Source organism: Haliotis cracherodii, unplaced genomic scaffold (genome assembly GCF_022045235.1).
Source record: "Haliotis cracherodii isolate W230 unplaced genomic scaffold, xgHalCrac1.p SCAF_7, whole genome shotgun sequence".
In the NCBI taxonomy this organism is placed as follows: Eukaryota; Metazoa; Mollusca; class Gastropoda; order Lepetellida; family Haliotidae; genus Haliotis; species Haliotis cracherodii.
Genome location: NW_027266330.1, coordinates 54,293,842 through 54,577,157, shown reverse-complemented (window position 1 = coordinate 54,577,157; position 283,316 = coordinate 54,293,842). Strand labels below are relative to the sequence as shown.

General features: G+C 41.3%; 7 protein-coding genes across 11 annotated transcripts; 3 read left to right on the top strand and 4 right to left on the bottom strand.

Annotated features, from left to right (window-relative positions):
* The first annotated feature begins 67,611 nt into the window (after window positions 1–67,611).
* LOC139448187 (haloacid dehalogenase-like hydrolase domain-containing protein 2) lies at window positions 67,612–80,620 on the top strand. Its single transcript, XM_071229708.1, has 7 exons — window positions 67,612–67,709; window positions 69,959–70,167; window positions 71,082–71,166; window positions 74,598–74,680; window positions 77,674–77,807; window positions 78,589–78,652; window positions 80,505–80,620. The coding sequence occupies exons 1-7, from the start codon at window positions 67,612–67,614 to the stop codon at window positions 80,618–80,620; spliced, it is 789 nt and encodes a 262-aa protein (XP_071085809.1).
* Window positions 80,621–108,347: 27,727 nt separating this feature from the next.
* Window positions 108,348–142,731, bottom strand: LOC139447761 (uncharacterized). 2 transcript variants are annotated; one of them, XM_071229248.1, is made up of 9 exons: window positions 142,478–142,731; window positions 132,930–133,017; window positions 130,372–130,659; window positions 128,938–129,151; window positions 124,822–124,955; window positions 123,207–123,365; window positions 118,094–118,225; window positions 115,453–115,803; window positions 108,348–108,467 (listed from the first exon to the last, which is right to left on the bottom strand). In XM_071229248.1, the coding sequence occupies exons 1-9, from the start codon at window positions 142,478–142,480 to the stop codon at window positions 108,418–108,420; spliced, it is 1,419 nt and encodes a 472-aa protein (XP_071085349.1). In that variant the 5' UTR covers window positions 142,481–142,731; the 3' UTR covers window positions 108,348–108,417. The 2 variants fall into 2 exon arrangements, with proteins under 2 accessions (XP_071085349.1, XP_071085350.1); XM_071229249.1 differs by lacking the exon at window positions 108,348–108,467 and having other exon boundaries at window positions 115,403–115,803; window positions 142,478–142,730.
* Window positions 142,732–142,916: 185 nt separating this feature from the next.
* On the top strand, window positions 142,917–168,399 carry LOC139447600 (uncharacterized). Its single transcript, XM_071229006.1, has 8 exons — window positions 142,917–143,399; window positions 149,066–149,161; window positions 151,163–151,492; window positions 155,656–155,878; window positions 156,909–157,042; window positions 157,625–157,783; window positions 161,481–161,627; window positions 164,612–168,399. Exons 2-8 carry the CDS (start codon window positions 149,068–149,070, stop codon window positions 165,346–165,348), a joined length of 1,824 nt encoding a protein of 607 aa, XP_071085107.1. The 5' UTR covers window positions 142,917–143,399; window positions 149,066–149,067; the 3' UTR covers window positions 165,349–168,399.
* A 5,367-nt stretch (window positions 168,400–173,766) lies between these two features.
* LOC139447664 (uncharacterized protein C5orf34 homolog) lies at window positions 173,767–204,391 on the bottom strand. Its single transcript, XM_071229092.1, has 13 exons — window positions 204,310–204,391; window positions 201,695–201,851; window positions 199,392–199,531; window positions 197,999–198,986; window positions 193,908–194,118; window positions 192,203–192,320; window positions 190,412–190,503; window positions 188,601–188,664; window positions 184,583–184,783; window positions 178,016–178,152; window positions 175,866–175,967; window positions 175,399–175,439; window positions 173,767–174,664 (listed from the first exon to the last, which is right to left on the bottom strand). Exons 2-13 carry the CDS (start codon window positions 201,840–201,842, stop codon window positions 174,132–174,134), a joined length of 2,775 nt encoding a protein of 924 aa, XP_071085193.1. The 5' UTR covers window positions 201,843–201,851; window positions 204,310–204,391; the 3' UTR covers window positions 173,767–174,131.
* Window positions 204,392–207,257: 2,866 nt separating this feature from the next.
* On the top strand, window positions 207,258–232,088 carry LOC139447425 (RNA binding motif protein, X-linked-like-1). 4 transcript variants are annotated; one of them, XM_071228764.1, is made up of 11 exons: window positions 207,258–207,332; window positions 209,225–209,358; window positions 211,186–211,292; window positions 212,970–213,277; window positions 217,735–217,889; window positions 218,624–218,735; window positions 220,199–220,327; window positions 226,087–226,260; window positions 226,696–226,793; window positions 227,641–227,682; window positions 231,564–232,088. In XM_071228764.1, the coding sequence occupies exons 2-11, from the start codon at window positions 209,250–209,252 to the stop codon at window positions 231,779–231,781; spliced, it is 1,452 nt and encodes a 483-aa protein (XP_071084865.1). In that variant the 5' UTR covers window positions 207,258–207,332; window positions 209,225–209,249; the 3' UTR covers window positions 231,782–232,088. The 4 variants fall into 4 exon arrangements, with proteins under 4 accessions (XP_071084865.1, XP_071084864.1, XP_071084868.1 ...); XM_071228763.1 differs by having other exon boundaries at window positions 226,039–226,260; XM_071228767.1 differs by lacking the exon at window positions 220,199–220,327.
* A 27,434-nt stretch (window positions 232,089–259,522) lies between these two features.
* LOC139448619 (uncharacterized) lies at window positions 259,523–261,958 on the bottom strand. Its single transcript, XM_071230183.1, has 2 exons — window positions 261,827–261,958; window positions 259,523–259,816 (listed from the first exon to the last, which is right to left on the bottom strand). Exons 1-2 carry the CDS (start codon window positions 261,956–261,958, stop codon window positions 259,523–259,525), a joined length of 426 nt encoding a protein of 141 aa, XP_071086284.1.
* Window positions 261,959–270,000: 8,042 nt separating this feature from the next.
* On the bottom strand, window positions 270,001–271,760 carry LOC139448447 (uncharacterized). Its single transcript, XM_071229997.1, has 2 exons — window positions 271,629–271,760; window positions 270,001–270,318 (listed from the first exon to the last, which is right to left on the bottom strand). The coding sequence occupies exons 1-2, from the start codon at window positions 271,758–271,760 to the stop codon at window positions 270,025–270,027; spliced, it is 426 nt and encodes a 141-aa protein (XP_071086098.1). The 3' UTR covers window positions 270,001–270,024.
* Between the last annotated feature and the right edge of the window lie 11,556 nt (window positions 271,761–283,316).

Sequence of the window (283,316 nt, the reverse complement as noted above, 5' to 3'; positions counted from 1 at the left end):
TGTTCATTGTTCGCGTCTCGCGTCTCAGTACTTTTATCTATTTTGTTGTGGTGTAAAAACTCAATTAACAACATGGCGGCCTATTGTAGACACCAGATGACTGAACAGCCTGGGGGATGTTATTCCAAATATCAACTAAGGATTGGTCTAACTGAGGTAGCGTTACTGGCTGGTTCTGGTCCAGTCGTAGGTATCATCATTCTTTTTCATCCTAGACAGACTGACAGAATTTTTACTTCTCATCCCACTGATATATAAAACATACAACATTTGTAAATCAGACGGGCCAGAGGTCTGTAGAATCAGCCGGCCGAGGCAGTAGAGCAATCTCATATGCTGCCTTAAAAAGTCTGCTATTAAAGGTGAGGTGAAATGGGGTTTAACGTTGCGTTCAAGATTATTGCACTTATATAGCGACGTGCATGTACGTGTGTGTGTTTGTGTGGCTGCTTGTACTAGTCCGGAATGATGCCGATTTATGGTGCTAGCTCACTAAGATACGATACCGCAGTTTAACATGAATACCCCACTCAGACACAGAATACTGACTCCGAGCCGACCAGTCCTTGTTTTAGCCCCTTAATGCCAAGCGCCAGACAGGGTAACAACAAGTACCATCTTTTAACGTCAGCAATATATGACGGCGGTCTGTGAATAATCGAGTTTGGATCAGACAATCCATTGATTGATATCACGAGCATCAATCTACGCAACTGGGACACGATGACATGCATCAACCAAGTCAGTGAGCCTGACCACCCAATCCTGTTAGTCTCCTTTTTCGGCAAGCATGCGTTGCTGAAGACCTGTTCTAGCCCGGATCTTCATGGGTCAATTTGGGAAGAATGTTATGGAAATAACCTTACCCATATTGTAAACCGACCATTTATATCTTAAGTACTTTTTACACAACCATCAAGAATTAATTTGTATCGTTGTATCTTATCATTCCCAGTGGAATATTAATTTTCAAACCGCACGCCATCCAATGGTAGGTGCTCACTACATTATGTAAACGCTATATTTCATATTCACGAAGGTGTCAAAAACATTGTTTAAGTTATTAAAACAGGAAATGAATTGAAAACAATATTCATAATTGTTTTAAACATGATGGTGTTGAGTAAATGTGGAGAAATTATTTTATTGTAAATAGAAATACGAACAAATTGTTTGCCGTCGTGTTGATGCATTGCATCAAAAGTTTCTGAAACACTAGCAGCGGGTTAGCAGGCTATCGCAATGACACTGATCTTTGCTTGGCAAGGACCCTTTACAAGACTGTGGAAACTGTTATCAGAAATTTTAGAATTTTTAGAGCTTTCAAACGAGCCATCATGTAAGTCCAAATCGGTTCCTATTTGGCAAAATGTGGTTCATGAAAAACAAATGTGGCATAAAAGAGTCCCATCGACAAGATGGACGTTGTTAAGTTTCGTGTATTTAAAAAAAGTGACTTTTTTCTATTTCTTGATAAAATATAGAGGTCTTTTAAAAAGTTTGCAGTGATCAGCCACCTTCAACTTTGTCTAACCCTTCAGGCAAATAATATGTTGAAATGAACTCCCCGGTTTTAAGCACCCGCTTACGGTAACCTCCCCAAAATGGCATGTAAAAACAGTTTGGACACCTAACCACCCCTTATAAGTATGTCTGAGTCGGTATTGAGTCCACACTTGCCTTGCCACCTGGGTCGTCTAGGCATAACATACAATTATAGAAGGACATATTTAGTTAATCAAACTCACCGCGACTATCGAAACTACATCGAGTTTAGGTAGTACCGAGTTTAAACAATAATATTGAAAAAGATTCTGTCTGGAATCTACATCGTCGAAGTGGTGCGTCCTAATGAGATGGCACGTCTCGACTGGAGCTGAAACATTAAAAGACGAACTCATTTTAATAGGAAGCGGTGCGTCTGAGCGGGAGCTAAACATTAAAAGACCAACTCATTTTAATAGGAAGCGGTGCGTCTGAGCTGGAGCTAAACATTAAAAGACCAACTCATTTTAATAGGAAGCGGTGCGTCTGAGCTGGAGCTAAACATTAAAAGACCAACTCATTTTAGCAGGAAGTGGTGCGTCTGAGCTGGAGCTAAAACATTATAAGACCAACTCATTTTAATAGGAAGCGGTGCGTCTGAGCTGGAGCTAAACATTAAAAGACCAACTCATTTTAATGGGAAGTGGCGCGTCTCGACTGGAGCTAAAAGATTAAAAGACCAACTCATTTTAATAGGAAGCGGTGCGTCTGAGCTGGAGCTAAACATTAAAAGACCAACTCATTTTAATAGGAAGTGGTGCGTCTCGACTGGAGCTAAAAGATTAAAAGACCAACTCATTTTAATAGGAAGTGGCGCGTCTCAGTAGGAGCTGAAACATTAAACGATCAACTCATTTTAATAGGAAGTGGTGCGTCTGAGCCGGAGCTAAACCATTAAAAGACCAACTCATTTTAATGGGAAGTGGCGTGTCTGAGCTGGAGCTAAAACATTAATATACAAACTCTTATTAACAGGAAGTGGCGCGTCTCAGTAGAAGCTGAAACATTAAAAGACCAACTCATTTTAATAGGAAGCGTTGCGTCTGAGCTGGAGCTAAACATTAAAAGACCAACTCATTTTAATAGGAAGTGGTGCGTCTTGACTGGAGCTAAAAGATTAAAAGACCAACTCATTTTAATAGGAAGTGGCGCGTCTCAGTAGGAGCTGAAACATTAAACGACCAACTCATTTTAATAGGAAGTGGTGCGACTGAGCTGGAGCTAAACCATTAAAAGACCAACTCATTTTAATGGGAAGTGGCGTGTCTGAGCTGAAGCTAAAACATTAATATACAAACTCTTATTAACAGGAAGTGGCGCGTCTCAGTAGAAGCTGAAACATTAAAAGACCAAATCATTTTAATAGGAAGTGGCGTATCTCAGCAGGAGCTAAAAACATCAAAAGACCAACTCATTTTAATAGGAAGTGGCGCGTCTCAGAAGGAACTAAAACATTAAAAGACCAACTCATTTTAATAGGAATTTGCGCGTCTCAGTAGGAGCTGAAACATTAAAAGACCAACTCATTTTAATAGGAAGTGGCGTATCTCAGAAGGAGCTAAAAACATTAAAAGACCAACTCATTTAAATGGGAAGTGGCGTATCTCAGTAGGAGCTGAAACATTAAAAGACCAACTCATTTTAATAGGAAGTGGCGTATCTCAGCAGGAGCTAAAAACATTAAAAGACCAACTCATTTTAATAGGAAGTGGTGCGTCTGAGCCGGAGCTAAAAGATTAAAAGACCAACTCATTTAAATGGGAAGTGGCGCGTCTCGACTGGAGCTAAAACATAAATAGACCAACTCATTTTAACAGGAAGTGGCGCGTCTCAGTAGGAGCTGAAACATCAAAAGACCAACTCATTTTAATAGAAAGTTGAGCATCTGAGCTGGAGCTAAAACATTAAAAGACCAACTCATTTTAATAGGAAGTGGTGCGTCTGAGCGGGAGCTAAACCATTAAAAGGCCAACTCATTTTAATAGGAAGTGGCGCGTCTCAGAAGGAGCTAAAACATTAAAAGGCCAACTCATTATTTTAGGAAGTGGCGCATCTCAGAAGGAGACAAAACATTAAAAGAGTAACTCATTATACTAGGAAATCTACTGCGCTAAATTGTTGGTCAAACCGAGACAGTTTATCTCTCCTTATATACCTATAGCTTGAAGCTGTTCGATATCTAACAATATATGAACAAAGGACATCCGACTTCCAGACGACCTCAGCTGACACTACAACTGTCTTTCTACGGTAACTGGGGTATCATTGGGTGTGGACAGCACCCGCAACTCATTCTTACACTTCACCATGAATGCGGAAGGTTATACTTTCCCGCTACTCGGAACATTCTGACCAGCAAAATACACCCCTATATCTACTGACCACATTCTTCACAGGGAAAGTCCAGCAAAGCATGACTTTCTCAGAATGGAGCCCACATGACCACGGACAGTTGTAGTGTGTAACCCATGTCCAGGCACCTTGGTCGTCTGGGTATAACCTACTATGGTAGATATAGGTGAGGTGAAATGGGGGTTTAACGTCGCGTCCTAGATTATTGCACTTCTATAGCGACGTGCATGCACGTGTGTGTGTGTGTGAGTGTGTGTGTGTGTGTGTGTGTGTGTGTGTGTGTGTGTGTGTGTGTGTGTGTGTGTGTGTGTGTCTGTTTGTTTGTCTGTTTGTTTGTTTGTTGTTTAACGCCGCACTCAGCAATATTACAGCTATATGACGGCGGTCTGTAAAGTAATTGAGTCTGGACCAGACAATCCAGTGATTGACATCATGAGCATCGATCTACTCAGTTAGGATCGATGACATGTATCAACCAAGTCAGCGAGCCTGACCACCCGATCCCGTTAGTCGCCTTTTACGACAAGCATAGTCGCCTTTTACGGCAAAGTATGGGTTGCTGAAGACCTATTCTACCCCGGAATCTTCACGGGTCGTGCGTGCGTGCGTGCGTGCGTGCGTGCGTGCGCTTGTACTATTTGTTTGTTTGTTGTAAAACGCCGCTTTCAGCAATACTCTAGCTATATTACGGCGATCTGTAAATAATCAAGTCTGGACCAAACAGTCCAGTGATTGACATCATGAGCATCGATCCACACAGTTGGAATACGATGACATGCATCAACCAAGTCAGCGAGCTTGACCACCCGATCCTGTAAGTCGCCTCTTACGACAAGCATACTCGTCTTTTACTGCAATCATGGGTTGCTAAAAACCTTTTCTATCCCGGATCTTTACGGGTCCTGCTTGTTCTAGTCTGGACTAATGCCGATTTATACCATGCGGCAGTTTAACATGAATACCCAGATCAGACTCAGTATACAGGTCCTGAGCCGACCAGGCATTGTTCTAGCCCCTTTATACCGAGCACCATGCAGGGTAACAACAAGCACCCAATTTTAAAGACGTTTGGTATGATCAAACCACCGACCTTCATCTCTTGGCGGACGCTCTTCAACAAGACCACGGAGGCAGTCTGGTAGATATAGAAGGTCATGTTAATATTTAATCAAAGGCACCGAAACTATATTGAGTTAAGGTAGTGTGGAGTTTAAACCATAACATTAAAAAAGATTCTGTCTGGAAAAAGAATCTGTATTGCTTTAGAGTCGCCCCCACGCTTGAGCCAAAACATTAAAAGATCAAACCTTTATATTAGGAAGTGGCACGTCTCATCTTGAGCCAAATCTTTAAAAGAAGAATCTCATTCTACTGACAAGTGGAACTTCTCAACTAAAACTTTAAAAGGCTAACTTATTATAGTAGGAAGTGGCGATTCTTAACTGGAGCAAAAACATTAAAAGAGAAAAATAATATATTAGAAAGTGGCACGTCTCAGCTACAGCTAAAACAATAATAGGCTAACTCATCATACAAGGAAGAGACGATTCCCAGCTGGAGCTAAAAGATGAGAAGAAACTAACTAATTACACGAGGAATTGGCGCTTCTCATCTAGAGCTAAAACGTTAAATGAGTAAGTCATTATGTTAGGAAGTGGCGCATCTCAGCTCGGGCTAAAACTTTAAAAGGATAACTCATCATATAAGGAAGTGGCGATTCTCAACTGGCGCTGAAACTTTAAAATAGTAACTCATTATACTCATAGTAACTCATCATTGTGGCGCTTCTCAACTAAAACTTTAAAAGGCTAACTCATCATACAAGGAAGAGGCGATTCTCAACTGGAGCTGAAAGATTAGAAGACTAACCCAATATACTAGGAACTGGTGCATCTCAGCAGGAGCTAAAACATTAAAAGACGAACTCATTTTAACAGGAAGTGGCGCGTCTCGACTCGAGCTAAAACATTAATAGACCAACTCATTTTAACAGGAAGTGGCGCGTCTGAGTGGGAGCTAAAACATTAAAAGACCAACTCCTTTAAATTGGAAGTGGCGCGTCTCGAAAGGAGCTAAAACATGAATAGACCAACTCATTTTAACAGGAAGTGGCGCGTCTGAGTGGGAGCTGAAACATTAAAAGACCAACTCATTTTAATAGGAAGTGGTGCGTCTCAGCTGGAGCTAAAACACGAAAAGACCAACTCATTTTAATAGGAAGTGGCGCATCTGTGCAGGTGCTAAACCATTAAAAGACAAACTCATTTTAATAGAAAGTGGCGCGTCTCAGCTGGAGCTAAAACATTAAATGACCAACTCATTTTAATTGGAAGTGGTGCTTCTGGGCGGCAGCTAAAACATTAAATGACAAACTCATTTTAATAGGAAGTGGTCCTTCTGAGCTGGAGCTAAAACATTAAAAGACCAACTCATTTTATTAGAAAGTTGCCCGTCTGAGCGGGAGCTAAACCATTAAAAGGCCAACTCATTTTAATAGGAAGTGGCGCGTCTCAGAAGGAGCTAAAACATTAAAAGGCCAACTCATTATTTTAGGAAGTGGCGCATCTCAGAAGGAGACAAAACATTAAAAGAATAACTCATTATACTAGGAAATCTACTGCGCTAAATTGTTGGTCAAACCGAGACAGTTTATCTCTCCTTATATACCTATAGCTTGAAGCTGTTCGATATCTAACAATATATGAACAAAGGACATCCGACTTCCAGACGACCTCAGCTGACACTACAACTGTCTTTCTACGGTAACTGGGGTATCATTGGGTGTGGACAGCACCCGCAACTCATTCTTACACTTCACCATGAATGCGGAAGATTATACTTTCCCGCTACTCGGAACATTCTGACCAGCAAAATACACCCCTATATCTACTGACCACATTCTTCACAGGGAAAGTCCAGCAAAGCATGACTTTCTCAGAATGGAGCCCACATGACCACGGACAGTTGTAGTGTGTAACCCATGTCCAGGCACCTTGGTCGTCTGGGTATAACCTACTATGGTAGATATAGGTGAGGTGAAATGGGGGTTTAACGTCGCGTCCTAGATTATTGCACTTCTATAGCGACGTGCATGCACGTGTGTGCGTGTGTGTGTGTGTGTGTGTGTGTGTGTGTGTGTGTGTGTGTGTGTGTGTGTGTGTGTCTGTTTGTTTGTCTGTTTGTTTGTTTGTTGTTTAACGCCGCACTCAGCAATATTACAGCTATATGACGGCGGTCTGTAAAGTAATTGAGTCTGGACCAGACAATCCAGTGATTGACATCATGAGCATCGATCTACTCAGTTAGGATCGATGACATGTATCAACCATCGATCCCGTTAGTCGCCTTTTACGACAAGCATAGTCGCCTTTTACGGCAAAGTATGGGTTGCTGAAGACCTATTCTACCCCGGAATCTTCACGGGTCGTGCGTGCGTGCGTGCGTGCGTGCGTGCGTGCGTGCGTGCGCTTGTACTATTTGTTTGTTTGTTGTTAAACGCCGCTTTCAGCAATACTCTAGCTATATTACGGCGATCTGTAAATAATCAAGTCTGGACCAAACAGTCCAGTGATTGACATCATGAGCATCGATCCACACAGTTGGAATACGATGACATGCATCAACCAAGTCAGCGAGCTTGACCACCCGATCCTGTAAGTCGCCTCTTACGACAAGCATACTCGTCTTTTACTGCAATCATGGGTTGCTAAAAACCTTTTCTATCCCGGATCTTTACGGGTCCTGCTTGTTCTAGTCTGGACTAATGCCGATTTATACCATGCGGCAGTTTAACATGAATACCCAGATCAGACTCAGTATACAGGCCCTGAGCCGACCAGGCATTGTTCTAGCCCCTTAATACCGAGCACCATGCAGGGTAACAACAAGCACCCTATTTTAAAGACGTTTGGTATGATCAAACCACCGACCTTCATCTCTTGGCGGACGCTCTTCAACAAGACCACGGAGGCAGTCTGGTAGATATAGAAGGTCATGTTAATATTTAATCAAAGGCACCGAAACTATATTGAGTTAAGGTAGTGTGGAGTTTAAACCATAACATTAAAAAAGATTCTGTCTGGAAAAAGAATCTGTATTGCTTTAGAGTCGCCCCCACGCTTGAGCCAACACATTAAAAGATCAAACCTTTATATTAGGAAGTGGCACGTCTCATCTTGAGCCAAATCTTTAAAAGAAGAATCTCATTCTACTGACAAGTGGAACTTCTCAACTAAAACTTTAAAAGGCTAACTTATTATAGTAGGAAGTGGCGATTCTTAACTGGAGCTAAAACATTAAAAGAGAAAAATAATATATTAGAAAGTGGCACGTCTCAGCTACAGCTAAAACAATAATAGGCTAACTCATTATACAAGAAAGTGATGATTCTCAACTGGAGCTGAAACATTAAAATTTTAGCCCATTATGCTCATAGTAACTCATCATAGTGGCGCTTCTCAACTAAAACTTTAAAAGGCTAACTCATCATACAAGGAAGAGACGATTCCCAGCTGGAGCTAAAAGATGAGAAGAAACTAACTAATTACACGAGGAATTGGCGCTTCTCATCTAGAGCTAAAACGTTAAATGAGTAAGACATTATGTTAGGAAGTGGCGCATCTCAGCTCGGGCTAAAACTTTAAAAGGATAACTCATCATATAAGGAAGTGGCGATTCTCAACTGGCGCTGAAACTTTAAAATAGTAACTCATTATACTCATAGTAACTCATCATTGTGGCGCTTCTCAACTAAAACTTTAAAAGGCTAACTCATCATACAAGGAAGAGGCGATTCTCAACTGGAGCTGAAAGATTAGAAGACTAACCCAATATACTAGGAATCGGTGCATCTCAGCAGGAGCTAAAACATTAGAAGACTAACCCAATATACTAGGAACTGGTGCATCTCAGCAGGAGCTAAAACATTAAAAGACGAACTCATTTTAACAGGAAGTGGCGCGTCTCGACTCGAGCTAAAACATTAATAGACCAACTCATTTTAACAGGAAGTGGCGCGTCTGAGTGGGAGCTAAAACATTAAAAGACCAACTCCTTTAAATTGGAAGTGGCGCGTCTCGACTGGAGCTAAAACATGAATAGACCAACTCATTTTAACAGGAAGTGGCGCGTCTCAGTAGGAGCTGAAACATTAAAAGACCAACTCATTTTAATAGGAAGTGGTGCGTCTCAGCTGGAGCTAAAACATTAAAAGACCAACTCATTTTAATAGGAAGTGGCGCATCTGTGCAGGTGCTAAACCATTAAAAGACAAACTCATTTTAATAGAAAGTGGCGCGTCTCAGCTGGAGCTAAAACATTAAATGACCAACTCATTTTAATTGGAAGTGGTGCTTCTGGGCGGCAGCTAAAACATTAAATGACAAACTCATTTTAATAGGAAGTGGTCCTTCTGAGCTGGAGCTAAAACATTAAAAGACCAACTCATTTTATTAGAAAGTTGCCCGTCTGAGCGGGAGCTAAACCATTAAAAGGCCAACTCATTTTAATAGGAAGTGGCGCGTCTCAGAAGGAGCTAAAACATTAAAAGGCCAACTCATTATTTTAGGAAGTGGCGCATCTCAGAAGGAGACAAAACATTAAAAGAATAACTCATTATACTAGGAAATCTACTGCGCTAAATTGTTGGTCAAACCGAGACAGTTTATCTCTCCTTATATACCTATAGCTTGAAGCTGTTCGATATCTAACAATATATGAACAAAGGACATCCGACTTCCAGACGACCTCAGCTGACACTACAACTGTCTTTCTACGGTAACTGGGGTATCATTGGGTGTGGACAGCACCCGCAACTCATTCTTACACTTCACCATGAATGCGGAAGGTTATACTTTCCCGCTACTCGGAACATTCTGACCAGCAAAATACACCCCTATATCTACTGACCACATTCTTCACAGGGAAAGTCCAGCAAAGCATGACTTTCTCAGAATGGAGCCCACATGACCACGGACAGTTGTAGTGTGTAACCCATGTCCAGGCACCTTGGTCGTCTGGGTATAACCTACTATGGTAGATATAGGTGAGGTGAAATGGGGTTTAACGTCGCGTCCTAGATTATTGCACTTCTATAGCGACGTGCATGCACGTGTGTGCGTGTGTGTGTGTGTGTGTGTGTGTGTGTGTGTGTGTGTGTGTGTGTGTGTGTGTCTGTTTGTTTGTCTGTTTGTTTGTTTGTTGTTTAACGCCGCACTCAGCAATATTACAGCTATATGACGGCGGTCTGTAAAGTAATTGAGTCTGGACCAGACAATCCAGTGATTGACATCATGAGCATCGATCTACTCAGTTAGGATCGATGACATGTATCAACCAAGTCAGCGAGCCTGACCACCCGATCCCGTTAGTCGCCTTTTACGACAAGCATAGTCGCCTTTTACGGCAAAGTATGGGTTGCTGAAGACCTATTCTACCCCGGAATCTTCACGGGTCGTGCGTGCGTGCGTGCGTGCGTGCGTGCGTGCGTGCGCTTGTACTATTTGTTTGTTTGTTGTTAAACGCCGCTTTCAGCAATACTCTAGCTATATTACGGCGATCTGTAAATAATCAAGTCTGGACCAAACAGTCCAGTGATTGACATCATGAGCATCGATCCACACAGTTGGAATACGATGACATGCATCAACCAAGTCAGCGAGCTTGACCACCCGATCCTGTAAGTCGCCTCTTACGACAAGCATACTCGTCTTTTACTGCAATCATGGGTTGCTAAAAACCTTTTCTATCCCGGATCTTTACGGGTCCTGCTTGTTCTAGTCTGGACTAATGCCGATTTATACCATGCGGCAGTTTAACATGAATACCCAAATCAGACTAAGTATACAGGTCCTGAGCCGACCAGGCATTGTTCTAGCCCCTTTATACCGAGCACCATGCAGGGTAACAACAAGCACCCTATTTTAAAGACGTTTGGTATGATCAAACCACCGACCTTCATCTCTTGGCGGACGCTCTTCAACAAGACCACGGAGGCAGTCTGGTAGATATAGAAGGTCATGTTAATATTTAATCAAAGGCACCGAAACTATATTGAGTTAAGGTAGTGTGGAGTTTAAACCATAACATTAAAAAAGATTCTGTCTGGAAAAAGAATCTGTATTGCTTTAGAGTCGCCCCCACGCTTGAGCCAAAACATTAAAAGATCAAACCTTTATATTAGGAAGTGGCACGTCTCATCTTGAGCCAAATCTTTAAAAGAAGAATCTCATTCTACTGACAAGTGGAACTTCTCAACTAAAACTTTAAAAGGCTAACTTATTATAGTAGGAAGTGGCGATTCTTAACTGGAGCTAAAACATTAAAAGAGAAAAATAATATATTAGAAAGTGGCACGTCTCAGCTACAGCTAAAACAATAATAGGCTAACTCATTATACAAGAAAGTGATGATTCTCAACTGGAGCTGAAACATTAAAATTTTAGCCCATTATGCTCATAGTAACTCATCATAGTGGCGCTTCTCAACTAAAACTTTAAAAGGCTAACTCATCATACAAGGAAGAGACGATTCCCAGCTGGAGCTAAAAGATGAGAAGAAACTAACTAATTACACGAGGAATTGGCGCTTCTCATCTAGAGCTAAAACGTTAAATGAGTAAGACATTATGTTAGGAAGTGGCGCATCTCAGCTCGGGCTAAAACTTTAAAAGGATAACTCATCATATAAGGAAGTGGCGATTCTCAACTGGCGCTGAAACTTTAAAATAGTAACTCATTATACTCATAGTAACTCATCATTGTGGCGCTTCTCAACTAAAACTTTAAAAGGCTAACTCATCATACAAGGAAGAGGCGATTCTCAACTGGAGCTGAAAGATTAGAAGACTAACCCAATATACTAGGAATCGGTGCATCTCAGCAGGAGCTAAAACATTAGAAGACTAACCCAATATACTAGGAACTGGTGCATCTCAGCAGGAGCTAAAACATTAAAAGACGAACTCATTTTAACAGGAAGTGGCGCGTCTCGACTCGAGCTAAAACATTAATAGACCAACTCATTTTAACAGGAAGTGGCGCGTCTGAGTGGGAGCTAAAACATTAAAAGACCAACTCCTTTAAATTGGAAGTGGCGCGTCTCGACTGGAGCTAAAACATGAATAGACCAACTCATTTTAACAGGAAGTGGCGCGTCTCAGTAGGAGCTGAAACATTAAAAGACCAACTCATTTTAATAGGAAGTGGTGCGTCTCAGCTGGAGCTAAAACACGAAAAGACCAACTCATTTTAATAGGAAGTGGCGCATCTGTGCAGGTGCTAAACCATTAAAAGACAAACTCATTTTAATAGAAAGTGGCGCGTCTCAGCTGGAGCTAAAACATTAAATGACCAACTCATTTTAATTGGAAGTGGTGCTTCTGGGCGGCAGCTAAAACATTAAATGACAAACTCATTTTAATAGGAAGTGGTCCTTCTGAGCTGGAGCTAAAACATTAAAAGACCAACTCATTTTATTAGAAAGTTGCCCGTCTGAGCGGGAGCTAAACCATTAAAAGGCCAACTCATTTTAATAGGAAGTGGCGCGTCTCAGAAGGAGCTAAAACATTAAAAGGCCAACTCATTATTTTAGGAAGTGGCGCATCTCAGAAGGAGACAAAACATTAAAAGAATAACTCATTATACTAGGAAATCTACTGCGCTAAATTGTTGGTCAAACCGAGACAGTTTATCTCTCCTTATATACCTATAGCTTGAAGCTGTTCGATATCTAACAATATATGAACAAAGGACATCCGACTTCCAGACGACCTCAGCTGACACTACAACTGTCTTTCTACGGTAACTGGGGTATCATTGGGTGTGGACAGCACCCGCAACTCATTCTTACACTTCACCATGAATGCGGAAGGTTATACTTTCCCGCTACTCGGAACATTCTGACCAGCAAAATACACCCCTATATCTACTGACCACATTCTTCACAGGGAAAGTCCAGCAAAGCATGACTTTCTCAGAATGGAGCCCACATGACCACGGACAGTTGTAGTGTGTAACCCATGTCCAGGCACCTTGGTCGTCTGGGTATAACCTACTATGGTAGATATAGGTGAGGTGAAATGGGGTTTAACGTCGCGTCCTAGATTATTGCACTTCTATAGCGACGTGCATGCACGTGTGTGCGTGTGTGTGTGTGTGTGTGTGTGTGTGTGTGTGTGTGTGTGTGTGTGTGTGTCTGTTTGTTTGTCTGTTTGTTTGTTTGTTGTTTAACGCCGCACTCAGCAATATTACAGCTATATGACGGCGGTCTGTAAAGTAATTGAGTCTGGACCAGACAATCCAGTGATTGACATCATGAGCATCGATCTACTCAGTTAGGATCGATGACATGTATCAACCAAGTCAGCGAGCCTGACCACCCGATCCCGTTAGTCGCCTTTTACGACAAGCATAGTCGCCTTTTACGGCAAAGTATGGGTTGCTGAAGACCTATTCTACCCCGGAATCTTCACGGGTCGTGCGTGCGTGCGTGCGTGCGTGCGTGCGTGCGCTTGTACTATTTGTTTGTTTGTTGTTAAACGCCGCTTTCAGCAATACTCTAGCTATATTACGGCGATCTGTAAATAATCAAGTCTGGACCAAACAGTCCAGTGATTGACATCATGAGCATCGATCCACACAGTTGGAATACGATGACATGCATCAACCAAGTCAGCGAGCTTGACCACCCGATCCTGTAAGTCGCCTCTTACGACAAGCATACTCGTCTTTTACTGCAATCATGGGTTGCTAAAAACCTTTTCTATCCCGGATCTTTACGGGTCCTGCTTGTTCTAGTCTGGACTAATGCCGATTTATACCATGCGGCAGTTTAACATGAATACCCAAATCAGACTAAGTATACAGGTCCTGAGCCGACCAGGCATTGTTCTAGCCCCTTTATACCGAGCACCATGCAGGGTAACAACAAGCACCCTATTTTAAAGACGTTTGGTATGATCAAACCACCGACCTTCATCTCTTGGCGGACGCTCTTCAACAAGACCACGGAGGCAGTCTGGTAGATATAGAAGGTCATGTTAATATTTAATCAAAGGCACCGAAACTATATTGAGTTAAGGTAGTGTGGAGTTTAAACCATAACATTAAAAAAGATTCTGTCTGGAAAAAGAATCTGTATTGCTTTAGAGTCGCCCCCACGCTTGAGCCAAAACATTAAAAGATCAAACCTTTATATTAGGAAGTGGCACGTCTCATCTTGAGCCAAATCTTTAAAAGAAGAATCTCATTCTACTGACAAGTGGAACTTCTCAACTAAAACTTTAAAAGGCTAACTTATTATAGTAGGAAGTGGCGATTCTTAACTGGAGCTAAAACATTAAAAGAGAAAAATAATATATTAGAAAGTGGCACGTCTCAGCTACAGCTAAAACAATAATAGGCTAACTCATTATACAAGAAAGTGATGATTCTCAACTGGAGCTGAAACATTAAAATTTTAGCCCATTATGCTCATAGTAACTCATCATAGTGGCGCTTCTCAACTAAAACTTTAAAAGGCTAACTCATCATACAAGGAAGAGACGATTCCCAGCTGGAGCTAAAAGATGAGAAGAAACTAACTAATTACACGAGGAATTGGCGCTTCTCATCTAGAGCTAAAACGTTAAATGAGTAAGACATTATGTTAGGAAGTGGCGCATCTCAGCTCGGGCTAAAACTTTAAAAGGATAACTCATCATATAAGGAAGTGGCGATTCTCAACTGGCGCTGAAACTTTAAAATAGTAACTCATTATACTCATAGTAACTCATCATTGTGGCGCTTCTCAACTAAAACTTTAAAAGGCTAACTCATCATACAAGGAAGAGGCGATTCTCAACTGGAGCTGAAAGATTAGAAGACTAACCCAATATACTAGGAATCGGTGCATCTCAGCAGGAGCTAAAACATTAGAAGACTAACCCAATATACTAGGAACTGGTGCATCTCAGCAGGAGCTAAAACATTAAAAGACGAACTCATTTTAACAGGAAGTGGCGCGTCTCGACTCGAGCTAAAACATTAATAGACCAACTCATTTTAACAGGAAGTGGCGCGTCTGAGTGGGAGCTAAAACATTAAAAGACCAACTCCTTTAAATTGGAAGTGGCGCGTCTCGACTGGAGCTAAAACATGAATAGACCAACTCATTTTAACAGGAAGTGGCGCGTCTCAGTAGGAGCTGAAACATTAAAAGACCAACTCATTTTAATAGGAAGTGGTGCGTCTCAGCTGGAGCTAAAACACGAAAAGACCAACTCATTTTAATAGGAAGTGGCGCATCTGTGCAGGTGCTAAACCATTAAAAGACAAACTCATTTTAATAGAAAGTGGCGCGTCTCAGCTGGAGCTAAAACATTAAATGACCAACTCATTTTAATTGGAAGTGGTGCTTCTGGGCGGCAGCTAAAACATTAAATGACAAACTCATTTTAATAGGAAGTGGTCCTTCTGAGCTGGAGCTAAAACATTAAAAGACCAACTCATTTTATTAGAAAGTTGCCCGTCTGAGCGGGAGCTAAACCATTAAAAGGCCAACTCATTTTAATAGGAAGTGGCGCGTCTCAGAAGGAGCTAAAACATTAAAAGGCCAACTCATTATTTTAGGAAGTGGCGCATCTCAGAAGGAGACAAAACATTAAAAGAATAACTCATTATACTAGGAAATCTACTGCGCTAAATTGTTGGTCAAACCGAGACAGTTTATCTCTCCTTATATACCTATAGCTTGAAGCTGTTCGATATCTAACAATATATGAACAAAGGACATCCGACTTCCAGACGACCTCAGCTGACACTACAACTGTCTTTCTACGGTAACTGGGGTATCATTGGGTGTGGACAGCACCCGCAACTCATTCTTACACTTCACCATGAATGCGGAAGGTTATACTTTCCCGCTACTCGGAACATTCTGACCAGCAAAATACACCCCTATATCTACTGACCACATTCTTCACAGGGAAAGTCCAGCAAAGCATGACTTTCTCAGAATGGAGCCCACATGACCACGGACAGTTGTAGTGTGTAACCCATGTCCAGGCACCTTGGTCGTCTGGGTATAACCTACTATGGTAGATATAGGTGAGGTGAAATGGGGTTTAACGTCGCGTCCTAGATTATTGCACTTCTATAGCGACGTGCATGCACGTGTGTGCGTGTGTGTGTGTGTGTGTGTGTGTGTGTGTGTGTGTGTGTGTGTGTGTGTGTGTGTCTGTTTGTTTGTCTGTTTGTTTGTTTGTTGTTTAACGCCGCACTCAGCAATATTACAGCTATATGACGGCGGTCTGTAAAGTAATTGAGTCTGGACCAGACAATCCAGTGATTGACATCATGAGCATCGATCTACTCAGTTAGGATCGATGACATGTATCAACCAAGTCAGCGAGCCTGACCACCCGATCCCGTTAGTCGCCTTTTACGACAAGCATAGTCGCCTTTTACGGCAAAGTATGGGTTGCTGAAGACCTATTCTACCCCGGAATCTTCACGGGTCGTGCGTGCGTGCGTGCGTGCGTGCGTGCGCTTGTACTATTTGTTTGTTTGTTGTTAAACGCCGCTTTCAGCAATACTCTAGCTATATTACGGCGATCTGTAAATAATCAAGTCTGGACCAAACAGTCCAGTGATTGACATCATGAGCATCGATCCACACAGTTGGAATACGATGACATGCATCAACCAAGTCAGCGAGCTTGACCACCCGATCCTGTAAGTCGCCTCTTACGACAAGCATACTCGTCTTTTACTGCAATCATGGGTTCCTAAAAACCTTTTCTATCCCGGATCTTTACGGGTCCTGCTTGTTCTAGTCTGGACTAATGCCGATTTATACCATGCGGCAGTTTAACATGAATACCCAACTCAGACTCAGTATACAGGTCCTGAGCCGACCAGGCATTGTTCTAGCCCCTTTATACCGAGCACCATGCAGGGTAACAACAAGCACCCTATTTTAAAGACGTTTGGTATGATCAAACCACCGACCTTCATCTCTTGGCGGACGCTCTTCAACAAGACCACGGAGGCAGTCTGGTAGATATAGAAGGTCATGTTAATATTTAATCAAAGGCACCGAAACTATATTGAGTTAAGGTAGTGTGGAGTTTAAACCATAACATTAAAAAAGATTCTGTCTGGAAAAAGAATCTGTATTGCTTTAGAGTCGCCCCCACGCTTGAGCCAAAACATTAAAAGATCAAACCTTTATATTAGGAAGTGGCACGTCTCATCTTGAGCCAAATCTTTAAAAGAAGAATCTCATTCTACTGACAAGTGGAACTTCTCAACTAAAACTTTAAAAGGCTAACTTATTATAGTAGGAAGTGGCGATTCTTAACTGGAGCTAAAACATTAAAAGAGAAAAATAATATATTAGAAAGTGGCACGTCTCAGCTACAGCTAAAACAATAATAGGCTAACTCATTATACAAGAAAGTGATGATTCTCAACTGGAGCTGAAACATTAAAATTTTAGCCCATTATGCTCATAGTAACTCATCATAGTGGCGCTTCTCAACTAAAACTTTAAAAGGCTAACTCATCATACAGGGAAGAGACGATTCCCAGCTGGAGCTAAAAGATGAGAAGAAACTAACTAATTACACGAGGAATTGGCGCTTCTCATCTAGAGCTAAAACGTTAAATGAGTAAGTCATTATGTTAGGAAGTGGCGCATCTCAGCTCGGGCTAAAACTTTAAAAGGATAACTCATCATATAAGGAAGTGGCGATTCTCAACTGGCGCTGAAACTTTAAAATAGTAACTCATTATACTCATAGTAACTCATCATTGTGGCGCTTCTCAACTAAAACTTTAAAAGGCTAACTCATCATACAAGGAAGAGGCGATTCTCAACTGGAGCTGAAAGATTAGAAGACTAACCCAATATACTAGGAATCGGTGCATCTCAGCAGGAGCTAAAACATTAGAAGACTAACCCAATATACTAGGAATTGGTGCATCTCAGCTGGTGCTAAAACATTAGAAGACGAACCCAATATACTAGGAACTGGTGCATCTCAGCAGGAGCTAAAGCATTAAAAGACGAACTCATTTTAACAGGAAGTGGCGCGTCTCGACTCGAGCTAAAACATTAATAGACCAACTCATTTTAACAGGAAGTGGCGCGTCTGAGTGGGAGCTAAAACATTAAAAGACCAACTCCTTTAAATTGGAAGTGGCGCGTCTCGACTCGAGCTAAAACATTAATAGACCAACTCATTTTAACAGGAAGTGGCGCGTCTGAGTGGGAGCTAAAACATTAAAAGACCAACTCCTTTAAATTGGAAGTGGCGCGTCTCGACTGGAGCTAAAACATAAATAGACCAACTCATTTTAACAGGAAGTGGCGCGTCTCAGTAGGAGCTGAAACATTAAAAGACCAACTCATTTTAACAGGAAGTGGTGCGTCTCAGCTGGAGCTAAAACATTAAATGACCAACTCATTTTAATTGGAAGTGGTGCATCTGTGCAGGTGCTAAACCATTAAAAGACAAACTCATTTTAATAGAAAGTGGCGCGTCTCAGCTGGAGCTAAAACATTAAATGACCAACTCATTTTAATTGGAAGTGGTGCTTCTGGGCGGCAGCTAAAACATTAAATGACAAACTCATTTTAATAGGAAGTGGTCCTTCTGAGCTGGAGCTAAAACATTAAAAGACCAACTCATTTTATTAGAAAGTTGCCCGTCTGAGCGGGAGCTAAAACATAAATAGACCAAATCATTTTAACAGGAAGTGGTGCGTCTCAGTAGGAGCTGAAACATTAAAAGACGAACTCATTTTAATAGGAAGTGGCGTATCTCAGCAGGAGCTAAAAACATTCAAAGACCAACTCATTTAAATGGGAAGTGGCGTATCTCAGCAGGAGCTAAAAACATTAAAAGACCAACTCATTTTAATAGGAAGTGGCGCGTCTCGACTCGAGCTAAAACATTAATAGACCAACTCATTTTAACAGGAAGTGGCGCGTCTGAGTGGGAGCTAAAACATTAAAAGACCAACTCCTTTAAATTGGAAGTGGCGCGTCTCGACTCGAGCTAAAACATTAATAGACCAACTCATTTTAACAGGAAGTGGCGCGTCTGAGTGGGAGCTAAAACATTAAAAGACCAACTCCTTTAAATTGGAAGTGGCGCGTCTCGACTGGAGCTAAAACATAAATAGACCAACTCATTTTAACAGGAAGTGGCGCGTCTCAGTAGGAGCTGAAACATTAAAAGACCAACTCATTTTAACAGGAAGTGGTGCGTCTCAGCTGGAGCTAAAACATTAAATGACCAACTCATTTTAATTGGAAGTGGTGCATCTGTGCAGGTGCTAAACCATTAAAAGACAAACTCATTTTAATAGAAAGTGGCGCGTCTCAGCTGGAGCTAAAACATTAAATGACCAACTCATTTTAATTGGAAGTGGTGCTTCTGGGCGGCAGCTAAAACATTAAATGACAAACTCATTTTAATAGGAAGTGGTCCTTCTGAGCTGGAGCTAAAACATTAAAAGACCAACTCATTTTATTAGAAAGTTGCCCGTCTGAGCGGGAGCTAAAACATAAATAGACCAAATCATTTTAACAGGAAGTGGTGCGTCTCAGTAGGAGCTGAAACATTAAAAGACGAACTCATTTTAATAGGAAGTGGCGTATCTCAGCAGGAGCTAAAAACATTCAAAGACCAACTAATTTAAATGGGAAGTGGCGTATCTCAGCAGGAGCTAAAAACATTAAAAGACCAACTCATTTAATAGGGAGTGGCGCGTCTCAGAAGGAACAAAAACATTAAAAGACCAACTCATTTTAATAGGAATTTGCGCGTCTCAGTAGGAGCTGAAACATTAAAAGACCAACTCATTTTAATAGGAAGTGGCGTATCTCAGCTGGAGCTAAAACATTAAAAGACCAACTCATTTTAATAGGAAGTGGTGCGTCTGAGCGAGAGCTAAACCATTAAAAGGCCAACTCATTATTTTAGGAAGTGGCGGATCTCAGAAGGAGACAAAACATCAAAAGAGTAACTCATTATACTAGGAAATCTACTGCGCTAAATTGTTGGTCAAACCGAGACAGTTTATCTCTCCTTATATACCTATAGCTTGAAGCTGTTCGATATCTAACAATATATGAACACAGGACATCCGACTTCCAGACGACCTCAGCTGACACTACAACTGTCTTTCTACGGTAACTGGGGTATCATTGGGTATGGACAGCACCCGCAACTCATTCTTACACTTCACCATGAATGCGGAAGGTTATACTTTCCCGCTACTCGGAACATTCTGACCAGCAAAATACACCCCTATATCTACTGACCACATTCTTCACAGGGAAAGTCCAGCAAAGCATGACTTTCTCAGAATGGAGCCCACATGACCACGGACAGTTGTAGTGTGTAACCCATGTCCAGGCACCTTGGTCGTCTGGGTATAACCTACTATGGTAGATATAGGTGAGGTGAAATGGGGGTTTAACGTCGCGTCCTAGATTATTGCACTTCTATAGCGACGTGCATGCACGTGTGTGCGTGTGTGTGTGTGTGTGTGTGTGTGTGTGTGTGTGTGTGTGTGTGTGTGTGTGTGTGTGTCTGTTTGTTTGTCTGTTTGTTTGTTTGTTGTTTAACGCCGCACTCAGCAATATTACAGCTATATGACGGCGGTCTGTAAAGTAATTGAGTCTGGACCAGACAATCCAGTGATTGACATCATGAGCATCGATCTACTCAGTTAGGATCGATGACATGTATCAACCAAGTCAGCGAGCCTGACCACCCGATCCCGTTAGTCGCCTTTTACGACAAGCATAGTCGCCTTTTACGGCAAAGTATGGGTTGCTGAAGACCTATTCTACCCCGGAATCTTCACGGGTCGTGCGTGCGTGCGTGCGTGCGCTTGTACTATTTGTTTGTTTGTTGTTAAACGCCGCTTTCAGCAATACTCTAGCTATATTACGGCGATCTGTAAATAATCAAGTCTGGACCAAACAGTCCAGTGATTGACATCATGAGCATCGATCCACACAGTTGGAATACGATGACATGCATCAACCAAGTCAGCGAGCTTGACCACCCGATCCTGTAAGTCGCCTCTTACGACAAGCATACTCGTCTTTTACTGCAATCATGGGTTGCTAAAAACCTTTTCTATCCCGGATCTTTACGGGTCCTGCTTGTTCTAGTCTGGACTAATGCCGATTTATACCATGCGGCAGTTTAACATGAATACCCAACTCAGACTCAGTATACAGGCCCTGAGCCGACCAGGCATTGTTCTAGCCCCTTTATACCGAGCACCATGCAGGGTAACAACAAGCACCCTATTTTAAAGACGTTTGGTATGATCAAACCACCGACCTTCATCTCTTGGCGGACGCTCTTCAACAAGACCACGGAGGCAGTCTGGTAGATATAGAAGGTCATGTTAACATTTAATCAAAGACACCGAAACTATATTGAGTTAAGGTAGTGTGGAGTTTAAACCATAACATTAAAAAAGATTCTGTCTGGAAAAAGAATCTGTATTGCTTTAGAGTCGCCCCCACGCTTGAGCCAAAACATTAAAAGATCAAACCTTTATATTAGGAAGTGGCACGTCTCATCTTGAGCCAAATCTTTAAAAGAAGAATCTCATTCTACTGACAAGTGGAACTTCTCAACTAAAACTTTAAAAGGCTAACTTATTATAGTAGGAAGTGGCGATTCTTAACTGGAGCTAAAACATTAAAAGAGAAAAATAATATATTAGAAAGTGGCACGTCTCAGCTACAGCTAAAACAATAATAGGCTAACTCATTATACAAGAAAGTGATGATTCTCAACTGGAGCTGAAACATTAAAATTTTAGCCCATTATGCTCATAGTAACTCATCATAGTGGCGCTTCTCAACTAAAACTTTAAAAGGCTAACTCATCATACAGGGAAGAGACGATTCCCAGCTGGAGCTAAAAGATGAGAAGAAACTAACTAATTACACGAGGAATTGGCGCTTCTCATCTAGAGCTAAAACGTTAAATGAGTAAGTCATTATGTTAGGAAGTGGCGCATCTCAGCTCGGGCTAAAACTTTAAAAGGATAACTCATCATATAAGGAAGTGGCGATTCTCAACTGGCGCTGAAACTTTAAAATAGTAACTCATTATGCTCATAGTAACTCATCATTGTGGCGCTTCTCAACTAAAACTTTAAAAGGCTAACTCATCATACAAGGAAGAGGCGATTCTCAACTGGAGCTGAAAGATTAGAAGACTAACCCAATATACTAGGAATCGGTGCATCTCAGCAGGAGCTAAAACATTAGAAGACTAACCCAATATACTAGGAATTGGTGCATCTCAGCAGGAGCTAAAACATTAGAAGACTAACCCAATATACTAGGAATTGGTGCATCTCAGCTGGTGCTAAAACATTAGAAGACTAACCCAATATACTAGGAACTGGTGCATCTCAGAAGGAGCTAAAACATTAAAAGACGAACTCATTTTAACAGGAAGTGGCGCGTCTGAGTGGGAGCTAAAACATTAAAAGACCAACTCCTTTAAATTGGAAGTGGCGCGTCTCGACTCGAGCTAAAACATTAATAGACCAACTCATTTTAACAGGAAGTGGCGCGTCTGAGTGGGAGCTAAAACATTAAAAGACCAACTCCTTTAAATTGGAAGTGGCGCGTCTCGACTCGAGCTAAAACATTAATAGACCAACTCATTTTAACAGGAAGTGGCGCGTCTGAGTGGGAGCTAAAACATTAAAAGACCAACTCCTTTAAATTGGAAGTGGCGCGTCTCGACTGGAGCTAAAACATAAATAGACCAACTCATTTTAACAGGAAGTGGCGCGTCTCAGTAGGAGCTGAAACATTAAAAGACCAACTCATTTTAACAGGAAGTGGTGCGTCTCAGCTGGAGCTAAAACATTAAATGACCAACTCATTTTAATTGGAAGTGGTGCATCTGTGCAGGTGCTAAACCATTAAAAGACAAACTCATTTTAATAGAAAGTGGCGCGTCTCAGCTGGAGCTAAAACATTAAATGACCAACTCATTTTAATTGGAAGTGGTGCTTCTGGGCGGCAGCTAAAACATTAAATGACAAACTCATTTTAATAGGAAGTGGTCCTTCTGAGCTGGAGCTAAAACATTAAAAGACCAACTCATTTTATTAGAAAGTTGCCCGTCTGAGCGGGAGCTAAAACATAAATAGACCAAATCATTTTAACAGGAAGTGGTGCGTCTCAGTAGGAGCTGAAACATTAAAAGACGAACTCATTTTAATAGGAAGTGGCGTATCTCAGCAGGAGCTAAAAACATTCAAAGACCAACTCATTTAAATGGGAAGTGGCGTATCTCAGCAGGAGCTAAAAACATTAAAAGACCAACTCATTTTAATAGGAAGTGGCGCGTCTCGACTCGAGCTAAAACATTAATAGACCAACTCATTTTAACAGGAAGTGGCGCGTCTGAGTGGGAGCTAAAACATTAAAAGACCAACTCCTTTAAATTGGAAGTGGCGCGTCTCGACTCGAGCTAAAACATTAATAGACCAACTCATTTTAACAGGAAGTGGCGCGTCTGAGTGGGAGCTAAAACATTAAAAGACCAACTCCTTTAAATTGGAAGTGGCGCGTCTCGACTGGAGCTAAAACATAAATAGACCAACTCATTTTAACAGGAAGTGGCGCGTCTCAGTAGGAGCTGAAACATTAAAAGACCAACTCATTTTAACAGGAAGTGGTGCGTCTCAGCTGGAGCTAAAACATTAAATGACCAACTCATTTTAATTGGAAGTGGTGCATCTGTGCAGGTGCTAAACCATTAAAAGACAAACTCATTTTAATAGAAAGTGGCGCGTCTCAGCTGGAGCTAAAACATTAAATGACCAACTCATTTTAATTGGAAGTGGTGCTTCTGGGCGGCAGCTAAAACATTAAATGACAAACTCATTTTAATAGGAAGTGGTCCTTCTGAGCTGGAGCTAAAACATTAAAAGACCAACTCATTTTATTAGAAAGTTGCCCGTCTGAGCGGGAGCTAAAACATAAATAGACCAAATCATTTTAACAGGAAGTGGTGCGTCTCAGTAGGAGCTGAAACATTAAAAGACGAACTCATTTTAATAGGAAGTGGCGTATCTCAGCAGGAGCTAAAAACATTCAAAGACCAACTAATTTAAATGGGAAGTGGCGTATCTCAGCAGGAGCTAAAAACATTAAAAGACCAACTCATTTAATAGGGAGTGGCGCGTCTCAGAAGGAACAAAAACATTAAAAGACCAACTCATTTTAATAGGAATTTGCGCGTCTCAGTAGGAGCTGAAACATTAAAAGACCAACTCATTTTAATAGGAAGTGGCGTATCTCAGCTGGAGCTAAAACATTAAAAGACCAACTCATTTTAATAGGAAGTGGTGCATCTGAGCGAGAGCTAAACCATTAAAAGGCCAACTCATTATTTTAGGAAGTGGCGGATCTCAGAAGGAGACAAAACATCAAAAGAGTAACTCATTATACTAGGAAATCTACTGCGCTAAATTGTTGGTCAAACCGAGACAGTTTATCTCTCCTTATATACCTATAGCTTGAAGCTGTTCGATATCTAACAATATATGAACACAGGACATCCGACTTCCAGACGACCTCAGCTGACACTACAACTGTCTTTCTACGGTAACTGGGGTATCATTGGGTATGGACAGCACCCGCAACTCATTCTTACACTTCACCATGAATGCGGAAGGTTATACTTTCCCGCTACTCGGAACATTCTGACCAGCAAAATACACCCCTATATCTACTGACCACATTCTTCACAGGGAAAGTCCAGCAAAGCATGACTTTCTCAGAATGGAGCCCACATGACCACGGACAGTTGTAGTGTGTAACCCATGTCCAGGCACCTTGGTCGTCTGGGTATAACCTACTATGGTAGATATAGGTGAGGTGAAATGGGGGTTTAACGTCGCGTCCTAGATTATTGCACTTCTATAGCGACGTGCATGCACGTGTGTGCGTGTGTGTGTGTGTGTGTGTGTGTGTGTGTGTGTGTGTGTGTGTGTGTGTGTGTGTGTGTGTCTGTTTGTTTGTCTGTTTGTTTGTTTGTTGTTTAACGCCGCACTCAGCAATATTACAGCTATATGACGGCGGTCTGTAAAGTAATTGAGTCTGGACCAGACAATCCAGTGATTGACATCATGAGCATCGATCTACTCAGTTAGGATCGATGACATGTATCAACCAAGTCAGCGAGCCTGACCACCCGATCCCGTTAGTCGCCTTTTACGACAAGCATAGTCGCCTTTTACGGCAAAGTATGGGTTGCTGAAGACCTATTCTACCCCGGAATCTTCACGGGTCGTGCGTGCGTGCGTGCGTGCGCTTGTACTATTTGTTTGTTTGTTGTTAAACGCCGCTTTCAGCAATACTCTAGCTATATTACGGCGATCTGTAAATAATCAAGTCTGGACCAAACAGTCCAGTGATTGACATCATGAGCATCGATCCACACAGTTGGAATACGATGACATGCATCAACCAAGTCAGCGAGCTTGACCACCCGATCCTGTAAGTCGCCTCTTACGACAAGCATACTCGTCTTTTACTGCAATCATGGGTTGCTAAAAACCTTTTCTATCCCGGATCTTTACGGGTCCTGCTTGTTCTAGTCTGGACTAATGCCGATTTATACCATGCGGCAGTTTAACATGAATACCCAACTCAGACTCAGTATACAGGCCCTGAGCCGACCAGGCATTGTTCTAGCCCCTTTATACCGAGCACCATGCAGGGTAACAACAAGCACCCTATTTTAAAGACGTTTGGTATGATCAAACCACCGACCTTCATCTCTTGGCGGACGCTCTTCAACAAGACCACGGAGGCAGTCTGGTAGATATAGAAGGTCATGTTAACATTTAATCAAAGACACCGAAACTATATTGAGTTAAGGTAGTGTGGAGTTTAAACCATAACATTAAAAAAGATTCTGTCTGGAAAAAGAATCTGTATTGCTTTAGAGTCGCCCCCACGCTTGAGCCAAAACATTAAAAGATCAAACCTTTATATTAGGAAGTGGCACGTCTCATCTTGAGCCAAATCTTTAAAAGAAGAATCTCATTCTACTGACAAGTGGAACTTCTCAACTAAAACTTTAAAAGGCTAACTTATTATAGTAGGAAGTGGCGATTCTTAACTGGAGCTAAAACATTAAAAGAGAAAAATAATATATTAGAAAGTGGCACGTCTCAGCTACAGCTAAAACAATAATAGGCTAACTCATTATACAAGAAAGTGATGATTCTCAACTGGAGCTGAAACATTAAAATTTTAGCCCATTATGCTCATAGTAACTCATCATAGTGGCGCTTCTCAACTAAAACTTTAAAAGGCTAACTCATCATACAGGGAAGAGACGATTCCCAGCTGGAGCTAAAAGATGAGAAGAAACTAACTAATTACACGAGGAATTGGCGCTTCTCATCTAGAGCTAAAACGTTAAATGAGTAAGTCATTATGTTAGGAAGTGGCGCATCTCAGCTCGGGCTAAAACTTTAAAAGGATAACTCATCATATAAGGAAGTGGCGATTCTCAACTGGCGCTGAAACTTTAAAATAGTAACTCATTATGCTCATAGTAACTCATCATTGTGGCGCTTCTCAACTAAAACTTTAAAAGGCTAACTCATCATACAAGGAAGAGGCGATTCTCAACTGGAGCTGAAAGATTAGAAGACTAACCCAATATACTAGGAATCGGTGCATCTCAGCAGGAGCTAAAACATTAGAAGACTAACCCAATATACTAGGAATTGGTGCATCTCAGCAGGAGCTAAAACATTAGAAGACTAACCCAATATACTAGGAATTGGTGCATCTCAGCTGGTGCTAAAACATTAGAAGACTAACCCAATATACTAGGAACTGGTGCATCTCAGAAGGAGCTAAAACATTAAAAGACGAACTCATTTTAACAGGAAGTGGCGCGTCTGAGTGGGAGCTAAAACATTAAAAGACCAACTCCTTTAAATTGGAAGTGGCGCGTCTCGACTCGAGCTAAAACATTAATAGACCAACTCATTTTAACAGGAAGTGGCGCGTCTGAGTGGGAGCTAAAACATTAAAAGACCAACTCCTTTAAATTGGAAGTGGCGCGTCTCGACTCGAGCTAAAACATTAATAGACCAACTCATTTTAACAGGAAGTGGCGCGTCTGAGTGGGAGCTAAAACATTAAAAGACCAACTCCTTTAAATTGGAAGTGGCGCGTCTCGACTGGAGCTAAAACATAAATAGACCAACTCATTTTAACAGGAAGTGGCGCGTCTCAGTAGGAGCTGAAACATTAAAAGACCAACTCATTTTAACAGGAAGTGGTGCGTCTCAGCTGGAGCTAAAACATTAAATGACCAACTCATTTTAATTGGAAGTGGTGCATCTGTGCAGGTGCTAAACCATTAAAAGACAAACTCATTTTAATAGAAAGTGGCGCGTCTCAGCTGGAGCTAAAACATTAAATGACCAACTCATTTTAATTGGAAGTGGTGCTTCTGGGCGGCAGCTAAAACATTAAATGACAAACTCATTTTAATAGGAAGTGGTCCTTCTGAGCTGGAGCTAAAACATTAAAAGACCAACTCATTTTATTAGAAAGTTGCCCGTCTGAGCGGGAGCTAAAACATAAATAGACCAACTCATTTTAACAGGAAGTGGTGCGTCTCAGTAGGAGCTGAAACATTAAAAGACGAACTCATTTTAATAGGAAGTGGCGTATCTCAGCAGGAGCTAAAAACATTCAAAGACCAACTAATTTAAATGGGAAGTGGCGTATCTCAGCAGGAGCTAAAAACATTAAAAGACCAACTCATTTTAATAGGAAGTGGCGTATCTCAGCAGGAGCTAAAAACATTCAAAGACCAACTCATTTAAATGGGAAGTGGCGTATCTCAGCAGGAGCTAAAAACATTAAAAGACCAACTCATTTAATAGGGAGTGGCGCGTCTCAGAAGGAACTAAAACATTAAAAGACCAACTCATTTTAATAGGAATTTGCGCGTCTCAGTAGGAGCTGAAACATTAAAAGACCAACTCATTTTAATAGGAAGTGGCGTATCTCAGCTGGAGCTAAAACATTAAAAGACCAACTCATTTTAATAGGAAGTGGTGCGTCTGAGCGAGAGCTAAACCATTAAAAGGCCAACTCATTATTTTAGGAAGTGGCGCATCTCAGAAGGAGCTAAAACATCAAAAGAGTAACTCATTATACTAGGAAATCTACTGCGCTAAATTGTTGGTCAAACCGAGACAGTTTATCTCTCCTTATATACCTATAGCTTGAAGCTGTTCGATATCTAACAATATATGAACAAAGGACATCCGACTTCCAGACGACCTCAGCTGACACTACAACTGTCTTTCTACGGTAACTGGGGTATCATTGGGTGTGGACAGCACCCGCAACTCATTCTTACACTTCACCATGAATGCGGAAGGTTATACTTTCCCGCTACTCGGAACATTCTGACCAGCAAAATACACCCCTATATCTACTGACCACATTCTTCACAGGGAAAGTCCAGCAAAGCATGACTTTCTCAGAATGGAGCCCACATGACCACGGACAGTTGTAGTGTGTAACCCATGTCCAGGCACCTTGGTCGTCTGGGTATAACCTACTATGGTAGATATAGGTGAGGTGAAATGGGGGTTTAACGTCGCGTCCTAGATTATTGCACTTCTATAGCGACGTGCATGCACGTGTGTGCGTGTGTGTGTGTGTGTGTGTGTGTGTGTGTGTGTGTGTGTGTGTGTCTGTTTGTTTGTCTGTTTGTTTGTTTGTTGTTTAACGCCGCACTCAGCAATATTACAGCTATATGACGGCGGTCTGTAAAGTAATTGAGTCTGGACCAGACAATCCAGTGATTGACATCATGAGCATCGATCTACTCAGTTAGGATCGATGACATGTATCAACCAAGTCAGCGAGCCTGACCACCCGATCCCGTTAGTCGCCTTTTACGACAAGCATAGTCGCCTTTTACGGCAAAGTATGGGTTGCTGAAGACCTATTCTACCCCGGAATCTTCACGGGTCGTGCGTGCGTGCGTGCGTGCGCTTGTACTATTTGTTTGTTTGTTGTTAAACGCCGCTTTCAGCAATACTCTAGCTATATTACGGCGATCTGTAAATAATCAAGTCTGGACCAAACAGTCCAGTGATTGACATCATGAGCATCGATCCACACAGTTGGAATACGATGACATGCATCAACCAAGTCAGCGAGCTTGACCACCCGATCCTGTAAGTCGCCTCTTACGACAAGCATACTCGTCTTTTACTGCAATCATGGGTTGCTAAAAACCTTTTCTATCCCGGATCTTTACGGGTCCTGCTTGTTCTAGTCTGGACTAATGCCGATTTATACCATGCGGCAGTTTAACATGAATACCCAACTCAGACTCAGTATACAGGCCCTGAGCCGACCAGGCATTGTTCTAGCCCCTTTATACCGAGCACCATGCAGGGTAACAACAAGCACCCTATTTTAAAGACGTTTGGTATGATCAAACCACCGACCTTCATCTCTTGGCGGACGCTCTTCAACAAGACCACGGAGGCAGTCTGGTAGATATAGAAGGTCATGTTAACATTTAATCAAAGACACCGAAACTATATTGAGTTAAGGTAGTGTGGAGTTTAAACCATAACATTAAAAAAGATTCTGTCTGGAAAAAGAATCTGTATTGCTTTAGAGTCGCCCCCACGCTTGAGCCAAAACATTAAAAGATCAAACCTTTATATTAGGAAGTGGCACGTCTCATCTTGAGCCAAATCTTTAAAAGAAGAATCTCATTCTACTGACAAGTGGAACTTCTCAACTAAAACTTTAAAAGGCTAACTTATTATAGTAGGAAGTGGCGATTCTTAACTGGAGCTAAAACATTAAAAGAGAAAAATAATATATTAGAAAATGGCACGTCTCAGCTACAGCTAAAACAATAATAGGCTAACTCATTATACAAGAAAGTGATGATTCTCAACTGGAGCTGAAACATTAAAATTTTAGCCCATTATGCTCATAGTAACTCATCATAGTGGCGCTTCTCAACTAAAACTTTAAAAGGCTAACTCATCATACAGGGAAGAGACGATTCCCAGCTGGAGCTAAAAGATGAGAAGAAACTAACTAATTACACGAGGAATTGGCGCTTCTCATCTAGAGCTAAAACGTTAAATGAGTAAGTCATTATGTTAGGAAGTGGCGCATCTCAGCTCGGGCTAAAACTTTAAAAGGATAACTCATCATATAAGGAAGTGGCGATTCTCAACTGGCGCTGAAACTTTAAAAAAGTAACTCATTATGCTCATAGTAACTCATCATTGTGGCGCTTCTCAACTAAAACTTTAAAAGGCTAACTCATCATACAAGGAAGAGGCGATTCTCAACTGGAGCTGAAAGATTAGAAGACTAACCCAATATACTAGGAATCGGTGCATCTCAGCAGGAGCTAAAACATTAGAAGACTAACCCAATATACTAGGAATTGGTGCATCTCAGCAGGAGCTAAAACATTAGAAGACTAACCCAATATACTAGGAATTGGTGCATCTCAGCTGGTGCTAAAACATTAGAAGACTAACCCAATATACTAGGAACTGGTGCATCTCAGAAGGAGCTAAAACATTAAAAGACGTACTCATTTTAACAGGAAGTGGCGCGTCTGAGTGGGAGCTAAAACATTAAAAGACCAACTCCTTTAAATTGGAAGTGGCGCGTCTCGACTCGAGCTAAAACATTAATAGACCAACTCATTTTAACAGGAAGTGGCGCGTCTGAGTGGGAGCTAAAACATTAAAAGACCAACTCCTTTAAATTGGAAGTGGCGCGTCTCGACTGGAGCTAAAACATAAATAGACCAACTCATTTTAACAGGAAGTGGCGCGTCTCAGTAGGAGCTGAAACATTAAAAGACCAACTCATTTTAACAGGAAGTGGTGCGTCTCAGCTGGAGCTAAAACATTAAATGACCAACTCATTTTAATTGGAAGTGGTGCATCTGTGCAGGTGCTAAACCATTAAAAGACAAACTCATTTTAATAGAAAGTGGCGCGTCTCAGCTGGAGCTAAAACATTAAATGACCAACTCATTTTAATTGGAAGTGGTGCTTCTGGGCGGCAGCTAAAACATTAAATGACAAACTCATTTTAATAGGAAGTGGTCCTTCTGAGCTGGAGCTAAAACATTAAAAGACCAACTCATTTTATTAGAAAGTTGCCCGTCTGAGCGGGAGCTAAAACATAAATAGACCAACTCATTTTAACAGGAAGTGGTGCGTCTCAGTAGGAGCTGAAACATTAAAAGACGAACTCATTTTAATAGGAAGTGGCGTATCTCAGCAGGAGCTAAAAACATTCAAAGACCAACTAATTTAAATGGGAAGTGGCGTATCTCAGCAGGAGCTAAAAACATTAAAAGACCAACTCATTTTAATAGGAAGTGGCGTATCTCAGCAGGAGCTAAAAACATTCAAAGACCAACTCATTTAAATGGGAAGTGGCGTATCTCAGCAGGAGCTAAAAACATTAAAAGACCAACTCATTTAATAGGGAGTGGCGCGTCTCAGAAGGAACTAAAACATTAAAAGACCAACTCATTTTAATAGGAATTTGCGCGTCTCAGTAGAAGCTGAAACATTAAAAGACCAACTCATTTTAATAGGAAGTGGCGTATCTCAGCTGGAGCTAAAACATTAAAAGACCAACTCATTTTAATAGGAAGTGGTGCGTCTGAGCGGGAGCTAAACCATTAAAAGGCCAACTCATTATTTTAGGAAGTGGCGCATCTCAGAAGGAGACAAAACATCAAAAGAGTAACTCATTATACTAGGAAATCTACTGCGCTAAATTGTTGGTCAAACCGAGACAGTTTATCTCTCCTTATATACCTATAGCTTGAAGCTGTTCGATATCTAACAATATATGAACACAGGACATCCGACTTCCAGACGACCTCAGCTGACACTACAACTGTCTTTCTACGGTAACTGGGGTATCATTGGGTGTGGACAGCACCCGCAACTCATTCTTACACTTCACCATGAATGCGGAAGGTTATACTTTCCCGCTACTCGGAACATTCTGACCAGCAAAATACACCCCTATATCTACTGACCACATTCTTCACAGGGAAAGTCCAGCAAAGCATGACTTTCTCAGAATGGAGCCCACATGACCACGGACAGTTGTAGTGTGTAACCCATGTCCAGGCACCTTGGTCGTCTGGGTATAACCTACTATGGTAGATATAGGTGAGGTGAAATGGGGGTTTAACGTCGCGTCCTAGATTATTGCACTTCTATAGCGACGTGCATGCACGTGTGTGCGTGTGTGTGTGTGTGTGTGTGTGTGTGTGTGTGTGTGTGTGTCTGTTTGTTTGTCTGTTTGTTTGTTTGTTGTTTAACGCCGCACTCAGCAATATTACAGCTATATGACGGCGGTCTGTAAAGTAATTGAGTCTGGACCAGACAATCCAGTGATTGACATCATGAGCATCGATCTACTCAGTTAGGATCGATGACATGTATCAACCAAGTCAGCGAGCCTGACCACCCGATCCCGTTAGTCGCCTTTTACGACAAGCATAGTCGCCTTTTACGGCAAAGTATGGGTTGCTGAAGACCTATTCTACCCCGGAATCTTCACGGGTCGTGCGTGCGTGCGTGCGTGCGCTTGTACTATTTGTTTGTTTGTTGTTAAACGCCGCTTTCAGCAATACTCTAGCTATATTACGGCGATCTGTAAATAATCAAGTCTGGACCAAACAGTCCAGTGATTGACATCATGAGCATCGATCCACACAGTTGGAATACGATGACATGCATCAACCAAGTCAGCGAGCTTGACCACCCGATCCTGTAAGTCGCCTCTTACGACAAGCATACTCGTCTTTTACTGCAATCATGGGTTGCTAAAAACCTTTTCTATCCCGGATCTTTACGGGTCCTGCTTGTTCTAGTCTGGACTAATGCCGATTTATACCATGCGGCAGTTTAACATGAATACCCAACTCAGACTCAGTATACAGGCCCTGAGCCGACCAGGCATTGTTCTAGCCCCTTTATACCGAGCACCATGCAGGGTAACAACAAGCACCCTATTTTAAAGACGTTTGGTATGATCAAACCACCGACCTTCATCTCTTGGCGGACGCTCTTCAACAAGACCACGGAGGCAGTCTGGTAGATATAGAAGGTCATGTTAACATTTAATCAAAGACACCGAAACTATATTGAGTTAAGGTAGTGTGGAGTTTAAACCATAACATTAAAAAAGATTCTGTCTGGAAAAAGAATCTGTATTGCTTTAGAGTCGCCCCCACGCTTGAGCCAAAACATTAAAAGATCAAACCTTTATATTAGGAAGTGGCACGTCTCATCTTGAGCCAAATCTTTAAAAGAAGAATCTCATTCTACTGACAAGTGGAACTTCTCAACTAAAACTTTAAAAGGCTAACTTATTATAGTAGGAAGTGGCGATTCTTAACTGGAGCTAAAACATTAAAAGAGAAAAATAATATATTAGAAAATGGCACGTCTCAGCTACAGCTAAAACAATAATAGGCTAACTCATTATACAAGAAAGTGATGATTCTCAACTGGAGCTGAAACATTAAAATTTTAGCCCATTATGCTCATAGTAACTCATCATAGTGGCGCTTCTCAACTAAAACTTTAAAAGGCTAACTCATCATACAGGGAAGAGACGATTCCCAGCTGGAGCTAAAAGATGAGAAGAAACTAACTAATTACACGAGGAATTGGCGCTTCTCATCTAGAGCTAAAACGTTAAATGAGTAAGTCATTATGTTAGGAAGTGGCGCATCTCAGCTCGGGCTAAAACTTTAAAAGGATAACTCATCATATAAGGAAGTGGCGATTCTCAACTGGCGCTGAAACTTTAAAATAGTAACTCATTATGCTCATAGTAACTCATCATTGTGGCGCTTCTCAACTAAAACTTTAAAAGGCTAACTCATCATACAAGGAAGAGGCGATTCTCAACTGGAGCTGAAAGATTAGAAGACTAACCCAATATACTAGGAATCGGTGCATCTCAGCAGGAGCTAAAACATTAGAAGACTAACCCAATATACTAGGAATTGGTGCATCTCAGCAGGAGCTAAAACATTAGAAGACTAACCCAATATACTAGGAATTGGTGCATCTCAGCTGGTGCTAAAACATTAGAAGACTAACCCAATATACTAGGAACTGGTGCATCTCAGAAGGAGCTAAAACATTAAAAGACGAACTCATTTTAACAGGAAGTGGCGCGTCTGAGTGGGAGCTAAAACATTAAAAGACCAACTCCTTTAAATTGGAAGTGGCGCGTCTCGACTCGAGCTAAAACATTAATAGACCAACTCATTTTAACAGGAAGTGGCGCGTCTGAGTGGGAGCTAAAACATTAAAAGACCAACTCCTTTAAATTGGAAGTGGCGCGTCTCGACTCGAGCTAAAACATTAATAGACCAACTCATTTTAACAGGAAGTGGCGCGTCTGAGTGGGAGCTAAAACATTAAAAGACCAACTCCTTTAAATTGGAAGTGGCGCGTCTCGACTGGAGCTAAAACATAAATAGACCAACTCATTTTAACAGGAAGTGGCGCGTCTCAGTAGGAGCTGAAACATTAAAAGACCAACTCATTTTAACAGGAAGTGGTGCGTCTCAGCTGGAGCTAAAACATTAAATGACCAACTCATTTTAATTGGAAGTGGTGCATCTGTGCAGGTGCTAAACCATTAAAAGACAAACTCATTTTAATAGAAAGTGGCGCGTCTCAGCTGGAGCTAAAACATTAAATGACCAACTCATTTTAATTGGAAGTGGTGCTTCTGGGCGGCAGCTAAAACATTAAATGACAAACTCATTTTAATAGGAAGTGGTCCTTCTGAGCTGGAGCTAAAACATTAAAAGACCAACTCATTTTATTAGAAAGTTGCCCGTCTGAGCGGGAGCTAAAACATAAATAGACCAACTCATTTTAACAGGAAGTGGCGCGTCTCAGTAGGAGCTGAAACATTAAAAGACCAAATCATTTTAATAGGAAGTGGCGTATCTCAGCAGGAGCTAAAAACATTAAAAGACCAAATCATTTAAATGGGAAGTGGCGTATCTCAGCAGGAGCTAAAAACATTAAAAGACCAACTCATTTTAATAGGAAGTGGCGTATCTCAGCAGGAGCTAAAACATTAAAAGGCCAACTCATTGTTTTAGGGAGTGGTGCGTCTGAGCCGGAGCTAAAACATTAAAAGACCAACTCATTTAAATGGGAAGTGGCGCGTCTCGACTGGAGCTAAAACATAAATAGACCAACTCATTTTAATAGAAAGTTGAGCATCTGAGCTGGAGCTAAAACATTAAAAGACCAACTCATTTTAATAGGAAGTGGTGCGTCTGAGCGGGAACTAAACCATTAAAAGGCCAACTCATTTTAATAGGAAGTGGCGCGTCTCAGAAGGAGCTAAAACATTAAAAGGCCAACTCATTATTTTAGGAAGTGGCGCATCTCAGAAGGAGCCAAAACATTAAAAGAGTAACTCATTATACTAGGAAATCTACTGTGCTAAATTGTTGGTCAAACCGAGACAGTTGATCTCTCCTTATATACCTATAGCTTGAAGCTGTTCGATATCTAACAATATATGAACACAGGACATCCGACTTCCAGACGACCTCAGCTGACACTACAACTGTCTTTCTACGGTAACTGGGGTATCATTGGGTGTGGACAGCACCCGCAACTCATTCTTACACTTCACCATGAATGCGGAAGGTTATACTTTCCCGCTACTCGGAACATTCTGACCAGCAAAATACACCCCTATATCTACTGACCACATTCTTCACAGGGAAAGTCCAGCAAAGCATGACTTTCTCAGAATGGAGCCCACATGACCACGGACAGTTGTAGTGTGTAACCCATGTCCAGGCACCTTGGTCGTCTGGGTATAACCTACTATGGTAGATATAGGTGAGGTGAAATGGGGATTTAACGTCGCGTCCTAGATTATTGCACTTCTATAGCGACGTGCATGCACGTGTGGGTGTGCGTGTGTGCGTGTGTGTGTGTGTGTGTCTGTTTGTTTGTCTGTTTGTTTGTTTGTTTGTTGTTTAACGCCGCACTCAGCAATATTACAGCTATATGACGGCGGTCTGTAAAGTAATTGAGTCTGGACCAGACAATCCAGTGATTGACATCATGAACATCGATCTACTCAGTTAGGATCTATGACATGTATCAACCAAGTAAGCGAGCCTGACCACCCGATCCCGTTAGTCGCCTTTTACGACGAGCATAGTCGCCTTTTACGGCAAAGTATGGGTTGCTGAAGACCTATTCTACCCCGGAATCTTCACGGGTCGTGCGTGCGTGCGTGCGTGCGTGCGCTTGTACTATTTGTTTGTTTGTTGTTAAACACCGCTTTCAGCAATACTCTAGCTATATTACGGCGATCTGTAAATAATCAAGTCTGGACCAAACAATCCAGTGATTGACATCATGAGCATCGATCCACACAGTTGGAATACGATGACATGCATCAACCAAGTCAGCGAGCTTGACCACCCGATCCTGTAAGTCGCCTCTTACGACAAGCATACTCGTCTTTTACTGCAATCATGGGTTGCTAAAAACCTTTTCTATCCCGGATCTTTACGGGTCCTGCTTGTTCTAGTCTGGACTAATGCCGATTTATACCATGCGGCAGTTTAACATGAATACCCAACTCAGACTCAGTATACAGGCCCTGAGCCGACCAGGCATTGTTCTAGCCCCTTTATACCGAGCACCATGCAGGGTAACAACAAGCACCCTATTTTAAAGACGTTTGGTATGATCAAACCACCGACTTTCATCTCTTGGTGGACGCTCTTCAACAAGACCACGGAGGCAGTCTGGTAGATATAGAAGGTCATGTTAATATTTAATCAAAGACACCGAAACTATATTGAGTTAAGGTAGTGTGGAGTTTAAACCATAACATTAAAAAAGATTCTGTCTGGAAAAAGAATCTGTATTGCTTTAGAGTCGCCCTCACGCTTGAGCCAAAACTTTAAAAGATCAAACCTTTATATTAGGAAGTGGCACGTCTCATCTTGAGCCAAATCTTTAAAAGAAGAAACTCATTCTACTGACAAGTGGAACTTCTCAACTAAAACTTTAAAAGGCTAACTTATTATAGTAGGAAGTGGCGATTCTTAACTGGAGCTAAAACATTAAAAGAGAAAAATAATATATTAGAAAGTGGCACGTCTCAGCTACAGCTAAAACAATAATAGGCTAACTCATTATACAAGAAAGTGATGATTCTCAACTGGAGCTGAAACATCAAAATTTTAGCCCATTTTGCTCATAGTAACTCATCATAGTGGCGCTTCTCAACTAAAACTTTAAAAGGCTAACTCATCATACAAGGAAGAGACGATTCCCAGCTGGAGCTAAAAGATGAGAAGAAACTAACTAATTACACGAGGAATTGGCGCTTCTCATCTAGAGCTAAAACGTTAAATGAGTAAGACATTATGTTAGGAAGTGGCGCATCTCAGCTCGGGCTAAAACTTTAAAAGGATAACTCATCATATAAGGAAGTGGCGATTCTCAACTGGCGCTGAAACTTTAAAATAGTAACTCATTATACTCATAGTAACTCATCATTGTGGCGCTTCTCAACTAAAACTTTAAAAGGCTAACTCATCATACAAGGAAGAGGCGATTCTCAACTGGAGCTGAAAGATTAGAAGACTAACCCAATATACTAGGAATCGGTGCATCTCAGCAGGAGCTAAAACATTAGAAGACTAACCCAATATACTAGGAATTGGTGCATCTCAGCTGGTGCTAAAACATTAGAAGACTAACCCAATATACTAGGAACTGGTGCATCTCAGCAGGAGCTAAAACATTAAAAGACGAACTCATTTTAACAGGAAGTGGCGCGTCTCGACTGGAGCTAAAACATGAATAGACCAACTCATTTTAACAGGAAGTGGCGCGTTTGAGTGGGAGCTAAAACATTAAAAGACCAACTCCTTTAAATTGGAAGTGGTGCGTCTCAGTAGGAGCTGAAACATTAAAAGACCAACTCATTTTAATAGGAAGTGGCGCATCTGTGCAGGTGCTAAACCATTAAAAGACAAACTCATTTTAATAGAAAGTGGCGCGTCTCAGCTGGAGCTAAAACATTAAATGACCAACTCATTTTAATTGGAAGTGGTGCTTCTGGGCGGCAGCTAAAACATTAAATGACAAACTCATTTTAATAGGAAGTGGTCCTTCTGAGCTGGAGCTAAAACATTAAAAGACCAACTCATTTTATTAGAAAGTTGCCCGTCTGAGCGGGAGCTAAAACATAAATAGACCAACTCATTTAAACAGGAAGTGGCGCGTCTCAGTAGGAGCTGAAACATTAAAAGACGAACTCATTTTAATAGGAACTGGCGTATATGAGCAGGAGCTAAAAACATTAAAAGACCAACTCATTTTAATAGGGAGTGACGCGTCTCAGAAGGAACTAAAACATTAAAAGACCAACTCATTTTAATAGGAATTTGCGCGTCTCAGTAGGAGCTGAAACATTAAAAGACCAACTCATTTTAATAGGAAGTGGCGTATCTCAGCAGGAGCTAAAAACATTAAAAGACCAAATCATTTAAATGGGAAGTGGCGTATCTCAGCAGGAGCTAAAAACATTCAAAGACCAACTCATTTTAATAGGAAGTGGCGTATCTCAGCAGGAGCTAAAACATTAAAAGACCAACTCATTATTTTAGGAAGTGGTGCGTCTGAGCCGGAGCTAAAACATTAAAAGACCAACTCATTTAAATGGGAAGTGGCGCGTCTCGACTGGAGCTAAAACATACATAGACCAACTCATTTTAACAGGAAGTGGCGCGTCTCAGTAGGAGCTGAAACATTAAAAGACCAACTCATTTTAATAGAAAGTTGAGCATCTGAGCTGGAGCTAAACCATTAAAAGACCAACTCATTTTAATAGGAAGTGGTGCGTCTGAGCGAGAGCTAAACCATTAAAAGGCCAACTCATTTTAATAGGAAGTGGCGCGTCTCAGAAGGAGCTAAAACATTAAAAGGCCAACTCATTATTTTAGGAAGTGGCGCATCTCAGAAGGAGCTAAAACATTAAAAGAGTAACTCATTATACTAGGAAATCTACTGCGCTAAATTGTTGGTCAAACCGAGACAGTTGATCTCTCCTTATATACCTATAGCTTGAAGCTGTTCGATATCTAACAATATATGAACAAAGGACATCCGACTTCCAGACGACCTCAGCTGACACTACAACTGTCTTTCTACGGTAACTGGGGTATCATTGGGTGTGGACAGCACCCGCAACTCATTCTTACACTTCACCATGAATGCGGAAGGTTATACTTTCCCGCTACTCGGAACATTCTGACCAGCAAAATACACCCCTATATCTACTGACCACATTCTTCACAGGGAAAGTCCAGCAAAGCATGACTTTCTCAGAATGGAGCCCACATGACCACGGACAGTTGTAGTGTGTAACCCATGTCCAGGCACCTTGGTCGTCTGGGTATAACCTACTATGGTAGATATAGGTGAGGTGAAATGGGGGTTTAACGTCGCGTCCTAGATTATTGCACTTCTATAGCGACGTGCATGCACGTGTGTGCGTGTGTGTGTGTGTGTGTGTGTGTGTGTGTGTGTGTGTGTCTGTTTGTTTGTCTGTTTGTTTGTTTGTTGTTTAACGCCGCACTCAGCAATATTACAGCTATATGACGGCGGTCTGTAAAGTAATTGAGTCTGGACCAGACAATCCAGTGATTGACATCATGAGCATCGATCTACTCAGTTAGGATCGATGACATGTATCAACAAAGTCAGCGAGCCTGACCACCCGATCCCGTTAGTCGCCTTTTACGACAAGCATAGTCGCCTTTTACGGCAAAGTATGGGTTGCTGAAGACCTATTCTACCCCGGAATCTTCACGGGTCGTGCGTGCGTGCGTGCGTGCGCTTGTACTATTTGTTTGTTTGTTGTTAAACGCCGCTTTCAGCAATACTCTAGCTATATTACGGCGATCTGTAAATAATCAAGTCTGGACCAAACAGTCCAGTGATTGACATCATGAGCATCGATCCACACAGTTGGAATACGATGACATGCATCAACCAAGTCAGCGAGCTTGACCACCCGATCCTGTAAGTCGCCTCTTACGACAAGCATACTCGTCTTTTACTGCAATCATGGGTTGCTAAAAACCTTTTCTATCCCGGATCTTTACGGGTCCTGCTTGTTCTAGTCTGGACTAATGCCGATTTATACCATGCGGCAGTTTAACATGAATACCCGACTCAGACTCAGTATACAGGCCCTGAGCCGACCAGGCATTGTTCTAGCCCCTTTATACCGAGCACCATGCAGGGTAACAACAAGCACCCTATTTTAAAGACGTTTGGTATGATCAAACCACCGACTTTCATCTCTTGGTGGACGCTCTTCAACAAGACCACGGAGGCAGTCTGGTAGATATAGAAGGTCATGTTAATATTTAATCAAAGACACCGAAACTATATTGAGTTAAGGTAGTGTGGAGTTTAAACCATAACATTAAAAAAGATTCTGTCTGGAAAAAGAATCTGTATTGCTTTAGAGTCGCCCCCACGCTTGAGCCAAAACATTAAAAGATCAAACCTTTATATTAGGAAGTGGCACGTCTCATCTTGAGCCAAATCTTTAAAAGAAGAATCTCATTCTACTGACAAGTGGAACTTCTCAACTAAAACTTTAAAAGGCTAACTTATTATAGTAGGAAGTGGCGATTCTTAACTGGAGCTAAAACAATAAAAGAGAAAAATAATATATTAGAAAGTGGCACGTCTCAGCTACAGCTAAAACAATAATAGGCTAACTCATTATACAAGAAAGTGATGATTCTCAACTGGAGCTGAAAAGTTAAAATTTTAGCCCATTATGCTCATAGTAACTCATCATAGTGGCGCTTCTCAACTAAAACTTTAAAAGGCTAGCTCATCATACAAGGAAGAGGCGATTCTCAACTGGAGCTGAAAGATTAGAAGACTAACCCAATATACTAGGAATCGGTGCATCTCAGCAGGAGCTAAAACATTAGAAGACTAACCCAATATACTAGGAATTGGTGCATCTCAGCTGGTGCTAAAACATTAGAAGACTAACCCAATATACTAGGAACTGGTGCATCTCAGCAGGAGCTAAAACATTAAAAGACGAACTCATTTTAACAGGAAGTGGCGCGTCTCGACTGGAGCTAAAACATGAATAGACCAACTCATTTTAACAGGAAGTGGCGCGTCTGAGTGGGAGCTAAAACATTAAAAGACCAACTCCTTTAAATTGGAAGTGGTGCGTCTGAGTGGGAGCTGAAACATTAAAAGACCAACTCATTTTAATAGGAAGTGGCGCATCTGTGCAGGTGCTAAACCATTAAAAGACAAACTCATTTTAATAGAAAGTGGCGCGTCTCAGCTGGAGCTAAAACATTAAATGACCAACTCATTTTAATTGGAAGTGGTGCTTCTGGGCGGCAGCTAAAACATTAAATGACAAACTCATTTTAATAGGAAGTGGTCCTTCTGAGCTGGAGCTAAAACATTAAAAGACCAACTCATTTTATTAGAAAGTTGCCCGTCTGAGCGGGAGCTAAAACATAAATAGACCAACTCATTTAAACAGGAAGTGGCGCGTCTCAGTAGGAGCTGAAACATTAAAAGACGAACTCATTTTAATAGGAACTGGCGTATATGAGCAGGAGCTAAAAACATTCAAAGACCAACTCATTTAAATGGGAAGTGGCGTATCTCAGCAGGAGCTAAAAACATTAAAAGACCAACTCATTTTAATAGGAATTTGCGCGTCTCAGTAGGAGCTGAAACATTAAAAGACCAACTCATTTTAATAGGAAGTGGCGTATCTCAGCAGGAGCTAAAAACATTAAAAGACCAACTCATTTAAATGGGAAGTGGCGTATCTCAGCAGGAGCTAAAAACATTAAAAGACCAACTCATTTTAATAGGAAGTGGCGTATCTCAGCAGGAGCTAAAACATTAAAAGGCCAACTCATTATTTTAGGAAGTGGTGCGTCTGAGCCGGAGCTAAAACATTAAAAGACCAACTCATTTAAATGGGAAGTGGCGCGTCTCGACTGGAGCTAAAACATACATAGACCAACTCATTTTAACAGGAAGTGGCGCGTCTCAGTAGGAGCTGAAACATTAAAAGACCAACTCATTTTAATAGAAAGTTGAGCATCTGAGCTGGAGCTAAACCATTAAAAGACCAACTCATTTTAATAGGAAGTGGTGCGTCTGAGCGAGAGCTAAACCATTAAAAGGCCAACTCATTTTAATAGGAAGTGGCGCGTCTCAGAAGGAGCTAAAACATTAAAAGGCCAACTCATTATTTTAGGAAGTGGCGCATCTCAGAAGGAGCTAAAACATTAAAAGAGTAACTCATTATACTAGGAAATCTACTGCGCTAAATTGTTGGTCAAACCGAGACAGTTTATCTCTCCTTATATACCTATAGTTTGAAGCTGTTCGATATCTAACAATATATGAACAAAGGACATCCGACTTCCAGACGACCTCAGCTGACACTACAACTGTCTTTCTACGGTAACTGGGGTATCATTGGGTGTGGACAGCACCCGCAACTCATTCTTACACTTCACCATGAATGCGGAAGGTTATACTTTCCCGCTACTCGGAACATTCTGACCAGCAAAATACACCCCTATATCTACTGACCACATTCTTCACAGGGAAAGTCCAGCAAAGCATGACTTTCTCAGAATGGAGCCCACATGACCACGGACAGTTGTAGTGTGTAACCCATGTCCAGGCACCTTGGTCGTCTGGGTATAACCTACTATGGTAGATATAGGTGAGGTGAAATGGGGGTTTAACGTCGCGTCCTAGATTATTGCACTTCTATAGCGACGTGCATGCACGTGTGTGCGTGTGTGTGTGTGTGTGTGTGTGTGTGTGTGTGTGTGTCTGTTTGTTTGTCTGTTTGTTTGTTTGTTGTTTAACGCCGCACTCAGCAATATTACAGCTATATGACGGCGGTCTGTAAAGTAATTGAGCCTGGACCAGACAATCCAGTGATTGACATCATGAGCATCGATCTACTCAGTTAGGATCGATGACATGTATCAACCAAGTCAGCGAGGCTGACCACCCGATCCCGTTAGTCGCCTTTTACGACAAGCATAGTCGCCTTTTACGGCAAAGTATGGGTTGCTGAAGACCTATTCTACCCCGGAATCTTCACGGGTCGTGCGTGCGTGCGTGCGTGCGCTTGTACTATTTGTTTGTTTGTTGTTAAACGCCGCTTTCAGCAATACTCTAGCTATATTACGGCGATCTGTAAATAATCAAGTCTGGACCAAACAGTCCAGTGATTGACATCATGAGCATCGATCCACACAGTTGGAATACGATGACATGCATCAACCAAGTCAGCGAGCTTGACCACCCGATCCTGTAAGTCGCCTCTTACGACAAGCATACTCGTCTTTTACTGCAATCATGGGTTGCTAAAAACCTTTTCTATCCCGGATCTTTACGGGTCCTGCTTGTTCTAGTCTGGACTAATGCCGATTTATACCATGCGGCAGTTTAACATGAATACCCGACTCAGACTCAGTATACAGGCCCTGAGCCGACCAGGCATTGTTCTAGCCCCTTTATACCGAGCACCATGCAGGGTAACAACAAGCACCCTATTTTAAAGACGTTTGGTATGATCAAACCACCGACCTTCATCTCTTGGTGGACGCTCTTCAACAAGACCACGGAGGCAGTCTGGTAGATATAGAAGGTCATGTTAATATTTAATCAAAGGCACCGAAACTATATTGAGTTAAGGTAGTGTGGAGTTTAAACCATAACATTAAAAAAGATTCTGTCTGGAAAAAGAATCTGTATTGCTTTAGAGTCGCCCCCACGCTTGAGCCAACACATTAAAAGATCAAACCTTTATATTAGGAAGTGGCACGTCTCATCTTGAGCCAAATCTTTAAAAGAAGAATCTCATTCTACTGACAAGTGGAACTTCTCAACTAAAACTTTAAAAAGCTAACTTATTATAGTAGGAAGTGGCGATTCTTAACTGGAGCTAAAACATTAAAAGAGAAAAATAATATATTAGAAAGTGGCACGTCTCAGCTACAGCTAAAACAATAATAGGCTAACTCATTATACAAGAAAGTGATGATTCTCAACTGGAGCTGAAAAGTTAAAATTTTAGCCCATTATGCTCATAGTAACTCATCATAGTGGCGCTTCTCAACTAAAACTTTAAAAGGCTAACTCATCATACAAGGAAGAGGCGATTCTCAACTGGCGCTGAAACTTTAAAATAGTAACTCATTATACTCATAGTAACTCATCATTGTGGCGCTTCTCAACTAAAACTTTAAAAGGCTAACTCATCATACAAGGAAGAGGCGATTCTCAACTGGAGCTGAAAGATTAGAAGACTAACCCAATATACTAGGAATCGGTGCATCTCAGCAGGAGCTAAAACATTAGAAGACTAACCCAATATACTAGGAATTGGTGCATCTCAGCAGGAGCTAAAACATTAGAAGACTAACCCAATATACTAGGAATTGGTGCATCTCAGCTGGTGCTAAAACATTAGAAGACTAACCCAATATACTAGGAACTGGTGCATCTCAGAAGGAGCTAAAACATTAAAAGACGAACTCATTTTAACAGGAAGTGGCGCTCTCGACTCGAGCTAAAACATGAATAGACCAACTCATTTTAACAGGAAGTGGCGCGTCTGAGTGGGAGCTAAAACATTAAAAGACCAACTCCTTTAAATTGGAAGTGGCGCGTCTCGACTGGAGCTAAAACATAAATAGACCAACTCATTTTAACAGGAAGTGGCGTGTCTCAGTAGGAGCTGAAACATTAAAAGACCAACTCATTTTAATAGGAAGTGGTGCGTCTCAGCTGGAGCTAAAACATTAAAAGACTAACTCATTTTAATAGGAAGTGGCGCATCTGTGCAGGTGCTAAACCATTAAAAGAGAAACTCATTTTAATAGAAAGTGGCGCGTCTCAGCTGGAGCTAAAACATTAAATGACCAACTCATTTTAATTGGAAGTGGTGCTTCTGGGCGGCAGCTAAAACATTAAATGACAAACTCATTTTAATAGGAAGTGGTCCTTCTGAGCTGGAGCTAAAACATTAAAAGACCAACTCATTTTATTAGAAAGTTGCCCGTCTGAGCGGGAGCTAAAACATAAATAGACCAACTCATTTTAACAAGAAGTGGCGCGTCTCAGTAGGAGCTGAAACATTAAAAGACGAACTCATTTTAATAGGAAGTGGCGTATCTCAGCAGGAGCTAAAAACATTCAAAGACCAACTAATTTAAATGGGAAGTGGCGTATCTCAGCAGGAGCTAAAAACATTAAAAGACCAACTCATTTAATAGGGAGTGGCGCGTCTCAGAAGGAACTAAAACATTAAAAGACCAACTCATTTTAATAGGAATTTGCGCGTCTCAGTAGGAGCTGAAACATTAAAAGACCAACTCATTTTAATAGGAAGTGGCGTATCTCAGCAGGAGCTAAAAACATTAAAAGACCAAATCATTTAAATAGGAAGTGGCGTATCTCAGCAGGAGCTAAAAACATTAAAAGACCAACTCATTTTAATAGGAAGTGGCGTATCTCAGCAGGAGCTAAAACATTAAAAGGCCAACTCATTGTTTTAGGAAGTGGTGCGTCTGAGCCGGAGCTAAAACATTAAAAGACCAACTCATTTAAATGGGAAGTGTCGCGTCTCGACTGGAGCTAAAACATAAATAGACCAACTCATTTCAATAGAAAGTTGAGCATCTGAGCTGGAGCTAAAACATTAAAAGACCAACTCATTTTAATAGGAAGTGGTGCGTCTGAGCGGGAGCTAAACCATTAAAAGGCCAACTCATTTTAATAGGAAGTGGCGCGTCTCAGAAGGAGCTAAAGCATTAAAAGGCCAACTCATTATTTTAGGAAGTGGCGCATCTCAGAAGGAGCCAAAACATTAAAAGAGTAACTCATTATACTAGGAAATCTACTGTGCTAAATTGTTGGTCAAACCGAGACAGTTGATCTCTCCTTATATACCTATAGCTTGAAGCTGTTCGATATCTAACAATATATGAACAAAGGACATCCGACTTCCAGACGACCTCAGCTGACACTACAACTGTCTTTCTACGGTAACTGGGGTATCATTGGGTGTGGACAGCACCCGCAACTCATTCTTACACTTCACCATGAATGCGGAAGGTTATACTTTCCACGCTACTCGGAACATTCTGACCAGCAAAATACACCCCTATATCTACTGACCACATTCTTCACAGGGAAAGTCCAGCAAAGCATGACTTTCTCAGAATGGAGCCCACATGACCACGGACAGTTGTAGTGTGTAACCCATGTCCAGGCACCTTGGTCGTCTGGGTATAACCTACTATGGTAGATATAGGTGAGGTGAAATGGGGATTTAACGTCGCGTCCTAGATTATTGCACTTCTATAGCGACGTGCATGCACGTGTGTGTGTGCGTGTGTGCGTGTGTGTGTGTGTGTGTGTGTGTGTGTCTGTTTGTTTGTCTGTTTGTTTGTTTGTTTGTTGTTTAACGCCGCACTCAGCAATATTACAGCTATATGACGGCGGTCTGTAAAGTAATTGAGCCTGGACCAGACAATCCAGTGATTGACATCATGAACATCGATCTACTCAGTTAGGATCTATGACATGTATCAACCAAGTCAGCGAGCCTGACCACCCGATCCCGTTAGTCGCCTTTTACGACAAGCATAGTCGCCTTTTACGGCACAGTATGGGTTGCTGAAGACCTATTCTACCCCGGAATCTTCACGGGTCGTGCGTGCGTGCGTGCGTGCGCTTGTACTATTTGTTTGTTTGTTGTTAAACACCGCTTTCAGCAATACTCTAGCTATATTACGGCGATCTGTAAATAATCAAGTCTGGACCAAACAATCCAGTGATTGACATCATGAGCATCGATCCACACAGTTGGAATACGATGACATGCATCAACCAAGTCAGCGAGCTTGACCACCCGATCCTGTAAGTCGCCTCTTACGACAAGCATACTCGTCTTTTACTGCAATCATGGGTTCCTAAAAACCTTTTCTATCTCGGATCTTTACGGGTCCTGCTTGTTCTAGTCTGGACTAATGCCGATTTATACCATGCGGCAGTTTAACATGAATACCCGACTCAGACTCAGTATACAGGCCCTGAGCCGACCAGGCATTGTTCTAGCCCCTTTATACCGAGCACCATGCAGGGTAACAACAAGCACCCTATTTTAAAGACGTTTGGTATGATCAAACCACCGACCTTCATCTCTTGGTGGACGCTCTTCAACAAGACCACGGAGGCAGTCTGGTAGATATAGAAGGTCATGTTAATATTTAATCAAAGACACCGAAACTATATTGAGTTAAGGTAGTGTGGAGTTTAAACCATAACATTAAAAAAGATTCTGTCTGGAAAAAGAATCTGTATTGCTTTAGAGTCGCCCCCACGCTTGAGCCAAAACTTTAAAAGATCAAACCTTTATATTAGGAAGTGGCACGTCTCATCTTGAGCCAAATCTTTAAAAGAAGAATCTCATTCTACTGACAAGTGGAACTTCTCAACTAAAACTTTAAAAGGCTAACTTATTATAGTAGGAAGTGGCGATTCTTAACTGGAGCTAAAACATTAAAAGAGAAAAATAATATATTAGAAAGTGGCACGTCTCAGCTACAGCTAAAACAATAATAGGCTAACTCATTATACAAGAAAGTAATGATTCTCAACTGGAGCTGAAACATTAAAATTTTAGCCCATTTTGCTCATAGTAACTCATCATAGTGGCGCTTCTCAACTAAAACTTTAAAAGGCTAACTCATCATACAAGGAAGAGACGATTCCCAGCTGGAGCTAAAAGATGAGAAGAAACTAACTAATTACACGAGGAATTGGCGCTTCTCATCTAGAGCTAAAACGTTAAATGAGTCAGTCATTATGTTAGGAAGTGGCGCATCTCAGCTCGGGCTAAAACTTTAAAAGGATAACTCATCATATAAGGAAGTGGCGATTCTCAACTGGCGCTGAAACTTTAAAATAGTAACTCATTATACTCATAGTAACTCATCATTGTGGCGCTTCTCAACTAAAACTTTAAAAGGCTAACTCATCATACAAGGAAGAGGCGATTCTCAACTGGAGCTGAAAGATTAGAAGACTAACCCAATATACTAGGAATCGGTGCATCTCAGCAGGAGCTAAAACATTAGAAGACTAACCCAATATACTAGGAATTGGTGCATCTCAGCTGGTGCTAAAACATTAGAAGACTAACCCAATATACTAGGAACTGGTGCATCTCAGCAGGAGCTAAAACATTAAAAGACGAACTCATTTTAACAGGAAGTGGCGCGTCTCGACTCGAGCTAAAACATTAAAAGACGAACTCATTTTAACAGGAAGTGGCGCGTCTCGACTGGAGCTAAAACATGAATAGACCAACTCATTTTAACAGGAAGTGGCGCGTCTGAGTGGGAGCTAAAACATTAAAAGACCAACTCCTTTAAATTGGAAGTGGCGCGTCTCGACTGGAGCTAAAACATAAATAGACCAACTCATTTTAACAGGAAGTGGTGCGTCTCAGTAAGAGCTGAAACATTAAAAGACCAACTCATTTTAATAGGAAGTGGCGCATCTGTGCAGGTGCTAAACCATTAAAAGACAAACTCATTTTAATAGAAAGTGGCGCGTCTCAGCTGGAGCTAAAACATAAAATGACCAACTCATTTTAATTGGAAGTGGTGCTTCTGGGCGGCAGCTAAAACATTAAATGACAAACTCATTTTAATAGGAAGTGGTCCTTCTGAGCTGGAGCTAAAACATTAAAAGACCAACTCATTTTATTAGAAAGTTGCCCGTCTGAGCGGGAGCTAAAACATAAATAGACCAACTCATTTAAACAGGAAGTGGCGCGTCTCGGTAGGAGCTGAAACATTAAAAGACGAACTCATTTTAATAGGAACTGGCGTATATCAGCAGGAGCTAAAAACATTCAAAGACCAACTCATTTAAATGGGAAGTGGCGTATCTCAGCAGGAGCTAAAAACATTAAAAGACCAACTCATGGAGTGGCACGTCTCAGAAGGAACTAAAACATTATAAGACCAACTCATTTTAATAGGAATTTGCGCGTCTCAGTAGGAGCTGAAACATTAAAAGACCAACTCATTTTAATAGGAAGTGGCGTATCTCAGCAGGAGCTAAAAACATTAAAAGACCAAATCATTTAAATGGGAAGTGGTGCGTCTGAGCCGGAGCTAAAACATTAAAAGACCAACTCATTTTAATAGGAAGTGGCGTATCTCAGCAGGAGCTAAAAACATTAAAAGACCAAATCATTTAAATGGGAAGTGGCGCGTCTGAGCCGGAGCTAAAACATTAAAAGACCAACTCATTTTAATAGGAAGTGGTGCGTCTGAGCCGGAGCTAAAACATTAAAAGACCAACTCATTTTAATAGGAAGTGGTGCGTCTGAGCCGGAGCTAAAACATTAAAAGACCAACTCATTTAAATGGGAAGTGGCGCGTCTCGACTGGAGCTAAAACATAAATAGACCAACTCATTTTAACAGGAAGTGGCGCGTCTCAGTAGGAGCTGAAACATTAAAAGACGAACTCATTTTAATAGGAAGTGGTGCGTCTGAGCGAGAGCTAAACCATTAAAAGGCCAACTCATTTTAATAGGAAGTGGCGCGTCTCAGAAGGAGCTAAAACATTAAAAGGCCAACTCATTATTTTAGGAAGTGGCGCATCTCAGAAGGAGCCAAAACATTAAAAGAGTAACTCATTATACTAGGAAATCTACTGCGCTAAATTGTTGGTCAAACCCAGACAGTTGATCTCTCCTTATATACCTATAGCTTGAAGCTGTTCGATATCTAACAATATATGAACAAAGGACATCCGACTTCCAGACGACCTCAGCTGACACTACAACCGCCTTTCTACGGTAACTGGGGTATCATTGGGTGTGGACAGCACCCGCAACTCATTCTTACACTTCACCATGAATGCGGAAGGTTATACTTTCCCGCTACTCGGAACATTCTGACCAGCAAAATACACCCCTATATCTACTGACCACATTCTTCACAGGGAAAGTCCAGCAAAGCATGACTTTCTCAGAATGGAGCCCACACGGACAGTTGTAGTGTGTAACCCATGTCCAGGCACCTTGGTCGTCTGGGTATAACCTACTATGGTAGATATAGGTGAGGTGAAATGGGGGTTTAACGTCGCGTCCTAGATTATTGCACTTCTATAGCGACGTGCATGCACGTGTGTGTGTGCGTGCGTGTGTGTGTGTGTGTGTGTGTGTGTGTGTGTGTGTGTGTGTGTGTGTGTGTGTGTGTGTTTGTTTGTCTGTTTGTTTGTCTGTTTGTTGTTTAACGCCGCACTCAGCAATATTACAGCTATATGACGGCGGTCTGTAAAGTAATTGAGTCTGGACCAGACAATCCAGTGATTGACATCATGAGCATCGATATACTCAGTTAGGATCGATGACATGTATCAACCAAGTCAGCGAGCCTGACCACCCGATCCCGTTAGTCGCCTTTTACGACAAGCATAGTCGCCTTTTACGGCAAAGTATGGGTTGCTGAAGACCTATTCTACCCCGGAATCTTCACGGGTCGTGCGTGCGTGCGTGCGTGCGTGCGTGCGCTTGTACTATTTGTTTGTTTGTTGTTAAACGCCGCTTTCAGCAATACTCTAGCTAAAACATTAAAAGACCAACTCATTTTAATAGGAAGTGGCGCGTCTGAGCTGAAGCTAAAACATTTAAAAAAACTTTAAAAGGCTAACTCATTATAGAAGGCAGTGGCGATTCTCAACTGTAGCTGGAACATCAAAATAGTAACTCATTATACTCATATTAACTCATCATTGTGGTGCTTCTCAACTGAAACTTTGAAAGGCTAACTCATTATGTTAGAAGTGGCGATACTCAACTGAAGCTAAAAGATTAGAACTAACTAATTACACTAGAAATTGGCGCTTCTCATCTAGAGCTAAAACGTTAAATGAGCAAGTCATTATGTTAGGAAGTGGCGCTTCTCATCTAGAGCTAATGCATTAAAAGGGCATGTCATTATGTAAGGAAGTGGCGCGTCTCAACTGGAGCTAAAACTATAAAAGGCTAACTCATTATACAAGGAAGTGGCGCGTCTCAACTGGAGCTAAAACTATAAAAGGCTAGCTCATTATACAAGGAAGTGGCGATTCTCAACTGGAGCTAAAAGATTAGAAGAAACTAACTAATTACACGAGGAATTGACGCTTCTCGTCTAGAGATAAATCGTTAAATGAGTAAGTCATTATGTTAGGAAGTGGCGCATCTCAGCTAGAGCTGAAACTATAAAAGGCTAACTCATTATACAAGGAAGTGGCGATTCTCAACTGGCGCTGAAACATTAAAATAGAAACTCATTATGCTCATAATAACTCATTATAGTGGCGCTTCTCAACTGAAACTTTAAAAGGCTAACTCATCATACAAGGACGAGGCGATTCTCAACTGGAGCTGAAAGATTAGAAGAAACTAACTAATTACACTAGGAAGTGGTGCTTCTCATCTAGAGCTTAAACATTAAAAGGGTACGTCATTATGTTAGGAAGTGGCACATCTCAGCTAGAGCTAAAACATTAGAAGACTAACCCAATATACTAGAAAGTTGAGCATCTCAGCTGGAGCCTGAACATTGTTAAAAGAAACTAACTCATTATACCAGGAAATGGCGCTTCTCAATTGGAGCTAAAACATTAAAAGTGTAAGTCATTATGTTAGGAAGTGGCGCATCTCAGCTTGAGCTAAAACATTAGAAGAACAACTCATTTTATTACCTACGAGGGCAAACATATCGAGGTTCATAAAAGTCGTATGTGCCCTTTCCGTCATATCACGTCACGAGACAACAGTGTATTGTTTCCGTCATCCGCAGGGCATTGTTGGCGTCATTCGAATCTTATTGTGACGTGAGGTCAGAATGACGTGACACTAGAAACGACGTCATAGTTGAAGACACACTCCGGCGCAGTGGTGACTCAGCATAACACCACTGCCACAGGCTAATTTGCATATCACGTGACTGGACTTTTCTCTTGTTTGTAAACAAACGCGCTTTTTCAGAAACCAGTATAGAAAGGATTAATGCAAGTATTTTGGGGGGGAGAGCGCTTTACATATTGTTTTGCATAATTATATAGTTATGCTACTACAACTGCGACAGTGAGTTGCATGACAATATATATTTATACATCAAAGTGACCGTGTCGCTAACTCGTTGGGCTTCGATGACAGCACGTGTAGCCGTACAACCAATGTAAACAAAGGATAACCACGCAAAAACAAGTACATTTTCACGTTTTAGGATATTTTCTTAATTAACCGTAACCATTCTTTGACATTTGTTTATGAAAATGTGAAAATTTGTCAAAAATGATACGGATGAAAAGCATACGCAATGTCTTGAATGGGCTGTGAAAGATATGACGAATCGTCACATGGCGCTGGTCTGTGGCAGAGGTACTATGCCGGAGAGTGAGTCGAAGACTGTTGATGTCATTCGACAAATTGCGGTTCCGCTGATGTTGCGACTTGCTGTCCTCGTAGGAAAACACTCAAATTCGTCTCTGTATGTAGACATCTTCTTCGGTAATAAATAAAACATTATATAAGTGTTCATGTCATACTATGTTTACGCCACTCGTGTCTAAATTCCGGTATTTAGACACTGACTCGTGTCGTAGACATACTATGACATGAACACTCATATAATATCCTCTATATACTAGGAATCGGCTCGACTCATGTGGCACAAAAACATTAGTGACCAACTCATTATAATAGGAATTTGCGTGTTTGAATATAGAGACTTGATTTTGTTTTGGCAGCACTGCTTTAGTATTGATACGCAGATCGTTATGAACCTCTGTACCTTTAATTGCTGTAACGGGTATGCACTACACAAGTCCGTAACTCGAAATCTACTGTGTTAAATTGTTGGTCAAACCGAGACAGCGTATCTATATTTGCATACCTAAAACATAGAGCTGTTCAATGTCAGTGTCCTTTCAAGAATACTTTCGTGAAAAAAAAGAAACAGTGCATTCAGCAATATTACAACTATATGACGGCGGTCGATTTTTATTTATTTTTATTCATGCATATGCAATGTAGACAAAAATAATTAACACCGTGACTTTACATTTTAGCACTTCACAGCAAAGAGCGCCTTTTGAGTGAGTCCTGATCTTAATACATTCAGAACGTACCCTATACCCTTATCGCGCACACCTGTTCTTTAATCAGTGCATATCATGTTCGCCACTATTTTGACTTTTGCACCCAATGGAATCGGCAAATATTCGAGACTGATTATTCCCTGGGTTTGATGTATGAATGTAAACACAGACAAGGCAGGTTCAGATTTAACATCATTAGGAATGTGGTTAACTCCTAAACGGAATACACACTTGGTGTGTCCTATCTAAACGCATGAGCTATCATCTCACAGCCTAAACACCAACAAATAAACCACAACATCCCCCATGATCGAAATATGTTCAGGATTTAAAGGGGCACTAATATCTGGCTTCTCGACTGTCTGACACTGGCCGCTTGGGATGACTAGCTGCCGCGAGTCGATTTGCTCGCTAACGCAACTTAGCGTGACAAGAGACTGAGCTACCGTCTGCAAGGACAGCTAAAGAAACTTGGAGGCAATTTTTGTTTTACGCATTTTTTAACACTGTTTGGTTACCCATGATCTATGAAGATTTCGACAAAGGGCGATATGAATATATTACAGGTATAATTAGTGGTAGCACCACTCTGATTACCTGATAAAGGTTCCCATTCGGCATTTCTTGTGTCTGGGGTAGTTGTTCAATCTAAATCCAGGTTTGAAGTGAGGTGAAATGTGTGTTATGTAATATGCACGTGGCAGCCCAGCAAGAGATGAGTGATCAGTTGATTTACTTTTTTTGTAAATCAACGGATCATTCCGAGCCATCAAAGGATCAACAGGAAATACGTTGAATGATTAATCACTGTTATCTTGCACAGTGGATATATCAAAAGTAAGTGTTTACATGTGTTGGTTTTCTAAAGCAAAGTGAATACACTCATTTCATGGCGTGATGTGCCGGTGTAAAAATAACATACTTTGTTCAAAGGGTTAACCGATAATACGTTGATTGATTACTCATTGTTATCTAACTTAATGGATGTTTTTTAAGAACCGTGGACATTATGAAAATAGTTGTCACGTGGGCTTTCTCAGCTGAACTTTGAGACTTGACACCTATGTGAAACAACTGAAACAAACTTAGTGATCAGTTGAGAAACCAAACACGGGTTATAATATCCCCAAAAGATATATATTTTTTGTAAATATTTGATTGTTACAGAGACACTTGACATCGAATAATTTCTTTGTACAGCTGCAGACGTGTGGGATATTGTTCTTTTATTTCGATATTCACGGATACATTCCTAGGACAAGGAAGCTGCCTAAAATTAAACATATAACTTTGGTAGGTTGTAATTATGATATTTGCATTTTGTTTTCATTCATTTGCTGTAGCATTGAACAGAATCATTCTTGTTTCCTCTACGTCTTGGTTGGAAAGTTCTTCGCTGCACGATAGACGTTGTTTTTTCTTTGTAAGCGTGTAAAATGTGATTCACTCAGGCAATTTATAAAATGTCTAAATATTTCAGTCATTTTACAAATTGACTAAAACATATGTCCATTTATTTAACAGACTGACTAAAAATTATTAAGTCGGCCAAAAACATCACAATAGATTAATTATGCTCGGATTAGAAGCCAAACAATATACAAATGTACTTTTAATCCAAACATTTTCAGTCACTAGGTGATGATACTAAACATACAAATGTTTGGAATTCGTTATCAAAATAATACAGATGGACATATTTTTCAGTCAGTTTGTAAAATAACTGAATATTTTTGCGTTTAAATAATCAATTTCCTAAGAGAAAATATAAACACGATAAAATAAGCAATGCTCAGGTGAAATATTTACTTTGTGTTGCAAGTCAAAATAGTGTAAACGAAAATCGCAAATTACCAAGCATGTGACTTATCAAAACTTCGTGACCATTACCGATGCTACCCACAATGATACCTACATTTCCTTATTATTTCCCAAACTGTTTTTCATTTGTTAATCAATGTGACGGTTCACTCCCAATTGTCAGACGACCCAGTTGCCGGACAGACCAGTCAAGTGTGACCAGTGTATAACTGCCTGGTCTTACCTCCTAATTAATGAGCTGCTCCCAACCTTTGGCAAAGCATGCTACTCCAACTCGTAAAGTGATACAGATTAAACAGATTATGATTGTGTTTATAAGTTGCTTTTGATCGGTGTCGGGTTGCGTGTGTTTTATTAGCAAAGATTTAGAGAAGTTATTCCAATGATATAGAATACAGGAAACTCAGTGAAGATTAACAAACAATGCTAGATACAATGTTAGGTAGAATAAGAACACATTAAATAGATTAAACTTCTCCATAACATGCGTTTAATGTCACATGTACTATAGGTAACAAACTATATTACATGAAGTCTAGACCCGAGAAGATTCCAGGATAGAATAGGTCTTCAGCTATCGATGCTCATGATATTAATCACTGGATTGTCTGGTCCAGACTCGATTATTTACAGACCGCCGTCATATAGCTGGAATATTGCTGAGTGCGGCATTAAACAACAAACCAACCAACCAACCAACCAACATGAAGTCTAAGTCATACAAAATTATATACAAAACTGGTCTGTCCTCCTTGGCTGAAAGACCACACTTTCTCAAATTATGCATTTTTTATAAAATAAAAAGGCGACACTAACGAATACTATGATCCTAATTGAACTGAATTATTTAAAAAATCATTTTTACCTTCCGCAGTCTCCGCCCAGAATGTACCAGATTCTACTTTGAGAGAAGCCGCTTCATTATATCATAAAAACTGTATAACTGTAGTAAATCAGAAGTGCCTGGCATATTTAAAAATATTGGTTCACGCATTAATCAGATAATCCACTGTAAGTTAAACCTAGGATGTAGTGATCTGAACGGTCACAAATTTGAAAGATTTATTAGCGATAATGCTGAATGTTCATTTGTTTTTTTAATGAATGTGCTTGACAGTACCTGTTTACTTGCCCAAATTATACCGAGTGAGTGAGTGAGGTTTAACGTCCCTTTTAACAGTATTCCAGTTATATCACGGCGTGTCAGCTTAATGTGTGAGGGAAAGGGAAGCCCGAAGTGATGCAGGTCTCAGACGTTTAAGACTTCGGTGAAACCCACGAGCACGGGTATGGAGCTGACAAACCTAGAAACATAATTGAGGCGAACCGGGATTCCAACCCACAATCATAGGTTTCTGGTGTGCTCAAGGGACGCAACTATGCACAGCGAATCGCGGCGCCTTAGACGACTGGGCCACCCGTGCCCCCAAATTACACTGAGATTAGATGTGAAAGTTATCATTATGTTAATGGATATGACCTTCGAAGCGTCCTTTTTTTGTAACGTCAGAAATACTGCTGAATATGTTGACTCTCTACATCATTTCTTCTCTATGAGCAAAAGACTTGTCTAAACATGCACTCTTATATAAATCTCACTAACAACTGTGTACCTTTGATGTACCATATATGGTTTACACATATTTGTATTTCTAAAGAAATCTGGATCGGTAAACAAGCAAAACTTGCTTATGTAAATACCTCTCCATTTATAATAACTTTACAACAGCTGGTTATATATCAGATTATATGTAAGATAGTGCTAAACATAAACATACTAAATGCACAAATGAAATATATGAAGCCAATACATGTGGTGTCTATGAAATAAGATATAGCAGTTTTCCATTACTACATGCATAAAACTAAGCTACTCGAATCTTTTGCTTTTGACAATGAAATCGTGAACTGATTTAAGAATAGAACAGAAATCTCACTAACAACTGTGTACCTTCATATCAAGTCAATACTACTGTATAATGATACTACCGCTGCTTGTTCGAACTTTGATGGGAAGAGATATTTATATAGGCTCTTTCTGTTTATCAATCACCTTTCACTGTACCAAGTGTAAATAAATATTGTTTAAAAAAAGTCTAAGTCAGTAAGGTATCACCACCATGGCTGGTATACGCAGAGTTGAGTACACAGTCTCACAGAGAAACCCCACAAGTATTCCTTGATGGGTTCAATTACTGTTGGTGATACTGTTGCTGTTACAGCTGGTGATGTTGAATTCTTTTTGAAACAATTTCGGGAACAATCTATAAATATGTTTTATCGGGAATAGCATTCCACTCTAGAAAACAGTTCAAGGTATGACTTGTACAGAACGTTTAAGAGTCTTATTCAACCAGAAATATACTTATCAACATTAACATCAAGAACCCTTCGACGTCCATTTATTCAGTTTAGGTTCGGATTGTTAGATCTCATGAAGGTAGAAAAATGTCCACTGAAAAGTCGAAGAGGCTGTGTCCATTCTGTCATTCAGCTATAGAAAATGAAATTCATTTTACTTTTGTCTGTCCTTATTATTGTGACCTAAGAAGAAAGTTTATACCAGAACGTTATCTGTCAAATTATCCTGTACTGCTTTTATTTCTCTTCTTTCTTCAAAGGATGATGCTGTCATATTAAAACTGGCTATATATGTTCAAAATGCAATTTCCCCCCGAAACAAATCGTTAAACATGTGTTTATATCCAAATATGTAAACTCAAATTTGTAACTCAGTTGTATATGGCCCGGAGGCCTTACATGCAATAAATATAAGCTGTCTGACAAATGGGAGGTTACCAATGTGACAATACGCCCTTATGCTATAAATAAAAGTGACAAATGCGCTTACGAATTCCGCAGCACAGGTCGCGAAATAGTCTAGATTTCTGCTATATCATCCGGATACTCACGGGGAAAAAAACAATAACAAAGGCAACAACCAGTCCTGGGGAATTGCTTTAGACCAGTGCCCCTTTAAATAAGCACGTTAAACATGTTATTTTTTAAGCATGTTTAGAATTTAAACATGTTAAAAGTTGAAACATGTTTCCAAATTTAACAAGTTTAAACATGTTAAGAACTTAAACCCGGTTTAACAAAGTACACATCAGTAGCTGTAGTCAAACATGGATATATATTGAAATTAGATGTTCAAATCAGATTCACTTGCATAATACTTATACCAGCTGGACTTACATCCAAAATGGTACAATGATAACATAAAAAATAATAAACAAATAAACGAAGACCACTTAATCAAGAGGAGTCGTTATAACGTTGACGTTTACTAACATGTCAGAGTCTGAATAAACTGTAGAAACTAGTTCTGTCAGTGCAATGGGTTTATTTGAAAACGTATTGCATACTTACACGAGTGATAAGACGGTATCAGATGGGGACGAGTGTTGTAATTCATCTATTACACACGTAAATTTTGCACTTTATTTTAATATATATATTAAACGTTGAACAAGAGCAAAAGTGAGCGTGGCTCACTAATACCCCCGACCCTCCTAGTGTGTCAGTAGTTTCAAATTAAATAGCTTAACAATAGTGCCACGCATCTGTAGCTCACCTGTTAATACCAAGTTTCAGTGAAATAACTGAAAAAGTGAAAAAGTAAGCAATACCCCAACCAATAACTTCAACCTTTTCAGTGTCAACTCTAAATTAGTAAAAATGTAACCAGATCGAGCCTACAAATACCCCTGATTGTTAAACTTTTATACATTTACCCTGTTATTGTAAAAAAGAGTACCACAATATAAAGAAGTTTGTAGAGGTGGCTGTAGAGTCAGTCCATCATGCTCAACTTGCACCGTGTGAGATGCCTGATGGAAGTCACTCTGTTTCATAAGAACATGTATAGGGTTAGGGTTTGAAAAATTCATAAAGAAATGGAAAATTAATAAAAAACATTTGTTTTCTTTTGACTGCACCCCTCCATATGACACAGATTATATGTACTAAGTTTGAGATGAATCTACTGAATATATTAAGAGACATCGCGCGGACAAAGTGTTTCATTCGAAAATCGATGGGGTTAGGGTTTGAAAAATTCATTTAAAAAAGGAACATTAATAAAAACATTTTTTTCCTTTTGCCTGCACCCCTCCATATGACACAGATTATATGTACTAAGTTTGAGATGAATCCACTGAATAGTTTAAGAGAAATCGCGCGGACATAGTGTTCCATTAGAAAATGGATAGGGTTTGAAAAATTCATTTAAAAAAATGGAAAATTAACATAAAAACATATTTTTCTTCTGCCTGCACCCCTCCATATGACACAGATTATATGTACTAAGTTTGAGATGAATCCACTGAATAGTTTGAGAGAAATCGCGCGGACAAAGTTTTCGGAACCTTGGTATAACTATATACCCCCGACCTTTTAGGTCGGGGGTATAATAAATGTGTTACTGGTATAAGGGTTGAGTGTGAATGCATTCACATGCTGATGATACGACTGTAAACTGGTCTCTCGACTGTCGACCTAGTCAGTGAGTGTGCAACTTTCTCCGAGACAGAAAGATAAGATGTTTATAACATCCGAACCACATACATCATCCTCATTTTCATTCAACGGGAAATCTGGTTTTACAAAACCTAACTTTGCTCAGTGAATGGAAAGAGCCGAGAGACGTTTCACTCATTCGGTTATGCCATGTGGGTTATTTAATTGCTATTTCGTAACAACCCTAAGATGGCTCGAATATAATGGAATTTAAAGTAATTGCCGTTAAACGAACAGCTGATGCAATCGGCTGTCATCAATGAGGATCAGCGACTGTCCACACAGTACAAATGAGACAACTCTCATTTGCAATACCAAGTTCAAGGTACGGACTGAGGTGATTAAAGTTACATTTCGTATTTATTGACACTCCGGTTTTATGTGAAAACATCATGGCATTATAACTGTTTAGAACATTAACAAAAAACACCAGTTAGAAAAAAAAACACTAGAACAGAATTAAGTCTTAAAACTAAGTATATTGTACAATGTAGATGTAGCATAAATTAATAATGACCAAATGTTTAGTAAAATGTAGGTAGGACCCATATGCCAACAAAGAAATTCCGTTGCTGTTTTAAATGTTCCATGTGTGAAATGATACAGGACTGAGGATTATGATTTGAATCTATACGGGTAAATGTGTATCCCGTATCGTATCCTCTCGAGAATATTGTCAATGCATCCAAATATTAGTGAATCGTGACACCCCTAATCATCTACTGACATAACAAAATAGTGTGTGGGTTGACGCAGACGCATTATAGCAGTACAGCGGAATACATCAAGCCGATTGTCGGATTAACGAGTGTCGGAATAACGAGACTTGACTGTATAACCGTTACTAGATGAGGTCGGCAATACGTCTGACAACTAACGAATACTTCTTTCGTATTCATAACAGGGGTTTAATTGTAACAACTGGCTATATTGCTTTATATATTTTACATGAGGATTTGTTTCTTAAACATGCATTCCCTTTAACAATAACATTACATATGAATAATAAGCGTACGTTTTCAATGAATTATTGCTAATTTAACGACCTTTAACAACAACAGTTATAATATTGTTCGAATAAGTATCAGTGCGTGAGTGAGTTTGGTGTTATATCAGTTTTAGCCATATTGTTGCAGAATAAAAAATGGTCCACAATGCTGAATTTAGACCATTAAGAGTTTAAACAAGAAAGAAGTGAGCAAAGCTCACATACCCCCGTTATCCCCGCTGGTCAACAACAAATAGTAAATAGTTTGTTAATTAATAAAATATTACATATTTCTAACTGATTTTAACTTCAATGTTTTAACAACTAAGATTGAGTTCCAGTGACAATTGATCCCCCCCCCCCAAAAAAAACAACAACAAAAAAACAACAAAAAAACAACAACAAACAAACAAACAAAAACAACAACAACAACACCATGAACACCTTTGAATAAAAAATTGATTGAGGAGTTACATGATTATCAAAAGGACCAAAAATTGTTGATATAAAAACAGATAAAAAATGGAACAATATCATATAAGAAAATCAATAAATTAATAATTTCCATCTAGCCTTAACAGATATGGAAAAGAATTCATAAATTCAAACTAACACAAAGCACAAATACTTATGATGATCTACATGTGTGGAAACAATTTTGGAAAATATATTAGCTATACAAAACCAGTCATAAAAATTTCTAAATTCCATCGTGTTTCCATGAAAACAGCAAAAGAAATAACTTTCAGAATCTTATAAAAGATAAAAAAAACAATCATAGTGGTTAATATTGCTGAAGCTAGGATACATAACATTGTAAACATGGATAGTACAAAAACTTTCCCCAAAATTTATGTTTCACCATGATTCCATGGAAACGGTAAAAAATAAAAATAAATAAAAAATCTTCAAACGAGCAATAGGCACAAGTACTCATTTTGGTAAATGTGTGTAGCAAGTTTGGTGAAGCTAGGGTGCATGGTTAAAAAGTTATGGGCTGTACAAAACACCCACCCTAAAAATTTAAGTTTCTAATGTTTCGATGGAAACGGGAAAAAATAAAAAAGTCAGAATCTTCAAACTAGCAAAAGGCACAAGTACTCATTGTGGTAAATGTGTGTAGCAAGTTTGGTGAAGTAAGGTTGCATAGTTAAAAAGATATAGGCCGTACAAAACACCCACCCTAAAAGTTTAAGTTTCTATTTTTTCCATGGAAACGGCAAAAATTAGCAAGTTTGGTGAAGCTAGGGTGCATGGTTAAAAAGTTATGGGCCGTACCCAAGCTCGGACGGAAGGACGGACGGACGGAACGCTATGTACCCCCGATTTACTTTGTAAACGGGAGTATAATAATCACTCTAAATCTCTTTACAAATTTCGTTTGTAAGAACGAAATAATTACTAAATTCATGTGTGAAATATCACTCACACGCGCGAGCGCTCGCGTGTGCACACAGGCCCATAATTTATCTTATTGAGAATGATTGTAAACAATAAAAAATAATTATAATTGTTATTGATTCAGAAATCTAAACAGCGAATGTGACGATGTGTCTGTCAGTAACCAAACTGTTTCGTGTCGAACGTCGTTTATCGAATATAACATCACGATATACATTTATGGAAACGATTAAAGGGAAGAATAACAAATACAGAGAGATAATATTTACTGTCAGTATAATTGAAATAGCGCGCATACAAATTCAACACGTCTGAATCAAATATTGAGATTCGTGTGTGTGCATTCTTTCCAACACGTATTTGGTAGACAAGGCTGGGAACCCATGATAGCATATCATTATACAGTGTGTCAAATTAAATGTTCCCTTATTCATTTCCATCAGTATATATTTTCTGTTAATCGCTACAACCAAGCGGCGCTGAACCCTATATTAATTCACTTACTTTCGCCCTTAATGGTACAGTTGGAGAATTTTGTGAATATGTTCAAATTGTTTATTCATAACAAACTGAGAGGCTATAGGCCCAAAGTTCCACATAGTTACAAGGGTTAAATGTTTCTGCAAACAATGCATTATGTATATACAATACAATTAATGTACCATTTAATGTTGACATGAGTCTGCAAAACAAACTGATATTTGGATAACATCTAAACGTCTTTGGAATATATTTGTTACCTAATTAAAGATAGAGTGTACACACACGCATAAAGTGAATGTTATACATTATATGTTCATCAACAGTGAACAGTAATTATATGTATATATTGCTGCACTTACCTTGTCGTTTTGTTCAGCGTTCTCTCCAAATTGAAAAATACGGCAGGGCTGGAAATCATGTTGAAAAACGGTTCTCCGTGAATAGACTTCGCGATGTACATCACACACCAAACTTTAAATCTCAACCGTGGTATAAGCTCATTGTAATGTCGATTTCAAATAAATTCTAAAAAGCCTGGTGCAATAAATTTAAAATGTACCAGTGCACTTGATAAATTTAGTCTCGTCTGCTTCCCTCTGTGGAGTCTGAATTACGCGCGTGACAAACTCGTGCACCGGAAATGTGTCCTGATTGGCTGAGCTCGTAACCATGACACCACGTTACAATTCTGGAGAACACCTGCGTGAAATATACAACACTTATGACATGATCTGTCATTTGTTTATATAAATAATCTGAACCGACGAAGCAATGGCGATAGGCTAGTCAAAGGAGATTATATCATTAAAGCGTTGACTGATCACCCAGATTCACCGGAGCCATGTTTTGACGCCCCTCTCCCTGATACATGGCTTCAAAGCAGGCACAACAATGTTGAATCAATCTTGTCAATTAATGTCGTGAATCAACGTTGAAATGACAATGTATATATGTTAAAATAGAAGGTCGCATGTTGACAGTGAAATTACCATGGGTTGTGGGAACAAAAACGTTTTGGGTAGGCTAAATGAATTACAAACGGAAAATCATTTATTCTGGTATTCAAAACGGTTAACTTCGTATTAGCGGTAATAATGTATAATGCGTATCGTCATCATGGTCTGAAAGTGTGTGTGCGTGTGTGTGTGCGTGCGTGCGTGCGTGCGTGCGTGCGTGCGTGCGTGTGCGTGCGTGCGTGCGTGCGTCTGTGTTTGCGTGCGCGCGTGCGTGCATGTTATTAGGTGCATGGTCAAATTAGATATGAAAAAAATAATTTGTAGTAGATCCAATTTAAGTATCCATTCCGAATGGTAAGTATTTGAACTAATACCAAATTTCACAATATGAGGCTCGTAATGAATATTACCTACGAGGGCAGACATATGGAGGTTCATAAAATCATTTATTACCCACGTGGTGAAGATACAGGTGGTAAGATACTAAATCCGTACGTCACACGTGTGTCGTACAAGGTTGACCTTGTTTTATTCTTTTTGATTGGATAACCGTGACCTCTGTCACACCGGGACTACTTTTTTCATTCATAAAAAATCGCGAGACGTCATTCATTTTGCGATTACAAGGCAGAACTGAAGAAATTCATGAGAACGAGAGATATTTACAAACACTTTATTAAACCAAACAAGATAGTCACACGCATCAAATTCGGTTTGCATTCTATATACGTTATGCATTGAGCTCCTACAGACATATAATCGAGCTAGATCTATAAATCGATTTACAATGTACGACTGCCGATCGAGCGCGTCCCTTGAGCGTGACGCACCCGACCATTTTCGCAACTTTCAATTTGATTTAACGTAAACGGATAAGCGTGGTGAAATGAAGTCTGTTTAAACTATCTGGACAGATATCTTAACTTACTTGGGATGATCCGGTTGTGCCATCGGTGTCCCCTTTGAAGCGTATTTTATGGCGCTGTTTCGGGAGGTGTTGTTCATGAATTTACGAACACGACAGAACGACCAGTTCACTTAAAGTTCACAGTTCCGATACAAATCATTCGAAAACTCCGTGGAAGTGTGCTTGACTTCTGATTTTGTGGCCCCAAACATCCCAAATGTGAACAGTAACATTCCCTATCTCTAGCGTAAAACGCTGTGAGTAGATCGCGGTTGTCTTTTCTTATTCCGGTGGCGACCTTGCCCTTCGATCGTTCGAAGTTGTCACTGACATGCAAGCAGATTTGAGTTTGTTGATTTTCACGTCTTCAGTATAGAGTGGTACAGTTAACATGAATGTCTTTGGCGAACAGTCTGATTTCCCTCCTCCAAAATGGTACGGACATGATATAAATTCAGCTGATAGATCAAGGAAACCGAACCATTTTGATTGCACAGACGGGACCCCGGCAGTGTGATGCGTGTGACTGTTGGTCCGACATTCAAAGCGCGGCGCTAATGTGACATTTCAAATTTTCTTATTGGTGTCCTGCGTACTAACAACATGGCGCTTGAATTACCATAAGTAGAAGACTTTCTTCCAAAAGGATCTTGCGCGTCGGTGCTGGTTTGTTTGCAAACAGAACAGCAGGCGCATGTTGTTAATGCGTATCCATAAACATGTCAACAATGCCCATATTTGGTCATATATCAATATTCAACCGCAACCAGATTTTGCAACCGGTTTCAGTTTGGTCTGTCAACGAACGAAAGTTGTTATGTATTTACACTTAAATATATATTTAACGTGGGTAATAAATAAAATACCACACTCATTCTCGTTAGATACCATTTTTACGAAACTCGTGAACTTTCTATGGTATCTGACCTCGCTTTCGCTCGGTCAGATGCCATAGAAAGTCCACTCGTGTCGTAAAAATGGTATCTAACGAGAATGAGTGTAGTATTCTCTATATGTGCCTAGGGTCATATCACGTCACGGGACAACAGTGTTTTGTTTCCGTCATCCGGACGGCATTGTTGACGTCATTCGAATGTAATTGTGACGCGGGTCGAAATGACGTCACACTTGAAACGACATCATAGCTAAAGATAGTTGACGTCATTCGACAAATTGCGGTTCCGCTGCTGTTGCGACTTGCTGTCCTCGTAGGTAAACATTAGAATCCGTCTCTGAATGTAGACATCCTTTTCCGTAATAAATAGAACATTATATTCTTGTTCATGCCATACTATGTTTACGACACTCGTGACTAAATTCCGGTATTTCAATCGCTCTCGCTCGGGAAATACCGGATTTTAGACGCTCCTATCGTAGTATGAAAATCATATTGGCTATCAATTATAATATAGTACTGATAACAGAATTTGCTAAGGGGCTGACCTTTGATATGTAGGGGCGGGCGGATTTTTGGGTAGTCATGTTTTTTTTCTTCATTTTTCGAGGCTGAGATTTTTTTTTGCTTCATAAAAGAGAGTTGAGAGATTTTTACGTCACATATCAAATTCGCATATGGAAAGAATGTTAAATTATTCTCACTGTCCACAAAAACAGTACAAATGTAGGTGATTTTGAAAGTGAACAATGAAAAAAGCACTATAATAAAGCATTTTAATAATAATTTAAAAGACATTTTTTACGACACCGTGTGTAACAAAAAGTTCCCTTTTTCTCCGAATTGACAAAAAAAATGATCAGCTTGACACATTTGTACCTACAGCTGCTCGGGGAACGTTCCAATTACTTTGTTTGTTTGTTTTTTGTTTTACGCTGCACTAAGCAATATTCAAGCTATAAGACGGCGGTCTGTAAATAATCAAGGCTGGGCCAGACAATCCAGTGATTGATATCATGAGCATCGATCCACGCAATTGGGATACGATGACATGCATCAACCAAGTCAGCGATTGCGGATATGATAGACATAATTAGCACAACGTTTGATGTAAACTGACGAAGAAGAAACGGTACCGAACAAAAACTTGGACCCGTTGGGTCCAAACCCCGAACAGTGTTTAATACAAAGAGAATCTCACCCAAGTGTCTTTTGAAATCAAATATTTCGACACGAGTTGATAAAAGTGGGAAAACACACAGGGTGAGATTTTATTTAACATCCAACATCATTCTTCCAACTTTTTCAGTTTGTAGACAGTAATAAGCAGTGTCTTCAGTGTAAAAAGTACTGCTAACAGCTCTAGTAGCAGAGCCATTAGTGATGTCATTTGATTGTGACGTCATGGTAACCAACGAAGTCACAATGGTCTGCAAGGCATTGTGATGCAATTTCATTGCAGCTATATCTACAGTGTAGATCGCTTTGTGGAACGAGACCCAGGTCTGTGGAATTTGAGTTGGAAGTGAGACTTTGGCCGCATACCAACGTACAGAGATAAGGGTATAAACTATAAAGGCATTGGTGTACAGTTCATACGCAGCCAAACCGCAGCTGGACAGTGACAAATAACAAGTGGAGACAGTAACCTTGCCCAAGGATACATAGCAATATTCCAGCAATATTACGGCGGGGGACACCAGAAATGGGCTCCACACATTGTACCCATGTCGGGAATCGAACCCGGGTCTTCGGCATGACGAGCTAACGCTTTAATCACTAGGCTACCCGACCGCCCCTCTATCATGACGATGTCTTGATGTGACAGATTATGTCCTTGCTCGCGAAATACTGTATTGCTAAGGATGGTTAAAACATATAAGCTGTGTCCCTTAATGCCGAGCGACAGGCAGGAGTGAGTGAGTGTGTGAGTGAGTGAGTGAGTGAGTGAGTGAGTGAGGTTTTAAGCTGCTTTTATTAATATTGCAGCAATATCACGGCGGGGACTTCAGAAATGGGATAGATAGATTGTCTTTCTTAAATCATATTATTACATACCAACAGAAATGATATTTATCTTCAAATGTATTTATCGTAAAAGGCTCGTCACCCATACATGACACGCCCAATTCCGGAAAGGCACACATTGATGACTGGGCTACTGTCTACGCAAACTTGTAGCGCGTACCAACAGTGGAATCAGTTTACACAAGTTGGTTCGAATGTAAGCTCCACCCCAGCGCATGACACCTTCCTTGGCGTGTATCCAATGTGGTATCGCTGCGTGGATATTGGACTTACAGAAGCTAAAAGCCGGACAGAATGTCAACAAGAGGAGCGAAGTGTGTGCTCATAGATCTGAGTGGAACTCTGCACATAGAGGATGAGGAGGTGCCAGGGTCTGTGGAAGCCTTGAAAAGGTCGGTGGGATGTCATCCAAAATATCCACGGTTGTAGAAATATCTGGGGTGGGTGGGGCGTTATGTTCCCATAGCAGCCCACGTGCAAGCCCCGAGGCTGTATGTCATGTCGTTTGCCTACAGCTGTCCACACGTGTGAGGGCTGCAACGAATACACTATGAAGCGAATAAGATTCATATCACGAATATTGGGTAACGAATACGAATATTAATTTCACAATTACAATAAGAAGTCAGCAGTTTATGTATCATTTATTATATTCAGTGAAACAATAACATCATATTTCATTTGACATGGTTTGTTAATTATTAATAAATTATACATTTATATACTGCACTTATCCAGGTACTAGTATCGGCTTAAAAGCGACAATGACCAGTGACCACAATACTGTCAAATTAAATACATGTAGTATAAGAGTGTTGTCTTTTGAAGTAATCTATGCATATAATATGTTGTTATGAATATTTTTAGGTACAGGGTATGTATATAAATATACATGATAGCATATTCAAAAATATTCGATTCTAGTGGCCATGAATAACGAATTTAATTCATGCATTGTTACGGTTCGATTCACTGAATACGCGAGTGAATCGTAACAGCCCTAGTTCATATACATGAATATTTGGCGTATTAGGACTGGTACGAGTCCAAATTTACAACCCGGGTACCCACCACCCTATTACCCGACCCTACCCTGTAGATATTTAGAGACAGGTACAAACTGTCCGATTTGGAAAAGTTTGACCTTAGCCCTGTCAAAATGTATTTAGATACACGTGTAAAACGATCTGGTCATGCATACACATCAGTTTACCGCATGAAGGTTTATCTTTATTCAAACATATAAAAGTCAGAAGGAATGGGTGCATTGTCAGAAAGAAATAGGAACATTAGTGACTTATAGTGTAACCACCGAGTTTTAGATACTTTTTGTCAATAATATATCATGTGACTAAGCACGGGTCAGGGTAGTCCTGTGGTTACCTGGGTCCCAGCCTTATTGCATATGGCCCTTTTCTAAAATGTTAAATAATTGTGGAAAAAGAAGGTTTTTTTTAATGTGTTACTTATTTTCGAGTCTCCAACTCAGTAAATGAAATACAAATAATTTGAACAAGATATATCATTGTATAGTCGAAATGAAGTCACAGGCCCATCATCGCATCATAAACACACAATGCCGTTTAGAAAGTGGTCAAATGTAACAAATGTTATATCTGGGAGAACACTTTCTCAGTAAAGTACTGATTCTAGTACTTTTTGGGTTGAAACATTTCTGATATTATCAGAATAACAAACCATGCCATATCACCTAAATCCAAGTGCTCTATTGATCCAAATATTATTCTTATCTTTCTATTAATGCACAGGAACTCGATGATAGAGTGTATAGCATAATATATTTGTACAGAAAATGTCACATCCCTCTATATACATATAGAAGGGGCGGTCGGGTAGCCTGATGGTTTAAGCGTTCGCTCGTCATGCCGAAGACCCGGGATCGATTCCCAACATGGGTACAATGTGTGAAGCCCATTTCTGGTATCCCCCGCCGTGATATTTCTGGAATATTGCTAAAAGTGGCGTAAAACCATACTCACTCACTCACTCACTATACATATAGAGGGGTGTGAGTTTTGTTGATATGAATATGAGTTCCTGTGTATTAAAACTAATCCTTACACAATCATCAAGATCATACCAGCTGGTTGCAGAGTGAGTAGAAGTAAAGATAATGCACTTTTCAAAGAAGATGTGTACTTTCAAGATCATGCTTTTTTTCTTGCGACTGTTTTCCACATGTTCAGAACCATGTCAGCATCTATGTTATTTTGTCAACATGACCAGTATCAAAGACCAGCTTTGTTCTAATTGTACCATGAATGTTCCCGGCAGTGTTTAGGGCACGGGTGGCCCAGTCGTCTAAGGCGCCGCAATTCGCTGTGCAGAGTTGCGTCCCTTGGGCACGCCAGAAACCTATGTTTGTGGGTTCGAATCCCGGTTCGCCCCGATTATGTTTCTAGGTTTGTGAGCACAATACCCATGCTCAATGGTTTCACCAAAGTGGTAAACGTCTGAGACCTGCATCACTTCGGGCTTTCCTCCCACATTAAGCTGACACACCGTGATATATATGGAATACTTTTAAAAGCGGCGTTAAACCCAACTCACTCACTCACTCCAGGCAGTGTTAAACCTGACTCGGACACAGAATGTTAAGTATGTGATATTTTCCCTGTAGGTTGAGGGAGAGTGGTTTGAAAGTCCGCTTTGTGACTAACACCACCAAGGAGAGCAAGCGTGTTCTCCTCCAGCGCCTGAACCAGATCGGATTTGACGTGGCGCTGGATGATGTGTTCACATCGTTGACTGCCGCCCATGATGCGGTGAGGGAAAAGAAACTGCGGCCCATGCTGCTGTTGGACGACCGGGCAATGGAGGACTTCGATGGTGAATATGGAGCTGCCATGTGAACGAACACTTTTGGCAGTTTGCAGATTTCCTCATTGCTCAAATTTGTGTTATCAAATCAGATTTGCTTTGTTTTCTATGAACATTGAAATTTAAAAAAATAGTTTTGAGGAGATTCCTTTAAATTTGATAGAGCAAACCTTAACAAATGTAGGGGAAACATTTTGTGATTTAGGTATGTGAGGACTTTGATTTTGTTGGAGAAAAGAGGACATTTTCATGATTTAGTCATTCGTTTGATAGGACGTTCTTCTATTCCATTATTACTCTGCTCAGCAATAAGAGGCACGGGTAACCCAGTCGTCTAAGATGCCGCGATTGGCTGTGCAGAGTTCCATCCTTTGGGCATGCCAGAAAGCTAAGATTGTGGGTTCGAATCCTGGTTTGCCCCGATTATGTTTCTAGGTTTGTCAGCACCATACCTGTGCTCGTGGGTTTCATCTAAGTGGTAAACGTCTGAGACCTGCATCACTTCGGGCTTTCCTCCCACATTAAGCTGACACGCCGCGATATGACTTGAATACTGTTAAAAGCGGCGATAAACACAACTCACTCACTCACTCAGCAATAAGGGGATTAAACAAGGTCAGCTTGTAGTCAGTATATAGTGTTTTGAGTGGGGTAACCATGTTAAAGTTGGGATGGTATCTCTGTGGGCTATCACTGAAGTCAGCATAAGTCTCCGACTAATATAAATAAATATGTGCGCACGCACACATATAAGAGACTGGTCATTTATAATGGGGGGGGGGGGGGGGCAGTGAAACTGGCCACAGGGAGACACACACACACACATTTTAAGTTATTTATTTTCGTTCACTGTTTTTTCATGAAAGTACACTGGTTGATTCTGTAACATGTACGAATCTAATGGCTGACGTTTTTTGTTTCAGACATAGATACTGAAGATCCGAATGCGGTCGTTGTTGGCCTGGCTCCGGACAAGTTTCACTACAATGTTCTCAACACAGCCTTCAGGTAGTCAGTGATCACCTTCCAGGTCAATGACCCGTGAAAACCCGGGGTAGAATAGGTCTTCAGCAACCCATGCTTGCCGTGAAAGGCGACCATGCTTGTCGTAAGAGGCGACTAACGGGATCGGTTTGTCAGGCTCGTTGACTTGGTTGATGCTTGTCATAATATCCCAATTGTGTGGATTGATGCTCATAATGTCTATCACTGGATTGACTGGTCCAGATTCAATTATTTACAGACCCCGTCATATAGCTTGGATATTGTTGAGTGCGGCGTTAAACAAAAACACAACAATCGAGGGGAATCATCAGGGTTCAGACTGAAACTGTGTCACATGGTACGTAGCTCATGTTCCTGTAGGAATTTACATGGGTTGTTTATTCTGGGGGCCAGGGCACTCAAAGCCTTACATTGAAGGGGTCCCTGGTTTAAAAAATTGGGGTTCTAAGCTAAAATAATTCGGGTGACAGGGAAATGTCAGAAATAGAATACCTTACTCTACCACACGTGACGTAAGATTGTGTATGCTCTGAGGCCGCTAGTTAAAATCAGATATGGAGTTCCCCAACTGAAACAAATCTACACATTCCAGCTGTAGAAGGTCATGGAGTACGAAAATTACAATCAAACATGGGGCGGTTGGGTAGCCTGGTGGTTAAAGCGTTTGCTCGTCACGCCGAAGACCCGAGTTCGATTCCCGACATGGGTACAATGTGTGAAGCCCATTTCTGGTGTCCCCCGCTGTGATATTGCTGGAATATTGCTAAAATCGGTGTAAAACCATACTCACTCACTCACTCACTACAATCAAACACCGTTGTGTCAAACTTTTTTGTGTCAAACTTATGGAGTAAAACAAGTCCAGGCATATTCTGTCTTTATTCATCAGTTTTAAGTTGTGTCGAACCTCAGCTAACTCGGAAATATTTACATCGGTTTTCTTTGACACAACCGTGTTTTGACTGTAATTGTATGTGGTACCAATGTTTTAGTTAGCAGCACTCATTCCTAAACATTTGTACAAAGTTTCTGCATCCCAGTGGATCCACTCTGTATTTTCTTTTGTCCGTTTAAACTTTTGTGATTATAGGATGCAACGTTTCATGTCCGGTAAATCCATGTCTATGTCTGTCTATATTTGAGTTCAGGGGAATCACTAGAATAATCTCAACTGGCCTTAAGCTTTTTATAGATTATGATAGGTTGAGTAAAGACACCCTGAACATTGAGTGAGTGAGTGAGTGAGGTTTAACGCCACTTTTAACAGTATTCCAGTTACATCGCGGCGTGTCAGCTTGATGTGGGAGGAAAGCCCGAATTGATACAGATCTCAGACTTCGGTGAAACCCACGAGCACGGGTATGGTGCTGACAAACCTAGAAACATAATCGGGGTGAACTCAATCATATGTTTCTGACGTGTCCAGGGGATGCAACTCTGCACAGCAAATCACGGCGCCTTAGACGACTGGGCCACCCATGCCCCCCTGAACATTGAGCATAGTCTTGCCAGGACAGAAATGTCATATTTAACATGTCTACAGTTTTCATAAAATAAATGATGTAAACAGATAAACATGCTTTGCATCTCATAGGACTCCCAATGTATTTGCGGGGGCACAGGTGGCCCAGTCGTCTAAGGCGCCGCGATTCGCTGTGCCGAGTTGCGTCCCTTGGGCACGCCAGAAACCTATGATTGTGGGTTCGAATTCCGGTTTGCCCCCATTATGTTTATTGGTTTGTCAACACCATACCCGTGCTCGTGGGTTTCACCGAAGTCTGAGACCTGCATCACTTCGGGCTTTCCTCCCACATCAAGCTGACACACCGTGATATAACTGGAATACTGTTAAAAGCGGTGATAAACCCAACTCACTCACTCACTCACTCACTCACTCACTCACTCACTCACTCACTCACTCACTCACTCACTCACTCACTCACTCACTCACTCACTCACTCACTCACTCACTCACTCACCCCAATGTATTTGCTACCATTGTCCATCTGTATGTATCTGTTCATGTGCTTTGTGTAATGTTATTGACAATAGCAGATTGGTGTGAGAAATGTGATTGGTTGTTGACAATAGACCATACTTTATCATCCAAAACTGGCTCCCACAGGAGATATCGCTTGGATGAGATCAAGCGATATCTACACTAGATATTACTGCAATGAAATTACATCACAATGCTTTGCAGACCATTGTGACATCACTGGTTACCAATCACAATCAAATGACATCACTAATGGCTCTGCTACTGAAGCAGTTTGCAGTACTTTTTACACTGAAGACACTGCTAACTACTTTCTACAAATTGAAAAAGTTGAAAGAATGATGTTGGAAGATAAATAAAATCTCACCCTCGTATCTTTTGATATCAAATATATCAACGCACTTTGATAAAAGTGGCAAAAATCCTCGGCAAGCCTCGGAATTTTTCCACTTTTATCAACTCGTGTTGATATGTTTTATATCAAAAGACACTTGTGTGAGATTCTCTATTTATAGGAAGGTATCAATCTTATTCAAGTCAGATCTTTTACTCTCACACAATACCTCTGTGCATGAAGATCTGAGGACACCACCTTAGGGGTCAGGTCAGGTGAACTTTCTGCTCAGCCAGACAAGATTTCCAACTTCTTGGTACGAGTGAGCCAAGCGTTCAGACTAGGGCTGGGATGGGTAACTTGGGTACCCGGGTCGGGTGGGTACTGAGTAGGACCCGGGTACCCGGGTATATTGTTTCATGACAAAAATTCACTATATAACTACATGGTTACACAACAATTTTAAGTTACTAATGTTCGCATTTCTTTATGACTATGAACACTTTCCTTCTGACTTAAATATGTTTGAACAAAGCTGAAACTTCAGTCAACTTCAGTGTATGCATGACAACATCGTTTTATACGTGTATCTAAAAACATTCTGCCAGGGCTACTGTCAAACTATTCCAAATCGGACATTTTGTAACTATCTCTTGACACCAACAGCAGGTACCCGGGTAGGGTCGGGTAATAGGGGTGTGGGTACCCGGGCAGTAAATTTGGACTCGTCCCCACCCTAGTTCAGACCAGTATATGTGATTTCTGTATCTTGAAAACGAGTTCCAAAAGAAAAAGCTGCACTTTTCTATTGTGGATATTTTGTACATCCTACCGTTTCTGAACTCAATGGCATCAAACATGTGAACTATCGATGGTATGTGTGGCGGTTTTCTTTTGCTATGATCAAGACTTGACGCTGAAGCAGTTTAGAAAGCGGACATCTGATTGGCTAAAAAGTACATGGTGTTTGGGTTTTTGATTTTCGCTCACGTGTCTATGGAGGGGTCGTCAAGAGATATCACATCAGAATAAATCTGAGAGTATCTGATTTTAGTGAGATTGGAAGGTATACTTGCTTGTGACTATTTCATTATTTTTCAGGTTGTTGTTAAATGGCTGCCCACTGATTGCAGTTCACAAAGGAAGGTACTACAGGAGGAAAGATGGGCTGGCGCTGGGCCCAGGTAGGTCAACAATGATAATCTACTATGTACCGTATTAAGTGTAAATAAGTGTTTGGCCCTTAGACACTTGGGGGTTTATTAAAACCATTCACAGCAAGTTAAATTTGTTGTCAGATCGAGCCGCAGTGGTTGGTTGGTTTGTTGTTTAACGCCGCACTCAGCAATATTACAGCTATATGACGGCAGTCTGTAAATAATCGAGTCTGGACCAGACAATCCAGTGATTGACATCATGAACATCGATCCACGCAATTGGAATCAATGACATGCATCAACCAAGTCAGCGAGCCTGACCACCCGATCCCGTTAGTCGCCTTTTACGACAAGCAGGGTCACCTTTTACAGCAAGCATGGGTTGCTGAAGACCTATTCTACCCCGGAACCTTCACGGGTATCGAGCCGCAGTGAACCAACTTAGTACTGCAAGAAACTATGGACTGTCATGTACATTTTCAGTCTTAGGAGGGGTGCTTGTAAAGAAGTTTAGCTATGGCATTCCTCCCACATAAAGCCGACACATCGTGATATAACTGGAATACCGGTACTGTTAAAAGGGGCTAAACCCCAAAATTCACTCACCCATCAGATTATCTACTTAATTGGCTTCTCTCCTGTTAATCCCACCGGCTTCGTCATTATTTGTTAAAGCTTTTAAGACCAATGGCACTTTGACATTCTTCCCCCATTAAGCTGGCAAATAGGAAAGAAATTCCAGTTTCCACCCTTGCCGAACTAGGCTGGTATTATGGAGTTACATTTTGGCTGGACTAACGAGTCTATGCATAGTCCAATCAAAATCGCACCCCGAAATCGAAATCCGGTTCGTAAACTGTCATGCAGATTTCGGTCGATTGCAGGATTTGCAAAGCATGTGGGTCGCTAACTCGTTGTCAACAGATATTTTCTAAATCTTTTCATGTTTTTAATCAAGGTGCTCACGTGATTTGAAGCCTTCGCGATGTAAGACTCGTTCACAATATACATCTTGATTATCGATCAGTGAGTGAGTGAGTATGGTTTTACGCCGCTTTTAGCAATATTCCAGCAATATCACGGTGAGGGGACACCAGAAATGGGCTTCACACATTGTACCCATGTCGGGAATCGAACCCGGGTCTTCAGCGTGACGAGTCAACGCTTTAACCACTAGGCTTCCCGACCACCCCCGCTTGTCGATCAGATCGTCTTGACTGGGCGCCAGCGTTTTGTTTGAAGCATATGCAAGTGATACGAGAGGTGGAATCTGATTGGTCAGTAGGAGAGGCATAGAAAGGACATAACTCGCAATAGCCACTGGTGGCGCTATGATCGAGCCCAGGAATTCCAGCCTAGTTCAGCAAGGGTGGAAACTTGACTTTTAAAGTAAGTTAACTCTCTTGCCTCGGGAAGATGGTTCAAAACAGCTTAGAAACACACTCATGTCTGCCTTCATATATGGTCACATCTGGACTGCATACATAGCTCCCTCAGCTCGAGTGCATCATTACTCCATCGTTTGACAACACATACCTTGCACCCTTTTCAAATTATTGTTTTCTAGTCACCAGCTTGTCACAGAATTGTCTTGCTCATATGCTTGAAATCCACCACCAATCAAAATGCCTCCTGCCAATGTGAGTTCAGTGTATATCTACATTCAAAATCGTGGCCGGGTAAAAAGCAATCCCTCGATAAGAAAACTTACAACTTGCAACTTGGATAACAGCCTCTGGTTTAGTGCATTCTTAAGCTGGAGCGACAACAACCAAGTGATGAGAGGTGGTAACAGTATAAGAATCTACATCGAAACATCGCTATATGCAATAAAGTTGTTATCCAAAATGTGGGATTCAAAAGTCAATAAACATCAGATTCTGCATTTTCTCACACATTGCTTTATTCTGTGAAGCAAACAGTGAATGTTCAACATATACCATACAAAGCAGGTTCAAGCTGAAACGATACAAAACAACAAGCTTACTTGCATATCCTCATATCCGAAACACAGCTAGCTTGTCACAATACAAACTTACTCCGTAATAATCCAAAAAATACGGTAAATACGGCAATAAAATGCACACGTCACAACACGGTGGTAACTCTCAAATAATTCTGGCTTTAAACGAAAATTATATTAAATTACATCCCTTTCATAAATACATATATCATGCAAGCATATGCAATGTATTACTTACAAATTTCGTGGCAGAATCATAGCGTTGACAACAGCCGTACATCAGGTTATCACTCGCAGCGATGCACACTTTCAAATTTCACGCCACCCGCATGCTTTTTCTCTTATACCATCCAACTGCAGTTACCACCCCTGTCCAAGCCAAGCCCTTCAACCGGATACCGCTAAATAAAGAACAGTGACTTTCTGTCATCTACACATAACGTTGTACGTTTTCTTACTCACCAACTTCTAGAATGCCAATCAAACAGTTAATCCCTCAAATAGAAACAAGATATATTACACTGATTATTCGAGAATGCATTCAGAGCCACATCTGTACAGTTCTTTCACATTTTTTTCCTTACAATTCAGACCGCCGCCGTGTTCTAGTGGTAGAGCGTCCGCCCAGAGAGCAGAAGGTCCGGGGTTCGATCCCCGACCGTGTCATACCAAAAGACGTTAAAAGATGGTACTTGTTGTTACCCTGTCTGGCGCTCGGCATTAAGTGGCTAAAACAAGGACTGGTCGGCTCGGAGTCAGTATACTGTGTCTGAGTGGAGTATTCATCTTAAACTGCGGCATGGTATCTCAGTGTGCTAGCACTATAAATCGGCATCATTCCGGACTAGTACAAGCAGCCACACAAACACACACACGTACGTGCACATCGCTATATAAGTACAATAATCTTGGACGCGACGTTAAACCCCATTTCACCTCACCTCACCTCCTTACAATTCATTTGGCTAGTGAGTAGAAATCAGTTGGTTATCTGTAGCAGCACCTGTTGAGCTGGGCTGACTCTGACAAGTTGTCCAACTGATGGTTTCTCCGACAGGTCCGTTTGTAGCCGGCCTGGAATATGCAACGGGGACAACAGCAGAGGTGGTGGGCAAGCCAGAGACACGCTTCTTCCTGTCAGCCATCACAGACATGGACTGTCAGCCTGGCCAGTGTGTCATGATTGGTGATGTAAGTATACCCAGAGTGAGTGAGTGAGTGAGTGAGTGAGTGAGAGAGAGAAGAGAAAGATGGACGTCGTACATATATTGTGATGTATTATCAATTAACAGACTGAATTGTTTAGAGAGTATGGAGCGGAGATTCAAGGCTAAGTAAGTTGACTGTAACCTCTACTAATCATAATAGCAGACTGTTGTTCAAGTAGTTACGATGAGTTACCTGGCTGCACTTATTGTACCAAGAGCTGACTAGTTTAAATAGTTACGATGAGTTACCTGGCTGCACTTATCGTACTAAGAGCTGACTAGTTTAAGTAGTTACGATGAGTTACCTGGCTGCACTTATTGTACAAAGACCTGATAAGTTTAAGTAAGTACGATAAATTCCATGGCTGCACTTATTGTACTAAGAGCTGACTAGTTGAAGTAGTTACGATGAGTTACCTGGCTGCACTTAATGTACTAAGATCTAACTAGTGTAAATAGTTATGATGAGTTACCTGGCTGCACTTATTGTACCAAGAGCTGACTAGTTTAAATAGTTATGATGAGTTATGTGAGATGCATCCTTAGGCACATCAGGATCAAATGATCCTGGGTTCAAACCTCAGAATTACTCACTCATGGGTTTCCCAAAGTAGTAAATATCTGTGATCTGCCACTCTGGACTTCAAGATGACACACTGTGTGAAAGATTGTTCAAGGCAGTGGATCCAACTCACTTAGCCACGATTATTTCTAAACATTGCTAAAGTGTCATACATGTCAGAGATGTTTGTTTCTGTGTAAAGGATGTGCGGGATGACGTGGGCGGGTCGCAGACTGCTGGCATGATCGGAATACTCGTGAAAACAGGTGGGTGTGTCTTGTCACGTGAAGATACTCAAATCTCTTTATGCTCTCCACACTAATGTCCAACCCAGTCGATGGGACCCATGAAGATTCGGGGTAGAATAGGTCTTCAGCAACCCATGCTTGCCGTAAAAGGCGACTAACGGTATCGGGTGGTCAGGCTCGCTGACTTGGTTGATACATGTCATTGATCCCAGTTGCGTGGATCGATGCTCATGATATCAATCACTGGATTGTCTGGTCAAGACTCGATTATTTACAGACCGCCGTCATATAGCTGTAATATTGCTGAGTGCGGCTTTAAACAACAAACCAACCAACCAACCAACCAACCCAGTCGACGGGCGCAAAGTCGAAGGACACCCTTAAATGAAATCGCAATAACTGTTTAATGAGTAGGCTTTGCGTATCATTTACGTGTGGTATGAATAAATGCTCAACTTGCAAACTATCAAAACTTTCAGTAGTTTATTTACCTCTAAAAGAAAACATCGCGAGTTAAGAAAGTATCGGCAAAATTTATCGGTACACAACTATCAGTTACGGCCATTGTGGACTTTTGGCACTTCACGTTTAGCGGCATGCATTCTGATATTTTCTATATAATTTTATCATTTTTTACATTCAACCATAATTGTTTGTTTGCTGATGAATAGAGGACACTCAAGTTCTTTGTAGTTATCCTAATTCATATGAGTTAGAATTGACTTTCAGCAACCATGCTTTTCATAAGAGCCAACTGCTGGCATCGGGTGGTATTTCTCGTTGCTTAATGCATGTCATCGTATCCCAATGGCATAGATTGATGCTCATGATGTCAATCATTGGATTGTCTGGTCCAGACTAAAAAAAATGACTGCAATCATGTAGCTGGAATATTACATGAGTGTGGCTTAAAACAACAAACAAACAAAAATACAGCATACATGGCACCCATCTGACTAATGTTGATTAATCAAAATATAAGGATTAAAATAATAAAGTATTGAAATATATCGCAAGTTGTCCCTATTTGCTTGCCATGGGCACATGGTTTGGAATCCCGGATAAATCCCTGGATTAACCATCTTTACAAATACTTGTCTGGTCCAGACCGTCGTACTACAGCGCACTGCAGCATAAAACAAGATTCACTTACTTGGGAACAACTTTATATTTTATCAACTTTTAAACTTATCCCATCTCACACTCTGCATTTCTTCTTATTCCTCAAGGGGCCACATGTGGCCCATTCCTCTAAGGCGCCGCGATTCGCTGTGCAGAGTTGCGTCCCTTGGGCACGCCAGAAACCTAAGATTGTGGGTTCGAATCCCGGTTCGCCCTGATTATGTTTCTAGGTTTGTCAGCACCATACCCGTGCTCGTGGGTTCCACCGAAGTGGTAAACGTCTGAGACCTGCATCACTTCAGGCTTTCCTCCGACATTAAGCTGACACACCGTGATATAACTGGAATACTGTTAAAAGCGGCGTTAAACCCAACTCTCTCACTCACTCTTATTCTTGATCTTGGTGTGGAAACGCCCAAGAACAAAGTTTAAAGCTTAAAAACACCAATCACCCAAACACATCCCACACATCACCAAATCACCACTGTGATCATGGTTCACGCACCACTAAAATCCTGTGCGACACGACCCCAGCGACCTGATCAGCTGATGAATGGGATGTGTTTGGGTGATTGGTGTTTTTGAAGCTGGAAACTTTGTTCTAGGGCATTTCCATACCAAGATCGAAGAATATGAAGAAATGCATAGTGTGAGATAGGATAAGTATATAAATATACAGTGTATCAGAAAATGTACAATTTCTTGCAGTATGAACCATATTCATTTTCAAGGAAACTAATCATTTCAGGGAAGTACCAGGATGGAGACGAAGGGAAGATCTCCCCACCACCAAGTCACGTAGCATCCGACTTTCCCCATGCTGTTGATATCATCCTGGGAAGTCAGCAACAGTGTAGCACGTGACAACAGACCAGCAACTGTGTAGCCGTTGACAACAGACCAGCAACTGTGTAGCCGTTGATAACAGACCAGCAACTGTGTAGCTGTTGATAACAGACCAGCAACTGTGTAGCTGTTGATAACAGACCAGCAACTGTGTAGCCGTTGATAACAGACCAGCAACTGTGTAGCTGTTGATAACAGACCAGCAACTGTGTAGCTCGTGACAACAGACCAGCAACTGTGTAGCCGTTGATAACAGACCAGCAACTGTGTAGCTGTTGATAACAGACCAGCAACTGTGTAGCTCGTGACAACAGACCAGCAACTGTGTAGCTGTTGATAACAGACCAGCAACTGTGTAGCTCGTGAAAACAGACCAGCAACTGTGTAGCTGTTGATAACAGACCAGCAACTGTGTAGCTGTTGATAACAGACCAGCAACTGTGTAGCTGTTGATAACAGACCAGCAACTGTGTAGCTGTTGATAACAGACCAGCAACTGTGTAGCTGTTAATAACAGACCAGCAACTGTGTAGCTGTTGATAACAGACCAGCAACTGTGTAGCTGTTGATAACAGACCAGCAACTGTGTAGCTGTTGATAACAGACCAGCAACTGTGTAGCCGTTGATAACAGACCAGCAACTGTGTAGCCGTTAATAACAGACCAGCAACTGTGTAGCCGTTGATAACAGACCAGCAACTGTGTAGCTGTTGATAACAGACCAGCAACTGTGTAGCTGTTGATAACAGACCAGCAACTGTGTAGCCGTTGATAACAGACCAGCAACTGTGTAGCTGTTAATAACAGACCAGCAACTGTGTAGCTGTTGATAACAGACCAGCAACTGTGTAGCTGTTGATAACTGACCAGCAACTGTGTAGCTGTTGATAACAGACCAGCAACTGTGTAGCTGTTGATAACAGATCAGCAACTGTGTAGCTGTTGATAACAGACCAGCAACTGTGTAGCTGTTGATAACTGACCAGCAACTGTGTAGCTGTTGATAACAGACCAGCAACTGTGTAGCTGTTGATAACAGACCAGCAACTGTGTAGCTGTTGATAACTGACCAGCAACTGTGTAGCTGTTGATAACAGATCAGCAACTGTGTAGCTGTTGATAACAGACCAGCAACTGTGTAGCTGTTGATAACTGACCAGCAACTGTGTAGCCGTTGATAACAGACCAGCAACTGTGTAGCCGTTGATAACAGACCAGCAACTGTGTAGCTGTTGATAACTGACCAGCAACTGTGTAGCCGTTGATAACAGACCAGCAACTGTGTAGCCGTTGATAACAGACCAGCAACTGTGTAGCCGTTGGATGGTAAGGCGCATGCATCTTACTTTGCACAACACTTCAATATCAGTCTGTCAACCAAGAACTGTGTTGTCATTGTAACGGTAGACATGAGGCGCCAGTGCTCTACGCGCAGCAGTTCCTGTGTTCCTCAAACTTGCCAGGATCCAGGTCGACATGCATAAAAACTTTCATAGCCGTCTGTGTCGTCCATTCCGCAGCCAAATGTGGATGTTACGAGGCAAAACTTTCCACGGCAAGGACGATCAACAGACACATCAGAGATTGAGCTACTGCACTTTCTCAAACAACACTTGACAAGCTCAGGACGGTGACCTGGGCCCACTTCCACAAAGTGATCTTAGCGCAAAGACAATAGTAAGCCTATGTTAAAGTCCAGGAGTTAAGATCATCTTAGTGCTAAGATTGCTTTCTGCAAGTGGGCCCTGGTCATTCAGCGGTCATGTCAACCAACACCTCAGGATGTCCTTCTGGAGAACCATCCAAGAACTGGGGCCGACGCTGAAATGGACTCGTGAACTATCTGAACAATTACCGGTCATGAAAACAACAGAACAACTATGGCAAAACTCCCAGTGAAGATACGGGTTAGAATTTGTCTTCAGCAACCTGTCCTTGCCGTAAAATAGCGAGTAAGATGTTCAGTTTGTCAGACCAGACTCGCTGACTTGGTTGATGCATGTCATTGTGTCCCAATTGTGTAGATTGATGCTCATGATGTCAATCACTAGAGTATCTGGTCCAGACCGCCATCATATAGCTGGAATGTTGCTGGGTGTGGCATTAAACAACAAACAAAGCTAACAGATCCTGAGGAGATCGTCACAGATGATGAACTCTGGAACTTGTCGTGATTTGAAAACTCAGGATGATGAGGATGATGAGATGTTTGTTGATGGTGGTTGTGTATCCTTCAACAAGGGTTCTGTTTGTCTCTGTGCTTGCTATTCCCCTCATCTGTCTGGCAAGTCCTGAGGTATCTGTTTATAGGACGACAATGTCATAGCTACGCATACTGTTCATGCTGGCTTTGAAAACTACCAGTCCCGGTTGACTGGCAACTCTAAGGTTACCAGTCCCCCCAATTTTTATCAATCCCAATGTCAGGGTATGAAACTCCCAAAAATATCAGCCAGACCACAGGACTGGCTAGCTGAAGTACTTGCCAGCCCTGACCAAAACCTGCCTGCCCACTATAATCAAATGTTTCTCAGGATAATTTAATTAAAAATATGAAAACTGATTGCTTGTAGCATAAGCGCATCGCTAAATGTTAGGTTGTCTAAAAGCTAACGGGGTTTCTTTTTTGTTACATTTTATCATTCATCTTTACATCTGAATTAATGCTTATCATCGGGAAATATTTAGAATATTTTCACCTATGAAATATTTGAGGAACGGGGCCCAGGTCTGAGAATAGGTCTGGCTGATCTGGTTCGATACTGATCTCTATCACAATCACTGACACTGTCGCTTAATGTCATTGGAACACATCTCTCACATGGTCTTCTACGTTGTGGGGTTCTATCAGGAACTCTTTTGTTGTTCAGCTGGTTCTTGTTTCCTGTGTCAGCTATTACTTCTCCGTGTTCATTTGGTGTTATAGTCTCATTCTGTCTAATAGTTTTTTCTCTAAAGGTTACCTTCTTTCTTGGATAAATTAAGTCAAAGATATGTCATCGATTTCTTCTTAATACATGACCATTTGGAGTTTCAATGAAGTATGACTTTGCCTCATTTGTCACCACTCGCCCCTTTCCGTAACCTGCAAGAAGGCTTGACCCCTATCAATGAATGTTATGTGCGAAAATACGACAAACCAATCAGAATGCGTGTATGATTTTAAGTTCTTCGTCAAAGAATCCCTCGGAAATAATTTTTGATTTTACATATGTCTTGCATCTAAAAATATACCAAAGACACAGTTAAATGTGTTCAGTCATACTGTATAATTCTGCACGCGCCAATGTGCTTTAAATTGCATCTGAAATATATATAATACTCGGGGGAAATATGTGTGAACCATTACGCAACGAGTTGACAATTGTTTTAGGTATGCCCGTTTGCGCTAAGACGGGACCCGGTCGCAAAAATGGCCACGAGAGGGGCACGAGTAGCTATTCGGCTTGTCAGGAATAACACGACTTGGTCACGAATGACCTTGGCTCTGTGCACTTCTGCTTGACAGTACCTGGAGTCCACAGTCCTGGTGTTTGATCTTGAATACAGACTCTCTGTCCAGTAGCTAATGGTGGCAAGTCGTGGGCTTGCCTGTCATGATCCATTCTCTGTGAGTCTTGACGCTTTTTCAGGTTAGCTTGGATGTTGTCTCTGTCATATTTGTTGTTGTGCATCTTGCATGGTAGGTTGCTCTTCAACCTTCTACCGCTGAGTAATTCTCCTGGTGATGGCCGGTAATTATCTATAGGTGTGGTCCTTAGACACAGCAGCGCCATATAAGGATCCATAGGGTCTTCATTAGACTTTAAGGGGCGGTCGGGTAGCCTAGTGGTTAAAGCTTTCGCTTGTCACGCCGAAGACCCGGGTTCGATTCCCGACATGGGTACAATGTGTGAAGCCCATTTCTGGTGTCCCCAGCCGTGATATTGCTGGAGTATTGCTAAAAGCGGCGTAAAACCATACTCACTCACTCACTCTTTAGACTTTATTAGGGTACTCTTCACTGTCTTGATTAACCTTTCTATGAAGCCATTTGACTGGGGGCAATATGGTGTGTCACATAAAAAACAAACAAGTACCGCATTCATTAATTTCGCCCCACATGGCGTACAGACCTTCTGCGCATGCCAGAAGCCAAAAATAAACCGGATACACATCCGTTGTTAGATTCCGGAGGATACCGACAATAACCAGACAATAACCAGAGTCGGTGTTAACATAGCTAGTACTGTAAACACTACATCCCTTCCTTCTTATTGAAAAACCGTATAATTTCAAACTTCCCATGACTGATGTCATTTATCAATAATAATAATAATAATAATAATAATAATAAGACAACTAAATCTGTATACTTCAATGACACTCATTACTGTTCCATTGAAATACTAATTTGATTTCTCATTATTAATAAAATCAAAACACCTCATAGTCCACACTCCCACAATAAGCAGATCAAACTTACTTTAATCTAGTCAAGTAAATGAAATATTCTTGTATTCAGCTGTTGGCCGGCGTTACGGAACTGCTCCTGGAAGCAGACGTAAGCTGCCTTCAGCTCGGCGCCACAGAGTGGGAAGGGAGGCAATCGCCAGCCCTGCTTGGCCTTAGCCAAGGTGGGGGTCAAAGCCGCACCCCCCCAGGGTCACCGAGGTCCAGACTCATTCTTCGTCCGAAGGTACCTCGAAATCTGGGTCCTCTGCCATATGGTACGACTCCTCAACCCGGGAGGAAGTAGACGGTATCGGGAGCAGATGCTCGAAGGCCTGCGACCTCCGATCCCCCGGCTGTCCCCGGCCCAAGCCGAATCCTGGTCCCGATTTGCTGCGGGTTCGAGGGAAACCACCTGACCACTGGGCACGGGTCAGGTTGAAGCCTCAGCCCGGCTGGGAAACAGGCACGGAGGAAGTGAACGGGCCGGCGCCTGCCACCCCTCCACTGGAGAGTGATCTCGATCCCGAGCCGAAGCCCGGTCTCGAGTTGTCCACGAGGACAAGCGGCCTGCCACGGCCGACACCGGGCATTCCACAAGTCCCCGAGGCCGCGTCCGACACCCGATATTCGGGAAGCCCCGCCCGTAACTCCTCGCGGAGCTGGTACCTGACGTCCTCAAACATGGATGTCATCTGCGACCTCAAGATGGAAGAAATATCGCCATATTGACAGAAGGTGCAGGTGTGGGTGACTGATCTACGGGAACACTACTAGCCTGATTCCCCGACTTCTTAGGCTCCTTATTACTGGAGGCCGAAGATGAAGACGAGGGACCTTTGCCCTTATTACCCTTACCCCCTTTACTTTTGGAAGGGGGGGGGACTGACTTATCCCTTATATCTGCCCCCGCCTCGAGTAGTCTCTTGTAGTGCAAAAGATCTGCATGGCGATTCTGCATGACCTTTCTTTATTTCTGGATCATCGGATGACAGTTGTAGATCAGTAGTTTATGATACTGTACTTGGAATCTCATCATTCCACAAAAATGCTGGTCCAGTTAGCCAACTGAATTTGTTTACAAGATCATGCACAGACAGTCCTCGAGACCCATCATCTGCAGGATTTTCATCTGTCTTGACATACCTCCACTGCGATTTGTCAGTATGGTCTCTAATCTTCTGTACACGATTAGCAACAAAGATGTGAAATCTTCGTGAGTCATTGTTCACTTAGCCCAACACTACTTTACTGTCTATCCAGAATACTTCTGTCATGTCGCTGAACTCAAGTTCTTGTTGCATTGGTTTTAAGGGAGCAACTCTGGTGAAGTTCAGCCAGTTTCACCACTCCAAAGTTTTGGGGTTTGAAGCATCTTTGAATTTCTAGTGTCTCAATGTCGAAAAGATTTCTTCTCCACTTTTATTCTATTGTCCTAAGTATCAGACAGTGGATCATCCCAGTCAGCGTGGACTATCCCAGTCAGCATGGTCTTTGCACATGTGTTGGAGAATTTGTTTGCCTTTTAGCAGCACGGTTGCTATGAGACCAAGCGGGTCAAATATTGAACTTACTGAAGACAGAATTCCATGCCTTGTCAATGGCTTGTCTTCAGTGTAATTCGAAATTTGAACCGATCTGATTCAATACACCCTTGTACGCCAAGAGCTCTTTCGGCAGTTCATCATACCAATCAAACTTCTGGATTTGCTTAGCACGGTCACTCACAGGAAGTGCTGAGATTACATCTCTGGAGTTTGACACAAACTTGTGAAGTCGCAGCCTACCCCTGGCACAAATGCCTTTGATGTCACTGATCAAGCTAATGGCTTTGTCAGCTGTGGGAACAGATCCCAGTCCATCATCAACATAAAAGTTGTGACTCACAAAGTTTGCTGCCTTTGATCCAAACTCCTTCTCATAGTCATTCGCCGTTTGTTTGAGTCCATGATTTGCACATCCTGGAGAAGATGTAGCTCCAAACAAATGTACATTCATTCTGTACTCTTTAGGTTCACTTGCACTTTGGCCATTCTCCCACCAAAGGAGTCCGCCCGGAGAGCGGAAGGTCCGGGGTTCGATACCCGGCCGCATCATACCAAAAGACGTTAATAGATGGTACTTGTTGTTACCCTGCTCGGCATTAAGGGGCTAAAAGAAGTTTTGTTGGCTTGGAGTCAGTATACTGTGTCTGAGTGGGGTATTCATGTTAAACTGCGGCATGGTATCTCAGTGTGCTAGCACTATAAATCGGCATCAGTCCGGACTAGTACAAGCAGCCACACACACACACGCGTGCATGCACGTCGCTATGTAAGTGCAATAATCTTGGACGCGACGTCAAACCCGATTTCACCTCACCTCACCCACCAAAGGAATCTTAAGAAGTCTCGGTGTTCCTTATGAACTTTGAACTGATGGAACATTTGTTCAATGTCCCACAGAAATGCTACTTGTTCTTGACGGAATCTGCAAAGAATTCCAATCAAAACATTGGTAAGATCAGGGCCTCGCAGCAAGTGATCGTTCAAAGATAGACCCTCAAATTTGGCACTGCAATCAAATACCACACGTATCTTATCTCGTTTCTTGGGATGATATACCCCATGGTGTGGGATATACCAAACCTTGCCTGTGACAGTTTGACCTTCTGATTCCGGAACAGGCTCAGCATGTCCATTCTGGATGATATTTTGAATGAATGTCACAAAATCATTCCGGTATTTCGAGTTGTTCTTGAATCTACATTTCAACTGATTTAGCCTGTGAACAGCAAGGGATCTGTCATTTGGTAAAACAGGTTCTGTTTCTCTGAATGGTAATGGCATTGTATAATGTAGATCATATCTTTGCTGAATCCCTTGTCCAAGCTTTGACAGAAACTGTTGGTCATCATAGGACAGTGAAATCTTGTCAGACTCATGCTCACTGAAGTCAAGTTCCATCCTTTTTGTCACTTGGGCAGGTGAGAGAGTTTCTTTGATGGAAGTATGAAAGGCAACAAACACTTGATTTGTGCAATTCTCAACCCTCATTGGAGCCAGCTGTGATGGAACCTCAAAGCTCAAAATCCTATGACTAACACCAATTGGATCATCAACGTTCTCATCAAGATTGTTAGGGTCTACAATACCTACTCTTCCCCAGCCAAGATCCGTTCTTTGTCCATAGGGTTCATTGCCAACAGGAGGAAAGACATCACGTGGTGCTAGAGCGCGCGAACAGCTGTAGCCAATAAGAAGTCCTACATCACAATCTTGCAAATGGCATGAGCTTATCAGCTATCATCTCCAAATGTGACCACTGTTTGGCAGTGTCAGGTGTGGGAATATGAGATTGATCAGCAGGCATTATTTCTCTTGAATACACTGTACGAAGTAATATTCTGTCAGGGTTATCATACCCTCGCACCAGTAGTCCAGTAAACTTTTTACTGTTCATTAGCTGATCCTCAGCAAGCATAGTAGATAACGCTAATTTCACACTCGTACCTTCCACACCAAGTTCACTACAAGTGCTGTCTAATATAAACGAAGTGTCAGACTGTGTGTCTAGCAAGGCATACACTAGCTTCTCATTATCTGGATCGGTCTCCTCCCATTAGTAAGACAGCCTAGTTGTGAGACACCTTAAAACAACAATGTCATACCTGGTTGCACATGTTAATCAGGTAATTAACCCCTATCATGAAAATGGACTTGTCTTATTATAGACAAAAGAAATGACTCAGGATGCTTGATACCCTCTTTTACATTATTTCATTCATCATTTTAATTCATCCATCCCTTAAATCCATTGTTTTAACATATTCGCCACTAAGAGTTCAGTTACAGTTAATATCACAGTTCACATCGAGGTTGTCACACTGACACAACCTTAATCCATCTTCAGAAGTTTGCCAACAGCATCCAAGAACTGGAGTGGTGTCTTGACACCCTGGGATAGCTGATCCTTCAGTCTGGAAAGTCGATTGTCAATCTCCTTGTACACACGCTTTCTTGCTGGTGGAGCTGCACCTAGGTCTAACTGAGATAGCTTGGTCTTCTCAGATTTTTCAATCTTCCTGATGATCTCGATGAACCTGTAGAGAGATCATTGCAGTGAGATACCCATACTATCACAATCATTGAACATTTGCCGCAGTTGCTCGTCTCATTAAGATGGCTCACTCCAGAATGTGAACTGATTGTCTTCACTTGTGTCTCTTGCGTACCACTTTCCTTGGTATCAGGAACGTTTGGCTTCAAATCACCATGTAGTGATGTTGGATGATGTTTTGAACAAATTTTGCAAATTTTCCTCTTAGTGCAATCCTTTGCTCTTATGATGTTTACAAGTTGGTAAACTTGTATGCAATTAATATGAGTCGATGGACTCGATGTTCGATGGAACAACGTGTTGAAGAAAACGCAACACAGCGGTAACCATGCTTGATTGTTTACTTGCTATCCCCTAATATTGTACAAGGGACATAACCTCGGTAATACTGCTAGTAAACATACCGCTAAACAAAAGGCTAAACACTACAACCTCTCCCCTCCTTGGATACTTATTGAGGGATCAATAATTAGACTGGCTAAATGACTTAGTTTAACCTATGAGTTAACTTCAAGAACTTGTGACAACATGAAATTGCCAAGACAAAATATACCTGTGAAAATCTTCACATTATTGCAAATATAGTCTCTTTGCTGAAAGTAATAATACTGATAACTATTGACTAGATCTTAAAACATAATCCAGCTTTCAATTGATGAATTAACTGAACACATAATTTCAAACACAGTTCAGGCTTCAGTTCACATGTGCACACATTTGCACATTGCACTTTACATGAAAAAGTCCTTGTATTTACTCGGCGGTCTTCGATCTCTTGTTGGATATCTGCGCATAGGTTCATTTGGTTCAACATGTTCAATAGGATCAATCACTGCTTGATCTTCATTGTCACCGACTGGAACTTGTTGATCATCACATTCAGGTGTGTCAACTGTGTCCTGAGTGAGTGAGTGAGTGAGTTGGGTTTTACGCCGATTTTAACATTATTCCAGTTATATCACGGCGTGTCAGCTTAATGTGGGAGGAAAGCCCCAAGTGATGCAGGTCTCAGACGTTTACCACTTCGGTGAAACCCACGAGCACGGGTATGGTGCTGACAAACCTAGAAACATAATCGGGGCGAACCGGGATTCGAACCCACAATCATAGGTTTCTGGCGTGCCCAAGGGACGCAACTCTGCACAGCGAATCGCGGCGCCTTAGACGACTGGGCCACCCGTGCCCCCCTACTGTGTCCTGAATATTGGAGTGAGTAGGATGTTGGGGTGACTTCTTAAAGAAACTGCTGTTTCTTGTTACCTTCCTCCCCCCACACTCTGCACTGATCATCGAGCCTTTTGTGGATGTTACTGTTAAATGCACAGGCTCATATGGGGTGTTGGACTTCCTCATTGACGTGTCTTTCAGGAGAACTGCATCCCCTTCCTTGAAACTGTGTGGCTTGGCATAAGCCTTTCTGTCAGCATACTGCTTCATTGCATGTTTAGCTGCCATGTCTCTCTGTCTCATTTTCCTGTTTCTGGATTTTGATGACTTGGACAAACTAGGCAGACGATTTCGCAGATTTCTGTTAAACATGGCGGTTGCTGGAGGAACACCTGTTGACGTGTGTGATGGTGTCCGGTAAGACAACAGGAATCGATACATTTCCTGTTTCCAGATTTGTCCTTGTGCAATAGCGCCTTTAATGCACTTTTTGATGGTACGCATGAAGCGTTCAGTTTCTGCATTGGCTTGCGGCCATAATGGAGTTATTTTCCGATGTTTGAATCCAGTGTGTTCTGCATATGTACTGAACTCGTAGCCATTAAATGGTGGGCCGTTGTCCGTCTTGAGCTGATGTGGTATCCCAAACTCTGAAAAGATTTATCAAGTCTTGGAATTACATTGCGACCAGAGATGCCCTTAAGTATGTCTACAATGACATAACGTGAATATTCATCTTGCACCACCAGCAGATATTCACCAGTTGATATCTGACCGAAATCAGCACTAAGCTCTTGCCATGGTCCATCTGGCAATTCTGACATTTTGAGGGGTTCACGTGCTGGCAAATCAGTTGTGATTTGACATGTCATGCAGATTTTAACCACATGCTCCACCATATTGTGCAATCCACAAAACCATATCTTCTCACGAAGCAGGGAAACTGTTTTCACGATGCCCTGGTGACCAGCATGAGCTAGATCAACAGCTTGTCTGTGTAAGCTTGGTGGCAACACAATTTGAACACCTTTCAACAGTATTTGATTGTTCATGGCGACAGACAGTTCATTACGACACTTGTACAAAGAGTCATACACCTTGTCTACATTATTGCTTGACTTCCAGTTGCCTGTGTTCAAGGCCTGAATAACAGCTTGTAATACTGGGTCATTCCTTGTTGCCTTAGCAACATGGTCTGTCGTCATGGTTTTAGGGATTGCTGTGGTAACAACATAGTTAATGTATTCTTCAGCAATCTTCTCTTCTCTATGACTTGCAGATTGCTGGACTGGATGTCTACTAAGATAATCTGCCGGATTATCTGCTCCTGGTCTGTAGACAATCTTGACTTGATATTGCTGAATCCTCATCACCCATCTTTCAATCCTGGGAGGTAACGATGCCTTTGGGTTCCCGAACAGTGTAGTTAATGGCTTATGATCGGTGAATATGGTAAACACTGATCCAAACACATATATGTGAAAATGTTCACAAGACCAAGTGACAGCCAAAGCTTCCCGTTCAGTTTGAGAGTACCTCTGTTCTGTGGGTGTGAGCGATCTGCTTGCAAACTGAATCACTTTGGGTTTTCCATCTGAATCTGGTTGAATAAGCACTGCACACAAACCAACAGGGCTTGCGTCAACATACAGCTCTGTATGTTTTTATGGATCAAAGAAACTCAAGTGTTGTCGCTTTACACAGTTCAGATTTCAGGTTGTCAAGGGCTGTTTGGTGTTTCTCTGTCCAGTCCCACTGAGCATCCTTGCGAGTCAGTTGGCGGAGTTCATAGGTGAGTATCGCATAATTTGGAACATGACAAGCACCACAGAAGTTCATCATTCCAAGCAAGCTCCTCACTTCCGAAACATTCTTGGGTGGTGGCATATCTAGGATTGCAGACAGTTTTGCCTGGTTTGGTGTTATGCCGTCAGCACTGAACACATGTCCTATTAACTCAATGGAATGCTTGTTGAAAACACATTTGTCACTGTTTAAAGTTAGTTCCATTTCACGGAGACGTTCAAACAAGGCATGTAGATTTGTGTCATGTGACTGTTGATCACCCCCATGGACCAGAATGTCGTCACTGATATTGATGACACCATTCAAACCACTGACAGCTTGTCTAATGGTTTCTTGGAATACTTCAGCAGAACTGTTGATTCCAAAATTCAAGCGCTTGTACCTGAATAATCCAAGGTTTGTGGCAAAAGTGGTGATATACCGGGATTCTTCGACCAATTCAACCTGGTTATAACCCTGATTAAGGTCAAGTTTGCTAAAAACTTTAGCCCCTGTGAGAATAGTTGTGAGTTCTTCCAGTGTTGGTGAGTTGTGTCTTTCTCGCTTTATGGCTGTATTTGGACATCTCATGTCAACACAAACTCTCACCTTGCCAGGACTACTTGGTTTAGGGACTACCACTAAAGGAGACACCCAGGGTGTTGGACCTGAAGCTCGTTCAATGACGTCACGTTCCAAATCAGATTTGATTTGGGTTTCTATGTCCTTCCTGACATGAAATGGTACACGTCTGTACTGTTGAGCCACTGGTTGAACATCTTTGTCGATATGCAACTGTACTTTCACATCTTTCAGCTTGCCGAGTCCCGTGAACAAATCACTGTATTCTGTTATCAGATCTTCAGATTTGCAAGAATACACGGATTCATGTATTTTTAGCAGATGAAGTTCCTGTGCCATTTGCCAACTCAACAAACACTCATCAACGTCAGACATGACACATATTTTCGCTTCAGCAGATGCGGTCTTCGATGCAATCGTGGCTGTGAAACGTCCTAGCACATGCACTGGTTCCTTCTTTCCATAAGGAAACACCTTTGTTGTGCATTCTTGTAGATTGGGTTTAGGTCGGAGGGACTGGTACACAGTTTTTGAAATTGTGTTGATAGATGCACCTGAATCTGCTAACATGATAACAGGTTGTCCATTAATCTTCAAGGTGAACTTTGGAGATTTGGTTTTCTCACCTTGTGACAGAAAGACAAACTCATCTTCATCAGAAGTCTCTTCCCCGCAGTCATCAACCATGCGAACATTCTTCAAATACCCTCGACCACGTGGTGCATTTGTATGTCCATCTTTACACGCATTGGCGACGAGCGATGGCAGATAATCAAGACGGTGAGGTTCGTCAACCGCCTGCGCCCACGGGACCGGTGACTGTATCGTTACCAAGTTATCCTCCGTTTGACTGCAAGTCAGATGGGAAGTTAGTGAGGTGGAATAAGTGGCGCTCCCGATTGGAAAACAATGTGTTTGTCGGATATAACATCACAGATGACAGGCAAAAGAAAGCGTTGCTATTATCGTTTGCTGGGGACGATTTGAATGACATCGTTGATGCGATACCGGCAGGTGAATTAACCCCTTTTGACAATGAGACACATTTTGGAAAGCTTGTCACGGCGATAACGAATCACTTCAATCCACAAGTTAATCTGGAATTCCAGAGATATTGCTTTCGTCAATTAAAACAGAAGTCGGATTCAATTGATGAGTTTTATCATGAACTGAGACAGCATGCAAGCACATGTGATTTTGGCGATAGAATTGAAGAGGAGGTAAAATCTCAACTCATAGCTGGTTGCAAGTCGAACAAAGTTCGTGAGAAAGGCCTGAGTACCCCAGGCATGACATTGGCTGATTTGTTAACTCATGCCAGAACTCTAGAACTTACACATGACCACTCCAAACAAATTCAGTCCTCCACTCAATCCCAAAATGTGAACACTCACCAGGCAAACGCCATGACCCATAAGCACCATAAAAGAAAGCCACAGAAAGCTTCTGATAACCATGATAACCATGAGAAGTCACAGAAACAGCAAACTTGTTTTAATTGTGGACGTGCTTGGCCTCATAGTGGGGGTCAGAGAAACTGTCCTGCTTTTGGAAAAAAGTGTGTGAAATGTGGAAAATCAAATCATTTTGCCAATATGATGTTTACAAGTTGGTAAACTTGTATGCAATTAATGTGAGTCGATGGACTCGATGTTCGATGGAACAACGTGTTGAAGAAAACGCAACACAGTGGTAACCATGCTTGATTGTTTACTTGCTATCCCCTAATATTGTACAAGGGACATAACCTCGGTAATACTGCTAGTAAACATACCGCTAAACAAAAGGCTAAACACTACAACCCTATGACCAAGTTTCATACCACCAAAACACAAAGTCCTTTCTCTCTTGCAAAGTCTTTGATAAGAAAGTTTTGCAATCATCAAGTGAATGACCTTTTTGGCACAAGAGGCACCACTTTGCTTCAGGCATTTTCTCAGATTTGTCCTCCTTTTCTGACTCTTCTCTCACTTCAGCAGTATGAGAGATCTTTCCACTGACATTCTTCAAATTCCTAGCCACATTTGCTTGTGAACGTGCATCACTGAGCTTAAGATTACTCCTCTGTGGCAGAAAGGAAGTCACTGGGTCGCAAGCAATGTTTGATTCCTTGACCATGAATTTCACAAATTCTTTGAATGGTGGGAATCTTCTTTGAGTTTCTCGCCTGTCGGAGACCACTCGACTCCATCTAAAACTCAACCATTCTGGAAGTTTCAGCATCGTATTCCTGTTCTCTTTCATCATTGAGCACTGTGAAACTGTCAATTGTTTGCATAGCTGTATAGCACTGTCGCAAGAAGTCCGCATATTTTCGCAAAGCCATGCCATCACGTGCTGGTATTTTAGGCCATGAATCCAATTTGCTGCGGAAAGCATTTGCCACAGCAAAAGGATTTCCATATCTTTTCTCAAGAAGTGCTTTTGCTTCCTCAAAGGGATTGCTAGTTGTGAGAAGAAAATATCCTTCAACAGTTTCCTTGGCTGCATCCTGCAAGAACAGTCAAGTCTCGTTAATCCGACATCGTTGGATTGTGTCGGATGAACGAGTATGTTGGATTAAGGAAATTAATTGATATTTGATCGAAAATCGGACGTCTTCACAATAGATAATAACCCTGTGTACCTTGTAATAAAATCATTAAAAACGAAATATTTATATTGTTATGTTGTTTATTCATTCATTCCTTAATTTATAATTAATGACATTGCAAAAATAATAATAATTTTCCCATTTATACATAACAATGGAGACCTTTCTCACTGAATTTATCACATCAACGACACACGTTTCCTCGTGTAAATGCAAGTGCTTCTGTCTTAACAACTTGCTTCATCTACTTAAAATAGTCTTTTAGTGTTTTCTGTTTCTCACATTTTGAAGGCACATTCCTCAAAGTCCCCTGCATTTTTGTAATGATGTCCAAGTCAGTAACGGAAAACACATCCAAGTGGTGTTTGATGAAGCATGCAAGTTGAGTGAGATTTGCCTTGATGGCTGTTGCTGGTGGGATAATTGGATCCTTGCTGTCGTCTGCTTCATCCTGTGTGTTATCTGTGTTAACATCGTCAGGCTGTCCTCGGACGATGTCAACGATGACGTCGTTGGTCAGCTCTTCCTCACATGGGATGTCGTCATCGGCGGTCAAAAAGCCTTCGCTCGATGCCGTGTCGCCATACATGGTGTTGAAAGTGGCATTAATTGCGTTGATGGCTTCGAGGTCGGCGATGACAGGTTCAGCTGAAGCAGTTGCATCTGGGAGAATACGGGTGTGGCGCCAAATGTTAATGATGGTGTCGTGCTTCACTTCATTCCAAGCAGCCCTGATAATAAGCAGAGTGTAGGATTAACGAGACTTGACTATATTTCTTCAAGTAATATATTCTTTCTATTGGTGGAATCCCCTTTCGTTCTATTAGAGTTTCAAATGCACTTTTTCAACCAGGATACATAAGCGGGTCACCAGCAAATACACCTGGTTCTGGTGGGGGTAAGCGCCCAAGACTGATCTGATCTGCAAATGATTTTGTCAGATAGCTTAGGTCAAGCACTTGTTGTTGTGGACAGATGTTTGCTTGATTCACACTTGCTAATAAGGGGGGGGGGCACGGGTGGCACGGGTGGCCCAGTCGTCTAAGACGCTGTGGTTCGCTGTGCAGAGTTGCGTCCCTTGGGCACGCCAGAAACCTATGATCGTTGGTTCGAATCCCAGTTCACCCCGATTATGTTTCTAGGTTTGTCAACACCATACCCGTTACCCGTGCTCATGGGTTTCACCGAAGTGGTAAACGTCTGAGACCTGCATCACTTGGGGCTTTCCTCCCACATTAAGCTGACACGCCGCGATATAACTGGAATACTGTTAAGAGCGATAAACCCAACTCACTCACTCACTGATGGCATTTCTGTATTCATCTGAGGTGGCGCTTGTATCATACTGATATCATGTGTAGGTACCCTTACATTTGAAACTGGCACCGTCATTGGATGTGTATGCATCCATGTACTTTCAGGATCAGCCCTGTGGGTTTGCCCAACATGAGCTGAAATGTTCCTTGGTACAAATTCTTTCACAGATGCATTTAGTTCATAATGCAAAGAAACAGATGGTGATGTTTCACCCACATTTGTTTCGCCTAAATAGTTGATTGGCATAGTATCAGAAACAGCAGGTACTTCTCAGTAGAGTCTACTGTATTTAAAGACTGCACATACTCTTCAACATAACCTGCCATGTCATCAGGAAGGTAGCCTTCTCTCAGAAACAGAACTGCTTTCTTCTGTCTCAAACATAGCAATTGCATCAAATTTAGCTTCTGCCATACAAAGTTCGTTCATAAGCTTAATCTTTTCGTATTCTGCCTTTTTCTGTACAAGTTCCAATCCTTTCATAGCCTGAATCTTTTCAAATTCCACCTTTTCCCTCTCAAGTTCCAATCTTATCATAGATTCCATTTCTATGAATTCAAGTTTCCCAAAACTCAGCTGCTACAGCTGCTGCATCAACTAGTTTGGAATGGCTTGAACATTGTGATGAACTGGTTGATTTAGACTTTGCTGATCGTCTTGATTTATGACTCTTGGAAGACCTTTCTGACTGCTTTCATTTTCGTCACTGTTACGTTTTCACTGGCGTATACATTTAGTTCCCAAATAACTACCGTATTTTCTTGAGTATAGTGTGCACCCATGTATAATGCGCACCCCCCTCTAGCGGATTCACTTAAAAAAAAATTGAATACCAAGCGCAGAAAAAAAATTACACCGCACCCCTTTAGTGAAGTCCGGCAAACGAACGGGTGATGAGAAACTTGTTCAGTACAAATTCGAAATTTGAGAAAAAAAAATCACCAGACATGTTGATTTACCGTTTAAATTGTATTTTTTTGTTCTGCTAGGCATTGTTTTATATCCATGGATTAAGATTACCTTGTGTATTTTCTCGTAAACTAAGCCAGACGCAGCAATCAGCTGTACTCACATTTTCTTGGAATCTACCGTTGATTCGGTCAAGACACGCCCAATGATATAACTTTACAGGATTTTAATGCAAGGATCGGCAAAAATTGTATCTGAAACTATTTTTTTATCAGGCTGTTTGTTGGTTGATGTCTTGTTTTCCTTAGGGTTGAATGAGACCCGCCGCTAGTTTTGGTGGGGCGAGTTAGATCGGTTTTCCTGTCTCAGTGGTTCGAGTGGGGCAGTGCTGATGTTCCTCTTTTCCTCAGTGATCTCCCTGAGATCACGTCAGTTGCAATGTAGGATGGAGCCTTCTGTGGTTTCCACTATGTACGACCTTGGCTCTGGTGATTTTCCTACTATAGTGGCATTCTTCCACCTTCCAGATTGTTGGTCTCTGACACTGATAGGCTGGTTAGGAATAAGTCGCAGAAGCTCTTCACCTGCCCTGTTGTCAAAGTGTTCCTTTTGCTGAAGTTGTTGTTCTTCTAGATGGCGTCGGACGTCTTCCCGCATGGTGTTGTACTTTTTGCCCCTCATTGGTATGTTCGACTTCATTTTCCGGGTGTTTAGGAGTTCGGCTGGTGAGGGAAGGTTATGATCGATTGGGGTTGCACGTAATATGAGCATAGCCATGTTGGGGTCGATGTTGGAGAGCTTGGCTTTTTGCAGTGTTCGTTTGGCTGTTTGGATTTGCTGCTCTATGAAGCCGTTCGACTGGGGGTAGTGTGGGCTGGATGTTATATGGGTAAATCCCCAGGCTTGGGCAAATTTGTGAAATTGTTCAGCTGAGAAATGTGGGAAGTTCATGTTGGAGCAGGGGTTCTGCAGGTTGGCATTTCTGGAAATCTTGGCACACATGGCAGCTTTTTATCATGTTTTCAATGTCGGTCCCAATGCCGCACCAAAAGACACATGTCTTCGCTCTGAGTTTGGTCTTCTCTATCCCCTGATGTGCTTCATGTAGTTTCCCTGGTATATCTTGCTTCATACTTGTTGGGATGATGACACAATCCCCCTTCAGCAGTAATCCATCCTCAATGGCTAGTTCGTCCCTGTATGCCCAGTAGGGCCTGATGGGGGCTGGTAGTTGCTTTGGTCTTTCAGGCCAGCCTTCCAAGATGCTCTCTTTTAGAGCTAGTAGTTCAGCATCCTTACTGGTCTCTTCCTTTAGGGACTGTGTTACGTGCTGTGTATGCTGTACCCATGTCTGGATAGTCACAGCCAACTCAGGTTAAAGCATCAGCGTTTATTAGAACTTGCATGGCTGACCTATGCCAAGGGAAACAACTCTTGTCACAAGACTGCATACCACGTAACAGACTGTACCTTTTTGTCGGAGAACTGTGTCAGGTCTACACAGATGTCCAAGTCAACTGTCTTGCTGGTCTTGCCAGGTGATCGGGAGAAGGCCTCTGCCGCCTCCATCATACTTCCCGGTCTGTATTTGATGGTCACATCGTAAGGCTGTACCCGCAGTAGCATTCTTTGAAGTCGTTGGGGCATATTGTCTCTCACTGTTGTCATGGTTACCAGGCTTGAGCGACTATGCTTGTCGTAAAAGGCGACAAACGGTATCAGGTGGTCAACTCGCTGACTTGGGTGATGCATGTCATCGATCCCAATTGCGTGGATCGATGCTCATGACATCAATCACTGGATTGTCTGGTCCAGACTTGATTATTTACAGACTGCCGTCATATAGCTGGAATATTGCTGAGTGCAGCGTCAAACAACAAACCAACCAACCAACATATCTTTTTGGAGTATTTACCCTCAACAATCCTAAGGGCTACCATGCTGCATAGGGAAGGGGCTTGTGTCAATCGGACAAGTTAGGTTACCCTTTACCTGAGCAGTATTATCAATTTTGTCACAATCGTGGTGTTGATGGATCCTCTGGTTGATAATCAGTTGTGACATGCTCGTGTTATGGTTGGTGGCTTTGTAATGCCTGTATGGAAACGTTCTTGAAGTATGAGGTCATATTGGTGTCAGGAGTATCAGATAATTTGTCCTTCAGTGTCTCAATGGTATCTGAAGATGGGCTTGGCATCAAGTCATTTATCAGACTTCCCTGTCTTTATGGCTTGGTGTTTGGGACGGTTTTGCTTGCATATCAAGAAAACATGCATAAACCTGCAATATTGGTGGCTGCATTCTCTGTCGTCGTAATTGTTGCAAATGTGTCGTCCATGGTGGAAGATGATAGCTCGTCCATAGAGTCAGAATTACTCTTCCTTGCTCTTGCATATCTCTGGGTGCCAATGATGATTTGGGTTGGTCGTCGAGTGACAAGGGACAGAATTCAGTTGCATGATTCAGTTCATGGCATAGTTGACATGCGTCAGCTTTCCTGAATGCGAAGATTTTGGGGTACACTTCTCAGTCCAGCTTGCCCATGCAACTTGTGCTGAGAACATGCTGTGATATGTGTAGAAAACATTGTCATCTGTCTGGGTGAAGAGGCTTATTGTGTCGGGAGAGGGCGGTGAGGACGGTTTTGTGCTGCAGTACAACTCTTGTGATAAGGTCGACTGATTGTTGAAGGGCTTGAACTAGGTATGTGAAACCATTTTTATACAAATAAATATGTCCAATAAAAATAGTTCAGTATTTTTTATTGAAATGTTAGAAGGAAATTACAGATGTATCTGAGCAGAAAATCTTGCTGTTATGGTCCACATTCAGGGACATTGGGCAGCTGGAGGCTCGGGCAAAACTAAAGTAACCTATAGTAAAAGTAACCGGCCGTGAAGATCCGGGGTGGGCCCTCGGCAACCCATGCTTGCCATAAAGACTATGCTTGCTGTAAGAGGCGAGTAATGGGATCGAGTGGTCAGGCTTGCTGTAAGAGGTGAGTAATGGGATCGAGTGGTCAGGCTTGCTGTAAGAGGCGAGTAATGGGATCGAGTGGTCAGGCTTGCTGTAAGAGGCGAGTAATGGGATCGAGTGGTCAGGCTTGCTGTAAGAGGCGAATAATGGGATCGAGTGGTCAGGCTTGCTGTAGGAGGCGAGTAATGGGATCGGGTGGTCAGGCTTGCTGTAAGAGGCGACTAATGGGATCTGGTGGTCAGGCTTGCTGTAAGAGGCGAATAATGGGATCGAGTGGTCAGGCTTGCTGTAGGAGGCGAGTAATGGGATCGGGTGGTCAGGCTTGCTGTAAGAGGCGAGTAATGGGATCGGGTGGTCAGGCTTGCTGTAAGAGGCGAGTAATGGGATCGAGTGGTCAGGCTTGCTGTAAGAGGCGAGTAATGGGATCGAGTGGTCAGGCTTGCTGTAAGAGGCGAGTAATGGGATCGGGTGGTCAGGCTTGCTGTAAGAGGCGAGTAATGGGATCGAGTGGTCAGGCTTGCTGTAAGAGGCGAGTAATGGGATCGAGTGGTCAGGCTTGCTGTAAGAGGCGAGTAATGGGATCGAGTGGTCAGGCTTGCTGTAAGAGGCGAGTAATGGGATCGGGTGGTCAGGCTTGCTGTAAGAGGCGAGTAATGGGATCGGGTGGTCAGGCTTGCTGTAAGAGGCGAGTAATGGGATCGGGTGGTCAGGCTTGCTGTAAGAGGCGAGTAATGGGATCGGGTGGTCAGGCTTGCTGTAAGAGGCGAGTAATGGGATCGGGTGGTCAGGCTTGCTGTAAGAGGCGAGTAATGGGATCGGGTGGTCAGGCTTGCTGTAAGAGGCGAGTAATGGGATCGGGTGGTCAGGCTTGCTGTAAGAGGCGAGTAATGGGATCGAGTGGTCAGGCTTGCTGTAAGAGGCGAGTAATGGGATCGGGTGGTCAGGCTTGCTGTAAGAGGCGAGTAATGGGATCGAGTGGTCAGGCTTGCTGTAAGAGGCGAGTAATGGGATCGGGTGGTCAGGCTTGCTGTAAGAGGCGAGTAATGGGATCGGGTGGTCAGGCTTGCTGTAAGAGGCGAGTAATGGGATCGGGTGGTCAGGCTTGCTGTAAGAGGCGAGTAATGGGATCGGGTGGTCAGGCTTGCTGTAAGAGGCGAGTAATGGGATCGGGTGGTCAGGCTTGCTGTAAGAGGCGAGTAATGGGATCGGGTGGTCAGGCTTGCTGTAAGAGGCGAGTAATGGGATCGGGTGGTCAGGCTTGCTGTAAGAGGCGAGTAATGGGATCGGGTGGTCAGGCTTGCTGTAAGAGGCGAGTAATGGGATCGGGTGGTCAGGCTTGCTGTAAGAGGCGAGTAATGGGATCAGGTGGTCAGGCTTGCTGTAAGAGGCGAGTAATGGGATCGGGTGGTCAGGCTTGCTGTAAGAGGCGAGTAATGGGATCGGGTGGTCAGGCTTGCTGTAAGAGGCGAGTAATGGGATCGGGTGGTCAGGCTTGCTGTAAGAGGCGAGTAATGGGATCGGGTGGTCAGGCTTGCTGTAAGAGGCGAGTAATGGGATCAGGTGGTCAGGCTTGCTGTAAGAGGCGAGTAATGGGATCTGGTGGTCAGGCTTGCTGTAAGAGGCGAGTAATGGGATCGGGTGGTCAGGCTTGCTGTAAGAGGCGAGTAATGGGATCAGGTGGTCAGGCTTGCTGTAAGAGGCGAGTAATGGGATCGGGTGGTCAGGCTTGCTGTAAGAGGCGAGTAATGGGATCGGGTGGTCAGGCTTGCTGTAAGAGGCGAGTAATGGGATCGAGTGGTCAGGCTTGCTGTAAGAGGCGAGTAATGGGATCGAGTGGTCAGGCTTGCTGTAAGAGGCGAGTAATGGGATCGAGTGGTCAGGCTTGCTGTAAGAGGCGAGTAATGGGATCGAGTGGTCAGGCTTACTGACCTGCTTGATGGTGTGTTTTCATCCTGTGTCCTCTGTCTCAAGTGTATTAAACTGACTAGCAGCCAAGGTATCCATAGTCTTGTTTGCAGATACTGTTTTCTTGTGCACCATCATTCCTGTGTTCTCGTCCTTTCTAAGCCCATCTTTTCTCAAACATGGGATCATTCGCTTTTCTTGCCTCTTTCTTCACAAGGTCCACTAGATTGTCAAAATTTACAGTTCTCTTCCGCTCTCTCAAGTTCTGTACTACACCCCTGAACTTCCCATGATACTGATAGGGTAGTTTTCCAACTATTCTCTTAATGTTCTCAGAAAAGTCAAGTACTCTGACATAAGGCATACGTTGTACTGCAATTTGACATTCACACAGGAAAATTGAGAAATCATCAAGAGCTTTGGCATTATCAGCTTTAATAATTGGCCAATCTAGCGCTTTCTTCACAAAAGCATTCACTATGGTCTCTTCATTTCCATAGCGTTCTTCAAGTTCTTTTAATGCAGCTGGATATCTCTGCTCCGAATGTAAATTGCCATAGCTGCTGACAATCTTTTTGCTTTCCCAGAAGTGAACTGCTCTAAATAGTTCATCTCCTCATCCTCACATTCTGAATTCATCACAACTTTAGTTCTGAACTAGGGCTGGGACGATACACAAGGTCATGATATGATAGGTATCACGATAGTGGGGTCACGATATGATACGTACGATACGGTACAAAAATAATGTCACAAGCTGGTTGAAGATGATGAAAGTTTAATGTAAAATAGTTCTCATCAAATAACTCAAATTTTCCTTCAGAACATGTGTCAAACACAGCACATGTCATTCAATAGCAAGACTCAAAACACCTGAGTTAAGAAGCCCTGACTAAATACCTGGATTTTCTGCAATAAAAATGCATTCTAAATGTCATCTGAACAGCAGAACTATTTGGTAAAAGCAACCACTGGTTTGTGATCTTCTCACAATGATCAATGAAAGGCAAATTGTTTGAAACTCTGAACTTGAATAATCAACATCACACTAATTAGTAAATCACAAAGTCAGACATGTTTAACTGATGTCTGAACATTAACTATTTCAAACAATGGAAGTTTTGGCCTTTTACCAACTTCAGCCACTGCAACTAGCTACAGATCTCAAACAAACTGAAATATGCTCAGTTTTATGCTGTAATGTAACCTAAACCTGATACTGTTGCCTAGGTTACAGACACACTAACATCACAGTTCACAACTCTGAACTCACATATATCATAAATATAAAATATGATGGCACTTTGGAAACAATAAACAGTAACTTTGGCATTTAAAACTAAACTGAATTGCCTCAGCTCAAACCTTCAGTGTCAAAACAAAATCTTAATATCATGATCACTTGATCATATCAGACACATGAAAAGTTAACAACATATGATGTTCATGTAGACATCTTGTCTCTCAGTTCAAATCTGAAAGTTTTTTTTCAGAAAAATAAGCATATTTACATTCTCAGGATGAAGACAAGACCTTGAACTTGTGACAACATTCCCGGCTGTTGAGAACACTCGCTCACTAGGTACAGATGTGCCTAGTAAGGCCAAAAGACATTTGGCAAGCTGTGCCATGTGGGGAAATCTGAAACTGTTTGATTTCCACCATTTAAGAGGGTTGTGATCCAGTGGAAGCCATGGGCACTGCTTGAAGTTGTGAACTTCATCCTCAATTTGTTGTTTTCTGGTCTTTGTTCCATGATCAACATTTGTGATGAACACATCACCTAGAAGTTCAAACATTGCTGTTTTTTTCTTTTGGGCAGAAGACCAACTGGAGACAGATTCCTGTTTGATAGTTGTGAGCTGGTCGGTGTTGGAAGACTGGTCACAAGGTTCAGGCCTGTGGATTGGATGGCTGTCACTGTCAGGCACTGTGTCCTCATCTAGTTGAGGCAGACTGGGTAGAGGAGCAGTTTCAGCATCATTCTCAAGAGGTTCTGACTTTACCTGGAACAGAGATTTGATTTTTTAAGTTTAACATTCTTCTAACTAGTAAACTACATGAATAAAAAAAAATACCGGTACTCTATTTCCTCTTTAATACTGTTGTTTGTGTTGGTATGTACAATTTCACTTAATATTCATTATTGTAATAAAAGTAAAGATTCTTTGCCAATGTGAATAAGGTTCAATTAGCCAGCTAGATTTTGTGTCGTTTGAAGCAATATTTCAACCATATTAATGAATAATGAATGATTACTTTAAATTAAAGTAAAAATACACTGAGTAAACAGTGCATCATTCATGATTCATACCTGTTGACAATGGCTCTCCACAGCTGTGGAGAAGAGGTCAGTGTTCATCACTATGTCCAGAAAGACATGGTGTCGTTCCTCCTCACTGATGAAGGGAAGGGCGAGAAACCTGGGGTCGAGGGCAGTGGCCTGGAGAAGAAAATCCTTAACCGATTCCTCTTCATACCTCGGCTGCAGGTCCTTGAGGATTGCTTGTTTTACATTGGTAATAAGAACAGAGTCATCTGCCCGGGGAGTCATAGCTCTTGTGATGGTGTTCTTGAGTGGAAGGATCAAGGATACACTGGGACTTGTTGAATCACGCAGTATTGTGGTGACAGTTTTCAACGGCTTTAATGTACTCACAACCTTCTCAATGTTGGTAATGTCATCTTCTGATAGGGTAACAATGGCCTTTAAATCTTTTTGCACATCCTTGGACATCAAAGCTGCCATTACTGCAGGTTCAAATACGAGAAAACGCTCTAACATATCGTATGAGCTGTTCCACCTTGTGGATGCATCAATTATCAGCTTTGTTGCACCAGTTATTGACAACAGTTTCAGTTTTTCCTGTAAGATGTGAGTGGCCTTTGGACTTCTGTGGAAATAAGCCACAATTCTTCGCACATGACCAAGCAAATGATCAACACATCCCACACCGAGTGCACGTTTTGAGGCCAAGTTCACTGTGTGTGCAAAGCATCCCAGATGTGGACGAATTTCACTGACTTGCACAGCAACCTTCATATTGCTGGCATTATCAGTGACAACACAGTTAATGTTATGTTCACGGATAGTGTTCCAATGTGCAGCTGTATTTGCCAATGCTGAGCCAAGGTTTTCTCCTGTGTGCGATTCAGGCATGTGCACCGTTTCCAAAACCTTGCTTTCAAGCTTCCACTCTTGTGATATGAAAAGTGCAGTCGTAGTAACATAGGATTGAGCAGCTCTTGACGTCCAACCATCAGTCGTCAAGGCAACTGAAACAGCTGCATTTATCTGAACTACCACTTCATGTTTCACTTCATCATAAAGTGATGGTATCACTCTGTCAGCAAAGTACCTTCTAGAAGGAAGTTTGTATCTGGGTTCCAAACTGTGTAACACTTTGGCAAAGGACGGGCTTTCAACAATACTGATTGGTCTCAAGTCGTGTGCAATAAATATGCCAATTTGTTCAAATCAAACTGCTTCATAATAAACTGACTGAGGCATGGTTGTGTTTGGCTTTTCACATCAGCTGTCGACGAGCATGTCGTCTTACTGTTTACCTTCGTCTTACTGTTTACCTTCGTCGGTATCGCTGCAGGTGAAATGTCATATTTGTGGTGTTACCACTGTGGTTAAGTTCAGCATGACATTCGCGGCACACAACTCTGTATTTCGCCGTCTGATGTACGCCATTGCTGGTTAGTACTCCCTTAAACCCAAAATGCCGCCACACACGCAACCTGTAAGCTGCCGGGGGGTCTACAATGTTGATTTCTCTCCCACTCCCATCACCGACCACGCTTCCAGTCGCCATGTTTGAAGGCTGAAACTAATACAAGTCATTTGATTGGTCGTACAACGAAAATCAACCAATCATATTTGCCCTTGTATCATCGCTTGTTTTTCTTTACTGACTGCGTTGGAACAAAACGGATGATGCAAACAGCGGCAAATACGTTCTGTTACTCATAGTATATCAGCTGTGTATCATTTTGTATCGATACATAGACCTACGAATCGATAGTCGTATGGAAATGTATTGTATCGTGATACATCGATGTATCGGTGAATCGTCCCAGCCCTATTTGGCTCTATGTCTCAAACAGTCCTTCAACTTCAATATCCAGCTCACTGCTTTCCTAAGCTTGTCGGGGGAACGGGTGGCCCCGTCGTCTAAGGCGCTCTGCGGAGTTGCGTCCCTTGGGCAAGCCAGAAACCTATGATTGTGGGTTAGAATCCTGGTTCGCCCCGATTATGTTTCTAGGTTTATCAGCACCATACCCGTGCTCGTGGGTTTCACCGAAGTGGTAAACGTCTGAGACCTGCATCACTTCGGGCTTTCCTCCCACATTGAGCTGACACGCCGCGATATAACTGGAATAGTGTTAAAAGCACCCAACTCACTCACTCACTCACTCACTCCTAAGCTTGTCCCATGAGGAATACCTTTCCATCAATCTATCCCTGGTATTGTTGTCAATCTCAGCTTTCTCTGTCATCAACCAAGTCAGCAAGCCTGACCACCCGATCCCGTTAGTCGCCTTTTACGACAAGTATAGTCACCTTTTACGGCAAGCATGGGTTGCTGAAGACCAATTCTACCCGGGTCTTCAAGGGTGTGGACACAAGGGATATAGTACTTGAGCTGAAATTTTGATTCAGTATGTTATTTGAAAGATTTTATTGTTTGGGGACAAGAATGTGTTCATATTTTGATACTGACTCATCAGCATGTGAAGATGTCACTAAACATTGCTAGCATTACTGTTTCCAACTTCACTGGCTTAAATAGGTGACAGTTAATTTTTCCAGAAATGTGCAAATGATGAACGAAATATTATGAGTGGTAGGGGTAACTCTGATCTTGATTCATTACGAATATTCATTTCATGTCTTGAATTTTGATGGTCATATTTATCTACAGAAAAATATTTGTTATTTTGATTCACTGAGAGGTATGCATAAGAAAATCACCTATAAAATCTCAGTAGCCATTCGGCTGATATATCAAAATCTTCAGCCCAACCTGCATGTTGCTAGCCACGGTCTAGCAGGCTGGTGTATATTTCACACTGTGACTCATACATGAAAAGTAATTAATTTGAATGTTTGGAAAAAAGTCCTTTTTGTTTTAGTGTTGTTTAGCAGGGTAACATGGCCCATGCTACACAGCTGTTTCTATTCCACCTTTACGGGGCCTCATCCCCGGCTTTACCTGTAGCATCACTTTATTCCCTTGTGTGTTGTTTTTGTAAATCTCAATGTAGCTCTTACTTATTCAAGCTTGCTTGATGAACGTACAGAAATGTATTGAAAGAATAAAGAAGTTGAAATCCATAAGTCAGCCCGGTCTTATTGTTACTACAGCTTTCTAAGAGATTAAGGGGGCACGGGTGGCCCAGTCGTCTAAGGTACCGTGACTCCCTGTGCCAGAAACCTATGATTGTGGGTTCGAATCCTGGTTCGCCCCGATTATTTTTCTAGGTTTGTCAGCACCATACCCGTGCTCGTGGGTTTCACTGAAGTTGTAAACGTCTGAGACCCGTATCACTGCGGGCTTTCCTCCCATATTAAGCTGACACGCCGTGATATAACTGGAATACTTTTAAATGTGGGGTTAAACCCAACTCACTCACTCACTCACTCACTCTAAAAGATTAAAGTTTGTTTGTTTGGATATTGTTTAACACCACACTTGTCCCGTGTTGAACACACAAATCACAAATCAAGCAAAGTTAAGCAGTGGAGAATTTTGTTTGTTGTTTAACGCTGCACTCAGCAATATTCCAGCTATATGACAGTTGTCTGAAAATAATCCAGTCTGGACAAGACAATCCAGTGACTGATATCATGAACATCAATCTACGCAAACGGAATACAATGACATGCATTAACCAAGTCAGCGAGCCTGACCACCCGATCCCATTAGTCGCCTCTTACGACAAGCACAGTCACCTTTTACAGCAGGCATGGGATGTTAAAGACCTATTCTACCCCGGATCTTCACGGGTCGGTGGCAGAGAGTAGGTGGATGGGTGACGGTGTTCAGCAAAGTTGACTCCTCAGAGGTCCAAGGGCTTCAGTCCTGCCCCACACTGAAACACGTTACATGTGGCGCCCCCTTACGCAAGGAAGTTTGTTCGATAGGTGCCTCTGTTCACCCAGCAGTGAATGGGTACCCAGTAGGATGAGATGGTGACGTGTCTGTTGACCTACTTGTGCCTCTCAGGCAGTTTGAGTTGTATAGTCCCCAGGGAGCTGAGAATAAAATCGATTGTGCACTGATCCACTGACCTGGTAGTAATGCAACACTTTGTGTATACATGGGTGTGGGTTTGTCATAGATATGCAAGTTATTATTTTCATAATCTGAACATCACCTGCCATTCACATTAATAGAAAAAAGAGTTCAACACTCAAATATTTTATTTAACTGCAACTCAAGCTGTGATATACAATGCATGTATATAAAAACAAACAAAACAAACAAAAAATGTAAAGGACATTCAGTGTACCCATGTGACCTTGTTGAGTGCAATAACAAAATTCCCTTGGGAAACATATTTTTGATTTGTCCATTTTCAGATTCAGCAGGCTGGAGACAAAAGCATCAATTTGAAAGTAAAATGTAAATAGAGTGGTCTAACTTATAAAAACACATTCTTTCATCTAGTATATCATTACTGGTGGCAGAATAAAATCTTACGTTCTGAAAGCAAATAATAATTTTGTAAATAAATAACTGATCAAATATATTGTATGCCATATCACGCCGAAGACCCGGGTTCGATTCCCAACATGGGTACAGTGTGTGAAGCCCATTTCTGGTGTACCCCGCCGTGATATTGCTGGAATATTGCTCAAAGTGACGTAAAACCATACTCCCTCACTCTGATTTCAGTGTTTGTTTAAAAACGAGAGAAAAGTCCGGTCACATGATATGCAAATTTGTCTGTGGTAGTGCTTTTATGGGAAATGTTACTTCTGAGAACGCTGATTAATTAAAAACTAGATGTACTTTTTAGGATATAAGATACCTCTCGGGTAGGTAGTTGTAGTACTTTTATTCACAAGCTGTATGTATTGATTGTTCAATTGGTGACATGTCATGTCATTGTTTGTGAGAGACATACTTATCTAAAGGGGTAAACTACTGAGTGGTCGTTTTCTTCCTCAAACATTCACAAAGAGCTATGTACAAAATATGAAATTTTATGTTTGAAAGTGACTTCATTCAATCCCGTAAGTCGCCTCTTACGACAAGCATGGGTTGCTGAAGACCTATTCCACCCCGGACCTTCAAGGGTCTTCAGCTTTATGACAGCTGTCTGTAAACAATCAAGTCTGTACCAGACAATCTGGTGATTGACGTGAATCGACCAATGCAACAGCGATACAATGACATGCAAGCACCCATGTCATCGAGTCTGACCACCGGATCCCTTCTGTGGCCTCATATGGCCAGCATGGGTTGCTGGAACCAGCTCTGACACAGAATCATGGGGTGACCAGCAAGTAGCCTCAAAGAGTTGTGTAATACCAGCGAGTGAGTGAGTGAGTGAGTTGGGTTTAACGCCGCTTTTAACAGTATTTCAGTTATATCACGGCATGTCAGCTTAATGTTGGAGGAAAGCCCAAAGTGATGCAGGTCTCATACGTTAACCACTTCGGTGAAACCCACGAGCACGGGTATGGTGCTGACAAACCTAGAAACATAATTGGGGCGAACCGGGATTCGAACCCACAATCATAGGTTTCTGGAGAGCCCAAGGGACGCAACTCTGCACAGCAAATCGCGGTGCCTTAGACGGCTGGGCCACCCCTGCTCCGTGTAATATGAGTTAAAATCTACAAATCTTACAATCAACATGGAAACGGCGACACTAGATCACAACTAACATCAAGCAAACTGATCATGTTTTAAGAATCTATGAATTGCTACATGTACATACCTCATGTACCAATGTTACATTTAATTCTACTAAATTGAAATAAAAATATTTATAAAAAAAAAGGCACAAAAAGCAATAAACATGTATTAAGGAGTAGCTTATATTGAAATCTGGTTATAAAAAACATAATTCTGTATGTGAAAAGATCAAACAATAAATTTCTTACATTATTCAGTTCTTACATTATTCAATTCTTACATTATTCACTTCTTACATTATTCACTTCTTACATTATTCAATTCTTACATTATTCAGTTCATACATACATCTGAATGAGACACCACTCTTTCATTTTCACATCCTGAACTTCCACGTAACCATGGAAACATTTACCTTTGACATAAATCTCATTTTAGTATATACTAAAAAATAATAATTAAAGTGTACTCAATGTTTTGAATGACAGATTAACTTTAGTCATGTGGAAAATTGAGTGTTCATTCACTTGTTTTGAGTAGTGCTGGTATACATCTAAGAGACACAAATGCCGGAATAAAAAGTGTGTAAAGGAAGAGTCATCCATCACTCAAGAACTGGTCCACTTCTTTATATTCAGATGCAGAGGAAACAACTAAAAGGGTACAGTTACCATGGTAACCAAATCAATTTCAGTTTCTGTATTTCAATATCGGTATGTCACATTGCGATCATTGTGTGGCTGTTACTGACCTAACATGAGACCGAATACGTATACATCAGTAACAGTAATTTTGGATTTTCCAAAACCAACCTCGCATATTACACATGAAAATTACTATGTTGGGAAATTAGACAGTTTTTACATGGAGATCTACATCCTTCTTGCCATTCAATACAATATATCCTCTTTATCACATCTCTACACCCAAGTGTAGAATTACTTCCATATAAGAGTTGGACAATCAGTTGACAGCAATTTGATTTACCGTATTCGACGTAATAGGCGCCCAGGGCACTCTCAAAATTAGAAATAGGGGCCTAGAATTAATTTTTGTGAAAAAAAAACAGAGTGGAAAGATCGTAAATTTCGTGGTTTATTCTGACAGCCTGAAATGATGCAAATGAAAAGTTTTCCAGAATATAATTGCTCATAATTGAGGGTGCATATAACACATGAGTACACATTATTCACAAATAAATAAGTCTTGTGTACATTTATCAATTGGAAGGGGTGCTAATTGGGATTGTTCACTAGCCAATGTATTAGCAAATATCGCCTTGCACGCTTATTAGAGCGGGGCACTTATTAAGTCGAATACGTTTTTTATAATCAAGCAAATATCATAAAACATTGTAAAATATTTCAATAGAAAAACAAGAAGATATCAATATGCCACTAAAAACCAATAGCTATGCAATGAGTAAATACAAACACAGTCAGGAATAAAACAATTGGAGCACTATAAAAACCTGATTTTGACTGATTTTAAGGGGGTCAAATTATCCTTACATGCAAGATGGCTACGCGATACATCGCAAAGAACAATGAACAACAAAGCATGGTTTATTTCATGATAAAACATTGTTTTATCGGGATGTCATTTCGGGAGATTCAAACATACGCTCGCAACTTGATGACGTCGCATATTAGGTGACGTTAATTTTGAGCTGGAATATTGCTGAGAGCGGCGTTTAACAACAAACAAACCAACCAACCAACTTAGTAAAGAATCTGTACTTTATTTAAGAAAGTGTTATCCCAAATATAACATTTGTTAGATTTATATGATGTTTAACACCACACTCAGGAATATTCCAGCTATATGATAAGAAAGAGAATATATGGATGTCGACGTCTTTATTATGAGGAATACAATGTTTCGGAATATATGCTTACTCCTTCATCAGGTGAAGGAGAAAGTATTAACAGTAAACTACGTTTATAATGAAGACACTTATAACGAACTGGTGGATACAACCAACTGTTTTTTGGTCCCAGACATTTTCTGTAAATGCTGTATATCAGCTTACAATGAACTACAGATATAAGGAACTAAAATTGGTGGTCCTTTTGAGTTCGTTATAACCTTAGTTTACTGTACTCTGATAGGTTGTCTTCCTCTCAATATTGAAGTTGACATCAATAAATTCTCTTGCTTAAGAGTATCACTTCTACATGCCTTTCGAAGACCTTATACGTGGCCAGCCTGGAAATATCAGACAATCCAGTGATTTACATCATGATTGACACCGCACTCAGCAACATTCTAGCTATATGCTGACAGCATGTAAATACTTTAGTCTGGATCAGACAATCCAGTGATTTACATCATGATTAACATCGCACTCAGCAATATTCTACCTATATGCTGACAGCATGTAAATACTTTAGTCTGGATCAGACAATCCAGTGATTTACATTATGATTGACACCCACTCAGATTAATAGGTGCCATGGATAATTCAGAAACTTTTTAGAGATGCCACATCAGAGATCATTCATGCCAAGTTTCAGCTGCACAGACCTAAAGTTTTAGAGATGTCTCTAGAAAAAACGAGGGTGGGGGGATGTGAAATTCAAAGGTCGTAGCTGAATAAAAAATCAAAGCGGATATGTTACTTTGCATACCACATTTCTCCAGCATTCACAACATGCAGAAATGACTGAATAATGGACAGAAATAACAATTTTAATATGTTTATAATCAGATCAGAGTTGTGTGACACAACAGCTGTGGTCATTCTAGCAAAGTTTCAGCTTCAGGTCAGGTCAGGTGAAATGGGGTTTAACGTCCCGTCCAAGATTATTGCATGCATATAGTGACGCATGCGTGTGTGTGTGGCTGCTTGTACTAGTCCAGACTGATGCCAATTTATAGTGCTAGCTCACTGAGATACCATGCCGCAGTTTCACATGAATACCCCACTCAGACACAGTATACTGACTCCGCGCCGACCAGTCCTTGTTTTAGCCCCTTAATGCCGAGCGGCAGACAGGGTAACAACAAGTACCATCTTTTAACGTCTTTTGGTATGATGCGGTCGGGGATCGAACCCTGGACCTTCCACTGTCCAGGCGGACGCTCTACCAATAGACCACGGAGGCATTCTTCAGCTTCAGGAGCCTTGTACTTTGAGAGGACACAATGACAAGGCAAAAGCTAACAATGGACATCCGCACAACATACAACATTTCACTGTTGGGTGAGCTGAAAATCTTTTGTGGCTGCATCGGTCAACTTCCAACAAACCTTAAGAGCAATACTGCTTCACGAGGCCATTTAATAGTCTTGCCAACTCACACTCCGACACAGTAAAGATACTTATCATAACTCCATGTCAGAATGATGAGATCGGATTGGTCCAAGTGATTTTGATAAAATATGATGTATCCTTTGAGGGGGAATATTATTTCTCATTGGGTGAATAAATCCCTATACCCCACCATGGGCAAGTCAGGCAGCACGTGGGTTTCTGAGAGGCAAAACAAATCCCTTATACCACTCCCCCCCCCCCCCCCCTCGAGTCATTAAAAGTTGAAGCTGAGTTACCGTATTCAGGGCGCTCTCAAAATTAGAAATAGGGGGCTCTTATTAGATTATTATTTTGGTGAAAAAAAAAAGTGTTGAAAGATAAATTTTGTGGTTTATGCTGACAGCCTGAAATGTTTAAATACGAGAGATACATTTTTCCAGAATTTAATTGCTCATAATTAAGGGTGCATATAACACACAAGTACGTATTATACGCGAATAAATAAGTCTTGTGTACATTGATCAATCGGAAGGGGTGCTAATTGGGATTGTTCACTAGCCAATATATTAGCAAAAAATTGCCGACGGCGCTTATTACATCGAATACAGTAATTTCAAAGCATGTTTATCTTTTCAACAGTCCTAAGACAGTCTCAATGTCGTTACCAGGAATCAAGATGAGGATAGGGCAATCCTCTGTAGATGAACCACATAATGATGAAGGTCAAGATTCAGCTTCATGAGGCTTGCACTTTCATCAGTTGTTGAACTTCAAATGACATTTTACACCGAGAGGATGATAGCCAATGCACGATTCATTTCAGGCCACCCCAAAATAAGGAGAGTCCTTTCAATAAACTGTTTCATAACATATTTGTTCCCTCAATCTATCTGAGGGCTGCCATTTGCCGTGCAGAGTTGTGTCCCTTGGGCACGTCAGAAACCTATGATCGCGGGTTCTAATCCTGCTTCCGCCGTTGCTTGTGGGTTTCACCTAAGTTTACGCTCTAAGACCTGCACTTCAGGTTTATCTCCCACATCAATCTGACAGGCTGTGATAGAAATTAAGGCTGGGACGGGTAACTCGGGTACTCGGGTCGGTTGGGTCCTGAGTAGGCCCCGGATACCCACAGGACTACCCGGACCCATGGTTAGTCACGTGATATATTGTTTAATGACAAAAATTATCTAAAACTCTGGCTACACTATAAGTCACTAATGTTCCTATTTCTTTCTGACAATGCACCCATTCCTTCTGACTTTTATATGTTTGAATAAAGATAAAACTTCATGCAGTAAACTTCAGTGTATGCATGATCAGATCGTTTTTCATGTGTATCTAAATACATTTTGCCAAGGCTAAGGTCAAACTTGTCCAAATCGGATAGTTTGTACCTGTCTCTAAATATCTACGACTGGTACCAGGGTAGGGTCAGGTAATAGGGTGGTGGGTACCCGGGTAGTCCCAGCCCTAATAGGAATGGAATAATGTTCCAAGCAGCCATAAACCCAACTCACTAGGGCTGGGACGAGGCCAAATTTACTACCCGGGCACCCACACCCCTATTACCCGACCCTACCCGGCTACCCGCTGTTGGGGCAAGAGATAGGTACAAAATGTCCGATTGGTATTTGTTTGACAGTAGCTCTGGCAGAATGTTTTTAGATACACGTATAAAACAATGTGGTCACACTGAAGTTGACTTAAGGTTTAGCTTTGTTCAAACATATTTAAGTCAGAAGGAACGTGTTCATAGTCATGAAGAGATGCGAACATTAGAGACTTAAAATTATCGTGTAACAATGTCGTTTTATAGTGATTTTTTGTCATGAAACAATACATCACGTCACTAACCACGGGTTCGGGTAGTCTTGTGGGTACCCGGGTCCTTTAAGTACCCACCCGACCCGGGTACCCGAGTTACCCATCCCAGCCCCACAACTCACTCACTCACTGTAGTTGAGTAGAGGTTCTGTTGAAGACTCCGAAGCGTCGTCAACCGACTCGGGCAGATAAGACTGTATGGCACAGATAAAATTCTTCTTCACTCTTGCATTCCTATCAATGTCTGAAGGCCATTTAATATGATGGACAAGTCTCAGTCGAGATCGTAATCCAGGTTCAAGTCCTTGCAACGAATCTCTTAAGGGGCCATTGTGAATGAGGATGATTCGTGTCCCTCCCTGACAGTTTGTAGCTGCATCCATTAATAATTCCAACCGAGGAACCCGACTATCTGAGGGTGTGAGATAGATCAACGCGAAGGAACTGCTGGTTAGGGCGTCCATCGCAGCGGGAGCTTCCACTGGAATGAAACATGTTAAAAGATAACTTCTTTGAGTGGCATTTAGAAGTTGGAATGGTAACTAACACAAAATTGTTATGGATGAGCAACTTCTTTATTACAATTGGGCGACGTTTCGGTGTATATTCTAACACAGTTATCGGTTATAACGGTGTTAGAATCTACACCGAAACGACACCCAATTGTAATAAAGAAGTTGCTCATCCATAACAATTTTGTCTTAGTTATGTTAAAAGATGTTACAGTGGATAATGTTGAAAGTCCAGTGAAACTAAATTTGATCGTGAAAATCAATATGTACATGTTATAAACACAGCATGTTTTTCTGCATTTTTCAAAGCATTTCAGGTGAGAACTGTTTGTGGATACTGATTGATCTTCATCCGAAACGCCCTGAAGATTCTGATCACTTGGTTACGATTTTGGAGAATGTCTGATAAAATCATTAAAATGTCCTCATGGCATTTGTCGGTGAATCAGTACCTCAAGTAAACTGCATGTTCAATTTCATATTGTTATACCTCTATTAAGAATCTTGCAATTCCATAGGTTAGTCAGTACAACGTGACGAAAAATACATTCGATATAGACCCCGAAATCATGTGACTGACCCTGTCCTCAAATATTGACTGATCACATGCAAGGCCGGGCAAATATTTTTACAAGTATCACTTGTCCCAAACTTGTATTTTCATGATTCAAATAAAACTGTTTTAGTACAGGGGGGTCCAATCCCGGTTCGCCCCGATTATGTTTCTAGGTTTGTCAGCACCATACCCGTGCGCGTGTGTTTCACCGAAGTGGTAAACGTCTGAGACCTGCTTCACTTGGGGCTTCCTCCCACATTAAGCTGACACGCCGTGATATGACTGGAATACTGTTAAAAGCGGCGTTAAACCCAACTCACTCACTCACTCACTCATAACATCAATTGATCTTCCCATTCCAGTGACCTTAACAGGTACAAACGTTTGTTATGTTGAGATCTACTACATGCTACTGTGACAAGGGATTAACTTTAATAACCATGGCAACCTCATCAAAATCGGATCTGAGTTCACTCTATCGCTAAACAAAAATCTGAGGACATCCCATTACGGGTCACGTCATAACGACCTTTCATCACCTTACAAGATCGTGAAAGTGACAGTCGGAATGTGTTTTCTGATCATGCAACCTCGAAAATGTTAACACGGGGTATTCCGAACGACTGATTCCGTCAAAACTATCGTCTATCTCTCGCTTCCGTGAGATAAACATTTAAGCGGAGGAGGCGTTGCACAGTACGTGGAAAGCACTTCCATACAATCGCAACCATATATTAGACATTCCAGAACGTTCGTTTGTTCATATTTCAAAATTTTAATCGAGAACTGTGTCAACATATTTTTAAAGCGTAGTCTGAAATGGAAGTCCCCAGGTTGAAACAAGTGCTGTAAAGCTTGAGAAAGCTGCTTTCTCATTTGCTGATGTCAACTTCTTGTTAAAGTACTCACGGAAATGGAAAAAAACTGTTTTTCTCAATTTAAAACTCGACACAAAGTGTTACGTCGCTGTAAATACGAAATAACAAAACAACTCGAAAAGTACCAGTCTGGATTTGCTAGTTTGATCTTAATGAACAATACAAAATGTAATTTACAGGAGGTAATTTGTCGTCACTTTCAACATTCAAAAATAAAATTAAGTCCAAATTGACATAGCAGAAACAGACTATAGGCATTATGCACCTGTTCTCATCTGTCGTCAAGGTGTCATAGCGCATGGAAATTCACCTTGATCTACTTACACCTGGTTATGCCCTGTTTCACAATAGTCTGTTTTATTCACATTTTTACACACTTTTACTTGTAAAAAGGCATAAAAACCTTTGATACGCTGTATTTGTGCCAAGGCCCAATTAGTACTAATTGAGTTGTTTGAATATTTATGTATTTTGTATATTAACTGCATTTATATAAGATCTGAGGTCGAAAAAACATTTTTTTTTCATTTCCGTGAGTACTGTCGTCATTTAGTCATTTAGTCACTATATGGCTGAGATACTGCCGACGTGACGTAAAACTTTGACTCACTGACTGTTAGTCATTTCAGTGGTCGGTCAAAGTTCCCGAAAGGTTGTTCTGACGTGACCTGTAATGGGATGTCCTCAGATCTTTGTTTAGCGGCACATGAACTTAGATCTGAGATTGATAACCATGGTAACGGTAAAAATGGTGAAACAATGGCTGAAAAGAATTATTAGGGTCACGACAAATAGGATGACATCCTGAAATTGTGAAATACTTACATTCCGCTCCTTGGATGTCATCATAGGGAAAGAAGACTGCGTAATCATTTCTCAAGTTACTCGTTATATGATTCCTCACTTCGTCATCGTTGTCTGGGTGGCACAAGACGATCAGATCGTGTCGCTTGTTGGCTGAAAGGTAAACTTAAAAGTCAGGGCCCCGTTCCACATAGCGATCTTAGTGCTACGACTGTCGTAAGTCAGTGTTAAAGAATGGGAGTTATGACCGACTTAGCGCTAAGATAGCTTTGTGGAACAGGGTCCTGGGCCCCGTTCCATAAAGCGATCTTAGCGCTAAGTCGATCGTAAGCCTATGCTGAAGTATGGCAGTTACAACCAACTTAGCACTAAGATCGCTTTGTGGAACGGGGTCCAGGCCAGGTTGTTTGTTGTTTAATGACTAACTCAGCAATATTCCAGCTCCATAATGGCTCTGAATACACAATGCCATTTAGAGAGTGTTCAAATGTAACAAATGTTTAATTGGGATAACACTTTCTTTATAAAGTACAGATTCTCGTACTTTTTGGGTTGAGTCCCGTCCGGGAGCCTCGTCAAGATGACACGCAATCAACCAGGTAACTGAGCTTGACCATGTGATTTAATATCTTTTGTTTTGTTTGTTGTTTAACGCCGCACTCAGAAATATTCCAGCTATATGACGGCGGTCTGTAAAATCATCGAGTCTGGACCAGACAATCCAGTGATTGACATCATGAGCATCCAAGTCAGCAAGCCTGACCACCTGATCCCATAAGTCACCTGTTACGACAAGCATAGTCGCCATTTACGACATGTATGGGTTGCTGAAGACCTATTCTACCATGGAATCTTCACGGGTTATGTGATTTAATAAGTCAGCTCTTACATACAGCATGGTTGCTGGGGACGTACTCTAACATGGGTTAAAGTCAGGAATGTTGAGGGGTGAGGACGAAGGTTGCCCAAACCCTACGACCACAGGCATGGTGCTGAGAAATCAAGGATCATAACGGCAGGTCTGGGACGGGTCCAAATCTACCTGGCTAACAGACCCTCTCTTGGGGACTCACGGGATCGGGTGGTCAGACTCGCTGACTTGGTTGATGCATGTCATCGATCCCAATTGGGTGGATCAATGCTCATGACATCAATCACTGGATTGTCTGGTCTAGACTCTATTATTTACAGATAGCCGTCATACAGCTGGAATATTGCTGAGTGCGGCGTTAAACAACAAACCACCCAACCAATCGAATCCTATTGTGACGTAATGTCGGAATGACGTCACACTAGAAATGATGTCATAGCTGAAGACTTTTGACGTCATTTGACTCATCATGGTTTATGATGTAACTCCAGTGTGCACTGACGGGACAGGAGGAAAGGATTATTATTCTGAGCTACAAACACAAGTATAAATCAGAGTTTCCACTGAAGCACACGTAGCTCATGTGGTGTCACGTTTGATTCGTCACTTTGTTTGTAATATACCTCTGTTTACACCAGGGTCCAGGAAAATTGAAAATCCCAATCGGACATCTGCATCCCAATCACACCCCCTTCTGCACGGTAAAGCATGGCGCCCCAAATTCACTAAATGTTTTAATAAACTCAAGTTTTCCAACGACATGAAATACCAGTCAATAAATCCGAACTGAAGCACGCAATTTAATCCTATTATTATAATATCTGATAATAAAAATAATGTTCATTGTTTATCTGGACTCATTTTTGCACCAATCATTAATCATATTTCATTCAATAATCATTATAATTTTTACAATAATTTCGGTGAAATTGTATGCGAAGTGATCGGTAGATCGCACAACTCACCGTTATTTACAGCAAACACGGTCAATTTACCGCTAATGACACCTTTAAACAAACTTTAGTTGCAAGAGAATGGATACACATATCATAAAGGACATACCATGACCCGCTAAAAGTCATATTTGAGGCAGTTGGACTATTAACTGTCAACATTACGTTTTCACAATCGAAAAACATTTAGCGCGGAAATACTGGTCAAAATCGTTCCATAAGTAAAAAAATATCCTGCATACAATCTGTACCAAAGTGCTACACTCGTGGTTCTTATAATCTTAAGTACATATGGTGGAAGCTGCAACTAAAATAACACGATATTGGAATATATAATTCCTGAAAAAATAATAGTTTCAGATACAATTTCTTCCAACCATTACATATAAATTCTTTAAAGTTGTATCATTGGGTATTTTTTAACTCAATCATCGGTAGATTTCGAGGAAACGTGTGCACAGGTGATTGCTATTTCCGGCTTAGTTTACGAGAAAACACACATGGTAATCTTAATCTCTGCATATAAAACAATGCCTTTGAGCGCAGGAAATACATTTTAAATGGTAAATCATCATGTCTAGTGATGTTTTATATCAAATTTCATACTTCTATTGACCATGTTTGTTAAACCTGTTTATTCACCTGAATTCGCTGAATGGATACAATAACTCTCTGCAAATATTTGGACCCCGTTTGTTTTTTAAAATGTCCGGACAGAAAAATTCAAATGTCCGGTAAGCAATATTTTAAACCGAACATTTGAGATTCCTAATCGGACATGCCCGGGGCATATGACCGTTGCCGGACCCCTGGTTCACACCGCAGCAGGTACCCAGGAGGATAAGATGGTATTCTGACTGTTCACGTTCTTGAACCTCACAGGAAGAACTTGGGTAGTGTACTCCCCAGGGAGCTGAGAATGAATATCAAATGCACACTGATCCATTGACCTCAGTGATTATGTCTAAGCACTTAGACAGGGCTACAGAAAATATAACATAAAATGTCATGATTTACAGCTACGTTACTGTAGTGACACAGGGGATGGATTAAAGGGTTTGTAAACTTCAAAGTGAATTTCGGGATAACAATGCAGTTGATTACTTTTGACAAGGTCAATAAGTTAAAACAAGGACCCTCGCACTCGACCCCTGTGGCCTCGGTCCTGTCCAACCACCTTAGGGTTCAGATCCTTCGGTTCCTTGCTTTTGCCTATTGACCTCGTCATGAGTAATTATTTGCATAATATGAGATAGCTATGCTATCAATCACAAAGAACATCATTCTATCATGGAGATTCGAGCATGTGCTTGCAACTTGATAACGTCGTATATTGGACGTCATTTTTGAGAGGGAAGTTTCTAGTGAGTTGTTCCTCATAGGTGTAGCTGGGCAACGTAGATAACACGATGGCGAACGATCGATTCCAAAAGTGGGAGAGATATGACAATCGGTACTGGGAGAAAAGGTACAGATAAAAGCCGAGAAAATTGTGAGAATATGGTAAAAGACCAAATTTAACCTTTTAAAATTTAAATTTTTACGATCTTGTAAGCGACGCTCTGATTGGTTGGATGAAAGGTCGTTCTGACGTGACCTGTTTAAAAAAAGGACTTGTCCAACATTGTCGGGGTAGTGTTATCTATTCAGGGAGTCCTCAGTATTTAAATACGGGTAAGTATTTTAAAAGCGTGTACTTTTTACTAAGAGGCGTCAAGAGGCAGGACGCAATGTTGATTTATCATCCAAAACTGGCTCCCACAGGAGATATCTCTTGGATTAGATCAAGCGATATCTACACTGTAGATATCGCTGCAATGAAATTACATCACAATGCTTTGCAGACCATTGTGACGTCCCCGGTTACCATGACGTCACAATCAAATGACATCACTAATGGCTCTGCTACTGAAGCTGTTAGCAGTACTTTTTAAACTGGAAGAATGATGTTGATGATAAATAAAATCTCACCCTCGTGTCTTTTGATATCAAATATATAAACAACTCGTGTTGATATATTTGATATCAAAAGACACTCGGGTGAGATTCTCTATATCTCATATAAGAAATAAACGACTGGACTCTCTACACCCCTCATTGTTTATTCTCCCTGCAGTGTTTTATTATCTGATACCAGGGGTCCGGAAAATTTAAAATCCCAATCGGACATTTACATTTATGCCACGCCCCCTTCAAACAGCGTGTTTTAGTACGACTTTCTACACACAAATTACAAGTTGTTACGTATTCATAATATGATGAATTATGAACTGTTTCAATTTAAATTGTTTAATTCACCGGACAATTAATAACAAATAATATCATTTTAGATATATATGGAAAACATACGTTTGTTTCTGTTATAATAACGATCTGTCAACGTTGTGAACGGTCTAATTAATATTCATGAGTCTGCTCAAGTGTACACGTTGTAACATTTGGATCGAGACTATTATCCCATATTTGGTTATCACGTGACCTCACGGGAAAAGTTGTTTTTTTAAACTAAAGATTATTTAAAAACAAGACAGATAATATAATCATAAATCCTAAACTATCGTTGATAGCAGTAGTTATTTGAATACTTTTTCATCTGTACTTAATTATTGACCATAAAAAAAATTGATATCGATCGTCCGAGAAAGCAAAATGGCGGTCAAATCAAGATTCAATATACGACTAGCTACTGAAAACAATAAAATCTGCAAATCCTCGTTGTATGTCAACCAAGCCACCAAGTGAAAGTCGTTAGCCACGACTTACAAAATGATCATTCAGACTTTGAGGGTTTTGCAGATCCGCTCGACTGATCTGCATCGGTCGACTGGCTGTCGTCACGCTTTCGCTTCTTGACTGAGGTTACGTATCGTAGCATTGTGAGGATAATGAGGTACATCGATGATGCAAGGTATTTATGTACAGTTGTAAACACATTTTACTCAAAACAACAAGATGTTCTCAGTAATAAATCCTCGATTAATCAGTGTCAACTCAGTTTATTGCCTCATTACAGTGATTGACCGATTGGACTATCAATATCATTCTAGGTACGATGTATTTACAGCAATCAAAACAAACAAAGCTTGTCAGTGTAGATAATCTTCATTGTGTTACAACTGCAGACAGAAATTGCTCAGTCCTAACTGTTGATCATGTCCGGTCAAAATTTAAGAATGTCCGGACAGAAAAATTTAAATGTCCGGTAAGCAATATTTTAGACCGGACATTTGAGATTCCCAATCGGACATGTCCGGCGCATATGACGGTTTCCGGACCCCTGTCTGATACACAGTTTTTATTTCTTATTTACCTTGTCTTAGTGGTAGACAGTGAAACTTGGTTCTCATCCGGAACAGGAGCTGGTCTTTCCAAGGCCGGATGAGAAGTGCGAGGAGAAGAGCCACGACGATGGTGACAGACACAACAGCCACGACAGCCACCCCCCACCTGGGGAGAACTTCCTTTTGTGCTGAAACAACATTGCTGGGATGTAGCTACAGTGGATGACCTTGGCCAGCTTAGATGCTGATAATTTGCTTCAAATCTGCAGCAAACACATTATCTTGTTATAGAATCTTGCCATTCCTTGGTTAATCCGTACCACGGGATGAGTGAGTGAGTGAGTGAGTGAGTGAGTGAGTGTGAGTGAGTGAGTGAGTGAGTGAGTGAGTGAGTGAGTGAGTGAGTGAGTGAGTGAGTGAGTGAGTGAGTATGGTTTTAGCAATATTCCAGCAATATCACTGCGGGGGACACCAGAAATGGACTTCACACATTGTACCCATGTCGGGAATTGAACCCGATCTTCGGCGTGACAAGCGAATGCTTTAACCACTAGGCTACCCGACCTCCCCTCCACAGGGTGAATCAGTACATTTCAATGTAGACCTCCAGATCATGTGACCGACACTGACCTCAAAGATTGACTCATAACATGATCAGTATTGACCTGACACTTCATGAATAATGACATGTCTGGTTTGTTTGTTTGTTCGTTTGTTGTATAACGCCACATTCAGCAATATTCCAGCTATATGACGTCCCAGACAATCCAGTGATTGATATCATGTGCATCAATCTACGCAACTGGGAGACGATGACATGCATCAACCAAGTCAGCGAGTCTGACCACCCGATCCCATTAGTGGCCTCTTACGACAAGCACAGTCACCTTTTACAGCAGGCATGGGATGTTAAAGACCTATTCTACCCCGGATCTTCGCGGGTCGGTGGCAGAGAGTAGGTGGATGGGTGACGGTGTTCAGCAAAGTTGACTCCTCAGAGGTCCAAGGGCTTCAGTCCTGCCCCACACTGAAACACTTACATGTTGTGTCCCCTTACGCAAGTGACTATGTTAGATAGGCACCTCTGTATGCCCAGCATTGAATGGGAAGTAACATTTCATGGTTTGCAGGGGACACGGGTGGCCCAGTCGTCTAAGGTGCTGCATTTCGCTGTGCAGAGTTGCCTCCCTTGGGCACGCCAGAAACCTATGATTGTGGGTTCGAATCCCGGTTCGCCCCGATTATGTTTCTAGGTTTGTCAGCTCCATACCCGTGCTCATGGCTTTCACCGAAGTGGTAAACGTCTGAGACCTACATCACTTCGGGCTTTCCTACCACATTGCTGACGCGCTGTGATATAACTGGAATACTGTTAAAAGCGGCATTAAACCCAACTCACTCATTCCTGCAGCGAAACAGAGGAAGGTTTAATGGTTTCATAAACTTTAAACTCAGTATCAGTAAAACAAATCAAATGATTACTTCTGACGAGGTAAATCTGCAAAAACACAACTCTCGGACCCCACCCTTTTGGGAGTCAGACCACTTTAGGTGTCGGGTCTTTGGGTCCATGTTTTCGCATACTGACCTCGTCAAGAATCGGCATCAGTGAGCAGTGCACAATAAAAGAGGAATATATCTCACGTATATTGACAAGTTGTACGTGAAAGGACTTTCCATTAGGCGGCACTGCAAAGAGATAACACATATAACTGGAGGTCATGTTGTCCTTGGTGATGGTCTTGAAGGTCAGTATACTGCCAAGTATATTCCCGTTGCTGAAACGACAGAGATTATATAAAATGCATTTGATCAACTATAATCTAAAAATTATATTTTGTTTGATTTTGTAATACTTATTTATGACAAAAAGAGGGTCAGGAAAACATGAAAAGAATGAAAAACATTTTAGTTTATAATTGCGACTTTTGACCTGGGACCCATTATAAATGAGACTTACAATATCTCTTGACATGTTTTGCCTTTGTAAACATAACCATCTAATTTCTATCATTAAACATTCAACATTAAAATAAACCAAAAACCAGGTCGGGACCCAGAGTGAGTGAGTGAGTGAGTTGGGTTTAAAGCTGCTTTTAACGGTATTCCAGTTATATCACAGCGTGTCAGCTTATTGTGGTAGGAAAGCCCGAAGTGATGCAGGTCTCAGACGTTTACCACTTCGGTGAAACCCACGAGTAGGGCTATGGTGCTGACAAACCTAGAAACATAATCGGGGCGAACCGGGATTTCGAACCCACAATCATAGGTTTCTGGCGTACCCAAGGGACGCAACTCTGCACAGACACTATGCACAAAGTTGAAAAGCACGGAGCAAAGGCCATAACTCTTTAAAAATGAATTTAAGACACAAATGTTCAAACTCAGTTAAGATCATGATCAGTAATATCAGTGTGTAGAATTTCATTTCTCTCACTTAATTAGTTTTTGAGAAACTTTGTCGCTTTAGAAAGCAGACAGATGGACGGATGGACGAACACTGTTCCTATACCCCACTTCATGTCAGAGGATAATCGATTATCAATGGCGTCTCGATTACCCAATGAAACAGATTCCACTGAGTACAAAAGGCAAAACAGCTGAAAATCAGTGAAGACGTCATATGTTCCAAAGAGGTGAGGTGAGGTGAGGTGAGGTGAGGTGAGGTGAGGTGAAATTGGGTTTAACGTTGCGTCCAAGATTATTGCACTTATATAGCGACATGCATGCAGTGTGTGTGTGTGTGTGGCTGCTTGTACTAGTCCGGACTGATGCCGATTTATAGTGCTAGCCCACTGAGAAACCATGCCGCAGTTTAACATGAATTCCCCACTCAGACACAGTATACTGACTCCGAGCCGACCACTCCTTGTTTTAGCCCCTTAATGCCGAGCGCCAGACAGGGTTACAACAAGTACCATCTTTTAACGTCTTTTGTTATGATGCGGCCGGGGTTCGAACCCCGAACCTTCCGCTCTCCGGGCGGAAGCTCTACCACTAGACCACGGAGGCGGTCTTGTTCCAAAAAGGGTTAGCATGTCCAGCCGATGTACTTTCAACTTTCAAACTAACGTAACAAATGTCCAGCTTTCTTCTTCCACATGGTTGTTTGTTTGTTTGTTGTTTAATGCCGCACTCAGCAATATTCCATCTATATGATGGCAGTCTGTAAATAATCGAGTCTGGACCAGACAATCCAGTGATTGACATCATGAGCATCGATGAGATGCATCAGCCAAGTCAGCTAGCCTGACCAACCGATCCCTTTAGTCGCCTCTTACGACAAGCATGGCCTAACAGTGACAATGTCATGGCGAGATAAAACTAATTGCATTCATAAGACGATGAATAACAGGAAAGGGACTGAAATATGTTTTTTATATATTTCTTACAGGTGGACAATGGGTAATGTGCAATTCAATAAACTAAAACAAACCTAAAGTTCTGTTCAGCTAAAAATTATCCACACAAACCCACTGTTCAAAATCAATATGTTGTTTTTATTGTTTTTGGGTTGTATCATGGGCAGGGGTCCGGAGAATTTAAAATCCCAATCGGACATTTGCATTTAGACCACGCCCCCTTCAGTGTAGTGTATTTTCATACGACTTTTCACACACATTACAAGTTGTTACGTACAGTGCTCCCCCGTTATTGAGCGATTTGGTTATAGCGCGGTAAAGCATGGCTCCCAAAATTTACTATCATTTTTAGTAAACTCAAGTTTTCGAATGACACTATGTTTTCCCACCATCTCAGAAAACATTATCAGCAGATCACCGCGATCACGTAACACCGGAAATACCAGTCAACAAATTCGAACTAAAGTACGCAATTTCATCCAATGATTATAATATCTGGTAATAAAAAATTTGTTCACTGTTTATCTGGACTAGAGTTTGCAATATATTTGATTAATATTATTCAATATTTCATTCAATAATTATAATAATGTTTACATCGCACAACTCACCGTTATTTACAGCAACCACGGTCAGATTACCGCTATTGACACCTTGAAACGATACACATATCATAAATGCAGTACCATGACTCGCTAAACGTCATAAATGGGTTAGAACAGCTCCCTAGCAACCTATGCTGGTCGTACCGTGGGGAATCAGGGTTAGAACTGCTCTCTAGCAACCTATGCTGGTCGTACCGTTGGAATTCCAGATTAGAACAGGTCTCTAGCAACCTATGCTGGTCGTACAGTGGGTTTCCCAGATTAGAACAGCTCCCTAGAAACCAATGCTGGTCATACTGCGGGGATTCTGGGTTAGAACAGCTTCCCAGCAACCTATGCTGGTCGTACAGTGGGGATTCCGGGTTAGAACAGCTTCCCAGCAACCTATGCTGGTTGTACCGTGGGGATTCTGGGTTAGAACAGCTCCCTAGCAACCTATGTTGGTCGTACCATGGGGATTCCGGGTTAGAACAGCTCCCCAACAACCTATGCTGGTCGTACCATGGAGACTCCAGGTTAGAACAGCTCCCTAGCAACCTATGCTGGTCGTACCATGGAGACTCCAGGTTAGAACAGCTCCCTAGAAACCTATGCTGGTCGTACCGTGGAGACTCCTGGTTAGAACAGGTCCCCAACAACCTATGCTGGTCGTACCATGGAGACTCCAGGTTAGAACAGCTCCCTAGCAACCTATGCTGGTCGTACCGTGGAGACTCCAGGTTAGAACAGCTCCCCAACAACCTATGCTGGTCGTACCATGGAGACTCCAGGTTAGAACAGCTCCCTAGCAACCTATGCTGGTCGTACCATGGAGACTCCAGGTTAGAACAGCTCCCTAGCAACCTATGCTGGTCGTACCATGGAGACTCCAGGTTAGAACAGCTCCCTAGCAACCTATGCTTGTCGTACCGTGGAGACTCCAGGTTAGAACAGCTCCCTAGCAACCTATGCTGGTCGTACCATGGAGACTCCAGGTTAGAACAGCTCCCTAGCAACCTATGCTGGTCGTACCATGGAGACTCCAGGTTAGAACAGGTCCCCAACAACCTATGTTGGTCGTACCATGGGGATTCCGGGTTAGAACAGCTCCCTAGCAACCTATGCTGGTCGTACCATGGAGACTCCAGGTTAGAACAGCTCCCTAGCAACCTATGCTGGTCGTACCATGGAGACTCCAGGTTAGAACAGCTCCCTAGCAAGCTATGCTGGTCATACCATGGAGACTCCAGGTTAGAACAGCTCCCTAGCACCCTATGCTGGCTGTACCATGGAGACTCCAGGTTAGAACAGCTCCCTAGCAACCTATGCTGGCTGTACCATGGAGACTCCAGGTTAGAACAGGTCCCTAGCAACCTATGCTGGTCGTACCATGGAGACTCCAGGTTAGAACAGCTTCCTAGCAACCTATGCTGGTCGTACCATGGAGACTCCAGGTTAGAACAGGTCCCTAGCAACCTATGCTGGTCGTACCGTGGAGACTCCAGGTTAGAACAGGTCCCTAGCAACCTATGCTGGTCGTACCGTGGAGACTCCAGATTAGAACAGCTCCCTAGCAACCTATGCTGGTTGTACCGTGGAGATTCCAGATTAGAACAGCTCCCTAGAAACCTATGCTGGTTGTACCGTGGAGACTCCAGATTAGAACAGGTCCCCAACAACCTATGCTGGTCGTACCATGGGGACTCCAGGTTAGAACAGGTCCCTATTAACCTATGCTGGTCGTACCATGGAGACTCCAGGTTAGAACAGCTCCCTAGCAACCTATGCTGGTCTGAAGTGACCTGAAATCCTACCTCTTATTCACCATCTCCACAGAAAATAACGGATGATCTCCTTCCAGCTTAGAGACTGATTTGCCTCTCCTCATCCAGAAAGCACTTTTAGTGTTTGGCAAGCTACAGCCAAAGTATCCTCGGCACTCCAGGGTCTTCGTTTGGCCGAGTCTGACCATCTGCTTTGGCTCCGGCATACGCTCCACTATCACCTTGCCGGCTGCTTTGTCACATTCTGACATTAAGACATAAAGAGTGAGTGAGTGAGTTGGGTTTAACGCCGCTTTTAACAGTATTCCGGTTATATCGCGGCGTGTCCGCTTAACGTGGGAGGAAAGCCCCAAGTGATTCAGGTCTCAGACGTTTACCACTTCGGTGAAACCCGAGCACGGGTATGGTGCTGACAAACCTAGAAACATAATCGGGGCGAACCGGGATTCGAACCCACAATCATAGGTTTCTGGCGTGCCCAAGGGACGCAACTCTGTACAGCGAATCGCCACAGACGACTGGGCCACCCGTGCCCCTAAGACATAAAGACATTAAGAATATCAACATGCATGATTATATATCATTTACTGTAAGAGCAAAAGGATCTTATTGACTAATCAATGTCTGGTAAAATAGACATTAAAATTAGAGTAAGTAGCCAACAGGGCATTATAACATCATTGTTTGATGTGACAGTACCACCCAAAGTCCTCTGAAGTTCGCTGGGTCAAAAGCGATTTTGAAACCTCATTCAGGAAAAAGTCCAGTTTCCACCCTTGCCGAACTAGGCTGGAATAACTGGGTTCGATCGTAGCGCCACCAGTGACTATTAACAGTTATGTCCCTTCTAAGCCTCTCCTATGGACCAATCAAATTCCACCTCTCGTATCACTTGCGTTTGCTTCACACAAAATGGTGGCACCCAAGTCAGGGCGATCTGATCGATAATCAAGATCTATATTGTGATAAAACGGGTCTCACAGCTCGAAATGCATCAAATCTCATGAGCACCTTGATTAAAAACATGACAAGATTTGGAAAATATCTGCTGACATCGAGTTGGCGGTGCACATGCTTTGCAAATCCTAGTAAGATCCTAGTAAGACCTAGTTAGACTATGCTTGTCGTTAGAGGCGACCAACGGGATCGGGCGGTCAGGCTCGCTGACTTGGTTGATACATGTCATCAATCCCAATTGCGTGGATCGATGCTCATGATGTCAATCACTGGATTGTCTGGTCCAGACTCGATTATTTTACAGACCGCTGTCATATAGCTGGAATATTGCTGAGTGCGGCGTTAACCAAAAAAAACCCCTAAAAACTGTGAAACATAAAACTTAACGTGTGGCCTGACATGGAAATGGCCGACAGCTTCCTCATCCGTGTCTTACAACAAAGATGGGGAAACTAAAAATGACATCAAATTATGATAGCAACGATTCCACTTCAGATTTTTACTTACCAGCAACATAGAGTTCAAACTGAAAGGAGACATTGTGTGTTGTGTTGTGGGCCACACAAACATAGGTTCCGTTGTCCAGCATTAAAGCCTTGTTGATCTCCAAAACTTGCTGACGTTCTTTGAAAGTATACCTCTCGTTATTAAACACCAATACAGTCATGGTTCCATTGTATTGTCGGAACCATTTAATATCTCCCACGAAGTTGTTAGCACAGCAATGGATGTTCACAAAATGATCCTTGCGTACATCGTCTGCCTCGGAATTCTCCCTCGAGAAGGACAGCTCGTCTGAAAGTTGGAACAGGACCTAGACTGAACCAGTTACTTGACCCACAGCAAGTTTCACTTCAGCCAAATTAAAATTCACTTTAAAGATTTTAACCTCCTTAGTGAGTGAGTGAGTATGGTTTTACGCCGCTTTTAGCAATATTTCAGCAATATCACGGCGGGGGACACCAGAAATGGGCTTCACACATTGTACCTATGACAGGAATCGAACCCGGGTCTTCGGCGCAACGAGCGAACTAACCTCCTTAGTGACACAGCAAGAGGATGGCGCCATCCTCATCACCCTGCCTTTCTTGCATGCATAGGTGCCGCAATTCACAACAATCAAATAATTTGATATTTCAGAACAGAAACAACTCATTAAGTCGAATTCCCATGAAACCATAAAATATGTTGTGTTGAGTGTACTTCAAGATAAACAAGAAACCATATCATAAAGATGTAAGTTGCACCATGATCAAAATACAAACTAGTCCACAACCTATGTTCAGACAATGAGTTTCAGTTTATGAAAAAAAGTGTTCAAGATTAAGGGGATTGTGGGGTAGTTGAGGTATAATCCTTTGTTTTTTTAATCTAGGGACCTCTTAACATAAGGGTTATGAAAACGACCCCTTAACATTTATGTTTAACTTCAAACACTGTAAAATACAGAAAACTACGGTTTAAACTAACTCAAAGGGAACATTTATATTCATTCATTATAACTGTAGTTTGTTAAAAGCCTATATACAACATATTAGGGGTGTCACAATAAATCGAAATATCGATATATTGCTATTGGTAAGCACTTAAAGTCAATAAATCGATTGTTAAATCAGTTTTCCATCAATAGCATCAATTTCATCAGGAATATCGATAGTTTCGATTGTATTTACCATATCAATAAAATACATGCAATGCTGTACAAATTTGTTTTGTTTTTTATCATGAGTAGTAGTATTTTACACATGGTAATAAGGAAGTTACTTTTTCTTAAATTATTAGGGTAAAGAACAAAAAAATCAGTCATATCTCAAACTTTACTTTTTATTGGTTGTTATGGTTACCACAGTCAAAGGAAACTTCAGTTCCAAGGTTTCATCCAACTCTAAAATTCATCTAAAATGACACTCTGAAAACTATCGATATTTATCGCAATGGTTGCTTGCAATATCAATAGTTATCGCAATAGTTTCTTTCAATATCAATAGTTATCGCAATAGTGAATTCTAGACCAATAGTCACCCCCAAAATTCACAGTGCAGAGTTGCATCCCTCGGGACATCCCATTAGGGGTCATGTCAGAATGACCTTTCATCCAACCAATCAGAGCGTCCCTTACAAGATCATGAAAGTGACAGTCGGAATGTGATTCCTAATCATGCAACGTCGAAAACTTCAACACGGGGTATTCCGGACGATAGTTACGGGCGAAACAACTGAATCCATACAATATAGACAATCTTTAGCCATTCCAGAATGTTCATTTGTTCAGGTTTCAATTTTTTTTATCGAGTATTTGTCAAAATATGTTTCGAAGCGTAGTTGCCAATTTGAAATTAGTGCCGTAAAGCACGAGAAAGCTGCGTTCTGATTGGCTAATGTCAACTTCATGTCAGTCATTCCATTGGTCGGTCAAAGTTCGCGCAAGGTCGGTCTGACATGACCCGTAATGGGATGTCCTCAGATCTTTGTTTAGCGGTAGCGAGAACTAAGATCTGATTTTAATGTGATTGGTTTTACACAGATACATTGCACTGCTACTGTTGATTTTTTAAATCAATGTTTATTTATTATCTTTGATAATTTATTATCTTTGATATTTATTATCTTATCTTATTTATTATTTGATATTTATTATCTTTGATAATTATTCAATAGAAAATAAAAAATAGAAAATAAATAGCCTCCTCCCACTTTTGACAAAAAGGCAGATGATATTCAAGCAATTACCGTATTCGATGTAATAAGCGCCCACAGCGACATTTGCTAAGATATTGGCTAGCGAACAATCCCAATTAGCACCCCTTCCGATTGATCAATGTACACAAGACTTATTTATTCGAGTATGATACGCACTCGTGTGTTATATGCACCCTTAATTATGGGCATTTAATTCGAAATTTATCTTTCAACTCATCTTTTTTCCACCAAACTGACATTCTAATAAGAGCCCCCTATTTCTAATTTCTTATAACGTTGAATACGGTTATGTGTTATGGCCTGAACGTGACACTTCCCACACACAGACTTGATTGTATACATCTGCAGCAATAACAAAGTGGTACCTGAATCCTTGACACAGATGCAGGTGACAGGGTCGACCATCAACAACGCCCAGATGAGCAGCCACTGTAGCAGACCTTCCATCATCGCCTGGCAACCAAGAAACAGTCATTAAAGCACTGAGGTGAGGTGAGGTGAGGTGAGGTGAAATTGGGTTTAACATCGTGTCTAAGATTACTGCACTTATATAGTGACGTACATGCACATGTGTGTGTGTGTGTGTGTGTGTATATGTGTGTGTGTGTGTGTGTGTGTGTGTGTGTGTGTGTGTGTGTGTGTGTGTGTGTGTGTGTGTGTGTGTGTGTGTGTATGTGTGTGTGTGTGTGTGCTTGTACTAGTCCGGACTGATGCCGATTTATAGTGCTAGCTCACTGAGATACCATGCCGCAGTTTAACATGAATACCCCACTCAGACACAGTATACTGACTCCGAGCCGACCAGTCCTTGATCAAACCCCAGACCTTTCGCTCTCATCCAGTGAAAGACATTTCATCAGGTGGGGTAGAGGTGTGAGATGCTACCAGTATTCTTTGATATAAAATACTTATGACTACGTATCACAATACATTTGTAAAAATACCAGTATATTGCGTTTTTCAAAATATATTCATCTTGTTTACACTAGTGACAAGTCAAATTAAAAGTCTGAAATGATGAAATTAGCAACTGTTTCCTGTGATGGAAAACGTTAAAGCTTTGTTACCATAGCAACATCCAACAAAATAATAAGTTGACAAAAATGTGCCGTGGGAGTTCTTTTTATTCAGGTTTATAACAAATTACAGATGAGAGAAAGCATACAATATATTGTGGTGTGTTTTGCTGTACAAGAATCATTATTGAAATCCGAAATTCAGGCCAATGGCTACACATTGTATCCCTTCAGCGAATTCAGGTGAATCAACAGGTATAACAAACTTGGTCAATAAAATTATGAAATTTGATATAAAACATCACAAGAATTACCATTCAAAGTGCATTTCCTGCTCTCCAAGGCATTGTTTTATATGCAGAGATTAAGATTACCGTGGATATTTTCTCGTAAACTAAGCCGGAAATAGCAATCAGTAGACTAAAATCTAGTCTCTGAAATGAACATATCGTACATAAAAAAAGTTGTTCAGTTATCTTAATAAAAATATAATAAAAAGGAGCCCAGTGACTCTCTTCATTTTCAGATACTGCAGTGATCTAGACTTGCCAAACTTTATAGACTTGCATGGGCTGTATTAGATATATATTTGTATCAGGGTCTGTAAGACAGACTAAGCAATCAGCTGTGCACACGTTTCCTCCAAATCTACCGGTGATTCAGTAAAAACATACCCAGTGATACTATTTCAAAGAATTTTGATGTACCGGTGATGGTCGGAAGAAATTGTATCTGAAATTATTATTTCATCAGGAATAATATATTCCAATAAGGTGTTATTTTAGTTGCAGCTTCCAATACATACTTAAAATAATAAGAACCATAAGCGTTGCACTTTGCTACAGGTGGTATGCAGGACATATTTTTACGTATGGCACAATTTTGACCAGTCACCGTAGGGACTATCACTAAAATGGAGCATAGATATCTGAAAACTTTTCGGGCAGAAATTACTAGGGCTGAAACAATATCCCGGGACACCGATGCATCGCGATTCACTCCACTCGATACGGTGCACGATTTGTGAAGTGGTGTATCTCAAATTTTCACGATACATTTTTCCTAATAAACTTTTATCACTAATACGTTTTAGATGTGTTTTAAATTAATTTTAAATTTGAACCAAGTCATAAAAAGTAGGGAAAATATAATTTTCGCTATACATGTGTACGTCTTCGAAAATACAGCGGCTATGCTAGCATTGTATATCAGTTGCAATTCAAGCTTTCTGATTGGCTGAGCGGTCTTTCACTCAAACATGTCGGAAAAAGCAGACGCTCGTCCTTTGCTGGAAAAACCATCAGAGACTCACAAATCACTAGTAACATTTGTAGATGGAATCAAACACATGTGCAAAGATCAAACGTGCTGTCGCATGTGTCACACAAGGAGGAAATACACACGCAGCACTACAAACATAACACACATACACCGCCATCACCCAACTATAGACATTACTATCTAGTCACAACTCACAAATATGTAGGACTGTTACTTTCGTGGAAATGGTAGATGAATCATGAAGTTAAAATACTCATTACAGTCTATATTTTATGACTCATGAGCATTCACTCACTTTCATTTAATTTTTCATTTTAATAAACTGAGTTTAATTCCTTCATCTCTTGTCTTCTCTTGCCACTATGTGTATCGGAGCGTATCGAGATACGTATCGAATTGTGAAGTAAGTATCGAGATGCGTATTGTTTCGTGATCTAGGTGTATCGTTGCAGCCCTCGAAAGTATAGCGAAAACTGCAATTGGTACATACTCATTATAGTTCCATGAAGCAGATATGCAGAGCTACAGAAGCTACATATTTGCGTAAAATACAGATAATCAGGGTATGAAACTCCCAAAAATTTCAGCCAGACCAAAGGACTGGCTACATGAAATACTTGCCAGCCCTGACCAAAACCTGCCTGCCCACTATAATCATATGTTTCTCAGGATAATTTGATTAAAAATATGAAAACTGATTGCTTGTAGCATAAGTGCATCGCTAAATGTTAGGTTGTCTAAAAGCTACCGGGGTTTCTTTTTGGTTACATTTTATCATTAATGTTTACATGTGAATTAATGCTTATCATCGGGAAATATTTAGAATATTTTCACCTATGAAATATAACCCGACCGTCGGGCAGTGGGATTTGAAAATCTGGCAGCCCGAGTTGAAATCAACCTGTCTCGGACGGTCGGGCAGGCAGGTATTTCGAACGCTGAGATAATTGGCGCTGACAGGTGGTCAGCAATAGACAATGGAAGCCAACACTATACAGTAATTTGTGCTGATATTATGGACAACTGGAAGCCAGGACTAAATCATCACTGGCAATGGACAATGGACAACAACTTTTGTTGTTCTTACGTGTACATATATATGTGACCCTTAAAGATCCGGGGTAGAATAGGTCTTCAGCAACCCATGCTTGCCACAAAAGGCGACTATGCTTGTCGTAAGAGGCGACTAATGGGATTGGGTGGTCAGGCTCGCTGACTTGGTTGATGCATGTCATCATATCCCAAGTGCATGGATTGATGTTCATGATGTCAATCACTGGATTGTCTGGTCCAGACTCGATTATTTACAGACCACCATCATATAGCTGGAATATTGCTGAGTGTGGCATTAAACAACAAACAAACACACATCATAGCATTCATTCACTCAGCTGATGAAGGAGTAAGCATATACTCCAAAATGTTGTGTTCCTCGTAATAAAGAAGTTGACATCCATAAATTCTCTTCCTCATACTTAAGTAGAAAACGATTTATTTTCCTATTTTCCTAAGAAGTAAAGTCATAACAGTCTTACAGTACTTACCATCGTTACCGTCAATATTACATTCAGAGTTACAGTAAATTAGTCAATAGTAATCTTGACAGGATGTTGCAAAACTTACAGACACTGTAAAGCCTATTGTTAGCCCCTTGCAACAATTTCTGTGATTACAGTATGTATAAATAACCGGGTAAATATACGACATACAGTACAGGGCTGTTGTTGACATATCTATCAGTGTGTGCATGATTAGTCACACATACATTTCAGTGTGATATCCGGCTGTGCTTTACCACTGAGAACTTGTGACGGCATGTCATGATACAATTGTATCAGCCTTGCATATACAAAAACTTGGTTTTACCTCAATAGCTTTTCAACAGCAGAACAGGTATACCCAGAACAAATAGAGGATGTGTTACAAGGCATTTATTTTCCTCATAAGGGTAGAATGTTTGTGATACCCGGGATGATCCGGGTTAGAATAGGTCTTCAGCAACCCATGCTTGTCTCCCCCGTGCAGATCTTGGGTAGAATAGGTCTTCAGCAACCCATGCTTGTCTCCCCCGTGAAGGTCTGGGTTAGAACAGGTCTTCAGCAAACCCATGCTTGTCTCCCCCATGAAGATCCGGGGTAGAATAGGTCTTCAGCAACCCATGTTTGTCTCCCCCATGAAGATCCGGGGTAGTATATGTCTTCAGCAACCCATGCTTGTCTCCCCCATGAAGATCCGGGGTAGAATAGGTCTTCAGCAACCCATGTTTGTCTCCCCCGTGAAGATCAGGGGTAGAATAGGTCTTCAGCAACCCATGTTTGTCTCCCCCATGAAGATTCGGGGTAGAATAGGTCTTCAGCAAACCCATGCTTGTCTCCCCCGTGAAGATCCGGGGTAGAATAGGTCTTCAGCAAACCCATGCTTGTCTCCCCCGTGAAGATCCGGGGTAGAATAGGTCTTCAGCAAACCCATGCTTGTCACAAACAACGACTATGCTTTGGAAGAGTCGACTAACAGGGTCAGGTGGTCAGTTTCACTGACTTGGTTGAAGCATATCATTTCCCAGTTACATAGATCAACGCTCATTTCAATCACTGGATTGTCTGGTCCAGACTAGGAACTTATTTTAACCATGCCATTACGATTTTAATGGCACTCTAAAACAAGAAAGAAGTGAGCAAAGCTCACATACCCTCATTATCCCCGCTGGTCAACAACAAATAGTAAATAGTTTGTTAATTAATGAAAAATACCTGTTTCTTTAAGTCAGAGGAACTGCCCTTTCCTTTGTAACCCCATGAGGATGCGTTATGTTTGAAATGAACACATGTTTTTGCAAGTCCATTTCAATCAAGTGTGGGATAATCAATGCTTAGCACAACATACATTCTTCATGTTCTTGATGTTTCTTAATGTGTCCATGGAAACGGCAAAAATTAAAAAAATTCAGAATCTTCAATCTAACAAAAGGCACAAGTACTCATTGTGGTGAATGTGTCTAGCAAGTTTGGTGTAGCTAGGGTGCATTGTTAAAATGTTATGGGCCGTACAAAAGCTCGGATGGAAGGACGGACGGACGGACGGTATAACGAGGGTATAACAAGGAATTGTTCAATAAATTTATTATTCACAGATCGTGGTCATATAGCCGGAATATTGGTGAGTTAGGCATTAAACAACAAACAAACAAACAAAACAAATATCAACAACAGGCTTCATTGACAACATACCATTTTTCAGTTCTTGGACCTAGTTCAATCCAATGATACATCATTCCAACACAACACATTATACAAAGCATGGCGATGCCCTTTATACGTGACTGTGATTACAGCATCTGGACAACAGGATGCTAGGCTCTCACTCATCAGGAAATAGATGAAACAATACCCCACATAGTGGAGAGTCTAGCATGAAACAACGCGTACCATTGTTCATATATGCAGAGCTCCAGATAAGCTTTTGGTGTTGTGGGTATTTTACCCAATACATTTTAAAATCATTGGGTATCAGTAATTCTACCTGCGTATTCAAATTTCTGTTACCCACTAGTTTTTACACATGTGGGTATTTAAGTTAAATATTTAAAAGCACTATTCATCTAGTCCCTGCAAACTGGTGTCGTGTGGGTTCGAGAGCTTTATAAGACCCAAAAATACCACGATACTTACACAAGAAAGTGTGATGGCAAATGATCATGATGTAACTGTCATCGTGGAGTTTGGCAAGGTTGACGGAATGCCCGCTTATAATTTCAAAATAAGTTGCTGATTTGCTAATCGAATACGCAGGGTTACTTCACAATATTTTGATGATACGCACAAGTTTTATTTTTGTAGCGTATCTGTAATGTTCGTTGCGTATTTGATACGCTAGTATTATATTTTACTGTGTATTTCTGCATTTCTGATGCGTATTTCACGCAGATACGCAGCTTATCTGGAGCTCTGTATATGTGGTAAATATATTCAGTGATGAGGGTAACTGTGTGGATTCCACTTGCCACATACTGGTACATACAATAACTGTGTTTATACATTGTACACACTATGGTATACGCTGCCATATCACACAGATAATCACTGTATTATGAACAGGCCTGCTATTCATATTTATATTATTCAAAACAAAGCGTCATTATACATGTGACTGAAGATTTCTGGGTAGAATAGGTCTTCAGCAACCCATGCTTGCCGTAAAAGGTGACTATGCTTATCGTAAAAGGCAACTATGCTTGTTAAACAAACAAACCATTATACATGTATATGCCGGAGAGATAAAAATAGGGATGACAATGTAATTTATGCATGATTAAATGCAATGCATTTTGTACAAGGATAGTTATGTGCTTTTACAAAAACTTTAAATATGTTTCTTGGAATTAAATTGTGCCAATGGGAAGAATGCCTTTGACATCAATGTCATTTCACCATGCGATTGGTAATAACAAACAGTAGTGTAGTTTAGATTGGTTGGTTTGTTGTTTAATGCCGCACTCAGCAATATTATAGCTATATGACGGCGGTCTATAAATAATCAGGTCTGGACCAGACAATCCAGTGATTAATATCATAAGCATCGATCCATGCATTTGGAATTGATGACATGCATCAATCAAGTCAGCGAGCCTGACCACCCGATCCTCGTTAGTCGCTTTTTACGACAAGCATAGTCGCCTTTTACGGCAAGTATGGGTTGCTGAAGACCTATTCTACCCCGGAATCTTCACGGGTCGTGTAGTTTAGAAAGTCTGCCCCTACCTTTTCATTGCGATTGATAACACTGTTTTCAATTTCTGAATCCCCAGGTTTCTTTGTGAATACTACAGTGTATTATGTGTATCCCTATATTCATCTTCTATTTTTCCTGTCCAGTTAAAGACCACCTCCGCGGTCTAGTGGTAGAGTGTCTGCCCAGAGAGCGGAACCTCTGGGGTTTGGTCCCCAGATGCATCATACCAAAAGACATTAAAAGATGGTACTTGTTGATACCCTGTCTGACGTTCGGCATTAAGGGGCTAAAACAAGGACTGGTCAGCTCAGAGTCAGTATACTGTGTCTGAGTGGGATATTCATGTTAAACTGCAGCATGGTATCTCAGTCAGCTAGCACTGTAAATTGGCATCAGTCTTGACTAGTACAAGCAGTCACACACACACACACACACACACGCACGCATGCACGTAGCTATATACGTGCAATGATCTTGGACGCGACGTTAAACCCCATTTCACCTCACCTGTCCAGTTGAAGGAGACTATAGATCCCTTGCTTCATACAATACACACGGACACAGGTATTTTTGATAAAAAAAGGAGTTTGCCAGTAGCGTGGCTATATCCCCCGCCCCTGTTGCAGAATTTATGACATAATTAAATCTAAACAAACCCTAACCAATTTTAACCGAGGTGGAACTTGTCATGGAAATTGTTAAAAAAAAAGAGTTAGGGACCTAAGTCCAATTTGTTGCCTTGGAAACGTAAAAAAAAAAAATATTTCTAAAATTTCTAAATAGCAAAAGGCACCAGATCAGCATGTACTTGACAGACATGCAAAGTTTCATGAAAACATATTGAACTGTTTCTGAGGAAACGAAACGAGGGACGGACGTACGGACGGAACCCGTTTCTATATCCCCTGCCAACTTTGTTGGGTGTGGGATAATAAAAGATTTCTAAATGCACCATTCAGATACTAGGAACTTATTTCAACTCTACCATTATGTTTTTAATGGCACTCTAAAACAAGGAATTGCCCACTAAATCACCCAAACCACCAAATACTGAAAGTCATGATGTTACAATTCACAGCTTCAATCTGTTCTGTCATTCTGATTAAAACATACACTGTAAAGAAACACTTCCTATTTTTAAGGAGTCAGTTAGCAAAACAGGCTGCTGATGTGGGAGGGAAGCCACAACTCAGGTGCCATTAATCAGAGCTCCAGATAAGCTTTTTACACATGTGGGTATTTAAGTTAAATATTTAAAAACACTATTCATCTGGTCCCTGCAAACTTGTGTCGTGTGGGTTCGAGAGCTTTATAGGACTCAAAAATACGATACTTCAACAAGAAAGTGTGATGGCAAATGATCATGATGTAACTGTCATCGTGGAGTTTGCAAGGTTGACAGAATGCCCGTTTATAATTTCAAAATGAGTTGCTGATTTGCTAATTGAATACGCAGGGTTACTCCAGAATATTTTGATGATACGCACACGTTTTATTTTTGTAGCGTATCTGTAATGTTTGTAGCGTATTTGATACGCTTGGATTTTATTTTACCGAGTATTTCTGCATTTCTGATGCATATTTTACGCAGATACGCAGCTTATCTGGAGCTCTGCTTTCTGTTTTTAAGAAGTCAGCGTGCAATACAGGCAGCTGATGTGGGAGAAAAGCCACAACTCAGGTGCCATTAAGTTATCATTTGCATTTTTCATTCGTAAACTGGTGTCCCAGTCTAAAATATAGCGTGTAAAAAACAGTAAACATGTAGTTAATTTTCATAATTTAATATATTATATACTTTCATGACTTTTTCTGTGATTATGGGTAGGTCCCCAGTAACCTAAGTAACTAAAGGGATTGGATGGTCGGCGCCTTGGTAGGGAGTTGTTCATAATATCAACCACTGGTATGACTGATCCATGAATACACAATGCCGTCTTGAAAGTGAAACATAACAAATGTTATATTTGGGATCACACTTCCACAGTAAAGTACAAATTCTAGTAATTTTGGGGGTTGAGTCCCATCCGGGATTCGAACTTACACTGCCAGAGTGAGGCACCAATCGCCAGCACTCAAAGTCAGCGATCTAACCCACTCAGCCACTGAGGCTTCCACAAAAGAAAACACAATGCCTTTCAAAAAGCGGTCAAATGTAAGAAATATTATATTAGGGATAACACTTCTTTAGGAAAGTAAACAGACCTCCAGATAGCTTTTTGAGCAATTGATATTTTTACTGGTTGGCCACAAGGAACCCTGGGTTGGTGAGTGATTTGGCTTCATATGACCGAGGTATATTTATATGGTAATCTAGGCTTTGATAAACACTGGCTTCTAATCAAATCAAGATGGAAGATAGTATTTTTGGTAACTCAATCGTAAGAAAAATACACTAGCTTTCTCTTCAATTTACCAATATAAAAAACAAAGACTGAAGTCTGTAGACTCTGCGCAGCACTTGCATTGTCGGCTTCACTGTGTGGAGCTCTATTGTTTTGTTTTAAAAATTGATTTGGGTGCGTGACATCACACTAAAAAAATATTTCATGCATGACTTAAAAACAGACAGAACCATCGACGTAATGTCACCTTAAAGGGAAACAACACTCCAAGTTTGAAAGTATTGAAATACAGACTTTTTCAGCACGGATTCCACATTTGCAAATTATGGACTATAATTTCGACTGGTTGGACTTGTGATAAAAATATCAATATAACAGTGTTGTCAGGCACTGTGTTGGGTTTAACAGCTGAACCGATCACTGTTTAATATATCTACGAATTGTCCACATAAAAGCATGAAAATCTACTTATGATGTTGACTGCTGACTCAATATGCTTAATTACTAAGTAATGAGTTGGCAAAGCACTATGAAACTACTCACCATATCGGACTTTACATGACAAAGCTGGTAAATATTGACAAAATCTCTGATGGTGCCTTCCTGTTATCTGGTCCCTACACACACAGCCCACTGCACTGGTGTTCAACTTCAAGACAACCTCGAGGAAAGCTGCAGTCGACACTATCAATGTTGTTTACTTGACAGCACTACTGGGGCGCTGGCGACAATCTACCGGATCCATATCTCTACTGTCGACACTATCCGAGTTGTTTACTTGAAACAGCAGCGATACGTATTCTTTCGATGCACTTGAATTCGCCAAGAAAGACAACTCTCACCGTGTACATCTACCAATTTAATTGTCACGGCTTCTGCAAATTATATGCATTTAATCTACACCGTTCATTAACTAAAGCATTGCCAACAAGTCGCCGTAAATTGCGTTAAAGTGAAATTGAGAAACATTTTAGAATTGATAATCACGCGCTTAATTTGCGAGTCATTTCAGGTAGATCTACGCAGTCTGAAACAAAACGACACATTGTCAAAGCATACCTTTGTCTTTACGTGAAATCTGAAGGTGTTGTCTGCCTCGGATATTGTCAGAAAACATGCACAGGCGGATATGTGACTTGAGTACTCCCGTGAGTCAGGCGTGACCCATATGACACTCCTGAGTGATACGAACACGGAAGTAAGCCTGACTTCAGTCGATGTGCGGAGCAGACGACCTATCTCAAGTCAAGTTTCAGATTTGATGTGTTGTGTAGAACACAAAGTGAAAGTATGACTGAATTTCTTGATAATTCGTCCACATAATCGGACAATCACCTGTCTGAATGGTGAACGGCGGCACCAGCGTCGAGAGGGACGTCACACGCGGAGCAGCAGAACTTCTGATTGTTCTGGCTGGTTCCTAAATCTTGGTGGTTGATTGGCGGGAATTGGTGCAACTCGAAAGGTAAGATTGGCGCGCGGCGAGTCCTTTCACGTGATATAGATTGAGGGGAATACCCCGTCTTGCCCCAAACCCCCCACGCGACGGATTACTTGTAATCTGTAATCAGTGATATAACGGTTGGCGCAGTACAGAACACGACAAGGCCACCGCGAGCGTCGCTGGCAGTGTCGTGATCCATTATCACATGGCTCTCAATTTCTGGGCCTACCTTTAGAATTCAGCACCAGAAACCCTTTCAAACTAATGACATGCAACCCCAGAGAATCGTCTTCTCGCGATATTGCATGTGGTGCTGTATTCTAAAGGTGCTCCAATTACTGTTTTGACAAGTGATAAACAAGAGTCATCAGAGGGATGACATAACCCCCCCACCCCCCCGGCAGCTGTCTGTAAAGTAACCACAAGTAAATGTTCAATTCTGTATGTAATTAGTCAAGAGTTGAATGTTCTTAAAGAAGCATACATTGTTTACCCACAAAAGATCCACCATGGTCGCATCCATATGAAATGGAAAGTAAAACATGAGTGTTTCTGTGGTTGTTTTTTTATGCAAACAAATGACAAATTACAAGAAACAATAACTAAACAAGCGTATAGTCAACAAAGTCATCTATATCCCCCGCCCATTTTAACACTTTATGGTCCCAAACCAGGTAACTGACCCAACATTTCTCTTTGCCCATGTCAAAATAGCTGCAATGGAAATTCTAAAATACATTTCTAAAACTCCTGAATATCAAATGGCACCAGTTCAGTATGTGCTTTATATATAGACATGCAATGTTTGGCAAGGAAATATTTAACAGTTTATTTGTTATATATACTCCATAAGTGAACCCACCCCATCTTAAAACTTGATTCCAACTTGTTGCAATGGAAACGTAAAAAAAATTAAAAAATAACTTTCTTAAATAGCAAAAGGCACCAGTTTAGTATGTGCCTGGTAGACATGCAAAGTTTTGTAAGAAATTATTTAACGATTTTTGAGTTACGCTTTGGAAATGAACACCACCTTTATAGAACCTAAGTCCAACTTGTTGCCATGGAAACATAAAAAAAATAAAAAATTCTAAAATTCCTAAATAGCAAAAGGCACAACTTCACCACTTGAGTGATATAAATGCAAAGTTTGATGAAGAAATTTTTAACAGTTTCGGAGTTCTGCTCCAGAAGCAAACATCACTCACAAAGTTGGCCTACGTCCAGCATGCTTTCATGAAAATTGGAAAATGAAAAAATTGGAAAAATTCCAAAAAATAGCAAAAGGCACAACTTCACCACTTAAGTGATAAAAATGCAAAGTTTGATGAAGAAATATTTAATGGTTTTCGAGTTCTGCTCCGGAAACGATTCTGACAGACGGACGGATGGACATGCCCATAGCTATATCCCCCCACATTATATGCCGGGGGGATAAAAATGCGCTCGTACAGCTTTTCAAACGGTAAGACGCATCCGATTCCTTGAGAGCAGTAACACTATATGTAGTTTCATTGACTTGAATTTATCTGAAATTTCATAGAAAGAGATTGCCAGCGGAAAAAGCATGGATGATAAATTCAGTACCTAGTTTTGTTTGTTTCTTGGTGTGGTTGGTTGGTTTTTTGTTTAAAGTGGCACTCATCAATATTTCAGCTATATGACAGCGGTCTGTAAATAATCGAGTCTGGACCAGACATTCCAGTGATTGAAATCATGAGCCTCGATTCTGGGGGAATATAGCTGATATCTTCTGTGTTTGTTATTTGGGGGGAATATAGCTGATATCATCTGTTTAAGTTGCTCGGGGGAATATAGCTGATATCATCTGTTTATGTTACACGGGGAAATATAGCTGATATCATCTGTTTATGTTACTCGGCGGGAATATAGCTGATATCATCTGTTTATGTTACTCGGGGAAATATAGCTGATATCATCTGTTTATGTTACTCGGGGGATTATAGCTGATATCATCTGTTTATGTTACTCGGGGGAATATAGCTGATATCATCTGTTTATGTTACTCTGGGGAATATAGCTGATATCATCTGTTTGTAACTAGGTGGGAATGTCGCTGATATCTTCTGTGTATGTTACTCTTGGGGAATGTCACTGACATCTGTGTATGTTACTCGGGGGAATGTCGCTGATATCTTCTGTGTATGTTACTCTTGGGGAATGTCACTGACATCTGTGTATGTTACTCGGGGGAATATAGCTGATATCATCTGTTTATGCTACTTAGGGGAATATAGCTGATATCATCTGTGTATGTTACTCAGGGGGAATATCACTGAATCTTCTGTGTATGTTACTCGGCGGGAATATAGCTGACATCTTCTGTGTATGTTACTCAGGGGGAATATCACTGAATCTTCTGTATGTTACTCGGCGGGAATATAGCTGATATCTTCTGTGTATGTTACTCTTGGGGAATGTCACTGACATCTGTGTATGTTACTCGGGGGAATGTCGCTGATATCTTCTGTGTATGTTACTCTTGGGGAATGTCACTGACATCTGTGTATGTTACTCGGGGGAATATAGCTGATATCATCTGTTTATGCTACTTAGGGGAATATAGCTGATATCATCTGTGTATGTTACTCAGGGGGAATATCACTGAATCTTCTGTGTATGTTACTCGGCGGGAATATAGCTGACATCTTCTGTGTATGTTACTCAGGGGGAATATCACTGAATCTTCTGTATGTTACTCGGCGGGAATATAGCTGATATAATCTGTTTGTTACTCGGTGGGAATGTCGCTGAATCTTCTGTATGTTACTCTGCGGGAATATAGCTGATATCTTCTGTGTATGTTACTCAGGGGGAATATCACTGAATCTTCTGTATGTTACTCGGCGGGAATATAGCTGATATCTTCTGTGTAAGTTACTCAGGGGGAATGTCACTGACATCTGTGTATGTTACTCTGGGGGAATATAGCTGATATCATCTGTTTAAGTTACTTGGGGGAATATAGCTGATATCATCTGTTTAAGTTGCTCAGGGGAATATCACTGATATCATCTGTTTATGTTACTCGGGGGAATATCACTGATATCCTCTGTTTATGTTACTTGGGGGAATATAGCTGATATCATCTGTTTAAGTTGCTCAGGGGAATATCACTGATATCATCTGTTTATGTTACTCGGGGGAATATCACTGATATCCTCTGTTTATGTTACTCGGGGGAATATAGCTGATATCATCTGTTTATGTTACTCTGGGGAATATAGCTGATATCATCTGTTTGTTACTAGGTGGGAATGTCGCTGATATCTTCTGTGTATGTTACTCTTGGGGAATGTCACTGACATCTGTGTATGTTACACGGGGGAATATAGCTGATATCATCTGTTTATGCTACTTAGGGGAATATAGCTGATATCATCTGTGTATGTTACTCAGGGAGAATATCACTGAATCTTCTGTGTATGTTACTCGGCGGGAATATAGCTGACATCTTCTGTGTATGTTACTCAGGGGGAATATCACTGAATCTTCTGTATGTTACTCGGCGGGAATATAGCTGATATAATCTGTTTGTTACTCGGTGGGAATGTCGCTGAATCTTCTGTATGTTACTCTGCGGGAATATAGCTGATATCTTCTGTGTATGTTACTCAGGGGGAATATCACCGAATCTTCTGTATGTCACTAGGTGGGAATAAAGCTAATATCTTCTGTGTAAGTTACTCTGGGGGAATGTCACTGACATCTTCTGTTTATGTTACTCTGGGGGAATATAGCTGATATCTTCTGTGTATGCTACTCTTTGGGAATGTCACTGACATCTGTGTATGTTACTCTGGGGGAATATAGCTGATATCATCTGTTTGTTACTAGGTGGGAATGTCGCTGATATCTTCTGTGTATGTTACTCTTGGGGAATGTCACTGACATCTGTGTATGTTACTCGGGGGAATATAGCTGATATCATCTGTTTATGCTACTTAGGGGAATATAGCTGATATCATCTGCGTATGTTACTCAGGGGGAATATCACTGAATCTTCTGTGTATGTTACTCGGCGGGAATATAGCTGACATCTTCTGTATGTTACTCGGCGGGAATATAGCTGATATCATCTGTATGTTACTCTGGGGGAATGTCACTGACATCTTCTGTTTATGTTACTCTGGGGGAATATAGCTGATATCTTCTGTGTATGTTACTCTTTGGGAATGTCACTGACATCTGTGTATGTTACTCGGGGGAATATAGCTGATATCATCTGTTTAAGTTACTTGGGGGAATATAGCTGATATCATCTGTTTATGTTACTCGGGGGAATATAGCTGATATCATCTGTTTATGTTACTCTGGGGGAATATCTGTTTATGTTACTCTGGGGGAATATAGCTGATATCATCTGTTTATGTTACTCGGGGAAATATAGCTGATATCATCTGTTTATGTTACTCGGGGGAATATAGCTGATATCCTCTGTTTAAGTTACTCTGGGGAATATAGCTGATATCCTCTGTTTATGTTACTCTGGGGAATATAGCTGATATCATCTGTTTGTTACTAGGTGGGAATGTCGCTGATATCTTCTGTGTATGTTACTCTTGGGGAATGTCACTGACATCTGTGTATGTTACTCGGGGGAATATAGCTGATATCATCTGTTTATGCTACTTAGGGGAATATAGCTGATATCATCTGTGTATGTTACTCAGGGGGAATATCACTGAATCTTCTGTGTATGTTACTCGGCGGGAATATAGCTGACATCTTCTGTATGTTACTCGGCGGGAATATAGTTGATATCATCTGTTTGTTACTCAGGGGGAATATAGCTGATATCATCTGTTTGTTACTCAGGGGGAATGTCACTGACATCTTCTGTTTATGTTACTCAGGGGGAATATAGCTGATATCTTCTGTGTATGCTACTCTTTGGGAATGTCACTGACATCTGTGTATGTTACTCTGGGGGAATATAGCTGATATCATCTGTTTAAGTTACTTGGGGGAATATAGCTGATATCATCTGTTTAAGTTGCTCAGGGGAATATCACTGATGTCATCTGTTTATGTTACTCGGGGGAATATAGGTGATATCCTCTGTTTATGTTACTCGGGGGAATATAGCTGATATCATCTGTTTATGTTACTCGGGGGAATATCGTTGATATCATCTGTTTATGTTACTCTTGGAAATATAGCTGATATCATCTGTTTATGTTACTCGGGGGAATATAGCTGATATCATCTGTTTATGTTACTCGGGGGATTATAACTGATATCATCTGTTTATGTTACTCGGGGGAATATAGCTGATATCATCTGTTTATGTTACTCGGGGGAATATAGCTGATATCATCTGTTTATGTTACTCGGGGGAATATAGCTGATATCATCTGTTTAAGTTACTCGGGGGAATATAGCTGATATCATCTGTTTATGTTACTCGGGGGAATATAGCTGATTTCATCTGTTTATGTTACTCGGGGGAATATCGTTGATATCATCTGTTTATATTACTCGGCAGGAATATAGCTGATATCATCTGTTTTAGTTACTCTGGGGGAATATAGCTGATATCTTCTGTTTATGTTACTCGGGGGAATATAGCTGATATCATCTGTTTATCTTACTCGGGGGAATATAGCTGATATCTGTATGTTACTCGTGGGAATATAGCTGACATTTTTTGTGTTTGTTTTCAGGCATGTGGTCCACTCTTGCTTTGGCCTTGACCTTGCAATCAATGAGCATTTCTGCAGACTGTACATCCAAGTGTAGTAGTACTGTTAACACGTCAGGTGAGTGAGCATGGTTTTCAACTCTCTTTTGCAATATTCCAGCAATTGTACGACAGGGCCACCAGAAATGGGCTTCACACACTGTACATATTTTGGGATCTGAACCAAGGTCTTTGTCATGACGAGAGAACGCTTCAACCCCCACCCACCCCAAATATCTGCACCCAGTAGACTACCATCTTGTCTTGAAATTAATTTTTTTTAACAGAACAGTTGTAAAATTATCTTAAAATGATAAAATAAAAGGGGGTCAGGAGACAGTTCTCAGAACCTGCAGTAATCTAGACTTGCCAACTATTATAGACTTGCTTGGGATATATTGGATATATTTGTTTCAGGGTCTGTAGGTGCAGATCAAACCCAAGGCCCAACCACCACCCCAGAATATCAAAGGGTCGGTCCTATAGCTAGGACAGTGTTAGAAATTGGCCCTTGTCCTGTAGTCCTTGCCAAACTGCCCAATAGTGAAGGTATCATAAGGACTAGTAGATATTTGCCATTTTTAAGGATTTTGTTGCATGTTAGCATTATAAGGACTAGTGGACCAAAAATGTTAGTTTCAACCGTTGAAGGATGTCACAATTCACCTATACATCAGACGGTATGGTATGCAATACCACTTTCCTGTATCAATTCATATTTTACTCCTGTATAGATTCATATTTTAATCCTATATCGTTTCATACATGGGACATTTAAAACAGATATGTGATGACTTTGTTGGCAAAATGGGCCATACCTAATGCATTAAGTGAACAATTTTTATCCTTATCAATTTATGCTATATCTACATTGTACAATGTACATAATATTAAGACTTAAAATTTGTCCTAGTCTTTTCCTAGCTGGTGTAAAAAGTCCAGTTTTATCTGAAATTTGAATAAAATTGATTGAAATAATATTTATTTTCAAATAGTCCAGATATGTAGAAAGTTTCAAACCATTTTAATGCTGTTTATCATACCCCATGAAATTTTAAAATACATCCCAAATTGCTTTGATGTAATACATGTCATATCAGGTCATAGTCATATCGTTACATCCCTTCTCGTTAACAAAATTGAATGAATTGATACAGGTAAGTGTTATGGTTTTATTGAGCGTAATTATCCATTATTTTTGTTATTAACAATGAGTTTTAAATTATTTTTTACTTTTTTTTATCTCTGTTAGTGAATGTTGTTTTATGCCAGACAGCAATGTTACATATACGTCACGGGGGCTTGAGAATGATGTTGAGGAAGAAAAACAACGCAAAATTTGTTTTTATATTAATATTAAAAGATGAAACTTAATAAAGAATGCATTCGATATCCATTCACCAAAGGGACAAAATAGTTTTTGGAAATTTGGGAAAATGAAAAAGGATACTTAACAAGAAAAGTGCTAATGTAATACACATAAATAGTCCCGATGATTCCCTGGTTTGGAATCCCGACTAACAATTTATTTTCATCCAATCAGATTGCAGCATAAACTCCCATTTATTTAACAGTCATCCCCAACAGCCAGGATAATTGAGTGAGTGAGTGAGTATGGTTTTATGCCGCTTTTAGCTATATTCCAGCAATATCACGGTGGGGGACACCAGAAATGGGCTTCAGACATATTTTTACCCATGTTGGGAATTGAACCCGGGTCTTCGGTGTGACGAGCGAACACTTTAACCACAAGGCTACCCGACTGCCCCCAGGATAATGGCTTATGCTTAGCTCATTTATAGACGTCTGTGATATATCTAGAATATCACTGGTCCTCATGCTATCAATCACTGGTTTGTCTGGTCCAGACTTGATCATTCACAAGCCACCATGACATAGATGTAATATTGCCAACTGGCATAAAACAACATTCACTCACTCATGTTGTAGTTGTTCCCCATGCTGTCAATCACTGGTTTGTCTGGTCCAGACATGAATCTTTACAAGCCAGAGTGACGTATCCGTAATATTGCCGACTGGCATAAAACAACATTCACTCACCCAGGATTATCTGTTTCAGCTTCCCTTCAATTTATTGACAATGACACCGACTTACACCCGTTTCGTCAACCTGGTCAATACTTGGCCATGGATTGCTGTGCAGATGGATTCACGGACATGGAGTGGTACTTCAGCCACAACAGGAGCAGTCCGCGGCAGCCTTGGCCGTGGACGTCATGCGAGTTGTGTGCAGGTGGTGTGGACCCCTACCATGCGCTGAGTGGGAGCAACCAGACTCTGTGCATCATCAGTACCAACACCGATACTGACACGGGATGGTACTTGTGCAATGCATCGAACGCCGACACGCAACAATACATACAGAGGAGGTTCCACGTTGTGGTTGCAGGTAAGATAGGGATGTTGTAGTTGCAGGTAGTGGAGGTGTTGTAGTTGCAGGTAAGATGGGGATGTTGTAGTTGCAGGTAGGGGGGATGTTGTAGTTGCAGGTAAGATAGGGATGTTGTAGTTGCAGGTAGTGGAGGTGTTGTAGTTGCAGGTAAGATGGGGATGTTGTAGTTGCAGGTAAGATGGGGATCTTGTAGTTGCAGGTAGTGGGGATGTTGTAGTTGCAGGTAGGGGGGATGTTGTAGTTGCAGGTAGGGGGGATGTTGTAGTTGCAGGTAAGATGGGGATGTTGTAGTTGCAGGTAGGGGGGATGTTGTAGTTGCAGGTAGGGGGGATGTTGTAGTTGCAGGTAGGGGGGATGTTGTAGTTGCAGGTAGGGGGGATGTTGTAGTTGCAGGTAGGGGGGATGTTGTAGTTGCAGGTAGTGGGGATGTTGTAGTTGCAGGTAAGACTGGGATGTTGTAGTTGTAGGTAAGATGGGGATGTTGTAGTTGCAGGTAACACTGGGATGTTGTAGTTGTAGGTAAGATGGGGATGTTGTAGTTGCAGGTAAGATGGGGATGTTGTAGTTGCAGGTAGGGGGGATGTTGTAGTTGCAGGTAAGATGGAGATGTTGTAGTTGCAGGTAAGATGGGGATGTTGTAGTTGCAGGTAGGGGGGATGTTGTAGTTGCAGGTAGGAGGTAGGGGGGATGTTGTAGTTGCAGGTAAGATGGGGATGTTGTAGTTGCAGGTAAGATGGGGATGTTGCAGGTAGTGGGGATGTTGTGGTTGCAGGTAAGACGGGGATATTGTAGTTGCAGGTAGGGGGGATGTTGTAGTTGCAGGTAAGACGGGGATGTTGTAGTTGCAGGTAAGATGGGGATGTTGCAGGTAGGGGGGATGTTGTAGTTGCAGTTAGGGGGGATGTTGTAGTTGCAGTTAAGATGGGGATGTTGTAGTTGCAGGTAAGATGGGGATGTTGTAGTTGCAGGTAGGGGGGATGTTGAAGTTGCAGGTAGGAGGTAGGGGGGATGTTGTAGTTGCAGGTAAGATGGGGATGTTGTAGTTGCAGGTAGGGGGGATGTTGTAGTTGCAGTTAAGATGGGGATGTTGTAGTTTCAGGTAAGATGGGGATGTTGTAGTTGCAGGTAGGGGGGATGTTGTAGTTGCAGTTAAGATGAGGATGTTGTAGTTGCAGGTAGGGGGGATGTTGTAGTTGCAGTTAAGATGGGGATGTTGTAGTTTCAGGTAAGATGGGGATGTTGTAGTTGCAGGTAAGATGGGGATGTTGTAGTTGCAGGTAGGGGGGATGTTGTAGTTGCAGGTAAGACAGGGATGTTGTAGTTGCAGGTAGTGGGGATGTTGTAGTTGCAGGTAGGGGGGATGTTGTAGTTGCAGGTAAGATGGGGATGTTGTAGTTGCAGGTAGGGGGGATGTTGTAGTTGCAGGTAGGGGGGATGTTGTAGTTGCAGGTAGGGGGGATGTTGTAGTTGCAGGTAAGATGGGGATGTTGTAGTTGGAGGTAAGATGGAGGTGTTGTAGTTGCAGGTAGTGGAGGTGTTGTAGTTGCAAGTGAAAACGTAAATATAATCATCCATTGTGCCATACCTGACACTTCCAACAGTAAATTGTTAGTGTGCCAGGTATTTGGCCATTTTGTCTATGAAAGAGATGGCTTACACACCACCGATAAGAGCATGTGCAAGTATCGTGATACGCATCAGATCGAACAGTTGGGGATATTCTGAGTATCCAGGTATGTGATAAATCTGACCGGTTGTTCGAAGATGTTGGTGTTCGAATAGCATGCGATTTGGGCTGGACATGATGCATGGCAAGCTTCATTTCAAAATAAACAAAAGTAACCATTTCTATACGTTGTTGCCTCCTAAGAGTGTGAGCTGGCACAGTATCACTGAGTGGAGTGGTATTGTTCAGGCTCACGCATTTTAGTGAGCGTACAGTGCTCACGTTTACCAGTAATTACCAGTTTTGTACCAGTAAAATTAGGCTTAGACCAGTAATTCTTTTGACTGCCAGTCCCTGTGGACCGGCAAATAAGGTCTCTTATCATACCTCCATGTCAGATTGATGAGATCTGATTGGTCCACGTGATCTTTATAAAATACTGTGTAACCCACCTATGAGGTTAATAAGTGTCTCAGCAGGGGAATAAATCTTGTATACCCTGCCACAAACACTACAGGCTGCATGTGATTTTCTGAGAGAAAGGAGAAATCCTTTATGCCCTACTTCAAAGCAAAAATCTGCACACTTTTCCGAACCAATGGATGTCATGTGACGATGGGTGTCATAGCACGAGGTAACTTCAGCTCAATCGAGCAGCTGTTTTCTATCAATTTGGAATATATTTGAATTATTTTACAATGTCATATTAAAACATGTCGGTAAGATATATTCGTTGTAGCAGGATCACTCAGGGTACATGGGGTTTCATACCACTCGCCTCCTGCGTTAGGTTTTATATTAAACCTAACGTGGGATGCATAAAACCCCATGCACCTCACATGATCCTTCTACAACTTATAGGGGCGGTCGGGTAGCCTAGTGGTTAAAGCGTTCGCTCGTCACGCCGAAGACCCAGGTTCAAATCCCGACATGGGTACAATGTGTGAAGCCCATTTCTGGTGTCCCCCGCCGTGATATTGCTGGAATATTGCTAAAAGCGGCGTGAAACCAAACTCACTCACTCTACAACGTATATTGAAAATCGTCGACAAAAATTGGGTGGGACAGGTCCCTTTTGAAGTCATTTTCAAAAGCCAGCATGAGCACTGACTTAAAATACATTCTTATCATCATTTTGGGAGAGACGTGAAGCCTGTATGCGACAAATATTTACTTCTTCCCATTCACTGTCTCAACAAAAACATCCGCTGTTTATTCTATGTAATATCTTCTGCGAATTTGCTGATAAGCGGTGCTATTTGGTGTGTGATTGGATTAATGTAAGGTTGGATTAAGGTGAGGATTCTCCTGTAAACCTGACAGAAGACGTTTTGTTCAGATATAAATCCACTTGAGAGGAGGGTGTGTCGCATTCATATTGAGTCGCTAATTTTGCTAGGGGCCAGCAGTCACATTCTTTTGGAGATGCATTAATTTCACGTTTTACAGTATTATTATTTGAAATGTCAAGCTTAACGTGCGTCAGTTCCAGCTCAAATCCCATCCTGTTCGCACGCCAACATGTCCAAACATCGAGTCAGATTTAACCCCATCTGAACACTCAGAATAAACCTATCAAATGTTTAGTAGAAAAGTTTAGCCAACTATCATTTCAATGATTAGACATGGTGGACAAAGATGTATTTAATAGGGGTGAAACGATACTGCAAGGTAACGATACAATACGTATCATGATACACAGGTCGTGATACGATGCGTATTGCAATACACATATTCACGTCAAATTGCATGGAAACTTCTTGACAATAAATATTTCAGAGCTGCTTCAAAAGGAAAAGCTAGCTGTAGACACATGATCGTAGTGGCTTTTTTTGGTAGTGAACTTGAAACGCTAATTGCAACACATTTTCCATTATCTGACTGATAAAAACGTCAGGGGTCAATAAACGAATTCCCGGAGTAAGTAATTTATTTCAGCAAGTGTATTGCCTTATATCGATACTGAGAAAAATGTATTGTGTATTGTATTGACATGTAAAAGTCACAATGCACGAGTGCACTGATATGTCTTTTCACCCCTAGTATTTAATACACTTGCCTCCCTCGGTGATGACCTTGATGGCAATATGTCCAAACAGCCAGTCAGATTCATCCCTTTCTGGACACTCAGAATACCCCTATCAAATGTTTAGTGGTATAGTTTAGCCCACCCCCATTTCTAATGGTTAGACCCGTGAAGATCTGAGTAGAATAGGTCTTCAGCAACCCATGCTTGCTTTAAAAGGCGACTATGCTTGTCGTAAGAAGCGACTAACGGGATCGGGTGGTCAGACTTGCTGATTTGGTTGATGCATGTCTGATCCCAATTGCGTGGATGAATGCTCATGATGTCAATCACTGGATTGTCAGGTCCAGACTCGATTATTTTCAGACCGCGTCATATAGCTGGAATATTGTGCACGTTAAACTACAAACAAACAATGTTTAGACACGGTGGACTGACATGTATTTAACGCAGTGTGACTTGCTTCAGACTGTGATGACCTTCATGGCACCATCCAAGTGTTCGAGCAGCCTGGCCTCACTCAGAAAGCAGTCATAGGCAGCAACTTGACCTTGACCTGTGGTGGAAACTTCGGATGTCCAACAGCTGATAAGGATCGCCATGCCAACTGGTCCCGTGTGTCCCCAGATGGCAAGGCCCATCCCCTTCTCCCTGATGTGGATAAACATTACAGGATTGTCTTCAGTCATGGGTAGGTAGCCAGGTTTCGATTTAAGGAACTTGCTTTAACTTGCACCATGTTGACATGAAAACCAGGTTGCACCAAAAAAACCATCTTCCTGAGGCAAGGGAGTTAACTGACTTTTAAAGTCCAGTTTCCACCCTTGACGAACTAAGCTGCAATTTTCAAGCTCGATCATAGCACCACCACTGGCTGTTACGAGTGATGTCCCTTCTATGTCCCTCCTACTGACCAATCAAATTCCACCTCTTCTGTCACTTGCAATAGCTTCAAGCAAAATGACAGCGCCCAGTCAAGTAATAAAACGGTTCTTACCTCGCAAAGTGGATCAAATCACTTGAGCACCTTGATTGAAAACATGAAAAGATTTCCAAACTATCTGTCAACGCCCTGTTTGTGGCGTTCCAGCCTAGATCTGCACGTTGAAATCTATATTGTTTACGAACCGGATGTCCAGTTCGTTTCGCAATTTTGATTGGACTATGAAGACTCATTAGTCGGACCAAAATGTAACTCCGGAATACCAGCCTAGTTCTGCAAGGGTGGAAACTAGACTTTATAGTCAGTTAACTCCCTTACCTAGGGAAGACACAAAAGACCCAAACAGGTTGCATCCTGGTCCCAAAAATGTTTCAAAGTTGAAACATGGCCAGTCTACTGCCACTGTTGCATAAATTAATAATAAATTGCTGTACATAACCCACTGTTTGATGACTTCAAACCTTAAAAAGCATGACTCATTCCACAACACACAAGAGATTAGCAAAGTACATGTAGTATGGTAATTATATAACTTCGTTGGGCGGGGGATATAGAAACGGGCTCTGTCCGTCCATCCATCACGTTTTGTTCCCGGAGCATAAATCAAAAACCGTTACATATTTTTTCATGAAACTTTGCAGGTCTGTCAGATACAACAGTTAACTTTATACTGACATCAATGTCATACTATGTATATTTGTTATTTCCAGAGTTGAAGATACAACCGTTACCTCTACACTGACATCAATGTCATACGATGTATATTTGTTAATTCCAGAGTTGAAGATACAACAGTTAGCTCTATACTGACAGTGAACGGAGTGAGAATGTCAGACTTCAATCAGACTTATATCTGTCATCTATCAACAAACACCAGTGTACTCACATGGAACCTGACAATACACAAGCAAGGTAATTTTGTTTTCTAACTTTGTGTCCAAATTTCTCTTTGGTTTCACTCACTCAATCACTCACTCACTCACTCACTCACTCACTCACTCAGCCCTAACCCTAATACAAAGAGACACACATCTTTTATGTCAAATCATTTTCATTTTTGACATCCCTCTATCCCCTCCCCCTCCCCCCCCCCCACACATTTCATGTCATATTTTTTCATTTTCTATGCCCCATGCTTGCCGTAAAAGGCGACTATGCTTGTCGTAAGAGGCGATTAACGGGATCGGGTGGTCAGCCTCGCTGACTTGGTTGATGCATGTCATGGAACCCAATTGCATGGATCGATGCTCATGATATTAATCACTGGACTGTCTGGTCCAGACTTGATTATTTACAGACCGCCGTCACATAGCTGGAATATTGCTGAGTGCGGCGTTAAACAGCAAACAAACAAACAACAACAATCAGTGTGGAAAGATGCTGTGTGTCAACTATACCCTTGTTTCATTTTCTGTGCCCCCCCCCCCCCCCCCCCCCACACCCCTTTAGTGGGGAAAGGCGCTGGTGATGCGAATCCCTGATCCTGTGTTTCAGATGTCAAGGAGAAGTTGAAGCTGATGGAGATAGTCGTCAGTTTGGGGGTTGTGGGGGGTCTTGCTCTTCTTCTGGGGACAGCAGTGGTTGTCTACTGGTGTTACAAGCCTCAGGTTGACTACAGATATCACAGGATGCGTGGCCACCTGCTTGTCAGAGGTAGGTTTCTCTGTTATTTAGGGTTTGATAGTTTGTTTGTGAAAATTGACACTTTGCACATTTAGATGAAATTCAGTTTAGGATTTGCAGACATGCTAAGCCTGTATGTGTAAATGCCTGTTTACAGATATTATGCAATCACATTGAACAAAATTTTAAAAATAAACACACGTCCAAATTATAGAAAAAACAAACATTTAGGCTTAAAAAAGAAAAAGAATTGGTTCTCAGGCAATGACTTTTAAAAATATGTTGTGGGCGGGCAGTGGTTGTTGTTTTTTTCTTGTTCAAACTAGTATGTAACCAAATAAACAATTGTGTACCATCAACCTTGGTAAGGGGCTCCCTACAAAAACAAGCATACAAACTATGCATAGTCCAATCAAAATCGCGAAATGAACTAGACATCCGGTTCGTAAACAATATAGATTTTTACTTGCCGATCTCTATCGACAGTCTTGACTGGGCATTGCCATTTTGTTTGGAGCAATTGCTAGTGATAGAAGAGGTGGAATCTGATTGGTCAACAGGAGGGACATAATAGGGACATCACTAAGAATAGCCACTGGTGGTGCTATGATTGAAATGAAATCGAAATCCGGTTCGTAAACTGTCATGCAGATTTCAGTTGATTGCAGGATTTGCAAAGCACGTGCACCGCAACTCTGTGTCAACAGATATTTTCCAAATCTTTATCATGTTTTTAATCAAGGTGCTCACATGATTTGATGTACTTCGCAATGTAAGATCCGTTTTATCACAATATAGATCTTGATTATCGATCAGATCGTCTTGACTGGGCGCCGCCATTTTGTTTGAAACAAATGCAAGTGATACGAAGGGTGGAATCTGATTGGTCCATAGGAGAGGCTTAGAAGGGACATAACTATGATAGAGCCCAAAAATTCCAGCCTAGTTCGGCAAGGGTGGAAACTGGACTTTTAAAGTCAGTTAACTCTCTTGCCTTGGGAAGATGATTGCAGATATGTCAAGGGAAGAAGCATTGTTTTAAGTATTAGGATTTTTTTATTGTTGGGAAAATGGAAATAAAAACGAAACGTGCGGCTGACTTTATGATGATGTGGGCAGTGCCTGAGAACCAAGACTATTATTTTGTTTTAGCCTTACTTTCTGCAATAAAGTAAGTAACAAAGTCAATATTTAATACTCATGATAACAATAATTGAAAAGGGTATTTTCAATTTTGTCTAGATAAGCCATGTTGCTTGGTGTTTCACGAAAGATTATATTTATTCATGAACTCATGTACTCCAAAATTAGTAGACTTTCAGTATTTTCAATTTTGCCAGTTAATATCCTTTCACTTGAATTGTTTGAAGAGCTGTGTTCCAAATTAAGCAGGGAGGCCAAGAACATTAGTGAAGCACATCAGTGAAAAGTCCTACTGGGTGGAAGGACTACTTCCTTTCCTTTCCATGACACTGTCCCACAGAGAAGATTACTGGTCCTCATTGAAGTGAAAATTGAAATTCTAATTACCTTTGACACATGCAATAGGAGTTTTACAAAACTTTTTTTTTTCGATGCAATTCACCGCTCATCTACATTAGCTCATATTTAGATTGAGTGAGTATGGTTTTACGCCGCTTTTAGCAATATTTCAGCAATATCATGGCGGGGGACACCGGAAATGGGCTTCATACATTGTATGCATGTTGGGAATTGAATCCGGGTCGTCGACGTGACGAGCGAACGCTTTAACCACTAGGCTACCCGACCACCCCTCATATTTAGACAAAGCCTAGTAATATGCATGGTTATGTAGCCAATAGTTACAAAATACTTATCAGAGAGATCCATTTAGTGTATTTTTAGTTTTGAATTGCATGTTTAAACTATAAAGTGAAAAGTAAAGTACTAGACAGGTGGGATAGAGGGTTTGTAAGGTAACTGCTGTCAAGCTTTGCTTAAACAGAGGTCGGTGTTGTTTCCAGAGCAGAACTAAAAAACTATTCAACGTTTTCCATCCAAACTTGGTATGTACATATATTTATCGGACTAAAGTGGTGCCATTTGCTGTTTAGGAATTGAATTTTTACAAATTATATCCTGTTTCCATGGCAAGTTCCGAATCCCAATTCCTTAATATTGGTTCATGGTTTAAGAACTACTCTTGTACACCCCTGACTGATTCCCAACCCTGACTGATTCCCAACCCTGACTGACTCCCAACCCTGACAGATTCCCAACCATGACTGATTCCCAACCCTGACAGATTCCCAACCCTGACAGATTCCCAACTCTGACAGAATCCCAACTCTGACAGATTCCCAACCCTGACAGATTCCCAACCCTGACAGATTCCCAACCCTGACAGATTCCCAACCCTGACAGATTCCCAACCCTGACTGACTCCCAACCCTGACTGATGATTCCCAACCCTGACTGATTCCCAACCCTGACTGACTCCCAACTCTGACAGATTCCCAACCCTGACAGATTCCCAACTCTGACTGACTCCCAACTCTGACAGATTCCCAACTCTGACTGACTCCCAACTCTGACAGATTCCCAACCCTGACAGATTCCTAACCCTATCTGACTCCCAACCCTGACTGACTCCCAACTCTGACTGACTCCTAAGTCTGACAGATTCCCAACCCTGACAGATTCCCAACCCTGACAGATTCCCAATCCTGACAGATTCCCAACCCTGACTGACTCCCAACCCTGACAGACTCCCAACCCTGACTGATTCCCAACCCTGACTGATTCCCAACTCTGACTGACTCCCAACTCTGACAGATTCCCAACTCTGACTGACTCCCAACTCTGACAGACTCCCAATCCTGACAGATTCCCAACCATGACTGACTCCCAACCCTGACTGACTCCCAACCCTGACTGATTCCCAACTCTGACTGACTCCCAACTCTGACAGATTCCCAACTCTGACTGACTCCCAACTCTGACAGATTCCCAACCCTGACAGATTCCCAACCCTGACAGATTCCTAACCCTATCTGACTCCCAACCCTGACTGATTCCCAACCCTGACAGATTCCTAACCCTATCTGACTCCCAACCCTGACAGATTCCCAACCCTGACAGATTCCCAACCCTGACTGACTCCCAACCCTGACTGATGATTCCCAACCCTGACTGATTCCCAACCCGGACTGATTCCCAACCCTGACAGATTCCCAACCCTGACTGACTCCCAACCCGGACTGATTCCCAACCCTGAGTGACTCCCAACCCTGACAGATTCCCAACTCTGACAGATTCCCAACTCTGACAGATTCCCAACCCTGACTGACTCCCAACCCCGACTGACTTCCAACTCTGACAGATTCCCAACCCTGACTGACTCCCAACCCTGACAGATTCCCAACCCTGACAGATTCCTAACTCTGACAGATTCCCAACCCTGACTGACTCCCAACCCTGACTGACTCCCAACTCTGACAGATTCCCAACCCTGACAGATTCCCAACTCTGACTGACTCCCAACCCTGACAGATTCCCAACCCAGACTGACTCCCAACCCTGACAGATTCCCAACCCTGACAGATTCCCAACCCTGACTGATTCCCTACCCCGACTGACTCCCAACCCTGACTGATTACCAACCCTGACTGACTCCCAACCCTGACTGATTACCAACCCTGACTGACTCCCAACCCTGACTGATTCCCAACCCTGACTGACTCCCAACCCTGATTCCTTGTTGAAGGTCCCAATGAAGAGGATTTCCACGACACTGCTGTTATACATGGTACTTCTGACAAGATCGCTGACTTTGCCAAGGAGGAGATTATACGTCCTCTGCAGAATGAAGGCTACGATGTCTTCACCCGAGAATGTATTCCAGATTCTGCAAGTGAGTGTTTGCCTACATTACACGTGAGAGAGTGAATCTGTTTTAGGGAGATGTTAAATATTTCAGCAATATCGCTCTTTATCACCCATGAGGGCAAACATATCGGTGTTCATAAAAATCATACGTGCCCTTGGGTCATATCATGTCACGAGACAACAGTGTATTGTTTCCGTCATCCGGACGGCATTGTTGACCTCATTCAAATCTCAGAATGTCAGAATGACGTCACACTAGAAACGACCTCATAGCTGAAGATTGTTAATGACATTCGACAAATTGCGGTTCCGCTGATGTTGTGTCTTGCTGTCCTCGGAGGTAAACACTTAAATTCGTCTCTGTATGTAGACATCTTCTTCGGTAATATATAGAACATTATATTCGTGTTAATGTCATACTATGTTTACGACACTCGTGCCTAAATTCCGGTATTTAGACACTCATGTCGTAAACATAGTATGACATTAACATAAATATAATATCCTCTATGTGTAGTAGCGGTAGTTGTCGGGGTGGTAAACACAACAAACGGCTACAGGGTGTGAGCTGATGGCTGTTTATTCTCTTAGAAGAGAATGGTGAATAAATACAGCCTGCAACAATGTATAAATAATGAGACATACTGCATACAAGACATAGAACATTGACTTTGTTATAATATACATAATGGCCTTACATCTAATGGACATTCAATTAGCAAGAAACCAATGTTACTCATGTAGGAAGTAACCTGTACAATGATTTATATATTATATCTGCTTATGACCCTATAATCAGTTTAAACTAAACATAAACCATGTCTACTGTCATAACACTAGACGGTATAATACTATGTATACATGATAATTACAAAGATATTCGTCGTCAGCATATATATAGATACATACATTTATACATTCATGAATAACACATAGACAATACATACCAGACTGGTGAAACCTGTGCCGTGTCACCAAGGCTTCTAAGATAGTGCCAGTTACATCTGCATTGACAAAGTATAAACTAATGCAGATACTATTTACACTATAATTATACACAACACACAAGTAAAATAGGTATTTAAAATAAGGATTGATCAAATTACTTAAATAATGCACTTTCACACATACACATACATTCTTGTACACAATTGACACAATTACCTTAATGTGGTATGAGGTATAGAATTACTACAGTTTATTTAGGGTTTAGTTTTATTTAGTTATTGTTCAAGTTAAGATGATAATAGCCTAGGATAAATTAGCTATTTATCAATTAAAGAAACTGCTTTATAATACTTTATCATATAAAATAATCATGATCAGAATACACTAAACTGTGGATTCAATACACAACCTGATTAGCAATAAACCAAGCACAACTTATTTCTAACTTTAGAATTAGAAATACACAAATACATATAAAGTATCACACAAGAAATATACTATGACTAACCTTCAAATCCATGAAATATTCACATCCATTAGCATGATTAGATCCATGAATACAAGATCCATTCACAATATATACAAAATGACTATGATGTACATACATCAAGTGTAATCTGGCAACGGCCTCAGATCACAAGCAAACAAAGGTATACCTGTGGTCAGCTGTGAGTGACCACAGAGAACAATAGAGTGCTCTATGCGCGGGGTGGGATACTAAGTGCTGTGGGTGAAAAGCATGCAGTGGTATGGTTAGTCAAGGCTGGATAAATAATAGACTGAATGAAACAGATAAGCTATGGTATTAATGTTTAAGTTGAAATACAATTATATGGCAAAAGTAAGACAGGTAAATAAACTATGTACTTAATTCAAATATGAAAAAGAATGTGTATAAAACTATAGCTAAAATAGAATTAAAACCTAACTTGTATGTACAAAATATTACTCTGCCACATATGTGTGATGCAATGAATGGCTTTCAACTCTGGTAGGGGTGACACTAGGGATGTCATGATTCACAAATACATCAGTCTTTCCAAATATTCTCAAACAATACAATACACGATACACACTTACATGTATCGATTCATGTTTTAATCCTGTATCGTTCCAAACATGGACGAATTCATAAAAATTTAATTTATTACTTTTTGGGCGAACATCTAAAGTATTTCACAAACAGGCAATTTGATATTTCATTTGATACTAGAAAATACTTATGTTGATATTCTAGTTTTATTTGAAATAAAATATTCATTGTAATGTGACATTTGTATTATTTGATGGTTATTTGCAAGTATCTAAGTTACATGAAACTCTCTTACTCGGGGGGCGGTTGGGTAGCCTAGTGGTTAAAGCGTTCGCTCGTCACGCCGAAGACCCGGGTTCGATTCCCGACATGGGTACAATGTGTGAAGCCCATTTCTGGTGTCGCCCGCCGTGATATTGCTGGAATATTGCTAAAAGCGGCGTAAAACCAAACTCACTCACTCCCTCACTCCAGAGCTCCAGATAAGCTGCGTATCTGCGTGAAATACGCATCAGAAATGCAGAAATACGCAGTAAAATATAATCCAAGCGTATCAAATACGCAACGAACATTACAGATACGCTACAAAAATAAAACTTGTGCGTATCATCAAAATATTGTGAAGTAACCCTGCGTATTTGATTAGCAAATGAGCAACTTATATTGAAATTATAAGTTGGCATTCCGTCAACCTTGCCAAACTCATCATGATAATTTGCCATCACACTTTCTTGTGGAAGTATGGTGGTATTTTTGAGTCCTATAAAGCTCTCGAACCCACACGACACCAGTTTGCAGGGACTAGATGAATAGTGTTTTTAAATATTTAACTTAAATACCCACATGTGTAAAAACTAGTGGGTAACAGAAATTTGAATACGCACCTAGAATTACTGATACCCAATGATTTTAAAATGCATGGGTAAAATACCCACAACACCAAAAGCTTATCTGGAGCTCTGCTCACTCCCTCACTCCCTCACTCACTTTGTGGAAGTTTTTTGAATGTCTGTTCTGTTGTATTACAGGTGTGATCGAGCCGGTTGATGCGATCGAACGGTGTATGAGTGTGATTCTGGTCCTGAATGCGGCCGAGATGAGAGGGGGAGAAATGAACCTACTAGTGAGTGTTGCAATAGACTGCCACGGCACCCGCATGGTGGTCATTGAGATGAAGGACAAACGATCCACCTCTTCCTGGAGGGAAGAGGTTGCTGAGAACTTCCTCAACGACCTGCCCAAAGTTCTAAAAACAGTCCCGTGGTACGGGTCAGGGAACATGAGCAGGCGACAGAAGGACAACTTGTTGTGCACCATCAAGTCCTCCCTCCCTGAACCACGCGGAAGTGTTGAAGGAGGGCGCAAGGGTCGTGTCAACGCAAGACAGACAAGCAGTTCAAGCACTGCACCACTTCTACGAGGATGTGATCACTCCGTTTCTTCAGTTTCTGGACCTGATATTCAAATGAGAAAGTCAAACTCAGAACATCCAGATTTTGCGGATGGCGAAGGTAATGATGACGTGTTCAGTGTCGATGTGCAGTCTAGACCTGTTTCAAAGTCAAGGCCAACATTGCGTCGCTCTGATCGTGTGTCAAGCAGTAGTCAGTTTGTGAAGCAACTTTCAGACGATAGTGGCTATGCAAAGTCTCCATGTTTTGGCTCAGGGCCGAACGAATCAAGAATTCCTTTTAAAGATGCATCACATGACAACTCGGCAGTGGAATCAGATGGGGGCGTAGGAGCAGTTGTACATAATTTCTAGTATTTCCCCATCATTTTGAGAAATTTAATTTCTAAGACATGTTTCCTCATCTTCACCAAGTCCATCATCCTTGGGGTAGAATTATTTATGATTTTATGTAGACTTTACATAGTATGATCGTCATATATTTGAAGTTGACAGATGACAAAGGATCGAGACACAATTTATGGATAATAGTTTCTTTATTGACTGTAAAGGCGACGTTTTGGTATAAATCCTTATACCATTGTCAAGCAAGGCTGGCTTATGTTTACTTGCTGAAAATACGCAATCACAGGTGCTGAAAAATCATGGAATCATTAGTGTAGGGCAAGGACGAGTCCAAATATATTACCCAGGTACACGACTCGCTATTACCTGACCTACCCGGGTACACAACTCGCTATGACCTGACCTACCCGGGTACACAACTCGCTATTACCCGACCTACCAATACACAACTCACTATTACCCGACCTACCCGGGTACACAACTCACTATTACCCGACCTACCCGGGTACACAACTCGCTATTACCCGACCTACCAATACACAACTCACTATTACCCGACCTACCCGGGTACACAACTCGCTATTACCCGACCTACCAATACACAACTCACTATTACCCGACCTACCCGGGTACACAACTCGCTATTACCCGACCTACCCGGGTACACAACTCGCTATTACCCAACCTACCGTGGTACACAACTGTTGGCCTCAAAGTTAGGGTACAAAATGTCCGACTTGGAATTGATTTACTAGAGACCTGGCACAAATCTCAGATACAGGTTTAAAACAATCTGATCGTGCATTCACTGAAGTTGAATGATGCTTTGTCTTTACTCAAACATATAAATGTCAGAAGGAATGTTTGCATAGTCGAAAGAAATTTGAAGATTGGCAGATCACAGTGTAACCATGGAGTTCTATTGTTATTGCCATCACACAATACAGTCACGTCTCGTTATTCCGACAATCAGCTTTATCCGACACTAATGATGGGAACCGATTAAACGATTAAATCAGTGATATTTAGACCTCTTAATCTGATATTCTCGCACTCCAACTCCGAAAGACCTAATTTGCAACGAAGTACCGAAATCACTCATTAATCACTCGTTAATCCAACACAGTGATCAGCGTACTCCGTGGTCATCTGCCTGTGAGTACACAGCCCGTGTTTTGATGCGAGACAAGTTTGCTGGGAGCTGCATATTACAACGGCTGTAGAGATAAACTTGCTTAACAATAAAAAAAAATAAGCTTTTGATAAACAAAACAATATTTATCACATGCTTAGATTACCGTATATTTCGTTTCGATTACCCTTTATTTCGTTTCGACATACTCGTTAATCCGACGTAATTATCTGCAACCAACCATGTCAGTTTAACGGGACTTGATATCACATGACTAGCCAGTAGCCACAGGTCAGGCTCTTCAGGAACGACCCGACCCGAGGACCCACGTTACCCATCCCAACCATAATGTCATGTATGTTGCGTGATTGTTTGTTTGTTTGTTGTTTAACACAGCACTCAGCAATATTCCAGCTATATGACGGCGTCCATAAATAATCGAGTGTGGACCAGGCAATCCAGTGGTTGACATCATGAGCATTGATCCACGCAATTGGGATCGATGACATGCATCAACCAAGTCAGCGAGCCTGACTACCTGATCCCGTTAGTTGCCTCTTACAACAAGCATAGTCGCCTTTTACGGTAAGCATGGGTCACTGAAGACCTATTCTATCCCAGATCTTCACGGGTCGTGTGTTGTATGAAATCAGACTGAACTGAAATTCACCTGTGACGTCATATGACTTCAACTGAAACTGACCGATCAGCCTTTGACAGTAGAAAAAATTATTCTCAATTGACACTTTATCACCGAGTCTGAAAACTGATTTGGCAATAAAATATACTGTATTCGATGTAATAAGTGCCCTGCTCTTATAAGCGCTGACAGTGACATTTGCTAAGATATTGGCTTGTGAACAATCCCAATTAGCACCCCTTCCGATTGATCAATGTACACAAGACTTATTTATTCGTGTATAATACGCACTCGTGTGTTATATGCACCCTTATGTTGTCGGATATAAACATTTCAGGCTGTCAACATAAACCACGAAATGTTTTGTTCAACTCTGGTTTTTTTCCACCAAAATAATATTCGAATAAGAGCCCCCTATTTCTAATTTTGAGAGGGCCCTAGGCACTTATTACGTTGAATACGGTATCACAAACTGTTTTTATGCATGTCGGGACACAAGATGCCACAACAGCATGTTTAAATAATTGTACAGGAACTTGGCGATCCTGACATTGAATTATTATTAATATTTTTAATACCATATTTTTTTATTTGAAAGTGCTTAATTTTGTTTTAAAAATGAGAGAAAAAATCTGTAAATTCACAAATAAAAAAGGCTGTGAGCATTATTAAAATGCACATTTGCAAATATTGACTTACTCTCCTCAGTCAATGTAGGTTTAAGGATACTTTTTGTTTGTTTGTTGCACACAGCAAGATTCCAGCTATATGACGGCGGTGTGTAAATAATCTAGTCTGAGCCAGACAAGCCAGTGATTAACATCATGAGCATCGACCTACGTAATTGGGATACATTGACATGAATCAACCAAGTCAGCGAGTCTGACCACCCAATCCCGTTGGTCGCCTCTTCACAAGCGAAGTGTTTAATACAGTGAATGCAGCACATCTTGTCGGACATGCTAACAAGCATTGCAGTTTTTGAGACACGAATTTTGGTATACATTCCCAATTGGTCTCTCTGGAGTGAGTGAGTGAGTGGAGTTTAATGCCGCTTTTAACAGTATTCCAGTTATATCACAGCCTGTCAGCTTAATGTGGGAGGAAAGCCCGAAGTGATGCAGATCTCAGATGTTTACCACTTTGGTGAAACCCATGAGCACGGGTATGGTGCTGACAAACCTTGAAACATAATCGGGGCGAACCGGGATTCGAACCCACAATCATAGGTTTCTGGCGTGCCCAAGGGACGCAACTCTGCATGAACAGCAAATCCCAGCGCCTTAGACGACTGGGCCACCAGGTTTCTCTGGATGATAGTTCTGTTGATAATGACAACGACAGCAACTTTACATTGTACAGTTTTCAAATAAACTACAAACCCGGTTAAATGCAATATTTTTTACCATGCTAATTCACATGGTAGGTTTTTTTTCTCAAATAACCTTAATTCTGTCCTGTATTGCAGGTGTTTCAAGCACAGTAATATGATGGAGAGGAGGGGGCGATGGTGATGGTGAGATCTGCATAAACTGATAGATCCTGAATCATAAGCACAAATAATGGTCACTTTTTTGGTTTACAGATGCTCCGACTATCCGAGTCAATCTGTTTTTTTGTGTTTTTTTCCATTTTAGTTGCTCACTGGCTCTTGATAATTCTTAAAAAGTATTGATTATCAGTCATGTTTTCTGGACTTTTTGTTATTTCATGAAATAAGGCTTTTGTGCTTCCATCTTTGTTCCGGTATTTTCTTTGTTTTTCAACCAACAGAACCAACCAATCCACACAATAATATGATGCTAAATGACATGTTACAAAAGGCTATGGTTTTATTTTTGTAGACCTTTTTCACATTCACATGATTGTCAAATAATATAAACCCTAGATGAGAAAAAGACTTTTCATGCCTTTGCATGTGTTTATGATAGATGTGGTAGTGAGGCAGAATAAGCTCAGCAAACACCTGGTATCATCAGCATTGATAGTGTTTTATTAACACATACTTATCATATGGTCGGAATCGTACCATGGACTCTGAATTTAGCAGAAATTTCTTATGATTATGGAAAGTTTGTTTTTTTGTTATTAGATCAACCTCCAACTTTATGTTGACCATGCTCCTCCAGTGCCCATTCTTGGTCTAGACATTGTTACTGGTGACTGGTGTCAATTTTGAAATGGACTCCAGAGCTCCAGATAAGCTTTTGGTGTTGTGGGTATTTTACCCAGGCATTTTAAAATCATTGGGTATCAGTAATTCAATCTGGGTATTCAAATTTCTGTTACTCACTAGTTTTTACACATGTGGGTATTTAAGTTAAATGTTAAAAAACACTATTCATCTAGTCCCTGCAAACTGGTGTCGTGTGGGTTCGAGAATTTTATAGGACTCAAAAATACCACAATACTTCCACAAGAAAGTGTGATGGCAAATGATCATGATGTAACTGTCATCGTGGAGTTTGGCAAGGTAGACGGAATGCCCGTTTATTATTTCAAAATAAGTTGCTGATTTGATAATCGAATACGCAGGGTTACTTCACAATATTTTGATGATACGCACAAGTTTTATTTTTGTAGAGTATCTGTAATGTTCATGGCGTATTTGGTATGCTTGGATTTTATTTTACTGCGTATTTCTGATGCGTACTTTACGCAGATACGCAGCTTATCTGGAGCTCTGGTCTCTGTGTAGGGTAATCATCAACTGTTAGTTTAAAGTAAATCATTAAATTTAACTTTACAGACAAAAAGTTTTGAATGATTTGAATCAAAGACTGTGAATTAGCCAAAGCCTTGTCTGCCGGACTGTATGTAACGTTTATTTTTAATTGGGCATTTTATTAAACATGTTGAAATAAATAAACAGCAAATTATTCAATGGCTTTGGAATGGATAACCATGCCATTTTTTGTGCTGAACCAAAAAATAAATTAAGCCAGGCCCACTAATGAATTACTCTTTCCTGATTGGTTAATAATAGAATTGGAGGGGCTTGTGTTGGATTATTGTGCTGAACGATGTCACTGATGTTGGGGGGCGGTCGGGTAGCCTAGTGGTTAAAGCGTTAGCTCGTCACGCCGAAGACCCGGGTTCGATTCCCGACATGGGTACAATGTGTGAAGCCCATTTCTGGTGTCCCCCGCTGTGATATTGCTAAAAGCGGCGTAAAACAATACTCACTCACTCACTCTCACTCACTCACTCACTGATGTTGTATTGTCCACAGTTTTTTGTATCATTGTGATGTGATAACATGCCACAGACTCCCCAAGGATATCACTGAAACATGTTAAAAGATTTTTAATGTGGTGTTATTTTTTGTCATTATGTCTTTGAGATATGTATGTGTATATTCTCATTCAAAAAGTGCTCAACGAATTTGTTATAAACGTGTATATTTCATCCTTCAATGATGGAAATATCTGTCTATTCTGTCTTTCAACAAGTCCTGTGAATGTGCACATTAACATGAAGTGAGTTTTTTTCATTTTTTTTTGCAGTCTGATCCATTGCGGAGATGTGGTATAGAAATGTGATGTAATTAGATATCATCTCTGAGAAAATATATGGAAACATGTTGTACATCTCAAAGAAAACTCATTGGCGTACGTGATTCGTGACCAGACGGACCAGTGGGTGATATCATGAGCATCTACTCACGATGACACGCAGTCAACCCAGTCATGGAACCTGACCATCTGATCCATCTGGCCACCTCCCACAACCAGCATACGTTGCTGGGGACCTTGTCTGAACCGTGATCCGTGAGGGGTTGACAATAGAGCCACACGGATAGGTTTACTTACATTGGACCTTGTCTGAACCGTGATCCGTCAGGGGCAGTTGACAATAGAGCCACACGGATAGGTTTACTTACATTGGACCTTGTCTGAACCGTGATCCGTCAGGGGCAGTTGACAATAGAGCCACACGGATAGGTTTACTTACATTGGACCTTGTCTGAACCGTGATCCGTGAGGGGTTGACAATAGAGCCACACGGATAGGTTTACTTACATTGGACCTTGTCTAAACCGTGATCTGTCAGGGGCAGTTGACAATAGAGCCACACGGATAGGTTTACTTACATTGGAAAACTCACACATGGGACTGACATGGGACTGAAAAGAGCTTCACTCTTTGTACCCACGAGGGGAATTGAACCCCGGTCCACAATATCATCATATCTTGTATGTTTGTTTGTTGTTTGACGCCGCACTCAGCAATATTCCAGCTATATGACGGCGGTCTGTGAAAAATCGAGTCTGGACCAGACAATCCAGTGATCGACATCATGAGCATTGATCCACGCAATTGGGATACGATGACATGCATCAACCAAGTCAGCAAGCCTGCCTACACAATCCTGTTAAGTCTCCTGGAATATTGCTAAAAGTAGCGTAAAACCATACTCACTCACTCACTCATGTACAAGAATGGAATCCCATTGTGATGCAAGCTGAACTGTCTTTTTCATACCCCGTTATTTGAATTTATTTGAAATAAATCTTACATTCATAGCTTTTTGATGCACTAATGCACAGAAAATAATTACCCTCCCCTAATTCTTGTCCCTGAAAATACAAAATGCAAAAAGCTTGTTAATTCATGGTTGCGTTAATTTCAAGATTAACATTTTTTGTTCAAATTGGTATTTTGTAAAAATTCAATTCAATTGAAAGGTATGTTAAATGCATTCAGTGCAATAATGTTAAACTGAGCATTAAAGCGTTGTCCTCTATATTAGTCATGTTATGACTAAAATACAAGTCATCTGGCAAAGCCATGACATTAGTCATATATAAATGACATATTATAGATGTGATAGTGATTCATAAACACATGATCATGGAGTTGTACTATGGACTTTTTTTTATCAGATATTTAATGTGATTATGAGAAGGGTTTTGTTGCTTATATTTAATATATTCACAATGCGTGTGGTCTGACGTTGATTAATGAATAATTTGCATACTCGTATATGCAAGGGGCCGACATAATGTTCCTCAGTAGGAAGTGACAAATTGGAGACGACGGCTTGCGGTATATACAGTTTTACTTTATACATATAGATATATACATACAAAAGACACTATGTGTCAGGTCAGCGCATAGTGGTTGTGGTTGTCGTCTAGGTGCCCCGGAGCACCCAGCCTAACCCTTAGCCTACAATCAAGTGTTTCAAGGCATATAGATGTCATGGCACCAGGGTAATGAGCCTTTGTAATTAAATGTTCTTCAGACAATAGGTGTCGTAAATCAGTCGCTATGACAATATGCAGAAGCCCGAGGTCTTCCATTAAATGCCCGACAAAGGAGGGCAGTTGAAAAGACCGTGGGTTTCTGCAAATGATAATGCCCTGAAAATAGTGTTACTGTTATAACAGCTAAAATGGATGGAATTTGTTATTACATAAATAGAAACAATATCGGTTTTGAAAAATTTACTGCAATCAACACGAATGTCACTGACCCACTTTTACAAATGTGGAAATGTCATAGAACAAACCAGATGATGTCACTTTTCAACGTGACGTCACCTATCCCTATCCTATGACGTCACCTAACAACGGGCGTGATAATGGCCAGTTGTAAAGCAACAGCAGCCCGCTCATTTTTGATATCATGCGGGCGGTTTAATGATAATTCTATCCATTTTACCTATAATTATAACTATAACAGCATCAATTGGGAATGTTTTATTCCAATTTGGGAGTTTTTACTGACATTTACTGCAGACTTAGGGTGAAATTTCGGCTACAATCAGGCCTAGATATATCCCTGGAATGGGTCGCGAGTGTTTATCTCAATATATGTTTAGGCTGTACAAGGTGATGATATTTTGTACCTTCTATCAAAGTCTGGGTATTGCCACTCAATATTTCCATGTTAAAATATTTCTTGTATAAATGTAAGATAAAAAATGACCTACTATGATTTGTACAAGTCTATTCATTTTAGTAAAAATGGTTTGAATGAGTTTTTTACCGAATGGGAAATGTAACTTTGTTTATTTGAATACCGGTAAGAAACTACTTATTACTGCTTTTTTAGAAAAGCTGCCATAACATTGTACATCATAATTTTAGATCTAATATGTGTGAATGCTGCCTTTGTGTTGTCTAGTGAAAGAACTTCAATTGTTTGTTTGTTTGTTTGTTGTTTAACGCCGCACTCATCAATATTCCAGCTATATGACAGCGGTCTGTAAAATAATCGAGTCTGGACCAGATGATCCAGTGATTGATATCATGAGCATCGATCAACGCAATTGGGATCGATGACCTGCATCAACCAAGTCAGCGAGCCTGACCACCCGATCCCGTTAGTCGCCTTTTACGACAAGCATAGTCGCCTTTTACGACAAGCATAGTCGCCTTTTACAGCAAGTATGGGTTGCTGAAGACCGATTCTACTCCGGAATCTTCACGGGTCCACAAGTTACATCTCACATGAAAAGGTATAAACAAAAGCAGATAGGGGTGCAAGTTTTAGCTTTTAATTAAACAGAAAAACATCACAGCACTCATGTTTTTTAAAGCAAAGCCAACATCCAGATATTGTATGGCTTTCATCACACTTCAGTATCCTTTAAGGTGTGTTTTTTTATAATTACTTGGGTTATGGATCTATAACCACCCCTCAAATTTTTTAATTAAATTCTGAAAAAAAAAGAAGAAAATTTATTTTTTTAATATTTTTTTTTTTATATCTCCAAAGGATGTTGAAAAAAATCTTTCAAGAAGGCACATAGGGAAGAAAATTAATCCGTTTGACATATAAAACTTTCCATAACATTTGGTATTTAATTTTAAAATGATTTTCTGAAACAATACTTAAATGGGATAATTTTAACAAAAATATGTTTGGGAATGTTTGCTTTTATCTTTAGTTCGACTACCATCCCCATGGTCCTTGAAAACAATCTGTTTACATAAAATAATTAAACAGAGGCCCCAATATGTACCTCTCTTGTCAGCCATAACTAATACTGTCTCAACCATTACGTGTCACATCAACTTTTCTTGTCCAGTATGTCATCAATATCTTGTATGAGTTTGTTCGTTTGCAGGAGAGCATGTCTCACTGAACTAAATCCATCCAACATTTCCATCGTTCGCTTATCACTTGATCCCATTGGCTGCAGCTGGTTGCCTGGATACATCATGTTAGCTGGAATATGATTGGATGATGGTCTAGAGCTCTGTACAAAAGACCCTGACCCAGGGTGAGAGGAATGAAGCGAAAGATTGTTTCTGATTGGCTGTGGATATATTGTTGATTGCCATGAATTTGATGTTAACTTGTCTGTCATTGGCTGAGCAGGTGTGGAACTATCAATAATTGGATAGAATTGATTGGATGTCACAGATTGTTGAATACTGTTTGGTGCAGATTTCAGTCCTTGATATTGTGGCACAGATCCCAGGCTGCTGTAACCATGGTTACTTCCCATGATGTCGGTTGTACCACTGTTTCCTGTTGCCATGGATACTGGATCCACCTTGCTTGCGGAAGCTGCTCGAAGGACAGTGTTCTCCACGATGTCTGATGTCATGTGAAGGAAGTTCACCAATGAGTAAAAAGAAAAAACCTTAAGTAAAACACTAAATCTTCTTATCACCAAAACACAGTCTTATATTTCCCGATCCATGTGTCATAATTATATTATTGGTGGAAAAAGAAATTATTAAGCCAAGTGCGTTTTAGTATTGTAAATATCATATATTTGGAATATAAATTGTTTTGTGCAAGCCTATGGCAAAATATACCTAATATGACCATAGATAAGCCAAACTTTGAGGACCAGAAAAAAAAAAAGATTCTGCAGAAAGGGGTCGGCATAAGTAAAGGTTGCACTTTCATCAAACTCTTTTTCTGTTATTAAAAAAAAGTAACATTTACGATACAGAAATACATGAGGATAAAAATCTCTTTATCTTATAATGTCATATATAAAATAACCAAAGTTAAAGACATTTAACCTGAGTGGTTTAATGCCGCTTTTAACATCATTCCAGTTATATCACGGCGTGTCAGCTTAATGTGGGAGGAAAGTGATGCAGGTCTTAGACGTTTACCACTTCAGTGAAACCAACGAGCACGGGTATGGTGCAGACAAACCTAGAAACATAATCGGGGCGAACCGGGATTTGAACCCATAATCATAGGTTTCTGGTGTGCCCAAGGGACGCAACTCTGCACAGGGAATCACAGCGCCTTAGACAAATGGGCCACCCATGCCCCCACATTTAACCTGGACCCTAGGTTTGAAAGGATACAATTGAAACAGTTTATTTTCTGAAGCTCCAGGGCTGCTGACCTGAAAAACATGAGAAACAAAATGTTAGCTTCCTCATATTGTTGTGGATAATAGCATGAGAAGGGGCAGAATGTTTGTTTGTTTGTTTGTTTGTTTGTTTGTTGTTAACGCTGCACTCAGCAACATTCCAGCTATATGAAGGCGGTTTGTAAACAATCAAGTCTGGACCAGACAATCCAGTGATTGACATCATGAGCATCGATCCATGCTAATGGGATACGATGACATTCATCAACCAAGTCTGACCACCCGATCTTGTTCGTCGCCTCTTACGACAAGTATGGATTGCTGAAGACCTAGCCTGGACCTTTATCAGGTGTCCTAAACTTTACGGAAGCTTGTTTTAATCAAATCCAGATGTAAATTAAAATAAAGCCTTTTGTTTCATTGGGTGTGTGTGTTTGGTCTATGGTGTCCCTGACTTACCCTTGGGCGTTTACAGTCTGTCCCAGTCTCTCGTAGAACTGCTTCCTGTCGAGAGGGGAAGCGTTTACCCACGACGCCCACTCCGTGGCCTGACTCACGTATCTGCAACAGATGACAGCCCAGTGATAAAAACTACCGTATTTAACATAAAAAGCGCAAGGGGCGCTCTCAAAATTAGTAATAATTAAGGGGCTCTAATTAGAATATAATTTTGGTGGAAAAAAAAACAGTGTGTAAGATCGTAAATTTCTAGGTTTATATACCTGAAATGATACAAAAGAAAACTGTGCGTATTATACACGACAGATATATTTTTCCAGGATTTAATTGCCCATAATTAAGGGTTATTTAACACACGAGTGCGTATTATACACTAATAAATAAGTCTTGTGTACATTGATCAATCGAAGAGGTGCTCATTGGGATTGTTCACTAGCCAATACCGTTATATCAGCAAATATCACTGTGGGCACTTATTAGAGAGGGGCACTTATTTAATGTAATACGGTAACTATTTTAGTCCACTAGTCCTTATAATGACAACATATAGCAAAACCATAAAAAATGGCAAATTTCTTCTAGTCCTTGTGATAGCTTCATTATTGGTCAGTTTGGCAAGGACTACAGGACTAAAGTACTCACGGAAATGCAAAAAATCACTTTAAAAATCGACACAAAGTGTTATGTAGCTGTAAATACGAAATAACAAAACAGCTTGAAAAGTACTAGTCTGGATTTGCTAGTTTGATCTCAGTGAACAATACAAAATGTAATTTACAGGAGGTAATTTGTCGTCACTTTCAACATTCAAGAATAAAACTAAGTCCAAATTGACATAGCAGAAATAGACTATAGGCATTATGCACCTCTTCTCACCTGTCGTCAAGGTGTCATAGGTCACCTTGATCTACTTACACCTGGTTATGCCCTGTTTCACAATAGTCTGTTTTATTCACATTTTTACACACTTTTACGTGTAAAAAGGCATAAAAACATTTGATACACTGTATTTGTAACACGGCCCAGTTAGTACTAATTAAGTTGTTTCAATATTTACATATTTTGTATATTAACTGCATTTATTTAAGATCTGAGGTAAAAAAAACTTTTTTTTCATTTCCGTGAGTACTTTAGTGCCAATTTCTAATGCTGTGATAGCTTAACTATTGGTCAGTTTGGCACGGACTACAGGACTAGTGCCAATTTCTAACGCTGTGATAGCTTAACTATTGGTCAGTTTGGCACGGACTACAGGACAAGTGCCAATTTCTAACCCTGCAGCATCACACATACAAGGATGAGAACGGATATTACCTTTTCAGCTGAATCTTCTTTTCAATAGAGCATGGTCCATATTTTGGAGGCGTTTAACAAATTTGTGGTCACTAAAATTTGTGGAAATTCGTGGATCCATGGAAGAATCTCACCCTTGCACATATACCAGCACCATCAACCGAGGTGAAGTATTTGGTCCCCAACTAAACATCCGGTTGCACTGGAGACAACAACATAGGCTCTGTAGCTCACTTGAATTGTTTTGGATTGTTTCCCAGCATTAGGTTGAAAGGGCAACAAGACTTTAACTTTGAAAGAATTGAACTATGGGTGGCTTTTTTCTTCGCGGATTTAAAATTTGCTATAAAACTATAATCGCAACTGGTTTGTCTTGTGTTGAGCGCTATTCTCTGTTTTTAATGATAAATGTACAGGGATTAGAATGTGCTTTTTTTTTAAAACACAGTAAGTCTCTGGGCAACCATGTGTTTATTGTAATGGCCTGTGTCACAAAAGTGACCCTTGCCGATATTAGTGGATTTGTGGTAAATTCTCAATCCCAAATGTTTATATGGTTGAAAAATTGGCAAAACTGACATTTTCAATATTTCGGACATTTTTTAAAATAAAACAGAATTGTGTGAGATGTTTTTGAAACTACGTAGCTGGAATTATCCTTTCAACATCACTGACCAGACAAGCATGTTGTAGACCAGACAAGCATGTAGATCAGACAATCATGTTGATCAGACAAGCATGTTGTAGATCAGACAAGCATGTTGTAGATAAGACAAGCATGTTGTAGATAAGACAAGCACATTGTTGATCAGACAAGCACGTAGTATTTAATCTTTGATATAGGATACACGACTCACTTGTGGTACGTCCCAGGTTTCAACTTGTTGACCAGGATGTATTTCCCAGAAGGCAGCAGGAGGCGGCAGGTGTTGCTGTCAACTTCGTTGTCAAGAGCGGTGACAGTTGCAACGTTTGGGAGAGAGGAGTTAACACACTGGAATATGATCAGAAAAACAAGCTAGATCATGTGTTCTTTTAACATCAGATATACAAGCTAGATCATGTGTTCTTTTAACATCAGATATACAAGCTAGATCATGTGTCCTTCTAACATCAGATATACAAGCTAGGTCATGTGTTCTAACACAGATATACAAGCTAGATCATGTGTCCTTCTAACATCAGACATACAAGCTAGATCATGCGTCCTTCTAACATCAGATATACAAGCTAGATCATGTGTCCTTTTAACATCAGATATACAAGCTAGATCATGTGTCCTTCTAACATCAGATATACAAGCTAGGTCATGTGTTCTAACACAGATATACAAGCTAGATCATGTGTCCTTCTAACATCAGACATACAAGCTAGATCATGCGTCCTTCTAACATCAGATATACAAGCTAGATCATGTGTCCTTTTAACATCAGATATACAAGCTAGATCATGTGTCCTTTTAACATCAGATATACAAGCTAGATCATGTGTCCTTCTAACATCAGATATACAAGCTAGATCATGTGTCCTTCTAACATCAGATATACATGCTAGATCATGTGTCCTTCTCACATCAGATATACAAGCTAGAGCATGTGTCCTTCTAACATCAGATATACAAGCTAGAGCATGTGTCCTTCTAACATCAGATATACAAGCTAGATCATGTGTCCTTTTAACATCAGATTTACGAGCTAGATCATGTGTCCTAACATCAGATAAACGAGCTAGATCATGTGTCCTTCTAACATCAGATATACAAGCTAGATCACGTGTCCTTCTAATATCAGATATATAAGCTAGATCACGTGTCCTTCTATTACTCACTCACTCATTCGACATATACCATGTAATATTCACTTGGTTGAGGCATGTCATCAATCCCAATTGCGTGGGTCGATGCTCATGATATTAATCACTGGATAGTCTGGCCCAGACTCGATTATTTACAGACCGCTGTCACATAGCCCGAAATATGTCTGAATGTGGCGTTATAACAACAAACCAACCAACCAACCAGGTAATATTTCTTGTGTTTCTTGTGCAAGGTATGGCTCTCAACAAGTTGGCCAAAAGGATTATCTTGTATGGGATGCACATAGTAATATTGGTATATATACAACACCATGCCAGGGAACAATCACATTAAAGTCAGAACTTTGTTCTCGCTACCGCTAAACAAAGATATCCCTCTGCGGGTCATGTCAGAACGACCTTTCATCTGACCAATCAGAGCATCGCTCATCAGATCATGAAAGTGACAGTTGGAATGTGATTTTTGATTGTGCAAACTCAAAAAAACCCACACAGGGTACTGTAATTGTGAAAAAAATGCGTCTCCAAAAGAATGCGACCGCTGGCCCCATGCCAAAAATGCGACTCAATATGAATGCGACACCCCCCTCCTTTTACTTACTTAAATTAGGAATTTAACGCGCGCTTTCCGACATATAAGTATTTCGCACACAAATTTAGAATTTTGAAATATGCCATGCAAAAGGTGGAGGGGGGTGGGGGGACTAAAAGGAGTTTGTGTTTTATCATAGGTTTAGAATTTTAAGGTTTATTGGCAGCATGTTTGTTGTACTTTTATTTTTAAATGCGGCCAAGTAGGCCTGTTTTGATTTGATATATGCCTATTGCTGTAAAAGTTTGTAACTCATTTAGGGGGTTTAGTACCGTTGCTAGTGTCCTTTGATTGTTGCAATTTAGTGTGGATTGGAGTTTGTTCTGTGTTGCTGTAAATGTGTGCAATATAGTATTACGCTTACTTACTTACTTACATTGGAGATTTTATGTGCGCTTTCCGACTGAGAGCGTATTTCGCACACAGTTGCATAGTATTTGGGTTCGGGCGTTTCTTTTAAGTTGCAGTGGGGGCATTTACCGGTTTGGTGTTTTTTAATTTGGTGTAGGTGGGAGTTTAACTTAGTGTGGCCTGTTTGTAGCTTTGTCAATTTTGGTTTTTATGATGGATTTTTGTTTTTTTGTGTGGCTTTTGTAGCAGGTGTTTTAGTTTGCAATCAGATTTCTGATAGATATTTTGCCACTTTTGGTAGATTTTCTTCTTTGTGATTCTTAATTTCGTTTTATGATATTGGTAGGTTGATGCTTTCTTCTAATTTAAGTGCTGACTTGGCTGCTTTGTCTGCGTGTTCGTTGCCAAATACTCCAACATGGGCAGGGATCCAAACTATTTCTATGTCTTTACCTAGTTAATGTAGATTGTTGGCGCTTTTAATTATCTGTTGTATTAGATTTGGGCGCTTTTTTGTGTTTCTCTGTGTGATTGTGTTTCTTTTTGGGGTTTGTTGATATGGATGCCGAATCCTGTGCGTTTTGAGCCAAGGTCAAAGGACCCATCTGTGTAAATGGGTCATTTGGCCATTTTTCGTGAATGTATGCTAGTGTGATGGATTTAGCGGTATTTGGATCAGTTTCTGGTGGAGAGATATGTCGATTTTACCCCCCTCCTCTCAAGCATGAGTGGATTTATAAAAAAAGAAATTGTCTTTTGTCAGGAGAATCCTCACCTTAATCCAACCTTGTAACATTAATCCAATCACACACCAAATAGCACCGCTTATTAGCACTGTGAAGAGTACTTCCGCTAAAACAATACAAAGCTTGTGTCGGTCTTTGACGCAGTCGCAAAGAACAAAGACACCGTGTTGCGTGGGTGGCGTCTGTCTGGATCAGTGATGACCTAAGTGAGTAGAACGCTTGTCATGACCCCAGCAGTGACAATTCACAGGATGTAATTAGTGTTTGAATGACATTGTTTATATACTTGCTACAAGTGCTGCTCAGTAAACAGTGATGTGGAATACATAGTTGTTTGTTTTAAGCGTATGTCTAAGTTGGTATTTCTGTTAAATAAAATGTCTTATTGTTGATATAAATTAAATGTTTATAATGTGAGCAAAGACAGGAAAACTAAATAAACAATATACCACAGGCATCTTCTTAGACTTCTCTTAAGCTTTCGACATGGTATGGCACGACGGGCTTATACAAAAACTTCAAAAAATAGGACTCAAAGGTCATATAATAAACTACATCCAGGACTTCCTAAACAATCGTAAAATAACCGTGGGTATAGACCAAACACTATCGGACCAATGTCCCCTAGAAAATGGCACTCCCCAGGGCAGTATCCTCAGCCCCACCCTCTTCAATATAATGATAAATGATCTATTCGAGGGCCTATCCCCTAAAGAAAAACACACCAAAATTTGCAGATGATGGAGCCCTCTGGATCCGCACTAAAAGCATTAAAATGGTCCAAAATTTACTCCAAAAATCTCTTAATAAAATGCAACAATGGGCTGACAAATGGGGCTTCTCCCTTAACTCAGAAAAAACAACAGGAATAGTATTCAAACATAAAAACATGAAACCCGCCTCCTCAATCCTCCAGCTAAACAACCAAACAATCAAATTTCAAAAACAAACCAACTAAATGCAGTAAAGACCTAAACACCCTAAGATGCCTTACTGGCTCTAACTGGGGAGCCTCCGAAGATACCCTCCTCTCTCTCTACATATCACTAATTAGATCAAAACTAGACTACGGCTGCTCCATATACAACACCCTTAACAACTCTCTATCTAAAAAACAATATCAGGCTCTCAAACTCATTACACGCACCCAACATGGCACCTCCTACACCTCACTTCAGGCCTTAACAGGAGAGATGCCACTAAGTCTACGCAGGGAACAGCTAAGCTTAAATTTCTGGGCCGCGTCCCAATCAAACCCTCTCATCCAAAACTTAATAAACCAAAATATCAGCCCCAAAAACCAAGCTCTAGCTCGTAAACAACCCTTACTTACCCCAATATCCCAAAGAATAACAAACTACCTAAATGAACACCAAATTAAAAATCTTAAACAAAACTGCAAACAATCAAATATCTTCACCCCTAAACTTAAAATACCCAAAATAGACACAACACTAGCTAGCCAAATAAATAAACAAACCGACCCAAAAATAGCTAAAACCACCACACTAGCATACATACTCGAAAATTGGCCAAATTGGTGTCACATTTACACGGACGGATCTTCAGATCCGACCTCCAAACACACAGGTTTCGGAGTCCATACCACACAACCAACTAAAACCACACAATCCTTCTGACTCCGAAACAACCAATCAATATTCACGGCAGAACTAATGGGCATGGCCTCAGCCCTCCATAATCAAGAATCCAAAAACCACAAAAAAATCCTAATACTTACTGACTCCCTAAGTGGACTACAAGCACTCCAAAACAAAAATACCAAAAACCGACCTAAATTATTAAATCAAATACTTAAAAGCTCCAACGACCTAACTAAGGCAGGCAAACAAATAACCTTCTTGTGGATACCCGCCCACGTAGGAATATACGGTAATGAAAACGCCGATAAGGCAGCTAAACTATCCCTCAAAATCCCAGAAATAAGCTTAACTTACCCATCTCAAAATCAGAAATTAAAAGCGTAAACAAGCAAAAAATCACCAAAAATGGCATCACCTATATCTAAACTCAAATAGCCAAATAAAAAAAGTACTCAGCAAACCACTAACCAAACCAAAAATTCTCCATCCATCCAAAAAAATCGACAGAGTAATCACTAAACTCCAAACAGGACACACCAACCTAAATAACCACCTAAAAAATTTTAAAAAACACACTACAGGTAACTGCCCACACTGCAAACAACTAGAAACCCCAGAACACGCACTCATCCACTGCACACACTACCTAACAGATCAAACCGCATTAAAAACCACCCTCGATCTAAACAAGGCTCTCACTCTAGAAGCAATACTAAACCCACAAAATAAACTAGAAAACTTCAAGGCCTTAGGCGTATTCTTAATCAAAACGGAACTAATAAAACACATCTAAAAACACTATAATCTACCAAATCAAAATCACATAAACAAACAAACATCCACCATACCCAGCTCCCTTAGTTCTCCTCCCCAACCCCTTCGGCATCTATTCCATATCTCAAAATTCCCAAATTCTATATAAGCAACCCCTAAAAGCCCCTCTTGGGTTGCACAGACCACTTTCACCCCTTTCGGAAACACATTAAATGGCCTGGCCCGTGTGCGAAATAAGCATCAGTCGGAAAGCGCACGTTAAATCTCCAAAGTAAGTAAGTAAGCGAGCAAAGACCACTTGCATTTTTCGCAATTAATTCACGCTCGCGTTGATTTCAAGATTTACAGCATTCAGAGCGACAGTTATCGGCTTTATGTCTGCATTCATACAATCTAGACCATCTATTATCCATTCCAGAATGTTCTTTTGTTCAGTTTTTAATTTTTAATCGAGTATATGCTAAAATATGCTTCGAAGCGTAGTCGCCAGTTTGAAACTTGTGCCGTAAAGCTAGATTAAGCTGCCTTCTGATTGGCTATTGACAACTTCTTGTTAGTCATTCCATTGGTTGATCAAGGTTCGTGAAAGGTCGGTCTGACGTGGGATATCCTCAGATCTTTGTTTAGTGGAATATAATTTTGGTGAAAACAAAGAGTGTGTAAGATCATAAATTTCTAGGTTTATGTACCTGAAATGATACAAAAGAAAACTCTGTGCGTATTATACACGACAGATATATTTTTCCAGGATTTAATTGCCCATAATTAAGGGTGCATATAACACACGAGTGCGTATTATACACGAATAAATAGGTCTTGTGTACATTTATCAATCAGAAGGGGTGCTAATTGAGATTGTTCAATAGCCAATATGTTAGCAAATATTGCCTTGGGCGCTTATTAGAGCGGGGCGCTTATTACATCGATTATGAGTCAAATAGCTGTGTATGGTTTTATGAATGGATCATGAAAATCAGTGATGACACCAGGTGTTTGCGAAGGGTAAGCATGTCCTGCCCTACCGATACCACTCACACAATATACATAAAAAGATAAAGTGCTTGTTGCCTGATGCCTGCCATGCAACGGTGGCCTGTAAACAAACCAGACAATCAAATGATCAATGACAATTCTATAGACACTGCACTACCTGGTGACTGCATGAGTATCACATTCCTCAATGGGCCTACCTGGGGACTGTCTGAATGACTATCACATTCCTCAATGGGCCTACCTGGGGACTGTCTGCATGACTATCACATTCCTCAATGGGCCTACCTGGTGACTGTCTGCATGACTATCACATTCCTCAATGGGTCTACCTGGGGACTGTCTGCATGACTATCACATTCCTCAATGGGCCTACCTGGTGACTGTCTGCATGACTATCACATTCCTCAATGGGCCTACCTGGTGACTGTCTGCATGACTATCACATTCCTCAATGGGCCTACCTGGGGACTGTCTGAATGACTATCACGTTCCTCAATGGGCCTACCTGTGGACTGTCTGCATGACTATCACATTCCTCAATGGGCCTACCTGCTGACTGTCTGCATGAGTATGCTGTGCACATTCCTCAACCCGCCTGGAGAAGTCGCAGACCATGTCCAGAGATGTTCGGTCATCAAACACCACGCGTACCCGACCATTAGTGTGTGCTGTGAAGCGCCCGGCGCCTGGGATGTAAGCCTCTTCAAGGATGCTCACAGACAAAGGCTCCTGGACTGTTGTCGGCGCCACCTGGTGGAGAAGTGAGTCAGTTTATTAGATCAGATCACTACAAATATATCATGGCAGGAAACTGTAAATTGTTCAGCAACAGATGGCTGATGTGTCGCCCCCCTCTAGGTAAATCACCCACGTCCACTGTGGTTGGTTGGTTTGTTGTTTAACGTCGCACTCAGCATTATTCCAGCTATATGACGGCGGTCTGTAAATAATCGAGTCTGGACCAGACAATCCAGTGATTAATATCATGAGCATCGATCCACGCAATTGTTTGTTTGTTTGTTGTTTAACGTCGCACACAGCAATATTACAGCTATATGACGGCGGTCTGTAAAGAATCAAATCTGGACCAGACGATCCAGTGATTGACATCATGAGCATCGATTTTGGGATCGATGACATGCATCAACCAAGTCAGCGAGTCTGACCACCCGATCCTGTTAGTCACCTTTTACGGCAAGCATGGGTTGCTGAAGACCTGTTCTACTCTGGAATCTTCACGGGTCACATGTCCACTGTGATACTCTTTGTCCCAAGTACATGTCATTCTGTTGGATTTTGACTATTTGTTTGGGTTAATTCTATGTTTAGCGGGTTTTGTTTAAGTTGGAAGGGAAATAACTCTTATTTGTTGTTGGTATCGCTGTGTGCAAGAAACTGTGCTGTTAGCAAGGGACCATGGAGGTTATAAAATGGTAATTACTCTATTACCAGGAAATACAAAACTTCAGTAACCGAGAAGTAAGACATTATTAATGTGGCCACTTATTTACATATTTGTTTCTAAATATTAGTATATTTCATAGATGTTTCTGCATTGTATTGCAGTCACCAACGATACTCCAGTATTTTAACTCAAAGGCACTCTTCAACTTTGAACAAGTGTTAGAACATGTGTCTATTAACTAGAATAAACTCGATGAAGCTTAGGCCAGGCTTTTTTTATTTTTAGGATTACAGATATTTCAGCTCGAAGTCCAGGGTTGGAGAAGGGGAAAAAAAAGAAGAAAAAGCCAGATGCATTTTTGTTAATGCAGAATGCCTCTGGCATACTTTGTGAACATATTCTGTGCTCAAAAGACCGCCATTTGTGACGATAAAGCCCCTTGTAACAATAAAATTCTACCACTTACAAGACGGACAATTGTCAAGGCTTTGATCGATTATGTATCTCTTTACTAGTTTACAACGGTAAATTTATATGTTTTTTATTAAAAGGTGATGATAACAAAAAAAATAACTATTTATAATATAATAATTTATAATAAATATCTTTTTTACATTTTCTAAAAAATTGGAGTCGGTGGGTCCGTAGTCCGAAAAATGTAAAATGCCTTACGAGTGAAAATTCTCAATCCTCAAAACCCACACATTCTATGGTTAGGTTTTAATCTCTTATGAGTGATGAAAGACGAGGCTGAGGTTCTATTTATCATCTAACAGTATCCAACAACATTCGTTCCAGTTGTTTTTAGTTGAAAACAGTGTCTTGAGTGCACCCAGCTTCAGCAGCAGAAAGATTAGCAATGTCATTTGATTGTGATATCATTGTGATGCAGTTTCATTGCCTTGATATCTCCTGGGAGAGACTACTTGATCACACACAAGTGATATCTCGTGGGAGAGACTGCTTGATCACACACAAGTGATATCTCGTGGGAGAGACTGCTTGATCACACACAAGTGATATCTCCTGGGAGAGATTGCTTGATCACACACAAGTGATATCTCGTGGGAAAGACTTCTTGATCACACACAAGTGATATCTCGTGGGAGAGACTGCTTCATCACACACAAGTGATATCTCCTGGGAAAGACTGCTTGATCACACACAAGTGATATCTCCTGGGAAAGACTGCTTGATCACACACAAGTGATATCTCCTGGGAGAGACTACTTGATCACACACAAGTGATATCTCGTGGGAGAGACTGCTTGATCACACACAAGTGATATCTCGTGGGAGAGATTGCTTGATCGCACACAAGTGATATCTCGTGGGAGAGACTGCTTGATCGCACACAAGTGATATCTCGTGGGAGAGACCGCTTGATCACACCCAAGTGATATCTCATGGGAAAGACTGCTTGATCACACCCAAGTGATATCTCATGGGAAAGACTGCTTGATCACACACAAGTGATATCTCATGGGAAAGACCGCTTGATCACACACAAGTGATATCTCGTGGGAAAGACTGCTTGATCACACACAAGTGATATCTCGTGGGAAAGACTGCTTGATCACACACAAGTGATATCTCGTGGGAAAGACTGCTTGATCACACACAAGTGATATCTCGTGGGAAAGACTGCTTGATCACACACAAGTGATATCTCCTGGGAAAGACTGCTTGATCACATACAAGTGATATCTCGTGGGAAAGACTGCTTGATCACACACAAGTGATATCTCGTGGGAGAGACCGCTTGATCACACACAAGTGATATCTCGTGGGAGAGACCGCTTGATCACACCCAAGTGATATCTCATGGGAGAGATTGCTTGATCACACACAAGTGATATCTCATGGGAAAGACCGCTTGATCACACACAAGTGATATCTCATGGGAGAGACTGCTTGATCACACACAAGTGATATCTCATGGGAGAGATTGCTTGATCACACACAAGTGATATCTCCTAGGAAAGACCGCTTGATCACACACAAGTGATATCTCGTGGGAGAGACTACTTGATCACACCCGAGTGATATCTCCTGGGAGAGACTGCTTGATCACACCCGAGTGAAATCTCCTGGGAGAGACTGCTTGATCACACCCGAGTGAAATCTCCTGGGAGAGACTGCTTGATCACACCCGAGTGATATCTCCTGGGAGAGACTGCTTGATCACACCCGAGTGATATCTCCTGGGAGAGACTGCTTGATCACACCCGAGTGATATCTCCTGCGGAGGCCAGTTTTGGATGATAATTGATGTTAGCACATCTTGACACCTCTAACTGTTGGAACCAAATTCTTATTTAGTTATCTTTCAAAACAATCTTTGGAATCTACATCTTCTTCTTAGAGGGGGGCGGTCGGGTAGTCTAGTGGTTAAAGCCTTTGCTCGTCACGCCGAAGACCCAGGTTCGATTGCCAACATGGGTGCAATGTGTGAAGCCCATTTCTGGTGTCCCCCGCCGTGATATTGCTGGAATATTGCTAAAAGCGGCGTAAAACCAAACTCACTCACTCAGTCTTGTTATAAGCAGCAGAAAATGGTTAACTTTAGGTCCGTAATGAATGTGGTCTAAGCCTGTAAGTACTCATGTCTGAGTCAGTAAGAGGGGCTACAATGATGTTCTATGATCCAGACTCCTCAATTATCACGTGTTTTATTATAAATACCCGAAGCTTCATTTCAGAAGTGACGTCCAAATCTCCATCTTTCTATTCACCAACTCAGCACAGGATTTCTCTTGGTCAAAAGTGCTATGTGACTAATACGGAAGAGAACAACGATATGGTTGTGAATGGGTCCGTGGCATTTATCATAACTGACACTGGACAGTCAAGGATGACCTCCCAGCAACCACTTTGTTGTTTGTTTGTTTGTTGTTAAACACCGCTCTCAGCAATATATGATGGCGGTCTGTAAATAATCAAGTCTGGACCAGATGATCCAGTGATTGACATCATGTGCATCGATCCACACTGGACATGCATCAACCAAGTCAGCAAGCCTGACCACCCGATCCTGTTAGTCGCCTCTTACAACAAGCATAGTCGCTTTTTACGACAAGCATGGGTTGCTGAAGACCTATTCTACCCCGGACCTTCACGGGACACCAACCCATGGTATGAGGGAATACACTGACGTCCTACCTTCCAGCATGGCTGCTCCTCAGAGTGGGAGAGCTTGTCTCTCTGTACGGCTTCACACAGCAATCTGTCAGGAGAATCAGAACATTGTCACAAGCGCTCATACATCTCCTCTTGGTCAGCCAAGGAAAGGTCTAATAGTTGATGTCATCTTGGCCACAAAGAATATATGGCTTCATACTTATGATTATGACAGGAATATTATAAATAACAACTTCTCTATGATACAGACACAACGTTTCACGACTCTTTCGTGCCCTCCATAAGATGAATAACAGAGTTGGGGAACATGCCATATATAGATATACATACTAACGTACACACAAAAAGCCATTTATAACTATAGTCTGGAAGGTTATTTAAGGTACCAATGGGAGACGCCCAACGCTAACACCGTATTCGTGCGTGCATGATTCCTGAGCACCCTTTCGAGTTGAGTTGATTGGTTCAACTGTGTCATATGGCCCTGTGACGCAGGGGTAGCATTATGCAGATGGCTGTTTCAATGAATGCTCGTTCCACCCGTGACTGGAGTAGGTCCAATAGTTTTTCAGATATTGTAGTAAACATTGGTACCTTAAATTACCTTCCATACTATAGATACAAACAAGTGAAGCCAGTTGTGACAAAATTATTGTTGATATATCAATTACATTCCTGTCATAATATACTCACCGCCAAAAGAAACACAAATACCATACATGTTGGTTATTACCATATTCGACGTAATAAGCGCCCCGCTCTACTAAGCGCCCACATCGATATTTGCTAATATATAGGCTAGTGGACAATCCCAATGAGCACCCCTTCCGACTGATCAATGTACACAAGACTTATTTATTCGCATACAATACACACTCTTGTGCTATATGAACCCTTAATTATGGGCAATTAAATTCTGGAAAAATAAATCTGTCGTATATAAAGATTTCAGGCTGTCAGCATAAACTACGAAATTTATTTTTCAACTTAGATGATTTTTTTTCCACCAAAATAATATTCTTAATCTATTTCCAATTTTGAGAGCGTCCTGGGCGCTTTTTATGTCGTATACGGTATATGAAGAATTACTCATATTCAGGAGATATTAGATTTATTTGATACACAATGGTATGTTGTATGAACTGACGCTCGTGAATACATTGCATGTGACGTAAAGATCCATGACTTGAGATGCACAATTTGTCTCGTGCAGGAATAGCGTGTACCGTTTGGAAATCACATGCAGCATATCATGAAAAGAATGAAGACACTCTGTGGAAAAAACATCTCTTCTTAACATAAATACTTCTCTATATGGTTATAAGGTTCACGTTTCTTTAGCATTAACGTAGGAAGAATTAAATGGCCCCGGTTTGAGATGGTTGCCACTTTTGTGTAATCCGCACACACAGGTGCCAGGGATGGAAAGTTGCACAAGGTAAGTGAATTGTCCTGATGACTGACTCTGAGTGACAATGGGTTATAAGAAAACAGGATGTGACGTATTATTTATTTATGTTCTGGCTGGTTGGACAAGGTATGGAAGTGAAAATACGAAATATGTCTCCTAATGTTTTTTTTGTTCTTTGTCTCCTGTCGCTCGTAGTTCTCGCAGTACTTTCCTGCTCACAAAACTTGCCAGATTCACAGTCTCCTAAGGGCTAGCAGATATTTCAAACATTTTGTGGGTGTTTGCTATATGTGGCCACTGTTCGGGCACTAGACGTTCTTGGTTAATTTCTATACCTGCAGGTCCTGACAAACCAAGAATAATGATGTCATTTTTTTTCTTTTCTCCTTTTGTCCCTGCAGATGTTACGTTGTACACTCACCTAGATGCCCTCTTGAGCACCTTCTCCAGGGAGTACTTGGTGGTGGACGTGGATGGAGGAAGTGCTCGCAACGAGAAAGTCCTCTCCTCCAGCTGGGGATTGAACCACTTGTTTAGTAAATCGGTCCTAGCAAATCGGTTCTAGTAAATTTGTTCTAGCAAATTTGTTCCAGTAAATTTGTTCTAGCAAATCCGTTCCAGCAAATCTGTTCAAGTAAATTCACAATTATACCCTGCTTGTGAGTGAGTTGGGTTAAGGGCTGCTTTGAGGTGTATTCGAATAATATCAGGGCGTGTCAGCTTAATGTGGGAGGAAAGCCCGAAGTGATGCAGGTCTCAGACGTTTACCACTTCGGTGAAACCCACGAGCACGGGTATGGTGCTGACAAACCTAGAAACATAATTGGGGCGAACCGGGATTCAAACCCACAATCATAGGTTTCTGGCGTGCCCAAGGGATGCAACTCTGCACAGCGAATAGCGGCGCCTTAGACGACTGGGCCACCCGTGCCCCCAAGTGAATCCAGGATTGTATATTGTATTACAAGTTCTCATAATCACATGAGATGGGTGGACCCGTGAACATCCGGGGTAGAATAGGTCTTCAGCAACCCATGCTTGCTGTAAAAGGCGACTATGCTTGTCGTAAGAGGCGACTAACGGGATCGGGTGGTCAGGCTCGCTGATTTGGTTGATGCATGTCATCGATCTCAATTGCGTAGATCGGTGCTCATGATATCAATCACTGGACTGTCTTGTCCAGACTCGATTATTTACTGACCGCCGTCATATAGCTGGAATATTGCTGAGTGTGGCGTTAAACAACCAACCAAACAAACCCACACAAGATGGTTGAGAGGTCACAAGAGGTCGTTGGTGACAAAAAACATGAAATCATCTTTCTTGTGGCAATTACAAGATAACTCTTGTTTTTTGCTACATATTTCTGCTGTTAACCTTGAGGACCCCTTTCAATACTTGGTGAAGGGGTGTCAACAATTGTGTGACGGATGAGACAAATATTTCTTTGAACATGATTGACACACGTATCATGAATGTCCGCTATTTTAACCTTTAATATTATTTTATGACTTTGCAGCAGCTGTTTTGAACTTGGGGAAGAAACCTAACACTAAAGATCATCTACTATAAAGACACTAGATCCTAGCCATGCAGATAATGTCCAGACTGATTCAGTTTTGACATCTTATTGCAACGGTTTAGAGGATTTAACTAATGGCTGATTTTTTAGGCATCTGCAGGAAACACATTTTTTAAAACATGTCTTCTTTGTTTGTTGGTTAGCACCACATCCAGCTATATGACGGCGGTCTGTAAATAATCAAGTCTGGACCAGACAATCCAGTGTTTGACATCATGAGCATCATTCTATACAATTGGGATACGAATTCGCCTCTTACGACAAGCATAGTCGCCTTTTATGGCAAGCATGGGTTCCTGAAGACGTATTCTACCTATCGGTGTTCTATGCTCAAATGAAGGAGGACACAAAATTATATATGTTTGTTTCTTGTTTAACGCCTCGCTCAGCAATATTCCCGCAATATGACAGCGGTCTGTAAATAATCAAGTCTGTACCAGACAATCCAGTGTTTGACATCATGAGCACCAATCTACACAATTGGGATATGATGACATGTTTCGATCAAGTCAGCGAGCCTGACCACCCGACCCTTTTAGTCCTCTCTTACAACAAGCATAGGTTGCTGGAGACCAATTCTGGCGTTATTTTTAATTTTTGTTTCTGTGGATCTGAACTGCCATATCTCACCTTGTCCCCAGCAGGAAGGACCTGGGTGTAGAACTGTCCAGACACGCCCTGTGAGAGGAAGACACTGCCGTCCCCGGGGTAGATCTCCAGCACCTTCATGGCGGGCAGGTGGATCAATCTGTACACACAGGGAACGTTCAGAGCAAACTTCTACACGATAGGGGTGACTCGTTTGAGAGATAAATAGTGCTGGCACCTCATTACCTGTCTAACCATAGACTGTAGGGGCGAAACGATACAGCAAGGTCACGATAAGTATCAAGATACAAAGGTCCAATATGATATGTATCGCGATATGCATATTTCTTAACTATGAGTGAGTGAGTGAGTGAGTATGGTTTTACGCCGCTTTTAACAATATTCCAGCAATATCACAGCGGGGGACACCAGAAATGGGCTTCACACATTGTACCCATGTCGGGAATCGAACCTGGGTCTTCGGCGTGACGAGTCAACGCTTTAACCACTGGGCTACCCGACCGCCCCTCTAAACTATGATTATTTCAGAGCTGGTTCAAGAAGAAAAGCTAGCTGTAGACAACATTTTCGTTGCGGTTATATTTAGTAGTGTACTTAATTACCACTCATTTTGCATTTTTTGACTGACAAAATGCCGAGGGGTACTTAAACGAGCAGTAATGTATTTAAGCAAGATTAGCGTCCTGTATTGATACAGAAAAAAATGTATCATGTATCATATCGGCACATGAAAACTCATGATGCACAGATGTATTGTTTCACCTCTAATAATCTTTTTTTTTATGAATTCATGATATTGAGCAACTTGCAGATTCACAAGGGATAAGAAAACATGTGATATCGGCTAGGAATGTCATCGATAATCGCGATACCGACAAGTTTTATGTCGATACAGATTCAATAGTATTCGAAATAAGTAACTGTGGCAGGTAGATCTTGTGTTGGGCCGCCGTTTCAAATTTGTATGTGTTCTTATGGCCTGCAGCAAATTTACGTGAGTATTTACTTGTCACAGTAAGCTGCCGTTTTTTTAAATGAGGGCCTGAAGAGTTTAGTCAGGGCTTGCAGCTTCTAAAGTCTGGGTCCTGATGGCAGCCTGGCAATTCTTTTATTTATAAAGTCTATGGGGGTCATGCGCCCACAGAAATTTTTTGATTGCATTTTAAGCAATTTGTCAGTTTGGACAACATTCACACCAAGAAATGTAATAAGTCAATGGCAAAAGTCAATAAGTCAAATAAACAAGATGGCAGATGCAGTAAAATTTCGAAGTTAAATCAGTACTTTTAAAAAAATGGGCATAGCTTCCGGTTGTCGATCATATTTTTCGGATTTTTAAAAAAAATCTTTGATCATATTTTTACGAAGAAGATGATTTTTTCCAAGGACTACTGTTTTAAAAAACGTGATTTTCCGCGTTTCCGCGCAGATTTCACATCCCTGTAAATGAATAAATGCCACAGAAATGTTTACATTTAATAAGATTGCCATGGCTAATATGAACAATATAAGAAGGCAGAAATTCACTCTTAAACATTTAATTGATCAGCCTAGTTCATATTTAGCATTAAGTTAATTATTTCTAGGTGTATTTAGGGACGTTTTCTCTCTACACATGCAGAATAACTCAATTTGTTATAAATCGATATCTCGATATATTGTGATACTTTTTAGTGACGTAGCAATACCAAGCTCTCCAATCAATGACACCTCTAGTTTAGTCTACCTGTATATAATTCCATCAACCATGATGACCTTGAGTCGGCCGGGGTTGAATCTGTCTAGGTCGCTCTGGTGGGCATCAACAGGCGCCCATTTGTGGCGGTGTGGGGCGTGGCAGGTGAGGGGGATCGGCTGAGGGAGGAGGGACATGCTGGTGTGTTTCTTGTCAATCTTCAGTGGGAGACGAACTGCGGGCACCTTGACGTTGTCCTCATCTACAAGCAACACTACACCTTTAGTAAAAATTAGTAACTAAACAATTGACTTCAGTACTTATTGCGTTTATGGAGCTATAAACATTAAAACCGATGTGCAGCACGCAGGCTTTGAAGTTTATAACTCCATTAACATAAAAATATTGAAATAAATTCTTATAAATAAATACGACAATAATAACTTCATATTTAATCATCAACACACACAAAACTGTAGTCAGGAACACAAAATCCGCGAAATCATTCTGCCAATAAGGCTAAAAAAAAAGTAGTTTTGGTTCTCCGGCTCTGTCCACATCATCAGAAAGTCGCCCTCATGTTTCGTTTGTATTTCCATTCAAATTTATTTAAAAAAAAGTCCTAATACTTATAATAATAATAATAAAAACAATGCGATCAAATATAGCATGCCCTTTACATGCGCACTGTTTTACTGCGCATCTCGTGTTATGGTCATGGCGGCAATAGCAGTTTGTATGCTTGTTTATGTAGGGAGGCCCTTTCCCAGGTTGATGGTACACCACTGTTTATTTGGTCACATACTTGTTTGAACAAGAAAAAAAAATAACACCGCCCACCCGCACTATATTTTCAAAAATCAGTGCCTGAGAACCAATTCTTTTATATTTATAAGCTGACGTGGCTGATTATTTTCTTCAGTTTTTGGAAACATAAACGCCTAAACAAATTGCTTGGTTAGCCAATCAAATCCACAGAATCATTTGCAATATATTTCTTGTTGTCATTCACACTTAAAGGTGTCAAAATCGTAGTGACAAACATCCTCGAATATCCAGGGTATAATATCTCCATTCTATTCCGATAAACACCCTGGACCCGTTCAGCACCATAGTTTCAGGAACTGCATCACTGTCTCCGCCTCCCTTATCACTAGCGTCCGCCCAGAAAGCAGAAGGTCCGGGGTTCGATCCCCGGCCGCGTCATACCAAAAGAAGTTATTAGATGGTACTTGTTGTTACCCTGTCTGCCGCTCGGCATTAAGGGGCTAAAACAAGGACTGGTCGGCTCGGAGTCGGTATATTGTGGGGTATTCATGTTAAACTGCGGCATGGTATCTCAGTGAGCTAGCACTATAAATCGGCATCAGTCCGGACTAGAACAAGCAGCCACCTACACACACAAGCACTACCGGTATATAAGTGCAATAATCTTGGACGCAATGTTGAACCCCATTTCACCTCACCTCACCCTTATCACTAACCTAGCACAGAAAGTCTCTTGCTTGTGACTGTCGTTTTGATTAGACAGCTGTTAAACTATTCAAAGCTGGCTCGCAACAATGATGAGTATATTGTATTCACTTCTTCAGTGCTCCAGATAACTTTTTGAGCCATTTTTTAGCCATTTACTCTAGGGTTTCTATTTTAATTGGGTTATTACATTTTTCATTGAATAACCAATATTTTTTCTCTCATAAATTCATCACTCTATTGGGTTTTTCCCAAAATTAATGAACATTTTAAGATTAAAAAAATGGAATAATGTTTTAGATGTATATATAACTGTTCTTAATATTTAGGCTTCAATCAGAAAGTAAATTAGCTCGTAATTGTGATTCGGAAATTAGCTCATTTGTACGCATGATGAAGAAGCTTCATGTGGTATTTACGCAAGCTGTTTTTATAAGTTGAGTTTTTTATTTAATGCATGCATTTCTGTATGCAAGTTAATTGAAGGTAAACACATTTTTAATATTTTGGGGGGCATTTTACACAAATACGCTGCTTATCTGAAGCTCTGCTTCTTTTTTATCACTGAACTCAGCAATAAACCAGCTATATGATGGCAGCCTGTAAATAATCATGTCTGGGCCGAGGAAACCAGTGGTTGATATGAGCAAAGATACAAACTGATACAATGACATGTTATCAACCAAGTCACAGAGTCGGACCACCTAACCATCAGGTCTGCCCTTATAAAGCATAGTTTGCTGAGGAGCTATTCTACCCTCTAACCTAGAACAACAGAATGTCTTTCATCTTAGGGACAATAGAACAGCAGATTACTGATGACCTATTCTAACCGAGAACAACAGAATGTCTTTCATCTGAGGGACATTATAACAGCAGATTACTGAGGACCGATTCTAACCCAGAACGACAGACTGTCTTTCATCTTAGGGACAATAGAACAGCAGATTACTGATGACCTATTCTAACCCAGAACAACAGACTGTCTTTCATCTTAGGGACATTAGAACAGCAGATTACTGATGACCTATTCTAACCGAGAACAACAGAATGTCTTTCATCTTAGGGACATTATAACAGCAGATTACTGAGGACCGATTCTAACCCAGAACGACAGACTGTCTTTCATCTTAGGGACAATAGAACAGCAGATTACTGATGACCTATTCTAACCCAGAACAACAGAATGTCTTTCATCTTAGGGACATTAGAACAGCAGATTACTGAGGACCTATTCTAACCCAGAACGACAGACTGTCTTTCATCTTAGGGACATTATAACAGCAGATTACTGAGGACCTATTCTAACCCAGAACAACAGAATGTCTTTCATCTTAGGGACATTATAACAGCAGATTACTGAGGACCTATTCTAACCGAGAACAACAGAATGTCTTTCATCTTAGGGACATTATAACAGCAGATTACTGAGGACCTATTCTAACCCAGAACGACAGACTGTCTTTCATCTTAGGGACATTAGAACAGCAGATTACTGAGGACCTATTCTAACCCAGAACAACAGAATGTCTTTCATCTTAGGGACATAATTTAAGAAATAAATGATGAGTAGGAGTAGTTTATCGTACAATAAAACAACGCAGGGTGAATAAACCATAAGGGGGCAGCCCCTGCAGTGTTTTATTGTATGACAAAGAACTCTCACTCATCGTTTATTTTATATATGAGATATCAACATTATTTACAGCCTCTTAAAGGATGAGAAAAAATGTATAAACTTCAAAAACATTTACCCAAATTATTATAATGATGACTCCCTGAATAGAATCCGACCATTCTATGCACAGGTGGATATTCTCATAATCCTTATGTTGATTAACTGTGCCTTTTCTTCAAATATCGATTATCATATCTCTCCTGCTTTTGTGTATGATCGTTCGGCCATCATGTTTATCTACGTTGCCCAGTTACATCATTGGAGAACAAGATACTCCCCTCTTAAATATAATGTCATCCAATATATGATGTCATCAAGTTTTTCGAATCTCCAGAAATGATGTCAAGATAGAACAATATTTTATCGTCAAATAAACCGTTCTTCGTTCTTCTCTACTCTTTGCGATTTATCGCATAGCTATCTCATAGAATAGCTTTAATTGTAGACAGACTTCTAATCTATTTAGTGGCCTTGTACAACAAGCATTATGAGCAAAGGGCACTGGCAGATGCTCACAGGGTTTAATAAAACATGGACTGAAAATTTATAAAAATTAAATTACCATAACTAAAAAGGAAAATATACAGTTCGATGACAGACTGGCTAACATATTACAACAGTGTCATGTAAAACATGCATCACTTCAAGTTTCTCAATTTCACAATTATATTCATGTATATTAATTACATAATCTACATCCATGAATACTCCCTCGGGGTAGAATAGGTCTTCAGCAACTCATGCTTTCCGTAAAAGGCAACTATGCTTGTCGTAAAAGGCGACTAACGGGATCAGGTGGTCAGGCTCGCTGACTTGGTTGATGCATGTCATCGATCCCAATTGCTTGGATTGATGCTCATGATATTAATCACTGGATTGTCTGGTCCAGACTCGATTATTTACAGACCGCCGTCATATAGCTGGAATATTGCTGAGTGCTGCGGTAAACAACCAACCAACCAACCAACCAACATAATCTACATCCACTAACCTGTGTGACTCTCAGACGCTCTCTCCTCCGCAAGTTTTAATGGATGCCGCCATCGAGTTGGACACTCGTTACAAGAAATATGTCTGGTGACCCATGTATACAGCTGGCGACAGGCCGGAGGGTCTGCACTGCTGTTGGCGGACGACACACTTTTTTCTCTCTCCTCTGAAGAGTTAGCGATGTTTCGACTCATGCTGTGATCGCCTGTACTGTTTCCGACACTGTTTGACAATTGTCCCACATTATGTCCGTGATTTTGTCCTGGTAACACAGGCGAGGCCGACCTCTGTTCCAGGGAGAGTTCATGATGTCCCACTGTGACATCAACATCAATAGTTGTACACAGCCCTTCCGAAGAGATCTTGCTGATGCTGGAGATGTCATGAGTGGCAGGTGACGTCTCTGTGCTGCCAGCACCGTAGCGCCGAAACATGGACGTCCGACCGAATGGCGTCATTACAGCTTCGTCTCCTCCGCCTGGGTCTCCCTCGTCGGCGAAGTTGGTCGGTGTGGAAATACGAGTGTGCGCGGGGTTGACTCTCGTCTTCTTGTCTTTGGCTTCATTAACAGATTTGCCTTCAATAACAGATTGGCCTTTCTTCGGAATCGAATTGCTTCTTGTTTCCGTGGTCTGACCCCCATCAAGGGGCCCCATGTTGCCAGCATTACCATCCGACCCATCACCCGTCTGACATCCTGATGTCTGGTTACTTCCCGATAAAAGTTTTTGCGAATCATCACCGCTCTTGTTCTGAGATGAATTGCAAGATGCTGACCGTCTAGATGCAGACACATTCTTATTCTTCACTGGTTCCTGACTTACTTTTGAAAGGTAACAAACAGTAAAGTCACGCCTGTGTTCTGATAGAGACAGACTGGCAAACTCGTCACAGGAGAAGATGCGGACGCTGCCATCTGGGAGGTGCTCTGCCCGGGACCGGTCAGCTGTCTTCGGCCAGGCTACCTCCTGGACGTCTGTATACAAGGGCTGAAAGACGAAACATATCCCCTGGTGATCTGGATGATACACTTAATGTCATCAATGAATATTTGGTTCAGATTCCAAGCAAGGAACCGATGATGAAATGTCATTAATTTTCAAATTACATAATTTCATTTTCATAAATTTCTGGGGGATAACAAGTCTTATGTGTCGGACAATTAATATATTTCCAAAACTTTTTAGTCCACTAGTCCTTATGATGATAACATATAGCAAAACCCCTAAAAATGGCAAATTTCTACCAGTCCTTATACTGCCTTAACTATTGGGCAGTTTTGCAAGGACTACAAGACAGTGTTGTAAATGTTTTATTTTTCTATTCTATCCATAAATCAGTCTTTTTTGACACTTATAAATTGTGACAGTTTGACAACCACCACGACAGCGTACCACCACGTCCTCCTTGACCAGCAGGCCGTCACACAGGTAGGGTCGGTCAGCAAATCGGTTGCGGAAGTCCACAGCCTGTAGCACTTTCTGCCTGTACTCGCTGGTCACATACCGACATCGTTGCTGTATCTTTCGCAAACCTACACAAATATTACATCTTGACAATAGTTTTTTAAAGGAATACACTGAAAAGAGTCTTGTTTGATTGTTGTTTAACGTCGCTCTCAGAAATATTTAAGAAGGTGGCCTGTAAATATTCAAGGCTGGACCAGACAATCCAATGATTGATACTGTGAGCATAGATCTACGGCATCAGAGTGCGATGCATCTTCCCGAGGCAAGAGAGTTAACTGACTTGAAAAGTCAAGTTTCCACCCTTGCCGAACTAGACTGGAGTTCCTGGGCTCCATTATAACGCCACAAGTGGTTATTACAAGTTATGTCCCGTCTAAGCATCTCCTGTAGACCAATCAGATTCCACCTCTAGTATCCCTTGCGTTAGTTTCAAACATAATGGCGGCACCTAGTCAAGACAATCTGCTCGATAATCAAGATCTATTTTGTAATAATCGAGAAATGCATCAAATCACATCACGACCTTGATTAAAAATATGAAAAGATTTTGAAAATATCTGTTCACATGAGTTGGCGGTGCAAATGCTTTGCAAATCCTGCAATCAACCGAAATCTGCACAACAGTTTCAAACCAGATTTCGATTTGGTTGCCCAATTTTGATTGGACTATGCATAGACTCGTTAGTCCAGCCAAAATGTAACTCCATAATACCAGTCTAGTTCGGCAAGGGTGGAAACTGGACTTTTATAGTCAGTTAACTCCCTTGACTCGAGAAGATGGGTGCGATCACATACAACCAACAAGTCACTGACACTATTTGGTTGCCTTTGTTTGTTTGTTTGTGTGTTTGTTTGTTTGTTGTTTAACGCCGCACTCAGCAATATTCCAGCTGTATGATGGCGGTCTGTAAATAATCAAGTCTGGATCAGAAAATCCAGTGATCGATGGGATATGAAGACATGCATCAACCATGTCATCAAGGCTTACGACAAGCATAGTCGTCTTTTACAACAAGCATGGGTTGCTGAAGACCTATTCTCTACCCAGAGCTTCTACTTTTTGGGGACCTTATCTAACATTGGTGGAGAATTTCTGATTCAGGCCCGTTCCACAAATCAATCTAAGCACTAAGACCATCGTTACTCCTATACTTTACAATAGACAGCAGAATTACAGCAAGACATTATTATAAATATCTGTGCACTTTAAAAGCAGTAGGCCAGCTACTTTCTTATTTCCTAGTCCGCTGACTTTTAGGTGAAAAATACTTGGTCAGTAGGGTGGGAAAACAAATAGAATAAAATAAGACATTACAGGGTATTTTTTGTTCTTTGAAACGTTATCTCAACACATTGCCATGTGTCCCATGGAGATTCCAGGTTGGAATAGGTCTTCTGCAACCCATGCTTGTCGTAAGAGGCGACTAACGGGAACGGGTGGACATGCTCACTGACTTAGTTGATGCATGTCATCGTATCCCAATTGATTATATCAATGCTCATGATGTCAATCACTGGATTGTCTGGCCCAGACTCAGTCATTTAAAAACAGCCATCACATAGCTGAAATATGGCTGAGTGTGGCGTTTAACAAGAGACATCAAAACATTGCCATGTTTGCTGTGTCTACCTATTATAAGGGTAATGCTATTTTTCAGGGCATTATCATTTGCAGAAGCTCAAGGCCTTCCATTAACTGCCCGACGAAGGAGGGCAGTTGAAAAGACTGAGGGCTTCTGCAAATGATAATGTCCTGAAAGAGAGCGTTACCGTTATTATAGCTAAAATGGATGGGTTTTTTTATCAAATAAAAAGAAACAACAACATCGGTTTTGAAACATTTACATGCAATCAACACGAATGTCACTGACCCACTTTTACATGTATGGAAACGTAATAGAACAAACCAGATGACGTCACTATAATACGTGACATCACTTTCTCTACCCTATGACGTCACCTAACAACGGGCTTGATAATGGCCCGTCGTCAAGCAATATGAAGGCATTATCAAGTTACAGTGGCCCGCTCATTTCTGATAACGTGCGGGCGGTTTAATCATAATTCTATCCATTTTAGGTATAATGTCAGATAATTAAGTTCGTCATAGGCAAAGTAAATTTTCTCTCACATTTCTTTCTTTTCCCACTATAAATGTTTTTACGGTCTGCAGAGTTTGAAAATATATTAAGATCGAAAGTTTCAGCGTAACTAATCCTCCACACTACCTGCTACAGGGTGTTGTCCTGGCTGTGGTTTGTCGTGGTGTAACACACTAGCCCCGCATGGCGACAGCTGCAGACTTGAGCCATCACAGTATCGCACCTCCACCGCATCATTAGTGTACAGCACCATCAGCGACGGCATGGAGGACATCTTCAGAACCTGTCACGACAAATGAACCCAGACTAATTTCATAAGATGTTTCAAAGATGTCTGTGTACACATTCAAAATGTTGTATGAGTGTTGAACAATAGGGTAAATTTGCAGTCCCCCAAATTCTTCAAACCTTACTGGCCTGCTAACTGTAATGGCCATCTTCCCGAGGCAAGAGAGTTAACTGACCATAAAAGTCTAGTTTCCACCCTTGCTGAACTAGGCTGGTATTATGGAGTTACATTTTGGCTGGACTAATAAGTCTATGCATAGTCCAATCAAAATCACGCACCGAAATTGAAATCCGGTTCGTAAACTGTCATGCAGATTTTGATCGATTGCAGGATTTGCCAAGCATGTGAACCGCCAACCTAGGTGTCAGCAGATATTTTCCAAATCTTTTCATGTTTTTAATCAAGGTGCTTAACGTGATTTGATGCATTTTGCGATGTAAGATCCGTTTTATCACAATATAGATCTTGATTATCGATCAGATCGTCCTGACTGGGCGCCACCATTTTGTGTGAAGCAAACGCAAGTGATGGAATCTGATTGGTCCATAGGAGAGGCATAAAAGGGACGTAAATGGTAATGCCACTGGTGGCGCTACGATCGAGCCCAGTAATTCCAGCCTAGTTCGGCAAGGGTGGAAACAGGACTTTTAAAGTCAGTTAACTCTCTTGCCTCGGGAAGATGTGTAATGACATGATGTTGATTAATCTAGTAATAGTAAGTGAATGTTGTTTTACGTGCAAATCAGTAATACGCCACAGGGTTTTATAGGATGCAAAAATGGGTGTCCTGTATGCACAAATGAATAGAATGGACGTAGAGAAAACAATTTGTATCAAATTCTTGTTAAGAAATAAAAGGGTCCTGAAATGAAAGTAATCATCAAATCTTACAGTACTATATACTAGGGTACTAGGGTAACTTGGGTACCCGGGTCGGGTGGGTACTGAGTAGTACCCAGGTACCCACGGGACTACCTGGACCCGTGGTTAGTCACGAGATATGTTGTTTAATGACAAAAAATATCTGGAACTCTATGGTTACACTACAAGTCACTAATGTTCGCATTTCTTTCTGACAATGCACCCATTCCTTCTGATTTGTCATATGGTTGAATAAAGATATAACTTAAGTCAACTTCAGTGTACGTGTAGTGGCCATAAAATTTTTGAATCCCATGATGGGATGCGAACCATGGACCTTCTGATCCGAGGTCGGACGCCTTGTCCACATGACCAGAGAGGTTAACCCCGTCAGCAAGCTGACAAGGTAAGGATGTCCTCTGTGGGACGACTCCACGCCCTGATACATATGCATGACCAGATTGTTCAATACATGTATCTACATACGTTTTGCCAGGGCTCTGTTAAAAATTTTGAGAATTTGACATTTTGAGACATCTCTGAGTACCACAAAGGGTACCCGGGTAGGGTCGGGCAATAGGGGTGTGGGTACCCGGGTAGTCAATTGGGACTCGTCCCAGCCCTACGATACACTACACCATTTTACTGCTTTATTATTATTATTACAGGACCCTCATGAATTCTGACATCAGTGATGAGGGGTCCTTAGGACCCCCAGATTAATAAGTCAAGATAAAAACCTGGACACTCAGCCTAGCTGTTACACGCATCTCAGCCAGGGGAACCAGTGACTTAAATCATTAGAAATTTGTCGTAAGAGGCGACTAACGGGATCGGGTGGTCAGGCTCGCTGACTTGGTTGATACATGTCATCGATCCCAATTGCGTGGATATAAATCACTGGATTGTCTGGTCCAGACTCGATTATTTACAGACAGCCGTCATATAGCTGGAATATTGCTGAGTGCAGCGTTAAACAACAAACAAACCAACCAACCAACCAACATAAGAAATATTTCAGTAGGGGCACTATGAAACGTTATAAAAGTTTATCATCTTGTTTCACATACATCGCTGTACAAGTAGCAGTGATCTCAGATTTAATTTGGCCCTAGACCATATGTAGATCCCTAATGTTTATGTTAACAATGTTTTTGTTGGTACAGTCCTGTTCAAAACACTGTTCACTCTCTTCAATTACAAATTACCTTGCCAAGGGACCCATAGAAATATTATTTCTTTCAGAAACATAACAATACAATTATTGTTTTTATTAATTAATTTATCAGAAGAGTACACATATATGATACCATATTGATTAGAGAGTATATATATGGGGTATTTACAAAGTTATTTTGGAAAGTTACCCTCTAGTATTATTTACTCTTTCGGAGTGTGACAAATACGTCAAATAACCTAGCACAACTTTGACATTTAGGGACACATATAAAGTCATTCTACCCTGATTGTCTCCCTTGACATGTTATTCGTCATCGCCGATCGCTTGCCATAACACTTAGGTGTGCACATTTCGTTCCTCTTTCTAATACGTGTTGACTACTGACTTATACATCAACCTGAAATAATTTACCTATATACGTATTTTCACATCGTTTTAGTTGTTTCCGCCATTTTTCGATTCGACAAGACTAAACACGAAAGACCAATCATTTTGAGAAACTGATCAAGGGAAGTCACTCCAAAAATAATTGACTGTACGTGCTTCATAAAGTAGCGTATGCAGTATTCACGGCTGTCGACTACAAGTTCGATTCTGCAAAACCAAATAATTTACTCTCTCTCTCTCTCTCTCTCTCTCTCTCTCTCTCTCTCTCTCCTGAAGGCATGTACTTACTTAGGATTAGTGTCGATTAGGAGAGTCGATGATGTCAGAGATCATATAAAAGAGGGCGCATGCTCTTTGAAAATAATTTAATCCATGAATGAATATTCCATGACGAATGATAAAAGAAAGCGATTCAAGTTTATTTTTCAGTGTTGTGTAAAAGATATCTATAAACATGTAAGGTCGGTCTACAATTTAAGTATACTAAGTTGATTCACGTAACATTCCTTCCCAAATTATCGAGTTCGCTCTCAAGGAACGTTGCATAAACCTCGTCGCAGTTGCGGGATATCCTGTGTGTGCTTCATTGTTCTCAGTGCTGGAAATAGGATGGATGTTTGTTCAATGTGTTTGATGCTATCTGTTTGTGTCTGACATGTGGCCCTGTTGATATAATGCACGTATTTCCTGTCCTGGTATATATATAGTTTCCCTTTCGCTATCAAGTTGGGAACAAGTGATACTTGTACAAATATTTTAAAAGCGGCGTCAAACCATACTCACTCACTCATTTACCCCGGGATATCATAGTTATCTCGCGCTGCAGTCTAAAATAAATAATATCATACAAATATCACTTGAATGATTTTACTGTGTAGCATTTGGACGATCTGCTGTTTGAGTTGAACATTGTTGCTTTAAGCAGTGCACAGACATTGTCCTCGCTTTGTTTCCAAATTATTTCGGTTGCGTGAATGAAAACAACGTCGTAAAGTTGACGTAAAATGAGAGACCGGTATTGCGCAACAATACGTCATATTTGCGAGGTGACTTATACAACACTCCCTGAAAGCAAAATCAGGGTCATTACTACTCATCTCCGCACGTAGTTTTTATCGTTTCATACTTTTTATTTCTGAATATAAATCTTCAATGCTTGCTGTATCTATTTAGATAGGAAAACTTCCCGGGGCAAGGGAGTTTGTTTGTCGCTTAACGTCGCATTCAGCAATAGTCCAGCTATATGACGGTGATAATTGATTCTGGATCAGATAATCAAGTGGTTGACATTATGAACATCGATCCACTCAATTGGCATCGATGACATGCATCAACCAAGTCAGCGAGCCTGACCCTCCGATCCTGTTAGTCGCCTCTTTCGACAAGCATAGTCGACTTTTACGGCAAGCATGGGTTGCTGAAGACCTATTCTACCCCGAATCTTGACGGCTCCCCAATGGTTTGTTGTTCGTATGGAGCCTTTCAATTAATTTTATCCAAATCACAATTTATCTTTACAACCTAACTGGTGATCTAACTGTTCGCATATCATAAAGAGGAAACGAACATCCTTTTGAAAATAGACAATTTCCGTGTCCCCAACATGTTACAATGCATTTGAGTCGCAGCCTATGATAAGGGAGGTAATCGCTTAATTAGTAGTAAAGAAAAACATGGTGTTAGATGTAAAACAGGGAATGGGTTGAAACCATTATTGTACATATTGTTTTAAGTAAGACCAGACACCATATACATTTTATGGTCTTTGATAAAACAAAATGAGAAAATTATTTTCTGTTAATTGTATTTGGTTTGCCATTTGAAGGAGGACATGCTAATTTGTTGCCACCGTGTTTATGCCTGGTATCAAAGTTTCTTGTTTATGTTTCTTTACTGATTTTTGTTGTTGAAAGAATGATTTTGGATAATAAATCTCACCTTCCTAACTCGTGTTTACGGAAGCCTTTTAGGGCCATTTGTTTTTTTAATTTGTTTCCGATACTATCTTGAAATTTCAAGATGCTAAGTTGAAATTTCAAGAAACTATCTTGAAATTTCAAGATACAGAAGTTGATACTATCTTGAAATTTCAACTTAGTATGTTGAAATTTCGACATATTATCTTGAAATTTCAACTTCTGTATCTTGAAATTTCATGATAGTATCTAGAAATTTCTAATTAGTTTCTTGAAATTTCAAGATAGTATCGAAAAAATCCAAATGGCCCTAAAAGGCTTCCGTTCGTGTTGATATTATGGCATATGAAAAGGCACGAGAATGAAATTTTTATTTATTTGCGACTGGTTGGTCCCGAAAAGTGCCTGAATATTCACAGAGTCAATAGATAAGCGAGAACCAGCTTTCCTCTATGTCTTAATCATTGTGTGCCGATATATGTACGTGTGTAGTTGTGTGTGACATGTATGTTCGCATCATAATATTTGCAACAGTAGGTACAATTAATACAAATATATTATTTTATGTACAGTTTACTCTTATTTTTAATTATTTATTTAAATCTTAAACATATTTTTATTTCAGTTCAGTAGACATAAATGTAACATTGGTACAAGAGGTATATACGTGTAGCAATTCATAGAGTCTTAAAACATGGTCAGATATGGGAATCATACATTGATTGACTGAAAATTATAATAAGTAGTCTGATAATTCCTTCCATTTTCTGTGGAATCTCTTAATACTACTATTTTTCATTGCGATATTTTTTCTATTTTACATACATCTTTCAATATTTTTATGAAAAGAGGAAAGCATAATGGAGTGACAGTTTACTCTTATTAATTGTTAAATGTCGTTTGTAGGGAGAGGTGTTTAAAAAGTTTTAACCTGTTCACCAATCCCATTCCGTTTGGGGAAATAAATATTGTTCAAGACATTATCTTGTGAACCAAAAGCATACTGGTCTTATAACTAACAAAAACTCCGCGTTCGTAATTGACTTCCACGTATGAGTGATAATTTTTAGGCAACCCAGAAGGTGGCGCTGCAATATTGGAAGAGGAAGCCATGTTTGATTGATTTTTAAGGTACGAAAGCGTAACATTTTGTTCGAGTTTGCGTTTGTTCCGCATACATTTCTTGTGGTAAACATGGATTTTGATAAGGGTCTAACTGTACACGTTAAATGGACAGAATAGCATGCTGGGAGGCAATATCGTTCCTGCTTTATCCTCGACTGGAAATCCGTAAATACAAAGCGCATTTTGTTTGCTGACGTTGTGCTTGTGTTGAATGTTGCAACGTATGTACTGAGAATTGTACCTATTTTCAACTTATTTCATGAGAACATTTATCATGTCCTGTTTTAGGCCATTTGAAAGGGTTACAGTGTTTTTGTTGCAGCATTGTAAGGTCAAAAGTTCATTCGTCGTGAAATTGATGCTGACCAGCTGACCGAGATATGCCTCGCCCGTCATTGCCTAAAATAGGAGCATTTTCGAAAGCGTTGCAATTAGGTTTGGATCTATTGCGGATGGCTTTATAATTTGCAGAATACCAGATAGGTGCGATTATAGAATCTACACTTATCCCCTGGATCCTTGGGTTGCCTGGTGGTTAACGCGTTAGCTCGTCACACCGAGGACCCGGGTTTGATTCCCGACATGGGTACAATGTGTGAAGCCCATTTCTGGTGTCCCCCGCTGTGATATTGATAAAAGCGGCGTTAAATCAAATTCACTCACTCACTTCAATAAGATAGTGGCGAATATATTCTATAAACTAAGAATGAAATACAAATGAGAGGAATTGGTAGGCACTTGTATTATTAATCATAATAATTATTGTTAATTTGCTAACAATGCAGTTTACCAGGCACAGCTTACGCTTGCGTTAGGGGGCACGGGTGGCCCAGTCATCTGAGGCGTCGCGATTCGCTCACTCACTACTCTTGTGCTAATAGGTTCAGGATGCCGACTTCGGTCCTCGCTTCACTGATCTTTTGTGCATATTGGTAGCATAGCTTCTGTATTGGAACAGAATGCATTTACTATGCAAATGAAAAGAAAGACAGATTTGACAGCAGTCATTGGTGGTATACATGCACAGCTGCCATCATGGCCATAGGAAGCTTGGTCAAATGCAGCAGAATTACTTTGGCTGTATCTGTCAAAAGCTGATAACAGTTAACAACCTTTCCGTAAAAAAACTGAGAAATGGTGGCGATAAACAAATAAGTTTCAAGCGTAGTAGTTTCCTTTGGCTAGTTTGACTCAAACTCTAGACTATAAAGTCTAGAATCCATGGCAATTAGTATTCATTTGCATGACAATTTGTTATCTTATTAGTCCTTATAATGTTAACGTATAGCAAAAATCTTCTAGTCCTTATACCTTAACTATTGGGCAGTTTGGTAAGGTCTATATGACTAGAGCCAATTTCTAATGCTGTTAAGTAATTATCTACAAGTACAGTACGCACCATGATTTCAATTACTTTAACTTAGTTTAAATTACAGGATCCTCATATTGCCTGCAAGGACCCTTAAAATTAATTATTGGGGGTCCCCTGGAACCCCACTTTTGTAAGTCAAGGTAAAACCCTGCATGATAACTGGAATACTGTTCAAGGGGGTGTTAAAACAAACCAACTCACTCACTCACTTCAGCACAATCACTGAAATATTGAGTTGGTTGGCTGCTTTTCGGACACCTGGGAAGTTCTGAAAGGGCTATAGAAATACGAAATAGTTACATTTAAACTGACAATTCCCATGCAGAATCTATCAGTCTCTGGCTTTCATTACCCATACTTGATTATTTACATGCAACCATGATATGGCTATAATCTGATAATATACTGCAGGCTGATGTAAGACATCATCCGTTCAGTGGGCCACTCCATGACATATTAGTTTCATTGACACCATGAGTTCCACTAACCCCTGTTTATTTGTGATAGACAATTCTTATTCTTTCAGCTTCATTTCACACAACTACAGCAAGATGATTGAACAAGACAGACCTGGAAAGATATTTGTTGGAGGCCTTACTTCAAATGTTGACAGAGAGACACTTGAAACAGCATTTGCTAAATTTGGCAGAATCACAGAAAGTAAGTGAACTCTTACCATTTGTAAATTGTATCAGTCAGTGACCCACAGATGTTTGAGCAAACTATACCAGAGCTCCCGATAAGCTGCGTAGCTGCGTAAAATACGCATCAGAAATGCAGAAATACACAGTAAAATATAATCCAAGCGTATCAAATACGCAACGAACATTACAGATACGCTACAAAAATAAAACTTGTGCGTATCATCAAAATATTGTGAAGTAACCCTGCGTATTCGATTAGCAAATCAGCAACCTATTTTGAAAAAAAACGGGCATTCCAACAACCTTGCCAAACTCCACGATGACAGTTACATCATGATCATTTGCCATCACACTTTCTTGTGGAAGTATCGTGGTATTTTTGAGTCCTATAAAGCTCTCGAACCCACACGACACCAGTTTGCAGGGACTAGATGAATATTGTTTTTAGATATTTAACTTAAATACCAACATGTGTAAAAACTAGTTGGTAACAGAAATTTGAATACGCAGATAGAATTACTGATACCCAATGATTTTAAAATGCATGGGTAAAATACCCACAACACCAAAAGCTTATCTGGAGCTCTGTATACCGAGTAGTGTTTTGCAATCTTATTAACCTGAGATCAGAGTTCTTGCTGCCACTAAAGAAAGATCTGAGAACATCCCATCACAGGTCATGTCGTTCGACCTGTCATCTGACCAACCAGTGTTGCTTACCAGATCAAGAAAGTGACATTCGAATGTCCCCCAAAATGGTTAACATGGGGTTTTCTAAATGACATTTTCTGGCTGTACAATCTAGCTGCAATGGGATAAACATTTCAATCAGAAGACTTTCCATAGCCATACAATCTTGGTCATCTAGGACTACCTCTGTGGTCTAGTGGATAGAATGTTGCCCGGAAAGTGGAAGGTCGTGGGTTTCGTCCCCGGCATCACACCAAAAGACATTAAAAGATGGTATTTCTTACCATGAGACGACAGAAAGGCTAAACACAGACTGGTCGGCTCGGAGTCCGTATACTGTGTCTGAGTGGGGTATTCATGTTAAGCTGTGGCATGGTATCTTGGTGGGCTAGCACTATAAATTGGCATTGGCCTGGACAAGTACAACAGCCACACACACACAGAGAAATGCATGCACATCGCTATATACATAAGTGCAGCAATCTTGAATGCGATGTTAAATCCCATTTCACTTCACACATCTTGGACATCTATTACTGTATAAGACATTTATTTTGTTCAGATTTCAAATTTTGAATTGCTATTTTTTTAAGGCGTAGTCTTGAATGGAACTCGCCATTTTGAAATTAGAGTCATAAAGCTTCGGAAAGCTGCTTTCCGATTGGCGTATGTCGACTTCTTGGTCATTTCATTTGTTGGTTGTGTTTGTGTTATATGTTTGCAAAGGACATGAAGTGCAGGGGGCGGTCGGGTAGCCTACTGGTTAAAGCATTCGCTAGTCACACCGAAGACCCTGCTTCGATTCCCGACATGGGTACAATGTGTAGAGCCCATTTTTGTGTCCCCCGCTGTGATATTGCTAAAAGTGGCGTAAAACCATACTCACTCACATCATGTGCAGATACTGCACAAGGTTGGGAAAAAACCCAGTCCCATTATAGTAAACTATGTACCATGATGTACAGTAAATCTGCTTTTTGTTCATAAAACGCACTGTTCACTGTTCACTTGTATTATACTCACAAATTCACACCTATATACCTTGTATACCAAATACAGTTTCAATTTTGGCATGATTGCTGCAATATTGGGAAAGATAGATCTGATATAATAAAGAGTTGACGTTAAGCGACTTGTTTCATCCAATTTACAGTTCTCATAATAAGAGACAAAATCACCAACCAGTCACGTGGATATGGATTCATCACATACGAAAATCCCTTGGATGCTGAGGATGCAGTGAAAGGAATGGATGGAGAAGTAAGCTGCAATGATTTATGTAATAGTTGAACAAGGCTCTTGTTGTCAAATGCCACTAGCCTACTGATTCTCCCCTGAGTGGAGTTTATGCACATAGCCTTTGACCATGAGGTCCTTGACATGTCAAAATGATATACCGTATTTGATAAGGGCGCTCTCAAAATTAGAAATAGGGGGCTCATTAGAATATTATTTTGTCGAAAAAAACCCAGTTTATGCTGACAGCCTGAAATGTTTAGGTACGACAGATATATTTTTCCAGAATTTAATTGCCCATAATTAAGGGTGCATATAACACACGAGTGCGTATTATACGCGAATAAATGAGTCTTGTGTACATTGATCAATCGGAAGGGGTGCTAATTGGGATTGTTCACGAGCCAATATAATTGCAGATATCACTGTGGGCGCTCATTAGAGCGGGGCGCTTATTACGTCGAATACGGTACATGTTTTACAGTTGTTAGTGGGTTGTCTGTATTGTGACTGTGCCGTGATAATTTCAGTTTTCACTTAATTTTCTGCTTGGAATGGAGAGGCATGTGGCCAAAATATTCAGATTTCTAGGTTCAGCCCTGCAGTACTAACACAGCCAACCTGTTATTGGTCCATTTATTTTTGGGGGAATCTACTGCAGAAATGTTAAAATTCAATCCTAAATTCCTATCTGGCTAGTCAAACTTTCACCCTCTCTGTGTGTATTTTTTATTTTTTTATTTGGACACTAACCGTGAATCATGTAACTTGGATGAAAAAATATTTAGGTGGGGTGAGGCCGTGTGAATGGTTAACTCAAAGAGTTTTTAGGGGTGAAGAGTTCTAAAATTTCCAGAGCACTGGTGTATTCTCCCTGTGATAGTATTACCCTGGACCTGTGAAGATCCGGGGTAGAATAAGGTCTTCAGCAACCCATGCTTGCCGTAAATGGTGACTATGCTTGCTGTAAGAGGCGACTAACGTGATCGGGTGGTCAGGCTCGCTGACTTGGTTGATGCATGTCATTGTATCCCAATTGCATGGATCGATGCTATGATGTCAATCACTGTATTGTCTGGTCCAGACTCGATTATTTACAGACCATTGTCGTATAGCTGGAATATTGCTGAGTGCAGCGTTAAACAACAAAGTATTACCCTGAAGCTCCCTTCATGGTCAGTGTATGGGCAGCCCTACAATTGTACTATATCGATAGGACGGTAATAATGCAAACAGCACTGACGATGGTATGCATAACAATTGATAGTTTCAATAGTTGCAGTTAGTTATAATTAAACAAATTATGCATCAGAAAACTTAATGGTCAGATTTCAAACCTGCTGTGTGTTGGCGACAAAGAAGGTGAAAACTTCAGATTGGAGTTACTTCCCTTTAGTTTGTGTTGCTTTTGAAAGGAAATTAGCCAACTTTGATGGCAATACTTTATTTTTTTCTATTGCATTGATTAATTTACTTATCAAGTCTTGATATAATACTATTGAAAAACCTTTGCAATGCCATTGCAATAGTTGATAACTGTCGCAGTACTATTGCAATAGTGTGGGGTACTATTACAATACAATTGCAATAGTGAGTGTATCCTCAATAGTCATCCCTAGCACTTGGCAATAACCACCTATGTATTCAAATATATGTGACTCTCATGTCAAATCTGGAAACTAGTTGTTACAGAAGTTGTAGGTTCCCTCATTTCAGACCATTAATGGCAAGGAAATTCACGTTGAACAAGCCGTGAGAGCAGTACACGATGACCGAGGCGGAGGAATGAGGTCCAGTCGTGGGGGTGGCAGGTCAAGGGGTGGTTCCTCCATGCGCAGCAGGGGCAGTCGAGGGGGTCTGTCAAGTAGAAGGGGAGGTTTCAGCACTCGGGATGGTGGCGGCAGTCGAGACAGTTCACGAAGGATGGATTCCATGAGACGAGGATCTCCGCCACCAAGGCGTGGATCTTCAGGAATGAGAGGGCGTGGACGTGGTGGACCTATGATAAGGTATGTTCACTGTACTGCTGATATTGAAATCTTGAAGTATAACATACCCAACACACCTGTGTGTTAGTAAGTTGTTTTTCTGAATAATAACCCCCTCCCTTTTCATTACATTTAGAGCTTTTCTGTACAACTTGTTTTGATAATATTTTGTTAATGTGAAAACTGAATGAATTAGTTGGAAGTTTGGTATAAAAGGAATATGATAAGGCTAAAAAATAAGTATTGGTTCTCAGGCACCGGCCGCATCATCATTAAAAAAATTCTAATACTTAAAACCAATGTGATCCAATATCGCACACAGTTACTTTCACATGCGCACTGCTTTACTGCGCATCTCGTATTATGGTAATGATGGCAATAGGAATTTGTATGCTTGTTAATGTAGGGAGCCCATTTCCCTGTTTGATCGTACACAACTATTTATATGGTTACATACTAGTTTGAACCAGCAAAAAACACCAAAACAACCTGCCCGCATTTTATTTTCAAAAGTCATTGCCTGAGAACCTGTTCTTTTATTTCTATGAGCCTAATCTCTTATTTTTAGAACTTGATTCACAGGAAAAGAAGCAATTTTGTTCACTGCTATTATGATAACTTATTGTTCTCCATCCACCCAAAAAAGCCCAGGGCACTAGTTGGATGCCTCTTTTAAGAGACAGATAGCTTTGACTTTGTTTCGTAGTCTATCCCAGTAAGACAGACTCTACTTGGTATTGTATGCTATGGTGTTTTGAAATGACTTATAGTCTCTAGGTGTTTCTTGAAGTAACTGTGAACACTGAAATATCTCGCATCAACAAGATTTCATTTTACTATGATCATTTCTTCCAAGTCAAGAGGTGAATCGTTACTTCGTTTTCGTTCAAGGATTTGAATTAAGTTTTGTTTGTTTTGAACAGAAAACATATTAATCGACGCACAAGTTTTTCGTAAGTAGTGGGTGGAGTTTTTGTACATGTTAATTGTACACGAAAATAAGACCTTTGTCATCTGAAAATGTTTGTATCCACTGTATAAGAATTGTTTCCCGACCAGTGTTCGAAATAAGTTGCTTCTCTGCCCGTGGCAGGAAGATCTTGTGTCTGCCCAATAGTTTCAAATTTGTGTGGGTCTTCATGGCCTGTGGTAAATTTACCTCTCGATTTATTGGTCAAAATAAGCTGCAGTTTTAATAATGAGGGCGTGAAAAGTTGAGTCAGAGCCTGCAGCTTCTAAAGTCTGTAGGTCCTGATGGCAGCCTGGCAATCTTTTTATTTCAAACACTGTTCCCGACAAGTAAAAATGTTCATGATCATCATCATTTCCCAGATCTTTAGCTTGAAATTCTGCTTATTCTTGTGTGTTAAATGTCACATGCAGTCTTATTTCAAGATCTATCCAGGGGAAAAACTACTAACTGGAATATTATTTTACCTGGGACACAATCAGGCTAAAGCATCTGATCTTTCATTGTATCACTAATATTATGTAGGTATTTTATTAATAAATTTCGGATAAATGTGAGAATGAAAGGGTCATAAGATCATTTGACAGTATTTTGTAAGTTTCACTGAAGCTAAAATGTTCTCAGTCATGTAGGAGACTACCCAAATTGTCTGTTAATTTCTTATTAATAGCTGGTTGATGACAATTTTATGAGCCATTAGACATAGCAGTTCTTAAGAGCTTTGACCTCTCTGCACTGCCGAGACTCATGTTTGCAGTTCCTGTCATTTCCATTGTTGTGGCACCATAGTTCTATTAGATCTACCAAACCATTTGGCATCAATAATAATGCCTCTTCCTTTTTATTGGTCCTATTATCAGTGATGAACAAGTTTCATCTTCAAAGCCATGACATTAGCTATGACTATATGAACCTGAATTGGGAAATGATTAATTCCAGTTTGGGAATTGTACTGACATTTTCTGTAGACTTCGGACAAATTCTGCCTCTGAGCAGGCCTAGAAAGTGAAAATAAGAAACATGTTTGGCCTTGAAAGGTTGTTATCCATTGTTCTGGTATTGTTTGACCTGGGGTACACTGATTACAGCATACACTTTGCACATCTTTGTGAGCTGTAGAGACCTTAGTTAGAATCAAGTTATGTTTCCATTGATTCATGTTGTCATTTTGTGGAAGTTGCCCATTTGCACTTCATGTTGAATATTTGCTGATTGTACATCACTTCAGTCTGATGTATACTTCTCAAAAGAATTTAAAGAACAGTCGATTTGTTCATATGACTTTAGTAGTCTGTTATGATATGACAGATAAACCACAGGCATATGATAAAATTAGGTGTTTAACTTCCTTTGAGTAGTATATTTGCCAGATATATTTTCAAGCCACATTACCATACGCTTTTGGAATTGATATTTCTTTTGCTTATCCAAAATCTGTTTACTTGAGTCCAGTCAAGTCATGAAGTGGGTATTTTTAAACCAATAAGTGAACCTTTTGTAGACACAATTCAACTTAAAATGCTTGTTTCAGATGACTTCTTATTTGCATCTGTCCATGTGATGCCTCAAGTGTGTCACATATCACTCAGGCTCACAAGAGCGATACTTGTCTAAGTGACCCGTGAAGATCCGGGGTAGAACAGGTCTTGAGCAACTCATGCTTGCCGTAAATGGTGACTATGCTTGTCACAAGGCGACAAACGGGATTGGGTGGTCAGGCTCGCTGACTTGGTTACTGCTTGTCATCGTATCCTAATCGCGTGGATCGATGCTCATGATGTCAATCACCGGATTGTCTGGTCCAGACTTGATTATTTACAGACCGCCGTCGACATATAGCTGGAATATTGCTGAATGTGGCGTCAACCAACCAACCAACTAAAGAACCAACCAACTAATTTGCATCTGTCCAAGCATATCACTCAAGCTCACAGCAGTCATACATGTCTAAGTTACAATAAGCAAGCTGTAGCTTTTTTTGTTGATGCAATATTCACTGTAGTGGACTTCATGTATACATGATGCCTGTAATCTGTCAGGAAGTAGATGACAGGTACGCAATCTGAAAAGGTTAAATTGGGTAATTACACATAGTGTTGTTGTACTGTTGGGATTTTAAAGCTTTCCATGTGTAGTTGTACTCAGAATTTATGGGGTCATGGTGCTTTATTGTGCTTATTTTACACAGATACGCAGCCAATCTCATTAGAATCTGATCTTTGCACTTGCTACAGCTACACAGGCAGCTGAAGACACCAAAATACAGGGCACGTCACAGCGACCTTATATCCAACCAATTAGATGTGAGGGTTAACAAAGGGCATACCATACAACAGTTAACGGATGTACGACTGATTCCTTATGCTAGCCATAGTCCATCTTTCGCTTCAATGTGATGCATTTGAAACAGGGTAGACTCTCCATAGTCCATGGGGAGTACTGCTACACAATCTCGGCCATCTGTAGACATTGCAGAATTTTCTTTTGTTCAGTTTTCAAATTTTGAATTGAGAACTAATCAACTGTGTTAAAATATTTTTCAAAGCATAGTCTAGAATGGAAGTCGCCATATTGAAACAAGTGTCACAAAGCTTCAAATGGTTGCGTTCTGATTGCTTAATGTTGGCTTCCTGTTGGTCAGTTCCTTATGATTTCTTTGGTCAGGATCCATGTCATGTACATGTTGGACAACCCACCCACCCACCATGCCCACCCACCATGCCCACTGTGGAAGGAAAGCTGTGTTAACGTGTCAACTTTTAGTGTTCGGAATTATCATCATGAGCATACTCATTGGGTTTTTTTAAGCTTTTTGCACTGATTGATCAGTCACCAGTTGTGATCGGTGTAAAAGTGTTAGTGTATTTTCCAGCAGAACATATAAATTTTTCAGCATGTGAAATGTGCAAAATCTTGTTCATGACATGAAAAGAACTTTTTTTGTATGGTATTGATGTGTACTTATTCATAACCAAGTTGATATGAAAAGTTCATTGCACCAGACAAAACCAGGTTGTTGTGTACATAGTCAGACACAAATTTGAATTATTTGAACAAGCACTTGGTGAATATTAGGTTGCATTTTTGAATAATAGATTGCACTGGTGCAAGTTTTGTGTAGTTTAATCAAGCCCTCTCAGATGATATTGCTTTGCACAAGTTGATGAAGGATGAAGTACCAGTGTTGCAATCTTTGTATTCATGTTGTACAGTGTACTGTATTGGTACTTGGTAGCCCAGTTATTTTTGATAGTAGATATTGCGCTTGTGGTATGCAAATGTTGGACAAGGGAGTCTTTGTTAATCACAACTGAGTGCCTGGCTTATGTTTGTATTGCCACAATCAATTCTTTATGTATTATTGAGTTTCAAAGCCCTTGGTTAAGTTACTTTGTCAATCAGTCATGTTAATACTACATCTTTTGCCCAGTGGCAATCATGGACACTGTTTTGCAGTGTTTTTCCTTGTGTGGTCAGTGTGATGGAGAATGTTGTATTTGTATTTCAGGGGTCGCAGCAGCAGTTTTGGACGGAGAGAAATGACTCCCCCTAGGAAGTCCATGATGCTTCACTCCTCCCCACCCCGTTATTCTGATGGTCCGTCCAGACGGGGCCCGTCCTACAATGATTCCCCACCACCAAGAAGAATGTCCTCTGATTATGGTAAGCTTTTTAATGTAGGGTACATTTAAATTTTCCCCAAATAATCCTACACTAAGCACTGGATCCAAGCCCCTGGCAGGGATATATCTAGGACTCCAAACTAGATAAAATTTATAAATTTGATCCTAGGAAGGTAAACAGTGTAAATTCACGTTTGCTTGACCAGGCTATTGACTCAATGTTGTGTTTAGTTTTCACAAAAAACAATACTGCTCATGATTTTCATTTTTATGTTGTTGAATCAGTTTTCGTATATCTGTGTCTTTTCCCACCCAGAAAATGATTCGATCCATTTCTAGGCAGTAAACCATAGATCTGAACAGCCAGTGGAATCTGCCATGACTTTCACAATATGTTGTGCAAGTGGCTGTATGGTACTCTGATGAAACAAAGTGAGATTGATATCAGATCAAGGAAGTAAACAATACACAGCTGTCAGCTGGATTGTCCCTGAGTTTACACTTTTATATTTATAATCAGTACTTGTTACTAATATTTTGTCAAAATTGCCCCCAAATCTTCAAATATTTAAAGATGTCCGCGGGCAGCTGAAACTGTTTTTTTGTCGAAGCAAGTCAGGAAATCATTTTCCACACCTCTGCCCTTATCTATTGATAAATTGTACCATTGAAGTTTGTGGTTCTTCCATTCAACAGTTCTAGCATGTGGTCTCAGTATTTAAATGTTGAAAGATTGGTTTTATAAATACTAGCATCAACTTTTATGTTTTGTAGATCGCAGAGATAGCAGATTTACAAGCAGTGGTATCTCTGATCGTCTTCCTCCACGTAGCCGAGATATATATCAGTCTTCCCCTCCACGAGACTCAGGCCGGCTCATGGACAGGTACTTGCCTCCACACGCACACTCACACACACACACGGACACACGCACCTTCCAATATGTATACTGTAATCATATCATATGGTTGATGAAACATATGGATGCTGTACCTATTTGCACCTGATTGCTTTCAACTGGCTTCACCATAATGTTGCCATGATTTGTTTGTAGTTATTGTCTGATGACATCCTCCTGTCTTTTGTGTCTTCCCGCTGCCAGTATGTCGTGCTTTGTTTACAAGTAATAATATCTCATACACAGGGTCCATTCCACAAGGTGATCTTAGCGCTAAGATGATCATTACTCCCATATTATTACACTAACTTACAACAACCGTAGTGCTAAGATCGCTTTGAGGAACCGCCCAAGCCTCATGCATCAAAGCGCTCTCAGCAATGTGGTGTTCGTAACATCCATACCTTGAAATAACCTTACAATACTCTTAGCGCCAAGGTCGGTTTGTGGAACTTGAGATTCTCAGAAAAATGTCATGAAAAGCTTGAGAGTTGTCTCCCTTGGATCATGACTCAAGTTGGAGAAATATCATGAAATATTTGTTTGATATATATATTTTCTGGTTTGAAGACTTTAATGGGAATTTAATATAAAATTGTTCTCATTTAAACTGTAAAGTCAAAACCATTCCAATCCAAGGGTTGTATTACTTCAATTATTAATCAGTTCCAAATAATAATGCATGTAGTGCTGTTTTTGCATGAGTTTTGTTTGTTCACTGCCTGCTACATTTCATTCATTGCTTCGGGCACTTTGCAAGGATTGTGTTGAAAGTTTGCACAAATATTCCATGTGCTGTTAAATTTGATGAATAGATTGAATTGAAATTGTTTAATAGTGAGCATTTGGGTCTTTCATTCTGTGTGCAACTTAAGTCACAACTGCGAATTCGATATTAGTCAATTTCTTTCAGTCTTCCAGTAAGCTTAACTTAAGGAAATTCATGTAAGACAGGGATTTATTGAGACCTGCTCAGAGGCCAATATTTGGCCACAAGTCTTAAAACAATCTCATTAAAATCAGGTCTTAGTTTTCGCTACCGCTAAACAAAGATCTGAGGACATGGACCTGTAATGACCTGTAATGGGATGTCCTCAGATCTTTGTTTAGCAGTAGCGAAAACTAAGACCTGATTTTAATGAGATTGGAATTAAAAATTTCCCTATTCCTCGGAATGTATGAAAATAAGAACATTATGAAATCCAACTTGACCAATATTGGGAATAACGTTTTTCCAAATTGGACGGACAAGGGCACTAATTTTGAAGGCATAGATAAATCCCTGAAAGAAGTGTTGAAGAAAAGTTGAAGAAAAATAACTAAGGGCAATATGGTTGGGGCTCTTTTATCTTGTGCCTGGAAATTGAATTCTCCTAACATGGAAAATAAGTGCAAACTTTTAAGATGATTGGCCACTCCCAGCATGATGTGGATGTGCTTTTTCATTGCAGTCGTATGTCATCAGGTCGGGGTAGCCGAGATTATCAGAGTTCGCGAGATTACCCCCCACAGAGGGACTACAATTCACGCAATTTCACTCCCGACAGAGAACCAATCAGATCACGGCTGCCTCCGCAAAGGTGGGTTTCCATGGTGACACCATGGGCCATGGGTTCATTGTATTGTGTGAGAATATGGATCTTGCAGTTCACAAATCAGTGCAGTATTTGACGTATGTTCTTTCGAGTTTGATGAATGTTTAATTCCACATTTTCAGACAATGATCAATGAATATTGAGGAAGTTATAGCCTCCAGTAGAGGCAAGCCATTGTGATACTGTTGAATCAAGGTGACGTTAACAATACAACCTCGGAAGTGTTGTGTAATACTTGGCCAGTTGTCTCCCTTGGACCATGCTTGTAGTTGAAAATTATTTGCGTCCATCACTTACAAGTGATTAGTAGCTGAAGCAGGTAAAAGTAGCCGGTATAAATGTTGTGACTGGTGTTGTTTGTGACTTGCTGACATCTGGTTGATGTTGATTGTTGCTGTTTAGATACTAGACATTTAGGTTTGTTATTCTGCAATTAACAAAAAAACAGGATATTTGGATTATATTTAATATTTAGCATGTGAAATTTTGCTCTTTGTGCCCATTGCTGACAGTGTTTGAATTTCCTTATACAAATTTTACGTAATGCCACAGTGTCTTAAGGGCACACTTTAAAAGATTCCATTTTGATTATATTAAGCCAGTGATAAATGTTGCACGTTCACAAGTAAACTGGACAAAGACGTGGCAAATGATGGATGGTTAATGAACTGAAATTCAAGTTACCCTTTCCTTTTTCATTGAAAAGTATTTAGGTTAGCACACCTACCGTATTCGACATAATAAGCACCCAGGGGACTCTCAAATTTAGAAATAAGGGGCTCTTATTAGAATATCATTTTGTTGAAAAGAAACAGAGTTGAAAGATAAATTTCATGGTTTATGCTGACAGCCTGAAATGTTTATATATGACAGATATATTTTTTCAGAATTTAATTGCCCATAATTAAGGCTGCATATAACACGCTAGTATGTATTATATGCGAATAAATAAGTCTTGTGTACATTGATCAATTCGAATGGGTCCTAATTGGGATTGTTCATTAGCCAATATATTAGCAAATATCGCCGTAGGCTCTTAATAGAGCGGGGCGATGATTACATCGAATACGGAAAATCCTAACGGGCACTCCTAAACACCCACACAGGCGACTTGTGGCACACTCGAAACAAAATCCATTTCGCTCCTGGCTTGGATCATGGACCCAAGATCCTATTTATTCTAATGTGTAATTAAACCATGTTAATTGGCCTACTATTAAGATGTTATGAATATTATGAAAACAAATATGAATCAAGTTGTGAAATCAAATCTGCTAAAACATCCTTATAACTGCTAGTGATTTAGAAACTGATATTGTAACCCTTAACCTTTCAAGGCAGTATTTTATGGGCATTTGCTTCTGGTAGTTTGACATTTTTTATGGAAATAATTGATTGTAATTGTATTGATATGGGAGTTCCCCCTGTTGGGATTCGGGGTTGAAATAGGTTCCACAGGAACCTTTGCTGTTTGTATTGGTGGTCAGAATTTGGGACTTGGTTGATATTGTGTCTTCATACCCTGATGACTTCGATCGTTCAGAATATCAGTCATTTGATTATTGTGTCGAGGGTTGGTTATTTCAAGCCTCCATTATAAAGCTGGGATATCGCAGATTGCAGTGTCAAACATCATACAAAACAAAATGTGTTGTTATTTATGGATTATACTAAACATTCACAGCACTCACATGTAAAACTTGGATCAGAAAAGATTGTCATGATCACCTCTGGTGGTGTTCTAAAGCATGAGGTCTTCAGCAAACCATGCTTGCCGTAAAAGGCGCCTACACTTGTAGGAGGTGACTTACGGGATTGGGTGAAAAGGCGACTTGGTGACTTGGTTGATGCATGTCATTGTATCCCAATGGATCGATGCTCATGATGTCTATCACTGGATTGTCTGGTCCAGCCTCGGTTATTTACAGACCATTGTTAGCATATGGCTGAGTGTGGCGTTAAACAAACAAGCAACCAAACTAAAGCATGAACTGCATCTTGATATAATGTGAATCATTCACTTCCCATCATCTCCCACACTCCACATAGTCTCGCACGCTCAACATCGTCTCCCACTCATCATCCTTGCCTTGACTTACATTCAATGTGCTAGAATAATTTAGATGGATGTCCTAAATGTGAGAGTATGTGAGAGTCCTCCCATTGCTCTGTAATGCAAAGAGATGCTTTTTCGCCATGATGTCTGTCACTAGTGATGACCTTCAAAAGGCTACATGTTTGTTGTGGTATTATGAGATGTGGAAAACAGATACTGGAGTCGAGATCAGTGTATAAGGAACATGCCCCAGAGGATCAACCAGGAAAACCGGAACATCCAGGCTTCGTATCATACACTGCAACATTTGTGTTAATGCTAGTCTATCTGAGTTTTATACAACCAGCAATATAATTATGTTCATGCTAGTCTACCCGTGAAGATACGGGGTAGAATAGGTCTGCAGCGACCCATGCTTGCCGTATAAGGTTACAATGCTTGTCGTAAGAGGCGACTAATGGGATCGGGTGGTCAGGCTTACTGACTTGGTTGATGCATGTCATCGATCCCATTTGCTTGGATTGATGCTCCATGATATCAATCACTGCATTGCCTGGTCCAGATTCGATTATTTACAGACTGCCGTCATATAGCTTGAATATTGCTGAGTGCGTCGTAAAACAACCTACCAATCATGCTGGTCTATTGGAGAGTCATACAACCAAGCAACATGTTCATGCTAGTGTATTGGCGTTTCATACACCCAGCAACATGTTCATGCTTGTGTATTGGAGTTTCATACACCCAGCAACATGTTCATGCTAGCGTATTGGAGTTTCATACACCCAGCAACATGTTCATGCTAGCGTATTGGCGTTTCATACACCCAGCAACATGTTCATGCTTGTGTATTGGAGTTTCATACACCCAGCAACATGTTCATGCTGGTGTATTGGAGTTTCCTACACCCAGCAACATGTTCATGCTGGTGTATTGGAGTTTCATACACCCAGCAACATGTTCATGCTAGTGTATTGGAGTTTCATACACCCAGCAACATGTTCATGCTTGTGTATTGGAGTTTCATACACCCAGCAACATGTTCATGCTTGTGTATTGGAGTTTCATACACCCAGCAACATGTTCATGCTAGTGTATTGGAGTTTCATACACCCAGCAACATGTTCATGCTTGTGTATTGGAGTTTCATACATAACTGTAGTAGTTTCATACATAACTGTAGTATGTGGAAAATCCTAACAAATGGGATCCCATGAAGATCCAGGTTAGAATTTGTCTGCAGCAGCCTGTGCTTGTCAAGAGGCGAGTAAAGTGATCAGGTTGTCAAACTTGTTGACTTGATTGCATGTCATTGTATCCCAATTGTGTAGATTGATGCTCATGTCAATCACTGAATTGTCTGGTCCAGACACAATTATTTACTGCCTGAATATTGTGCAGTGTTAAACAACAAACAAGCATCTACAGCAAGTCTTGAGTTTACTACCTCAACTTGTAATCTGTGCATGATGCTGTATGAAAGTTGAATCAGATGACAGTAATATTGCCAGCTCTTACATGCAAGAACATTGATCCACTTTCTTATACTCTTTACTGTAAGCCTGTATGTTCAAATATAAGCCAATTCTATATATGGATATCATCATGAAACAGAAATATTTAAATTTGGAATTTCTTGCGCTCACCTTTTGTGATCAGACTATAATCCAAAGGCATTACAGGCGCATGGGTGGTAAAGGAACCGCAATTCCCTGTGCAGAGTTGCGTCCCTTTGGCACACCAGGAACCAATGACTGCGTTTGTATCCTGTGCTCAGGGGTTTCAGCAAAGTGGTAAATGTCTCAGTTGCATCCACTTTAAGCTGATATGCTGAAATTTAACTGGAACACTGTTAAAAATGGCTTTAACCAAACTCACTGGCCCCAAAGGCATAACATGGTTGTCTACGCATGTAACATTCTTTAAGATGTTTCAAATGTTTGGAAACTTCACCCAAGAAACCTCCGAGGTCACAGGTATGACTGACAAGACAGACGGGGCTTGTTCACATACGGGGCGGTCGGGAAGCCTAGTTGTTAAAGCGTTCGCTCGTCACGCCGAAGACCCGGGTTCGATTCCCGACATGGGTACTATGTGTGAAGCTTTGATATTGCTGGAATATTGCTAAAAGCGGCGTAAAACCATACTCACTCACTTGTTCATATACCCAGTAGGGCTAGGGATTATTGAATAACTCACCATATTGCGCTCTTCAATATAGCGCACGGTAAAGTATGGCTCCCAAAATTTACTATTATGAACTCAAGTTTTCCAATGACACGATGTTTTCCCCCATTATCAGCACAACAACACAAAACCAGAAATACCAGTCAACAAATCCGAACTGAAGTACGCAATTTCATCCTATTATTATAATATCTGGTTATAAACATATTGTTCATTGTTTATCTGGACTAATGTTTCTGGTATATTTTATTAATTATATTCAAAATTTCATTCAATAATAATAATAATAATAATGTTTACAATAATTTTTCGGCGAAATCGTATGCGCAGTGATCGGTAGATTGCAGAGCTCACCGTTATTTACGGCAACAACGGTCAGATTACCTCTACTGAAGTCTTGAAACGAACTTTAGTTGCATGAGAAAGGATACACATATCATACATGCCGTACCTGAATCGATAAAAGTCATATTTGAGGCAGTTGGACCATTAAATGTCAAAATAACATTTTCGCAATCGAAATACATGTAGCACGGGAAGTCCCTACGTTGACTGGTCAAATTGTTCCATACGTAACAAAATATCCTGCATACTACTTGTACCAAAGTGCTACGCTTATGATTCTTATAGTTCTACGTATATATATGTAGGGGAAGCTCCAACTAAAATAACACGATATTGGAATATATTATTCTTGATAAAATAATAATTAAAAATACAATTTCTTCCGACCATTGCATCAAAATCCTTTGAAGTTGTATCATTGGGTACTTTTTAACTGCGTCACTGGTAGATTGGGAGGATTGCTATTTCCAGCTTAGTTTACGAGACAATACACACAGTAATCTTAATCTCTGCATATAAAACAATGCCTTGGAGAGCAGGAAATACATTTTAAATGGTAAATCATGTCTAGTGATGTTTTATATCAGATTTAATACCTTTATTGACCAAGTTTGTTATACCTGTTTATTCACCTGAATTCGCTAAAGGGATACGATGTGCTTTTTGAAAGCACATATTAATACTCGATAAATCTTTTTTACATTATGAATCGTAAACACTTCTGTTCTAATCTTTTTTAAATTCTGAAATGTACAACATAGATCGTGTTAGGTAGGCAGAGCTAGTATACTGTTTAGTTGGTCATCTACCACCTACGACTCGACCTTCGTTCAACCGCTAATCATCTATGAATCTCATAAATTATTTGGACCCCTAGTAGCGAGGGATCACTGTAGCAATACCTTGTTTGAGCCGAAAATAGAGGTAGGTTTTTACAGGCTTAAAAAGATATGTATCTCTCGTTTCAGACTGAACTAGTCATAACAATAAGCAACGTGTTGTGTGTGCTTTTCAAGCCTATGGTCTTTCACATGCTCTGTTTGTCTCCCTGATGGTATATAGACGGGATGTTGATTAAGCATAGACTTTCCCACCCTGACTGTTTCAGAGATTCGTATTCCATGAGTAGTCGAGATGACCGCCGTGATACTTTCAGCCGCAGCAGTGGTGGCCGGGATTACTTGTCTCCACGCGGCGGTGGCGATTACATCAGTTCCAGGGACACAGGGCGTGATTACAGCTCATCACGAGACTATGGCTCATCTAGTCGGGAGTACCAGTCCAGCAGAGACCTACCCAGCAGGGATTACAGTTCTCGATTCGACAGCCAGTAAGTTTATCTCAATTATCGTGATGTTTTACCGCCTGTAAGGAGTCTGAATGGTGATCTGGAGTCCTAGTGCCCATGCTTGTCTTGCTGAGGGTATGCAGGATACACATTTTAATCAGGTTGCTGACAGGGATTTATTTAGAAGGGAATAGAGGCCCATATTTTGCCCTAAGTCACTAAACATTTTCAAATTGCAATCAAACATTTCCAACTTCAGACAATTATTTTATGATTAAAAAAACTCAGCAAATCCCTTTCCATAATCAAATGAAATCTCTGGTAAAAGCAGATTCCAAGCATGTGTTTATGAATCATCATCATCTGATTGTGTTTGTCATATTTAGTTTATTCATGGCTAATATGGTGGTTTTGTAAGGTATCAAGTTCTGTCTCTATCTATCAAGAGCTCTGTCAAGATCCATTGTTTTGTTTCAGTGACCTAGGCGGCAGTAGCAGCCGTTACTCGTCCCGGGACCTTGACAGACCAACACAGAGTAGAGGCCCACCACTCCGTGGCTACGATAGCCTGGATGGTTAGTTTTCAGCCTATACTCCATTACATACGTGATACAGTTGGAAGAAAATGGTTATGTGGTTGTGATGTCTTAATTAATAGATATCAAGTTTAACATTAAAGTCAAATTAAGGATAACTAATGATGAGTACTCTTCTGTGCCAGAGAGGGCATAGATAGCCCAGTCGGCTAAGGAGCTGCAATTCGCTGTTGAGATTTCATTCTCTCTCCCCCCCTTCAAGAATGTGTTTCAGGCATTTTTATATGAAGGCACAGTTGGCCCATTTGGCTTAAAGCTCCGGAGTTCACAATTCGAACCTATGAGTCCCAGTTCTCCCTGATTGTTATTTCTAGGTTTTTCAGTTTGTGCTCGTGGGTTTCACCAAAGTGGTAAACGTCCGAGGCCTTCAGCTCGGACTTCCAACCCATCAGGCCGACACACCATGATATAACTAGAAATACTGTTCCAAGTGAAAAATTAAACCCAACACACTCATTCATTGAGGCATTTCTGGGGGCACTGGTGGCCCAGTCGTCTAAGGCTCCGCGATTCGCTGTACAGAGTTGCATCCCTTGGGCACGCCAGAAACCTATGATTGTGGGTTCAAATCCCGGTGCGCCCTGATTATGTTTCAAGGTTTGTCAGTACCATATCTGTGCTCGTGGGTTTCACCGAAGTGGTAAACGTCTGAGACCTGCATCACTTGGGGCGTTGCTCCCAAATTAAGCTGACACGACGTGATATAACAGGAATAATGTTAAAATCGGTGTTAAACCCAACTCACTCACTCAGTCATTGAGGCATTTCTCCAGATGGCTCTGTAATGTTTTCTGTACTGTGACACAATGTGTTCTGTTCGTTCCAGACTTGCCGCCAAGTAGGAGCAGCTATAGCAGCCCGGCAGGAGGTGAGTTGGTCTTTTCTATCACCTAGAGAGTGGGGGTGTCGGTGTCACGCATGACGCACTTGTCAGTGTCATGGGATGTGGAGTCACTTCTCCATCTCATGGGGCAGGTGACATTGTGTATGGTTCTTTTCTCATTCATGTTGGCATTAACCTGAATTTTAAACAATACCCACAAGATTCTCTTCAACACACATTAGAAGTATAAGTTTTGTGAAGAGGAATACACAACAGATATGGGTATGAGATTTGTGAAGAGAAATACGCTACTAACAGATGGAGATATGATATTTGTGAAGAGGAATACTCGCCAATATGTGAAGAGGAGTACTCGCCAATACGTGAAGAGGAGTTCGCGCCAATATGTGAAGAGGAATACTCGCCAATATGCGAAGAGGAATACTCGCCAATATGTGAAGAGGAGTACTCGCCAATACGTGAAGAGGAGTTCTCGCCAATATGCAAAGAGGAATAATCGCTAATATGTGAAGAGGAATCCTCGCCAATATGCGAAGAGGAATACTCGCTAGTATTTGAAGAGATATCCTCGCCAATATGCGAAGAGGAATACTCGCCAATATGTGAAGAGGAGTACTCACCAATATGTGAAGAGGAGTACTCGCCAATATGCGAAGAGGAATACTAGCCAATATGCGAAGAGGAATACTAGCCAATATGTGAAGAGGAATACTTGCTAATATCTGAAGAGGAATACTTGCTAATATCTGAAGAGCACAACAGATATGGAAATATGATATTTGTGAAGAGAATACACTACAATATGTGAAGAGGAATACACAACAGATGTTGAAATAGAAGATTTGTGAAGAGGAATACATTTTAGACATGTTAAAAAGATATTTGCATCCTTAGATTTCTGGAACATAAGCGTACAGAGGAATACACATCAAACATAGAAATGGAAAGAGGAATTCTCTCTAGACATGTAAGAAATTTGCATCCTTGACACAGAAGGAAACGTATCAGATGCTGTTGACAGTAATCTTATATCATGAAGCTGGATCACCATCACACATCTGCTCCCTCACATTCACAGTCAGAGGAACACAATGAAATGCCTGGCAAACAGGCCTCAAATGGAACAAGTATCTTCGCAAAGAAATATTTCTCCAAGAATTTCTTCAGCAAGAATGGTTTAGATTCTGATTATCTCCCCTTGACCACACACATAAGCAGCATCAAGACACACCATAACTACATTTTGTCCCAAGAAAATCTGAGGATTTAAGGCTTCAATCAAACAGCACTGCCATTCAGGGTTTGTGGATATTGTTAGTCATATTATTACAAACCAGACACACTTACCTGTAATTTGTCGCAAATACTGGTTTGGTTGAGAGGACATTAGAGAACACCACTGGGGATACTATAGATTGATAGGCAGGTTCAATACCAACTTCCACCTGTGCCAACCAGTAGATTCCACCAATTCCTCCAGCTGCTCTTCACTCACCAGCCTAACAAGCATGCCATCTTCATTCAAGGACATATCATTAATTGTTCATCTGAGTTGTCAGACAAAGCCTTGGAAAAAACAAGTCTCTACCACACACCTCTTCTAGGAAATCAACGAGGGTCATTGCAACTACAATTGTCTGAATACTTATTAGACGCTAGTCAACGATCATCATTGGAGAACGAAGACAGATGTTTTTATGTGATTGCAAACCATGCCACTTGAACCCTTCTGTGAAGTCATCTTTCTGGCAAAACTGTCAACTCTAATGGTTTTACCTGTCGACCACCCTGACCATACCTGTCAACCGCTCCAATGAAAGTACTCCAATGAGAGTACCCTTCAACAACACTGATGCGGAGACTGAAACTGTTTGTACTTCATACAATCAGGTGGTGTAAAATCTCCTTAAAATCACTTAAATTCATCACTACATAAGTATAACTGAAGAAACTAATCAGAAGAGATCCTTGAAGTGGAGAAATACTAGTTGTGCATTTTTAAGAACGCAAAGCCTTAGGGATAGCGATACCCTTCACAGGAAAAATTCCAAACCGAATTGAACCAGCTTTCAAGGACCTATTTTCACAAATAACAGCACTGACACCAGGTGTTCGTGACGTAGTGACCATATTATGATCTGGTAGTATTTATCATGTAGGTACTCAAGAAATGTACAAACTTCTATCTATCAAGGAAATTGTTCTATCTGGAGAAACTTTGATTTGGAAAGTTGTTTTCAAGACCAGCAAGTGGACTGACATGACCCAATGACACGACCCATTGACACTACATGAACTCATGAGGCATCAGTAGATGGAACCACAGATCAAGCTCCGCACTCATTAAGGAAACAGTTGAAAGGAAATATCTGTTGGAAGTGCAACTGCAGAATACACTACCTAATCACTTCACTCACATCATATCACTTTCAAACATAGCATGCTTGGTGATTGTTCACATTTGCTGTTTACAATTCACATTGTCATATCGAAAAAAATGAAGTGGGGAACGCTTTTCGCTGTACATACTTGAAGGGTAAAACTACCCACAATAATGCATGAATTATCTCCCCGCCACTAAGTTCAGCATTCCAGCATTCAACACCTCAAAGCTAAAGGGATATGGTAGCTCAGCAGCAAGTGCATTTACTTTCCATATTGCCTTGTGAGAACCCGGTTGACAATGAAGTTGTTGACATGCCAGAAACTACAGCAACATAAAGATAACTCCCTCAAGCCTATTGCACCTCATGCCTTTTGGCAATTAAAGACAGACATTTGCCTTGTTTTTGTCAAGTGGACCAGAAATGATCAGTAACTGTGATATGGTCAGTTTGAATTGTTTTACATATGCTCTGAAGTACACATGAAAAACATTGCGTCGTTAAAAGGAAGTATGACAACAACTGTTTGAAAATGAAGAGGATTTTAGAATGCATCATCTTTGATGAATTGTACGAAATAATCTACCAGATGATACGTTTGTGAATTCAGAGAGATGCCATGTAAGATTGCATGATCCATTAAAATATATATCACTGATTGTTCCCTGAAAGTATGGAGCTTATTGAAATGTGAGTGAAGGGGAAGTGAGATATTACATATTACCATGCAGACTTAATGGGGAACAAGGCTCAGGTCAATTGGCAACCTCAGCATGAATGATTCAAATTGTCCAACCCTTTCCTGCTGGCTCACATTTTATTATGTAATTTTACATCAAGCTAGTAGATAAACATATCCTTAATTGTCCAGAGATGTTAAGTTTCACCGAGTGGAGTCATGAAATTGGTTCAGGACCCTTTAGAGATATCAACCAACAAAGATTAATTTTTCCACTTTTTGAATAGTTTTAAGGTTTAACAGATTCAGCAGTATCATATGGAATTGTTAAATAAACAAGGTATTGCATTTCTCAGTGACATCCCTCATGGTTCAGAATATTTTCCAATGTTTGAAATGGGAAATCCTTGCAACAATCTACATAGCTTCAAATCAGGATTCTTCTTTCTTGAAAAGGTGCTTGGGTGCTAATATTGAAAATATGGAACTCATTGATGAATATTATGGAAACAAACATGATTTCGTGCCTCAATAAACAGCATAATGGTTTAGTGGGTATCCTATATGGATCAAGAACCCAAGTATCTGTCCAATACAAATCTGAGCAAGCGCTTGAAATTCTCATCCTCAGAATTACTGGAAAATGTGAACATTCAGTTACACCTTACAATGTTTAAAGAAAACATTTGTTCATAAGATGGTTTGTGTCAACAGTGCTGGTTCACAAACTTCAGTGGAATTCAATACAACAGTTGGTAAGTGAATGACATGTCAACAATGTGAACAAAAACGTGGGTTGCTCCTAAAATATTCTCAAAATGTACTTTGTACCAATCCACTAGGTTCTCGAGGACCACCATCTAGGTCAGGACCATCATTCAGCTCCCGTGGAGGTGGTGGCAGTAGTGATCGCAGAGACAGTCGAGGAGGGGGAGGTGCAGTTTTGGGAAGCCGACGTCCAGGGCCTACCCTGTCACGTGGGGCCCCCCCACCGAAACGATCCCGCGTTGACGGACCCCCAATGAAGCACGGAGGAGCACCATCATCATTCAGGCGCTAAACATTGTACTTGTCTGATGTACTTTCAGATTAGAATGACTTCCTCCACGAAATAGCAGTGACTATTTTATGTTGTCAAATTTCATCCCCTCACCATACCAGCCATCCTGACAATATTGCTCGTTTTATCTCAACAAATGTTTCAATGTGTAACTCAAAACATGACTGGAATCAATTTCTTTTAATGTTATTAGTTTTATGCTACAAATCATGGACATTTGATGGTATCTTACATTTCAAAGGCCAAGTGCGTTTATGTGTATTCTTGCTTATATGTCAAATAGGAAATAAACACCGTTTCATGTCAACGTACCTGTATGTCCACATTGCGCTGGAGAAGAGGAGAACGAAGCTAAGAATTCACAAACATGCTCTACTCTTGCATAGTTATCAAAGTTTCCCCACAAAATTGACACGAAGTGAGTCTGTGAAACCATGCATTGCACAACGACATTGAGGGAAAGGAAACTTTGCATGGAAGTTGTACAGCTTAGGTCAATTCTCAGTATGGATAGCAACTGAGCATATGCTCTCCTGACATCTAGAACAAGAACTAGCATGCCTGAAATAATTCCTTTCACAGAATTGATAACATGCAAGAGTAAGCAGTTTTGAAAATTCTTAGAAATGATCCCACTGATATGGACAAGAGATCAGAATGCAACGATGGATCATCAACACCTTCTTGAAACGACCATTGAAGACTAATGGCATATTATTTGGTACAGGTTCTTCAACTGTGCATCTGTGTTTATGAAGAATTGTAACAAATGCACTGCCATAGATATTTGCCCAGCAACTCCAAACCAAAAACTGTTGAGCAGATTGAAACTTCAGATATATTACTGCATACACAACCACTCTTACCTCTGTATTGAATATAAAATATTTACTTTTCAAATTTGAATGTGTTCAATAATTCAAAACTAAGGTAAAATCTGTATTATATGATGATGAGAAGATCCAGGCAGATGCTGTGTGTGTATACCACACTTGGTGTAGAAAGAAGGGTATCAACCACATGAAGCTCATGGTGAGTTGGGAATCGCAATGGAAATGTTACTGCAAGGCATCTCTGGGAATGGTGCTTTACACATCTTATGACAAAATGAATGAACTGGATCTGAACTGTCTGAAACACATCTTAAGTTCTATACTTTGACGTCCTTGTCTATGACAACACTTTTGTCTCACGATACACAGTGAACCCTCTTCCAACCTTTTCCAAAATGCATTGGAAAGATAATATACAACATATTTCACTTGCAAATCATACTTAGGATAATGTGACCTGGTGTTGACCTGATCATCTCCTGCCCTTGCCTTAGCACCCCTAGTCTGTGTGGAGTTCCAAAACTGTTGGTCATAGAAAATAGCCTGATAATTTGGAAAACCACTGTATGCTTTATAATAGACACCAAAATTCAATTACCTACCAGCATAGAAATGACTGTAATGTAACATTTCTCCAGCTGTATCACCTGACATGTCTTGGAATTTCTATGAATAATATCAACCTGGCTTGAAATATCCCCGCTTCAGTACCTTTTCCGTTTATGTTCTCCGGTCACTGAGGAATAGGACAATTCAGTATGTGGTATTTCAGTTGAATACTTGGCAAATATATAACTTAAAACATCATCAACCAGAAGATCACCAAAGCAAGAATGTGATGTGTGCCTTTTAAGACAAAAGTTACGTCAATGCCAAAGAGATATTCATGCTTCCGTGTATGTATCTGCTCACATGAAGTATGCCAAAACATCTCTTTGACGACCAACAACACCCAGCTGTGAAGACTATCCAAATTAAACCTTGATGAAATATGCATTCAAGAGATATGACATGATCTCCTACCATGCAGGAATCATTATGAAAATGCATGGTGGTTCAGTTCTCAGATCTCAAGAAAAGCATCATGAGAGGCAAGACCACACCTGTTTTTTGAACGAAACAGCAACTGCACACATGTAATATCAAAAGGTGGTGCTCCTGAAACTGAATACATGAACTTGATCAGTATCACCTGGTACTGGTGATTTAGTAACCGGAAGCATCTATGTACATGATCCATTTAGTTCTTGAATATATGACTAGACATGAACTAGTAACGATCAATAATTAATAACAACCATAAAATCTATGAGCAAGCAATGGATTTGGACCTGTTACTGCTTCCAAAATGTCTGGTTAATACCTTAAGGTCAGTCAACACATTTCCTTTATATCTATATATTAACGACTGTTTTGCTTAACCTGGAAGATACGTCTTATGTGTGGCCCACTGAAGTCTTGGAAAGAGCACAGGGATGTCAGTTCAAAGAACCAATCAAGCTTCAGTGCCCTGGATATGGAAAACAATCTGCTACAGTGAGCAATGGCATCGTCTTTCTTTATGTACACATTAACATTTCTATTTATGCTAGCTGGCTTCATAGTATTTAGCATAGAACACCACGCAGTACCCTTGAAATCAGAACCTAAACGGAATCATGTGTTAAAGAAAACAGTGCCATCTGCATGCGCAACCTGGAGAGGTTGAGGAGAACTGACAATGATTCCAGAGGCTGCAAACTTCACCAAAGTGGCAGGCTTTGGTGACTAATCATCCTGCAAGTTCAGGATGTCAATACACATGCACAAAGATAATTGATGTTTTATAGATGAATAATACATTCTTGTTTGATCTAGAGTCAGGAAACTGTGAAAAATGCAATGTTCTGAAACGTGAAAGTTCACAATATTAGTAGAGACGAGGCTTAGTCCTCTGGCAGCTGGTGACATTTTTTCATGTTACAAACACCCATATGTGCAGATGCCTTCCTCTACATTGTCTGCAAATAACCAAGAGAAGCCTCCAAAGGTTTTCAGTAAAAGATGGGACATAAAGGAGGGATGGATGTACTGAACGGATGTTCAGTGCAAGGTGAAGAAGAATGACATCTAACTACCTTAATCATTAAGTAGCACATGAAAAAGTAAGCGACATGAAGGCATTGGAAGATGTCATTTGTCATACTCAACTAGTCCAAAACATTTCGGACTAATGGTTTATGTAAAATAACAAGATGTGAGGATTAACATCCAGTCCATCTAGATGTTTACTTGTCTCGGACTAACAGACCAGTGGCCGTGTCGATCCCTGTGAAGGTTTCTATTGAAATGTGTTACAGCTTTGTGAGTATATGTCCAAAACACACTTGCAAATATATTAGCATTTTATGAACCAACAGTATTCTGTTGACAAGGTATGCATATCCAGAAACTTCTTTTCCAAAAGACCATTATAATTGGTTATAGTTCACTCCCAGAATAATGCACCCTACTGTGATAGAGAAAATGAAATGTGTTAATTACACCTGCATGCTGTATTTTTTGTACCACGGACATGGACACGGATCAACGACAATCAACAAAAACTTTTCAGGAGATGCATCTTGCATGATTTTTAGTTGGATGAAATTGCCACACATCAAGATACAATGACAAGAGCAAGTGAAATTAGATAAAGCGACTAATTATCATGTTCATACCCTCCTATTGAAACCTGTTCTTGAAATTCTTTGTCAGGATGTTGGACCATGTGTGTAAATCTGGCGTGACAGGAAGTAGACAATGCACCTGGAATAACATACTTCATGTTGATGATGCTGAGGAGTTGCATTGTCATGTGCCGCCAAATGTATGTGTCATCTCTTCACAGTTATTGAAGGATTTGTTTCATGGGAAACGGCAGTCCATGGATTACTGTGAAACAAATTTCCTTTCATTAATCATCTCCATTTGTTAAGTGATGATTATGTAAAACTGACAAGACATTGAAAAAACTACTCATACCTTCTAAGAGCGGTCGTAAGTATTTACCAGCCTGAGCAAGTATTGTTGCTAATTTAATTTACAAGGACTAGGAATCCACATAAATGCTGTTCACCTTTTGTGTGCAGACACCAGGTGCTTGTGAGACGGATAAGGCCATCAATGACACCAATGACTACTGAAAGTATCGGAAACACGGTCAGCACTTACCCTTACAAAGATAAAGCTCTTGAATGTGATGGTTGATATATGATGGCAAATGTCATCTACCGACCCGGTGACCCATTCCCCCAGGAACAGCCACATTATAGCCAGGTTGTCCACCGAAGACATAACTATTCTTGTGAACCTCCTTGTGACAAACAGTAATGCTGTTTATAGCTGTGCGTCAACTTTGAAACATGGAAACAAAGACTGGTTTGGAAAGAGAGCTATCAGTGGAAGCAGTGACAACGGGTCAGGTGAGGAAGGCATTGAAGAAAACGTACTGTGCCAGTCATGCTACAAATTGAGGCTCTATACACCTTTGAAGCGAGGCATGTGGACCCATGAAAGACAATCACAAAATATATATATCTTGCTTGAATATGTTTAGAACAAAGCTACACATGGATTTATTTCAATCCTCTTCCAACACAAGGGGCATGGGTGGCCAAGTCGACTAAAAATGCCCCGCGATTCGCTGTGCAGAGTTGTGTCCCTTGAGTGCACCAGAAACCTATGATTGTGGGTTCGTATCCCGGTTCGCCCCGATTATGTTTCTAGGTTTTTCAGCACCAAACCTGTGCTCGTTGGTTTCGACAAAGTGGTAAATGTCTGAGACCTGCATCACTTCGGGCTTTCCTCCCACATTAAGCTGACATATAACTGGAATACTGTTAAAAGCGCTGTTAAACACAACTCACTCACTCCAGCACAACAAAATACAACAAAACCACAGACTGATGTTCTTTTACAAGACCATCCTCACCCTGTGAGCCACCCACTGACACCTCAACGGCTGACACAGGAGGAGGAACAGCTGAAGCAGATGGACTCCCAGAACCCCTACTTACCTTAAGTCACTAAATTCCAACATCCCATATCCTCTCTTCTGGCAGGTCTAACAACCTACTACATCCCATATCCTCTCCACTTGCAGGTCTAAACCCAGATTAACTTACATTAACTACATCCTATATCCTCTTAACTCACGGATCTAGACCTCCACTAACCTACATCCCATATCCTCGCAACTCTGGGATCTAAACCTCCACTAACCTACATCCCATATCCTCTCAACTCACGGATCTAGACCTCCACTAACCTACATCCCATATCCTCGCAACTCTGGGATCTAAACCTCCCCTAACCTACATCCCATATCCTCGCAACTCTGGGATCTAAACCTCCACTAACCTACATCCCATATCCTCTCAACTCACGGATCTAGACCTCCACTAACCTACATCGCATATCCTCTCAACTCACGGATCTAGACCTCCACTAACCTACATCCCATATCCTCTCAACTCACGGATCTAAACCTCCACAAACCTACATCCCATATCCTCTCAACTCACGGATCTAAACCTCCCCTAACCTACATCGCATATCCTCTCAACTCACGGATCTAAACCTCCACTAACCTACTACATCCCATATCCTCTCAACTCACGGATCTAAACCTCCCCTAACCTACATCGCATATCCTCGCAACTCACGGATCTAAACCTCCGCTAACCTACATCCCATATCCTCTCAACTCACGGATCTAAACCTCCACTAACCTACATCCCATATCCTCTCGACTCACGGATCTAGACCTCCACTACCCTACATCCCATATCCTCTCAACTCACGGATCTAAACCTCCCCTAACCTACATCGCATATCCTCGCAACTCACGGATCTAAACCTCCGCTAACCTACATCCCATATCCTCTCAACTCACGGATCTAGACCTCCACTAACCTACATCCCATATCCTCGCAACTCTGGGATCTAAACCTCCACTAACCTACATCCCATATCCTCTCAACTCACGGATCTAAACCTCCACTAACCTACATCCCATATCCTCTCAACTCAAGGATCTAAACCTCCACTAACCTACATCCCATATCCTCGCAACATACGGATCTAAACCTCCACTAACCTACATCCCATATACTCGCAACTCACGGATCTAGACCTCCACTAACCTACATCCCATATCCTCGCAACATACGGATCTAAACCTCCACTAACCTACATCTCATATCCTCGCAACTCACGGATCTAGACCTCCACTAACCTACATCCCATATCCTCGCAACATACGGATCTAAACCTCCACTAACCTACATCTCATATCCTCGCAACTCACGGATCTAGACCTCCACTAACCTACATCCCATATCCTCGCAACATACGGATCTAAACCTCCACTAACCTACATCCCATATACTCGCAACACACGGATCTAGACCTCCACTAACCTACATCCCATATCCTCGCAACATACGGATCTAGACCTCCACTAACCTACATCCCATATCCTCTCAACTCACGGATCTAGACCTCCACTAACCTACATCCCATATCCTCGCAACTCTGGGATCTAAACCTCCACTAACCTACATCCCATATCCTCTCAACTCACGGATCTAAACCTCCACTAAGCTACATCCAATATACTCTCAACTCACGGATCTAGACCTCCACTAACCTACATCCCATATCCTCGCAACTCACGGATCTAAACCTCCGCTAACCTACATCCCATATCCTCGCAACTCACGGATCTAAACCTCCACTAACCTACATCGCACACTCTATTCACATATCTTAACCCCTACTAACCTGCTTTGAAGCTCCGGGGTAGAATAGGTTTTCAGCAACCCATACTTGCTGTAATCGACTATGCTTGTCGTAACTTGGCAACTAACGGGGTTGGGTGGTCAGGCTCATCGTATCACAATTGCCTGGATCGATGCTCATGCTGTCAATCTCTGGATTGTCTGTTCCCGATTCCATTATTTGCAGACCGCCGTCATATAGCTGGAATATTGCTGAGTGAATATTGTGGTGTTGAACAACAACATTAACCAGCTTCATCTCGCATCCTCTTCAATCACAATTCACTCACTCACTCTCCACTCGCATATCCGAACTCACACTCACCTACATCCCGCATCCTCCCTAACAGATCTAAACCCAGACTATCTTTTGAATCCAAAATCCTCTCCACTCACAGATCTACTCCCTACAAACCTACGACATTCTTTCTCCTTTCTAACAGATCTAAACCCAGACTATCCTATTGCATCCCTTATCCTCTCCACTCCCAGATCTACTCCCTACGAACCTACGACATCCTTTCTCCTTTCTAACAGATCTAAACCCAGACTATCCTATTGCATCCAGTATCCTCTCCACTCACAGATCTACTTCCCACAAACCTACGACATCCTTTCTAACAGATCTAAACCCAGACTATCTTATTATATCCTCTTCACTCCTAGATCTACGCCCCCACTAACCTACTACATCCCGTATCCTATCTACTAACAGATCTACTCTCTACAAACCTACGACATACCGTATCCTTTCTGACAGATCTAAACCCAGACTATCCTATTACATCCCATATCCTCTCCACTCACAGATCTATTCCCTACAAACCTACTACATCCCGTATCCTCTCTACTAACAGATTTAAACCCCAACTAACTTACTACATCCCAGATCCTCTCCACTCACAGATCTAAACCCCCATATCTTCGTGATGGTTTAGTGGATTATGCGTCTGCCCGGAGTGTGGAAAGGTCGTGGTTTCGATCCCCGGACGTGTCATACCAAAAGGCTTTGAAAATGGTACTTGTTGTTACCCTGCCTGGCGCTCGGCTTTAAGAGGCTCCAAGGACTGATCGGTATACTATGGGTATTCATATTAAACTGCGGCATGGTATCTCAGTGGGCTAGCACTATAAAATCTGCATCAGTCCGGACCTGTACAAGCAGCTACATACATACGCACGTGCATTCACGTCGCTATGTAAGTGCAATAATCTTAAACGCGACGTTTAACCTCACCTAATCCCCACAGTAACCTACAACTCCCACTAACTTACGGGAAGATAAGAACCGGGTTAGAATAGCAGCCCATACTTGTCGTAAGAGTCGAAATACGAGGTGCCGGCTGTCGGGCTCGCTGACTTGGTTGATGCATATCCTTGCATTCCAGAAGATCCGTTGTAGAATAGGTCTTCAGCAACCCATGCTTGCCGTAAAAGGCTTGTCGTAAGAGGCGACTAACGGGATCTGGTGGTCAGACCCGCTGACTTGGTTGCTGCATGTCATCGGCCCCAATTGAGTGGATCGATGTTCATGATATCAATCACTCGATTATCTGGTCCACACTTGGTTATATACAGCCCGCCCAATATAGCCGGAATATTGCCGAGTGCGGCGTTAATTAACAAACAAACAAAACTACTAAGCCCCAATCTCGCAGGACTAACTGGCGTTAACTTCATTCACTCACCAAGTAAGTGAGATTGGACACGGATCTGGTGTTACTAATGGCAGAATAACGAAGACTCAATTATAAGACGCCACTGTTCAAAGTCTCCTCGTTGAAGACAAGATGCATATTGTACAACTTTGCCGAGGACAATTCGATCAACTCCCTGTCCCCATTCGAAACAATCTGTAACAATTTTGTAATGAATTTTATTGCAGATCACTTCATCTATTCGCCTTGTATGACTGATTATCGCGGCTATTTGGTTGGAACAATACCGATTTAACGATATCTTGAAATTCACTCCATCGCTCGCACGTCCGTCATCCAACACCACTGTTTCTCCGAAAGCCCGACTTTCCGACTTGCGACATTTCAGGAAGGAAAGCTGCTATTATACTAATAACACTATTTAGTTGTTCATATTGTGTAAAGGTTATAATGTAAAATCACGTTGCTTTATAAGTGTTATAATCTTGAAGGCGATGTTTTCGCCCCACAACCGACGTGAAACCATCAAACGAACCGATTCGATGTTTTTTTCATGAATACAAATACAAGGAAAAAGTACATTCCACGCTCAGGCGTTAATTTTCCATACATACAAGTGCGGTAACGTAAATACTAAAACTCAAGAAATCCAAATACAGTAGTGTTTAAGTTACTAGCGACAATTTTAAAAAATGAAAATACGACCGTTGCATTTCTGATTGAGTGTAAAGAGACATGGAACGCATGTTATCCAAGTAAGCAATATGATAATTAATCAATTCTAGCCTTAATTCTTTAGCGATAGGCGCAGGTGCGCTGAATATCTTCTATCGACGTTGTGAGGACATTGTACGCTTATGTATAAAAAAACAAAACTTAGCTGTCATTTTTGCTCAATTTGATTGCATATGCAGATAGTTCGGACATTAGCGAGAGTCAGAAGAGGACATAAACAAGATTAGTTTCGTATTAAGTGTTTGTAAATGAGAAGAGGCAATCTAAGGGTGGGGTTTTATTAACGATGAGTCATCACGCGCACTGTAATCGTGGATCTGAACCACACCGGTCGATAAACAGGTTCTTATTAAGGACATGTTATTTTTATTTTTCAATTCGCGGAAGTGATGATATGACAACTTTGACAATATCAGGACGTGGTATGAAATGCTTCCATTTGAATATCATTGAATAAGGATGACTTTCACTCATTATGGTTGCGCGGAGCTGCCTCGTTAATCTACAGACATTATCATCGGATTACATCGGGCCAGTTCAGTTGCCAGCCAAGCCTGTGAGGGTAGTAGAGCCAAGTTTATCCTGGTATAACACACGTACACGGCTTCAGGCAATACTCAAGTATTTCAACTTTTCAGCAACGTTTTACTGAAATTAAATTTGTCCAGCAACGTTTTACTGAAGTTAAATTTGTCCAGCAACGTTTTACTGAAATTAAATTTGTTTAATTTTGTCCAGTAACGTTTTACTGAAATTAAATTTGTCCAGCAACGTTTTACTGATATTAAATTTGTCCCTTCCATCTAAAATTACTTTACCCCCAAGGGCGGATCGAGCATTTTTGAAAGGGAGGGGTCCAGAATATCAAAACCCTCTCGCAGATGATTTTCAAAGGAGGGTTGGGGTTTTGGGTGAGTGGGAGTCCGGACCCCTTGGACCCCCTCACCTCTGGATCCGACTGTGCCCACTCTACAGTTATTTCTAATATGGGTACTATGTGGGAAACCCTTTACTGGTGTCCCCAACCGTGATTTTGGTGGAATAATATAAGACAATGAGCACTCTCACTCCTTCACTCAAATGCATATTTGACCTAAGTACTAGTGACCCGTGAAGATCCGGGGTAGAATAGGTCTTCACTAACCCAAGCTTGCCGTAAAAGGCGACTATGCGTGTCGTAAAAGGCGACTAACGGGATCGGGTGGTCAGGCTCATTGACTTACTATGATGCATGTCATTGATCCCAATTACGTGGATCGATGCTCATGATATTAATCACTGGATTGTCTGGTCCAGACTTGATTATTTACAGACCGCCGTCATATAGCTGGAATATTGGCTGGAGTGGGGCGTTTAACAACAAACCAACCAACCTAAGTACTAGTATTCCACACACTGTTTAACGAATGGTATGAGTTATTTCTAACCTTATGCTTAACGATAAAGAATCTGATCAACGTTGAGTTAATATCTGAACATTAATTTATTTATTATGTAATGTTGTCAACTATTCACTAACAGATAAATCTTCTGTGGACACAACTAACCACTCGCCAAGACAGACATGGGTAACCAGATGTGTTTATTTAGTATTGCTGTAAAGAATGTTCCCGCAATTTCTTTCTCTCGATCAAACTGGTGCAGAAGTTTAAATTGGACTAAAAAATATCCAGATATTACACCATACATTGTATAAATACAAAATTATGCGAACATATTAAAATGTATGTTTGAATGTATACAGTTACCTTTGTATTTGAGTACGTTACAGATATGTTTTGAAATCAGTTTTAGAAACAGGTGTGCCATGCACAGTATCGACTCTCCAGACTGACATGTGATGATGCTTTAATGTCCCAGATGTTGCACCTCGAGTGATATATCACTTTCTACGAACACCTGGTATCATCACTATCAGATTGTGATTCATAAACACTTGCAGACCTTACAGTCTCAATCGTACAATGGACTCGGGGTTTAACAGAGGTGTGTTTATCGTTTATATTAAAAGTACTTCCTGCATGTTTTGTAATGAAACTGGTGGAAATTCTAACGAATTCTAAGTTATTGCAAAGTCTTAGTATTTTTACGGGAACAGTTTGAATGAAATTGAGCGCCATAATACTGTATCCTGGGAATATGTTTCGAATGGTACCAGTCCAAAAATGTTTCTTTTGAAATAAGTGGTTTGATAGGGGAAGAGTAGCATAATACAAGGTGTAGCGGGATATCAACACGTGCGTCTTCCCACTGTACATCTTCCCACTGTGCATCCTCAATACATGTGGAAATGCGAGTGAAGAGAACGACATTGCCTTGGCCCATCATCTGACCAATGACGCACTGTAAGAACCATTGACACATTAACCGAGAAAATACTTGCATTTAAAGTACACTTGATTTATATATTGAGTGGATTAGCTAAGTAGGGTCACCTTGTAAAATCTTTCTCGCTTCCGTTTCGGACGTGTTTTCTTGAATAATCTTTTGACCAGTGCGTGGACAATGCACAACCTTAAGGAGCCCTGTTTACCATCGCGTCCAAGGAGATTGATGCCCCACTGATTGTGGGCATCCGGTGATTAGGCCCAAAGATTGACCGAGGTGCTTTCTTTTTCTTTTATCTCATAAACTCGAACGTGAGAGGTAACTTGTGATAGGAATTTCATGTCGATATGACCGAATTTAACGTCAGGTGCCTGTCATTTGTAAGCCTTCAGTACGGAAGAACTAGACGTTTTTTAATGAAGGGTGACTGAATTTATTTTCTGAGATTTGTTTTAGCGTATGTTTCCACACACTATTTACTGTATGACCAGAACCATCTGGAGGAGATATGACTGGGTTCGACTCCCAGGGTTCTGAACAGTGCCGGTGGGTGCTTTACATACGTTCAAACAAGTTGAGAGATTTTACACCTATGAAAATTATAACTTGTGTTAATACTGTCATATGTACACATGTTGATACCTACATTTGTAACAATATACATGAAATGGAATAATAAAAAAAAATGATAAAAAAAATGTGAGAGATTTTAAAAAGAACTTTTTGAAAGGAATCTGTTAACTGCACCATTTATTTTGGGTTTATATGATTTGTGTCTGCTTTTGTTACAGGGGGATCTCTGTCAGTGTCTCAATGTTGGTCTTCGTCGACAGATGTTTACATTCCCTAAAACTCGTTCCCATAGCTACATCAGGAAAGAAATTCAATGCAGTGTGAACTTACTATCACTCACTCGCTTCTTAATATCTCTATATTACAAGAGTACAACATATAATTAACATCACACACATATTTACACTGGTCCAGCCAGATTATTTACACGAACCGCCGTCATATAGCTGGAATATTGCGGAGTGCGGCGTTAAACAACAAACGTACGTTGAACCAGCTCTAGTATCTGTATGCCTCACCATCCCCCACCACACACACTCTCTCACTCACTCTCTCACTCACTCTCACTCTCACTCTCACTCTCTCACTCTCTCTCTCACTCTCTCTCTCTCTCTCTCTCTCTCTCTCTCTCTCTCTCTCTCTCTCTCTCTCTCTCTCTCTCTCTCTCTCTCTCTCAGTATATTGATCCGAGTGATATTCTCTATTCAGTATATTGATCCGAGTGATATTCCAATCAGACAAAAACTTTGATTTTATTATGAATAGGCCATAATACATTTATTAGAACTTCATCCCCGCCCTTTTCTCTACCATACATCCCTACTCCCATCATGTTAGTGATTCCAAGTGTCTACAGACGAACGGAGTGCAATGTCATCGTTTCTTTACGCCATGCAATTTACCACATACATAGTCCTATCAAACACTCATACTTCATGTGAATCACATCCATCGACATGTACACGGATGGCTTGAACAGTTTGTTTAAAGATAACCAAACCAAAAAAAATAATTCCCCATTCACATTTTTTTAAAATGTGATAATCTGAAAGTTTGTTTATTGTGGTGACAAATTGATTTCGTGTTAACGCTGACAAACTTTACATTCAAGATCATTCCAGCTTGTTAAAATCGCTCAAGCATTCACCACACTGATTGATCATAAATAATGGAGAAACTCAATTTCTTGCAGCAAATATCGATCATCTTTAAATCGATTTTCAAATGTTGTTGTGAGAGTGTATATATTGACATTTTTTTTTCATTCCTGTTATTCCCAGGAAATATGATACGGGCTGGTAGTTTGTGTTTTCTTTGAAGATCAATAACCCACTGAAGGGTACCTTGTCTCGATGTCCCAAGTTAAAAAAACAGCATAGTCATCAGTTCATTATTTCATCTTAGGCAAAAACTCAAGAACAGGGATGATCAATGCTATGGAACTATGCACATACAGCAGCCAATCGAGTCAATGATTATCGTTTGTGTGTTTGTTGTTTAAGGTCTCACTCACAACATTACAGCTGTATGACGTTGGGCTGTCAATAATCGAGTCTGGAGTTGTGAGTAGTGAGTATAGATTTACGCTGCTTTTAGCAATATTCCAGCAATATCACGGCGGGGGACACCAGAAATGGGCTTCTCACATTGCATGTCGGGAATGGAACCCAGGTCTTCGGCGTGACGAGCAAACGCTTTAACCACTGGGCTACCTGACCGCTCCGAGGCTGGATCAGGCAATCCAGTGATCGATATCATGAGCAACGATCTGTGCCGTCGGGTACACGCAATCGACCAAATCCACCCAATCCATTTGGTCACCTCTTGAGACCAGCAAAGGCTGCGTGGGACTAATTCTAACCCGGAAACCCCACGTGGGGAAAAGAGGAACGACCACCCGATCCCTTTAGACGCCTGGGACCGCCTCCGTGGTCTAGTGGTAGAGCGTCCGCCCGGAGAGCGGAAGGTCTGGGGTTCGATGCCCGGCCGCGTCATACCAAAATACGTTAAAACATGGTACTTGTTGTTACCCTGTCTGGCGCTCGCCATTAAGGGGATAAAACAAGGACTGGTCGGCTCGGAGTCCGTAAACTGTGTCTGAATGGGGTATTCATGTTAAACTGAGGCATGGTATCTCAGTGGGCTAGCACTATAAATCGGCATCAGTCTGGACTAGTACAAGCAGCCACACACACACGTGCATGCACGTGGCTATAAAAGTGCAATAATCTTGGACGCGACGTTAAACCACATTTCACCTCACCTCATCTTTAGGCGCAACTTACGACAAGCATAGTCGCCTGTTACGGCAGTTCGGATGGTTCCAGGATAAGCTAGTGTAATTACGAAAATGTCCACGAATCATCACTGCATATTGTACCTTGAGAGACAACCTAGTGTCTATATTTTATTGAATTAGATGAAAACCTCTGGTTGTTTCGCCATTATTTCTCGAAATGTTTTGTTTTGCCAATGATTAACGGAAGTTACGGAATGAAATGGTAAACATTCCAAAATTCTGTTTTTCGTGTTTTCATTTTAGTTAAAAAACTTGATCCAGAGTCACGTGTTAGAAGTGATCCGCGCTCACGTGGGATATCGCGAGATACGTCTTTCCCAGTGTGTTACACCTTCCTTGAAGCTGATACACTCATTTAACGCGAGAACGGTTTTCTGATGTTTGTTCAAAAGCAGTAAAATTGATCAAAAGGTTCAACGTTAAGCACTTCAAAGCCGGTCTTCAGCAACCCATGCATGCTGTAAAAGGCGACTAACGGGATCGGGTGGTCAGGCTCGCCGACTTGGTTGATGCATGTCATCAATCCCAATTGCGTGGATAGATGCTGATGATGTCGATCACTGGATTGTTTGGTACAGACTCGATTATTTACAGACCGCCGTCATATATTTGTAATATTGCTGAGTGCGGCGTTAAACAACAAACACACAAAACAAAACTTCAAAGCCGGGCCATGTAAACACGCCGTTCAGCATATGTGCGATGGAACGTCTCCTGTTCGCCGCAATGAGAACTTTTGATGACCTCCGATTCATACGTGTCTTGTACTAAATAGTGTATGTTTATAAATTATATATACGTGTGTCTCTATATGCCTGTGTACGTTAATGCTGGAGAAAACCATGCCAGTTTCTAAACGTGTCTGATCTATTTATCTTTTCAAAAACATATTTTTACACACAAATTAAAATGATGTGTCATGTGGCCATGACAACACATGGCGACATGTGACAACGTGACAACACATGACAGCACATGCAACACATACAAACACATGGCAAACATGAAAATACGTGACGACACAACATATGACAACAGCTGGCGACTCATGACGACACATCTCAACACGTAGTAACACATGAGAACACATTACAGTATATGGCAAGACATGACAACACATCACGACATATGAAAACACATTGCAGTACATTTCAAGACATAACACATGACAACACATCGACATATGACAGTACATGGCAAGACATGATAACACATCGTGACATATGACAACACATTGCAGTACATAGCGAGACATGACAACACATCATGACACATGACAACACATTGCAGTACATGGCAAGACGTACATGACAACACATTGCCACATATGACAACACATTGCAGTACATGACAAGACATGGCAACACATCGCGACATATGACAACACATTGCAGTACATGGCAATACATGACAACACATAGCGGCATATGACAACACATTGCAGTACATGGCAAGACATGATAACACATCGCGACATATGACAACACATTGCAGTACATGGCAAGACATGACAACACATCGTGACATATGACAACACATTGCAGTACATGGCAAGACATGACAACAAATCGTGACATATGACAACACATTGCAGTACATGGCAAGACATGACAACACATCGCGACATATGACAACACATTGCAGTACATGGCAAGACATGACAACACATCTCAACATATGACAACACATTGCAGTACATGGCAAGACATGACAACACATCGCCACATATGACAACACATTGCAGTACATGGCAAGACATGACAACACATTGCGACATATGACAACACATTGCAGTACATGGCGAGACATGACAACACATCGCTACATATGACAACACATTGCAGTACATGGCGAGACATGACAACACATCGCTACATATGACAACACATTGCAGTACATGGCAAGTCATGACAACACATAGCGGCATATGACAACACATTGCAGTACATGGCAAGACATGACAACACATCGTGACATATGACAACACATTGCAGTACATGGCAAGACATGACAACAAAATCGCGACATATGACAACACATTGCAGTACATGGCAAGACATGACAACGCATCGCGACATATGACAACACATTGCAGTACATGGCAAGACATGACAACACATCTCAACATATGACAACACATTGCAGTACATGGCAAGACATGACAACTCATCGCGACATATGACAACACATTGCAGTACATGGCAAGACATGACAACACATCGTGACATATGACAACACATTGCAGTACATGGCAAGACATGACAACACATCGCGACATATGACAACACATTGCAGTACATGGCAAGACATAACACATGACAACACATCGTGACATATGACAACACATTGCAGTACATGGCGAGACATGACAACACATCGCTACATATGACAACACATTGCAGTACATGGCAAGTCATGACAACACATAGCGGCATATGACAACACATTGCAGTACATGGCAAGACATGACAACACATCGTGACATATGACAACACATTGCAGTACATGGCAAGACATGACAACAAAATCGCGACATATGACAACACATTGCAGTACATGGCAAGACATGACAACGCATCGCGACATATGACAACACATTGCAGTACATGGCAAGACATGACAACACATCGTGACATATGACAACACATTGCAGTACATGGCGAGACATGACAACACATCGCTACATATGACAACACATAGCAGTACATGGCAAGTCATGACAACACATAGCGGCATATGACAACACATTGCAGTACATGGCAAGACATGACAACACATCGTGACATATGACAACACATTGCAGTACATGGCAAGACATGACAACACATCGTGACATATGACAACACATTGCAGTACATGGCAAGACATGACAACAAAATCGCGACATATGACAACACATTGCAGTACATGGCAAGACATGACAACGCATCGCGACATATGACAACACATTGCAGTACATGGCAAGACATGACAACACATCGCGACATATGACAACACATTGCAGTACATGGCAAGACATGACAACACATCGCGACATATGACAACACATTGCGGTACATGGCAAGACATGACAACACATCTCAACATATGACAACACATTGCAGTACATGGCGAGACATGACAACACATCGTGACATATGACAACACATTGCAGTACATGGCAAGACATGACAACACATCATGACATATGACAACACATTGCAGTACATGGCAAGACATGACAACACATCGCGACATATGACAACACATTGCAGTACATGGCAAGACATGACAACACATCGTGACATATGACAACACATTGCAGTACATGGCAAGACATGACAACACATCGCGACATATGACAACACATTGCGGTACATGGCAAGACATGACAACACATCTCAACATATGACAACACATTGCAGTACATGGCGAGACATGACAACACATCGTGACATATGACAACACATTGCAGTACATGGCAAGACATGACAACACATCATGACATATGACAACACATTGCAGTACATGGCAAGACATGACAACACATCGCGACATATGACAACACATTGCAGTACATGGCAAGACATGACAACACATGACAAAACATCGTGACACATGACAACACATTGCAGTACATGGCAAGACATGACAACACATCGCTACACATGACAATACATCGTGACATGACAACACATTGCAGTACATGGCAAGTCATGACAACACATCACGACATATGACAACACATTGTAGTACATGGCAAGACATGACAACACATCGTGACATATGACAACACATTGCAGTACATGGCAAGACATGACAACACATCGCTACATATGACAACACATTGCAGTACATGGCAAGTCATGACAACACATCACGACATATGACAACACATTGCAGTACATGGCAAGACATAACACATGACAACACATCGTGACATATGACAACACATTGCAGTACATGGCAAGACATGACAACACATCGTGACATATGACAACACATTGCAGTACATGGCAAGACATGACAACACATCGTGACATATGACAACACATTGCAGTACATGGCAAGACATGACAACACATCGTGACATATGACAACACATTGCAGTACATGGCAAGACATGACAACACATCGTGACATATGACAACACATTGCAGTACATGGCAAGACATGATAACACATGACAACACATGGCGGCATATGACAACACATTGCAGTACATGGCGAGACATGACAACACATCGCTACATATGACAATACATTGCAGTACATGGCAAGACATGACAACACATCGTGACATATGACAACACATTGCAGTACATGGCAAGACATAACACATGACAACACATGGCGGCATATGACAACACATTGCAGTACATGGCAAGACATAACACATGACAACACATCGCGGCATATGACAACACATTGCAGTACATGGCAAGACATGACAACACATCGTGACATATGACAACACATTGCAGTACATGGCGAGACATGACAACACATCGCTACATATGACAACACATTGCAGTACATGGCAAGTCATGACAACACAGCGGCATATGACAACACATTGCAGTACATGGCGAGACATGACAACACATCGCGACATATGACAACACATTGCAGTTCATAGCAAGACATGATAACAAGATCGGTGGCTAGGATATAACTCGTGGCATTACCTTGGACTTAACCTCTAGGGTATTGAGATTTAGCCTCACCAACATGGCTGTTATCGGAAACTAATTGCACTTGAATGTGTGACGGTTCCAACAAGTAACCAACTTGTCATCTCCATTACGTCATGCTGTGCATGTATCTTTACTGTCTTCTACCGTATGATCCGGAGTTTATTCAGGTGAACAATTGACCTGCCATTGCATGTGTTTTGGACGGGTGCAACCGGTCGGGCAGGATACGCTAACCTTTTCACGAATACCTGGTATAAACACTATTTGATTGTGAATCATGCTTATCATATGGACAGAATACAATTGATTTTTCGATGCTTATGATCATAGAAAGCTTTTAATCAACTGTATTTAACACGGCGCATCCAATACACCTAAACATGTTAATTTTCAACATACATTGTCAAAGTCGACTATGCTTGTCGTAAAAGGCGACTAGCGGGATCGGGTGGTCAGACTCGCTGACTTGGTTGATGCATGTCATCGATCCCAATTGCGTGGATCGATGCTTATGATGTCAATCACGGGATTGTCTGGTCCAGACTGGATTATTTACCGACCGTCGTCATATAGCTGGAATATTGCTGAGTGCGGCGTTAAACAACAAACAAACAAACACACAAATATACATTTTCATGAGATTTAGTAAATAGGAGACTATAAAACCTCTTCTATAGAAACCGAATATTATTAGTCAGACCAGCACACGGTAGTGTTACTGAACAGCGTGACACAATGGAGAAAGTGTTTAGAGCTGAATCTAACAATCTCGGTCCAGTGAGCGCCACATCCAGCCCCAGCGTTAGCCACGCCCACTCGGAACACCTGGGACAAACACCCCATGACATTGTTAAACTACGTATTTCTCTCACCCCAAACGTGTGACAACCAGGAAGCAATATTATTCCCCATCTGCTGTCGTCCTTGTTGACATGATGTATACAGGATTAGCTGAGAATCAGTAAAACGAAACATTCCGCCCCAAAAAAGACCCGTTACTTTTCATATATGAAAAGAAGAACAATTTGAATTTCATGATATAATTTACAAACATATTTTTTTTAAATGTCTGATATTATATAGTTTAAGATTCAGTTTATCAGAAGTGATACGACCCGTGAAGATCCGGGGTGGAATAGGTCTTCAGCAACCCATGCTTGCCGTAAAAGGTTACTATGCTTGTCCTAAAAGGCGACTAACGGGATCGGGTGGTCAGGCTCGCTGACTTGGTTGCTGCATGTCATCGGCCCCAATTGAGTGGATCGATGTTCATGATATCAATCACTCGATTATCTGGTCCACACTTGGTTATATACATCCCGCCCAATATAGCCGGAATATTGCTGAGTGCGGCGTTAATTAACAAACAAACAAAACTACTAAGCCCCCATCTCGCAGGACTAACTGGCGTTAACTTCATTCACTCACCAAGTGAGACTGAGATCTGGTGTTACCAATGGCAGATTAACGAAGACTGTATTGTCTGGTCCAGACTCGATTATTTACAGACCGTTGTCGTATAGCTGGAATATTGCTGAGTGCAGCGTTAAACAACAAACAAAGTATTACCCTGAAGCTCCCTTCATGGTCAGTGTATGGGCAGCCCTACAATTGTACTATATCGATAGGACTTTATGCAAACAGCACTGACGATGGTATGCATAACAATTGATAGTTTCGATAGTTGCAGTTAGTTATAATTAAACAAATTATGCATCAGAAAACTTATTTGAATTTGAATTTCATGATATAATTTACAAACATATTTTTTTTAAATGTCTGATATTATATAGTTAAAGATACAGTTTATCAGAAGTGATACGACCCGTGAAGATTCCGGGGTAGAATAGGTCTTCAGCAACCCATGCTTGCCGTAAAAGGCAACTATGCTTGTCTTAAAAGGCGACTAACGGGATCGGGTGGTCAGGCTCGCTGACTTGGTTGATGCATGTCATCGATCCAATTGTGTGGATCGATGCTCATGATATTAATCACTGGATTGTTTGGTCCAGACTCGATTATTTACAGACCGCCGTCATATAGCTGGAATATTGCTGAGCGCGGCGTTAAACAACAAACCAACCAACCAGAAGTGATATGTCACTTTTCTCGTCAGCTCAAAGCACGTCTGTAAGTTTTTCCATCTTTCAAACAAGTTTCACACAACCATCGGAACAGACTCGGCAATTAATTATGTGTGAAACAAAGACATCATGTCCGTGTACTCGTCAACTGTTAGATTGTTAAAAATAGCATGTGCGTTATCAGACAGAGACAGAGACAGTGACTGACTCGAATGACACGTGCTGTGACCGTGCCGTGTGTCTATTTCACGCAGTGACATACATATGTCAGAGAAAGATAACCGTTACAATGTACCTCTAGTTCATTGATTTGCATTTCTCGTGTTATTATTCTTATATTGTAAACATTTCTCATCAATTGCACATCTTTGATTGTCAAGATGAGAAAATACAGTAAAAAAACGGTTATAACACGGACGTCACGTATCAACCATTATAACGAACACGGGTTCACCTACTAACGGTTATAACGAACACGGATATCACGTACTAACGGTTATAACGCATACGGCTATCACGTACTAACGGTTATAACGAACCCGGGCACAACGTATTACGGTTATAACGAACACGGGTATCACGTACTTATGGTTATAACGAACACCGGTATCACGTACTAACGTTTATAACGAACACGGGTATCACGTACTAACGGTTATAACGAACACGGATATCACGCACTAACGGTTATAGCAAACACGAGTATCACGTACGTACGTTTATAACGAACACGAGTATCACGTAATTACGGTTATAACGAACACGGGTATCACGTACTAACGTTTATAAAGAACACGGGTATCACATACTAACTGTTATAACGAACTCGGCTATCACGTACTAACGTTTATAATGAACACGGGTACCACATACTAACGGTTATTACGAACACGGCTATCACATACTAACGTTAATAACGAACACGGGTGTCACATACTAACGGTTATAACGAACTCGGAAATCATGTATTAAGGGTTTTCACGAACCCGGGTATAACGTATCACGGTTACAACGAACACGGGTATCACGTACTAACTGTTAAAACGAACTCGGATATCACGTATAAACGGTTTTCACGAACCCGGGTATAACGTTGAACGGTTATAACGAACACGGGTATCACGTATTACGGTTATAACGAACACGGGTATCACGTACTAATGACCACAATGAACGGTTCTAACGGTTCACAACCTGCACACTACAATACCATATCGAGAGTACAATCCAGGGTTGTCAGCGAGTAATTGAACCGAGCATCTACATCTATACAACGTGTGATACAAGTCCGATGTATGCTTCAACCCTACTCATTTACCCCCATCTGTTACCTCACAACACAACCGACACATAACACATCCGTGATTCGGTTTCAATTCCGAACATGTGTACAAGGTGTGAAGATCGCCGTCGTGATGTAGAGGACAGAATGTCGGCCGAAGTGTTTAGACTCCGTTTCACCTTACAATGTGTAAAACAAAGGGCCACCCGCCGCGGTATGGTTGGGTTATTCCTACGATCAGTGGAAATCCCAAGTCATACTGTCACTCTCAATAACACCCGCACTCACAACTCAGACCCTCACAACTCACACTCAATAACACCAACACTCACAACCCACACTCACATTTCACACCCGCACTCACAACTCACACTCAATAACACTCACATTCACAACTCACACTCATTAACACCCACACTCACAACCCATACTCACTACTCACAACCCACACTCACATCTCACATCCTCACTCTCAACTCAGACCCTCACAACTCACACAAAGTAACACCCACACTCACAACCCACACTCACTACTCACATCCCACACTCACATCTCATATCCGCACTCACAACTCAGACCCTCACAACTCACACTCAATAACACCCACACTCACAACCCACACTCAACTCGCTGCCACACTCACAACTCACATCCGCACTCACAACTCAGACCCTCACAACCCAAACTCACATCTCACATCCCTACTGACAACTCAGACCCTCACAACTCACACTCATAACACTCACATTCACAACTCACACTAAACTCACTGCCACACTCGCAACTCACAACAACAACCCAACACTCAAAATCAACTCAAAACTCAAAAATCACAACTCACACCCACAACCACACTCACATCTAACAACCCACACTCACACCCACACCCACACCCACAACCGCACTCACAATCACAACCACAACCACAACCACAACCACATCCACATCCACACCCACACTCACACTCACTCTCACAACTCACACTAAATAACACCCACACTCACAACTCACAACCCACACTCACATCTCACACCCACACTCACATCTCAATAACACCCCCACACACTGCTCACAACTCAAACTCAGCTCAAAACTCACAACTCACAACTCACACCCAACTCAAACTCACAAATAACACACCCACAACCACACTCACATCCACACTCACACCCACAACTCAAACTAAACTCACAACTCACATACAACTCAAATTCACAACTCACACCCACAGCCACACTCACATCTAACAACCCACACTCACACTCACACCAACAACCGCACTCACAACCACAACCACAACCACAACCACACCCACACTCACTCTCACACCTCTAAATAACTAAATAACACCCACACTCACAACTCACTGCCACACTCACAACTCACAACCACAACCCACTCTCAATAACACCCACACTCACAACTCACAACCACAACCCACTCTCAATAACACCCACACTCACAACTCACAACCACAACCCACTCTCAATAACACCCACACTCACAACTCACAACCACAACCCACTCTCAATAACACCCACACTCACAACTCACAACCACAACCCACTCTCAATAACACCCACACTCACAACCCACACTCACATCTCACACTCACACTCACAACTCAATAACACCCCCACACACTGCTAACAACTCAAACTCAACTCAAAACTTACAGCTCACAACTCACACCCAACTCAAACTCACAATTCACACTAAATAACACCCACACTCACAACTCACTGCGACACTCACAACTCACAACCACAACCCACTCTCACAACTCAATACCCCCCCCCCCCCCCCCCCCCCCCCACACACACACACACACACACAGCTCACAACTCACACTCAACTCAAAACTCACACTCAACTCACATCTCACACCCACACTCACAACTAAATAACACACCCGCACACAACTCACAACTCTCAATTCACACTCACAACTCAGACCCTCACAACCCACTCTCAATAACACTCACATTCACAACTCACTGCCACACTCACAACTCACACCCACACTCGCAACTCAATAACACCCCCAAACACTGCTCACAACTCAAACTCAACTCAAAACGTAAAACTCATATCTCACACCCAACTCAAACTCACAACATCCACCCACAACCACACTCACATCCACACTCACAACCACAACTCAAACTAAACTCACAACTCGCACCCAACTCAAACTGTGTGGGTGTTGGAGCGTTAGAGGGAGTGGGAGCGGGTGTGGGTGTGCGTGTGGTAGAGGGAGTGGGAGCGGGTGTGGGAGTGGAAGCGGTAGAGGGAGTGGGAGCCGGTGTGGGTCTGCGTGTGGTAGAGGTAGTGGGAGCGGGGGTGTGTGTGTGTGTGTGTGTGGTAGAGGGAGAGGGAGCGGGTATGGGTGTGTGTGTGGTATAGGGAGTGGGAGCCGGTGTGGGTGTGTGTGTGGTAGAGGGAGTGGGAGCGGGTGTGGGTGTTGGAGCGTTAGAGGGAGTGGGTGTGGGTGTGGGTGTGGGTGTGGGTGTGCATGTTGGTGTGTGGTAGAAGGAGGGGGAGTAGTTGTGGGTGTGGGTGTGCGTGTGGTAGAGGGAGTGGGAGCAGGGATGTGGGTGTGGGTGTGGGTGTGGGTGTGCGTGTGGTAGAGGGAGTGGGTGTGGGTGTTGGAGCGTTAGAGGGAGTTGGTGTGTGTGTGCTTGTGGTGGAGGAATTGGGAGCGTGTGTGTGTGTGTGTGTGTGTGTGTGTGTGGATGTGGATGTGGTAGAGGGTGTGGTAGAGGGAGTGGGTGTGGATGTGGATGTGGGTGTGGGTGTGGGTGTGCATGTCGTAGAGGGAGTGGGAGCGGGTGTGGGTGTGAGAGTTGGTGTGTGGGAGAGGGAGGGGGAGTGGTTGTGCGTGTGGGTGTGCGTGTCGTAGAGGGAGTGGGAGCGGGGGTGGGTGTGCGAGTTTGTGTGTGGTAGAGGGAGTGGGAGTGGGAGCGGGTGTGGATGAGGATGTGAGTGTGGGTTTGGGTGTGGGTGTGGTAGAGAGAGTAGGAGATGTGGGTGTGCGTGTGGTAGAGGGAGTCGGAGTGGGAGTGGGAGTGGGTGCGGGTGTGGATGTGGATGTTGGGGTGGGGGTGGGTGTGCGTGTGGTAGAGAGAGTGGATGGTGTGGGTGTGCGTGTGGTAGAGGGAGCGGGTGTGGGTGTGCGAGTTGGCTTGTGGTAGAGGGAGTGGTCGCGGTTGTGGGGTGGGGTTGGGGATGGGGTGTGGGTGGGTGTGGTAGAGGATGTGGTAGAGGGAGTGAGAGTGGGAGCGCGTGTGGGTTTGGGTGTGGGTGTGCGTGTGGTAGAGGGAGTGGGAGCGGTTGTGGCTGTGGGTGTTGGAGCATTAGAGGGAGTGGGAGCGGGTGTGGGTGTGCGTGTGGTAGAGGAATTGGGAGAGGGTGTGGTGTGTGTGTGTGTGTGTGTGTGTGTGTGTGTGTGTGTGTGTGGTAGAGGGTGTGGTAGAGGGAGTGGGAGCGGGTGTGGGTGTGGATGTGGGTGTGGGTGTGGGTGTGGGTGTGGTAGAGAGAATGGGAGCAGGTGTGGGTGTGCATGTCGTAGAGGGAGTGGGAGCGGGGATGTTGGTGGGTGTGGTAGAGGATGTGGTAGACAGAGTGGGATTGGGAGCGGGTGTGGGTGTGGGTGTGGGTGAGCGTGTGGTAGAGAGAGTGGATGGTGTGGGTGTGCGTGTGGTAGAGGGAGTGGTAGTCGGAGTGGGAGTGGGAGCAGGTGTGGGTGTGGATGTGGGGGTGGGGGTGGGGGGTGGTAGAGAGAGTGGGAGGTGTAGGTGTGGGTGTGCGTGTGGGTGTGCGTTTGGTAGAGGGAGCGGGAGTGGGAGCGGGTGTGGGTGTGGGTGTGTGTGTGGTATAGGGAGTGGGAGCGGGTGTGGGTGTGGTAGAATGAGTGGGAGCGGGTGTGGGTGTGTGTGTAGTAGAGTGAGTGGGAGTGGGTATGGGTGTGTGTGTGGTATAGGGAGTGGGAGCGGGTGTGGGTATGGGTGTGTGTGTGGTATAGGGAGTGGGAGCGGGTGTGGGTGTGGGTATGGTAGAGTGGGTGGGAGCGGGTTTGGGTGTGGGTGTGGTAGAGGGAGTGGGAGCGGGTATAGGTGTGTCTGTGGTAGAGTGAGTGGGAGTGGGTATGGGTGTGTGTGTGGTAGAGGGAGTGGGAGTGTGTGTGGGTGTGTGTGTGGTAGAGGGAGCGGGTATGGTAGTGTGTGTGGTAGAGGGACTGGGAGCGGGTGTGTGTGTGGTAGAGGGAGTGGGAGCGGGTGTGGGTGTGTGTTTGGTAGAGTGAGTGGGAGCGTTGTGTGTGGGAGTGGTAGAAGGAGTGGGAGCGGGTGTGGGTGTGTGTGTGGTAGAGGGAGTGGGAGCGGGTGTGGGTGTGTGTGTGGTAGAGGGTGTGGGAGCGGGTATGGGTGTGTGTGTGGTAGAGGGTGTGGGAGCGGGTATGGGTGTGGGTGTGGTAGAGGGAGTGGGAGCGGGTGTGGGTGTGTGTGTGGTAGAGGGAGTGGGAGCGGGTGTGGGTGTGGGAGTGGTAGAGGGAGTGGGAGCGGGTGTGGGTGTGTGTGTGGTAGAGGGAGTGGGAGCGGGTGTGGGTGTGTGTGTGGTAGAGGGAGTGGGAGCGGGTGTGGGTGTGTGTGTGGTAGAGGGAGTGGGAGTGGGAGCGGGTATGGGTGTGTGTGTGGTAGAGGGAGTGGGAGCGGGTATGGGTGTGTGTGGTAGAGGGAGTGGGAGTGGGAGCGGGTATGGGTGTGTGTGTGGTAGAGGGAGTGGGAGCGGGTTTGTGTGTGTGTGTGGTAGAGGGAGCGGGTATGGGTGTGTGTGTGGTAGAGGGAGTGGGAGTGGGAGCGGGTATGGGTGTGTGTGTGGTAGAGGGAGTGGGAGCGGGTGTGTGTGTGTGTGTGTGGTAGAGGGAGAGAGTATGGGTGTGTGTGTGGTAGAGGGAGTGGGAGCGGGTATGAGTGTGTGTGGTAGAGTGGGTGGGAGTGGGTGTGTGTGTGGTAGAGGGAGTGGGAGCGGGTATGGGTGTGTGTGTGGTAGAGGGAGTGGGAGTGGGAGCGGGTATGGGTGTGTGTGTGGTAGAGGGAGTGGGAGCGGGTGTGGGTGTGTGTGTGGTAGAGGGAGCGGTAGAGGGAGTGGGAGCGGGAGTTTGAGTGGGAGCGGGATAGGGAATGGAACCACAACGTGTCACCTTATGCAAGCGAAAAGCCACCTTTGATGAAACCGTCTGATTCTAATAATAGTTCCATCAGCGGACCCTGACTAAGGGACGCAACATGTTGGACTGTGGTTTAAAACCGGAGGGAACCAGTGTCGGAGAGATACGTATCCATCTACGTTATATTTGACGTATTTCATCGAATGAAATGAGAGCTGTTGAAAAATATTAAGCAACATAGAGCACGTTATAACTGCGTTTATTATCATGTCGTGAACAAGGTCAGATTCATGATCTTCACAAGTTATTTTGCTTTACAGATGATGAATTTGTGTGTGTGATCGTAGAAATACGACCACATCCTTCTCATCGTGTTTCGCAAGTAGGGCAACGCAGTACAACGTCGAGGATAGGGGTTGAACTTCCCGTCAATGTCGTTGTAGCCGGGGACGTACCAGACAGACCAAGCTCCATTGAACCACTGAATCTTGTAGGCGATAATACGGCCTCCCTCAGCTATCTGGTCAGCAAAGGGGTTGAGTCCAGCCGGCCAAATACAGTTACGGGTAGCCCGTCTTGTCACCTCGGTACATTTGGCCTGTAATCAAAATGTCAAAGACTTAGAGGTATTCAATCGTTTTCGTTTGTCACTTTCATTAAAAGATACACAGAAGTGAGATTTTATTTACAGAAAGTTTAAACAACGCATACCCTGTTGTTAGAAATATCACGACCAATATCTGGCTACTCTGTAGGCAAATTGTAAACGTTAGTACATTACAGGTTTAAATATTTGTTTTATCTGTTAATAAAATAAATAAAATTAAATAAAAAGCCCGCATGTATCGAGATACAATGACACAGACAGATCCACGTCACGCGAGGTGTTCCTATTGCCATCAATGTCGTTATTCCTCAACTTTGGATGAGAACGCCGAATTCCCTTTTCAAAGCATGGCCATGACCCCGAACATTTTGGCATGTTTACCGTTTTCAATAATCGCATCTTGACTGTGCAAACGAACGAGTGATTGGTATTATAAGCAACAATATCGACAACTGCACAATTTCAATTAATGTCAAATAAAATATTACTATAACATTGTGGAAGAACTGTACCATTGTGGTGAGGATATAAAATGCATGCATAGAAACACAAATCTAAGAACTTGTTTTTTTTCTTTTTCACGAAAGGAAAATCTAATTACTGTGACTGTGGGATTAAGTTCATCTAAAGTAACTCAATACTATACTCTTCAAAAAAAGAAACGCAACGCGGCCATAACACGGCGGACCAAGATGTGCAAGAGGTGTAATGTGATATAGTGTCAGTGACAAATTTTCCGGATCAAAATGATCACAACAAGAACATGCAAACCATTAGTCGGGAAACACGTACGATTCGGAAAAACGCACCCAGTGCATTAACAAAAGGGCCATGGAACTGCACGTACTGCACGTGCAGCAGCACTGTGAACGGTATTAAAGTGCGGGTTTTTTGATTGCCTGGCATCTGCGTCAATCGAACAGTGACAGTTTAACAACATGCCAAGATTAACAGAAGTGAAAAGAAACAACGTCATATGACGCTTGCAGGCAGGGGAATCCCGATCAGCTGTACCCAGGGTTTTCAATGTAGCGCCCAGCACCATCACAAGGCTATGGGATCGGTTTCAACAGCATGGGTCAACACGAGTAACAAGAGTAACCACTCCCGCCCAAGATCGCTACATCTGACTGCGCCACCTACGTGCGCAGAATCTCCCATCAGACGGTACGAAACCGTTTAAGAGCAGCAGTCTCATATTGAGTCGACAGCAAAGTCAACAACGACTGCATTGGTGTCGTCAACACGGGGTATGGCCTTAACTGCGATGGAGAGATGTCTAAATGCACGGTGATATGCACTTTGTCGTAATTATTAACTCAGTTGGGTTTTTATGTAATTAAAAGAAATGGTGTTAAATTTGATAATGTCTATTTAACCATCACTCATTCCTGCAACGGTTTGTAAATAGTAATCTATGGCGGGGTAATTTGGTGTAATAATCAAATGGTTCCATGAAGCATGTGGTAAGAAATGCATTTGCAGCGACACTACCGCTACCATCTTTGAAATGTTATAAATGTGTCCCTTAATGAGCAAAGTTCTTGATTTTCAAAGAAAGGATATCGAAGATTCCCATCAGCAGTTGTGTATTGAGCTAAATTTTAAAAACTTTTAAAAATCAAATTAAATTTTAGAAAATCATACCAAGTAGAATTATTCTTTGAGTGCTGATTAAGTGCAAGTACAAATAACGTTTTGGATATAATATCGCTAATTTAAGATATTTTAAATTGAAAATCAAGCCAATTATAAATTCAACTTAGGGGTATTGTCTCTCAGTTTATTTAAATTCAAAACATCCTTAAATTATGGGAATGGTCAGAAAAGGTTGTGTTTAGGCCATGCGACGATAGCTCATTATAGCGACGATAGCTAATATTTCACGATGAACTGTTTTTCTTTATATAAAGTGTTACTGTAAATAAATCTGACAGATTATGCACGTCAATTGCTTTCCTTTACATAAACACTAAGTAAAGACTCTATATTCAAACTCACCTGAGTTTTGATGTTGTACTTTACAATGTCATTGTAGCCGACCACAGACGTTACCGTCACCGCCAGCAGAACCGACCACAGCATCACGCACGTCATGATGAACATATAACATGCATCAACTATGGTCGACATTTATAGTTGCAGAAATATTTTTTTTCAAAACTCGATAACCAACTGGCCAATGTAATGGGTTTCCGTCACTTTGGTCGCCACGAATGGCTGCCAGATTGCTGATGCTGCGTCAAGCAATATTTTCACCCACCATGTTCTATCATCGAATTCTGTGAAGGGCGTGTCAGTTGTGTGTATCCACGATAGCCTCCGAGTGTTGAAATCATTATCATGCTTTACCTCCATTGTTTAAAACTTCAGGACCTTCTCCACATCCGGCTTCGGTTTTGAGTTTGGAAGACTGTGTCAACAGTCCATTTAGACGCCCATGTTTTTAATGTATAGAACTCTTCCGGAGGCACTAAAACTGGGTTTAGTTGAATGATGTAACACTCTCATCACTATGCTTGGTTTGGTTTGTTTGTTTGTTTGTTTGTTTACTGCTGCACTCAGCAATATTCCAGGTATATGACGTCGGTCTGTAAATAATCTAGTCTGGACCAGACAATCCAGTGATTCACATCATGATCATCGATCGACGCAATTTGGATACATGACATGCATCAGGCAAGTCAGAGAACCTGACCACCCGATCCCCTTAGTCGCCTCTTACGACAGGCATGGTCGCCTTTTACGGCAAGCATGGGTTGCTGAAGACCTGTTCTGACCTGACCAGATGCATCACAATTCTCTGTGCAGAGTTTTGCCCCTTTGGTCTGTGCCAGGAACCAATGACCGGCTCCGAATCCAAGACTCAACATGATAATTTTTCTATATTTGTCAGCGCCATACCCATGATGGATTGTGTCACGAAAACGGTGTGACCACTCCCATTCCGGCCTTTTCTCTTAAATAAAGATGAGAAGGAGAAATATAACTGAAATACTGTAGAACGCTGTGTTTAACTAAATCCACCCCTGTTCTTCTGATTGTACACATATTATATACAGACTTGCGTCCCTCTGTAAACATGCAATCGTCGGTTCGAATCCCTGTTCGCCTCGATTATCTTTCCAGGTTATTGATCCGTTTCTAGGTTTGTCAGTACCATACCCGTGCTCGTGGGTTTCACTGAAGTGGTAAACGTCTGAGACCTGCATCACTTCGGGCTTTCCTCCCACATAAAGCTGACCCGCCGCGATATAACTGGAATACTGTTCAAAGCGGCGTTAAACCCAACTCACTCACTGTGTTTCTGACCTAACATATGTTTATTTTCAGAATGAATATCAACCAGCCATGTAAAAGTACAGCGAGGGTAAAGTGCTGTCTATTACATGGACCGACACCTACACTGCTGCAGCCAGCTGGACTGATGTGGTTGGTTCATGTATTGACACCCCGAGGAAGTGGTGTCATGCCATTTCATAATGTCGGATCTCGTTTATCAAGACTTCGTTATTCCGGACAGTATTTTACCTCGTTAAATGAGACTCTCCATATAAACGTGTTGTGTTGATGATCAAATTACATGTTTGACTGCGTTTAATTAACAACTATCTTTCTAGTTATTCTAAAGAATGGGAGTTACGATCATCTTAACGCTAAGATCGCTTTGTGCAAGTGGGCCTTATATACAGTCTCACTTCATATGTCCGGATCCGTTATATACAGTGTCACCTCATTTGTCTGGATCAGTTACATATCGTGCAAGCTGGTTTGTGGGTGTGAGATATGGGGAGGTTATATATCCTTGTATGGTGACAGCCCATGGTATCGTATCGTGGTAAGCCATATGTAGTGTTTTGTAATTATTTGTTGCAGTTGCTGAGGCTGGAGGACTGGAACCCTCACACCCTGGAGCCCCACCCTGTCAAAGCCCAGACTCAACACTGATGTTTTCACGATCCCTTACAAATAGTGCAACCTCGTTTGTCCAGATCCCTTATATTCAGCATCACCTCGTTTGTCCGGATCCGCTATAAACAGTGCCACCTCATTTGTACAGATCCATTAGATACAGTGTCACCTCGTTTCTCCAGATCCCTTATATACAATGTCACCTTAATTGTCCGGATCCATTATATATAGTGCAACCTGGTTTGTCCGGATCCATTATATATAGTGCAACCTGGTTTGTCCAGATCCCTTTTATAAAGCGTCACCTCGTTGTCCGGATTCGTTATATACATCGTCACCTCGATTGTCCGGATCCGTTATATACAGTGCCACCTCGTTTGTACAGATCCAATAAATACAGCGTCACCTCGTTTGTCCGGATTCGTAATAGACAGTACCACCTCGTTTGTACAGATCCATTAAATACAGTTTCACCTCGTTTGTCCGGATCCGTTATATACAGTGCCACCTCGTTTGTCCGGATCCGTTATTGACAGTGTCACCTCGTTTGTCCCTATCACAACTCACTCACACTCACAACTCACTCACACCTCACACTCACTAACTCACAACTCACATTCATACTCACACCCACAACTCACTATCGCTATCACTCACAACTCACTCACTTACTTACAACTCACTCACACTCAACTCACCGCAAAAGTATCTACTTTCATACTCGGTTTAAACATACCTCCTACTCGTCACGATATGGATGAGATATTGTCGATGTGACGTAAAGCATTAACTCACTCACTCACACACTCAACTCACAACTCACCCATAACTCAGAACTCGCATCTTACACCCACACTCAGAACTCACTCACAACTCTCTCTTTTCCCAACCACATTCCCAACTAACAACTCACTCCCACTCCCAACTCCCAACCATATTCCCAACTAACCACTCACACGCGCATTCACAACTCACAACTCACACCAACTACTCACACCCACAGCCACAACTCACTACTCACACCAACAACTCACATCTACATTCACCTCACAACTCACTCTCACAACTCACTACTCGCACCAACAACTCACATCCATAATCAACTCACATCTCACACTTACAACTCAACTCACTATTCACAAAAGATATTGCATTGCATGTCGATTGTATATAATTGCATTTTTAACAAATGACTCTAATCTAACTAAATGGTCAACAGCACTCTGGTTTTAACGAAAACCACATTGAATATTTGTGATTAAATTATTGGATTCCAAGTACCATGTCAATCTATTGTTGACCATGCGTTCCATGGTTTTGCAAACGCAACTTGTCAATGAAATGGGTTGGTAGTTTGAGGGATCGGTATGATCACGTCCAGGTTTTGGTGTGGGAACAACGATGGCATCACGCCATGATGTAGGCAATGTATCAGAGGTCCGAATGTCATCAAATATATTCAACAAGGTTCCTAAACAAGGTACTGGTAAATGTTTCAGGAGTTGATAATGTAAACTGACGTCCAAAAGAAACTTTACCAGAGTTTGAAATCACTCTTGCTCAAAAACATCAAAACATACATGCATGAAGTAAAGCGCATTAAGAAGATCAATATATCAACATAATCAACACTGAACATGACAATCATACCGCGACCGAGAATGACGTCAGAGCCCCCCAAAGTTGGGTGTGGTACAAAACTCGAGCTTTCAGAATCATGGACAATAGGCAGAGTACATAAACAATCGCTCACGTTCAATAACAATTCCTAAGTAGCGTGTGTGACCACCAAATGCCTCAATACACGCTAAAACTCTTCGACGCACAGAAAAAGTCAGTCGTCTGATGAGGTCACGTGGGATTTGATACCATTCTTCTTGGAGGGCCAAGATCAGTTCTTGCCGGTTGGCTGGAGAGTGTGGTCGTTGTCGAACACGACGATCCATCAAGTCCCAGAGGTGTTCTATGGGGGACATGTCGGGTGAGCGTGCAGGCCACGACAGTACGTTGACGTTGTTGGCTGCGAGGAAGTTAGTGGCAATTCTGGCTGTATGGGCTCTAGCGTTGTCATGCTTATAAATGACACCACGTGGCTGCTGTTGAAGAAATAGTAGGACAACTGGACAAAGAATGTTATCCATTTAACGCTGAGCTGTCAAGTTTCCGTCAACGATGACCAGCGTTGTCCTCTCCTGCCCACAGATCCCTCCCCACACCATGACACTCCCTCCACCATATGGTACGACCTCCTGCACGCAACTCGCCGCCGTTCGTTCACCCCTTCGGCGGTAAACACATTGTCTTCCATCAGCCCTAAACATACAGAATCGACTTTTGTCAGTGAAGACAACCCTCTGCCAGTAATATCGTTGCCAACGTCGTATAGTCCGGGCCCATCTCAATCGCAGACGGCGATGTTGCGCTGTCAATAGCTGTCCTCTGTATGATCAAAAAGCCCTGATTCCATGAGCCCTGAGTCTCCTGGCCACTGTCTGTCGACTTACCCTGTGACCTAAGGCATTTGTCGCCGATGACGTCACTGCCAGGAAGCGATTTCGGAGGTGCAAGGTACGCAAGTACCGGTCATCATGGGGCGTGGTCACCCTGGGTCTGCCTGTTCTTGGCCTGTCAGCGGTCCGCCCTGTCTGTCTGTAACGTTGCATCAAGTTGGTAACGGCAACACGGGAGCAACCGAAGGTTCGTGCAATATGGGTTTGGGTGGCTCCCAACTGTACCATACCCAAGGCTCGTTCACGTTGTTCGACTGTGAGTCGTGGCATTTCTTTTGTGTTTTTTATCACTGTGGATGTCTGACTTGCCGTTTCAACGTTTTATACCCTTACCCGCACGTGCATTTGCAGCTGTCCGTGGTGCACGTGTTTTTCACTTTTTCGCGTGTTATCTCGCAAACATGTAACAGTCGACAAACATTTTCTGCATACACTATTGTTGTATTTAGGTTATATGTTTTAGATAGACTTCATCGAAAAAAGTTTTATACTTTGTCTGAACTTTTTATTTTCAGTTGGTGAAGTTTCTTTTGGACGTCAGTTTATATTATCAGCGCCTGAAGCAGTATCGTGGGCTTGCCCAAGGGCAGTATGGAGCTCATGAAGAGAAAATACTTCATTATAATCTTCCCCATTATCTGAATTGAAATTAACAGTATTCTTTTCCTGCTGTTTTTGGTATGTTTTGAACTGAGGAACATAGTTAGATGAGGAAGGATGTTTAGCTAAAGTTTCACCAAGTTTAATAGCAATATCGGATTTATCAGTTAACAGATCATTCCCATTTTGAAGATGGTGGATACCAGCTTTAGATCCCTTACCTTTGATTATTTTAATCATGTTCCATACCTTGGATATCGGCGTACGTGAATTTAGTATTGAAACGCAATCTTGCCAAGACATGCGTTTATGTAGTTTAAATGTACGTCGTGCTTTGGCATTTATGATTTTGAATTTATTTAAATTATGAACCATAGGATGACGACGGAAATAATTCTCAGCCTTCTTCCGCGCCTTCCTAGCTTGTTTGCAAGTATCACTGAATCATGGTTTACGGATGTGTGGATTTGCAGAGGACTTTGGAATGCATTCATCAGCTATATTATGGAGTGCATCAGAGAAACATTTGATAGGGTCAGGAACATCAAGAAACAATTTACAATAAACATAAAAGAAACAATTCAGGTTTAAGTTGGTTTGCACAAAGAGTTTCATACAAAGGTCAGTTAACCTTTTGGAAATTCCATCATGACGATGGAGGAACGTCACATGGGGCCACAGTCTTTAGAATGGTAGAATGGTCACTACCACAGAGGTCGTTGTGGACTGACCACTCAAACCCATTAAGCAAATCTGAATATGAAATTGACAAATCAATGAACGAGTATGTCCCAGTACCAGGACGAAGACATGTTTTGGAACTATCGTTGGAAACACATAAATCATTATTTGACATAAAATCTTCCAGCAGCTTTCCTTTACTGTTGGTATGCGCACTGCCCCATAAGGGATTATGCCCATTTAAATCACCCATTATGACGCAGGGCTTTGGTAGTTGGTCATAAAGGGCTTGAAGATCAGTTTGCTGAAGAGAATATGACGGAGGGATATAAAGAGCACAAAGTGAGGACAATGTGCAGAGTCACACGAACTGCAACAGCCTGAAGAGGGGTATTAAGGGGAACTGGGCTGTGAAGAACACCTTGCTTTACTAATACTGAAGAACCTCCAGTGGCCTTAGCCCCCGGGGGAGAAAAGAAATGGTAGGAAGTATAGCCTCTTATGTCAATTTGATTGGTAGTTTTCAAGTATGTTTCCTGAAGACATAATGCTGATGGTTGAAAATCTTGTAGTAATAATTGGATATCATTATAATTATTCCGTAGTCCTCTGCAACTCCATTGAAGGATTTGACTTGAGCAGCTCATGGCGGCTCAACCGGGGATCGTGAGCGGGAGGAGTGTCCACTCCCATGGACTGGCTGTGGGGGAGTGACATCCATCTCCAGAGGTTCATATGGGTTATGAACCTCAAGAGAGGTTGTAACAGAAGGCACATCTGTGTGCTGGAGTGCCCTGGTTCTTCGTAGTTTCTTTTTTTCACTTTTTGTTAAGTGAGCTACGACCATTGGTTGGCTGTCGACTATTGTTGTGGTTCTGTCTGAGGTGAGACGTTGACATCAAAGGATCACTTTGGGAGTTTGGAATTGTAACATCAAGAAATCCTGGTCAGCCTTGACCCACGAGATGTCAGTTTGGCAGGAAATAGACATAGTAGAGCGTTTAGTAACTGTAGTTGGGGAAGAAATTGCTGCTGAGTATGTTTTTATAGAAGGAGTTTGAGGTGAAAATGGGACTAATTGTTTTGCTTCCATGTTCACGATTTTTTACTCAAATTCAAAAGAAATACAGGATTTGGAGGAAGCCATATGCTCTCCATCGCAGTTGGAACGCTTCATGTCATTCGTGCACTCTAACCTGATAAGAGCTCCACTGCAATGGCAGCACACGACCTCCTTGCCACGGCAGAATTTGGCTCGATTGACCAAACTTTCGACATTTGAAACATCGAAGCAGATGTGGAACATAAACCTCCACTCTGATGTTGAAGTAGCCAGCTTTTATTGAATTAGGGATTTTTGTAGAGAGAAGGTGAAAAGATATGTTTAAGTATTGACAATATTGCCTTCATGTGTTTCCCTTATAAAATGTTTAAGAATGGTGTCTCCTTGGCTTTTCAGTTTCGCAGCAATCTCTTCCTCGCTCATGTCAGAAAGACAGCGAGCTAGGTCTCTGACGATGCCTCTGCATGAGTTCAGTGTCCTGTGCACGGAAACAACAACCTGAGTATTAACAAACTGCTGTAAACCCAGCAGATTGACAGATTGCTGCCTCCTTGCACATTCCACGAGGATGGAACCAGTCTGAAGGCGCGTTACGTTTTCCACTTCTCCGCAGGCACTTTGAATGCTCTTGGAGATAGCGAACGGATTCAATTATAATGGAAGTCCATCAGAAGATGATATAACAATAAACCGGGGCCAAGCATCCTTAACTTCAGGCTAAACTTCATCATCTGACGACGTTAACTCTATATGTCGACGTTTGTTCGTCTTGCTAGAACCAGAAATGTTTGTTTGAGACATGGTCGGATATTATGGTTCAGCACCCCTGCTCCCCACCCGTCAACGAGTGTCAACAAATACGACATTGCTGTGGAAGCCAGCCTGCAACACCAAGGGTACAGGTGTGTTATACTCTAGTAAATATCGACTTGAATAGCTATGACATCCAAATGAAGAAATGTCCGGCTGGTTTTGCCCATAACACTATTCCAAAGAAACACAGAATTAAGAGGTCTCTATCACCACATTGGCCCATGAGCCCGGCTTCTGGCATACGACTTTAGGCAATTAAGTATATCAATAATATTAGTATACTTGTGTCATCCAAGTCCAAAAAAATACATTTTTGAAAAACCAAAGATGTGCAGTAATAATTCTACACACAGGGCTTGGTAAGACAAGCCGATTGATAGGACCGGGCCCATCCTACCACCTGCCGAAGCGAAGTAAGGATCAAAGTGATGTGTTTGGCCAAAGGAACACCGGTCATGGGGTGCTGGGGACACATTCTTGTTTATCTTCCCCGGGTCCCCATAGGGACGTAGTTCATTGGATGAAATGAGAGTTGTTGAACATATTAAACAACATAGTGTATGTTTTAACTGCGTTTATTATCATGTTGTGAACAAGGTCAGATACATGATCTTCACAAGTTATTTTGCTTTACAGATGATGAATTTGTGTGTGTGATCGTAGAAATACGACCACATCCTTCTCATCGTGTTTCGCAAGTAGGGCAACGCAGTACAACGTCGAGGATAGGGGTTGAACTTCCCGTCAATGTCGTTGTAGCCGGGGACGTACCAGCCAGACCAGTGTCCATTGAACCACTGTATCTTGTAGGCCATAATCCGACCTTTCTCAGCTATCTGGTCAGCAAAGGGGTTGAGCCCAGCCGGCCAAATACAGTTACGGGTAGCGCGTCTTGTCACCTCGGTACATTTGGCCTGTGAATCAAAATGTCAAAGACTTTCAATCATTCTCTTGTGTCACTTTCATTGAAAGATGCACAAAAATGAGATATTCTTCACAGAAAGTTTAAACAAAGTTTGAACCTGTTGTCAGAAATATCACGCCCAATATATCGCAACCTCTGTAGGCAAAGTGTAAACGTCACTGCATTAGGGGTTTACATATTTGCTTTATGTGTCAATAAAATAAATGAAATTAAATAAAAAGCGCTGATTTATCGAGATACGATGACACAGACAGATCCAAGTCCCGCGAGGTGTTCCTATTGCCATCAATGTCGTTATTCCTCAACTTTGGATGAGGACATTCGACCCCTGAAGATCCGAGAAAGAATAGGTCTTCAGCAACCCATGATTGCCGTAAAAGGCGACTGTGCTTGTCGTAAGAGGCGACTAACGGGATCGGGTGGTCAGGCTTGCTGACTTGGTTGATGCATGTCATCGTATTCCAATTGCGTGGATGAATGCTCACGATGTCAATCATTGGATTGTCTGGTTCAGGCTCGGTTATTTACAGACCGCCGTCATATAGCTTGAATATTGCTGAGTGCGGCGTTAAACAACAAACAAACAAACAAACAAACAAATCAAAGCATGACCATGACCCCGATCATTGTGGCATGTTTACTGTTTTCAATAATAATCCCGCTCCACCACAGCGGCCTGTTAACAATCGCATCTTGACTGGCAAACAAACGAGTGATGGGTATAACGAGCAACTTTCCATTGAGACCACGGATCTACAGTATCTACAACTGCATAATTTCAATTTTTGTCAAATGAAATATTAATGTAAAATTGTGGAAGAACTGTACCATTGTGATGAGGATATAAAATACATGTATAGAAACACAAACCTTAGAATTTGTCAGTTGTCTTTTTCACAAATGGAAGATTAAATTACTGTAAATCAAATTAAATTTTAGAAAATTATACCAAGTAGAATTATTCTTTGAGTGCTGATTAAGCGCCAGTACAATTAATGTTTTGGATATAATATCGCTAACTTAAGATTTTTTAAATTGAAAATCAAACAAATTATAAATTCAGCTTGTATAGTTTATTTTGCCTCTCAGTTTATTGAAAAAATAAAAAAACATCCGTAAATTATGGGAGTGGTGTTTAGGCTATGCGATGATGGCTCATTATAGCGACGGTAGCTAGTATTTCACAATAAACTGTTTTTTTTATATAAAGTGTTACTGTAAATAAGTTTTGACAGATAATGCACGTCAATTGCTTTCCTTTACATAAACACTAAGTAAAGACTCTATATTCAAACTCACCTGAGTGTTGATGTTGTATCGCACTCTGTCATTGTAGCCGACCACAGACGTTACCGTCACCGCCAGCAGAACCGACCACAGCATCATGCACGTCATGATGAACATATAACATGCATCAACGATGGCCGACATTTATAGGTACGGATATGCATTTTTTAAACGTCGATAACCAGCTGGCCAGTTATTGGGTACACATCGTGTAATGGGTTTCCGTCACTTTGGTCGCCACGAATGGCTGCCAGATTGCTGATACTGCGCCAAGCAATATTTTCACCCGCCATGTTCTATCATCGAATTCTGTGAAGGGCGTGTCAGTTGTATGTATCCACGATAGCCTCCGAGTGTTAAAGTCATTATCACGCTTTACCTCCATTGTTTAAAACTTCAGGACCTTCTCCTCATCCGGCTTCAGTGATGAGTTTAGAGGACTATGTGTCAACAGTCCATTTAGACGCCCATGTTTTTTTTTTATATCTATACAACTGTTCCGTAGGCACTAAAACTGGGATCGGTTGAATAATATTACGCTCTAATCACTAGGCTTATATTTGTTTAGTTTGTTGTTTACCGCCGCACTCAGTAATATTCCAGGTATATGACGGCGGTCTGTACATAATTGAGTCTGAACCAGACAATCCATTGATTCACATCATGATCATGAGCATCGACGCAATTGGGGTACGATGACATGCATCAACCAAGTCAGAGAACCTGATCAACCGATCCCGTTAGTCGCCTCTTACGACAAGCACAGTCGCCTTTTACGGCAAGCACAGTCGCCTTTTACGGCAATCGTGGAATACTGAAGCTCTATTCTACCTTGGCTCTTCACTGGTCTATATTTGTTGAGCTGTACATGAATAGTTGATTCTTAAATAGCGAATCTCGAGTTGGTGTGGTTTAACGCTTCACTGAGCAATATTCAAGCCATGTGCGCGCTGCCAGTAAATGATGAAATCTGGACCAGAAAAACCAAAGACTGATATAATGAGCGCCATGCCATCGACCACCAGATAGGCTCTACCGACCAGCATAGTTTGATGGGGACCTATATCAACTCGGAATCCCCACCATGTGAGACTCTACAGCAGCAGCACCAGGGTCCGATGGTCGTGGACTCGATTCACGGATTGCCAGAATTAGGCCCCTTACCAGGAACCTATGACTGGGTACGAATCTAAGATTAAACCCGATAATTGTTCTATGTTTGTCACGATCGATGGTGTCACGAAAACGACATGACCACTCCCACTCCGGCCTTTCCTCTTATATAAAGCTGAGAAGGAGAAATATAACTGAAATACTGTGTGTTTATCTAAATCCACCCCTGTTCTTCTGATTGTACACATATTATATACAGACTTGCGTCCCTCTGTAAACATGTAATCGTCGGTTCGAATCCCATGTTTCCAGGTTATTGATCCGTTTCTAGGTTTGCCAGCACCATACCCGTGCTCGTGGGTTTCACTGAAGTGGTAAACGTCGGATACCTGCATCAATTCGGGCTCTCCTCCCATATTACTCTGTCACGCCGTGGTATAACTGGAATACTGTTCAAAGCGGCGTTAAAGCAGACTTGCTCACTCACTGTTTTTCTGACCTAACATATGTTTATTTTCAGAATGAATATCAACCAGCCATGTTAAAGTACAGCGAGGGTTAAGTGCTGTCTGTTACATGGACCGACACCTCCTCTGCTGCAGCCAGCTGGACTGATGTGGTTGGTTCATGCATTGACACCCTGAGGAAGTGGTGTCATGCCATTTCATAATGTCGGATCTCGTTTATCAAGACTTCGTAATTCCGGACAGTATTTTACCTCGTTAAATGAGACTCTTTATATAAACGTGTTGTGTTGATTATCAAAATACTTATGCTCACATGCTTTGACTGTGTTCTAAATCAGCAACTATTTTTCATATTATTTTTTTAATGATTATTAATGTTTCGTGGAAGTATCGCGGAAAACACTTGCTTTGAATAAAGAATTTTATATAGTGTAGAGTTTTACGATGGTTTAAAACACAGAGATACTCGTGTATAGATAGTATGCCTTTCTTGTATATGCTGTCCTGATAATGTACCATTGATATCATAATTGTTAGGACACTTGAAGGGCTACAGTTGTTATCGTATCTTTGCATGAAACACCATCATACTTTGGGAAGAGAAACAGGAAAATCACGTCCAACAGTTAAATTACACATTAATTGATCCGTTAAATACCGTGTTACCTCGTTTGTCCGGGTCCGCTGTATACAGTGTCTCCTCGTTTGTACAGATCCATTATATAACGTGCAACCTCGTTTGTCCTTATCCGTTATATACAGTGTCACTCTTTTAGTCTGGATCAGTTATATATAATGCAGCCTAGTTTGTCTAGATCGCTTACATAAAACATCACCTCGTTTGTCCTGATCCGTTATATACTGCATCATCTGGTTTGTCCGGGTCCGCTTTATACAGTGTCACCTCATATGCCCGAATCCATTTTATTGTGCAAACTTGTTTGTCCAGATCCCTGACATACAGAGTCACTTTTTTCCAGACTCGTTATATACAGTGTCACATCATTTGTACAGATCCACTATATATAGTGTAACCTCGTTTGTCCGGATCCGTATTATTCAGTGCAAGCTTGTTCGTCCAGATCTCTCATATGCAGTCTGACTTCATATGTCCAGATCCGTTATACACAATGTCACCTCATTTGTCTGGGATCAATTGCAGACTGTGCAACCTGTTTTTTCCGTATTCGTTATATACAGTGTCACCTCTTTTGTCCAGATCTGTAATATACAGTGTCACCTCGTTTGTCCGGATTCAGTATATACAGTGTCACCCCGTTTGTCTGGATCCAACAAATACAGTATCACCTCGTTTGTCGGGATCCGTTATACACATTGTCACCTCCTTTGTCGGGATCCGTTATATACAGTATCACCTCGTTTGTCCAGATGCCTTATATACAGCATCGCCTTGTTTGTCCATATCTCTCATATACAGCATCACCTCGTTTGTCCAGATCCCATATATACAGCATCACCTCGTTTGTCCAGAATCCATATATACAGCATCACCTCGTTTGTCCAGATCCCTTATGTACAGCATCACCTCGTTTGTCCAGATCCTATATATACAGCATCACCTCGTTTGTTCAGATCCCATATATGCAGCATCACCTCGTTTGTCCAGATCCCTTAAATACAGCATCACCTCGTTTATCCAGATCCCATATATACAGCATCGCCTTGTTTGTCCAGATCCCTTAAATACAGCATCACCTCGTTTGTCCAGATCCCTTAAATACAGCATCACCTCGCTTGTCCAGACCCCTTATATACAGCATCACCTCGCTTGTCCAGATCCCATATATACAGCATCACCTCGTTTGTCCAGATCCCTTATATACAGCATCACCTCGTTTGTCCAGATCCCATATATACAGCATCACCTCGTTTGTCCAGATCCCTTATAAACAGCATCACATCGTTTGTCCAGATCCCATATATACAGCATCACCTCGTTTGTCCAGATCCCTTATATTTAGCATCACCTCGTTTATCCAGATCCCATATATACAGCATCACCTCGTTTGTCCAGATCCCATATGTTCAGCACCACCTCGTTTGTCCAGATCCCTTATATACAGCATCACCTCGTTTGTCCAGATCCCTTATATTCAGCACCACCTCGTTTGTCCAGATCCCATATATTCAGCATCACCTCGTTTATCCAGATCCCTTATGTACAGCATCACCTCGTTTGTCGAGATCCCATATATACAGCATCACCTCGTTTGTCCAGATCCCTTATATACAGCATCACATCGTTTGTCCAGATCCCTTATATACAGCATCACCTCGTTTGTCCAGATCCCTTATAAACAGCATCACATCGTTTGTCCAGATCCCATATATACAGCATCACCTCGTTTGTCCAGATCCCTTATATTCAGCATCACCTCGTTTATCCAGATCCCATATATACAGCATCACCTCGTTTGTCCAGATCCCATATGTTCAGCACCACCTCGTTTGTCCAGATCCCTTATATACAGCATCACCTCGTTTGTCCAGATCCCATATATTCAGCACCACCTCGTTTGTCCAGATCCCATATATTCAGCATCACCTCGTTTATCCAGATCCCTTATGTACAGCATCACCTCGTTTGTCGAGATCCCATATATACAGCATCACCTCGTTTGTTCAGATCCCATATATGCAGCATCACCTCGTTTGTCCAGATCCCTTAAATACAGCATCACATCGTTTGTCCAGATCCCATATATACAGCATCGCCTTGTTTGTCCATATCTCTCATATACAGCATCAGCTCCTTTGTCCAGATCCCTTAAATACAGCATTACATCGTTTGTCCAGATCCCTTATATACAGCATCACCTCGTTTGTCCATATCTCTCATATACAGCATCACCTCGTTTGTCCATATCTCTCATATACAGCATCACCTCGTTTGTCCATATCTCTCATATACAGCATCACCTCGTTTGTCCATATCTCTCATATACAGCATCACCTCGTTTGTCCATATCTCTCATATACAGCATCACCTCGTTTGTCCATATCTCTCATATACAGCATCACCTCGTTTGTCCATATCTCTCATATACAGCATCACCTCGTTTGTCCATATCTCTCATATACAGCATCACCTCGTTTGTCCATATCTCTCATATACAGCATCACCTCGTTTGTCCATATCTCTCATATACAGCATCACCTCGTTTGTCCATATCTCTCATATACAGCATCACCTCGTTTGTCCATATCTCTCATATACAGCATCACCTCGTTTGTTCAGATCCCATATATACATCATCATCTCGTTTGTCCAGATCCCATATATGCAGCATCACCTCGTTTGTCCAGATCCCTTATATACAGCATCACCTCGTTTATCCAGATCCCATATATACAGCATCGCCTTGTTTGTCCAGATCCCTTAAATACAGCATCACCTCGTTTGTCCAGATCCCTTAAATACAGCATCACCTCGCTTGTCCAGACCCCTTATATACAGCATCACCTCGCTTGTCCAGATCCCATATATACAGCATCACCTCGTTTGTCCAGATCCCTTATATACAGCATCACCTCGTTTGTCCAGATCCCTTATATACAGCATCACCTCGTTTGTCCAGATCCCTTATAAACAGCATCACATCGTTTGTCCAGATCCCATATATACAGCATCACCTCGTTTGTCCAGATCCCTTATATTCAGCATCACCTCGTTTATCCAGATCCCATATATACAGCATCACCTCGTTTGTCCAGATCCCATATGTTCAGCACCACCTCGTTTGTCCAGATCCCTTATATACAGCATCACTTCGTTTGTCCAGATCCCTTATATTCAGCACCACCTCGTTTGTCCAGATCCCATATATTCAGCATCACCTCGTTTATCCAGATCCCTTATGTACAGCATCACCTCGTTTGTCGAGATCCCATATATACAGCATCACCTCGTTTGTTCAGATCCCATATATGCAGCATCACCTCGTTTGTCCAGATCCCTTAAATACAGCATCACATCGTTTGTCCAGATCCCATATATACAGCATCGCCTTGTTTGTCCATATCTCTCATATACAGCATCAGCTCCTTTGTCCAGATCCCTTAAATACAGCATTACATCGTTTGTCCAGATCCCATATATACAGCATCGCCTTGTTTGTCCATATCTCTCATATACAGCATCAGCTTCTTTGTCCAGATCCATTAAATACAGCATTACATCGTTTGTCCAGATCCCTTATATACAGCATCACCTCGTTTGTCCATATCTCTCATATACAGCATCACCTCGTTTGTCCATATCTCTCATATACAGCATCACCTCGTTTGTCCATATCTCTCATATACAGCATCACCTCGTTTGTCCATATCTCTCATATACAGCATCACCTCGTTTGTCCATATCTCTCATATACAGCATCACCTCGTTTGTCCATATCTCTCATATACAGCATCACCTCGTTTGTCCATATCTCTCATATACAGCATCACCTCGTTTGTCCATATCTCTCATATACAGCATCACCTCGTTTGTCCATATCTCTCATATACAGCATCACCTCGTTTGTCCATATCTCTCATATACAGCATCACCTCGTTTGTCCATATCTCTCATATACAGCATCACCTCGTTTGTCCATATCTCTCATATACAGCATCACCTCGTTTGTTCAGATCCCATATATACATCATCATCTCGTTTGTCCAGATCCCATATATGCAGCATCACCTCGTTTGTCCAGATCCCATATATACAGCATCACCTCGTTTATCCAGATCCCATATATACAGCATCGCCTTGTTTGTCCAGATCCCTTAAATACAGCATCACCTCGTTTGTCCAGATCCCATATATACAGCATCACCTCGTTTGTCCAGATCCCTTATATACAGCATCACCTCGTTTGTCCAGATCCCTTATAAACAGCATCACATCGTTTGTCCAGATCCCATATATACAGCATCACCTCGTTTGTCCAGATCCCTTATATTCAGCATCACCTCGTTTATCCAGATCCCATATATACAGCATCACCTCGTTTGTCCAGATCCCATATGTTCAGCACCACCTCGTTTGTCCAGATCCCTTATATACAGCATCACCTCGTTTGTCCAGATCCCTTATATTCAGCACCACCTCGTTTGTCCAGATCCCATATATTCAGCATCACCTCGTTTATCCAGATCCCTTATGTACAGCATCACCTCGTTTGTCGAGATCCCATATATACAGCATCACCTCGTTTGTTCAGATCCCATATATGCAGCATCACCTCGTTTGTCCAGATCCCTTAAATACAGCATCACATCGTTTGTCCAGATCCCATATATACAGCATCGCCTTGTTTGTCCATATCTCTCATATACAGCATCAGCTCCTTTGTCCAGATCCCTTAAATACAGCATTACATCGTTTGTCCAGATCCCTTATATACAGCATCACCTCGTTTGTCCATATCTCTCATATACAGCATCACCTCGTTTGTCCATATCTCTCATATACAGCATCACCTCGTTTGTCCATATCTCTCATATACAGCATCACCTCGTTTGTCCATATCTCTCATATACAGCATCACCTCGTTTGTCCATATCTCTCATATACAGCATCACCTCGTTTGTCCATATCTCTCATATACAGCATCACCTCGTTTGTCCATATCTCTCATATACAGCATCACCTCGTTTGTCCATATCTCTCATATACAGCATCACCTCGTTTGTCCATATCTCTCATATACAGCATCTTCTCGTTTGTCCATATCTCTCATATACAGCATCACCTCGTTTGTCCATATCTCTCATATACAGCATCACCTCGTTTGTCCATATCTCTCATATACAGCATCACCTCGTTTGTCCATATCTCTCATATACAGCATCACCTCGTTTGTCCATATCTCTCATATACAGCATCACCTCGTTTGTCCATATCTCTCATATACAGCATCACCTCGTTTGTCCATATCTCTCATATACAGCATCACCTCGTTTGTCCATATCTCTCATATACAGCATCACCTCGTTTGTTCAGATCCCATATATACATCATCACCTCGTTTGTCCATATCTCTCATATACAGCATCACCTCGTTTGTCCATATCTCTCATATACAGCATCACCTCGTTTGTCCAGATCCCATATATGCAGCATCACCTCGTTTGTCCAGATCCCATATATGCAGCATCACCTCGTTTGTCCAGATCCCATATATGCAGCATCACCTCGTTTGTCCAGATCCCATATATGCAGCATCACCTCGTTTGTCCAGATCCCATATATGCAGCATCACCTCGTTTGTCCAGATCCCATATATGCCGCATCACCTCGTTTGTCCAGATCCCATATATGCAGCATCACCTCGTTTGTCCAGATCCCATATATGCAGCATCACCTCGTTTGTCCAGATCCCTTATATACAGCATCACCTCGTTTGTCCAGATCCCATATATGCAGCATCACCTCGTTTGTCCAGATCCCATATATGCAGCATCACCTCGTTTGTCCAGATCCCATATATGCAGCATCACCTCGTTTGTCCAGATCCCATATATGCAGCATCACCTCGTTTGTCCAGATCCCATATATGCAGCATCACCTCGTTTGTCCAGATCCCATATATGCAGCATCACCTCGTTTGTCCAGATCCCTTATATACAGCATCACCTCGTTTGTCCAGATCCCATATATGCAGCATCACCTCGTTTGTCCAGATCCCATATATGCAGCATCACCTCGTTTGTCCAGATCCCATATATGCAGCATCACCTCGTTTGTCCAGATCCCATATATGCAGCATCACCTCGTTTGTCCAGATCCCATATATACATCATCATCTCGTTTGTCCAGATCCCATATATACATCATCACCTCGTTTGTCCAGATCCCATATATACAGCATCACCTCGTTTGTCCAGATCCCATATATACATCATCATCTCGTTTGTCCAGATCCCATATATACATCATCACCTCGTTTGTCCAGATCCCATATATACAGCATCATCTCGTTTGTCCAGATCCCATATATACATCATCATCTCGTTTGTCCAGATCCCATATATACAGCATCACCTCGTTTGTCCAGATCCCATATATACAGCATCACCTCGTTTGTCCAGATCCCTTATATACAGCATCACCTCGTTTGTCCAGATCCCTTATATACAGCATCACCTCGTTTGTCCAGATCCCATATATGCAGCATCACCTCGTTTGTCCAGATCCCATATATGCAGCATCACCTCGTTTGTCCAGATCCCATATATGCAGCATCACCTCGTTTGTCCAGATCCCATATATACATCATCATCTCGTTTGTCCAGATCCCATATATACAGCATCACCTCGTTTGTCCAGATCCCATATATACATCATCACCTCGTTTGTCCAGATCCCATATATACAGCATCACCTCGTTTGTCCAGATCCCTTATATACAGCATCACCTCGTTTGTCCAGATCCCTTATATACAGCATCACCTCGTTTGTCCAGATCCCATATATACAGCATCACCTCGTTTTTCCGAATCCGTTATATACAGTGCCACCTAGTTGGTCCGGACCCATATACAGTGTCATCTTTTTAGTCTGGATCAGTTATATATAGTGCAGTCTAGCTCGTCTAGATCGCTTGCATAAAACACGTTTTTATCCGTTGGCTTTATCCTGCCGAGAAACCGACCCATATATTGTTAAACATGAATACCAAACAAAGATACATAGTGGAGAAGTTAAGGCTGGATTTTGTCAAAATTTAGCATTTTGGGTAAAAAGCAACAAACTTGGCACACTTATACATTGAACCTTGCTGGATATGGATCAACCTCAGCTTTGCCACCTGGTGGTTTTGGTTTGGTTTGTTGTTTTACGCCGCACTCAGCAATACTCCAGCTGTATGACGGCGGTCAGAAATAATCGAGTCTGGACCAGACAATCCAGTGATTTACATTATGGACATCGATCCACGCAATAGGGATCGATGACATGCATCCACCAAGTCAGCGTGCCTGACCACCCGATCCCGTCAGTCGCCTTTTACGACAAGCATAGTCCCCTTTTACGGCAAGCATGGGTTGCTAAAAACCTTTTCTACCCCGGCATCTTCACGGGTCACCACCTGGCGGTAGAAAATCCAAAATGGCCACCAAACCAGTTAAAATCTCTTATGATGTCAATTTATGTTCAATATATCATTATTATTTTGTCAATTTTAGTAATTTATGCAAACTTAATTGCAACAATGTTGTACATAATTCAAATCTAATATGCAGCGCCCACTGGTGGCGAGGAAAATCCAAGATGGCTGCCCAAATGACTTAATCTCAAAGAAATGTCAGATATTTGTCCACACTATCAGTATCATTTGTTTATTTCAATTATTTTATGGTCAAATTGCAAACGCAAATAATTGCGAAATGTTAATCGCCTAAAAACAAGTTTACACTAGAAATTCGCCTCTACTCCAATTTACTCACCGACTCTGATTGGGAGGCGCAACTAAACTTATCATTGAGACATCAGATCATCTGAGTATCAGTAAAATAAAGCGTTCCGCCCAAATTGCCTTACCATAATATAGACTAGTCACTTTTCACATTTGAAAATAAGAACAACATGAATTTCGTGATATAATATACAAACATATTTTTGAAATGGTTGATAATATATACTTTAAGGTTCAGTTTATCAGAAGTGATATGTCGCTTTTCTCGTCAGCTTAAGGCACGTCTGTCATATTTTTCAATCCATCTATAACAAGTTTCACACAACCATGAGATATTTGGGACATGAGAAAAAGTCAATCTATTCTGTTGAACCGAAATATATCCGAAAGATGACCCCCGCCTCGTCAAATGATTGAAAACAACAGACAAAGATAATGGATTTGACTAACTCGAATCAAATGCTAGGACTGAGGATTTCACGCAATGACAAACACGTCAGAGTAAGATAATGGTTACATTTTACTTCTGGTAGTAAGGATTGATTTGCTTTTCTCGTGTTAATATTCTCATATTGTCAACATTTATTATCATCATCAGCACATTTTGTCAAGATGAGAAAAATACTGTAACGGACTCGTACTAAGGTACGAACGGCTATCACGAACACGGATGTCACATACTAACGATTATCACGAACACGGGCGTCACATACTAACAATTGTCATGAACACGGGTATCAGATATTTCGGTTATTACGAACACGGACATCTCGTACTAACGATTAGAACGAACACGGGTAACACGTACTAAAAGTTACATCGAACACAGATGTCACATACTAACGATTATCACGAACACGGGCGTCTCGTATTAACGGTTATATAGAACATGGATGTCACGTATTAACGGTTATAACGAACACGGATTTCATGCATTTACGTTTATAACGAACACGGATGTCATGCATTAATGTTTATAACGAAGACGGGCATCACGTACTAACCGTTATAACGAACATGGGTGCTATGGAAGCTATGGTAGCGAATAGACTTAGGGTACTTTAAATCGTAGATGACTGCTCTATACACACACTCCGTCCAAAACAAACTGCGACACTATTCACTATTCGTTTGCTTTTAACGCCGCACTCAGCAATATTCCAGCTATATGACGGCGGTCTGTAAAAAAAATCAAGTCTGGATCAGACAATCCAGTGATTGAGATCATGAACAGCGATCTAGGCATTTGAGATATGATGACATGCATCAGCCCAGTCAGCGCGCCTGACCATCCGATCCCGTTTGTCGCTTCCTACGGCAAGCATTGTCGCCTTTTACGGCAGTCATGGGTTGCTGAAGACCTATTCCACCCATCTAACTGCGGCACCGTTCACAACCTGCACCCTACAATACCATATCGAGAGTGCAATCTCCCATCACGTGATATCAGGGTTGTCAGCGAGTAATTAGACCGGGGATCTACATTCATACAACGTGTAAAGTCTGATATCTGTTACCTCTCGATCCAACCGACACCTAACACATTCGGACATAAGTACAATGTGTGATGATCGCCTTCATGGTCGAAGGGGTGCGATTCTTGACCACGTCCTGTCAAAATACGTTAAAATATGGTATTTGTTGTTATCCTGGCTGGCGTTCGGGAATAAAGTAGTACAACAAGGGCTGGTCGG

What these genes read in the sequence shown, in the direction of transcription:
- LOC139448187 (XM_071229708.1), top strand. Translation starts at nt 67,612, where the DNA reads ATGTCAACAAGAGGAGCGAAGTGTGTGCTCATAGATCTGAGTGGAACT. An exon ending in GGCAATGGAGGACTTCGATG is followed by an intron (nt 70,168 to 71,081) that starts GTGAATATGGAG and finishes TTTTTGTTTCAG; the next exon opens with ACATAGATACTGAAGATCCG. An exon ending in AGTGTGTCATGATTGGTGAT is followed by an intron (nt 77,808 to 78,588) that starts GTAAGTATACCC and finishes TTCTGTGTAAAG; the next exon opens with GATGTGCGGGATGACGTGGG.
- LOC139447761 (XM_071229248.1), bottom strand. An exon ending in GTTTGAACTCTATGTTGCTG is followed by an intron (nt 129,152 to 130,371) that starts GTAAGTAAAAAT and finishes TCTTAATGTCAG; the next exon opens with AATGTGACAAAGCAGCCGGC. An exon ending in CTGTCTACCACTAAGACAAG is followed by an intron (nt 118,226 to 123,206) that starts GTAAATAAGAAA and finishes TTTACCTTTCAG; the next exon opens with CCAACAAGCGACACGATCTG.
- LOC139447600 (XM_071229006.1), top strand. Translation starts at nt 149,068, where the DNA reads ATGTGGTCCACTCTTGCTTTGGCCTTGACCTTGCAATCAATGAGCATT. An exon ending in GTTCCACGTTGTGGTTGCAG is followed by an intron (nt 151,493 to 155,655) that starts GTAAGATAGGGA and finishes GACTTGCTTCAG; the next exon opens with ACTGTGATGACCTTCATGGC. An exon ending in TGGCCACCTGCTTGTCAGAG is followed by an intron (nt 157,784 to 161,480) that starts GTAGGTTTCTCT and finishes TCCTTGTTGAAG; the next exon opens with GTCCCAATGAAGAGGATTTC.
- LOC139447664 (XM_071229092.1), bottom strand. Translation starts at nt 201,842, where the DNA reads ATGTCCTCCATGCCGTCGCTGATGGTGCTGTACACTAATGATGCGGTG. An exon ending in TGGTCAAGGAGGACGTGGTG is followed by an intron (nt 198,987 to 199,391) that starts GTACGCTGTCGT and finishes TTCGTCTTTCAG; the next exon opens with CCCTTGTATACAGACGTCCA. An exon ending in GTTGATGGAATTATATACAG is followed by an intron (nt 192,321 to 193,907) that starts GTAGACTAAACT and finishes CTGTGTGTACAG; the next exon opens with ATTGATCCACCTGCCCGCCA.
- LOC139447425 (XM_071228763.1), top strand. Translation starts at nt 209,250, where the DNA reads ATGATTGAACAAGACAGACCTGGAAAGATATTTGTTGGAGGCCTTACT. An exon ending in TGAAAGGAATGGATGGAGAA is followed by an intron (nt 211,293 to 212,969) that starts GTAAGCTGCAAT and finishes CAGAAGTTGTAG; the next exon opens with GTTCCCTCATTTCAGACCAT. An exon ending in TGGCTACGATAGCCTGGATG is followed by an intron (nt 226,794 to 227,640) that starts GTTAGTTTTCAG and finishes TGTTCGTTCCAG; the next exon opens with ACTTGCCGCCAAGTAGGAGC.
- LOC139448619 (XM_071230183.1), bottom strand. Translation starts at nt 261,958, where the DNA reads ATGTCGACCATAGTTGATGCATGTTATATGTTCATCATGACGTGCGTG. An exon ending in AGTACAACATCAAAACTCAG is followed by an intron (nt 259,817 to 261,826) that starts GTGAGTTTGAAT and finishes TTTTGATTACAG; the next exon opens with GCCAAATGTACCGAGGTGAC.
- LOC139448447 (XM_071229997.1), bottom strand. Translation starts at nt 271,760, where the DNA reads ATGTCGGCCATCGTTGATGCATGTTATATGTTCATCATGACGTGCATG. An exon ending in GATACAACATCAACACTCAG is followed by an intron (nt 270,319 to 271,628) that starts GTGAGTTTGAAT and finishes TTTGATTCACAG; the next exon opens with GCCAAATGTACCGAGGTGAC.